At 33.5% G+C, this 243,704-nt stretch overlaps 1 protein-coding gene across 1 annotated transcript; it reads right to left on the reverse strand.

The window, feature by feature from the left end:
- Positions 1–47,950: 47,950 nt before the first annotated feature.
- Positions 47,951–170,090, reverse strand: LOC129219210 (ras suppressor protein 1-like). Its single transcript, XM_054853535.1, is given in 10 exon segments — positions 47,951–51,049; positions 56,019–56,151; positions 68,699–68,750; positions 68,752–68,814; positions 74,838–74,926; positions 79,836–79,948; positions 81,995–82,047; positions 100,990–101,057; positions 109,213–109,263; positions 169,918–170,090. Coding segments are annotated over 10 exon segments (867 nt in total). The 5' UTR covers positions 170,072–170,090; the 3' UTR covers positions 47,951–50,958.
- Positions 170,091–243,704: the final 73,614 nt, after the last annotated feature.

Here is a 243,704-nt window from a genome sequence, read left to right on the forward strand (position 1 = left end):
AAAATCTATAAAAACTACAAATCCTGTTTCGGTACCCTGAATTTGAGTTTGATTGCCTAGTTGAGAAAAATGTCTTTGTTTCTTTTTTTTTCCTCGTGTAAAAATGTTGGAAATTCTGTGTTTGAAATCAAAAAATAAATTGAACATTAGAGACTTTGGTTGTAATTTTTATGTGGTAATGACCTGAAGACTTAGTATGGAATTAATGAGTTTTCTTCATGCTAAGTTGTATTTAAAATATCTGTCAAAATTAAATGTAAACATTGCTTTTCCACGAAAATTGAAAATAAGTACAAGTCCTCTACTGGTGCTGTGAATGATTTTTTCTTTGTAATATTGTTTTGATGTGAAAAAATTGTTCAAAATTTAAGTAATAGATGTATGATGCAGAGAAATAAATAAATAACAATAGATACATTTGTTTCTTATTCATATGAGTTGAAAATAAGTAATGTTTAAAATTACACCCCCTCAACTCCTCAATTTATTTCTGAATATTTCTATCTACATCAAATTAAAGTAATAATTTTAAATTTTATTCAAATTAATATTTTAACCATGATTACCTACTGAACCACTAAAATATTTAGAGGTTCTTGGTATTTTTTCTTTCTTTTTTTAGGGGGGGGGGAGGGGTTACTTCGTTTTAACCATCTACCTATTTTTAGTATTAAGCTTTCAAATTTTCCTTTGCATATTTACCTTTCAAATTTTTAATTTAATGTTTAACTTAATCACATTTAAATCAGAAAATTGTACAGGGTAAACTTAAACATGCAATTTTTTTTAATAGCAAACCTTTTTTATTAGTAATATTGCTTTTTAGATGGTTACAGGAAATACTTTTAGATTTAAAACTCTTTATAACGCTTGCCTTTCCGAAACAAAAACAAGCAATTTCTAATGTGCATTATCTGTCGTTCATTTATTTTCATTTTCTTACTTTTTTTTATCACTTCATTTATTTTGAATTAATTAAATTCTAATACATGGATGTAAGAATTCACATGCTGCGAACTATCAAAAATAAATAAATAAAAAGATAAAAATTATTACAAAAAAAAAAAAAAAAAAACTGTCAGCAGATTTAAATAGATGTATTTTTGCTGAAATTAAAAAATAATAAACTATTCCTTAGTTTTAACTGTAAAAGGCATGTGACAGCAAAGTTGCACTTTTTGAAGATTAGCCCATTAGTGACTGAAGTTTTTAATTAAACTAATGTTTTCTTTTTCGGATGAAAATGCTGGAAATTTTGTGTTTTAAATCAAGTTTTAGATATAATAACACCAAAAAATAAATTGAACAGCAGAGATCTATGTTGTTTACAACAACAACAAGATTACAACAATAAGATCATGCTATTGATCTGAAAACTTAGCATGAAATAAATGAGTTTTCCTCATGCTAAATTGTTTTTAATTTTTAGTTTTTGTTTTCTCATAAAAATTCAAAATAAGTACAAGTCCTTTTTTGGTGCTCTGAATTGTTTTAATTTTGTTTCATTAAAAAAATGTCTACTACCTAACTACCTTTCATTCTAGTATTGTTTTGGTATAAAAATGTTGTTGAAAATTTTAGATAATAGATAGTGTACTTTCAAGAAATAAATATAAAACAATGGAGACATCTGTTTCTTATGCATATACAAATTTTAAAAAAATATATGTCAAAATACACGACCCCCCCTTAACTTCCCAATTCATTTCTGAATATTTCTAACTGCATCTAGTTTCAAATAAAAATGACCTCTGATTAATATAATTTCGTTTTCAACTAAATACAAATTAATCGATTAACTAAGTGTGTCCACTAAACCATTGAAATATTCAGAGGTTCTTAATGTTTTTTTTTTTTTTTTTTAAGTGGGGGGGAGCGAGATAGGATCCCCGCAGTGTGGGGTGTCCCAGGTCATAAGGGGTCCAACGGCCTATGAAATTGAAGAAAAAAAAAAATTGAAAAAAACCTAGCACTAAGACTTATTTAATGTTACAAATATGCACTGATGGCCTCTGGGGAGGGGCCATAGAGATTTTGTTGCAGGGAGGCCCAAAATATATAGATCCGGGCCTGGATAGGATGCCTTGTTTTAAGCTTCTGCATGTTTCTAGTATTACTCTTTCAAACTTTCCTTTGCATATACATGGGTGCTACCCCCCCCCCCCCCCCCGTAGGTGAACATCCCAGACATATATTTCCTTTCGGAATTTTTAAGCTAATGCTAAACTTTTCCATTTAAATCAGAAAATTGTATTTTTCTTCCTTTTATAGAAAAAAAAATAAGTAATGCTTTTGATATCAATTCAAGAAATATTTTGATGTTCAAAAATCTTTAAAAAACTTAATTAATGTAGCAAAAACAAGCAATTTTTTATGTTCGTTATTTCTTGCTTATTTATTTATTTTCATTTTCTTAATCAGTTTTTATTCATTCATTTTGAATCAATTCAAACTATAATATAATTTTCGTTGTCTCAGAATCTTTTGATGAATTTAAAATTAATCGTATTAAAGAGAATAAGGTTAAAGAAAAAAATCTGCTTTTAATTCTGCTAACACAGGGCCATTTTGTCTTTTTCTAATGTTTGAATCAAAATCGAGCGTTTCATTTATTGACAGCATGCATTTTCGAATCCGCGTGCTTACATCCTTCAGAACCCGTTTCAGCCACTCTTCCCGCCCCCGCTTGTGACTATTTTTTTTAATGAAACTCGAAAGCGAACAAGGAGCCAATCTTGCAGCTCGGCGGCAACCCTATCTTCCCCTGGAAGTCGGTTGCGCTCTCCGAGCGTAGCTGTTGTCGTAACTCTGAAAACTACGTTTTCATATAGGGACTCTAGGCAGGACTAGAGTCCCTATATGAAAACGTAGTTTTCAGAGTTGCGACAACAGCTACGCTCGGAGAGCGCAACCGGTTTCCAGGGGAAGATAGGGTTGCCGCCGAGCTGCAAGATTGGCTCCTTGTTCGCTTTCGAGTTTCCTAAGCGGGAGCGGGAAGAGTGGCTGAAATGGGTATGAAGGATGTAAGCACGCTGATTCGAAAATGCATGCGGTCAAAAAATGAAACGCTCGATTTAGATTCAAACATTAAAAAAAGACAAAATGGCTCTGTGTTAGCAGAATTAAAAGCAGATTTTTTCTTAAACCTTATTCTCTTTAATACAATAAATTTTAATTTAATCAAAAGATTCCGAGACAACGAAAATTATATTAGTTTTAATTGATTCAAAATGAATGAAGGAATAAAAACAGATTAAGAAAATAAAAATAAATAAATTGGTAACAAATAACGAACTTAAAAAATTGCTTGTTTTTGCTACATTAAATTAAGCTTTATAAAGATTTTTGAACTTAGAAATATTTCTTATATTGATATCAAAAGCATTACTTATTTATTTTATTTCTATAAAGGGGGAAAAAATACAATTTTCAGATTTAAATGGAACAAAGTTTAGCATTAACTTAAAAATTCCGAAGGGAAATATAGGTCTGGGATGGCCACCTACGGGGGGGGGGGGGGTTGTTAGGGTTATTGCACTCATGTATATGCAAAGGAAAGTTTGAAAGAGTAATACTAGACATATGTAGAAAACTTAAAACACGGTACCCTATCCAGGCCTGGATCTATACATTTTGGGCCTCCCTGCAACAAAATCTGTATGACCCCTCCCCAGAGGTGATCAGTGTATGTTTGTAACGTTAAATAAGTCTTAGTGCTAGGTTTTTTTTCATTTTTTTTTCTTCAATTTCATAGGTTGTTGGACCCCAAGATGTGGGCCACCCCACACTGCGGGGATCCTATCTCGTTCCCCCCTCCCCCACAGTCCAAAAAAGAGATTAAGAACCTCTGAATATTTCAATGGTTTAGTGGGCACACCTAGTTAAAAGATTAATTTGTATAAAGTTGAAAACTGAAATTATATTAAATAGCAGATCGAAATATTCAGAAAGAAATTGGGAAGCTAAAGGGGGGGGGGGGACATGTATTTTGATACATTATATTTTTCAACATTCGTATATGCATAAGAAACAGATGTCTCCATTGTTTTATATTTATTTCTCGAAAGTACACTATCTATTACTTAAAAGTTTCAACAACATTTCTATACCAAAACAATATTAGAATGATAGGTAGTTAGGTAGTAGACATTTTTTTAATGAAACAAAATTAAAACAATTCAGAGCACCAAAAAAGGACTTGTACTTATTTTGAATTTTTATGAGAAAGCAAAAAGTAAAAATTAAAAACAATTTATCAAAAGGAAAACTCATTTATTTCATGCTAAGTCTTCAGATCAATAGCATGATCTTATTGTTGTAATCTTGTTGTTGTTATAAACACAGATCTCTGTTGTTCAATTTATTTTTTGGTGTTATTGTATCTATAAACTTTATTTAAAACACATAATTTCCAGCATTTTCATCCGGAAAAATTCATTTTTTAATGAAGCAATCAAAACCAGAGTACCAAGACAGGATTTAAAATTAAACGTTCGTGACTATTATGTTTATGTGGCAAAACAGTCTTAGTGTTTTCTGAAATAAAACGTAACTTCAAAATAGTTGATGTACAGAATATGTTTATTACTACAAAATGTTTAAAAATTCTCACTTCAAAGTGTCGTTTCCCTTAACTGTTAACAAAACATAAGTTTAATTAAAAACGTCAGTCACTAATGGGCTAATCTTCAAAAAGTGCAACTTTGCTGTCACATGCCTTTTACAGTTAAAACTAAGGAATAATTTATTATTTTTTAATTTCAGCAAAAATATATCCATTTAAATCTGCCTTTTTTTTTAAAATAATTTTTATTATTATTTTTTCTTTTTTTTGGGGGGGGGGGGGGGGGTTGCAGCATGTGAATTCTCATCTCCATGTATTAGAATTTAATTGATTCAAAATAAATAAAATAAATGAAGAGATAAAAAAAGGTAAGAAAATAAAAATAAATAAATGAACGACAGATAATGCACATTAGAAATTGCTTGGTTTTTTTTTTTTTTTTTTGGAAAGGCAAGCGTTATAAAGAGTTTTAAATCTAAAAATATTTCCTGTAACCATCTAAAAAGCAATATTACTAATAAAAATGGTTTGCTATTTAAAAAAAAATTGCATGTTTACGTTTACCCTGTACAATTTTCTGATTTAAATGTGATTAAGTTAAACATTAAATTAAAAATTTTAAAGATAAATATGCAAAGGAAAATTTGAAAATTCAATACTAGAAATAGGTAGATGGTCAAAACGAGGTAACCCCCCCCCCCCCAAAAAAAAAAGAATGAAAGAATACCAAGAACCTCTAAATATTTTAGTGGTTCAGTAGGCACTCTTGGTTAAAATATTAATTTGAATAAAGTTGAAAATTATTACTTTAATTTGATGTAGATAGTAATATTCAGAAATAAATTGAGGAGTTGAGGGGGTGTAATTTGAAACATTACTTATTTTCAACTCATATGAATAAGAAACAAATGTATCTATTGTTATTTATTTATTTTTCTGTATCACATCATGCATCTATTACTTACATTTTGAACAATATTTTCAAATCAAAACAATATTATAAAGAAAAGAAAGTAGACACTTTCTTAATGAAACAAAGAAAAAAATCATTCCCAGCACCAGCAGAGGACTTGTACTTATTTTTAATGTTCGTGGAAAAGCAATGTTTACATTTAATTTTGACAGAGATTTTAAATACAACTTAGCATGAAGAATACTCATTCATTCCATACTAACAGTTCAGGTCATTACCACATAAAGATTACAACAAAAGTCTCTAATGTTCAATTTATTTTTTGGTGTTGTTACATCTGTAAACTTTATTTCAAACATAGAATTTCTGACATTTTTACACACACAAAAAACAGAGAAAACAAAGACATTTTTCTCAATGAGGCAATTAAAATCAAATTCAGGGTACCAAAACAATTTGTAGTTTTTATAGATTTTTGGGGCAAACTATTATTGTCAATAACTGCATAAGTAACAAAATAAGCAAAGATTAATCTTTGTGTTTTCTGAAATGCAACGTAACTTAAAAATATTCACATGTTCAAAATGTGGTTATTATTATCAAATTTTTAAAAATTCTTTACTCCAAAGTATCATTTCTTAAAACTAATAACTTTGGAAAAAGCACAAGTTTAATCAAAAATTTCAGTCACTTATAAGCATAAAGAAAATAAATTTTGTTATAGGCTTTACTCCCATCTACTTAATTAGGGAGTTTTGATTAGACAGGGCAAAATATACTGACGCTTGTAATTTATTTTCTTTTATACTATTTGTGAAGTGAATGTTTGTGGGAAAAAAAACCCTTGATTGAAATAAATTGAATTTTTTGTTCAGATTTTTTCATATAGATTGCAATTCCATTCATTACTCTGTATCATGGATGGATGAACATGACCTATATTCCAACATCCTGAAAAATGCTTCCAGAATTTAGTCAGAAACAGAGAAGGTGCATTGACAGTCAGAAGTGGACTAAGATAACAGTTGCTACCTATCCCTTCCAAAATTGGAGTTATTTGCAGTTATTCAAATCCTGTCCTGTAGTTTAAGTGGGGAGAAAAATCTGTTCTTGAGAGGGGGGGGATTTCTGGATAACTACAGAAAGAGAATAAGAATCAATGAACTGTTCATTTAATGCTGAAATGAACAAACCTAAGTATATCTTTCATAATTTTATGTATGCCTAAATTTTTTAGCCTTGCATTGAATACCGAAAAATTTATCAAAAATCTAAATTGAAAACAATATTTTTACATGACAAACAAGCATAAACCTTAAAGCATTTGTTTTACAAAACAAATTCAAAGCTCTAAATTAAGAGAATCAAAACAGAATTCCAGCTATTTCTCAATTTCTGTTGCAAAATTATTGTTTCTTTTACCTCTTTACATTTAAATATTATTATACAAATGAATGATAATAAATATGATAATAAGTGTGACAAATCAGAAATACAGCACTGTTTGTATGAAGAACAAAATTTCATTTAATTACACTATTTAGCATTTAAACACAGAATTTTTGTTGGTTTGTATGTCACTGTTGAAAGTCCAAAGACCATTTCGGCAACAAATTTCCTGAAGTCATCAGCATAATAAGAAGCATAACAAACATGAATGGCATATTATGTATGGAAGTTTATTATTATTTTTAAACAACTTCATTAGTTTTGATAAAGCTGTCAAGCTAAGAAAACTTGGAAAATGATTTCTGGACATCCTTGTAAACTAAATATTGGAGATCATTCTATTATACAATTCTTTAAGCGAACAGTACAATACTATCCTGAGTTTTCTAGAACATCTGCATCAGGGCTATAATTCAGTTAGTAGTTGATCTTTCTTCAAGTTGCAGAATATCTGGAAGAAACTTAAAAAACATTAAGGGCAAACAAATTTAAAAGCAGAAGTAAAATTCTTCAAATGTGCTAAATCATCAATACGGCTGAACACAATTGGCAGGAATGTTTTTTTAAACTAGTTCATAAAATTATAAATGGAAAATAAATAAACACACTTTAATTAAAATAGAGCTGTATTTCAACTACTTTGCATTAAGTGTGTTGTAAAATTTAAGTTCAAATAACAGGGTGTTCTAAAAACACTTGAAAAAGTAACACATATTACAGGGGAATATTTTACCTAATTCATCAATCTCTTTTGACTAGCATAGATTGCTTTTCATTCAATTATGCACACAAAATTATGTACATATTTGTTACTGTGCATCATCTTTGCTCTTAAGAAGAGAAATCATCAGTTTATGATGACTAAAAGTAATGAACGTTTGTGATTCTAAATTTTTTAGGAACCGTGAGAAAACTTGCTTGTTTTTTCTGCACCTCACTCAGGAATATCCACAACAAAATTGTAGGGGGAGGTGGGGCACGTTGGACAGTGGGGCATGTTGTATGGGTTCCAATTATTTGAATAATATTAATATTTTTATTTTATTTTTTGACCAACAAATAGCTCCTATGGTCCTACAAATCCTATAATGAAATCACATGGTACAGTTATATTGAACAAATTTTATTCCAGAAAGTGTTATTTCAGCAGTCCTGAGTACTTTTCAGAAAACTATGAATTAATTTTTTTAATGGTTTTAGTCAAGATTGCGGAAAAAAAAAAAAATGAACTCCTGTTTTAATCTTTTACGTGAATGCCACCACCTCATCAAAGTGCTTACTTGTGATTGTGATTGAAAAAATGTGAGTGCATACTAAAGAAATTAATTATAAACTGTTTTTGTTTGTTTTTAATATATAAATTTAAGTGAAGTAAAAATATAGAGAATGCAATATACTGATGCTTGAATTTAAATTCTTTACAATAAAGCCACATTTTTTAGTAAATTCATTTATCTATACCTGATATTTCAGCTGGCCACATGAATCAGTTTTGAAAGCCGTATGCTGGGCACCACTGTTTTAGAGCATTTGAATTCCCCTTTATTTCAATGTTCTATTTCCTGACAAAAGTATTGATTTTCTAAAGACTTCAACAAATTAAGATAAGCTCTGATAAATTGAATATTTATGTATTTATATATTTATTTTTATGAGTGGTTGAAATGAACTCGGATGCAATTGAATTACTTTTTGAGTGGGTGAGGTAAAATCATAAACATGTAATAAATGAATATAAATAATGAAAGAAAAATTACTTTTAAAGTTGATGCATTATAATAATAATATAAGAAAATAAATAACTCTGATTTAAGGAAGCAGTTACTAAACACTTTATTTTGCATTGGTTGAAAACATCGGATAAATATCAAAATATCCAATATACAGTCGACTCCCGCTACAAAGCGATCCGACTTACGTGAAATGGCTATAACGCAATTTTTTCAACAGTAAAGAATTTTTGAGCTAGCGCGAATTCCTCGCTTGCAACATGAAAATTTTCGGAAAGGAACCGCGGTGAGTAAGTTGTTTTCGTGAACAGACCTTCATCCCTTTAGAATCACTGAGAGCAGAAGTACCCACACTGTACTAGTCTTTTATCGCTTATATAAATAACTACTTCTCATTTTCCATTATCTTTTTTTCATTCTAAATGCAAAAATTAACAAAATATAACGACACCTAGGAGCGCTGCTTTATCTAAAGTTGGTGAAGATAGAAAGAAAAAGAGAAAGTTTCTGACAATTAAAGAAAAGGTAAAGCTTCTTGAAAAACTGAAGCTGAACCAAAAAATGCTTCGAAGGGTCACACAACAATTAGGTATGACGGTATGAGTGAATCTTCCATACGTACAATTAAAAGTCAAGAAAAGGAAATCCATAAAAGTTCACCGAGTAATAGTATCCAAGCAAAATGCAAAAATATGAAAATGGAAGCTGTTTTTTATTGTAAATTAAAGAATCCAGGAAGAGGGGTAATGCCATAGATGGAAACTTTATAAAAGAACCAATGAAGCAACTGTATTTAAAAATATATTAGAATAACTGCAGCATAAATCATCATTTTCACTTTTTTTAAGTTACAAATATCATTACTGAATCAACTGTACAGTACAACTATAGGGCATTTGTTCTCCTTACTACATGCCATACGTACAGTACTGGTTTATTTTATGTCTTTCTTTCCCATTGATCATTGTTTTTGTGCATCATACACTGTTAAAACTACAGGTTGCATTCGGCACCTTTCAGGGGTGAAACGCTTGTTCACCAGCGGCACCTAATACGGAGCCGAAATTGCACCTCTAACTAGGGTGAAAAACAGGCACCTTTTAAAAAATAGGCAGCCGGGGTGAACCTTCGGAGAGAGAAATGGCACCCTTACTGTAGATCCTCCCCCCTCCCTCCCCCGTATTGTGTGCGTTTTTGAATACAGTTGTGTATTTTTCTTTTTTTAATAGTTTTGTTTTGATTCATGATAGTCTACGTTTTGCACACTTTTCACATTGCATGAATTCAGTACTGGAAATGATTAAAACTTGTAATTACAGCATTTGACCATATTTCAGAGTTTTCAACATAGTTAAGAAGTGCTCATTGCTTTAATTCATCTGATCGTTCTCTACATCAGTGTTTCTCAACCTCTTTTGACCCACGGGTCGGTAAAAACAAATGAAAAACATTGCAGACCTGTGAAATTTTTATCCTTTTCTTAAAAATAAATAAAATAAATAATAATAATTATAATAACTCTCCGGGCGGTAAAAAACTTGTGAAAAAATTCTGCGTACTGATGAGTTTTTTTTTTTTTTTTTTACAAAGTAATATTAAAAATGAATAAAACAATAAATATCTACAGACTTTATTTGGTATCAAAGAGTTGTCACAAATATATTTAAAGTTAAAGACGAGTAATTATTTGAATAATCATAGTTAAGTTAATGATCATTTGTGAGAAATAACCGCACCGAAAGTAAAGTGTAGATGTACTTATGAATTATTTACATGAACAGCCAAAAATATTCCGGGATATTAAAGTTACGGGAAAAAAAAATCGTTTCTCAAACGTTCAAAATTTCAATCAAAATAACAATAAAATAAAATGCGCATAAAATTTTTCGACAGTTAAAAATTTAAAGAAATTCCTAACACTATCGAATAACCGCTAACAGGAAATGATTCAAACACTTGAACGAAAAAGCAAAAGAAAAAGATAGACGGAGAGAGATTTCTTTTTTATTTTTTGCGCTCGCTACACAAAGCACAAGAATCATTTTTATTTAGGTTCTCACTTGTTGATTATTGAAAATATCATTGCGGTTACTATTTCGGTGATTAAATGTTGCTTATCGAGTACTCAAGAAAATAATGATAGATACATTTAGTAGCGTTTTGAATGATGGAATTTTCACGACAGTAACGGTAACCTGAAAATAAACAACTAACGGTACTACGGTATCGTAACGGACTAACGGTAACTTAAAGCATTAAACGTACTTTTAACTATGTTTGAAAGCCCTAAAATCTACAAAGTGATCAAAAGCTGTACTTACTTGTTATTTTAAAGAATTATCCTACAAAAATTGAGATTTAATCCAATAGTGTACTTCATTCAATGTGAAAGACGTAGAAGCCACGCGTAGAGCAACCTATCATTCGTCCGCCATATTGAAGTGGTTGAATGGTGAATGTATGCCGGAAGCGCATGCGCCAGCAAGTCATTTAGCGATTGCTTGCTGTTTTGGCACCCCTGTCTACGACTGTCTGCTACTTTCGCACCTCTGCTTTACTTCCTGGCCAGTATGGCACCCTTGGTCACCATGCTTTCACCTTAGGGGGAATATATTCACTCGTCTGGAACCTCTGGTTATAACAGTGTAGCAGAATTTTATGTTGAATAAAACGGCTTTTTTTTAAAATACAAATAAAAATTCAGTTCTTTATGTAAGAAACAGTAAGGTATGGTTAAGAAAAGGTTTTTAACTGTTTAAGGTTGTGTTTACACGTGTCTAAAATTATTGGTTATGTTTATAAAAGTTTTTACATACCTTTTTCCACAACGCGAAATTCCGACTTACGCGAGGGGGTCTTGGAACGCATCCCTCGCGTAAGTTGGGACTCGACTGTATATCAAAATATCGGATATTTTCGAACCCTGATCTTAAAAGATAATCTCAAAACCCCACGATGACAGCCTTTATTTTAAAATGCAATTCCACACTAGTTAAAATTTAACTCCACATTAACGAGATAGGATTATTTAAAAATCATTTTCCCACCAAATATTGAAATTTTTACGAACTTGATGTGGGGTAAGAACTTCATGTACCTTATTTTTCTGCTGATCTAGAAGAGTAGAATTCTTCTAAAGTTTGATTCCAAGAAACAGGTTGTGTCATAATGACACACGATAGACGTGAAACATTGTAACTATTCATCAAACACTTTTGAACATATTGTGTTTCTTATTCATATTTTTACATAAAATTATATACATGTGTCTACTAATAATGATCATCTTCTTCCTTCTTAAGAAGAGAAATGATCTGTTTACGATAACTAAAGTAAGTAATTACAAATGTACATATTGATCTCCGTGCTGCCTGAACGCAGTACATGCAACCATACAAAATGAGAAAGGAAGCGAGAAGAGTGTAATGTCTCAGTTTTCTCCAATACCTGAAGGCAAGCAAGCCACTGCTTTCCTTCTAACCGACATTGCTTATCCCCAATACTTTTTGTCACACAAAAAGGTTGGATCATAACTTCAAAGCCCTCGCATAAAAAGTTTCACTTAAAAAATCTTTGATTCAACATTTTATCATAACAGTATTGATATTTCAACCCGGAAAACTTTAAATGTACCTAATTTCTGACAAACAAGAGCTGTGTCTGAGAGGACTTTTACAATCTCAAAAACCCATGATAACGGTCCTCATCTCATTATTAATTCAACACTTGTTAAAACTTAATTATGTATCAATCATGGCCATAATTATTTAAAAATCATTTTCTCAATAAAAATAGAAATTTTTACTAACCTGAAGCGGGGTGATAGTATGCACTTTATTTTCAGGTGATAAAGAAAGAGTAGCATGTAAAGGAAATAAGTAGGCAACCTAAAAATTAGTAAACCCTAATTAGAGAATAATAAAAAGTACCAACACACTACTTGAAACGAACTTAGAACATCTCAGTTTCCTGTTTATGATGGAACACACAGTGAGTGACGTGCTTGTTGAATAAAAAAGAGTAAATTACCAAAATAACCAAAACTGCCTACAATTCATTAAATTTTTAATAAAATAGTACATTTTAAATTGGCTCGCTCAATCTAAAAAATCGATAAAAACTGCCGTGTATCAAGCAAGTACTTCATATCCACCTCAAACGCTTTGGCAAATTCATGTGGTGACATTAATTTCATAATCGAATTGATATTTTTTTTTACAATTTTTAACTAATAAATATTTAGTAGAAAATCATAACAAATCGTTTTTCCTTAAATCTAAATGTTATTAAAAAATACTGCCAGCAAGCATTGAAAATTCTGTAATTAATTTATAAGCATTTTATTTCCTCTGCATCTCCTTTCAAAAAAACAAAAATGTGACACTGTAAATACTTACGTTGCATAAAGAAAAGATTTAACTTGGAGTTTTATAGCTTGAAGGAATATTAAAAACGATACATAAGTCAATTTTTGTCAATGATCAGGAAAAATAAAAACCCTAACATTAAAACATAAGTTAAAATTGGTTTTAATATCAAGTCACATTTATTTTTAAAAAAAAATTCTCAAACATACAGCATTTATAATACAAATCACAAGTTAAGACATCCTCACGTACATCGCAAGTGTATGTTTTGTTTACTTCCACTCGTCGCCAAGCACGAAATTGATCGCGCCAAACCGAATACAGAGATCTATCGTTAAAAAAATTTAATTTACACAATTTCAACTTTTACCTTGTCTTAAAGTGTTGTTTTTCAATAACGTTGTGATTGGAATAATCGATTTAAGAGGAAAACTAACTATAAAAGACCCAAATAAAGTGTCAGAAGGGAATTTTAGCACACCGAAACACATGTTCTTGATATTATTACGCGATAGTTAAAGAAATAGGAATGGACTCACTCAAGTAAAGCTACACACGTATAATTTGAACATTGTAGAACAGTTATATGAGCATTAAAATCTTGGACTCACCTTTAATTTTCCAGATTCTGGGTTTTTCCACAGCACTGTCATACGCTCCATGTTAATCCTACGGGAGAAGAAGAAACACTGCCTCAGGCGGTCTTCGACCAATAGGAAAATGATGCCGCGTTGTCGCAACTCTGAAAACTACGTTTTCATATAGGGACTCTAATTCACACGTGTCGTACTTGCTAACGGCGAGTGTTGAATCCTCGCAAGTACTCAAGTCTTTCAAAGTAAATCAATTCATTTTTCCAACTATTTTTCTTTCTTTCAATAAATTTAAAACTAAGATAAAACATTGTTTTTTTTTTTTTTTTTTTTTTTTTTGTGTGTGTGTGTGATTATTAAATGCATTCTACATTTATTTGTTTTCCAAGCACGACAAATCATTGTGGGTGTGCAGGCCCAGATTTTTTCGTTTTAAACTACTTGAATTTTTTCTACAAATACGTTTTGGCAGGGGGTTTTAGGGGGAGGTTGTTTCTAGGGGTATTTTCTCTTTTTCGGGGGGGGGGGCTCCGATGAATCAAAATTCTTAAAATTTTTGCGCATATTCAAACTGTTTTTTTTTTTTTTTGATAGATGCTGTAACTAGTTTTCTGGAGAATTTTGTGAATGCTTTGAATTCGTTTCAGAATTTCGTGTTGTTCTTTATTTAGCTTCGGTAATTTTGAACGCATAATATTTAAAAATAGTTTCCTCATCATACAAATTACATGTGCAATTTACCATAGAAATAAAATTGTGTCTTTGAATGAGCTTTTCTCGTTGATGGATAAAATACATTAAAATTCCTTCCCTAATAATAATAATAATAAAATAAAAAAAAATCAGTGAACATGAACTTTTGAATGAAATGGGAGAGTATAATAGTTCGGCAAAACAATAAAATAAGTACTTTTCATAATATTCAAGTTTCATCCACGTCATTTTAATTGCTATGAAGATTTACTAACTAAATGTTTACGCGTATGTTTTTTTTTTTTTTTTTTTAAATTTTTATTCTTATTTCAGGTCAAAGCAAAATTGAACCTTCAAACAAGCTAGGTTATTTTTTATGGCAGAATTTTAAAGTCAAAAATTTTATTCTGTCTTAAGAATAACCTTGCTGGTAATTAATATTTCCTGAAAAATAAAAAAAGAAACTAATGTATGCTTATGAAGATAATTTTGGAGTAATTATTCAGAAAAATAAAAGGTAAGAATTATCAATATCTTAATTTTTGTTCATATTTTATTGAAACGTTTGTAAATGATAGGAAAATGATAAATTGTATTAAATTCAGCCATTTTATCATTTTATGTTAATATGACTGAAAATTATTCTTTACACTCGTTCTTCTAAGAGCACCTCGTAATACTTATTTTATTAATGAAATGCTACAGTTAAAGTAGATAACATTGGAAGATAGTTGGTTTAGCGTTGAAATTCATAGTGGAATAACGTTAGAAAATGTAGGTTAAGCGTTGTTTTTTTTACATCGAAATTACGTTTGGAAAGTGTTAGTTTACTGTTGTGTTTTACATTGGAACAACATTAGAAAATGTTGGTTAAGTGTTGCTTTTTACATCGAAATTACGTTTTTAAATGGTTAGTTTACTGTTGTATTTTACATTGGAATAACATTGGTTGAACGTTGTATTTTACATCGAAATTACGTTTGTAAATGGTTAGTTTACAGTTGTATTTTACATTAGAATAACGTTGGAAACTAACCAATAACCAACCGTTGGATAACCGTTTTCCGACGTACCGTTTTAAGGTACGTTCCGACGTAAGATGCTTACGCTGGTCCAATGTAATATGATAACGTTGGACCAATGTTCGTGTGCTAGCTGGGATGCTACAAACTTTGCTAAATTTCATGAAAATTGGCCAAATGGTCTAGGTGCTATGCGAGTCACAGAGATTCAGACAGAGAGACTTTCAGCTTTATTATTAGTACAGATTTAATTTAAAATACTAACACATTCCTATCTTTTTTAATAAAAGGAAAGATAACATGGTCAGTCTCTTTGGACGGCCCTGCCCCTGCTTTCCTACCCTCTGTGCGGCCTTGGTCAGGCCCGGATCTACATACTCGCAGACCCTGCAGTGTGTGTGGGGAGGGGGGCATGCCACTGAAAGTGCCCCCCCGGCCCTTAGTTACATAGAAATTTAGTAGGCAGTTAGCCGCCGTGCTGATTTTTGACAGGGGGCCTCAAAATTGATAGATTCGGGCCCGGTCCTGGTCATACTGTGTTCTTTCATTGTTCGTATTACAGTACATGTAGGTGTAATTAGTTTTATAATTTTGTATTTGAATAAAATTTCTTTTTTGAAGCTACACTTATTTCAGGGTAACAAGAAATTAGTTTACATTTTACTGATGAAAAAACAACTGACTTCCCTTAATAACAAAGAAGATATACTGCAATTACACCTGTTTAAACGAAATCAAAGAGACCTATTATGATCTAGATGAACTAAAATAAGTAAAATACAGTAAAAATGTGTTTAGTTGAAGTAAAGAGAACTTATCTCTGCACAATGTGTATCAGCATTTCAAAACTAGATGTATCTTATCAATGTGATTATTTGTAACTATTCTAGAAATTGGCTCCAACTTTTGAATTTAAACTTGTACATAACCCAAACTATTAACAAAAACTCTCATTTTGCTTCATAAGTAAACATATTTTTACTTATTACTTGTGCAAATGTATTCAACGTAGGGGGAAAAAAACATGTTCAAATCAAACAGATATTACAATAGGCAGTATAAATTTAAAATTCTCGAAGGATTATTCAATTGTCGTTGTGAGAAAATTATTTGAAAATCTTTGATCCTCATTAGATTCATTCTCATCGGATGATTATCAAATCGTAATTTTCCTTTAAACATAATGCGTGTTATTCAAAACAAATACAATGTGCATGTGGAACATATAGAGCATTTCTTAAACGGCAACATTTTTTATCCAGTTTGCTTTCTTTTCCAACTGTAGAACTGAAAGTTGAAAAAAAAAATAGCACGGAATATATCCATTACGCGAGCGAACATGAATTCAACATCAAAACAAATATTGCATCACGATTTTAACCATCTCAAACCCAGGGAGCTCAAACCTAATTCTCTCATTGGTTGACATCAGTTAATCGCTCCAAGTACATGCGATTATCATCGACCAGTAGCTCCTACCCCGACTTCTCACTTGCGATTATCCAAATTGTTTCACTTGAATTCGACTGCCAACAGCGATTGCAAATCTCGTCGATTGCGAATGTCTTTTTTGCGATTGGGTAGTGTTTCACTTGAATCCGGCCCTTTAGTCCAAGATTATAGCTTCCGAGCAATAAAGTTTGGGTCTTTCGACCAATAGGAAAGCATCTGAGTGCACGGGCAAATCCAACATGGCTGACTGCTTGAATCCGAAGTAGAAGACTAAGAAATTTATTAAATAATGGACTTTTATTAGCGAGAAAAAATGTCTATGGGATGTTAAAAGTCCCTTGTACTGCATGAAGATTTATAGGATATGGTTAATGAGGGAGTATTTTCAAAGAATTGATTAATCAGCGATTGCCGAAAGCATGCATACTCCTTACATACGGTAAAGATATCCTTTTCGATGTTTATTTATTTGCTTGATATAGTGCGTGAAAGAAAAATCTTAAATGCTGTGATACCTTTAGTTTTATTGTTGTTCGTGCTGAAATTTCGCCTGTAAATTTGGCTAATTCTTACATTAATTCGTAGTTTTGGTTAAAGGTACATTGGCGACAGTACCGGTACAAATCGACGCCAAATGATTGTTTACATTTTACTGAATCCTTGTCAAATTATTGGAAAAAATAACAATAATCTTAATTTGATTATTTGCCGTATTATTTCTCATAGTGCGTATGTGCGAAATGTAAAACTGTTTACATAAAACAGCATCATATAAAAAGTAGGCTGATGCTTGATACATAATTTTTATATTAAATGTTTGTAAAATAGTTTTTGAGGTGTGCTAGAATGCAGGGCTGTGAAGTCGGAGTCGGATAGATTTTGGAGTAAAGGAGTCGGAGTCGGAGTTGTTCAAAAACATGCCGACTCCGACTCCAGGCTTCTTATTTTCTTTCCTTTTCACTGATTCTTCTTGCATTTTTTAAAAACTGACTACCAATTGGTTCGATTACATGTATAAAAAGATACTAATGTGAAAATAACAGCCGTTATGGCAATCAGCTAGCTTGAGTGCTTACCGAACTTTCTGTAGCCGTCCCCTAGTTTGCTTGCTTTTGAACTTAACTAATAGCAACTGTCAGCAAACGATTTTGTTGCCTAACATTTTCAATTAATCACTTTCAAATAAAAATAGAAATACAGTGTTTTGTTCGATCTCAGTCATAAAATAGTAAAAGAAATGTAACAAATTAGTAAGTCGAGGCCCGTAGCTAAGGTTAAAACGTTTAAGGGTGATCGGCAAATTCAAAAAAGTTATGCCACGAAAGCACGAATCCAAAAGATCCGATGAAATAATCTCATGTTTTTTTTTCTTTTTCTTTTTTAAGACTCTTTCTATAAGCTTGGTTCTCACTAAAAAGTATGGAACAAAATAAGTGTAAATGATTTCTTGATTACAACACTCAATAATAGCAGTTAAACTTAAAATCTTCATATTAAGGTTAATTTTAAAGCAGCCAATAAAATTTAAATTAAAAATTTAGCGAAGAAGAAATATAGGTATAGTAAAAGCTATTCGTATAAATTTGTATACCCCCGTATTTTGTGTAAAATTAGTTCCTGACGTATATGTGCCCTTTATTTTATTGATGAAATATAATTTAAAATATATTCGCGAAAATTTTCAGAATTAAAATATTTATATTTTTTTAAACTCTGAAATTAACTTTTGGTGTCATCTACCAGATGGGTGTCACCCGGGGCAACCACGCCCTCTCAAGAACTGGGATTTAGAAAAAAAGCTTTTTTTCTCTCAAGTTACAGCTTTCAAAAATTGAAAGCACACGATTTGATCAATATCAATTTGTTAAACATTAAAGGGGGGGGGGGGGGGGCAAATTACAGATAATCCTTTTCAAATTTTTTAAAAGGGATTTTTAAGTCATCTCACTTTTTAACTCGTAACTATTGGAAAATTTGATTTTTAAATTGAATTTCTAACGTTGTATGCGTCTTAGGTTTACAATAAAAAACAAAATGCGAAATTTTCATAAAAAGGAATTAATATTTAAATCTCTTTTTAGAGGTTTCTCCCCTTCCCCTGAAGGGAGAGAGGGAGTTGAAAAAATAAAATTGAAAATATAAAATAAATACGGAGTCGGAGTCGGGCGTTTCAAAATCCAGGAGTCGGAGTCGGCCATTTTCCTTCCGACTCCGCAGCCCTGCTAGAATGGTGAGAAATTCTTAATTTCATAAGATTCAAAAACAACTTTTCATTTTGCAGTGCTAATAAATCAGTATTAATCCTGCTTGCAAATAATTGTCATTTTGTCTTGCTTTTAGTGTTAAAAAAAATTAAAATTAATCTATGTTATTGCTTTATCATGATTTAAAAGTGAGTTTCTGAATCATTTTGTAAGAGAGCTGTACATAATTTTTGCTTCTCAGTTACAAGGATCCCTTTCAGCCATTCATCTGTGCAAATGAATGAAGAAGGATAGGAGAAAGACCTTTTAGTGAAATCTTACCATTAAATGCTAGCTGGTTTGTCGATATTGACAGGTTAAATAAATTAAATTATCTGTCATATTGATTAACTTGCTGGTTAATCTTTTCATCCTTTGAGTTCCGGTGCCAAAGTAATTAAAGAAAACCACAAGTCACTGGGGCATTTACAATTGTAATAGTTCAGTTGGTGATGGCTATGTTTTAATTCAAGGAAAAAAAAAACCAAGTTTTCCCATTTGAAGAGAATTCATTGCATTTAGCCAAGAAGAAATGAAGATTTGAACCCAAGCATCATTACTTTGAAAAACCTAGAAATGTATTCCCTCTACCAATTTTTATTACGATTTCATAGTATTTTTTTATTCTGTTTTTTTATTATAGTTTATACAATTTTTTTAACAAATAGTTCTTTACCTGAGTAAAGCATGATTGGAACATTTGCTATAGTTTTTATATTTAAAATAAACTTTGTTATTCAATTTGGTGTACTTGCTGTTCATGTCATTACTTTGCGAATATGTTAACAATGTTGCACCAATTATTTGGGAACTATTCGGTTTCCGGCTATTTTTTTTAACAATCCGGTATCTGATCCAGCCAGCCCACACCATACGGGATATCTGACAGGTTTTTGCAGGATATCCAGTAGTTAATCTGATATTGATATGGGGATTATCCGGTATGAAGTGGGGTTTGATAGAAAATTTTCAATTAAATGGGATGATGTAATAACTTTTCATGTTTCCTTCATCAATTTTGCCTTTAGTAGTTAAGATAATAATTTGCATTTTTTAAGACTCTACCTGAATTTTTTGAACACAGTAAGATTTCTTAAAGTTGATTTTTTAATTATGAGTTTATTAATTTCTTTTTTTTAAAAATAAACATTTTTAGCACTACTCTTAATGATGTATTTTAGATGTTAATTTGCATTTTTTATGACTATGTAGGGGAAAAAGGGGCACATTTGAACACGGTTCACATGTGTACATGGCATGTTTTACTAAGATAACCTCAAGCAAAAAATATTTAAAATTCTCAAAATATGACAGTACCAGTCCTACCTCTTGGTGACATAATCTTTGTTTTAGCGGGTGTTGTATATAATTTTACCAATATGTCCTTTCCTTGTTAACACATATTTTAAACTAATTATGGAGCTAAACTTAGCTGTTGCAAACCATTATATGAACTTGCAAGTGAATTTATGACATAACTTTTTAAATTGAATCAACTTCTTTTGAAAGTCAGCTGTAAGGTAGATAAGATGGGGTACTTGTGAATATAACATCTTCCTGCATATGTGAACACTTTCCATACCTCTTCCATAATACTTGTACCTCAGAGCCAGACTGATGTAAGTGCAAAAATTGTGATTTTCAATTCGTTCATTATTATATTGTACATAGAATCCTATTCATTCCGCATCGAGCCATGTGAATGCAATTCTAAAAAAAATTATATTAATTTGAATTTTTGGCATCTTGAATTCAAATTATGTTTTTCGCAATCACGAGCGTGTGTGTGTTTGTGTAGGCACATGTATGTGTGTGCATGTTGTGTATGCAGTGCTGTGTGTGTAGGAGTTCGTGTGTGTGTATGTAGGCATTTGTGTCTGTGTTGAGCGCATGTTCAATCTTTTGCCTGCGGCAGACAAAAGTTTTTCCTCTCGCCTCTAAAGTTACAATTATATGACTTACGTTGTTCTGACCTGAGGTACAGATATTGTTGGATGTAATTTGAGGTTAATGGCCTACAGCTAAGCTGAAAATTAGGCAACTCATTTCCAACTAAAAATTTGAGGGAGTGGTCTGCCCGAAGAAAATAAAACATGAATCATTCTTTACACTGAAAAACATTTATTTAACATATATTGAGAAAATGATTACAACACAATGATTTGTTCCCCGAAGAAAAATTTAAAAAAGAGATCTTACAATAAGTCCATGCATGGATCAAAAGTCCTGTCGATGTTCCATGGTGACACCTCACCGGTAGATGGACGGCATAGCAATTTCCACCAGAATTGCAGGCTGGTCAGTTCGTACCACGTGAGCAACAGTTCACCACATCAAAAAAAAAAAAAACATATCGAAGATGGACACGATCCTCTTTCCCCGGAGAACAAACGACCCACATCAGGGAAAATTATAACTTTTCACTTTGATAGACGTCATCACAACACGCGCTTTCCAGACTGGAGACATCAGCAGTGCATTATTCAGGAAAGACCAGACCTCACCTGAGAGGCCAGTAGCGAAAAATTTATGATGACATTGACAAACACATTCACAGAACACCAACAACACAAGACGAGGAGACGAGTGAAAGAAAAGTAGCGATGTAGTAGCGATCGAGCTACGGCCGGTCTGCGTATTTATAGCCAGATTCGACCTTACTCGAAACAATGTGACGTTACATTATTTGCATATTGCCAGAACAACACAACCCGGAGAAAAACACAGCTTGCAGGTTGCACAATTCTTATTTAATTTGGCATTCAGCACTTAACACCTCAACATGGTTTCCTCATGTGATCGACATGTGCTTTGTCGGAAGTTTACCGACGTCTGCCGAATGACGGCAACCAATCATAGCGTGCCACATGTTTTTCCGAACACTTCCGATTCAAACTCGGACATTTGAGTGTCGGTGGCAAGTGGATGGGATTTCCCGCGCAAGGTTTTTCTCCCGGAATGGCAAAAGGTAAGTCACAAAAATGTTTTTTTTTTAAACAATATTGGTGAAATCCTTCAAGAACCAAAAATAAAGGCATTTAGCCCAACAAGTTCCCCCCTCTTGAAGGAATTTCATCAAAAACCACATTTATATACATTAAAACATTTAACTACATTCATATTATATTTACAAAAGATACATTTGAAAAACAGTTCAAAAATTTGATACGCCCCCTTCATTTAATCCCAATTAAATATAATTTTACAAAGTTTATTTAAACAATTCTTATATAGGGGTTTAGTGAAAATGGCCGCGATGTTTACATTTGTCCTCACATATTTAATCAAAAAAATCTTTTGCTCAATTAAATTTCTTAAAAAATGGTACCTTACATCAATGTGTTTTGTACGGGAATTCTCAATGGGAGACTTGGAAAAATCAATTGTTGCAGTGTTATCACAATAAATAACTGTATCCTTAAGCTGGAGGTTTTCAATATTTAATTCACTTATTTCTGTAATTAGCCTCTTCAGCCAGACCATTTCTTTTGCAGTTTCACCAAGTGAAATATATTCTGCTTCCATTGTGGATAACGCAACACATTTATGTTTAAATGTCCTCCAATTAATTGGGACCCGATCAATACACAAAATTGATCCTCCCATTGAGACTCTATCTTCCCGATTAGCGGCGTAATCGGAGTCTGAAAATCCCAGTAGATCTACACTATTGATTGAGCTTAAATTTAGTTTGTATGACATTGTATACTTTAAATACCCTAGCAATCTTAATAGAAAATCCCAATGCTTTCTTCCGGGATTTGCTTGAAATTGGGAAAAAATATTCACCGCATAAGAGATGTCAGGTCGGGTCTTTCCCGCTATGTATGCCATGCAACCCAACAAATTTCTGTATGGGAGCTTTTCTGCTTCCCTTTTTTCTTCCTCAGTTTTCGGGCAGTCGTCCTTCGACAAAACTGTACCCTTTGAGATTGGGAGGGTTGAATTTGGCACATAGTAATCGGAGAATAACCCCAAGACCTTCGAAATGTAAGAGCTTTGGTGAATAAAAAGATTATTTTTGTCTTCCACAAATTCAATCCCCGGGAGCTTTCTGGTTTTCCCCATTTCTTTAATATCATACATACTTTTAATTTCATTAATTACCTTTTTAATTAAATTTTCATTTTTTGCTAGAATTATTATATCATCTACATAAATAAGAAGAAAAATATTTTTGTCTCTATGGTATACATAATTACATCCTTTTAATTTTTGAAAACCAAAACCACGAAGAACACTGTCTATTTCTAAGAACCAGTTTCTTCCGGACTGGTGTAGTCCATAGAGAGACTTCTTCAATTTACAGACAAAATTAGGGTGGCTTTTACTGACAAAACCCTCTGGTTGTCTCATGTAGATTTGTTCCTCTAAATCAGCATACAGGTAAGCATTTTTTACATCAATTTGTGAGTGACACCATTTTAAAAGACATATAAAAATAGAAAAGAAAACTCTCACAAGTGAAAACTCAATTACTGGACTGAAAACTTCAGAATATGACTCAATTGACTGACGGTCCCCCCTTACAACTAATCTGGCCTTGTATCTTACAATTTCACCCCTGTCATTTACCTTGAGGTCATAGACCCACCTGTTTCCCAAAATTGGTTTCCCCTCTGGTGGGGGTACAAGGTCCCACACCTCTCTTTGGTTAATGACATCTAATTCAGACTCCATGGCCAGTTTCCAGTTGTCCACCTCGGGGGTAGCCATACATTGCCTATACGAATTCGGTATAGAAATTTCTACTAAACTTGCTTCTTCACTTTCTCCCGAACTTTCACTGTCGTCACAGATTTCCCCTACTGTTGGATTTTTAGATGAAAAGTCAAAAAGTTTTGGTTTATACTCTATTTTATTTTCACTACAATATTTTAAAACCTGTTTTAGTGAATTTAATCTTACTTTATTTTTACCGGCAATTGTATAAAAAATATCAGTCCTATCCCCGGTCTTTCTCTTTTTGGCTTCTCTAACCCATTTAATTTTTTCACAGGGAGTTTGCTCAACGCTCTCCTGGATTTCCTGTTCAAGTTGAACTTTACTTATAGGCCTGATAAAGTTAAATTTTCTCTCATTTTTATTTTGGACTTTTAATTCCCCCCCATTTTTCATTTTCATTAAACTTTACATTAATAGTTTCTGTGACTGTTCTGGTTTCAGGATCCCAGATTTTGTACCCTTTGGTACGTAAGGCATATCCGACCATGATCCCCTTGGTAGCCCTCATATCTAACTTTTTTAGTTTAGACTTAGGCTGACCTACATAGGCAGTACACCCAAAAATACGTAGGTGCCTCACTGAGGGTTTACGCCCAGAAAACAGCTCAAAAGGGGTCTTGTCCATATTTCCTATTACTGTCCGATTCCTCACATAATTAAAACAAAGAGCGGCTTCAGCCCAAAACTCATCCCCCAATCCAAAATCATTGAGCATAGACCTCACACCATTCATTATGGTTAAATTGTATCTTTCTACTACCCCGTTCATTTGCGGGGTGTAGGAATTGGTCCGCTCTATCTTTATTCCCTGATTGGTGAGATAGTTCTCAAAATCTTTGTTAACAAATTCTGTTCCATTATCGGAACGGATAGCCAAAATTTTTGAGTTCAGGAATCTTTCAGTCCTTTTTTGAAAATTTACAAAAACATTAAATGCCTCATTTTTTGTTCTTAAAAAGAAAACATATGACTTTCTTGAAAAATCATCTATGATTATAAAAATATATTTCTTTCCCCCCCAAGGACTCGGTCTGAAGGGGTCCCATCAGGTCCATGTAGAGCAATTGAAGTGCAGAATTAGTACGCCTTTCTGGCATAGATTTAAACGAGCACTTCCTCATTTTTCCCAATTGACAAGGGTCACAATTGGGTTTTTGCCAGTTCTTAATCTCTAGTCCTTGGACTGCACCAAGTTTACTCGTTTTGGTGATACTTTCCATATTTATATGGCAAAACCTTCTATGCCATTTTTCCATATCAACACTGACCATATTGGCCCCTTCAGACGGGTCCTTGGTCTCAAAAACTTTTGTATAATTAACATTTTCACAATCAATATAGAAATTTGGTTTAACATGATAAAGTTTATTTATTAAATTTGCTGTAAATAGTTTAACATTTTCTTGATTAAAAACACAAATCTTTCCGGGCAACCATTTGAGCTTATAGCCCTGTCTGTCTATACAAGAACCAGAAATTAGGTTGCGTCGCAGTGTTGGAGCATAGAAAACATTATTGAGGGTGATGGTAACTAATCTTCCATCTGATTCAATTTTAAAAATCACTTTCCCAATGCCCTCTACTTGGCTCTTCACGTTTCCCACAGCTACCTCCATTTGTGTGTTTTGTACAGGCTCTAGCTCGGCAAATAATGACTTATCTCGACAAAAATGAGATGTGCTGCCGCTATCCAATAGCCATGTATCCTCACATTTTGGATAGGTAGTGTTTGCAGAAATTTCGTTTTCATTTACTGAACAAAACATTCCTGCCTGAGGGTCTTCTTTGGTTTTGAATTTAAAATTCTTATCCTGTTTTACTTTGTTACGGCTCCAACACTTCGACGCAATATGCCCTTTCTTTTTACAAATGTAACAAACTTTATTTTTAGCAAGAAATTTACTCTTACCATTTGCCATTCCGGAGTTTCCGGGTTTTGAAAACATTGCCGAATTTTCTACATTAGGCTCTTCGGCCAAATACCTAATCCTACCTTCCTCAGCCAGTAGTTCGTATTTTACTTTCGAGAAAGTAATTCTCTCTCCTTCCCATCTGTAGATGGCTTGAACAATACTGCTGAAATTTGGAGGTAAATGCCGTATCAATTGAAAAGTTCTGAGTTTTTCTTCCATAATATATCCATTTTCGACTAATTGGTTAAAAATTCCCCCCAACCTTGCAGCGAATAATCCCACCGTTTCACCTTCTTGCATTTTGCAAGAGAAGTAGGATTCCCATAGTGCGGCTACTCTGGCCAAAGATGGGGGTTCAAAATTTGCCTTAAGGGCTTTCCAAGCTTCACTAGGATCTTCCAAATTATCAATTAACCTTTTTATATGCTTTTCTAAGTTTAAATAGATGATGGCTAAAGCTTGGCCACATCTTTTTCTGTCAGCACTAGTTAACTCCCCTTCTGGTTTCTTTTGGGTAATCTCCCAAAAATCCCTTTCTATGAGCACCATTTTTATATCTTTGGACCAGGTAGCCCAATTATGGGAGCCCAACTTCTCAACATTTCTATAATCTTTCTCCATAATAAAAAAATGATTCAATTCTCTCCGGGCAGGTCAACCACACGACTCTGCTACCACCTGTTGGATGTAATTTGAGGTTAATGGCCTACAGCTAAGCTGAAAATTAGGCAACTCATTTCCAACTAAAAATTTGAGGGAGTGGTCTGCCCGAAGAAAATAAAACATGAATCATTCTTTACACTGAAAAACATTTATTTAACATATATTGAGAAAATGATTACAACACAATGATTTGTTCCCCGAAGAAAAATTTAAAAAAGAGATCTTACAATAAGTCCATGCATGGATCAAAAGTCCTGTCGATGTTCCATGGTGACACCTCACCGGTAGATGGACGGCATAGCAATTTCCACCAGAATTGCAGGCTGGTCAGTTCGTACCACGTGAGCAACAGTTCACCACATCAAAAAAAAAAAAAAAAAAAAAAAAACATATCGAAGATGGACACGATCCTCTTTCCCCGGAGAACAAACGACCCACATCAGGGAAAATTATAACTTTTCACTTTGATAGACGTCATCACAACACGCGCTTTCCAGACTGGAGACATCAGCAGTGCATTATTCAGGAAAGACCAGACCTCACCTGAGAGGCCAGTAGCGAAAAATTTATGATGACATTGACAAACACATTCACAGAACACCAACAACACAAGACGAGGAGACGAGTGAAAGAAAAGTAGCGATGTAGTAGCGATCGAGCTACGGCCGGTCTGCGTATTTATAGCCAGATTCGACCTTACTCGAAACAATGTGACGTTAAATTATTTGCATATTGCCAGAACAACACAACCCGGAGAAAAACACAGCTTGCAGGTTGCACAATTCTTATTTAATTTGGCATTCAGCACTCAACACCTCAACATGGTTTCCTCATGTGATCGACATGTGCTTTGTCGGAAGTTTACCGACGTCTGCCGAATGACGGCAACCAATCATAGCGTGCCACATGTTTTTCCGAACACTTCCGATTCAAACTCGGACATTTGAGTGTCGGTGGCAAGTGGATGGGATTTCCCGCGCAAGGTTTTTCTCCCGGAATGGCAAAAGGTAAGTCACAAAAATGTTTTTTTTTTAAACAATATTGGTGAAATCCTTCAAGAACCAAAAATAAAGGCATTTAGCCCAACAGATATTAATATTAGGGTAGTATTAGGGTTGAAAACACTACGTACTGGTGTCGGAGTACAAGTAGTTTTGGGATACAGGAGTCGGAGGACCTAAAATGTTTTCAAAAAAATCTGTGTACAAGCATGGAGAAAGAAAATCATTGAATTAGTAATTTAAACTTTTTCATTTTGTAAAATTTTTGACCTGAATAGGGAAAAAATAATCTTTTACTAATAATAAAGATGAAAGTCTGTGTCTGTCTCTGGATCTCTGTACGTCTGTTACGCGCATAGCACCTACCCAGATAGCATTTTTTGCTTGCAGCAAACTTGCAACAAATTTGCTTTGCAATTCTGCAAACTTGCATCAAATTGGATGAGACAAGTCTGCAAGTCAGATACAAACGAGATGCAAGCTTATGCAAGCCTTGCTTTCCCCACGAAGTGAACTTGCAGCAAGTTTGTCCTGCAAGTCTTATCAAGTTTGCTGCAAGTTCGTTGCAAACCAGTAGGAAAGTCATTTTTGTGGTATCAAACTTGCTGCAAGTTCAAAGCAACTGAAGCTTTGCTGTGACAAGTTTGCTTCAAACTGAGCTTTGTCATATCAAATTTGCTACCAGTTCATATCAAATTTGCATAGCATTTTTTTGCTTGCAGCAAACTTGCATCAAAATGGATGCGACAAGTCTTCAAGTCTGATGCAAGCCTTGTAGTCCCCACGAACTGAACTTGCAGCAAGTTTGTCCTGTAAGTCATATCAAACTGTTGCAGGTTCATTGCAAATTTGCTTAAGTGCATCAAATTCTGAAAATTTTCTGCAAACTAATAGAAAAGTTTGTTGTACCAAATTTTCCACAAATTAGTGAATAAGTAGCCTTTTTTTTTAACAAAAAGTATTGTGAACCCACTGCAAACTAGAACATACTTTTATTGTATTCATTGCAGAAATATTTGTAATCGAACAAACTTTATTGTATTAAAAATTTGAATTTATAATACTACACTCCTTTGAAAAAAATCAGGTCTCAAAATTAGTAGTATTTCTAGCAATCAATTTTAGTTTTAGCAATAACTGTAGAAAAATATTTTACACTATAAAAATATAATTAAATTAAACAATGAATATTTATGTAATGCATCCAAGAGAAGTTTGTAATAGCTTGCAATAAGTTAACAATACCTTTGATCTGATTCACGAAAATTTGATACAAAACTTTCGTTTTCAGAAAATTTGCAGAAATTATAACGCAAAGCTAAACAACTACTAATTTTATAAATGTTTTTCTCTAAACAAATTCTCACTTGTTTTTTATTAAAGGATTAAAACCTTTTCAAAATTTTATATCCCAATTTACACAATGTAATACAGTAAAACCTGTGAAGTTGGCCACCTGTGTAAATTGACCGCTTTTTTCAGGCACGGAATTGGTCCTTATCATATAAACCTACCTTTGTAAGTTGACAACTAAAGTAATGCACCACCAGGTGGTCAACTTATACAGGTTTCACTGTACTAGCTTTATTTACCAATTAAAATTTCAATAGGGCATTTCATCTTTCTTTAACAAAAATTCTCATGCATTCATCGAATGCTGTAAATACAATGTTAATTATATACAGATAAATGTAAATTTAAGCCCAATTTGCAAGTAAATTTGAAGACTTTTTTTTTACTTTATTATTTACTATGTATTATCTGATTTAGGCGTAAAAAGTTTGCTAATGTGTGATCATACATTCATCTAATTTTATAAAGAACAGTTGATTATCAAGCAGATGAACACAAAACAAATCCCAAATTCAACGTAACATTATATTAAATAAATTAATTTGTTTTCGGATATTGAACTGGCATTTAGTTCATGGTCCCTTAGCGACCTTCTAACAAATTTGAGCACAGGAAGTAAGGTATAGGTCAAATTGTACCAGTTGTACCGAATAACATTGAATTGATACAGTGGACTTCTCCATAAATGTTAATTTTTGCTATTATTTTAATAAAATATACTTGTTAAAATGTACAATTCAAACTAAATTATATGGAGAATAAATTACTAGTAAATTATTTTTTGTACGTTTTTTTTTCTATGATATAAATATATGGCACAAGCATCAATTAAATAAACTTTTACTCTAAGGAGACTTTTCAGTTTTGTGGTAACCCTATTCTCAGCGAACACAAAATAAATTTAAAAAGACAGTTATAATAAATCAATACAGACTGTTTATTAACAATAATTACAAACAAATTGTCCAACAGTATTTACAGAATATTATAATACATCGATTCTTCACTTTTCTTCATGTCTTTGTGTCCTAAAATAAAAAAAAGCATTGTAGAAAAATTATAAGTTTTACTTTTATTAAAGAATTCTGCTAACAGTAGTCTTAAAGACACATAAACTATAGTTCCCCAGTTATGAACCCTACTCCCATTAAAGGGGCTACTTGAAAACCACCAATTGCTAATGTTAACTTAAAGAGAAATATATTTTCAATGGTATATTAGCATTTATTTTCAAATCTTTTTTCAATGGAGAGCTTTTGTTACCACACAATTTCTGTTTTTTACTTCTATTAAAAATGAAGAAGAATCTTTGCTGGTAAGTTTTATTACTTTTGGAGACATTTTCACTTTTGAAACATGTTTTAAAAGACTTATTGTTATTTATGCATGATTAATATTGCAGTAAATATGAGTTGATTTGATAACACTTTTAGCTTTAGCATACTTTGACAGATTAGTGTATTTTTGGACGGTAAAAACCGCCTGTTCTGTCCGAAACCAGTTTTGGACAGTCCAAAACTCAACCCTGATCTGTGGTGAATTTGAGGAGCAGCTCGGATTTTGCATAAAATTCAACAAAAAACTAACTTTAAATCTCAAAAACACTTATCTAAAATTATTTTTGAGCTATAATAATCATTTTAAACACTGCATAAAAATAATTATTTTTTACTTAATAAGACAGTTTTAAGCACTATGTCATGCCTCATGCTTTTGAACGCTCGACTGTGAAATGCGGAGCAAAATAACTTTTTTTGCAGAGCTACGGAGTTTTGCAATCTCACTGCCTCATATGGAAGTTCAAAATTTAATTCAGCTAAAGAATGAAAATAATAATAAAAATTAAGTTTAACATTGATGGAATTGTTGGTGAACATGATGAAAATTATGTATGAAAGAACCTAACTAAGCACCTAACAAAACACTTAAGAGAATAACTAAAAGTAGGTACAGTAGAACCTGTGAAGTTGACCACCCTAGTAAATTTACCACCTGTCTTAAGTTGACTGCTTTTTTCAGGCCCGGAATTAGCCCTTTTCATATAAATCAAACTCTGTAAGTTGACCATTAAAGTAGTGCACCGCAGGTGGTCAACTTACACAGGTTTCACTGTATCAGCAAACTTAAAAAAAATTACTAATAATAAAGCTGAAAGTTCCCGTCTGTCTATCAGGATCTCTGTGACGGGCATAGCGCACAGACCGTTCGGCCGATTTTCATGAAATTTGGTAAAGTTAGTTTGTAGTATGGGGATGTGCATCTCGAAGCGATTTTTCGAAAATTCGATGTGGTTCTTTTTCTATTCCATATTTAAGAACAAAATTTTAGTGAGATGAACGAGTAAATTATGAAATTATCATAACGTGGAACTGTAACATGGGCACAAGCCAATTGGCGAGATACGAAATTATCATAACGTGGAACCGTAACATGGGTACAAGTCAACTGGCGAGAAAATTCACCACATATTATTTGTAAATATACAGGCGAACCAAAAGATCTTTTAATTTTTCTATTACGGGTAAAGCCGTGCGGGTACCACTAATACTGAATATTTCACGTTTGTTGAAATTTGATTGAAAGACATACTTTGTTTTAAGTAAAATTTAGAAATGATAGTTTAATAGCATAATCCAGCCTTCACATTCCCCATAAATAGTAAAAAAAAAATAATTTGGTGAGTTTTCCTCAAAGCAAAAATCCTGACTTGTCAACACCTACTTGTAGCAATCCCCACACAAATTGTAGGATTTATTACTTCCAAACAAGCTTAGGTTTGTAAACATGACGGAAATACAATGCCGGTTTAAACTAAAAAACTCCAATTGTTCAAATTTGCTTGCGAACAAAAGCTTACTGAAAAAACATACAAATTAAAAACTTGCAATAGCTGTCATAAATCCTGCTGAAATTTTAAATGGGTAATTGGTTGGTCTAAACTTGATAGGAAGTAAAATGAAATGACAAGTTTAAAATATGATTTTCAGTGCATACTCAAAAATTTTTGTGTTTTCCTCCCTTTTCTTTCAAAATTCAAGCTAGCATATATATTTGATATAGCCGAAATGCATTAATTTAGCTTACATGCAAAATGCGATGTATATACAAGATTTTCAAAAAGAGCTAACCTCATATACAAGTGCATGATATTCTTTTTTAATGTTATTTTCAATTATTTACTATTTAGTCTGTCCAATTAACTTAAAAGTATTTATAATTAATGCACTTATTTTAAAAAAAAAACAATCATTTTTACCTCTAAGTGTTTTTTGCCAAACACTAAATACATTTTAAGTATGATCTACGCACACCTATTTGACCCCTAAAAGTAAATTGAAAATGAATATTTACCTTGAAAGCAAATAAGAAGTAATTATTCTGCTGCTGAATACTTTATATAAAGCCATTCAATAAAACTTGGGGAAATATGATAGGTTGCGGTTACTAAGATATGGTAAACAACTTGACAACCCAGCTTTAAAAAACCTTATTTATGAAGTTTATTAATAAAAATAAAAATGTTGTAGTGAAAAACTCACATTATTTCTTGATGCCAACTGCCATATATTCTTATACACCCTTTGACAAGCAGCTATAATAAAAAAAAACATAAGAATAAACAACAGGACATGCTATATTTGCTAATACATTTAACCAGAGCTCAAAGTAAAGTCAAAACACAAGAATACTATTTTGAAATTGTCGACTAAAATTATTTTATGGAAATATAACCAGTTTTAAAATTGGAGACAAATATTATTAATGGAGCTAATATTTTGAATAAAAAAAAACAAGTTATTGCTAGAAGCTAAACTAAGTTACAGTTAAGCTAGGATACATTCAATTTAATTTGAATTCCGAAATAAAGACATATTAAACATATGAAATCATCTGGCAATCCACAGGCAAAAAAGAAATTATTCAAGCAAACTTTTTCGATAAAGGTAAAACATCCTACAATAATTATCAGAATAATCATTCTGCACAGGTATACTTCAAGCCTCGTGTTAAACACAAAAGTTATGTTTTTCCTTTTTTTTTATAGAGATCTCAAAGAAATGTTTTTAAATTTTAAACCATTTCTTTAAAACAGCTTCTCAAAATAATTAACAATAATCAGTGCAAATGTAAATCATGCTGTGCAACAAACATGTCTAGAAAGATGGCATAAAATTTACAGAGCTCATAGAACATTTTCAGTGTCGAAAAGTAGGATATTTTCGAAAAAAGGAGGAAAAAATAGAATTAATACTTGATTACAAAAGCAAGAACAAAATCAAAACAATTAAAAAGTGAACACATAAATATGTCATTATATGTGCACTGCATCTTACTTGAAGTTTTACCACAAGAAAAGTACATACATTTACAAAAATCAGAATGCCCTGAAAGGAGGTATTAGTCAAAATCCCATATTCAGCAAATTTTACCTGATGATTTGGCAAATCTGGAGATAAAATTGCAAGTTTTTAAATATCCAAATATTCCTTTTCATTGGTTGTAGGGGGGAAAGGGACACATGAGAACAATATTTTACATTTCTTTATTTTTCAAAAAAAAATATTATCAATTTTGCAACACCAAAATATCTAAAAGATTAAATAGTAGCCTTTTCTTTGTGTCATGAACTTTTTAAAAAATGTCTTTAATTGCTTACATGTGCCCTTTTTGGGGAGAACATATAAACAGGCCTGGGACACATATGAACATGATTAAAAAATGCAGGACATGCATCATATTTTAAAGAACAATATAACGATTTGCAATAATGAAGTTTGACTAAGCAATTTAAAATATGTTTTCCCAAGTAAAAGAAAACGGTGAAATTACATAAAACAGCTACTCAAAGGAAGAAGTTTCGACCTGAGAAACCTAAATCTCATTGTTCCAAATATTTGTCCAAGAGATCGAGTACTGGGACTGCTATTATTTGAGATTTTTTCAAGATTAATGTTATGTAAAACATGCCATTGTTCACAAGTCTCCTCCCCTCCCCCCAAGTGTGAATGACCATATTTCACTAGTCGGTAAAATTTGAAGTTCCTATCAGGAAACTGAGAGGGTCCCTGATAACAATAATGGCAGTATTTTACTTCGGGCAAAATTTATACTGAATGAAATATACACCAATATTTTGAAAATTGGGATTGAAGACTGGTAAAGAAAACACATTCATTTGAAATGCTTATAATCAATATTTCACAAAAGATCATACATTTAATTTACTGCATTTTAATTTGGTATAAAATATTCCTTCAATGAGAAGAACAAATAGTATATTCGTAGTTATTCTGTCTAGAAGTTTTTAGAAAAAAAGGTACGATTGATCCAGGGTGCAAGGCAGCCGTGAGCTAAGGCAAATCACTTGTCGGTTTCATTGCCGGGCCCCGTCCCCCCATTTAGCTTGTTAAAGTCTACTGCGATTCCAAGCCAGGCCCCTTCAAAGGACGGGTCGCTAGTTTAAGACTAAGCTGACATGGCCTCTCGTCGGCACTGCCAGGTGGTAAAATGGATAAATTTACCAGGTATTCAGGAAAAGACTAAAGAGGAATACAATTCGCAATGAATTAACAAAATTATGAATTTTATTTAATATATAGATTGAAGCAAAACTAACGCTTTAGTGATACATTGAATATTCAGTTGGTATTCACATTCAGTACACTGCCTGTTCAGACAAACCGAATATTCAAAATACAACAGTCTTAAAAGTTCTGGGTTCTGCTCTATTTGAGGTGCTTATGTTTTTAGTTACATTTTTAGTTAGAATGAAATGATTTTCATTACCATCTGAAAATTGAAATATTTTGCTACGTTGTAATCCGAGGAGGCATGAGCCCCAACTACATCTGATTTTCGAGACTCTATGGTACCTTAAATAAGTTTAACAAGAAGAAAAGTTCAAGTAGAATTTTAACAAATTTAAATATACAATAATAGGTCAGGGCTACAAAATTCTTAAAAATTTTAACATGCCCTGCTGGGTATGTTTGTCAAAAGAACAACAACAAAAAAAAACATGTCAGAATAAAAATTTTAAATGCCCAGTTTTTTTTTTTTTTTTTCAATTTTATATTAATAAAAATATTTGAATTTGTCATATAGCATTAATCAGACAAAAAATTACACCTGATTCAAGAACTGTTTCAATATAAAACATAAAAGTCAAAATAAATAGTAGGGGAATACCGGGCAAAGCGAAATGTTTAAGATGAGCTTTTTCAAAATGAACAAATAGGAAATTTGTTTTAAATTGCAATATATAAGGAAATAACATTACACATAAAATAAAACTTGCGTTAAAACATTATTTTTTATTATTGGCAGTAAAATTTAGCCTTCAAGAAAAAGCAGAAGTTTTTCCAGTTTTTTTTTTTTTTTTTTTTTTTTTTTTTTTCATGGGACAAAGTGAAAAATAAAATATTTTCTATTTGATTGTGAGAAATTTTTTCGAACAAAATAATGATCAAATAAATAATAATTCACTTAATGAAAAGATAATGAAACAATAAACTAATAAATAAATTAATTTATTAATTGATACAAAGAAAATAAATGAGTGAATTAAATTGAGAGAGAATGCATAAGAAAATATGTGAAAAAGTGAATTATTAAATTAAGGAAAAATTAGTTAATTAATGAATATGTAGGTGATTTGGTAAGTGATTGAATAAGTAAAGGAAATGAATTATTTCACTTTGCCCAGCATGCAATTGACTAATTATGAAAAATATTAAAAATACAAATGAGCTGAATATTAATTAAATAAATAATGCACAGAATATTCGGAGTTCCCAATTAATATTTCAAATGTTAATTACAAGAACGTTATGATTTAACAACACCAAAAATAATTTTCGACTTACAACAAAACATTACAATTTGAGTATCAATTTTGGAAAATTGCTTGTATTATCATATGCTTTGATTTTCAGAGGTATTTTTTTCTTGACTGGAATAGACTATGCAGTATATCACCATAGTACAAAAAAATTCAAACTGTTGCTTTGTAATATTATCACATTCCACTTAATTTTAATGTAAAAGAACATTCTCAGATGGTCAAATGTTAAGTTATCAGTTTTGCAAAATTGCAAATAAACAAAGTTCCCATTAACTATACTTATTGATTTGCTTTTGTTTTAGGAATGATTTTCATTTTATTAGCATGAAATAATTTACTTTTAATTTAAAGAAAGGATTCAATATGCCGACATAACGTTAAAAAAAAAAAAAAAAAAAAAAAAAAAAAATGCTACCAACTGTATTCAAGTCATCCTGTATGCATATGTTCAAAATTATTCATAAACATCAAGTTTAAACGCGTAACCGGAGCTTGAAACATGTGCTACGCTACAAAGAAATGATTTGACGCGAATCGTGATAGTAAAAAAATATAAACACCAGTGCATTCTTCTGAATTATAATTTAAAGAAAATTGCATTTGAATAAATATTAAACAGCCAAATACCTTTTCTCTGCTGTTCCAACGTACAGCTTACTTCGTCAATCCATCATGGCTCCCTGTGCTTCGTTTGCTTCTCCGTGTTTGGCGCCGAACCGTAGACTATGTACTACCGCGCATGCGCTGGGTGTCCGGATTGAAAAAAGTGTCCATCAAACAAGCGTTTGCAAGAGTAGTTTACGGTGGTGCCGCCCAACTGCTGAAAGTCTGCCGCTAACCAGTCACGTCAAGTTTGACACAACAAGATAATATCAAGAAAAAATCAAACTTGTCGCAAGTGAGCATGCTATCTGGGTAGACCGCTCGGCTGATTTTTATGAAATTTGGCGCAGAATTAGTTTGTAGCATAGGGGTGAGCACCTCGAAGAAATTTTTCGCAAAATTCGATTTTGTTCTTTTACTATTCCAATGTTAAGAACATTTTACCAAGGAAATTATCATAACCTGGACAAATAAATTTCCAATTTATCATAACATGGAACCGTAACATTTGAGAGCAAATGAACACAGCAAATTGGCGAGAAATTCGTCATCCATTATTTGTAAATATACAGGCAAACCAAACCACCTTTTATTTTTCTAATACTGGCAAAGCCGTGCCAGTACCAGTAGTCAATAAAGTAAGACAAAAGGGATGAAAGTAAGGAATTTCTGCCGAAGCTGCAGAGTGGGAGTACGACTAATTTTGGGGGTGCAGGAGTCAGAGTTGGAGGCCCTAAAATTTTCTCTAGCATTTCTTTGTACATGCATAGAGAAAGAAAATCATAGAACTAAATTATTCAAACAATTTTTCATAATGTACATTTTTAATCAGAATAGGGAAAATATAATAAATTAACTTATGAAGTAAAACAAAAAAAAGATGGAAGTAATGAATTTTATGCCACAGCTGGGGAGTCGGATTACGACTAATTGTATGGTACAGGAGTCGGAATTGGTAGCTAGGCATTTCCCTTCAATTCCGCAGCATTAGTAAAACCATTTGCATTTCATATTCCTTTCATTTTGGTTCAGTCATGTTTATCACTTGTGTCAATATTCAGGTCTACAAGATATGGCATTTTAATTTTAGTGATAGCATTTTTATCTATTCCTCGATACCAAAAATTGAGAATGTATTCAAAATCTGCACAAATCCTCCCCCCCCCCCCATAATTTTTTTTAGGTGATAAAAAATAATGTTTTCTGTCATTCTGAATGTTAAAAAATTTTCAATTGTTCAAAAAATACTTTTAAAATAGTTAAATTGACAAATACCTTTTCTATATATATGTTCATCACCAAGAACTTTTTCCAACTGTTTGTTTGAAGCAAATTCACCTTTAAGTTAGGGATTTATCTTTGCCTTAAATTTTCCCTTAGAGGCTAATGTTACATTCCTTTGATGCGTAAAAAATGGAACAAAACCCAGACAACCACAATTGTCCCTTAGACATCCAAAAAGGTCCATGGCATATCCAAATATCCATTGGATTTGCCACACAGCTGATGGATATCCATATCTGGTTATGTCTATGGATATGGATTTCTGATATATCTTCAAGACATCCAAACGGTTACATGTTTTGGATGTGGATATTCGGATAGCTTATGGATATCCAGATTTTGGATATGGATTTTCGTAAGTCGTCTAGCTATGAAGAGTTCTACATGTTTTAGACATAGATATTTGGATAGCTTGTGGATGACTGTTCAATAACCTGAATGTTTAAAATAAATATCCATCGAAGTCTCATTTACGGATATCTGCTAGATATTTGACTGTTGGATATTACTTGATTTGTTTATATTCAGGTCTCTGCGACAAAATTCTTTTAATTTAAAGTTTTGTTGATGTGAGGTGAGTTTTTTTTAAATTCATTTCTTTTTAAAGTGTGGTGAACTGAGAAAACTAACACTTCTTCTAAACTTCATTGTTTATCAACAAAATCGCGATCGCGATACGGCGTGAGTTTGGTGGATAACAATTTTGTACTGGATACTTTTCTTTGTTGTTACTACATTAATTAATGTAGATGTTCTTTTCTTAGATAAGTGTTTCAGATGCTGCTGATTTTTTGTGTTTTTCAAATTTTAGAACATTTGTTGGTCAGCAAAAGGCAAGCGTTTGTATGTTACCTACCGCTTTTCCGTTTGATTTGAATGTCGGCCATTGCTACTTTGTTTGCTGTTTTAAAAATTTAGTGGAGTATTAAACTGTTTTGACGTTTTTCTTTTCTTTATTGGTATGTTTCTTTGTTTCTGGTAAATGTATTTTTTTTTTTACTCTATGATAATTTTTTTACTAATGAAGAGTTAAGTTCACAGGTACCCTAACTTTGATTTCTGTTCGTGAATGTTCGATCTGCATTTCTTCCACAATGTTAACTTTTCATTTTTTTAAATATAAAAATCTATCTTGCAAGTAGACTAGGTTATTAACTTAGATTTCTTTGCATGTGTTGTGTTACTTTGCTGAAACAATTAAAACTCTAAAGTTGTTTTGTGGAAATGTTTAAGGCTTATTTTCTAGAAATTTTTATGTTTATGAATGTTCAGTTTAACTATTCAATTTAAGCATGCATTCCCCCAAAACATCTATCCAGTTTGTTAATTTTTTCAATTGCACATTGCTTGAACATGTGTTTGCATTATAAAGATAAAGATTGCATTTTTTCTTTCCCCTTGTTGTCGGATGGCACAAAAAGACCCAATGTTGGGTTTATTATTTGCATTCATGTTTTAGCACCTCATCGTTTACATTAGCAAGATGTGCACTACTATTAATATTATTTCTCCCTAAAAGCTATGAAATCTCAATATGCTGGAATTTTGGTTTTACCAATGTATTCCAAGTGTCTCACTTACTCCTCCTTAATAATAAGCATTTTTTGGCATGATTTTTTTTCAATTTCCCAATTGTTTTATTTAAATTCAAATGGTATTATATTTGCTTGAAAACTCAGCCCACTGTTGACTAAAAAGTGGTTGCGTTTAAAAATGCCAGGTTAATGAGAATGCATATGTAAAGTTTTTCTCTCAGATGTTTTCGTCCTGCCAGAATGTAGATGAGTTTTCTGGATTTGATGGGGTTATTAAGTATCAAGTTTTTGGAAATCTACCATATTAAAATTAGCGTAATGTTTTATAAGTCTCTGAATGCTGTAAATTTTGCAACAATTAAATATGAATCCAAGTTAGCCAACTATTACTCATAAAAGTCTGGCTTCAAAATTCACATTGTATGTATTTGATGTGTAGTTTTCACTAGTGCCGTACCAAGTAACTCTTAGTTCGAGTTCAGAGTATCAACCTTGTTGACATACACTTTACCGAGGATGTAGAATGACGCTAATACTCGTAATACAATATACAAATTATTCTTTTTCAAATATTTCATTATTTTATAGTATGAAAGAGAAAATAGAGAATGAGAAACATCCAGAGAGGAACATTTAACAGCGACTACCTAATAAAATTGACATAGTTTCTTTTTTATGTTCCTTCTCTGTCAAGCCAGTTTTTTTTTTTTTTAATTGCAGTATCCTGTGTTTGTCAAGTATGTAAATATATAATTCATAAATTGTTATGAAAAACAAGATAGCAAATATTTATTTCTTTATTTTAGCAGAAGAAAAAAACCAAGCGGAAAAATTACTGAGAAAAACATTCAGGAGGAACTATTTAAATTAAATGTAGTTTCTCTTTTATGTTTGTTCTCTGTGTTTTCGACATCTTTTAAAATTATATCCTTTAACGCTCAAACATATAAGGTATGTATATCTTATAATTTAATAATTCCAAATGTGAAAACACATGCTTTATGCAGCATCAGTCCATTATTTTTGCAATTTTCTCATATTTTGAATTAAAAAGTTTTCTTGGCTGTTTTACAGAACAAAAATTAGAAAAAGGAGATGTTTAATTCAAATATTTTGGAACAGTTTGGACTTTTTGGTGAAAAGGTCTTCACGCTAGTTACATCTGCAATTGTGGTTATGGCTGCAATTTTCTTGAGTATTGTATACTCGACTGCAAGTTTACTTGACAATGGAGAAATAAGATGAGACCAAATGAAGGAAATAGTTCATTGCGTCTTTTCCGATATTGGGGTGAAATTGTGCTCTACCGTTTAAAAATAAGATTTGTTCGTTAAACCCATGCATACTACCTTTTTTAGTCTTAATTTCTGTCAATCTTTAAATATTTTCAATTTTACGAGCAAAGCAGCGAGGAACATTAAAACCATTTGAATCAAACACGCTAGCCAGTAGCAGCTCATACACAGGTGGTGATCTCCTCTTATTCGTGAAGCAGGTAAGGTGAGGAAGCTAATAAGTGTGACATTTTATCTGTTAACTCGGTTTTTCTTCTGTGTGTGGTGATGATGTCACTGTCCACTTAAGTTGCAGACAAGTATAGTTCCAAATGTCATGTTATTGTAATTGAAATTCTAAATTTTTGCATTAAATTCTAAGTATTTATGTATGCTGTAATATGTAGTAACAAAGTTCCAGATTGCATTGCCAAAATAAGTACTTTTATAAATTGGTTTTCTCCCAGTATTAATCAAAATTAGGGCAACAGGTTCTGCCATGAAAGTTGTGGTTAAAAAGTAGTTGCAGCAAATCAAAACCTGACTAGATAAAATCAAATAAATAATAATAATAAACCTGAATTTTTGACATCTTGAATTAAAATGAAGCTTTTTGCAATCATGAGTGTGCATGTGCTGGTACGTGTGTTTTTGTGTAGGTATGTGTAAAGATATGCGAATGTTTGAAGGCGTGTGTATGTGTAAAGACGTGTGTATGTTTGAAGGCGTGTGTGTAAGATACAGAAGCAACCGCACAGCAGGAGCAGATTCTGGTGGTCAGTGCTGCTGATGGAGACCGTGCTTGCTGAAGAAGCAGGAAGCTGAGCCAGTCAACAGTGGTGCTCCCGAGGCTCCTTTCCAAAAATCAAAGGACTAACATCATTCACCGGTGAAGTGAAAACAAGAAGCAATTCGTGATTGCTGAAAACAAACATAGATGTTTTGTCCCTGTCAAATTTTCATGCATTTGTGATATTTTGTTTGTATGCATTTTTTAAAATGTTAGTCAATAAAAATATTTTACATTAATTTTGATGACATTAAAGCTTTTTTCACTACGTAGAATTTAGTTTTAAAAAGTAGAGATTGCTGTGTGTGACTCATGTAAAGGAAGGAGCATATAAAAGTAGGTCATTTTGCCTAAAAATATCAAAATTTTATTGTAGTTCAGTTTTTAGATTTGAAATTCGACATCTTTTAAGAGATATGAAACAAAATAAATATTTTCATATTTGTCTATTATTTTTTTTTCTAGATTATACATGCATTAATCACAATGCATCATAATATTTTAGTGTGATAGTTAATTTTTTTTTGAACACTTATCAAATAAACTAAACTTTATTAAGTATTATGCATTGTGTGAAATCCTTTTACTTATAAATTATATTTGAGCCACGAGTTTCTAATAATATATTATTGGATGTAAAAGTTCAAATTGGTTGCAAATAAAGTGAATTACTAGCTGAATAAAAATATTTTTTTGTGTGTGTATGGGTGAGGGGGGGGGGGAGGTTGCATATTTATTAGTAAAGCTACTTTAAATTACCAAGTATAATTTAAAAGATTTAATCAAATACAATTAATGACATAAGGTTTATAAAATATATAAAATTGCAGTAAGGAGGTTATTGCTTAGAGTTAGCAATTATGATTTTATCAAAATAAAGTAAAATATAAGTACACATTTTAAATTTGACATTAGTCAAAAAAATTGATGTAGTTATTTTTATTTTTTGATCAAACTACTATAAAGTGTATTAAACCTATAGCATTTAATATCTGAGTAAATATAGGTTGCATTTTTAATATTAAAAATGTTAAATTTATCTTAAGTAAATATTTTAAATGAGTAGTAGTGAAAATATATAAATTTTAATAATCTCTGTTTTTTTTTAAATGATTTAGTATTTAAAATTTTAAGGATGCATTTTATGTCCAGATTTATTTTGCTTACAGGCTTAGTACACAAAGTAAACAACATGGATATTCTAGATATCTATAAACTATCTAAATAGCTATCTCCCATGGCTATCTAATGCACGTAATCGACGTAAAACGCATATCTCGTGGATATCTATCGCAAATCCATAACAACCATTGGAGATCATATCATATCCAAGAGAGATCCAAATATCCAGACCTCCCTGGGATGTCTTTTAAGTGCAACCTTTCTGACCTCTGGTGGATATGGACTTGGATATGTAGACCACGCATGGATGTCTAGTGGATTTGGTGATGTCTGCTTGCTTTATCCAATGGATATCTTAAAGATGGCTTTTGGATTTGGTTGGTTGTCTGGGAAATATATTTCAAATCAAAAAGTAAAATCTGGAAATGAGGTGTGCTCGCTGAAATTTTTCAAACAGAAAGTTTGTTCAAATCTGACTATTCACTCAAAAGTTATGTGTGTGGTGGGGGGGGGGGGGGGGCAGCAGATTTCTAAATGTATTCTGTGGGAAAAAAAGCCTTTTTGTTATTATAAAATTGATATAAAATTAATTTACTTCAGCTGTTAGTCTTTAGTTAATTCCACCTACATTAATAGCACTTTTTTAGGAAAATTTTAAATTCAATAAATTTCTTCTGCATAATAAATTTTTTCTGCACAAGCGAGGTGAAAAAAAAATCATGGAACTAAATTATAAAAGCCATTTTTCATAAGGCATTATTTTGAATCTGCATAGGGAAAAATTAATAACCAAACAAATGAAGACAAAAAAGACAATTTTTATGCAGTTAAAATTTAGTACCTTTTTTTACTTGAAAGTGAACAATGATAAGATTTTTATTGAAAAAAGGAAGGAAGTAAAAAAATAGCATACGGAACAAAAAAAAATGTATCAAAATGAAGTCCTTTTTTTCAAACATTATTTACTAAAACTATCGGCGATGAAACAAGTAAAAAAAAAGCCCGCACGAAGAGATAAAAACTTATTTTAGCAAACCAAGTATTTGTTTTGAGAGCAGACGATCCGAACTTTTACGGCAACCCACAATAGTAACGATGACGTCATGGTTTAGAAACGAGTCTGAGCTCTGCTGGTGTTGGCTGGTATTGAGGATAGCTCGAACTTCAGCGTTGCTTGGACTTGTCTCATGTTGGATCGTGTGGAAATTTTGTCTTTTCGGAGGCCAAGATCATTTGCAGACCTACAACAGTAGGTGAATTAGATTTTCTGGAATCGTTTTACATTCATAAAAACTTAAATAATTTTTGCAATGAGTCTTTTGCTGTTCCGCATTTTTCTCCAATCTTATTCAATTTTACATATTCGAATACGTCATATCTTGCCTCAGCACTCGCTGATATCTGATTTGTCAATGTTTTTCCGGTTACGCATTCAAACTCTCCCTTGACCTTGATTCATCCATTTGTTCATTTCGCACTGAGGAAGGAGGCTATTGCCTCCGAAACATGTCTGCGTTTTTAAAAAACTTTTTATCTTTTTTGTGCTTTTAAATGTTGTTCCATTTTTATCTAATTTACCTGCACAAAGCTATCGCTTTTCAAAATAGGCATTGAGACGATCGTATCTTGTTAAAAGTCTAAAAGCAGCCACAAACACTAGAAATTGATTGCATTTTAAAGCGAAATCACAAGGAGAGCGGCAGATGCTGTAGCAGATTTAGCGTTATCTAAGGTGCACCACGAGACCTGCTAGGTTACACCCCGTTGCCAAAATTGTAGGTTAAATCAGAACTTCTCTCCCTCATTTTCATTTATATCGTATTCACGGAGTAGGAAGAAGGAGAGAAATGTCCTACGGGATTGCTAGTGTAAAAGTGGCAACGCTTGTTCACTATTCCCAGAGGGCGCTGTATGTGCACCGCTCCAGACAATCGCAGCAGATCAATGTAAATGATGCTAAGTTTCTCATTTTTTTAGAGGCAGCTATTAAAGCAAAAAAATAAAAAAAACTACTGGAAATTGGTTGTAATAAGGGGACAATATAGCGGAGGATGTACGGCTTTCGTCCACAGAAAGTTAGCGCAGTATTTTGATGGAAAAAATTTATTTTATTTTTCGTCACCAACTTGCCGAATTCGTCTGCTATTAATATTGCGCTGTGCGATGTTTTATTTTTTACGAGTTGGAATGTTTCTATTCCTGTAAATAATTGACGAAATGAGAATGAAGTAGAATAAATTACGTAAATCCTTTTTATAATTAGTTGTAAATTTCGTGACATGTTTCGAGAACTAATTAAAGCGAAATAATTTTTTGCTTTCACGACCTTCAACAAATAAAAATAAATGTTAATGTTCTATTCACTTAACTTCAAGCTGATATTAATTATAATAATTTTATTCACGTGTTTACTCACTGCTTAAACAGATTGCATTTTTTTCGACAACCAAATTTAAAAAAAATCGAGAAACCTTATTCATTCAAAAAAATTATACCTTGGAACGCTTTTTTGAGATAGTTTGTGGGGTTTTCTGTTGAAAATAATCATGTGTATTTTTTAAATGAAAAAGGTTTTCCGATTTTTTTCCGATTTGGTTGTAGACAAAAAATGCAATAATAATAAAAAAAATAATGATAACAATTCTGTTTAAGCAGTGAGTAAACACGTGAATAAAATTATTACAATCAATATCAGCTTGAAGTTAAGTGAATAGAACATCAACATTTATTTTTTTTCTGTTAAAGGTCGTGAAAGCAAAAAATTGTTTCGCTTTAATTAGTTCTCGAAGCATGTCACGAAATTTACAACTAATTAAAAAAAGTATTTACGTAATTAATTCTACTACATTCTCATTTCGTCAATTATTTTCAGGAATAGAAACATTCACACTCGTAAAAAATAAAACATCGCACAGCGCAATATTAATAGCAGACGAATTCGGCAAGTTGGTGATGAAAAATAAAATACATTTTTGCATCAAAATACTGCGCTAACTTCCTGTGGACGAAAGCCGTACATCGTCCACTATATTGGCCCCTTATTACAACCAATTTCCAGCAGGTTTTTCTTTATTTTGCTTTAATAGCTGCCTCTAAAAAAATGAGAAACTTAGCATCATTTACATTGATCTGCTTCGATTGACGGGAGCGGTGCACATACAGCGCCCTCTGGAAAAAGTGAACAACCGTTGCCACTTCTGCATAGTAAAGATTTATCTCCTTCCCTTTAATCTCCCTGATCGTATTATACAAAGTTTTTTTCTTCTTCAGGCTGATGTTGGGACTTGCGGATTATATGCTGCCGTGGATAATACGGTAGTTAGCATGTAACAAAATTTGATAGTTTCTGATGAAAAAGCAATGTTTTTTTGAAAGTTCGATACATTAAAAATTAATTTCGAAACGATTTCAACTGTAAATTTTACAAATGCAAACAATATATTAAATATTTTTTCGACATAAGAACACGGCGAGGTATGGGGTTTCCAGCAGTAATCATTGAGAAGGAAATCAATTGAAGATCTCTTCACTAAAGATTATCTGCAATTTGATTAGCTTCTAACTATCTTCCAATAGTGCAGGATCTACTATTGTCAAAATTGGGATAAATCCCTTCTCATCTTTCTTCATGTGTGAAGTGTTCAAACAAAAGCATAGAAATCAGGTGAAATTGTCGACAACAGGTGCCGCACGGGCAAAGTACCCCATCTTACTTCCCTCGAATCGAACACTGCCTTCCAAACAAGGAGAAAGCTTTCTACAAGGTGGTAACAAAATCCTGTTAAAAAAGTTCAATGATCATTCCTCGATTATTCTTATCACAAGGTTTAAAGTGAGTGAGAAGATGGTGTCATTCTCATAAAACCACTATGGTTGCTTTCAAATGTAAGAGAGCAATTCAGGTGAGTAATATCAATTTTTTCGGATCAACTCTCAGCTGCTCTGATGAGGTTACGTATCTTGGAATCTACTTTGACTCCAAGATGAATTGGAAAAAGCATTTCACTTATTGTCTAGCAAAAGCTAGTAAAGCCCTATAGTCCTGCAAAAGGAGCTAGTGGCAGTCCAAGGACTATCCATTGAATCTACAAGATGGTCATTTGTTCCATCTTTACGTATGGCTCTATTGTCTGGTGGTCGAGAACTGAGCTAAACAAGCTGCAGAGGATGATCTGCATAGCCATAACTGGTTTTATTAAGAAAACGCCTACTGCTGTGTTAGAATTACTTTTAGGTTTATGTCCCCTTCATATGTGGTTTAAAGCTGAGGCTTTTTTTATATGAAGAGGCTTAAGTGTTCAAGTCAATGGAATACTTATTCTAGTTATCTTTCCTGGAAGAACTTTGATGAGGATGTTCTTGGACATCCGCTTTTTGGCCTGCCAAGTGATTACGTGCTTAGCGAGTATGCTTTTGATAGACCCCTCCCATATGGGGCGGGAGGGAGGGCTATCAAAATCTTTCTTTCTTGGAGTGACAGGAAAGATGTTTATTTCGTAAAAAAGGTTGTACTCTCTAGTACACTGATGGTTCTAAAATGAATGATAGCACCAGGGCTGGGGCTTTTTGTCCCGGAGATGACATTGAATATTCTTGTCCTTTGGGCAAGTTCACTTGTCTTTCAGGCTGAAATTTATGCCATTCTGGTGTGTTGCGGTATTTGTTTGAATCGTGGCTATAGAAACAAATGTGTTTATATTTGCTTCGATCGTCAAGCTGCCTTAAACGCACTTAATAAAGTTTCTGTGACATCCCACATCGTTTGGGAATGCTGCAATTTGCTCTGCACTCTTGCAAAGCTGAACAAGGCCACTCTTTGCTGGGTACCTAGACACTCTGGGGTGAAGGGAAATGAGAAAGCTGAATACCTTGCGCGGAAAGGTTCTGATAACCCTTTTTTTGGCCCTGAGCCAGTAATTGGGGTTTCAAAAAATCTTATAACTGCTATTTTTTGATATTTTTCGAAGAAAGCAGTACCATAACTGGTGCAACCTAGATGGACAGCAATAGGTGAAGGAACTTAATAGAGGTTGATATTCCGATTAATGCCTGTTGATCTTTGATTTGGCTACTGGTCTGTTTTACGACTTCTGCTTGGGGTTTAGTACAATAGACCTCTGGTTGCAGTGTTTGGCTCTGCTGAGAGCCCCCCTCGTCTCCATTACTTCATTCCCTGACTTAGCTTCAAAATTGTTCCTGATTTTATTATCGTGACTTTTGCACAAATCTACAAGATAGAACTGCATTAATATAGTATACCTGCTGTTTTTGCAAGAAACATATACAGTAGGTTTCAGTTAAACAGGAGAAAAACAATAGATTTTATGTTACCCTGATTTGGGGTAAATTTTTCCAATTTTCATTTTTTTTGTTGAGCTAAATCTCAAGGGTTTGTAGCAGTTCTTAACAAATAAAAACAATGTTTCTTTCATGTCTGTAGGAAAAGAAGTTTCAGGGAGGAAAACTACAGAGGTTTGGTGGCTTGGTGATTACAAATTAAAATTTCCCTGATTTCCAGGTTGTGTTTTCACTCCGTTTCTAATTCTTTCCTATACTTAAATAGCGTGTTCCTTGTCAGTCTAATAAGGGCTCAATGCGAGCTTTTCTCTGCTTGGAGAAGCTTGCAATGACAAATTACAGATAATGTAGATATGGTCTTTTCTTCTCCTGTGACTTCCCTAGTTCAGTTTTAAAATCTGTCTGCATTGCATTTTTTTTTTTTTGTCCTTCATGTCAAATGCTGAAACATGTCACTACTAAAAACTTTAAGGAAGCAAAACTTTAAAAGTTTTCAAATGTGAAAAAACATGAATGCAGTTCAGATTCAAAAAATACTTTTTAATAGCATTAAAAACAACAACAATGTACATTAAACTTTCAACAGATGCAACAAGACTTACAAAAATACTGCTAGGCTTTTTGAGTGGTACCACTTTTGGAAGAACAGGAAAAGTAGTGCAAAATAATTTTATCAGACTTGATGGTCTGATTACTTCAGTTTCAGAAAACTTTTGGCACAGATAAATAAAAACTGACATGGGGCCCCTGTTCTCAAGCAATATTGCTACTGGTGACACTTCCAAGTGCATTTGGTGAGTTTGATTTCTGCTTTTGATCTGACTGTAATTTCTGACCTTTGAGTAGTTCATCGTGTGCTATTTGTCTACTACTGCTTTTCTGAATGGAATAAAAAACAAATGCAATGGATGTGAGACTACCACAATCTAGTCCACACCACTGTCTCACAACGTAGTTTTTTATAAACAAAGAAATTGCCTAAAATACACATGAATGCAAAAAGGAAAAGCTTGCACTTGATACCAAACAAAAAGTAACAACAAATTCGTGCATATTAACAAAATAAACACAAAATGGCACAATTCAACTAACATTCATATCATCACTAAAAAGACAAATGGGCATATTTGAAAAAAATTAAAAAATGAGTTATGACCATCACAGAAATGTCCAAAGTTGATTTTATAATATGACCAATGGGGGTATCTCGACAGTAAATAGTAAAAAAGTTACAGCCCCTCACACTGATGGCAGTTCTTAAGCAATATAGTAAATTAGAAATCTTTTAATTGGTTTTCTGAAAAATGCTTAAAAGTGAGATACACCCATTTGTCTTTTTAGCGACGATATTAAAGAGACTTTGGGGGCTCAAGTAACTGCAGGGATGAATTCAAATAAGCCATAAGCCCTTTATATTGATATTTTGGAATAGCAAACACATTCTAATTTTGGAACACTACTATTGTAAAGACATGAATGACTCTTTCTGTTTCCTTCTAAATTTAAACTCATTAAACCTTGAGCATAGTTTAGTGAAAATTTCATTTAAATTTAAAAAAGCTTTCTCATCACGCTATTATTTTTTTCTGATTGCATAATATGTTGTATAATATAAAATGCTTCAATTGAAATTTTAAACACCTTAAATAAGGGCCAATTGACATAAAATTTTAGAAATATGTTTTAATAAAAATAAGAATTTTTAAGCACAAGAGAGCTCAGCTAAAAAACTCCAACAAAACTTTCAAATATCCAAAAACACCATATATATCTTCTTTTTAAAGTAAAAATATGATTGAGCCTCTCACCTTTTTTTAACAGAAAGAAAAAAATAAATAAGCTTACATCAAATCCAAAATATTCCCTTGCTCAGTGTAAGTATTTTTAAGTAACAAGTTAATAACTAAATAGCGAAAGAGTGGCAGAGGGGTCATGGACATGAAAACAAGTTTTCTAATTTAATTAAGGAAGGATCCTATTTAAATTTATGAATGGTTGAACAGTGATGCAGATGATCATAGATATCAAATGTTGAATGATAATGAGATTCATACATGTGTTTGAGATGAAAAAGAAACTCGGGAAAACGAAGCCAAATGCTCTGAAAAGGGTCTGGGTCTATCACAAAATAACTTGAAACTTTGAATTTTTAGAAACAACAATTGAAAGGTTTCATAAGCAGGAAAATGCTGATCCTTTTCAACTAACACGTTTAAAAATGATTCATAGGCCATATCAAAAATAATGTCCAGAGAAAGAAATTAATATCTTTAATTATTAATTCCCACTGTCCAGAAAATAATAAAGAATGTTTAAAAAATTAATTTAAGTGTAAAAAAATAAAGAAAAAGATCCAAAGAAATCACATAATTTTTAACACACAGTATTATAGGCTGCTAGTTCAAAGCTTGAATGTAGTATGAAGGAAACAATATTTTTTTTAACTCCACCTATTCACTTTTGAATTTCATAAAAGCATTCATTTGCTGCATTAAAAAAGTTCCCCTGGATAAAAATGTCTTTCAAACATCTTGGTATACAGTCCACCCTTGTTTATTGTATCTGATTGGTTACAGATTCTTGTCAATTTATTTTTACACTTTTTATATTACATATAACAAAGTATAGTAGTTCAGCAGGCTAGCAAGGGTTTGCCACATGTTCAAAACGATTTTTCCTTCCGCTCCTCAACTGACTTTACTATAGCTTCTCCCCTAATAGAATGAATGGCCTTCCTTAAAAGTAATATTCTGTTACTTGGGAAGGAAAGAGTTAACAAACCCATTGGAAAAGGATATAAAAATATACATTTAAAAAAAACATGCTAGAGTGAAACCTCTAAAGTTGAAGCACGATGTGGCAAGGGACAGCCGTAGTTAGGAAGCTTGTCGATATCCAAACTAAATCTGGGTTTGAGATTTATATAATCAGCATTCCACTGTAGACAGATTTCTTACAAATTTGTTTGTTTAGTGGCATTTGTTAGTTTTTACTTTTTATATCACATGAAAACATCTTCGAGTTTAAAAAAGGCACATTTATCAAGATGTAAGAGAATGCATAGTGATACACAAATAAGAATTATAATTCTACATATGAATTGCAAATTAGTATGGATTTCGAGAAGAAAATTGCACTATAGAAATTAGTCAAGCATATAGCACTAATAAAAAATCACATTAAATAAGTCAATTTCTCTGTAAAATGTATGTAAAGACATGACTACGAGTAAATAAAGAAAATGACTTTATGATAATTTTTCATACTTAGTCATAAAGTCAATTTCACTATACATCAAATATTCATGTAATAAATACATGTTTTCATCAAGAATAGGATTTAGAAACAAAATAGCTGTTACAAAATATTAAGATACACAATTTCAAGAGCACAAGTTAGGAAACATTACAAGTATATCTCCATACATAGTAACAAAACATACATAGTCAGTAAGCATGCTAATTAATGTCTATATACAGAAATACAGCAATACAGAAAAATGTCTGCAATCATAAAATGCACAAGATTTAATTGTGGTCCCTTTTGCGGCTTATTTTTTTGGTTTTATCATTGCGTTTAGGAGGTGGTGATCTTCCTTGTTGCTGTCGACTGAACAAACTATGAATAAAGAAAATTATTTTAAAATGGAAGAATTTCAAATAATTCAAAAATAATCGAAAAAGTGAATTTAAAGCAAATATCTAAAGTACCAAATAAATAGGATGGTTTACATTCATCAGAATTATCATCCCTAATACTTTAAAGCACATTAAACTGCATACTCTTTCAAGTATTTTATAAGGTAGTATTTCTTTTTAACGTTTAAACTTGAGAAATATGAGAAATTTTCTCAAAATAATCAAGTTCTTGAATAGTAAAAAAAGATAGATAATTAAATAATGAAATTTCAAAATATTAACTTTTTTTATTGGTAATCTTTTATAAAATAAAATCTAAATGTAAAATTTAAAAACTTTATGTATCAATTTTTTGTGTATCAATATATTTTAGCTATTTAATGCATTATTTTGAAAGGGCTTTTAATTAAAATTAAAAATAACGATAAACTTTTAAGGTGCTAATTGATACCAAATTTATAAAATGTTTTGAAGTAAGCATAGGGAATATAAAAAATAATATGATTAACAGAAAAGAACAAATGTTGAACTTGAACAATCAGTAGTTAAAACAATTGATACAAATGTAAAGAATTTAACAAACAAATATGAATACTATGATAAGAGGTAGTTTAAATCTAAATGAAAGGAAGAACAATGTTATTCAAAGGGTTTGGGGAAACAAAAAAAAAAAAGCTTTAATATTAAAATCTCTATGTTAAACATTACCAAACTCTGTCACCTTTATTTATTCATAAATAAAGGTTTAGCAATCTATGCTATCAACTTTGCATCACAAACATTAACACTTTCTCTTTATAATAGATAGTTAAATTAGGTAATTGGAATCTTTTTTACTTTCTTTATAGAAAAGGAAGTTTTAATGAAAGACTTTAGCATGGATAAGAATGTTTTAATGCTTCTTCCCAAAAACAGTAAATTTAAGAAATTATAATATTACTAGGGGCTAATACTCCCTGCTTGCTTACGCTCGCCATCCCCTGGTACTGCTTACACAGTATCTTCGGATCGCGAAGCAATCCGAGTTTGCTACGCTCGCTCACCGATCACTAAAATATTGGCAGGGGTCTGGTCAGAGGATATTTTCATCCGTTAATGGACCCTTAACAAAAATCCGATCAACCAAAACGGACCTTTCACAAATCTCGATCAACCAAAACGGACCCTTCACAAAATTCTGATAAACGAGAACGGATCTTTCACAAATTGTTTATTGAAAAAACAAATCTGAAAGCAAAATAACATAATTTTTGGAACCTTTTTTAAAGTCAAAATTAGAGGGATCAGCTAAACAAAATCTGCTACTTTTGCAAAGAAAAAAAAAAGCGCCACTTATGTGATGCTTCTGCAAGCGATAAATAACTGCTACTGCCAAATAAATATTATGCTTGTTGTTTGTTTCTCGGAAAGAAATTAACAGCTGAAAATAAGTTTGGTTTTAAATAATTTTGTTTGTTTGTTTTATCACAGCTAATTAGCAGTGGTGTGTAAATTTTTTTGAAAAGGCGTTGGTAAGCACTTTTCTCCCAGCTCATGATTGAATAAACAATAATAATAATAATATGTATCAGCGAAATGAACTTAGAACTGCAAAGGGATAGTAAGGGTGGGAGAAAAATATGATCGCTTCAAATAGGGTTACCAACTTCAAAATTATTGCCATTGAGCGTCTGGCGTTAAACCTTTATAATTACTTGATTAGAAAATATTCTCATCATTTTACCAGCTTGTCAATATTTATGTTTTTACGGTGCGATAACTGATTTTGGGAGAAAATTATATGGGTTTGATTTTTCAATGCTAACAAGGATGATTAACTTTAAATAAACTCTTTTACTTACCGTTTTTCTTTCTTTAGATGTCTACGTTTTGAAAAAAGAAATCTTTTAACATCCGATATGAGAATCATATTTTGTTCTTTTTTCAAGCTAACTGTGCTTTATTAGGTTGCAAAAAATGATAAGTCTTTATTTTTGTTAGAATGCTCATTTCAAGTTTTTAAAGCAAAATTTCATTTTCTTTTATGAGTCAAAAATTAAAATGCTCAATTGATGGTTTAATTTTTTTTTTTTTTTTTGCTTCAACTGTGTCCACACATCATTTCTTTTACAAGCTGCTTTTGTACTTTTGAGTGTACTTTTGTACTTTTCCAGTGTCAATATATGTGTTTACATATGTTTTACAATGTCTAACAGTTGAAAAGAGCAAGCAACTTCTGACATTCTCTGAAAGCAGTGATTTAGTAAAAAATGTTAGAATGAGTGTTTTAAGAGCCCAAAAACCAAACTCAGTGGCACGACAGTCCATGGGGGGGGGGGGGGGGGGGGGCAAGGCCTACTGTGCCCATTTCAGTTTACCTGACCAAGAGCTCTGGGGTGCTGGGCAGATGTTCAGATTTGGTGGTCTGCCTTAACACGTAACCCCCAGAGCTTAGTTCCCAAGCACGCTTGGTACTCATTTTATTGACCCATTGAAGGGATGAACTGCTGAACCGACCATGCCCAACTCGGGGATCAAAACCGGGCCTGCAGCTCGGAAGAGCGAAGCACTATTACTAAGCAACTGGGCTAAGGAGTCTTCAGATAAAAGATCTGAATGCAGATCGGTCAGAAATGCTGATGATAGGCTTAGGTGCACAAATGCATGCTGTGTACTGCAAATTGAGTGAATTCCTAAAGTGTTTCTGAACATTTTTGAGGAATAATCATGCACTTCACTGGAGAAAGAGTTGAACTAAGAGAAAACTATAGTTGAACTAAGAGAGAACTGGAGAAAAATATTATAGTAGAAAAAAAATTGGTGCTTATTATAACACTAATACTTATATCATACCTCGAATACCACTTATTTCATCCAATGGTAAAGTACCTTTTAAATTCAAATGTAAACAATTTCCTGTTAGATTAGGCTTCCTATTGACTATAAATAAAGCACAGGATCAAACTAATTTAGTGAAAACCTATTAGCAGTAATATCAGTTCTTCACGACTCAATTTGTCGCTTTACTTCATCACTTTGGTTCAGTTCTTAACATCAATGCATTGCAAAAGTATGTGACACGCTTCGCTATTCAGGCCTAAACTACTCAATTTGTTGCTTTACTTTGTCACTGTGGTTCAGTTCTTAACTTCAACGCATTACAAAAGTATGTGACATGTTTCGCTATTAGAATTGCTCAATAAATTCATTTATAGTTCAAGTCTATGTAGTATAACATAATATATACAAAAATGAGGTTGGGGAAAAGAAAACTTCAATATTTACAGGTTGCAGTAAGGAGCAGGGCTGTGGAGTCAGACTGATTTTTGGCTAAAGAAGTCAGAATCGATGGTTTAAAATTTCAAGAGTCAGAGTTGGTAATTTTCTCTCAAAACCCGCCACTGCCAATATTTGCAGAGTCAGAGCCGGAGTCAGACTAATTTTGGGTAAAGGAGTCGGAGTCTCTAAAAATCCTGGAGTTGTTGTAAGTCATTTTTCCTCCTGCAGCCTGCTAAGTAGGGAATTTTATTTTCTTTTAACAGTATGGTTAAGGGAAAAACCTTTCGGCAGCAACATTAACTTTGCAAGGGATTACAGTCAACCCTCGTTTATCGCGGTTAATTCATTCCAGGCTTTACCGCGATAACTGAATTTCTGCGAAGTAGGATTCTGTATTTATAAACCAAATATTTTCCTAACTAGAGCGCATTAACTTACTTAGGGCAATTTAAATAGGTTTTTAACATAGTTAGAGCCCCCTAGACATGAAACAGCACCCTAAGTCACCATTACATTTGCATTACTTAATATATTACACAAAATATGAGAAAATGAGATATATTAGACGTAATAGATATCACATAGTTTTTTATTGGGAAATAAAACTACATACACACATGCAGGTCTTACACACTAACTACTAACCAATGGAAATAGCTTAACTTGTTCCATGAAGAATTAATTGCCAGTTAGTGATGGCATGTGTCCCTCTTCTTCTACATTTATCCTCATTAAAGGTATTGCGCATACAACTTAAAAAGCTAGTACACTATTGAACACCATTTACAGATATATGTATCCCCTGGTGATTTATACTTTCCAGTTATAGTGTTTAACGGTTAAAATGAAATAGCGATTCCTACACTTTCTTCTGCAATTTTATACCTCCATTTTCTTAACTAGTTCTACTACAGCCCCTCAGAAGAGCTTACCTTACTTGGAAGACATACTTTGTTATTCTTTTGTAGGAAAAAGTTTACACAAGTGCATAAAAAAGGCTAATTACTGTATCTGAAAAAAAAAAAAAAAACACGATGTAGTGAAGACGCGAAAGTCAAAGCGCAAAGTAGCGAGGGATGACTGTAAAAAATAAAAAAGAAAATCAAAGCTTACTCTATATACACAATTGCAAATTTCTGGGTTTTCAGATACAACAGAGACATAACTTACATATGACAAGTCCATGACTGAAAACTGGTTTTGTCAAATCTAAACAAATTTTATCAAAAGTTCCTGTGCATTATAAAAAATCATTGAAGGCTAATCTAACAGGAAACTGTTTACATTTGAGTTTCAAAGGCACATTACTATCAGATGAAATAAGTGGTATTTGAGGTATGATATAAGTATCAGTGTTATTATCAGCACTTTTTTTTTTTTTTTTTTGCTACAATAATATTTTTCTCCAATTTTATAACTATGAGTCTTAGTTTAACTCATTTCTCCAGTCTTAGTTCAACTTCTTAGCCCACTACTCTCTTTGTAAATTATTCAAGTGCTTTCACTCATTCTGAAATCAAAATTCTAATGCTGGAAATCAAAAGCTGGAACTACAACAAATGCTTGAAGCGAGTCAGCAGCACTTGATACACATTGATCCTATGTAAACATAAATAAGCTGATAGGTAGTAAGGATAAGGAAAATTTTCTTGCATAACTTGATAATGATTATTTCTTTATATAACACTTACTATTTGTATGTATCAGATCGTATATATTCTATCACATGAGTTATACCTAGTTGCAATTGGTCAGCTATTGGAGTAACCCAAGGATTGTTATCCATTCTTACAACACAATGCTGACCTAAAAGATCAATGTTGCCTAGAAAGAAAAGAGTACACTTAAAGCAATACGGCAAAACAAAAAAATATAATCCATAATAATTCAAAATATACATTGATCATTTAGGTTTCATTAGCGTCAATTTTTATATATGCTTCAAGCAAAAGAACAAATACAAATACAAATGTGACGACCAGCAACAGGCTCTGGGCCCAGCTAGGCTGGTCCTAGTCAATTAATTAGTCCCCAATGAAGATCAATGGCCCTCTTAAAGCTATCCACTCCCTTGCTCATTACCGCCTCTTCCGGTAAGCTATTCCAAGTGCCCACGACCCTGCTAAAGTAGTAGTTTTTCCTGATTTCCAAGTTAGCCTGAGATTTAAATAGCTTAAAACAATGACCCCTTGTCCTGCTTTCCCCGCAAAAATCCATTTACACCTTTCATTTTGATAAATTCAAATAACTGAATCATGTCCCCTCTGACTCTCCTTTGCTCTAGGCTATACATGTTAAGCCTATTAAGTCTGGTATCATAATCTAAATCTGAGAGTCCCCTTACTAATTTAGTTACCCTTCTTTGAACCCTTTCCAATACAAAAATATCTTTCTTCAGATAAGGCGACCAGAACTGCACAGCATACTCCAAATGAGGTCTTACTAAACTCCTATATAAAGGCAGAAGAACTTTCTTAGATTTGTTTGAAATAGATCTATTGATGAACCCAAGTATTTTGTTGGCTTTGTTACTAGCAATACTGCACTGTTGACTAAACTTGAAGTCCTGATTTATAAAGACACCCAGATCCATAACATTTTCTGCCTGATTTATGACTGAACCCTGTAAACGATATCTCATACGCTTATTTCCATGACCTAAGTGTAGCACTTGACATTTCCCTACATTAACTGCTATACCCCATTTATCTGCCCACTTAGTAATATAATCTAAATCCTCTTGCAGCTGTTTTACTTGTTCTTCATTTTCGACAATCCCCATAACTTTTACATCGTCAGCAAAACAATTCATGCTTCCAGAAATATTTTCATTGATGTCATTCATAAATATAATAAACAAAAGAGGCCCTAAAACTGATCCCTGAGGAACCCCACTTAAAACATCACTCCAATTAGAATGATTTCCTCTCACAACTACTCTTTGCTTCCTACCAGTAAGCCAATTTCTTACCCAAAGTAAAGTTTTTCCTCCTATTCCAATGTCAGCTAACTTGCTGAGAAGAGCAACATGCGGTACCTTGTCAAAAGCTTTTTGAAAATCAATATAAACAACATCCACACATTTTTTGTTATCTAAAGCTGAGGTAACCTTGTCGTAGAAATGCAATAAATTAGTAGTACAGGATTTACCTTTCCTGAAACCATACTGCAAACTAGTCAACAGACTATTAGTCTCTAAGAACATCATGATCTTAATTTTGATCAAAGTTTCGAAAATCTTACAAATCACCGAAGTCAAACTTACAGGTCTATAATTCCCAGCAATACCTTTAGACCCCTTCTTGAAGAGTGGCGTTATGTTAGCCAGCTTCCAGTCCTCTGGCACCGTCCCCGAGTTATAAGAAGCATTGAAAATATTCAAAATAACATCCACTAATTCCTCTGCACATTCTACTAAAATTTTTGGATAAATATTATCTGGTCCCGGAGCTTTAGTTGCTTTAATCTTTTTCAAATGAAATAAAACCTCCTCCCTGGAAAATACAAAATCCTCAAGCTGTATAATAGCTTGTGTCTTGTTAGTGTCAACTGTTGAGATACAGTTATCGTTAAACACACTGGAAAAAAAGTTATTTAGAACATTTGCAATATCCCTATCGTTTTGGATTAAATTTCCATACTCATCAACCAAAGGCCCAATTTGTCTGTTTCGAGCTTTCCCAGAATTAGCGTAAGCAAAAAACCTCTTAGGATTCCCATCAATGTCATCTGCCAGCCTTTGCTCCAATTCCCTTTTCTGAATCCGTACCAAATACTTAAAATTTCGCCTTGCCTTACTATACTGGAGTCTCTCCGCACTCTGACCAGTTTCTTTAAACTTACGAAAAGTGGCTTGCTTATAATTAAGAACTTCTTTAGTCTCCCTGGAGAACCACATGGGCCAAATTTTGGTACTAACACCTTTTCTCCTAAATGGAACATAGTCCCCAACGGTTTTAGCAAGTTTATCCTTAAATTCCGCCCATTGCTGATCTATGTCGCTATTTTCCAACCCTGACGAAAAAACCTCTTTCAAGCTCTGCCTAAGTGCAACAAAAGCAGTGTTTCTGAAATTGGGCACAAACCTAAAATTATCATCTTTGCACACTTCAAATTTACCCCGGAACCTAATGCTGTTATGATCACTATCTCCAATATGCTCCCCTACACTCAACCCCTGAACAAAACTACCTATGTCACAAAAAACTAGATCCAAAATTGCCTCCTCTCGAGTTCCCTGAGTTACAACTTGATCTAAGAAACAGTCACCAATTACTTTTAAAAATTCCTCTTCTTTGCCATTACCAGAATAAAAATTATTCCAATCAATACCCGGAAAATTGAAATCCCCCATTATGATAACGGATCCCTTACTGGACATGTCACTAATAATACGGTACATCTGTTCATCTTGTCCCTGGTTTGAATTAGGTGGCCTATAAATGTTTCCAAACCGTAGCTTTTTGCCCTTACTGCTCATCAACTCCAGCCAAACCATATCAATATCAGTAGGCTTATCATTTATGACCAATTCATTGCAAATAAAATTGTCTCTAACATAAAATAAAACCCCCACCACCTCTTTTACCTACTCTATCCTGTCTGAACAAATTATACCCAGCAATATGAAATAACTCTGCATCAGATTCGGTAGCCCATGTCTCTGTAATTCCAATAACATCCAACTTCTCATCCATAACTATGCTTTTCAATTCATCCATCTTGTTCCTAATACTGCGAGCATTGGTATAGAAAACTTTAAGCATGCCTAAGTTGCTTTTATTTAACACCCTGAAATTTCCTAAATTACAATTGTTAACATTACTACTCTTGTTCGTCACATTATTTCCATTTCTAGCAATACCCAAAAAAATTTCATTCTCTCGATACCTGATGCTTGAACCATGCCCCCCATTCCAACTTAGTTTTTTGACTCCGAAGCCCTTAAAATTAATCCACTAACCATTTTGACCCCTGTAGAGCTCAGATGCAGGCCATCCCTAGCAATCCAATCCCGTTTACAATGACTCCATACATCGATGAACCTGATACTGCGCTTTTCGCAAATTGAAATCAGTAACAAGTTCATACACCTCGCACGTTGATTTAGCCAGCTCCTATGCACTCCATACCTGGGAAGCAAACCAACCACTTGGACATTCGTCGAAAAGCTAGTTGCTTTATCCAACAGGGATTCCCATTCCCTAGAAAACTCCTCATTTTTACTGTGGCCTACATCATTTGTTCCCACCCACAAAGTAACCATGTCCTCCTTATTCAATACTCCCTTCTTTTCAGCAACCATATTAACGTCTTTTACCCGAGCCCCTGGTAAACAACACCTAGCCACCTTACACTTTACTCTCCCAACTGTGTTACCCACCTCCCTTACCATAGAGTCCCCCAAAATTACACCCTTAGTTTCCCAATCTAACTCCTCATTTGAAACTTCCCCCTGAATCTCTGGAACATTTATACCCTCTACAACTGGCCTACACCCTAATGCTTACTGGGCTTCCAAAACTAGCATCTTAAGTCTTAAGTCTGAGAGTTCAGCACTTTTAGTGCAAATATAATCCTCCTCAAAAACAGACTCATTTTCCCCCTTATACAGGCAGAACATATGACATAAATCACAAGAGATCCACCTGTCCCCCTTCCCACTCTTTACCTCTTTCATAATGCATATAACACCCATTTCTACTCAGTGAATATGTTCCAAAAGGCAAAACAGAAGATAAAAATGCAAAAAAAGACACAGAATAAATACTAAAAACAGCAGTAAATAAACAGAGTTGCTACACCCAAGCAGCAATAATGAGCTATGATTTGTTTATGTTCTCTCAAAATGCAACAGGAGGTTTAGTTTTCAATGAGTTACTTTGTTGTTCTGTAGCAAGTGACTTCGATGAAAAAATTGAATTATTAGTACATAGCTATTATACATTTTAGTACTAAATGTATATTTGATTATCTCATATACATTAGGGTGATTCAAAAAAACTTTTTTCAGCTACAGCCCAGGATAACCCCTATTTTTTTAGACTTACTGATAGTATTATGCTGCACAAGTTTTAACTTCTTACTCAAATTTTAAGAAGCTGCTCAATGACCCCTCTACTTAACATTAGCCATAGCATAGAAAATATCAAATTTAGAAACATTTAATTTTCCCAGCTGTTTTTTTTTTTAAATAATTATTTTATTACAATGTATATGCATATTACTTGTGTATATTATATGTAGCATTGTTTTTTCAGTTCAATGTATTTTTTTAACCCCCCTCCCCATGCTTAAGAAATTTGGGGAGGGGGTTGAGCACCATCTTTCAATTGAAATAAGAAGCTAATATTCTTCCAGTATATTGCTATCCACAAGACTAAAATATTGAGGGGTGTCCTGTTATCTAGGAGAAACTTTTTTTTACATGTATTTTTGAACCACCCTAATATACATGCACTTCACAGGAATTAATATTAAATGTTTAAACAAAAAGTCCATTGTTATTCACTTTGCTCTCTTTTTACAGGCAAATAAACTTGTTGCGCAGAAGAAGGTAAGACAACATTTCCAATGGAAAGAAAATTTTTTTTGCTCAGACAATCTTTGGAAGAATAAAAAAAATATTTTAAGAGTGAAACCTACAATCACAAATAAAAATAGACAAAATTGTGGGCTGAAAATTAAAATTCAGATGGAGCTATTAAATTATAACATTGGTTTTAACCCATGTGGGACAAACAATGTGTGTTGCGGTTAGACATTTTCAGGGTGGAATGTTGCATTTTTGTGTTTCAACAAATTTTCCTCTACAGATCAGTCAACACTGCATGGATGAGTCATGGCTATGAAATGTAATTTTTACTATCAGAAACCTTTATTGATCCATGCTTGTCGTAAAAGATTTGTAGTGTACACTGGTATTTTTTCCTTCAAGGTCAGATTATAGTCCAGTGCCCTTGAATCATTAGATTTTTCTCTAGAGTAAACTAACAGATTCTAACGAGTGTAAAGACAAATAAGTGATAAATCTCTCATTTTAAAGTACATTTAGAACTCACTTTCTGCTTGTTATGGGATTTTATGAGAGATGTTCCAACAAGTGCTTTATCTTTGTTGTTATTTATGCAGCTACATTTAAAGATCCAAAATACAATAAATGTGACAAATACATGAAATACAAAACAATTTTAAAATCTCCAGAAAAGAAATCCATTTTTTCTGAGCAGCCCTTCTCCAAAATTAAGGTCTGAAAAAAACAGGTTGTTTTAAAAAATGAAGTAGTTTGCTCAAACAAAAGAAAAGACTAAACACTGAATGTAAATCTAAATTGCACACTTAAACTTTACATGCTACTTTGATACATTAATCATTACAATATTCTCCGAGTTCAAAGCTCAGAATTGATCGCCTTTTATATGGCTTCAGATTTTGTGTAGGAATATCTTCTTTTTGGGGAGGTTTTTGGTTCCTCCTAAATAGTCGGGGTGTGATTCAATATTTAGATAAATTATTTTCAAATAAAAAAAGGACCAACTTCAAAAAACAAAGAGGGACTAAAAATTAAAAAATAATTGGTCATACTTACCATACCATTTCCTACTCAAACGTATAAATCAAATTTATTTTACAATTCCACTACAAAACTCAACTTAACTAAACACCCAAATCTAAAATAAACACTGATTTAAATTACTATACGATGAATTATTTTACATCCCTAACTAATTATATATGATCTCTTAATTTTTAATAACCACTTGAAGTCGGGGTCCTCCTATAAACTACTACCTAACATAACTGAGTAGGTTTAGTGTTAAAGAATTTCACATTTTGTTTAATTAATGTATAACTCAGGATTCGGTGGGTTGTCAGTTATGTTAGGTAGTAGTTTATAGGAGGACCCTGACTTCAAGTGGTTATTAAAAATTAAGAGATCGTAGATAATTAGTTAGGGATGTAAAATAATTCATCGTATAGTAATTTAAATCAGTGTTTATTTTATAATTCGGTGTTTAGTTTAGTTGATTTTGGACTGGAATTGCAAAATAAATTTGATTTATACGTTTGAGTAGGGAATCGTATGTAAGTATGACCAATTATTTTTTACTTTCTAGTCCCTCTTTGTTTTTTGAAGTCGGTTCTTTTTTTATTTGAAAATAATTTATTTTTTGCTTTTTAGTGGTGTAAATATAAAATAAGTACGTAGAGTAGAGTATGTGGTACACTCCTTACGTACACCTCGAGTAAGAAAGCGTCGAGCTCAGGAGTCTGAAAACAGCTAAGATGAGCAAAAATAGAGAAAGAAATAGAACACAGCATCTTGGAGACTTCCAAAGACTGTGGAGAAAGGCTTTTTCAAATGCGCAATTATTTACAAAGAAAATTCTCTTAATCATCAGTTTGACTTCATCAAAGTATGATGTCCGAAAAAAATTCACAAGTCACTGAAAAACAACAGATATCACTTTAACTTCGCTCATAGAATTTGAAGAGTTTTCTTGATTTTTCAAAGATCCCATCTTCAGATACTGACCTGATGACCATGGGATCACCTGGGAAGCATATACCTTTTCAAACAAGAAAAAAAAAAAACAATTTTCCGAATCGATCTATGCATGTTTGAATTTACGAGGGACATACATAAAAAGATTCCGACAAACTGAGAACGTCTTTTTTGAAGTCGGTTAAAAAAAGAAAAAAATCTTAATGTGCATTACATTTTCAATGATTGGCACTAAAAACTGATCTTTGTTCCTCTCCAAGATTTATTTGTGTGCTAATTTGATTAGAGCCATGTAAATGTCAATGGTTTTCCTAACTATTTTATATTTCACAATAATAGGTGTCACGTAACTCGTGAAAAATCACATTTCTCTTTACTTGGCCTTGTTATAGATCAACACTAGAAACAAAGTATCTACTGTGATGTTGTGTACATGAAGACCGAAGTACTACACGAGCAATGATACTAAATGAATTTCCTGTTTGCTTCAGAGGAGTCTTTATTCAAAATTTCCGATATGACTACTAATGATTAATACAGGGGGAATATTTAGGGGGGGACCCCCAAAGCTAGAGCCCCCTAAAAAGGAAAAATACCCCTCAAAACACCCCCTTACCCTTAAGGGGGCGCTTCTGATTAATATTAATGTTTTATGGTACTTTCTTTAACACTGAGTAAAGAAAGTACCTTTGTCTTATGTCACTTTCTTTAACAACGGATTTTATATTTAATCATTTAATATTGAAATTAAATGTTTTTGGCCCATAACTTTTTTCTTAAGAACAAATACAGTGAAGCAAAGGTTTGGGACCTATAAGTTATATAACTCCTATCCATTAAACTAAAAAACCATAAAAATTGTTTCACTGAGTGAAACGCTATGAATTTACAAACAACAAAGTGCGAGTATGAAATTTGATGAGCTTCCTTGATTTCTCCAGGATCCCTCATACCCAGACTTAAAGACCATTAGACGACGGGAAGAAGTATACCGTTTCGAACAGAAAAAGAATTTTTCTAATCGGTCCAGGCATCTTCTAATAATCGGGGAGCATAGTACATAAAAAAATTCCAATGAAGTGTGTTAATTAGTATTGCCATAACTGTAAATGAATCTGACGGCGTCATGAAACATTAAATCTAGAATACTTGTCAAACTTCAGAAATTGGACACCAGTTATGATATATTTATTAAGGAACATAAATTTAATCGTCAGAATTGGGGGGGGGGGGGATTTTGCCTTCAATTCCCCTTGAATTTAACACTAAATCAGGCCGAGGACTGCTGATGGCCTTTGAAACAAGTGAGAAAGGTGACAAATTTGAAAACAAAGGTGACTAAAAGGTGACAAAAAAAGTAACTAAAAGGTGACCAAAAGCAATTTGTTAAGAACTCAAAAAACAGAAAAGGATTATCTCTTTTTACTGACTTTTACCAAAATAGCCTATATGCTTCGTGTAAAGATTTCTCCTTTCCTTTTTCCTTTTACATTCCTCCATGTATGTTGTGTAATTTGCGTGTGCTTGTTGTGCACATTTAATCATTTCTGGACCAATTGGTAAAGAAAGCAAATGAGGATATTCTTTTACAGCGTCTTTAACTATAAGTATGCTGTTTAAAAATCTTTCAGTCCTTGCTGTCTTATTTTCACCAAAAAGATGCTTTGAAATGGAAAATAGTCTTTCAATGTCAGCATTACCATATGATAATGCAAGTGAAGCTTTTATCACCTTAGAAACATTGGGAAACTTTAGAACATTGGAAGTTGAGTCCTTTTTTGAAATGTGCTGCTGCCAGTAGATATCAATGGTTTTGTTTTTGGATGCTTCATCATCTTTTTCCAGCTGCAAAAGTTTCCATTCATCTTGCAACCTATCGAGTGGAACATTAAAAGGCATGATTTTGGTAATCTTTATCAAATCCTTACAGCTTCTACATTTACGTCTCTCTTTTGGATCCAAAAATTTGAAACTTTTCAGTAACCCGTTTGATATGCAACTTTTTTCTATTACATACTTTTATACAGTCACACAATGCTTTTTAACACCTCTTAAGAACATAACCTTTTCATTTTCTTTCAGTTTTGACAGTTCATCTGTCACCTATCCACTAACAACGAGATCTTCAAGAGGTAATCTGTTGCCAACTGCAAACAGTTTAACCGTGTCTACGTTTGAAAAATCAACTTTCTTTATGACAGAGGCTTTTATAACTCGAGCCATAAAAGTTTGAACAATGGTCTCTATTTCTTGGTACAATTTGTGTATCATAGGCGCTTCCAGGCCCGTGTCCAGATTTTCATATAGGGAGGGGCTTTAAAACTAGTACATCCTTAACTGGGGGGGCAGGGAGTTCAATCCCTTACAAACTTTAGTTTTACGTTAAATTGCCGATTCCAGTATGACATTTATACACCTGTAAACACTGCTCCCCCCCCTTCCCGCACTTGAAGGATAATTCTGGCTGAGAAAGTGACAGCAGTACTCCATCATTTTACAGCTTTTTTTTATTCAAACTTTAAAAAACCTTGCTTGTTTCTTTCTATTCAAATTTGTTTACTATGCAGTATATGCAATAAAAATGTTTAAAAAGCTTTTCACAAGTTCTTTTATAATGCAGCATGTATATCAGGCTTCATATTCTGAAGTAATGCTTATTATACTAGACAAGAAAAAGCTTATTGCAGATACAAATTAAATTACCAAACACAATCAATGCATCTTCATTGCTGCAACATATAGGTACAAAGTTCATAATGCTTGGTATTGACAAATCATTCTGTGGTTCATCCTCCATAGTTTTTCCAAAGTATTATTCTAGTTGATAAAGCTCTCACAGTTGTAAATTGCATATAACTTCAAATTAAAAGTTTTATTTCTTTTGCTTTTTTTTCCGATATCGCTGCACACTAACTTTTACATTTGTGTTAATAAAAACCAAATACATTTTCTTAATTTGGCTTTCTTAATTTTTTCCCCAATGGGAGGGGTTTAACCCCTAAAACCCTCCCCTTGGACACGGCCCTGTGCTTGGCATTGAAAGCGTTTCGTGAACTGCATAAACAAATCAGCAGATGAAAAGATAAAATGCAGCTCAGCTTTTATAGAAGGTCTTTTTAAAACATTTGCAACAGCTTCATATGACCTGCATTGCATAGCTGAATTCTTTTTCAAAGGCACATGTTTAAAAAAATAATACTGAAGAGCATCCCACTGTTCCAGTAATCTGTTTGCTGCAGGTCCAAGAGTTAGCCAATGGGTAATTGTGTGTTTCAGGAACTTGTGATGAGGTGTATTTAGCTGAGCTTGCACTTCTTCGAAGTCCTCATAACGGGAAGGCCAGCCATCAAAATAGCTATAAGTACTAAGAAGAAGTTCAGATGCTTCTTCACCTAAATACTGCAATGCTTTGACATAGGTATTATGCATTGTATGAATACTGCAAGTACCAATATTTATTAGGCTTTTTACTCGTGTCTCAAGGATAATAGTGTCAAACAACCTAAAAACCTTTTTATTAACATAAGGACCATCCAAAGGAAAGCATGAGACATTTATTCATGGATAATTACTCTCGGTAAGTGCTTCACATAGCTTCTCAATCGAAATTTCACCAACTGCCTTGCCCAAGAAGAAAGTTTTGAGATGCCTTCTTGTGATGTAACATCGGCTTACAGACCAATATTTTGTTGTTCGTTGCAGTTCTTTTTTGTCTTTGACATTGGTAGTTTCATCAAAGCTCAAAGTATAATAGGATAAACATGCTTCTTTTAACATACATTCCCGAAAATAAGGAGCAAGTCCATCTGTAGAAGGGATAGAAAGACTGGTTTGCTCATAGGGTGCAATTGCAAGCGATAAAAAAAATTCCCCGATTTCCCGATAACATAGCTATTTTTCTTAAACAACAACAAGGTGGGGGGGGGGGCATATTTAAGGCTATTTTTTAAATTAATTTCACTGTTAAAGATACCATTCAGATACTTTTCAAAGATTTAATTATTTAAAAAAAAATTCCTAAGACGCATTTCAAAAAAGGTGAGAAAGGTGACAAAAGTTGCAAAAGGTGACTAAAAGTAACCAAATTTTCAAAAGGTGACTAAAGGTGAGAAAGGTGACTGACTCCTCGGCCTGCTAAATGTATTTCAAAACTGAAATATTAAAAAAAAACCCATCAATGACTCATTTATTAGCAAAAAATTTTTTTATATTAAATTGATTAATTCAACTATTTTTGTAGCAATATACATTTAATTTACTGATTTGCTACATGAGTAATAAATACATTACTAAGACTATAATTAAAATTAACAGGCGGTGCCATGAAAATCAAACATCCGACACCTGAGAATTAAATATTATTCAAGATAAGATTCCTCTGTCGAAAAAATGCACCATTCATGGCAAAATAATGTGACCTGTGTGTGACTTATCACTTAGCTGACGAGAGCTGGTCTACGTTGCCACAATGTGTATGAAATTTTAAAGTTTCTTAGATTTCTCCAGAACCCCTCATCAGACAAAATTAACATGGGATCATCTGGAAAGTATACCCTTCCAAACAAAAAAAGAATTTTTCAAATCGATCCAGTATTCTTGGGAGTAAAACGAAAACATACATAAAAAGCTGCAAGACAAAATCATAACCTCCTTTTTTGAAGTCGGTTAAAAACTGGAGGAATAAAGGAGATCAAAGGGGAATCTGTGATTTTGAAAATCACAAAGCTTTGTCCAAGTCCTCTTGTCTTGCATTTTCAACAGTTATCATTCCATGTTAACTTAATGTATAATGATGTTGATGGACTGGCTAAGAAAAGATCATTTCTGCAGCAATATCCTGCTGAACCTTTGTCATTCCATGAAGTTCTCTCCAAAAGTAGAGCACTTATTAACATCTCCTAGAAGCAACCAGTTTCCCATCCTTGGTATCATGCCTCTGGCCCAGGTGGTGCTGTGGGCTAAAGAGGTGACAGCCAACGCCAGACAGCTTTGGCTTGGTTGGACTCTAGTCATCTTAGGTCTCAAAGATTCTGCCATGGTATTAAGGTTTTCTTGAGGTGTATTAAGTTCAATGAAAGTGAGGCCACTGCGGAGCACCTGTTCTGTTATGCTGCTTCGTCGCATGAGAACATACTGCATAGACCTGGTCTGGTGTTGGAGATTGAGAATGAGTGGATTTATAGATCTGATTTCATATCAGTGAGGATTAGCAAGAAGACAATATTTATGTCATATTAAATGTACACATTTTTTAAAAACTATTTTGCAACTTCAATCGTTCATTTTTTTGTTGTTAAATATGCATATGAATATATGTGCATATGAAGTAAAACATCCTTCAACGAACACTCCCAAATAGCGAACAACTCTAATTAGCAGACATTTTTTGAGTCCCAGTTCTTAATATAGATCACACTGAATAGTAGATACTACCTTGAACAAAAAAGTTCCTTTTTTGAACGCTTTAACAAAGCAGCATCTGCTTCCGTCACACATATAAACTAGATACTTCTTCATATGTACCATACAAACACTATTACAATATAGCATTAACAAGTCTGTGTTTGTGCATTTTTTCCAACAGTCTTGTTTGATTTTAGTGAAGAAAAAAAGTATGACTTCAAACAAAATCTCAAATTAAAAAAAAAAAAAGGTGTACTTAAATGCAAATACTTTTCAAATTAATATGTTAATGTAAAACATAAATATTTGATTAAAATATTGCATAAGTTAATCAAATTTTAAATAAATAAATAAATAAGGATTTTCAATGGCCAAAATCAGTATCGCAGATTGTCAGAAAATTTTTAGAGTACTAGAAGCATAACTGATGGCTTTTCTTAAACAAAGCAGAATGATTTTTACCTAGTTCAGGTGGTAGAAATGTGAGTCGATTCCCTTGAATATGTAACTCTCTTTAACCTTGCTAGCTCTCCAATTTCTTTGGGTAAGTTCAGAAGATCATTATCCCTTAGGCCTAGCTATAATCAAAAAATAAAAATAGTTTGAATACCGAATATTCAGTTTAATTTTCAAGTAAAATATTAGGCCAAATACCAAATATTTGGTGAAAATTTTTTAATTGTAAATTTGAATTTTATTCTGATCTTAACCCTTTGAGGGGCAGTACTTGAAAAAAAATTAAAATCTACAAAAAAACTCACTTTTCATAATGTTTTAGCATCATTGAACTGATTTTCATTGGAAAAAAAAATTAGAATTTTTTTTTAATATTGGAACCATACGTTCTCAAGACGAGGACGCTGCCCGTCTGGAACAGAGAAAGCACAAAACGCTGTGCATAGGAAAAGCGCTCTTACAGGCACTAATTCAACTATGATATTTACATTTTTACTGATTTATTGACTTTTAATCTTATGATAAACACATATTCTAATGCAATACGATGGAAATAATTGATATATACATAAATACAAACGCAAAAATAATTTAGCATTTTCGAAAACAATTGTATTCTTATAATTTGGTTCCATTTTAAGTAGTATAAATGTATAAATAAATATATACATATAAATATATTTATATATAAATATAAATGTACTATATATATATATATATATATATATATATATATATATATATATATATATATATATATATATATATATATATATATATATATATATATATATATACATATACATACATATATATATATATATATATATATATAATATTATAAACAGATACTTGAATATAATACGGTTGTAATAGATCGCATATATAAATAAAATTGCACGCAATCAGTGAAGATAAAGTTAAAAGCAGAATAATATGCATGTATCTATATGCAATATTTATAATTATAAAGCTAAAGAGAAATCTAAGGGAACTAGTGCTGCCATCTATTGACTGATGAGAAATGACATACTGAACCGGGGCAAAGTCTTCACAGTGAGGACGTATAAAATAAATGTATATTTCTCAATGTTTTTGCACTATTAAAATTTGGTAAAGACATTTATGAAGTCTTAGGAGCCTATAAAAATAAAATTTGTGACTAATATTTTTTAACTCTGGGTCTTACTACTGAAAAAAAAAAAATCCTCTGACCCTAAAAATCCGCACATTTCAAACCTCTCTCAGAGAAGGAAAAAAGACTTCAATGGTGCTGACATCTATTGAGTGAAAAAGCAACTATAAGGGTTCTTTAACAAATCGATAGTTTTTTTTGCAGAGAGCTATATATATTTGGAAAAAAATTGTCAAATATGCGTTCTCAAGGCGGGGACGCTGCCCTTGAAAGGGTTAAGTAGAAAATGTTTTATCAATTTTTGTGAAATGTTAATGCATTTCCTTTTAGCATTATAAATTGATCGGCATTAAGTATAATTATTAATTTAAAATCAACTAAATTATTCCAAAAGCAGAAACTAATATAGTAAATGGCTAATTTGGTTTATGTTTATCAGAAATTCTGCATAAATGGATAGTTAAATTTGTTCCTCATATATAGTGATGTGGATCGGGTAAATACCCAGCGGGTAGGTAAATATTTTTTGGGTATTTACCCGTGGTATTTACCCAAGGTCTGGGTAAATACCCAAAAACTGGGTATTTTACAAAAATTGCAAAAAAGTGAATGGGATTTTTTTAAAAAATCTAAATGTGAAATAATTGGTAAAACTGATAGATACATGTATGTATTACACAGTTTATAATATTTTTTTATTGAAAGACTTGATGAAATCATGAAAGAAACATATGGTGAACCAAAGAATCTTTCTTTTCAATGTCATAATTGGAGAAGTATAAGCAATTCATTATGAACTTCAGGATTTCAAAATCACAATCTAGGTTAGTCACATATCCAAAATGAAAAAAAAGGAAGCATGAGGGATGTTTGGCAGAATAAACTGAGAAGTTATTAAGACTATCGTGTTATTTATTTTATTGATATTTAAGTGATAACATGGAAAATATAGAAACAGTTTTCACATTAATAAGCAAAAAAAAGCAAAATATTCTTTTCTGTTGCCTTGCTCATTTGCATTTGCTCCCCTGTAGGGTGGGAAGGTAAATATTTTTTTGGGTATTTTTCCGAAGGCAGGGTAAATCCCCTAATAATTGCGCATTTTGCAAAAAAAATTTAGGTGGTATTAAAAGGTGACTATTTTCTTTTTAAACATAGATCCTAAAATAAAAGATTAAAAATTTTAAATGTTTATGTATATTATGTGTGTGTGTATATATATATATATGTGTGTGTGATACAGAATACACCTGAACAATTGAACTAAGTTTGGAGGAAATTTCTGCATAAGATATACGTAAATAAATAGTAATAATAAATTGAGCGACATTTCGTCATGCAGGGACATATTACTGCGTTATAAAAGACCAGGATCTTAAAAAATTGATGTTTGCTTTTTTTGTAACCAGTTAATCTTTTTACTTTTTGTAGAATGGCTTTTTATATCTGAAATTTGGCTATCGACATTGATCAGGCATATCCAACACATTTAATGTGAATATCATATTAGATTGCTAAGCTGTTTCACACAATAATTCTTTAAATATGTGATCAAAATACAATTTTTGGGTAAAAATGTATATTGTTGGTTGTATGCAGAAAAGTATTTTAGTTGAATATAAATTTTTGAAATAAATACCCGGGTATTTACCCTGGGTATTTACCCCTAAAAATAAATACCCGGGTATTTTACATCACTACTCATATATCATTTACTAACTGAATCATGTTAACTTGTTGTGTTATAAATAAAAAATTTTGTAATTATCTTACAAAAAAATTAAAAAAATTAACCTTTTTTTTTTCTGAAAATAGAAATTATCAAACATTTAAGTCTGTTTACTATTTGGTTGCTGAATTAAAGTATTCTGCCAAATTTAAATAATCAGTTTGTCTGCCAACATGCAGTACACCGGATACAAACTGAATATTTGGTGCATCTAATGCTATGGCTACTAATGCAAATATACTGCTAGGGCACACATACTGCTATCTCTCTCTCTGGTGATAGCACTTCTATCATTGCATCTCTACCACAACTCACACGGCACCCTTTGGAAGTAGGGAAGTTAATATGCCGGACCCTGTACAAGATGTTTTTTTTTTCCAATTTCATTGTAAAGCAAAGACTGAAACAAAAGACATGAAAAGTGGTATGCAAGGTTACATTTTAAGGATGAATATAAACCTGTGATAAAAAAGAGGAAACATTTGATAATATTTATACTCTATTCATAATCAGCATTGGATTTACCTGTAAGCTAAACAAGTTTGTAATTAAAAGCTAAATATTACTACTTCTTACACATGGACATAAAGTTAATGTAACTTCATAGAAGGAAATATGTACATGAAACAATCTAACAATCTTGAACAAAATGCCACCTTTCTGAAAAGGAAAATGAAGTTGAATCAACTGCATTTCTTGGAGCTTTGTAAAAATGTGTAGTTAAATAAATTTTTAAGTCATCATCAGAGTTCTTCATGCTTAACATTGATTCTTCTTTCCTCTCTCTCCAAGTGTACAGAGCACTTGGCAGCTATGTTCATGTCAATGATTTGTGAAAACATGAGATTTATTGTCTTTTATTTGAAAAATGTACCACTTTATTTTGTATTTATTTTTAAAAATCCTGCAGAAAAATCTTGCACCATTCTTCTAATACTCCTCCTCCTCTAAGATTAAAAAAAAAAAAAACAGCGAGCGAGAGTGGTATCAAAAGACGAAAAAAATTCATGGGTTCCTGTATTTGTGAAAGAGACATACATAGTGAAATAGACTTGAAAAATGGCCTGTTTTGTTACTGCCGCAAAATTCTTGTTTGGACTACAAATGGGTCCCCATGCATGAAATAGCTTAGCGCCTCGTTAAGTCAATCCAGTCAAATTCATAATGAATCAACACATTTGATGTACCTCTCATGTCAATAGTATTTCAGTATGAAGAAGAGAATCATACCTTCCCTACCCCCTCCCAGGATTGTACATAGCAGGATGATTTTATTCTTTTAAATGTGTAAAACATGTAGTAAAGTCAATAAAGAAACAAGATTAGTTTAAATCTTTTGTTTCAGTCATATTTATCATTTGTAAATGTTAAATTTGTGTTAAATGATTTTTCTCTGATGTTTGCATATGGAAAGATGAAGCTTCAGTAAACACTGTACCTTCACTTATTTAGAAGAGTTGAAAAAAATCTTATAATTCGGGGACAGTGCCAGAGGACTGGAAGCTGGCTAACATTACACCGCTCTTCAAGAAAGGGTCTAAAGGGAGTGCGGGAAATTATAGACCTGTGAGTCTAACTTCGGTGGTTTGCAAAATTTTTGAAACATTGATGAAAATTAAGATAGTAAATTTTCTAGAGACTAATAATCTATTGACTAGTTTTCAGTACGGTTTTAGGAAAGATAAATCTTGTGCAACTAATTTATTACATTTCTATGACAAAGTTACCACGGCTTTGGACAATAAGAAGCCTGTAGATGTTGTTTACATTGATTTTCAAAAAGCTTTCGATAAGGTACCGCATGTTGCTTTACTTAGCAAATTAGCTGATATAGGAATAGGAGGGAAAACTTTCATTTGGTTAAAAAATTGGCTGACCGGAAGGAAACAAAGAGTAGTTGTAAGGGGAAATTATTCTAATTGGAGTGAAGTCTTAAGCGAGGTTCCTCAAGGATCAGTGTTAGGGCCTGTTTTGTTCATTGTCTTTATGAACGATATTCACAAAAATATTTCTGGGAACATGAATTGTTTTGCTGATGATGTCAAAGTTATGGGGACTGTAGAAAATGAAGAATAAGCAAATCAGCTGCAAGAGGATCTAGATCATATTACGGAGTGGGCTGATAAATGGGGTATGGCTGTTAATGTTGGGAAATGTCAAGTGCTACATTTAGGGCATGGAAATAAGTGTACAAGTTATTATTTGCAAGGTTCAGTCATTAGTCAGGGAGACAAAGTTACTGATCTGGGGGTCCTAATAAGTCAGGATTTAAAGTTTAGCCAACAGTGCAGCATTGCTAGCAACAAAGCCAATAAGATGCTTGGGTTTATCAATAGATCTATTTCAAATAAATCTAAAGAAGTTCTTCTGCCCTTATATAGAAGTTTGGTAAGACCCCATTTGGAGTATGCTGTTCAGTTTTGGTCTCCTTATCTTAAGAAAGACATTAATGTATTGGAAAGGGTTCAAAGGCGGGCTACAAGGCTAATAAGTGGACTTTCCCACTTAGATTATGATTCCAGGCTTAGAAGGCTAAAAATGTACAGTCTTGAGCAAAGAAGAGATCGAGGGGACATGATTCAGTTGTTTAAATTTATTAAAATGAAAGATGTTACGGGGCTGAAGTTTAGCACTGAAAACAGGACAAGGGGTCATTGTTTTAAGCTATTTAAATCTCAGGCTAACATGGATATTAGGAAAAATTAATATTTTAGCAGGGTAGTGGAACCTTGGAACAGCTTACCGGAAGAGGTGGTAATGAGCAAAGGAGTAGACAGTTTTAAGAGGGCCATTGATCTTCACTGGGGATTGTAAATTGACTAGGACCAGTCTAGCTGGGCCCAGAGCCTGTTGCTGGTCGTCACTTTTGTATTTGTATATGTATTTGTATAAATACTTTTATCAAGAATACCTTTAAACATGTAATGGCAGAATGCCTATTTCTACTCCAGAAACTCTTGTAAATGTTGTTGAATAAAGATTAACACATATAGGGGATATGTTTTCTTTAATTTCACAAATTTTGAATATTTAATGAATTTTGAATTATACATAGAGAAGTAGCAAACATGCTGATTTAATGGGGGACTATCAGAAGAAAAAGAACAACAACAAGATAATCTTTAAAGTGATGTCATACACAATAGAGATATATATTTTTCTAAATGAAATGTAAGATTATTTATGAACTTTAAAGATGAAACAAAGGAAAGAAGCAGAAAACTTAGTTCAATAAAATTTGTGAAGCATAAGAAAAGGATTTATCAAGAAGATATACTCACAATCTGTAGGTTTTTCAACTGAACTATCTCAGGAGGCAAACACTCAAAATCATTATCACCAAGGTACAAAGCTCTCAGCGTTTCTAAATCAAAGCAAAATACAAATTATTAAATTCATGATAGTTTACCTAATTTTTGAAGTTGAAACGTGCAGGTTTAGTCATTAAAAAATAATACACTTTACTCAACATACTTTTTCATACAGAGTATGCAGGGGTATGGCCAGAGGATATTTGGGTCCGTTAATGGACCCTTCACAAAAATCCGACCAACCAAAACAAACCTTTCACAAAATCCTGATCATCCAAAACGGACTCTTTACACAATTCTGATAAACAAGAACGGATCTTTCGTAAATGGTTTATTGAAAGAGCAAATCTGAAAGCAAAATAACGCATATTGCCGTGTATAAAACTGATAATTTTTGGAACCTTTTTTAAAGTTAAATTAGAGGGATCAGATATACAAAATCTGCTAATTGTGCAAAGAAAAAAAATCGGCACACTTGTGATGCTCCTGCAAGCGATAAATAAGTGTTGATAAATAAGTGCTACCCGCCAAATAAATATAATGCTTGTTGTTCGTTTCTTGGAAAGAAATTAACAGCTGAAAATAAGTTTGGTTTTAAATAATTTTGTTTGTTGGTTTTATCACTGCCAATTAGCAGCATTGCTGTTGTAAATTTTTCTGAAAAGGCATTGGTAAGCACTTTTCTCCCAGCTCATTTAATAAACAATAATAATAATAATAATATATCAGCGAAATGAACTTAGAACTGTAAAGGGATATTAAGGATGGGGAAAAAATATGATCGCTTCAGATAATAAGATTACCAACTTCAAAATTATCACCACTTAGCGTCTGGCGTTAAACCTTTATAATTACTTGATTAGAAAATATTCTCATCATTTTACCAGCTTGCCAATATTTGCGTTTTTAAGTGTTTAACTGTTATTTTGGGAGAAAATTATATGGGTTTGATTTTTCGATGCTAACAAGGATGATTAACTTTAAAAAAACTCATTTACTTCCAATTTTTTTTCTTTAGATGTCTACATTTTGAAAAATGTAATCCTTTAAGATCTAATATGAGAATCATATTTTGTTCTTTTTTCAAGCTAACTTTGCTTTATTAGGTTGCAAAAAAAAATGAAAAGTCTTTTTATTTTTGTTAGAACGCTCATTTCAAGTTTTTAAAGCAAAATTTCATTTTCTTTTATGAGTCAAAAATTAAAATGCTAAATCGATGGTTTTTTTTTTTTTTGTTTCAACTGTGTACACAGATATTAATGATATGTTTATCATAATACTCCAAAATGCAATTTTAAGATAATTTTATCAAAAATATTTCTTCTACACTCTGTTTTTATACTTTTGATGCCTTCACTTTGAGAATTGCGATCTCTCTGCATCTGCTATGGGAATCCGATTTTTCGAATTTTTGATGTTTAGTATGCTTTGTCAAGAGGTAAACAAATAAAATCTCTTTTTATTTTTGTTTAAATCATGGAATTTTTAAGTTTTAAATGAAATTCTGTGTTTTTTTAAGTGCCTTGGGTCAAAAAGTTAAATGCCGAACCCTTGTCTGAATCTTAATTTTTTTTGTTGTTTTAAACATAGAAGAGGAAAACACTCAACTTAAGTTTAGATAATGCAGTTTGTGCCATCTCTAAATTCTAAAATTTCGTTTTAACAATATTTTTTTTTTGCAAATTTATTTGATTTTTCACAAAATTAATTCAATTTTCACAAAATGATTTGATTTTTTCACAAAAAAACGGACCTTGCGAAAAATCCTGGATAGACCCCTGGTATGGGAACTTAGGAATTCCAAAATCCGGACATTATGAAGAGCTTTTTCTTTTAAAAAAGTTTTTTTTTTTTGAAAAAAAATAAGAAAAAAAAGGGGCATAATTTTTTTAAATCCCAAAATGAAAAAAAAAAAGTCCAAAAGATGGTGCCCCAATTTTAAATTTTTCATCCAAATATGTAGTAATATTGAAGATAAATGAACAAACAAGAGTCCCGTTCAAACCCCTTTTCAATTCAATCCTATTCACTTTCTCATCCATAACATCTTTTTGGGAAACAAATTTTTATCCTTCCCCTCACTGCTTTATCTTCGAGTTGACCTTCAAAAGAAAAAAAATGCATGTTTTAAAAATGAACAGAGATCCTTAGAATAATCAGGGATTGAAAAAAAAATGCAACTTTTGAGTTGAGGGCAGAACTGGAGCTGTCAATTTGTTGCTAAAGGTGTTAGTCAGGAGAAATATGCTATTCATTTAGTTTAATATGCTTCGCTTTTGATTACTGCTTTGACATAAGCTTGGATTGTTTCTTTGTTGTAGTTTCATTAGATTTCATTTTTAGTTGATTATGTCAAAACCAATTAAGACAAAATATTCTTGCCCTATGATATGTGATTATGTTAAATTGTTTAAAAAAATTAGATTCTGGTACAACAGTTAAAACATTTGCACCAGAGTTCGATATCTTCACTTCAACATAGGATATTCAAAAGCGTGGGAAGAATTTTAAAAGCATGTGGAATGATTCTCCTGTTATGATGGCAAAATAAAAAAGTCTTTGTTAAACAAAGAGGGCTGATACTGACAAAGTTTTGGCTGCGTGGATTGGTGAATGATGGTCGAAATATTCATATCACATACATAGATCACAAATTAATTGCAGCCCAAGTAAAGATTTTTCATCAGCAAATATACAGAGTACACTTGTGAATGACTCCTCTTCAGAATGATTTAATAAAATAAAAAAGCATCACAGATTGGACTTATTGAAATGTAGTGAAGAAAAATCTTTAGACACCATAGAAGGTGCTAAGGCATTTATTAAAGAGTTTGAGGAACTGGCTGGAAAAGAGAATTTGAAACCAGAACAAATATATAACGCTGATAAATCAGCTTTATTTGGGAAAAATATTCAAAAAAAAAAAAAACTTATGTCACGTCTAATGAAGAAGCGCCATTGAGATTTAAAGATAGCAAAGACAAGATTACTATTCTAACCTGCAGTAATGCTGTGAAACAGTAAAAACCTCAGAGCTTTTAAAGGGATTTGAATTCTCCCTGTATTCTACAGAAATAATAAAAAAGCTAGGGCGAACTCGAGCATTTTCAAGATTGATTTGAAAACTGTTTTGTCAAGGAAGCTCCAGCACATTGTAAAAAGAGCAGACTTCTGACAGTGGCAAAATTGTTGTGCTATTAGACAACTTCAATACTAACAAAGAATCAACAAGTGTTGATCTGAGCATCTTAACTAAACAGGACATCTAAGTTTAGTCAGCAGATGCTCATTTTTTTTTTTTGGTAAAATATTATATTAAATTATTGACAGAGAAATATTATAGGAAATCTAAAACAAATACTTTACTTTCAGGAATCAGTTAACATAAGAATTCTAAGAAATTATTAAAACCACTCTTAAAGAAATATCTAATCATGATAAAATTAAAAAATTTAATGGGAAATAATCTTGAACTTAATTTTTAATCAGTAAAACTGTTGCTGCAAGAATAACAAGTGATAGTTAAAGTATAGATGTAATGTAGTTTTACTTACGTAAATAATACTGCCATTTGCAGGTAAACAGTAGTATCTGCAGAAATTCGTTTTCGAGATATTTGAAGAAATATGTGGTGGATTCAGTACTAACAATAGGAAAATGTTGGAATTGGACGTTTTTTCGCACCTCTTTTTCAGCGGAAACCAAATAAGCGAGTATGTACAATAAAGATAATGCACAATAGATGACAAAAATGCAAAAAAAAAAAAAAAAAAAAAGAAAAGAAAAATGTGCATTTACTGCCCTTTACCTGCACACGGCAGAATCGACATATTTATGTAAAACAAATTGAAATCGTTCAACAACCAGTCATATTGAGCTTTTCTCTAGTCGAGAACTTAAGTTTTAATGAATGAATACAGCATTTCAACTATTAAAAAATAATAAAAATATTTACTTACATACACAACTCAATTTCAAATGATTTCATTAGTTGTCAAAAAAAAAAAAAAAAATCTTTGATTAGCTTAGTAACAAACAACATTGAAAAGTTGTTAAAAGTCTGAAAAAAAAAAAAACCCTTCATGAAACATGAAGTGAGAGCAAATAATACCATGGCAGAAAAAAATTTGATTTTCAATCGAAATTCCATTTTGGCATCTAAATTGAAAGCGCCAAGTGATAACTTTCAAGATTTTTTCAGCATTAACTTAAAAAACAAAGATTTTTTCTTGAAATAGTGATAACAGTATGCTAATTACTTCAAGACAATGAGTAAAGGCAAGGGAGCAAAGTCATTAATGACGGCTTCCTTTTTGCCTGTAAGGTTGCTTATTTTACGTAGCATGGAATGCGTGGAAATTTCTGGCTAAGTAAAAAATAAAAAACCTTAGAGACACAGAAGCAATCTTAGGAAGCTCATCCTAAGATTGAATACTTTGAACTCGAGGAAAAAAGATGCACAAATACACTGCACTGTATAATCGCACCTCATTAATTTTTCTTTTTTAAAACAAATAATTGGCAGAAAATTCGTAAGGAATCAAAGTAAAGCTTGATCACGAAAAGAAGGCGGACGACCTTGAAGCCAAACATTTGTAATAGGTAGAATCTACCAGAAAAGCATCGAATAGTAAGAGACATGATATCGCTAATCTGATCTATTCCAAAATAACAACAAACAACCTATTACAAATGATACAAATGATGCTTTTGCTTCTAGGTCATCTGCCTTCTTTTCGTGGTCAAGCTATCCTTCATTTTACAAGGGGGGAAAAACTTTTTTTTCTTCATGTGATCAATTTTCCCGGCATTTTTGTTATTTTTTCAAAATTCCCTGAATTTTCCCTGAGTGATCAAGTTCCCTGACTTTTCCCTGATCTGTCACCACCCTGATTATATATATATATATATATATATATATATATATATATATATATATATATATGGAATAAATAATTTACCAATCATAAAAAAAATTTCCAGGCAAGTTCTTTTCATTTAAGTTGTTGTAAGTCAAATCTAATACTTCAAGCTGAGGAAAAGCACCAAATCCTCTAGGCAAAGTAGAAAGTCTGTTCATTCTAAAAATAAAAATAACTCATAATGAAACAATGATACAACAATAAAAACTACAATTTGGTTTTGAAGTTAAAAATTTGAATTTTAGTTTAAGAAAAAGCATAAAAATGATTTATAGGTTTCATCACAAAAATATCAACAAGGACCATCATGTAACTAAGAAAACAATTTAACAATTGAGTTTTAGTCCATTAATGAAAACAAATGTAAAATAATACTAACGGGAGATTAACAAGGTGGAAAATATCCTCTTACGCTAAACTACTAAACTAGGCATTCCCAGAGCTCTTGGCTTTAAGATATATTTCCAACTCTTTTTTTAACAGCTGTTATGCCTCCTCTCCCTTTTCAAGATAAATTTTGGCAGCACTAAAGTTCCTAATAATATCTATAATAATATTATAAAGAAAGAGAGACCGGATTTCGTATGTTTATATGTTCTGAGTAATCTCTGGAAACCACTGCACCTATTTGAATAATTTTTTTCATTATATGAAAGTTGTAGTCTTACAGAGTGACATAGCTATAAATTACGCATATATGTTTTTAAACTAATTTTTAAAACTAATAAGTTACTTTCAATACCAGTTTATGTTTCAGACTGTTTTGTTCTTATATATGTAAAAATAAATACTAAATGAATGAAAAATGTCTGGTAAAAAAGTTCTATTCAAGCTGCATGCAGAGGGTTGGAAACATGAGAAAGAAAAAAAAAAGTCAGCTTAAGAACCATCAAACACTTTATATGAATGCGAGACCATATTTCTAGAAGTTGCAATTTTGCATGCATTAAGAGGTATCCTTTAAGATTTTATATTCATATAAAAATCAAAATGAAAAACATCTGCTGATGAATTTAATTAAGCACATTCAGTTTAGAAAGTTCTTAAGCCAAAGAGTAATCACACATAATTACCTTTTATCTAAAGTAAAGAGTTAAAACAGTAACAAACAAAGAATATTCAATAAGAAAGAAATTGCCAAAGAGGAGGAAAAAATAAACAAAAACGATTTGGAGAATTATTCTTCATGATGACCTTATTTAAGAGTTTAAAACAAAATGATATCCCATCTGAAAGAAAAGAAGTTTTGAAAAGGAAACCATTACAAGAGGTTGAAAGATATTCTGGGATTAAGAAAAACTTATCTCTTGGTAGAATATACCATATTCATCCAACTATTCAATTGGATTTTTTCATTAAAGAATTCTTTTAGAACAGTTTTGCAGTTCAACATCTTTCCAAAGTCTTTTGACAGTTAATGGACTGGTCTTGCCAACATATCAAGCAACATGAGTTGAACTCTGTCTTTTAGGGGACAATAACCTTGAAACTAACCTAACTTGATGCATGTAGATTTCTGACTCTGCTCCTAAACTCAGTGAACTGTTTGAAGCAACTTTACTATTAAATCAACATAAAGCAATCATTTTGATTTATTTCAAACATGTAAAAAATATCTCTGTAACAACATGTTACAAGGAGAGTGTTTGCAGAAAAAACTTTTGGCATATGTACTTATGGCATATTTTAAAAATTCATTTAGACACTTCAAAAGTTAAGCTTGGATCAGTAAATGTATCACTCACTCTACCTCTGCAGCTATTTGCAGCTTTTCAAATTTGAGTTGTATGGAAATTAATTTTTTTTCTTTCTGTGCTAAACTTTTGCCACTGAATGTATTATTTTGCATTACTTTACTGGATTAGACACATTAGTAAAGCCATGAGAGTGGTTCAAAACATAACCCTTTGGATATAGGTGGAACCTAAAGGTGTGATGTTAAGTATTGTAATAATTATAAATAAAAAAAAATTAAAAAAAAAAACTGAAAAACTCAACTCACAAGATTGCGGTTTTGCTCAGTTCAGACTAAAAAACTCATTCACGTTTTTTCCTTTTTGGACCCCTTTGCAGAACACTGGTTAAAACTACTACCTATGTACTGAATAGGCAAAATTATAAACCCGACCAATCCAGAAACAATTAAGAAAATTTTTTAAAAAACCTTTTAAAAAGTTTCAAGCCAAAATGATACTGTACACTTACCCAAGGTTTAAAATTTTTAACTTTGGTAGTGATGATATAGAAGTAGGAAGATCCTGCAGAAGAAGTTATTAATTAATGCTTTTCATTTATTCACTCAACAATAGTACATCCAAAAAAATCGCAAGGAATTGCTTCAAATGCTTTTTATATCTCTGTTTTACAGGACTGGGCTTGATTTAAATCAATGTTTTTTAACACCTTAATTTAGAATTCATTAAAACTTCATTGATTTTTTACAAGCTTTTCAAAAAAAAAAAACAAAAAGGCATCGCTGAAAGCTTTTAAGCCTATTTTGCAAATATGTGTTTATCTATATTACCTATATTTTATGTTATCTTCAATTAATAGTAATTAGCATAATATCATTTTTAAAATATAGAATTTAAATTTCTCAGTTTTGATTAAAAGTATATTAAATATTTTATACAAAACATATTAAAGTACAATTCAAAATATTGCTACTTTTTTTTGAATTTGAACTAAGGTATTTAATATATATAAGGGTGGTCCTTATAAGAGGTTGAAAAATAAAATTGAGAATTTTCAACGGGCCACTCCCTAGTTTTGATCTAGCATATATAAAAAAATTATTGTAATTTTTTGAGATTTTTAAGACAAATTTTAGGGATTGCTACTGCAGCTGAAACGTTTGAATTCTTAGAAAAAATTTCGAAATTTCGCAATTTCAGTAAAAACAACAGTATTTATTAAACATCTTACAATTTATAAATAAAATACAACTATTAAGATTTTAGAAGTTCTTTCAATTAACATAAATAAAAAACCAAATCATAGCATACTGCCTTTTAAGACAATGAGGCACTTTTTTTAGAGTCCGGATATTTGCTTCTGAACTGTTTTGCTAAAAGCAACAAGTACTGCTTTTGTTCTTCGTCTTTTGTAAGAAGTTTATACTTTCTTTGATTAGTGCAACTCCATATTCCGATACATTATTTACAAACTTTAATGAACTGGCAATTTTTTTGCTTTGCTTTTAGGATTCGTCTTTCCATTCTATCACATCTTTTTGCAGAAATCCTGAAGATATACTCAAGGTTTTAAAAATCCACATTGTGTTGCTTAATGTAAAATCATTCAAACCCTTTTTTAGGACTGCATCTGGATCTATTTGGGCTCTCTTTAAGTGTTTATCATCTCTTTTTCTTTTTAAAGCGTCCACCATCTTCTCTTTCATTTCTTGAGGAACACAATTGTCAAAAAACGTGCAGCGCCTGGTGTAGAAGTTGGTTTGCAGAGCCAGCAGAATATAACTCGACTCGCCAGTGCCGATGTTGACGTTTTGAAAAGCCTGCATGAGGCAGTCGGCAGCTAGTCATTTTTCTCTTGACTTGTCATGCTGTAGTTTTACATTTGAATGTATTTTACCGGTTTTTAGTTCTTTACAATGCTTGTACTTGTTGTGTTTTAAAGATATTAAATTGGTTCTTGTTAAACGAATGCTATATACTCCTTTTTCTGACTCTGCAAACGCAACAGCGACGAGCTCCTCTGATAGATACCACAAATGGCGAACAAACTTGTTCATTACACACTTTGATACCTCATAATAAATTCTTTCAAACTTTTTTAGGCTTTTTAAGAGTTGAAAATCATTTTTTCGGGCAAAACAAGCAGTTGCTGCTTGAAACCAACTCTTAACATTGCGTTTTACTTCAAACGAGCATATATCACAAATGCCAGCTTTTAATCGTTTGGAAAGTTCAAATTGATCTCTAATGAATACACATTAAGAGCCTAAATTGCCTTTGCCATCCATCGAGCACGATGTAACCCCTCTGGAGTTCCGAAGCGTATTCTCCTTTTGGGAGTTCCTCCAAGACATATGATGGTCAAATCTATAAGTTCTTTGTAGTCGTTTTGAGGTTGGAAATGGTCAAGTTGATTCTTAGCAAACTTTATTTAATGAGCATTGTTTCTTCAACAATTTTGCATCTACTTTACCCATTTAACCAAAACAGCGGCACCATTATTAGTATTATAATGGTGCCGCTTTTTTATCGTTAAAGGTTGCGCTGATGGGCTAATTTATCCTCTTCTTATTTTGTTTAACCTTTCTTTGAAAACGAACACATTCCCTGATGCTTGGAAGCATATGAAAATTATTCCTGTTTTTAAAACTAGGATTAAAAATGAGTGCAAAAATTATCGTCCAATTGCAATTTTGAGCCCTATTTCGAAAATTTTTGAATCAATTATTTATAAAAAGCACTTTCATCAAGTAAAAAATTTAGTATCACCTGCTCAACATGGTTTTTTCCCCAAGCGTTCTACAAGTACCAATTTGTTTTGTTTAACTAATAAAATCATTTCTGCATTTGAAAGCAATGGTCAACTTGATGTTATTTACACTGATTTTGCAAAAGCGTTTGATGCAGTTGACTTCGGTATCCTTTTGGCGAAATTGAATTGCGTTGGCTTTCACATCAGTCTCACTGATTGTTTTTTTAATATTTAAGTGGTCGTATGTTATATGTTTATTTCAAGGGTGTTATTTCTGATGATTTCACTGATACTTTTGGTGTGCTGCAAGGCTCTAATTTAGGTCCCATGCTTTTTATTTTATTCATAAATGATATTGTAATATATTTCAATATTGTGACTATCTTTTGTTCGCTGATGATTTAAAGCTTTTTAGAAACATTCGCACTATCTCTGATGCTACCCTTTTACAGATTGATTTGGATAAGTTGCACCGGTGGTGCATGGAGAACAGGGTTTATTTAAATATTATTAAATGCAGAGTTTTGAGTTACAGTCGCAGATCTCAGCCATTCTTGCATCTTTATAAAATTGATCAACAGTGTTTATCGCGTTCTGACTTTGCTACGGATTTGGGCATCACTTTTAATACTAACCTTGATTTTACGCAACATATTAACAAAATTGTTTCAAGGGCATATAAGGTTTTGGGTTTTTTAAACACATTACTAATGAGCAAGCTCTTAAAATGCTTTATTTTTGTCTTATGCGCCCCAAACTCGAGTACTGCAGTCTTATTTGAGATCCCTATTACAATAATAAGTCTAAAACTCTTGAGCAGGTTCAATTCAAATTTGTTTATTACTTATGTTACAGAACTAATAATCAAAATTTAACTTATTTTTACTCTCATTTATGTAATATTTATAATGTTAACACTCTTAAATCACGCCGTAAACTTTTGTATCTTCTTTTTTTCTACAAGGTTCTACATAATTTAATTGACTGCTCAGATATCATCAATTCGATACAACTTGCTGTCCCAGGTAAGACTCTTAGGAGTCATTCTTTTAAAAATATTTTTACCAGACGGAACTATGTTGATAATTTTTGTCTTTTTAAATTTTACAAACTTTTTAACATTCATTGTCATGATTTAGATATTTTTAACTTGTCATTTTTCAACTTCATATCTTTATGTTTTAATATTTTTAATGTGTAAATGTTTTAATAGCCTTTTCTATATTGTTGCCACTGTAATTGGATTATTTATGTAGTGTGCAATGCTTTTAATAAATAAATAAATAAATAATTCCCCAAAGAAAGAAAAGAAAAATCACGAGTCTTGCTCTCTGAACATATTGTCGCCTCAGAGCAACAGTAAGATATCTTAGTGTTCTTTCTGGGATTATATGTCTTAGTGTTGCTCTGAGGCAACGATATGGTCGTAAATAAATTTTCCTATCTTTAAAAAAATTTATTCCAACTTAAACTTTGTCAGGAGAAATGGTTTTGGATAGTTAACAACAGCATTGAGATAATTGATTTACTTAATTTTCTGGACTAGAAACATTTGATTTTGAAAATCTGTTTACCAACATCCCACTTGATGAACTTCTCTTTGCCGTAACTGAACTGTTCAAAATAGTCAACTCTTCACTCTACATAAATGAGGAATTTTTTCTCAAACTTTTCAAATTTTGCATCTTTAACATTTTTTTCAAAAATGGTAATTCCTGCTTTCAACAAATCAATGGTTTTTCAATGGGTGCTAATTTTAGTCCTACCCTAGCAAACCTTTTCCTTTTATTTTATGAAAGGAAATTTTCTCTTGATAATCCTGACATTGCTCCTTTTTGTTAGAGATATATTGATGATTTATTGTGTATCAACTACCCCAATTTTTCTGAACTCAACAAAAAAATCTATCATAACTAGCTTACATTAAAAAAAGACTAGTTCTAATTGTAAAATTTTTAATTTTCTTGACATTAAAATTAATATTGAATGCCACTGTGAAAACACCATTTATGATAAAAGATGAGAGTTTGGTTTCAAAGTTAACTGTCGTCAAACTTTTTCTTCTTGCCTCAGTAAAAATTTTTTTATCGGCATCATAGTTTCACAAGCCATCAGAATCAAAAGAATTTGCAACACCATTACAGCTTTCAACCATGAAATTTTTTTACTTAAAAATAAATTACTTGAAAACAATTTCCCAAGTAATCTCGTCAACAACGTTTTCGCTGGTATAGCCTTTGATTAACACTTTGCCTCACATTAAACCATTTAACTGCTTCTAATAAAATGACTTTTCTTTAGCAAACCACAACACGTGCACTTTAGTAAATGATGCTTTAAGAAATTAGTTTTTCGGTTGACTTTGCTCGTTTTATAGTCCTGGATCTGACAGCACTTCTGTAGGAAAGTTTGAGTAGGGAGAATTTTTTTCAAAAATGCTTAGTAGGTGTCCTAGAAAGTATTTTGGACTCGGGTGGACATCCGCCACCTGGTCACTTCTCATGCTATGACGTCATCAAAGATGGGGGTATCTCGATCACATGAATTCTCATATTTATTTTAATACTTGACTTTTTTGCGTGATTCTTGCACATTTTTGTACTAATTTATATTAACTAGTTTACTTTTAAGTTACAGTGTTAAAGTTTTCCCGAAAAAGTAGTTTAAAAACAATTTATTTTATTGTTTTTTATTTATTTCCTTTTTTAAAATTCATTCTTTAAAATTATTTTTTCAACTGTCAATCATTGAATAACAGTATAAAATTATACTCAAAAACTATTTACGTAGAAAAATATTTGTTTGCTATTTTCACCTGGTGTGACTAATCAATCAGAGTGTTTATTAGTAGCTTCACTTTGGCGCGCCACTATAGGTGGCGCGTCGCAGACATAACATTCGAGCGCGTTGTTATTCTTCGAAGTAGTAAGTTGGCAGCCATTGAATTATAAGATGTGTTATGAGTGAGACAGAGGTTAGTTTCTGAGATGATGAAACGCTGTTAATCTGAATGATTCTTTTGTTCGAGATTTATCGAAATAAAATTGAGATATGGATATTATTAATTTGTCGAGAGTGTCAAAAGACAGCGTAAGAGACCTTAAACTAGTTGCATAGACTTGCATTATGTGATAAAAGTGATGATAGTGTGATAAGTACAGAAAATGGTCGTGAAAAAATAAGGGTCGCTGCAAAATTGGGAAATGACATAGTTACTATGAGTTTGAACACGTTAACAACACGTGGGACAATTTTTTGAAACTCGTCCAACTTCTCAGAAATTTGATTCGTTCAGATAGACAAGATCTTTGGGAATTATATTTAGATACAGTGCAGAAACTTCAACCAGTATTTGCTGTATTTGACTGTGTCAACTATCAGCAATGAGCTTCTCTGTATTTAGAAGACATGAGGAGACTAACCAAGACAGCCCCAGAGGTGCATGAAATGTTCATGAAGGGGAATCATGTTGTGAAACGATATAATCATAATTTTTCAGCTGTTGTTGTGGATATGGCATTAGAACAAACCATTATAAGATCTCAAAAAAGCTCATCTGGCATCTTAGGGCGAACTAAACAGAAAGATTTTGTAGCAGAATGGGAAATAACGCGTCATGAACGTTTGATGATATCAAATCTATTTCGAGAAGTAACAGACTCTATTGCTTTTGTCGAAAGTTTGAACATTCACCATGAATTTTCGAAGAAGCAAACTCAGAACATAGAAGCAAAAGTTGTCTCAATGTTTAAATTTAGGGGCACGGCAGTGCCCCCGCCAAGTCGAGCGCGAAGCAAACACTGCCGTACCATCTTTACTGGAACCATTTCGTCGCATTTTCAGGCCCCTATTTGAGAACCTTCTGATGAGACCAGGAAGCAGAAATTTTCGTCATCCAGTAAGCTATAATCTCATACTTAAAATCCGAAATTTCAAGTCTGTAGGTCATTTAGTTCCGAAGTTAAGCAAAAGCAAAGTTTCGCATTTATGACACTCACTCACTCACTAATGATCATCAAAATAGAACTAGTACTTCCCATAAACTCAGAGAGGTGAAATTTGGTACAGAGTTAGGGTTTGATGACTACATAAAGGGAAAACTATAAAAACTAGGCTAACCGCCTTTACAAAAAATATTCAACTTTGTGGGCCGCTTCATTTGATGTCAAAAATCGAAAGTATGAAGTATCTAATGAAGAACCCTCAGCTGGTCTCAGCTGTATTAGATATGGTAATGCCCAGTGGTTGGAAGTAGCACGCTACAAGTAGCGGCGCTACTGTAGTAGCTACATTTTTGAGTAGATTGTAGTGTAGCGCACTACTTCTTTAAAAAAGTAGTGTAGTGAGTAGTTAACTACAAAAACATAGTTTGTAGCGATTTCTGGAAACTACGTTTAAATAAATTGAAAAAAAAAAAAAAAAAAATCAAGATTCAAACGAATTTGACTGGCGCAAATTTTACACAAGTACATCAGCGGATGCAATGAGAAATAAGACTCATAAAAATACGAGCTGACCTCAGGCATTTCATTTTGACGCCATACGTTCTATCTGTTTGACGACATTAGTTTTTTTGCCGTCGTAATTTTCACCAATATGTATTTATATTGCAAAAAGCACTTATTTTCGCGAAAATGAAGATATCGTTTATTTCGCGAGTTGAAAATTTGGTGAATTTTATATGAACAGATCGAAGATTGAAAAACAAAAATATTTTAGCGAGGCTTAACTTTTCGACAGTATTTACCAAATAAAAAGAAGCTACAGAAAATGTCATTAGAAAAGGACGAAATTGAACTGTTCTGGAGGAGTTACAATAAATACGAGCATTACAGTGTGTGAGAGTATGATAACGGACATTTTTCTTAGTGTCTTCTGATGAGCTAATTTATCAATCTTATTTTGTTCAATCCTCTTACGGTGTGTGTGTGTGTGTATTAGGGTGTCCCCCCCCCCCACCAAAAAAAATCGAAAGTTTTTTCAAGTCGCACTCTCTCTTATATTTTATCTTTTACGTCAGAAAAAAAAAAAAAAAACATATAATTTGAACAACGGCAGCAAGTGCCGATTATGTCTGAAAGTGTGAACCAGCACTTGTGTAATGCTTGACCAAATTAAAATAAAATGTTTTTTTAGAAACTCAAAATTTCTGTAGATAAAACGTTGCTCCTATACCCCACATATGAACCACAAAACATTTATTCAAATTAAAAACCATTTAGATATCCCACATGTGCCTAACATTTAGAATTTTCTTCAAACAATTAAGTTTTTGATACATATTTTCAGAAATGTAAGATTTTACAAAATTATCAAGCTGAAAAATATAAACAGTAAAGTAAAAATGTAGGTAATTAGCGTTAAATAGAAATTTTTGTTTTCCTGTAATTTTTAGCCTCCCACATAGTACTCAAAGATCTGTTTTTTTTTCAAGGTCGAGTTAAATTTTTCATTTAAAATATATTATTTTTTTATTATTCGTTTGTAATTGTTGACCTGTAAATGTGTTGGCCAGTAATTTTTAAACTTGGTATTCAATTTAAGTTTATATGTAATTTTTTAAAAGATAACTGAAAAAAAATCAATTTTTTAAATAAAATTATAAATTTTAGGTCAAGTGTGGCATATCTAAATGTTTTTTTAATTTGAATAAATGTTCTTCTGGTACATGTGGGGTGTTGGGTACAGGGGCAACGTTTTATCAACAGAAATTTCAAGTTTCTAAACATCCCCCCCCCTCCCCCGATTTTTCCTAGCATACAAGTACTGTTTTACACTTTCAGGTGCAAGTCAGCACGGGTTGCCGTTGTGCAAATTATACGAAACTTTTTCTCACGATTGTTTTGACACAAGAGGAAAAATACAGGAGTGTATGCGACTTGAAAAATTGACTTTCTTTTTTTGAGGGACAACCCCACCTTATTTACTTAGTTTTTGGAAAGTAGCGAAGTAGCGACTACATTTCAAAAGTAGTATGTAGTTGCTACATTTTGAAAAAAGTAGTTGTAGCTGTAGTTAACTACATTTGTAACAAAGTAGTTGTAGTAGTAGTTCGCTACAAAAAAAATGTAGTTTTTCCAACCACTGGTAATGCCCCCTTCTACTATTGGTACATCAAAAAATCGATTGTCATTGCGAAAGTCCAGCGTAGTGGGACACATCTTCTAATTTAATCTAGCCTAGCTTTAGTCTACTCGAACATTACACAAATTAAATGTTTCTACAAAAAGAAGTGAAATCCCACCAAAAACATTCTGTAAAAAACTAGCCAAGTCTCGATGGAGCTGTTTGTTTATCTCTAAAAAGTAATGAAATCTAAACAAAGTCATGACAAGTCGAAGGTTCCTTACTGCGATTTCTTTATTGTTATAGTTAATGTTGTGTGACTTGGCCGTTAAAGGGTACACAAGGGTACAAAACCAGGTGCTCCATGACACGATTGCACCAATCTGTCGCCAGAACCACTACTCATTGACGATGGAAAATTGCCACTTGGAAAACGTGTAAACAAAATTGACTTGTACCCACTAACGTATAAAGAATGTTTAACAACCAAGTCACACAACATTAACTATAACAATAAAGAAATCGCAGTAAGGAACCTTCGGCTTGTCATGACTTTGTTTAAATTTCATTACTTTTTAGAGATAAACAAACAGCTCCATCGAGACTTGGCTAGTTTTTTACAGAATGTTTTTGGTGGGATATATATTACACAAAGGTAATCCGTTTGATATGCATATGTTTCCTAATCCATTGCACAATCTGCTAACAAAAGCACTGGTTTCCCAAGATAGAAAGGAAAAAAATATTAAAATCGTTTAAGACCGGCGAAGAGATGTATTGTACATTGGGGAAAAAACGATACAAGGACAAAACATTAAGAATATCAAGCACCATCCTTAAAGACACGCTGCCACCATTTCATTGCACCAAAGCGCTAAGTATAGATGCTACAAGTAAAGTCACTAAAAAGATATCGAACAAGTCATCTCACCGAATGATACAAATAGCTCAGGCTCGTTCTTATGACATGCAAGAACTCTTTCGTTATAAGCTATCTAAAAACTGTTCATTGTTCAATGACCAAGGGCTAATGGTAAAACCACAAAAAAGTGCATTGTTAAAGAGCTGGAAACATCTTATGGTAGCACCAGTGATGATACCTGGTTCAAGTCTGACGTCGATGTCATGAACTCTGTACGAAAGGTTATGACAAATGAAAATAAAACCTTTGGTGGAGCTGTTTCAACTTTTTCGTTATACATCGGGAGCATCACCAAGAACTGTGGAAGAGTAGATTACATTTTTGAACCGCTATCGCAAATTTTCTCCTAAAAAGTCTAAAAGGGTGCAAAGACAAGGTAGCAGCATATTTATAGATGTGGTCAAAATCTCAGAAGATATTTCATTGCCTGTCCAACTCAGCAGCTTTTGGGGATCTTCAAGAAACAAACTGATGTCTTCAAAAGTTCATTGCTGATACAGTGACAGCTTCTTTGACTCAAACACCACATAATACCAACCACACTTTTAGTGCCTTTCATGGTGATGAAGAGGATGATGTAATATTTAACTGTACATCTGTGCAAAGTGGAAAACAGATAAATCACCCAGAATTAAACTGTCTGACAGTAGAGGAAGCTGACTTCAGAATGTTGATTCATTCAAAACATGCATCCCTGTGTGGGTTCACTAAAATCGTTCTTGTTAGCGCTGAATGGTGTTGTTACCTTTGTTTTACTATCTTACTCTTCAACGATTTGGTGTTTAGGAACTTCGGGTGCGTACTGGAGTTGGTGATTCAACACGATTCTTATCTGTTAATGATATGGCCACTTTTTGGCCACTAGAGGGCGCCTGTGATGCAGGGAGTGTTATTGCTGCTAATTTGATAAGTGTTTTCTTACTATAATTTTTCATTATTACTGTCTAGTTTTAGGTTTTTTTACTTCACTTTATCATGTAATTTAGTTTTATTGTGTTTTGGGGGCTCATTTTTGCTGTTATTGTATTCTTGAAGTGTTTTTGCATTTTTTGGAGCTAAGCCTAACATGTGGTGATCTCCTGGTTTTTGATCGTGTGCTTTATTGGGTGTAGCAACTCTGTTTATTTACTGCTGTTTTTAGTATTCATTCTGTGTTTTTTTGCATTTTTATCTTTCTGTTTTGCCTTTTGGAACATATTCACTGAGTAGAAATGGGTGTTATATGCATTATGAAAGAGGTAAAGAGTGGGAAGGGGGACAGGTGGATCTCTTGTGATTTATGTCATATGTTCTGCCTGTATAAGGGGGAAAATGAGTCTGTTTTTGAGGAGGATTATATTTGCACTAAATGTGCTGAACTCTCAGACTTAAGACTTAAGATGCTAGTTTTGGAAGCCCAGTTAGCATTAGGGTGTAGGCCAGTTGTAGAGGGTATAAATGTTCCAGAGATTCAGGGGGAAGTTTCAAATGAGGAGTTAGATTGGGAAACTAAGGGTGTAATTTTGGGGGACTCTATGGTAAGGGAGGTGGGTAACATAGTTGGGAGAGTAAAGCGTAAGGTGGCTAGGTGTTGTTTACCAGGGGCTCGGGTAAAAGACGTTAATATGGTTGCTGAAAAGAAGGGAGTATTGAATAAGGAGGACATGGTTACTTTGTGGGTGGGAACAAATGATGTAGGCCACAGTAAAAATGAGGAGTTTTCTAGGGAATGGGAATCCCTGTTGGATAAAGCAACCAGCTTTTCGACGAATGTCCAAGTGGTTGGTTTGCTTCCCAGGTATGGAGTGCATAGGAGCTGGCTAAATCAACGTGCGAGGTGTATGAACTTGCTACTGAAGTCAATTTGCGAAAAGCGCAGTATCAGGTTCATTGATGTATGGAGTCATTGTAAACGGGATTGGATTGCTAGGGATGGCCTGCATCTGAGCTCTACAGGGGTCAAAATGGTTAGTGGATTAATTTTAAGGGCTTCGGAGTCAAAAAACTAAGTTGGAATGGGGGGCATGGTTCAAGCATCAGGTATCGAGAGAATGAAATTTTTTTGGGTATTGCTAGAAATGGAAATAAAGTGACGAACAAGAGTAGTAATGTTAACAATTGTAATTTAGGAAATTTCAGGGTGTTAAATAAAAGCAACTTAGGCATGCTTAAAGTTTTCTATACCAATGCTCGCAGTATTAGGAACAAGATGGATGAATTGAAAAGCATAGTTATGGATGAGAAGTTGGATGTTATTGGAATTACAGAGACATGGGCTACCGAATCTGATGCAGAGTTATTACATATTGCTGGGTATAATTTGTTCAGACAGGATAGAGTAGGTAAAAGAGGTGGTGGGGTTTTATTTTATGTTAGAGACAATTTTATTTGCAATGAATTGGTCATAAATGATAAGCCTACTGATATTGATATGGTTTGGCTGGAGTTGATGAGCAGTAAGGGCATAAAGCTACGCTTTGGAAACATTTATAGGCCACCTAATTCAAACCAGGGACAAGATGAACAGATGTACCGTATTATTAGTGACATGTCCAGTAAGGGATCCGTTATCATAATGGGGGATTTCAATTTTCCGGGTATTGATTGGAATAATTTTTATCCTGGTAATGGCAAAGAAGAGGAATTTTTAAAAGTAATTGGTGACTGTTTCTTAGATCAAGTTGTAACTCAGGGAACTCGAGAGGAGGCGATTTTGGATCTAGTTTTTTGTGACATAGGTAGTTTTGTTCAGGGGTTGAGTGTAGGGGAGCATATTGGAGATAGTGATCACAACAGCATTAGGTTCCGGGTTAAATTTGAAGTGTGCAAAGATGATAATTTTAGGTTTGTGCCCAATTTCAGAAACACTGATTGTGTTGCACTTAGGCAGAGCTTGAAAGAGGTTTTTTCGTCAGGGTTGGAAAATAGCGACGTAGATCAGCAGTGGACGGAATTTAAGGATAAACTTGCTAAAACCGTTGGGGACTATGTTCCATTTAGGAGAAAAGGTGTTAGTACCAAAATTTGGCCCATGTGGTTCTCCAGGGAGACTAAAGAAGCTCTTAATTATAAGCAAGCCACTTTTCGTAAGTTTAAAGAAACTGGTCAGAGTGCGGAGAGGCTCCAGTATGTTAAGGCAAGGCGAAATTTTAAGTATTTGGTACGGATTCAGAAAAGGGAATTGGAGCAAAGGCTGGCAGATGACATTGATGGGAACCCTAAGAGGTTTTTTGCTTACGCTAATTCTGGGAAAGCTCGAAACAGTCAAATTGGGCCTTTGGTTGATGAGTATGGAAATTTAATCCAAAACGATAGGGATATTGCAAATGTTCTAAATAACTTTTTTTCCAGTGTGTTTAACGATAACTGTATCTCAACAGTTGACACTAACAAGACACAAGCTATTATACAGCTTGAGGATTTTGTATTTTCCAGGGAGGAGGTTTTATTTCATTTGAAAAAGATTAAAGCAACTAAAGCTCCGGGACCAGATAATATTTATCCAAAAATTTTAGTTGAATGTGCAGAGGAATTAGTGGATGTTATTTTGAATATTTTCAATGCTTCTTATAACTCGGGGACGGTGCCAGAGGACTGGAAGCTGGCTAACATAACGCCACTCTTCAAGAAGGGGTCTAAAGGTATTGCTGGGAATTATAGACCTGTAAGTTTGACTTCGGTGATTTGTAAGATTTTCGAAACTTTGATCAAAATTAAGATCATGATGTTCTTAGAGACTAATAGTCTGTTGACTAGTTTGCAGTATGGTTTCAGGAAAGGTAAATCCTGTACTACTAATTTATTGCATTTCTACGACAAGGTTACCTCAGCTTTAGATAACAAAAAATGTGTGGATGTTGTTTATATTGATTTTCAAAAAGCTTTTGACAAGGTACCGCATGTTGCTCTTCTCAGCAAGTTAGCTGACATTGGAATAGGAGGAAAAACTTTACTTTGGGTTAGAAATTGGCTTACTGGTAGGAAGCAAAGAGTAGTTGTGAGAGGAAATCATTCCAATTGGAGCGATGTTTTAAGTGGGGTTCCTCAGGGATCAGTTTTAGGGCCCCTTTTGTTTATTATATTTATGAATGACATCAATGAAAATATTTCTGGAAGCATGAATTGTTTTGCTGACGATGTAAAAGTTATGGGGATTGTCGAAAATGAAGAACAAGTAAAACAGCTGCAAGAGGATTTAGATCATATTACTAAGTGGGCAGATAAATGGGGTATGACAGTTAATGTAGGGAAATGTCAAGTGCTACACTTAGGTCATGGAAATAAGCGTATGAGATATCGTTTACAGGGTTCAGTCATAAATCAGGCAGAAAATGTTATGGATCTGGGTGTCTTTATAAATCAGGACTTCAAGTTTAGTCAACAGTGCAGTATTGCTAGTAACAAAGCCAACAAAATGCTTGGGTTCATCAATAGATCTATTTCAAACAAATCTAAGAAAGTTCTTCTGCCTTTATATAGGAGTTTAGTAAGACCTCATTTGGAGTATGCTGTTCAGTTTTGGTCGCCTTATCTGAAGAAAGATATTTTTGTATTGGAAAGGGTTCAAAGAAGGGTAACTAAATTAGTAAGGGGACTCTCAGATTTAGATTATGATACCAGACTTAATAGGCTTAACATGTACAGCCTGGAGCAAAGGAGAGTCAGAGGAGACATGATTCAGTTATTTAAATTTATCAAAATGAAAGATGTAAATGGATTAAATTTTTGCGGGAAAAGCAGGACAAGGGGTCATTGTTTTAAGCTATTTAAATCTCAGGCTAACTTGGAAATCAGGAAAAACTACTACTTTAGCAGGGTCGTGGGCACTTGGAATAGCTTACCGGAAGAGGCGGTAATGAGCAAGGGGGTGGATAGCTTTAAGAGGGCCATTGATCTTCATTGGGGACTAATTAATTGACTAGGACCAGCCTAGCTGGGCCCAGAGCCTGTTGCTGGTCGTCACATTTGTAATTGTAATTGTAATATTCACCGAAAAATAGGTGAAAACTTATGTTCGTTGCTTCCTGCCATACACGCACTATCTGGAGCAGATTGTACAAGTAAGTTTGGTACCAAAAAATCTGCTCTTCATTGTGCATCTGTAGAGTATCTGGAGAGTTTTGGCGTATCATCTGACTGGATTTATATGGAGCAAAGCCTTAAATCTGCAGAAGAATACTTAGGGCAAGTACTGCAAAAAGGGTCATTCTTTAAATCTTTAGATGAACTTAGGTTATGGCTGTATCATCATACGAAAAATATTGAAACTGATAAGTTGCCGCCTACTAGCAGAAGTGCTAAGGGATCATATTTTTACACATACCTACAACGACATTGTATTGATGATATTGCTGTTGACTTAGATCCTTGTGAATTTGGTTTGGCAGTGGTAGATGATGATTTGATGCGAAAAAAGAACTTACGGAGATTTCCAACTGATTTTATTGGAATATGTAATTGCTTGAAATGTGCCAAATCTTCCTGTACTTGTAGAGCAAATGAAGTGACCTGTTGCTCTTTCTGTAAGTGTAATAGTACAGGTTTGCAACCAATTTGTAACAACCCCTTTTAAATATAATTTTACTAAGTGCAACAAAAAAAATAGTTATTCAGTTATAGTAGTAGTAAAAATACATTGCTATTCGCCTTAAAGACACTAATTGTAACTTACTGGCCAAATTTTAATTTTTGTTGGTTAAGTATTAACATAAATTTAGGCTTATATGGGGACAAAAGCGCGCATCCGCCATCTTTGATGACGTCATAGCTAAAAAATGTACGAAATGGCAGGTGTCAACATAAGCTCTAAATACTCTTTAGGACACCTACTAAACATTTCTGAAGAAAAATTCTCCGTACTCAATCTTCCTATCGAAGTACTAAGCATTTATGAGAGCGAGCGGCCGCCATCTTTGATGACGTCATAGCAAGAGAAGTGACCAGGTGACGGATGTCCACCCGAGTCCAAAATACTTTCTAAGACACCTACTAAACATTTTTGAAAAGAAACTCTCCCTACTCGAACTTTCCTACAGAAGTGCTGTCAGATCCTGAACTATTATGGATAAATATCCTTTTACTTGAATGGATCTACGTTTAATCGACTGGAATGAACACTGACTTGCGGGACACGGTACTGAGCTCTCACCTGGAATATTAAGCAAGATCTTTTAATTTCTGCTGGTGGTACGGCGGAGGACTATTATTGATAGCCATTGGCTTCTAATAGTTGAGACGAAACCCCAGTGTCTAGTTCCAGGAAATCTTGTGTTCATTTATCGCGTATGGTGCATTTAGCCCTATGTATTCCTGAATGCTAGCTTTTTTGGAACTGGACACCCTCTCTTTAGTTTTTAGTTTAAACTTTTGGGTCTGTTGACCCTAAGATGAAGGTTCCACTGCTGAGGAGTTCTGGCTTCATCAACTTAGTCTTATTATTAGTTTTAGTATTCTTATTTGTTTAATTTTGTAAATCCCTTATGTGTTTATTGTTTGCATTTTGTAATAAAGGGTGTCCCAAAATTAACGCAAAATTTGAATTTGCCACCATTTTTTCCATAAATTGTTGGCAGCCATGAAAAAAGAACAATTTGACAGTTGAGAGTTTAGGGTTAGTAAAAATTTGGTGTTATTGTACCATACAGCTAGAAAGAGTGAAACATTTCAATTACTGCATAAGGCATTTCCTGGTCGCGTACTCTCTCATTTCGGTGATCAGAATTGCCACTCTAGATCGTGTGATTTAACATTTTTAAATTTCTTCTTATGGGGTTATTTGAATTCAAAGGTCTATGTCAACAAGCCCACAACCACCCATGCATTATTGTGTTGCGATACCGAGCGCCAATAACAGTAACTGCTTGACCAGCCTCAACTTTCATTATTTTTGAAACAATTGTTCAATAATGAAAGCACGTTATTGTATCGTATAATGCTCCATTTTTGATTACCCTAAACTCTCAACTGTCAAATTGTTCTTTTTTCAGGGTTGCCAACCATTTATTGCAAAAATGGCGGCAAATTCAAATCTTGCATTAATTTATGGACACCCTTTATATATGAGCCGTTCAGAAGCCAATACGGTTAAGTCCATTTTTTGATATTTTCTGATTTTTGAAAAATTTGATGAAATAAATAATAATCTTCTTAGTTATTAAAGGATTTATTTTTTGGTTACTTTTTTCTAGGTTAGACAGCCCTTTTTTTAATAGCTTCTGAATATATTGTATAATAATTTCAGAAGCCATTTTGAATAAGTCCAACTTTTATCAATATTTTTTTACATAAACTTTGAAATAAAAATTAAATTATCCTTCTTCTTTCGATATTTGTTGGCAACACTGAAAAACAAGAAATTCGTAGTACAAGAAGTCATAATCCCAGACGCAGCTACTTAAATTCAGATCTTTCTATTGCAAAAATGTATAACCTGTATGTCGAACAATGCAATGAAGAGCAAATTGTACCAGTAAAGGAAAAGTTTTATTACCATATATTTTCGACAAAATTTAACTTACATTTTAAGGAACCTTCAAAAGATACTTGTGCAAAATCAGATTATTTGGTAATAAAAAAACAATCTACAATAAATGAAGAAAAAAATGCAGCTGAAGTTGAACATGACGAACACTTGCGAAATGCAGAAATTGCCCGTAATAGTATGGCTAATAATCGACTAAGAGCTGCAGACGAAATATACGTGTTTAGTTTTGATTTAGAAAAAGCATTACCATTTCCGAAACAATCCACATCAGTGGCTTATTACAAGATAAACTTATATGTATACAATGAATCTTGGTTGCCATGAATTCAAGACTAACGAGAGCTACATGTATGTTTGGCCTATAACCCAAGCATCGCGGGGTTCACAAGAAAAGTCATCGTGTTTAACTAAACACATTAAATTGTACGCAAAGGATTTTCAAAAAATTATAATGTATTCAGATTCATGTTCAGAACAGAATCGAAACATATTAACTGTCTTAAGTTTACTGAAATTGGTTCAGAGTGAAGATATAAAAGCTGAATCAATTGAGCTTGAATTTTTATTAAGTGGGCACAGTTATTCGCCCAATGATGCTGATTTTTCAGTTATAGAAGCTTATGCAAAAAAAATCCGTATATTTATAACCCTAGTGACTGGTATCATATAATACAAAATAGTAAAAGAAAGAACCCTTTCAGAGTTGTCGAAACAAATCCACAAGAATTTCTATCCACAAAACCATTGGAAGAAGCTGTTACCAACAGAAAAAAATCAACAAGTGGACTAGCAGTCAATTGGCTTAATATGAGATGGATAAAATTGGAAAGGTCAAACCCAAGCAGCATTAAGTTCAAACATAATTTTGACGAGGATGATACCTTTCATGTAATTGATATTTAAAAAAAAAAGGTAGGCCAGTAAATTTAAAAAATATAACTCAACCTATATTATATCCTAATGGCAGAACAATTTCAAGAGAAACAAAAAAGACATCATGTGTTTATTAAAGTATGTACCTCCAATTAAACACGACTTTTACAGGACATTAAGGACAACACATGGAGATCAAGATTTACATTTAAATAACTCGGAAGAAGATGGTGTTTGTTATGATGAATAAGCATAAAACTTATGACAATAAATGTTATTTTATTATTTTTACATAAATTTCTTATCTTTTTCAGCTGCCAAAAGGTATAAGTCCTAAAATTTTTACGATGCTGTCATTATTTCAACAAATACTTACCTTTTTATTTGCAAATCCTGTACATATCTTGTTTTTTGCAGAGTTTACATCTCGAAAAAAGATTTTATACACTTTTCTAATTAAATTAATAAACCAAGAATTTTGAAAACTAATGTATCAAAAAGCATTAATTTTCTCAATTTTTGTGTTTTGGACTTAACCACATTGGCTTCTGAGCGATATATATATATATATATATATATATATATATATATATATATATATATATATTTGCTTAATTTTATATTTACTTGGCTTTTTAGTTTTGCTGCGATGCGCATCTATGGGCTCTTGGTGTGGTCTTTTCAATATTTTTCACTTTTATTATTATTTTATATATATATATATATATATATATATATATATATATATAAAAACATGAAAATAAAATATGATATTTAACTTTGTTCTGGACCCTTACTTTGACATTAGTCTAGATTTGAAATGTATAATGTAAATTGAGTGAAAATATTGATGACAAGATAAATTATAATCATTTGATCACTACAGATCATTGTGAATTGTTCTTGAACAAAATGCATAGATAATGACATTTCTATCACACCATACGAAACAACAAACCAAATGAATTATTACAGGCAACTTTTCAGAGAACTGTACATTTCTGATTAGAGATCCTTTTCATCCAGGTCACCAAAATTTTAAGTTTAAAATAATGGAAAAAAATCCCACCTTTCTGACTTTCATATAATTTAACCATTTGTATTTCTTAATTTTGATATTTTTACCTTAAATCAATTTTTAGAAGCAGTAAATAATATAGCTTGATTCAATTTGGATGCAACTGAATTTAAATTCCCAAGAGGGATATACAGATATATAAAAGCTAAGCAGCAATGATAATTTATCACTCTTTAAAAATTGCAATAGAATTATTTATAAATGCAACATGTAAGAACAACTTATTTTCGAATTTATAAACCATTTTCATCATTTGAAAGAAGAACACAATTGACTTGTGTCAAACAGAAATTATGTTGAAAAGGGTAATTTATAAGCAGAGTTTGAAAATGTTCAATAATGATGCTAAATACCTCAATATGATTGTTGAAAAGATTAAGTGTTTCAAGATTAGGCAGATTTGCAATGACAGGAGAGACAACTGAAAGGAAAATAATAAAACTTAAAATGCTAAACTCAAGTTTTAAAATCAAAAAAAGAAAAACTTTTAATTAAATATTTTTTAATATAGAAATTATAAAAAATGAAAAAGTAAAGAGTCTGTAAAGCTTAAGAAAAAAAAAACAAGTAAAAATAAATACTAACATTGATAATAGTAAAATAACATAACACTCTTAAGTAGGATGACTTCTAGATCCAACTTTAAACCTTAAAATATATGCAAATGATGGAAATGTTCCAATCATGGGTGGATCCCCTCCCCTCTGGAAAAATTTCAAGAATAGTTAAAATCCCAACCCCTTTTTTTTTATCAAAAACACAAAAATTTCCATTATAATGCGAAGTCTATTAATAAGCAAAACAATGAGAGGGCACATTAAAAACAATAGATTAGTATTTAAAAAAATGTATTATTACAACTAGAATTTAAAGTACAAATAGCAATCATCTGGACTTCAAAAAAGTTATTATTTTCCTATTAACAGTAAAATAGCAAATATTAAAACAAAAAGCAAAAAGTTAATATACGCAGCAACATTAAGTAGTTTTCGAAACATAGCTGAAAAGCTTTAAAAATTCAGACACATAATCCATAAATTACTATTGTATTACCCTGCATTATCCGTCATGCTGCAAAATTTAGGGGGTCTCCAGATTTTCAATATCACTTGCCTGGTCCTTTCCAGCATGTCGGAAGAATCGAAGTTATGAAAAAAAAACATTTGGCTCTCTGTTTAACGACGCTGTATTTAACGACTTTCTCTATTTAACAACGGCTTTTCACGGTCCCAGATGGTCCACTGTAGTGTTAAAAGCATTCTATTTAAGAACGCTTTCTACTTAAAGACTATTTTTTGTGGTCCCTTCAAAATCGTTAAACAGACAGTCAACTGTACTATAAAAGATATATGTTCAGATTGAAAATGAATATAAGTTCTTTTCATATTTTATTAGTATTAATAAACATTTTAATTTTGTAAAAATATTTACTAACAATGTCATTTGTTATTTTAACAAGAAAATATTGTTTAATAATGAATAAATTTTATAAAAATTAAATTAAAACTAAGTAAGCAAGCATTTAAGCAGTAATTTACTGCCCGCTAAAGAATTTACCATAGCTATCCAATAACTAAAAAATAAACTTACCTCTCTAAAAGGAACCTAAAATAATTTATTTAAAAAATTATTTAAAAAAATTTGCAGTGATAATGATTGCTTCTGAATTGATTACTTTATTGGCATGTAATTAAATTCAGTCATAATGACCTACCATAAATAACCAGCACATATTATAGACAATACATTTTTTTTTTTTTGAAAGAAGGTTACTTTCGGGATTTATTTATTTTTTCCTTACAGTGGTTTGCTTTCTGATTTTAACTGAATAGGGAAATTTACTTTTGTTTTGTTGCAAAATAAACCTCAAATTATCCAGCATGCTAGAAAATTCTAATTTCCCCGCATACTGGAGAACCTCGCCTTTTTCTGGCATGCCGGATAGTGCGGGGTAATAGGGTATTAAAAAAAAAGTTCAGAAATGCAAAATTCGTTTCTAAGAGTATGTATTGTGAAAATACACTCGATTCTTATTTAAGATATTTTTTGCTAGATCAGCAGCAATTCATTAAAAAATATTCATCTTTTTAACAAACGATAGACGATAAATAAAAATTCACACCTATTTCCACGAATGCTCAACTTTTGCATTTTATCAGTGTGTAATTTCTTCAACACATACGGTTAAGAGTAATTTTATATACAGTTAAGAGTAATTAGAAAAGTATTAGTCATGTGATTATATGGAAAAAATATGTTATTACGATAACTTGAAGTACAAAGGGCATAACAGAGAAAGTCATCAGGCATAAAAAGTAACAAAAGCCTGTTGCTGGTCGTCACATTTGTATTTGTATTTGTATAATATACACAGGGGTCACCTAAAATAATACACTAAGCATGGCTAAAACATTTGAAAACAAGCGAAAGTTTAACAGTGCATGGGATGATCATAGAAAGCAACATAAATTCTCTCGCTTAATTTGACACTATAATATTTTATAGCTGCTTTCAACAAATTTTGAAGTCATGTTTTTCCAAAATAGTTCCCTCTCCTAAACACTGATTGAGCTATATAGCACAATTTTTCACAGCAAACATTTATTATTATTGATGAAATATTTAAATTGTTTAAAGTAGAAAATTGATTTACTTCAAGAAAAGTGAATTGGAAAACTTTACCTTGAACATAATAATGATTTTCTGTTTCAAATTATGTCACTCAAAATCAGTCATTTCCTGTGGATAGTTCAACTTGAAATTAACCTATCAGTATTTTTGCGCTTCCTTTTTAGAACTAAAATGAGTTCTGTATGAATATAGCATTATTTTTCATTTCTTTGTTACATTGTAATGAAATAAATTGTTTTCAGCAACATCTAGTATGCCAACTTGATGAACACGTACTTGTTTAGCTGCTTCTGCAGGTAGGAAAGCACCGCCATATGTTATAGCGTTACAACGTTCTATTCCAGGGGGTCTCGGGGAGGGCTGGTGGAAGTGGGAAAGGTATGTTCTGGCTTAAAGCACTTGATTACTGATTTTAGCGAAACTTCGAAATTAAGTTGTGCACTTAGTATTTAAAACAAAGATATATATTGTAGATACTCATTTTGTTCAGACTTTTAATCTCTACAAATTTTCTGCCTATATGTATGGCCATTGGAAGCGTTATTTCTGTGATTTTGTTATATTCATGAAAAAACAAGGTGTTTTTTGTCACTAATTTCGACGTAATGGCTAAAGCTCACTTAGTAGAAGGGCGAAAACTTATTATGGTCATTCCAGACCCATACGGCATAAATAAAAGCAACTTCCAGCTTTCCACCAATTACTTCTGAATTCAACTCCCCAACCACTGAGCTATTTAGGAAGTTTTAAGTACTGTTTTTTAAACCCTCTTTCCCAGCTGAAATTGAAAAAAAAAAAAAAAGTAGTTCATGTGAAGTTTAACAAGAATGGAAACAATGCCAGAGGGAGGGCATGGCCACCCCACTAAAATTAAAAAAATATTAAAGTGTATACCAAATAGGGTAACGGCACCAGTAACAGACAAGGGTCCAATAACAGACAGTCGTAAATTTGGATTTAAATAAGAATTTTAGGCGGATAAAACTGAGGTTGCTGCAACCCATGAATTTGGTGCCACAATCTAGTATTATTTAAAGTGAATTTTATGAACCAGTTGGTATTTACAAGGCAGAACAGCCACCACGAGTCTGCCGATGTTTTATGATCATTTGAATTTAATAAGATTTTAAATCTAAAAATAAAGAACTTTTGCACATTGTCCATTACTCATCCTTTTCTCATCCTATGTGTTACTGAGTATCATCAGAATTGTCGGTGTCTGCTACGGCGGGTCAGTTTTTGGAAAAATAGAATTAACTAATTCAGAGGATTCAGAAACATCCAAGCGTTAGATAAGATGTAGTTGCATGAGAGAAAAATAGTTTTAAAAGTCTAAATACATTAAAAGGCTCAGAAAATTGAGTTAACCTGAGAGCTATGTCTTAAGTATGTCTGTTACTGGTGCCGTTACCCTATTTGGGATCATTCAGCATAATGAACTCGTCTTGTTAGATGTGTTTACTTTCCCACGGGGGTAAGAACAGGGATATGTATTGGGATGTGTCCGAAAGATTTATGACTGCGGTGTCTCCCACAAAGCGAGCAAGAATAGCCAGATGGTTTCCGGTCTCTTTGGAAGGTGCGCATAGTTTTGCTGTTAATGGCAGATAAAAAATAATCACAATTTTGAAAGCTAGAGAAAACTTCTGTATAGTTTCATATGTAATTCAATATAAAAAATGGTATTTTGAGAAATAGATGTAGCAAAGGCTTGCTTCCAAAGACTTTGCTAACCACCAAAATTTTCGGTCCTCCGTTTTTCGAACCGCAAACGCGGGATACTTTGGACTTAGCGTCCTTCTTAGGCCCAAATGGATAAAAAGATACAATGTCCACTGTTAACCTCTAGGGCGCAATTTTTCAACATATTTTGACAGATTCCACTAGAGAGCATCTCCAAGTACTCAATTATGTATACCAAGCAGTTCTATAGCTCTGCTCAAGAAGCAACACCAGTGGTTCTGCATTCCTTGTGTAAGTACCTATTTGCGAGCGCTGTTTACTACTATGTGCCAAAGTATAGTTTTATTTCTCATTTCTGTATAGGTTTTTTTTTTTTTTAATTGACAATTACAACATATCTCTTTACCTAAAAATCATGACCTACTTTGGCCCAGCATAAAAACTTGAAAATATCCACCAGAGATTGGGAAAAGTAAAAAATAGTTAAAATTAAGACTCAAAACTGGAAAAACACAAGAAAAAACCTGGAATGCTCGGCAACGGATAAATAGAGAGATTTCAGATGCAATTCATCAAGGATCAGTTACATGGCTTTCATTATGGAAGATGAAGAGGAATTAAGAGTGGCAGGAGATTAAGAAAAAGGTTTACCCAGTTGCATTTACTTCTTACTGTTAAATTCATTGGAAAGTTTATGTAATTTTATTATTGTAGAATGGAATGAGCTCAGGTTTCCAAAGATAGCTGTTCATGCGAGAGAAGAAGGAGCGAATGTTGAGAGCAAAAAAAAAAGGAATGCACCAAAAAGTTTTGGGAGTGAACGAAAACTTAGGATCCTTTGTTTTTCGAATGGTGTTGTCTTAGTAATATTATTCAACCTCCAGAACTGATGAAAAGATGGCTTTTCTCCGTTGGTAATTTCTGAGACAATAACTAGGTATGCACACATATTTAAAAAAAAAGTAATAATAATAATTTTCCTTAAAACAAATATGTGTGACTCTAACTTCTTTTAAATGTATTTTTCATTCAAATAAATAGTTTTTTAAATGAACACACATATTTCTTCGACTCTAGTTAGTTCTAGAGTGGTTTTTTCTTGAATCCTTATTATTTGGGGGCGGGTTGAAGTTGAGGGGACTCCTTCGGTAAGTTTCCGAAATTCAAGTCCGAAATAAAAACATTTTTCTTAAAGAAGTGAGGTGTTCAGGGCTATCCCATAAAAATTTTCAGAATTGAAGCCCTTTTTATGAAAACTTTGGCTATCCTTAATTATATTGGGAAAGAAGGGTGCGTTACATTTCTCGTATTCGAACGGTCGCTGTCACAGATTTTAATCGACACAATAGACTTTTCTTTTTCATTTAAGGTTGGAAAAACTGCATTTTAAAATTTTATAGCTTGAATTTAGCGCTCCTGAGGTTTAACCCCCGGGTAGAAGGAAATGTCCCTCTGCTCTCCTAAGCTACGCCTTTGGTCATGTTTTGAATTTAAAATAAAGTTTTCTTGAGTAGCAATGATACTTTGCGCCGTTTAAAAAAAAAAAAAAGTAGCAGCGCCTGAAAGGGAAAAAGCATCTGGTGGTGGGAAAGGAAAGGTGTCAGATGAAATTAGAACAAACAAAGACAATCTGACATTATAAAAAAGCTCAACTTAAACGCTATTAGGTGTGATAAAATGAAAATGAGAAGAAAATACAGTTTTTTTTGTAAGAATGTGCAATGTTGTAATATTGATTAAAAGGAAAATATTTTTCATGGAAAAAAAAATTAAAAGATAATTGCTGCTCAAGGCGTCGGCGCACCAGGAATTTTCCGGCATCTTGGTGGCCCAGTACGCCACTGCTAATGACTACTAATAGCTACAATGTGGCACAACATTTTGAATCTTTGATCTTGCTTCTTTTATTTTTTCCTCAAATTACTGTAGAATTTTTTGCAACAACTGTGACGGAACCCTACTCATCCTTCGGCGGAACCCAAGGGTTCCGCGGAACACACTTTGGGAATCGCAGCTCTACGTGATGTAGTTTTAGACTCATGTTAGAAAACTATGAGACCTAATCATCTTACTCAATTAAACGGTCTCAAAAATGATGATTTCAGTATAAAAGAGCATTTTTTGACGAGTTTATATGCATGCTACTCATAATCTTATGAGCTCAAACTCACATAAATACTGGAACGAATCAACAGCCAAATCTACTTTAAGATCCCAAAGTTTCATGCTTCCAGTGTTATAAAACTTTCCGTAACCTTGACCACAACATGGCAATTCTTCTCACAAATCTTATCCGCCATTTTGAAGCACTATATTTTGAAGACCCTAGATACTCGGTATTCGGTTCTCGGAAGCTGAAAATTTGCATAGGTTAGTTTCAAAGACATCTCTACACCTCTATAAAATTTCATCCCATTCGAGGATGATCAAGCAGGGACAGTTAGAGAAATTTAGGTCACTTAGAAGACGCGTGGGTTCGGAGGCTGTCTTATGATTTATATTGATTGAAGTTCTGAAAACACAATTTTAATTTACATTTTGGTCGAATGGATTGTCTCCAAAGGAAATGTTTCAAGCTTGAAGGCCTAAAAATGAATCTCTTTTAGTCTCAGTGTTTGAGGACTGTCCCTACAAAACTTCAACATTAAAGCTAGAAAAGCAATAGTAAGCTTTTTTTATGGTATTGTTAGGGGAAGGAGATTCTGGAGCCCATCTTCATCCTAAAAACATATTTTAAAGCTCTCTTAGGCGACGATTAATATACATAAGAGCAGTTTCACGCCTGAAGTAGTTTGAAATTGAAACGCCAAAATAAATTTCATTCGATGTTTGTTCCAAAAAGAGGTGAATATTATGCAAATTGGAAAAACAAAAAGCTAGAAAATTTATTCAAAAGAAGTGTACTAAAAATGCAATTTTAAGTAATCTTTGGTGACATTAGGGAGAAGCGGGGGCTCACCCAGCAATTTTTAAAAAGCAGGTCTAAAAGCAGTTTTAGGCTCTCTTTGTAAAAGTATTGCAGTATTTAAAATCTTCGAAAATTCGGTTTTATCCAGTGCAAGTTCTGACCTCATTGGGAGGAAGGGGGGAGGGGGCTATAGCCCCATCAGCCTGAAAATAAAGTAAAATATATATCTGTGTGAATTTGAAACAGATACCTTTAGATTGAAAAACCTTGATAGCATCAGTACGAAGCTATTCCCTCCAAGCCTTCCCATGCTATTGCAAATCACACTGTAATCTGCTGTATGTTGTGACGGAATGGGAGAAAGAACTACAGTTCCTTTAGCCCTCCCCCCTCCAACTCGCCATTAATACGCCAGTGTATATATTTATTTAAATATAATGAATATTTAAATTCGGAAAAACATTGAAGTATTTGAAATCTTTTGAAATTTTGGTTTTGTTTCAAGTTATTTCTGACCTCATGGAGGGAGGGAGGGAAGTTGGGGGGCTATGCCCCCTTAACCTGGGGATGAAGTTAAATATATATGGCTGGTTTAGTTTGAAAGTTATAACTTTTAGATTAAAAAAAAAACAATTGCAGAACGAAACTATTTCCTCCAACCCTTTCCATTCCATTGCAGATCACATTTTAATCTGTTTTAAGTTTTGACCAAATTTGAGAATGGGAGGGACTACAGTCTCCTAGTCCCCCCCCCCTTCTAAAAATATACCACTATATGTAGCAGTTATATTTAAATGTAATGCATACTTAAATTCGTAAATGTATTGCAGTATTAAAAATCTCTTAAATTTTGATTTTATCTATTGTAAGTTGGGACCAAAGGGGGGGGGGGGCTGTAGTCCCTTTAGCCCTCCCACCTCCGCTTGGATCCGCCACTGATTATCACTAAGTCCTTGAAGTCCACATCACAAAGCAATACATCTGGGGAGAGAGGGGGAGGGTTGGAACAAAAATATCCAAATGCTAATAGATAGTGCTTCCATTTGTGGTGTGTTGTTTGAGCTAAGTTGAACCTTCGCCAAAATGATGCTCAAATTTTAATAGAAGACACTCAGTTTGCTCAAAATCGGGTATAATACTCTACTCAAACTCTGTTTCCCGAGTGGCATCAAGGACAACAACAAAGTCAGTAATTTTAAACTAAATGCATTCAGCAAATAAGATATTATGAAAAATCATTTGAACAATCATCATCATGCTTTAAGGAAAAAAAACTTCTCAAAAGTTGAAATTATTTTTCAATAACTCACATTTATAACATAATTAAAAACTACATTAATACAAAGAGACTCACCAACTATTTTATTATGGCTTAACGTCAATCGAGTGATATTCTGTAGGATAACTGCAAGAAAACATAATATAAACATAAATTGCAAGAAATAATAGTTTAGTAATAGTATTTTACATTCATTATCTAATATATAAAAATCTGTCACGGTGTTAGTTATTGAACTCCTCTGAAACGGCTCGACCGATTTTTATGAAATTTCTTTTCTGCATTTGGTATGTATGAGAATAGGACAAAGTATATTTCATATTGCTAGGTAATTAGGAAGTCCCTTTTTAGAATTGTTTTCGCCACGCTCCGGCAAAATATCGGAACATGGCCCCACTAGTTGGCGTTTTGAAAACTCTCAATGATTTTGTAACAAATAATATGTTTGAAACTAATTTGGGGACATGATTCAGTTGTTTAAATTTATTAAAATGAAAGATGTTACGGGGCTGAAGTTTAGCAATGAAAACAGGACAAGGGGTCATTGTTTTAAGCTATTTAAATCTCAGGCTAACATGGATATTAGGAAAAATTATTTTAGCAGGGTAGTGGAACCTTGGAACAGCTTACCAGGAGAGGTGGTAATGAGAAAGGGAGTAGATAGTTTTAAGAGAGTCATTGATCTTCACTGGGGATTGTAAATTGTCTAGGATCAGACTAACTGGGCCCAGAGCCTGTTGCTTGTCGTCACTTTTGTATTTGTGTGTGTATTTAAGCAAGGCTTTTGCAATGGTTCTCAGTTTCGCTTTGATTCTTTTATGGAAATATTTTGATAATTGGGAAATTTGCGATTAAAAAATGGAAAAGGGAGGGGGGGTAGGAGGGGTAAATTTTGGGAATATAAGTATTTTAGACACCAAATAAAAGAAATACACACAAAAAAGTCAAAAAATCTAATACATAAAACTGTCATGTCACAGTGTTTGTGTTTGAACCCCTCCGAAACGGTTCGACCTTTTTTTATAAAAAAAAATTGTGTGTGTTTGGCAGGTATGAGAATAGGTCGTAATGTATATATCATACCGATAGGAAATTAGTATGTCTATATCTAGAATTTTTTTGGCTACCAAGTGTTAAAATGACGCAACACTTTGGCAAAACATTGAAAAATCCTCAAAGATTTAAAAATTTTATTTGTTGCCATCTGCTATTTGTTAACAAATAAAATGTTTGAATAATTTAAGCAAGGCTTTTGCAATGATTTTCAATTTCGCTCTTTGATTCCTTTACAGGGATATTTTGATAATTAGGAAATTCGTAATGAAAGAATGGAAGGGTGAAACTTGGGGGGTTATTGGTATTTTTTGAATCCCAATTAAAAAAAAAAGTGTCAACAAAAAAAATTCTGGATAGTGACATTCTGATTATACCTCTGGTAGTTTCGGCAAGATGCACTTTTTTTTTTCAGGGAAGGGGGGGGGGATGCACCATGTTAAACTAGGAAAAAATTTCTCATTTTGCCAATTCTTGCTGAAATATGATGTGATGATGACATTGCATTATCCGTTGCATCATTTGGCATTGCAGTAACTTTACTGGATGGATGCAGAACAGCTCATTCAGCATTTAAGCTGCCACTGAATATTCAAAATAATCCAGACGTAGTGTACATCAAAAGGTAACGAGGCACTCTGTTACTCTCTTCAAGTGATTTCAGACAAACATTTCCGTCATTCTACATTCAAAAGTCGCCGATGAGATTAAAGTTTACTTGAAATCCTCGCCACTGTATTGTAATGTTAAAAAGGTCCATCTAAAACATGTACGTCCAAATGCTACAGGATCTATTTACTGACAAATTCTCGGACCCATTGTTAGATATCGACGAATGAAAATTTGAATGCATAAAATTGCTCCCTAATTTCAGCATCATCTCATTGACTGCGATGTACACACACAATACATGCATCATGCAGGGCTGGCAGAAAGAGCCATATTTGGCAGCAAAAAATGTGGAGGTTGACGATTTATAAACTTCGAGATACAACCTGGCAATTTGGTATCATACAAATTGATCGATACAGTTTGCAATGATACAGTTTGCAATTCGGACAAAGTTGTAAATTATCCAGCAGAGTTTTTGAATCCTAGAAATAATTTATGTGGCAGAACAAGGTCTGCCAGGTCAACTAGCATACAATATAATAGGGGGCGCCACCCACCTGCGATAGGTGACAAATAATGATTTTGATGCTTTTCCCCCTCAATGTTCTGTAGATTTTTTAATTCATACCTCCGGCCCCTTTAGGTTTAAAGGGGAGATAGGGCTGAATGGCTTCCCCTAGATGTCCTGTATCTAACTGTACCAGTATTGACCTAGTAGACAATAGATGACAGTGTTCGAAGGAGATAGGGTTACAGACACATGGACACGCACAGGTTTTAATAGTTTCAATTATTTGAAAAATTTCATAGTAAACAAAAGAAATAAAAAAATACTAAAAAGTAAAAATGTAACCAAGAGAACCTTTAGAAATAATAGTAATTGAGAGAAATAGAAATAATTGGGAAAAAACTTTTTGACTAAAGAACAATCAGGGGCGGATCTAGAGGGGGGCCATGGGGGCCATGGCCCCTCCCAAAGCCTTGTGTTTGTAAGAATTTTTTTTAAGGAAAAAAAAGAAAAAAAAATATTATGAGAATATATATAACAAAATTTAACACATGTATTTTACTGAAAAAGAAGTATAGGTCTTAATTGGAAAATAAACTATATTCCTATACTCAAAACAAAACTTTTATTTCCAAAATTTTTCTTCATCTTTTACATCATTTCTTAATTCTAACTACAGATACTTGGACCATCTCTAAATGCTTCTGTTCTCAGAGTTTACCTATTGTTCACAAGACCAAAGAGAGCCTAAATTTTCGTTTTTATGGCTTTAATTTCGAAACTAGGAGGAGAACCCCTTTTCCCATGCCCTTTCACAAATGCCTTGATATGTAGCAAAAAATTGCATTTTAAGTCTTTTATTTGGAAAAAATGTCAATTGAAACTAGCTTATCCAGCCCTTATTACTTAACTTGCTTAAAAGGAACTTAAATGATTTTTTTTTTGGGGACTTTAATTACAAACGAGTTTTGATAGGACCCCCTCTCTCCCTATTTTATATCGTGATGATAGTTTTAAAAGGAGGTTTTTAGAAGAGCTCACGAATCTTCCATCCCTTTCTAAAGTATGTATAAATATAGTTAAAAATCGAATTTTTGGAGCCTCAAAGGCAAAATACTTCCCGGAAGGAAGGATTCTAAGCACCTTCACACTTCCTTTAATGTAAGCAAACATTACCTAAAGGTGTATTTTGAGGCTGGACAGCTGAAGAGCTAGAAGAGAACCCCTCCTCTTTTAACTTCTCAATGTATAATAACAGAATATTTTGGTTTCTAAGCTTTATTTTCGAAAAGTATTTTGGGGCCAGCGCCCGAAACCTGACCTTTCTCCGTACATCATCAAAAATAGACAAAATGCGTTTTTAGTTTCCTAATTTTCAAAAATTGCTCGGAAATTTAAATTTTGAAACTTTTTTGAGGGAGATTTCTAAATCCACCTCCTCACCTAATATTTCGATACCCTGAAAATTAAGTTTTTAAAACTTCATTTTAGTAAAATTTCTGGGGAGTCATCAGGGCCTAATTTCCTAATAGAGTAGGCAGTTTCCTAGGGCGGCAAACTTTTCAGGGGCGGCAAATTTGCTATTAGAATACACATTTTTTGAATGTAAATTTCTTTAAAGTAAAATATTAGCATTCTTTCATTTTCCACAGAGACAATTTTTTCTTGTAATTTATTAATGATTACTTTCACACATCTTATGAAAGTCAAATGTTTTTCAATCATGGTACAGTGAAACCTGTGTAAGTTGACCACTTGCGGTGCAGTACTTTGGTGGTCAACTTAGACAGGTGGTCAACTTATAAAGGGGGTAATGATTTTTTTTTTTTGTAATTCTTGCACCATGTATTCATTTCTTGACTAAGTGACACCTACTCTTTCTGTTCAACTCACTTTCATTGTTTAGCATTACTTTGAAACAATAATTTAAGATATTATTCAAATATTTTTAGAGATTATTTTCCCAGAATGACGTATAATGTGTCATGCAAATTTAAAATTTCAGTAAATTGATCAAAAAGAAAGTCTTATTGTTTATGAAAAGTTACTCATTTTATATTAATAGTTCCTAAAAATTTATAGCTAATCAAAAATGACAAATTTTTTGCTTAACAACAAAAGAAAAACAAGTTTGGAGAATAAAAGGGTTCTTAGTAGTTTTCCCCATGAGGTTAAACTCAAAAGGAGATTTAGTTATGCTGCTCTTTCATTTAGTTGGTAAAATGCTGGTCTGGCATCAAAAATATTCTTGGAAAGCTATAAAAAAATAATTTGCTAAATAAAATTTAAAAAAATAAACCAAGTGGTCAACTTACAAAGGGTTTTTTTCAATACTCCAAACCAAACTTGGTGTTCATTAGTGGTCAAGATAGAGAGGTGGTCAAGTTACAGAGGTTTTCCGGCTGGTTAAATCGGCTGGATCCGCCACTGAGAACAATGTACTGTTATTTGAACTTTTAAACAGAGTGACAAAAAAAAAAGAAAGAAAAGTACATGATCTTCAGCATTTCCCCCCTAAGTCTGTTACTTTCATAACAAAATTAAACACTTGAATGTTAAAAGTTCAAAATAAAAGAAGAAAATAACTTATGTTTTACATCATAAGAAGGACACTTTTAACACATCATCACCCACAATTTTTGTTTATGAATATATTTTTAAAAAACGCAACCTATGCTGTCATTTACATGCTAATGAAATTAGAATGTTGTCAACTAGTTTTAAATGATTTTTGAACAAAATTGTTTAATTTTTTTATCACTGTACTAGGACTCTATTTACTCACTGTACTAGGCCGATGCTTGTAGTACTCACTGTACTAGTATACTACTACTCGTAGTTTTCACTGTACTAAGCCGATCCATCGGCGCCGATGCTAACTTGCAGGAAATATCGGTCCATCTGCCTTAAGAACATCGAAAAGCTGATGGAACTGCCCGATGTTTTCGGAAAAAAAGGACCTTTGCTGTTTTACTTTTAATACAAAGTAAAGGAAATTATTGTATTCATATAAAAAATTTTACTTAAATTTCAATATGAATTTCTATTTTAGTCACCCCTGAAAGAATTTTTAATACTGCATTCAGGTACAAACAATTTAATTGCATTGTTTGTTGTGGCTGGATGTACGTATGTACCCTCATAAGTCATAACTCAAAAATGGTAAGCTGTAGAAGGTTAAATTTCGTATGTGAGGTATGCAAACGTTCCAGTTGTGCACTTCCCTCTTTGTTTTCAATCGAGAGTTCTAAAAGGCCTATTTACTTGTTTTTTTGTGGCTATTAATTACTTATTTTAATGCAAAATTAATAGAGCGTCTTAGATTGATGATCATTTAGTGATATATTGCCGAATTGGAAATCAACTTGGAAACAAATATGAGATAGCAAAACCGGTTTTTGGGATACTTTGTTAGATTCCCGTTGAACCGATGGTAATATTTAATTTTTGGATATTTGTAATATGAATCACAGTAACAGTCTTTTCTGTATCGCTTCGGCGGAGTTACAAGTTTGGGGTCCATCGAAATACATTTTCGGGCCCTCTTTGTCTATCATGGAAGTTGTAAATCATTTATCATAAGCATTTTTGTAACTCCTACAGTGCCCCTATAGTTATGGGGCCTCTCGCGCAACTGCAACTTTTGCGATATTTTAAATTCGCAACTGCATGTCAAAACTAACTGGGGTGCAAATTTTAAAAGGGTTTTTCTGCTCAATGTTTATGATTATTTTGCACTATTTTTTACGACTATTTTTTTATTTTCGAGAACACTTGCGTGCCCTCCCCCCTACCCTTCCCTCTAATTCTGAAATTAAACTCTAGTTGTACTTCCCAGTTGTTTAAAACTAACACCATTCATAAAATTAGAGATTTTTTCCCCGAGCTTCATCTATTGTTTAGAAAGAATTTAGAGCATTAATGGAAGAAATTGATTAAAGATGTTTTGGATGGTGACATAATTTGGAAATTAAAGGGATTTTTGAATTTTTTCTTCGGAAGTGCTGAAGTAGATTCAGAAACTCTTCCGAGGCTTTGGTGGTTTGAAAATGAGGCCAAAGTTAGGGCCGAAGTTTAATGTTGCGAGTTACTCCAAAATCAGAGGGTACCCCACCCCCTTCCCTCGTCGTTTCAAGCATTTCTTAAATATTTAGTGATCATTTATTTTGCTCAAGAAATGTCATTTTGGGTTGCATTTCTCATACTTGTTTCACTTATGTTTCGTAATGCGCCATCTTTTTTGCACCATTTATAGCGATCAATTTTTTTTCTATTGTAAGTAACTATTTTTATGTATTTTTATAAAATCAATGAATAAAAGTTATTTTTGTTTTCATCATATTTTTAATAATATGTTATAGAAAAGTTTCTGCAATTTTTTAAAATTCAGAAAATTATTGTTAAATAGTGCTTCATTAAACAAACATGCATGATTAAACAATCAAATTGTTCAATATTATGTATGGAAACATCAGACCAAGTAGTATAATGTATTAAGTTATTAACTTGGTATAAGTATTGAGTTTGTTTATTGTAGCTGTGTTTTAAGAACCTCGCTCTTTTCATAGCTATTTCTTTTTTCAGCAAAAAAGTTATGTCACTGTTATAGCTTTTATGAGAAATGCAAACATTTCTATTAATAAATTTTAAATATGTATAAAAATACTCTTATTATGATTTAACATTGTAATTTATCTGTTACTCTTTTTGTTTAATTTGATGACTAAAAAAAATGTCTACTTGCAATCTTTCCACTTTCACTGTGCAATTTGTTGACGGGTTCATTTTTTTTCTTAATTTTTTTTTGAATGATTAAACAACATAATTTAATATTTTTTAACCATGTATAGTGTACCTAAATCCTTACATTTTTACATCAGTACTGAAATCTTAGTTATATGTTAAATTTAAAAAAATAAATTAATTGGTTATTAGACAGTGTCTTTGTTTTTCTTCCTTTCTTTTTCTTTTTGGCTGTTGTTCTTTCTCTTTCATCATACAGCAGTCAAAAAAGGAGAAGCATAACTTCCCCCTATACAGATTGTACGTAGCACGATCCAAAAGTTCGGGGGCTAGCTGTATAAAACCTTACCCAGAATAGTTCACATTACCAAAGTACATCCACCTTCAAATGGTCACCTTGAGCGACTATGCACTTCTGCCAATGTTCCATATAACTTGTGGAAACACTCCTGGAAGCCATTTTTCACAACCTCCTGTGATGCAGCTTTATCTTCATTCAAGGACGGATACAAGGGAGGGGTGGTGGGGGCGATCACCCCCTCCTTGAGCCAAGATGCAGGAACTTGCCTTCGGAATATTTTAGGAACTAAAGTTCCAAAAACAAACTTTTATACGATCTTTGCTTATGTTACAAAAGGGAGTTTTCTTTCTCGAAATTTTTTCTGAATTGCAGTCTTAAAAATGCAATTGGGGCACATCTCGTAACACTTTAGTAATAAGGATCGGAACGTTGTACTGGAAGTTTTTCCAAATTCCAAAAAACTCTAATTTTAGATGATCTTTAGCAGTAATTAAATGGGGTTCGGGAGACTCTCCTTTGGAAAGTTTTTTAAATTTAAGTCTAAAAATAAACAATTATACAACACCGATGATGTTAAGGTAAAGGAAGGATGGGATTCATTCCTCCGGAATTTTGTAGAAATAGAAGTTCCAGAAAAAAAAACTTAATTTGAGATGATCTTCCATGATACTAGGAACTGAAGGTTTAGAAATTAGTAAAAGGGTAAAAAAATGAAATCAATTGTCCCCTCCTTGAATACTTTCTGAATCTGTCCTTGTCTTTATCTGACGAAAGAAAGCAGCATCCCTGCAAATGTTTTTTTGCTGTCACCTTCTTCCCCATGATGAAGTTAAAGCAGCAGCTGAAGAAGCCTTATAGGAGGTTGCAAAAAATGGCTTTCAGGAGTGCTTATAAAAGCTATACCAACGTTGGCAGAAGTGCATAGTAGTTCAAGGAGACTATTTTGTTGATAGATGTGCTTGGGTAATGTGAACTATTCAGGGTAAGGTTTTAAAAAGCTTGTCCTCACAGAGACGTACGAACTTTGTAGAAGTAGGGGGAGCTGGGACACATTATGAGAAGTGTCTGGTATGTAAGGGGCAGAAATAGTGGCCCCTTAAAATAATTGGTGGGGGGGGACTTTAATTTTTTTTTTCTACATATGAAATTAGCTTCGAAGCTTCCATCTCTTTTTTTTATCTTGTATCAATTGTTTGTGGAGAGAATGAGGTGATAAAACTTCTGATTTTGAAAGAAGATCAGTCAGTACTCCATGATGAGCACGTAGAAATAGAGGAGTTTCGGGGATCCTCCCCCGGAAATTTTTCAGAATTCTTGTTCTAAAAATGAATTTTTAGGCGATCTTTGGTAATGTTAAGGGGAGAAAAGTTTTGAATACCTTCCCTGAAAATTTTTCGAAATTAATGCCTTAAAAACGCGATTGTATACCATATTTGTCGACTTTAGTGAAAATATGACTCGAAGGATTGTCCTCGATCGATTTTTCGAATCGATTTACATCTCCCGCCCAATATTTCGATTTTGAAGTCTTAAACGTAATTGTAGACAACCTTCAATGATGTCAGAGGAAAAGACTGTACTCGGGCTCTACTTTGGAAACTTTTAAACTTGAAGTCCTACTAGAGAGCGTTTTTCAATGGTGTTATCAGAAAAGGTTCAGAGGTTCCTTCTCGTTAATTTTTTCGAAATTGTAATCGTTAAAACACGCGACTGTGGATCATATTTGTTGGCGTTAGGGGCCCAGCAATTTTTTTAAATTGAAGTCCCAAAAACGGAACATTAAATAATCTCCCATGTTGTTGGATGGCAAGGTATGCAGGGACTCTCTTCCGATAATTTTCAAGGAATCGGAGCCTTGAAAACAAAATTTGAGGTGCTCTGTAATAATTTTGGAGGAAAGGGGAGGCTCAGACAGCATAGCATTTAGAAGAATTTCTTATTTTCTGAGATCTAGAAAAAGGCCAATAGATGAAACAGGAGGGCGGAGAAACAGAACGTTGAAAATGTGTTAAAATGAAGTGTTCGTTATATATTATAGTGTTCAGATAAGTTTTTGTAAAAGTCTTTGATAGAAACTATAAAATATTAATATAATAATACTGTTGGGGTTTTTTTCTGCAATAGTAGATGAAAAGTAACAATTTTATCATGAAAATATATCTGTAAGTGACGAAAAAACCGTAATTTAGAAAGCAAAAAAAACAAGAATAATTGTAACTTCGTAAAGTATAATCTGAGGGGTCAGATAACTTAAAATGAGATAAGTTTTTGGAAAGTTGAAATTATTTGAACAAGTACAAACAATCTTAGCAATCTTTTTTAGTTATGTCTGGAGCACCCATGCTATTCATATTTAAATGCCAAACTGACTCATCACTCCCAGCTTGCTAGACAATCTTTTGTTCCAGAATTACAAAGAAATTAGCCCCAAAATAAAAAATAGGATGTTTTTTCTAATTTGTGTGGTCTTAAAAATGTATTCTAGATGATCTTTGTTAATGCTAGGGTGGAAAAGTGGCCTAGGAGCGTTTTCCTCGGCATTTTTCGAAATTGAAACTTGAAAAATTTTATATTTTTTCTCTAATTACGTTAAGGAGGTTGGTATTTTAGGATTCTTCCTGGAAATTTTTCAAAATTGTTGTTCTGAAAATGCAGTTTTAGACATTATTCGGTGATGTTAATTAGAGGAGAAATCCGGGGCCCCCCTCCCAGAAATTTGTCGAAAATGAACAATCTAAGAAACGTAGCTGTGTGTCATCTTTGATATCGTTATGAAGACTGGAAAATTTTCCAAATTGGAGCTCCAAAAACAATTTTATTTGACTTTTAATGATGTTAGGGGTGAGTTTTCAAGTGCTTTACCCCAGTAATTATTTGAAAGGTAAGACCTTGAACGAAATTTAAGATTATTTTAAATTATATTGGCGGAGGTGGAGGGGGGGGGGGGCCTGAAGCTCATTAATAAAATTTAGGGGGGGGGCTGAAGCTCATTAATAAAATTTTCGAAGTTAGTTGTCAAAACACAGTTTTAGATGATAGTTGGCTATGTTACTGGGAGGAGAGGTTCGGGATCCGTCTTCAGCAATTTTCCGATAATGAAATTCCAGAAACGCAATTTTAGATGACTAGTTGACCCACGCGAAGCATTCGAGTTCAAAGGAAGAATTTTCTGATTTCAATGCAACCTCGAGATGCTATAGACCAAAGCAATGCGTAGTAAAGCAGCAAAATAAATTGAAATTTATCCTTCTGCAAAGTCAAACTTCGATTTACCCTCTTAAAATCAATGTTTTGTTTCCTGATTTTAACAACAACAGATATACAGCTTAGGATTTTGTATATTAGTGGAAACTTGGATTAAAATTCTGCTGAAAAACAAAAACCCATTAAAACGATATTTTTCGGCGCAGATTTGAACTCCCACCCTTTCCCTCATTAGCACGCACGCTGCTTTATCCAACCAAGTCAATGTGTCTTCGCTCTCAGCTGCTATTCATTTCCAAAATTATTTGAGTGGTTTGATTTTTCCATAATGAAATTTTCAATTTCTAGCCTTATATTTTTATTCGTTTGAAATACAAGTGTTTGCGGCCCCCGTCAAAAAAAAAAAAAAAAATTTAACATTTTGAATTTTTTGGTAGTTTAGACTTATCTTAATTTTTACACTTTCTTTTGTTTTGGATGTCATGTCTCTAGAACATCGCTATAAAATTTGCGTTTAATTTCGCCTTTTGTGTTTAAACACTTAGAACTAGCACACTAGTAGTGGTGCGACTAGTCATGACATTTTTTAATCTCGCCTTACTCTATTTCAACTTTTTCTCTAATTAAAATGTATTTTGGTGGCACATATATTTTTCTCTACTTAATCACTATTTTCATGATGATATTTTTACAAAAAAAAAAAAAAAAAGAAAAGAAAAAGAAAAAAGAAATTTAAAAATGCCGGCAGCCCCTATGAAGTTATGTTTATTTACGTATTCATTTTTTACTTGACTGACGCTTGTCATAGATTTGTACTAAACACTGAATACTTTCTTTTCGTTAAAAAATGTTCGAAACGTTCGTTTCAGCGCTCCTCAGAGGTAAATCATAATGCATAACCTTGCTTGGATGTTCCTAAATAATATTCAGCATAATAATATTGCATTTGCTTTTAAATTTTGCAGAAAAACTCTTTTTGACACTTTTATTCTATTTGTTCACTTCTCATTTCTATTACATGTTCTTAAGATCGTAAAGGTTTTTTTTTTCATAACTAATATGAAATTGGTGACGTCATTTCTGAAAAACTGGGTGGCGGGGGTAGCAAAGCCCTTCTTAGTGATGGCTCTCGTGCCCCCCCCCCCAAGAAAAAAAAAGTTTGGTTATGCTACGCCTCTGACTGGTACTGATTTTCGCAGGCCGCGGAGTAGAGTCCACTTTTCCCCGCATTTAAGCAATCAAGAGTGTTTAAACAGTGAAAAGGTGAAGGTGAATTCAAGTGCACTGACCACTCCGTCTGCTCACTGCTTTTGTTGCTCATTAGGTAGAAATTCCCAAAAAAGGCAGATCACATTTTTGAAATCAGGTTTGAGGTAAACAATGTACGGCAAAAAGCAGCAGTGCAAGAATTTTCCGGGGGAGCTAAGCCGGTCTGAAATATTCCAGGGGAAGCTCAAGCTCCCCCCGGTTCCGACGCCTATGTGTCCTCAAACTTTTAGATCATACTACGTACGTATGAGTTTTCAACTTACTATTTCATAACATGGGTGGGAACTAACGATGTAGGCCATAGCAACAACAATGAGTTTACTAAGGTATGGGATTCCCTGTTGGACAAAGCAACCAACTGTTCGGCAAATGTCCAAGTGGTTGGTTTGCTTCCCAGATATGGAGTGCATAGGAGTTGGTTAAACCAATGGGCTAGGTGTATTAACCTGGTACTCAAGGAAATTTGTGTTAAGCGTAGTATCAGGTTTATTGATGTGTGGAGTAAATGTAAACGCAATTGGATTGCTACGGATGGCCTGCATCTGAGCTCTACGGGGGTCAAAATGGTTAGTGGTTTGGTTTTAGAGGATTCAGAATCAAAAAACTAAGTTGGAATGGGGGGCATGCTTTAAGGAGCAGAATTCGAATGGGTACTAACTATTAGGATTTTAGTAGAAACGGAAATAGGGTGGCTAGTAAGAGAAAAGATTTTAACAGTTGGGATTCAAATAATCGCGCAGCATTAATTAAAGGTAAGATGGGCTTACTTAAGGTTTTTTATACAAATGCTCGTAGTATTAGGAACAAGATGGAAGAATTGAAAAGTATAACAATAGACGAGAGGTTGGATATTATTGGAGTTACCGAGACATGGGCTACCGAAAGTGATGATGACTTATTATCTATTGCTGGGTATAATTTGTTTAGACAAGATAGAGTAGGTAAAAGAGGTGGTGGGGTTTTATTTTATGTCAGAGACACTTTAACTTGCAACCAATTGGTTATTAATGATAAACCTAATGAGATTGATATGATTTGGCTGGAGTTGATGAGCAATAAGGACAATAAACTACGTTTAGGGAACATTTATAGGCCACCCAACTTAAGCCAGGGTCAAGATGAACAGATGTTTAGTATTATTAGTGACATTTCAAGCAAGGGGTCAGTCATTATAATGGGAGATTTAAATTTTCCAGGAATTGATTGGAATAATTTTTACCATAGTAATAGAAGAGAAGAGGAATTTTTGAAAGTAATTGGTGACTGTTTTTTAGATCAAATTGTAACTCAGGGTACTCGACAGGACATGATTTTGGACCTAGTTTTCAGTGATATGGAAGGTTCTGTTCAGGGGTTATGTGTAGGGGAACACATTGGAGACAGTGACCACAACAGTATTAGGTTTGGGATTAAATTTGATACGCACAAAGTAGAGAATTTCAGGTTTGTGCCCAATTTCAGAAATACTGATTTTGTGGCACTTAGGCAGAGTTTGAATGCAGTTTTTTCTTCTGGATTGGACAATAGCAATGTGAATCTTCAGTGGGCAGAGTTTAAGGAAAAGCTAGCGAAAACGGTTGGGGATCATGTTTCTTTTAGGAGAAAGGGTGTCAACACTAAAATTTGGCCAATGTGGTTCTCCAGGGAAACTAAAGATGCTCTAAATTACAAGCAAGCTGCTTTTCATAGGTTTAGAGAAACTGGTCACAGTGCAGATAGGCTCCAATATTGTAAGGCAAGGCGTAAATTTAAGTATTTGGTACTGATTCAGAAAAGAGAGTTGGAGCAAAGACTGGCAGATAACATAAACAGGAATCCCAAGAAGTTTTTTGCATACGCTAATTCCATGGTTCATACCCTTTAGGCAGAAAAAAATTCAAGCACTTTTCAAGTACTTTTCAAGGTAAAAAATTTTGTTTTCAAGGCAATATCATAAATTTATACTAAAAATATTGTATGCAGATTTCATTTACTACAAACACATGGAAATAAGGCAATAATACAAAAAAGTATAGGAAAACAAAATTGCTTTTTCTACAACGAGAGACCCTTTGATGAAAGATCTACTGCGTTGAAAGTTTTTCTGAAAATGTTTGAAAAGTATACCAAGAGGTTTAATTTTGAGGTTTTTCAAAGGTTGCAGCAGTCAGAGGTTTGTAGATTTTCTAGTATCAGCAAATTAATACTTTAAAAAAAACCTTTCACAAGTGCTTTTAACTTTTATGGGAAGAAACTAAAATACCCAAGTTCAATGGCATTGTCAGAGATGAGTTTTTGAAGTCACTCTCCCCCCCCCCCCTCCGGTTTCAACATTTATTTCCAATATCTATTCAGTGGTACAATATAAGGGCGGTTAGGACAAAAACACTACCCAGAAAGTTATTTCAGTTTGCACTATTAAGTTCTAATAGTATTAGGTTTGCAAATCATTTATAAGTATGCAAATCAATTATTCGTATGTATTTATTAGCTGTTCAGCCAATAAGGCATTTCAACTGTCCTCGAGTAAATTTAAAAATTAGGAAGTAAGAAAAGTTTATGAAAGTCCACAGTCCAGTCTCTTCACCTCAAAATATACAAAAGCAGCTTAAGCAGTGATAAATACTCTGAATGCAAACTTGAGTCTATTCAGCTTTCATTGATTAACTTGCAATCAGGGCCGGATTACTAAATAGGCAAAGTAGGCAGTAGCCTAGGGGCCCCGAGGTTCTGAGGGGCCCCGTAGAAATATATTAGTTGAAAATACGTTAAAAAAAGTTAAATTTTCCTCAAAAAAGGCCCCTCCCCCTTCCCTGTTTCTATGCAATAAAAGTATATGCGTGTGCACGTTTGTGAGTGAAAAATTTAGACACTGCAGATCCCCCCCATACCTCTCCCCCCGTTTTTTGATCTTGTCATGGCTCTAGGGGGCCCCATCACTTCTAATGCCTATGGGCTTCCGAATCCTTAATCGGGCCTTGCTTGCAATAGACAATAAATGTGCAAGTTGAGATTTATAGAGCCATATTTCGAAATTGAAAAGATTCACAAGAAGTTGACATATATTATGACAAAAGTAGTTGGGAAAAAAAGGGTTATTGTTGAAATTAGAATTTAAATTTAGAAAGGCAATAATATTCAGGTGTAATTGTGATTTGTGAATTCATAAAAAATCACCTGAAAGTTTCAAAGAGTAAAATGGAGCGAGGGGGGGGGAATAATTTTTAAAACTAAGACCCCTATTACTTGAATATACATATGTACAACAATAACTTTTGCTATGAATACAATTCATAAAATAGTTTATTAAGTCAAAATATTCTGCATAGAAATACCATGCCCAGGGCCTGTTGATAACCAGCAACAGGCACTGGGCCTAGCTAGGCTGGTACTGGTCAATTTATTAGATCCAAATGAAGATGAATGACCCTCCTTAAGCGTTCTACCCCTTTGCTGATTAAAGCCTCTTTCAGTAAGCTCCAAGTACCCACAACCTTAATAAAGTAGTAACTTTGAACATTTGAGGAAAAGGGGAAAATTGGAGATATAGGGAGGTAAAAGCATAAAAACGAACACTATTGAATTTCAAGTGAATAATCATAACACAACCACCCCTGTTATACACCTTATTTATTTTAGCAGACATAAAAAAATGATGTACTTATAAACAAAATTATATAAATCAACTTTATATTTAAAATACAAACTTTAAGTTAATTTGTTAGATGCTCAACTGCTGAAATTTAAATTTTTTTTAAAAAAATCTGTTATGACCAAAAATTAGGTAAAGATAATCATTCAAAATTGCAAAAATAAATAAGCAAATAATTAAACAAGACCAAGATAATAAATTCTTTAACTCTTTAGTTATTAAAATAAAAAATAAAATAAGCTAATCTGATGTAGCAGTATCAAAATAACTACTAATTGCCAAAAATATAAAAATATTTACAAAATGCAAAAGGATTGAGATCTCAAACAAGGGAAGCAAATTTTCGCGAATTAAGTTTAATGTTGTCATGTTTCCCATAAAATAAGCTTATATTTTACTGAAATTAAACATAAAATATGCTAATCTACGGTAGCAAATATGAAAATAACATCCGGTTAGTGAATATATTTAAATATTTGCAAGATGCAAAAAGATTGAAATTTCAAACACGAGAAGCAATTTTTCGCAAAGTCTGAGTTCGTTCGACGTGGCATGTTTCCCATGAAATAAATTTATTTGTTTTTGATTAAAATTAAACAAAAAATATACTAATCTAAGGTAGCATATGCGAAACTAACATTTGATTAGCCAAAATATGTAAATATTTGCATGATGCAAAAAGATTGAAATTTCAAACACAACAGCAATTTTCCACGAAACCCGAGTAAGTTCAATGTTGTCATGGTTTCCAAATTAATTACTTTGTTAGTTAATAAAATTAAACAAAAAATAAACTAATCTAAGGTACCATATGTCAAAATATCTTTCGGTTGTAAAAAACATCAAAATATTTACAAGATGCAAAAGGATTGAAATCCCAAACACGGAAGCAATTTTTCGCGATGTTGCATACTGAACACATGTTCAGAAAATTGCATTGGTGAAATACTTTTTTAAAAATTCTAAGCACAATTCGTTGATTTTTGAGAGAATTTAAGCACTAAGAAACTTTTTCAAGGTTTTAAAACTTTTTCAAGGTTTTCAAGCACTTGAAAATGAACTTTTTTTTTTCAAGCACTTTTCAAGGTTTTTCAAGGGCGTACGAACCCTGAATTCGGGGAAAGTTCGAAATAGTCATATTGGGCCACTGGTTGATGAGCACGGAATTTTAATTCAGGAGGATAGTGATATTGCTAATGTTCTTAATAACTTTTTTCGAGTGTTTTTAACTATAACTGTATCTCAACAGTTGACACCAACAAGACACAAGCTATAGTACAACTTGAGGACTTTGTATTTTCCAGAGATGACGTTTTACTTCATTTGAAAAAAATTAAAGAGACTAAGGCTCCGAGCCCTGATAATATTTATCCAAAAATTTTAGTTGAATGTGCGGAGGAATTAGCAGATGTAATCGTAAATATTTTCAATGCTTCTTATAACTCGGGGACAGTGCCAGAGGACTGGAAGCTGGCTAACATTACACCGCACTTCAAGAAAGGGTCTAAAGAGAGTGCGGGAAATTATAGACCTGTGAGTCTAACTTTGGTGGTTTGCAAAATTTTTGAAACATTGATAAAAATTAAGATAGTAAATTTTCTAGAGACTAATAATCTATTGACTAGTTTTCAGTACGGTTTCAGGAAAGGTAAATCTTGTGCAACTAATTTATTACATTTCTATGACAAAGTTACCATGGCTTTGGACATTAAGAAGCCTGTAGATGTTGTTTACATTGATTTTCAAAAAGCTTTCGATAAGGTACCGCATGCTGCTCTACTTAGCAAATTAGCTGATATAGGAATAGGTGGGAAAACTTTCATTTGGATAAAAAACTGGCTGACCGGAAGGAAACAAAGGGTAGTTGTAAGGGGAAATTATTCTAATTGGAGTGAGGTTTTAAGCGGGTTACCTCAAGGATCAGTGTTAGGGCCTGTTTTGTTCATTGTTTTTATGAACGATATTCACAAAAATATTTCTGGGTACATGAATTGTTTTGCTGATGATGTCAAAGTTATGGGGACTGTAGAAAATGAAGAACAAGCAAAACAGCTGCAAGAGGATCTAGATCATATTACGGAGTGGGCTGATAAATGGGGTATGGCTGTTAAAATGGGAAATGTCAAGTGCTACATTTAGGGCATGGAAATAAGTGTACAAGTTATTATTTGCAAGGTTCAGTCATTAGTCAGGCAGACAAAGTTACTGATCTGGGGGTCTTAATAAATCAGGATTTAAAGTTTAGCTAACAGTGCACCATTGCTAGTAACAAGGCCAATAAGATGCTTGGGTTTATTAATAGATCTATTTCAAACAAATCTAAAGAAGTTCTTCTGCCCTTATATAGAAGTTTGGTAAGACCTCATTTGGAGTATGCTGTTCAGTTTTGGTCTCCTTATCTTAAGAAAGACATTAATGTATTGGAAAGGGTTCAAAGGCGAGCTACAAGGCTAATAAATGGACTTTCTCACTTAGACTATGATTCCAGGCTTAGAAGGCTAAAAATGTACAGTCTTGAGCAAAGAAGAGACCGAGGGGACATGATTCAGTTGTTTAAATTTATTAAAATGAAAGATGTTACGGGGCTGAAGTTTAGCACTGAAAACAGGACAAGGGGTCATTGTTTTAAGCTATTTAAATCTCAGGCTAATATGGATGTTAGGAAAAATTATTTTAGCAGGGTAGTGGAACCTTGGAACAGTTTACCGGAAGAGGTGGTAATAAGCAAGGGAGTAGATAGTTTTAGGAAGGCCATTGATCTTCACTGGGGATTGTAAATTGACTAGGACCAGTCTAGCTGGGCCCAGAGCCTGTTGCTGGTCGTAACTTTTGTATTTGTATTTTTGAGTGACTCAAGTTTACGCGCATGAAGACATCACACAAGAACTTGTGATAATTAACTGAGGAGGTTTAGACCTTTAAGAATAAGTTTCTAAGCGGATTTAAATTATTTTTGGAGTTACAGTTAATTTTATTAAAATAAACGTTTGCTGAAATGTGACTGCAAACTTTAAACGAGTTTTTCTCGAAACTAGCTTTTTCAATAAGGTTAAACAAGATATCTCAAGTTCTAATGCACCGATTTACTTGAAATTTGGTGCAGTCTTTCTTAGTACTATCAAATTTATCTCCACGTAGGGGTTTTTGTATTTTTTGATTTTTATTGTTTTTTTAAAAAATACCAAAGTTCAAAAAAGGAGCCAAAAACCGAACTTAAAACGACATCATTTTGTGAAAAAATATTCATTTTCAAATCGGCTACGCCCAGACAATTTTACAACTTTGTTTAACAAGAAGTAAACTTAACTAGATATGTTTCAGACCACCTGGGAGACTAGAATCATGTCAACCAAAGAACTCCCTTTTTTTTTTAGAGTCCCCCTTTGCCAGCCTCCAACAACTTCAACTTTGATTTTTTTTTCAATTATTACGCATTTTTACTTTTAAAGTATCAATAAAAAACTGATAAAAATGGATAATGAAAAGAGCTACTGTTTTTTTTCTATTATGCCCGTAAAATCACCTCAAAATCAAGTCTCTAGACTAGAATACCCCCTTAATGAACTAAGTAACTTTTTCAAGAAAAAACAAACTGGATTAACACATTAACAAGTAAGATTAACGATATAAAATGAACTAATAAATTCTTAATAATGATGCCTGTAGGAAAATTTTTTTTTGCAAGACCTGGCCTAGTAAGAGGTATACTTTCCTCTGACAGTTTGTGACAAAGGGGGTTAAAAGTAAATTTGTTGAAAATTGCACTGTCAGATATAAACTTTCAACAATGAATTTCTGAGTGAGCTGAGGTATTCATCACACAATTTAAAGGTTGTTTGGTTTTTCGCATTAAAGGAAAAAATATCATTTTGTCTAGTTTATCAGGGAATTAAAATTTATAAATTAATCATTATGCCTACGGACACATCGGATTTTCATTTTTGCTTTGCAAGACTTAGTCTAGTCAGATATGTACTTTCAACTGACAATTTGTAACAAAGGGGGTTATCAAGTAAATTTGTTGAAAATTGCATTGTCAGATATTAACTTTCAACAATGAATTTCAGAGTGAGTCGAGGTAATCTTCACACAATGCCAAGGCTATTTGTTTCTTTGCATCTCAGGACGGAACATCAATTTGTCCACTATTTTAACGTGCATGAAATTTTTAAATTAACAATAATGCCTATCAGGCACATTTGATTTTCATTTTCCTTTTTGCTTTGCAAGAACTGGACTAGTCAGAGACATACTTTCAACTGACACATTGTGACAAAGAAGTGATCATCACTTGAAACATACATACACATACACTTTTAAGAAAGAATTTTAAGTTAAACATTACAATAACCAAAAAGAAAAAAATGAAGAAGATTTTGTAGTGATTCATGAAAGAAGTTATATTATTTTAATGACAACCAAATTATACTAAAGTAATTATATCATTAGAAGTAATTTTCAACAAGATATTTTTTATGGAAAAGCATCAAGTAAGAACAAAATATCATTTTGTCCACTGATTTGAGTGCATAAAATTACTAAATTAATAATGATGCCTATCAGGCAGTTGATTTTCATTTTCATTTTTTGCTTTGCAATACCTGTCTTAGTCAGAGATATACTTTCAACTGACAGTTTGGACAAAGGATATCAAATAAATTTGTTGAAAATTGCATTGCCAGATATAAACGTTCAACAATGAATTTCAGAGTGAGCTGAGGTAATCATCAAACAATGGCCGAGATTGTTTGGTTTTTCACATCCCAGGATAAAATATTATTTTATCCTGTTTATCTAAGCATTAATATTAATAGATTAACAATGATGCCTATCGAGCACATTTGATTAGCTTTTTTTTTTTTTTTTTTGCTTTGCAACACTTGGTTTAGTCAGAGATATACTTTCAACTGACAATTTGAAACAACGGGGGGTTATCAAGGAAGCTTGTTGAAAATTGCATTGTCAGATGTAAACTTTCAACAATAAATTTCAGAGTGAGCTGAGGTAATCATCACACAATGTCAAGGTTGTGTGGTTTTTTGCATCTCAGGACCCGAATATCATTTTGTCCACTATTTTTCAGTGTATAAAATTTTTTAATTAACAATGATGCCTACCGAGCACATTCGATTTCCATTTTCCTTATTGCTTCGAAAGAACTGGTTTAGTCAGAGACATACTTTCAACTGTCACTTAGTGACAAAGAAGGATCTATACATATAATAAAATAAGATGTTTGTGTGTGTGTGTGTGTGTGGCGCGCATCCCGGGAAAACGGTAAGGCCTAGAAAGATGAAATTTGGTATACAGGTGCAGTTTTTGCTGAAGTTGTGCACCTCGGGCTTCGATTTTTGATATTTTTAATAGAAAAAAAGTTATTTAATGTTTTATGCGTTTTTTTGCACTTTTTAGTGCTTTTTACCTCACAGGCCCCGAACCAATCGCACCGCACAAATATTTTTTTGTACTATAGTGTAGGAAATTTAATTTTAAATATGATGAATGAAAAAATTTTGAAGATAGAGCAATTTTTGTATTTTTTATAAATTTTTGAAAAAAGCTTTATTTCGCATTTTTTTCTGGGTTTAGTTCTTTTCGAAACCCATCCTGCAAAAAGTATTGAACTCTCCCTTCCAAAATTTTAGTTGGTAATAGTAAAAATATTCCGCCCCTTCAGAAGAAAAAAGTTTTTAAAAATACGCAAAAGTTTTTTTTTTACAATTTTTTAAATGCAGAACACGACGCGACCTGTAAGCATTGCCGGCTGAGTTCCGCACTTCCTCATCACGTGACCTAACTGAAATCGTTTGCTTTCTCTTCACTTTTTTTTTTTTTTTTAACGTTCAGAGATTTCTGAGATCTTTATTTTTCCAACTTTTTTTTTTTTCTGGACTGTTTGCTATATTTATTTTTGATCAAATATTTTTGCGCATTTTAATTCAATAAAAGCGGTAACTTTTGCAAGCGCTGCTTTTTGGACACTATAGGGAACATTGAGCCTTTTTTTACGTGTAATTTTAAGTAAATAAATAAAGCCCGCGTTTTTTTTGCATGATTTTTGTAGGGATTGGTGGTAATGTTTGGTAGATAGAGAGATATTAAGTGGGCAAAAAATTTTTTTTTACATATAAAGGATTGTTAATTACTATCAGAGGTAGATATGCTTGGATCGATAGATAGAGAGAAAGAAAGGTGGACAAATATAGAGGTGGATACAGTAGATGGACAGTAAGAAATAGAGGAACTTCAACAGGGGATCAATAGCCCCCTCCCCACACACACCATGACTTTGAAAAAAATATGCTTTCACATAAAAGTGGAAATGCTTTTTGTTATTTTCCGACAAAATTTGCATGAAGAGTATGCCTTTTGTGCCTCCCCTCCCCTTCCCTGAAAAATATTCCAAAGGACATAACGAGAGATAGATCTAGAAAATACTTTATTCAACACAAATTTTTTTTAAGCAGCCGCCGATGGCGGCAACCTTGGCGTAAAAAGGCGAATGTTAATATTGATGTATAGAGAAAAAGATTAATACCATCGACATTTTTTTTAAGCAGCCGCCGAAGAAGTCAACATTGGCGTAGAAAGGCGAATGATAATATTGTTATATAAAGAAAAACATTGATTAATACCGTCGCTAAATTGTCTAAGCAGCCGCCGAAGGCGAACACCCTGGCGCAAAAAAGCGAATTGCGTAAAAAGGCGGACCAGCTGGTCGCCGCAGGCGGCTAGTATCAAATAAATTTGTTGAAAATTGCACTATCAGATATAAACTTCCAACAATGAATTTCTGAGTGAGCTGAGGTAATCATCAAATAATGCACAAAACAAAATTATCTTTTTGAATTTAATTTACTAAATTTGAAATGTACATATACTTTTAAGAAAGAATTTTGAGTTAAACATTACAATAACCAAAAAGAAAAAAAGAACAAGATTTTGTTGTGATTCATGAAAGAAGTTACATCACTATTTTAATGACAACCAAAATATACTACAGTTATGTCATTAGAAGTAGTATTCAACAGTACATTTATTGTAGAAACGCATCAAGTAAGCACAAAATATCATTTTGTCCAGTTTTTCAGTGCATGAAATTAATAAATTAACAATGATGCCTAGGGACACATTGGAATTTCATATTTGCTTTGCAATACCTGGCTTAGTCAGAGATATAGTTTCAACTGATAATAGGGAAGTTTTCGATTTTTCAATTTTATTTTTATATGATAGAGTAACATGTATGAACATCATAGGTGAAAAAAAATTTGCGACACAATAAGTAGTTATTTTTAAATTAATTTTTAAAGTTCAAGTGCTTGTGATGTCAAACGGCACAGGAAGTGACGTCATGCGCTCTTCCGCCGCGGGAGAAGCAGAAGGACGTGCAGTTGGCTTCGAACACGAAATGAAGGCGTACCTCCTCTCGTTTCTGGAACATTAAACCTCTCATCCTCTCGGAAATATTCGCACACCATCATTGATGTTGCTTGAGGAAGATTATTAGATTGTGCTTTACCGAATCCGGCCTCCGTGGTGTGTTCAAAAGGATTATTGAATTTCTAAAAAATAAAAATATCAGCGCGCTCAAAATGTCCGTAGCGAAAACAAGGGATCTTTGGCGGAAGGCTGCCCATTAGTGTCCTGTGACATAAGCTCATTACATTTCAGAAGAGCGCATTTTTGCGAGTGAATTTTTAAAAATTCATTAAAAATCAATCACGGTGTTTTAAAATTCGGCGATGGTGAATTTTTTAGTTTTGAGGGTCAATTAACAATATCCAATAGTCAAAATATGAACATTTAATAGGTTGCAACTTCCCTATTGGTAAAAAAAGGGGTTATGAAGTAAATTTGTTGAAAAATGCATTGTCAGATGTAAACTTGCAACAATGAATTTCAGAGTGAGCTGAGGTAATCATCACATAATGCACAAAACAAAATGATCTTTTTGAATTTAATTTACTAAATTTGAAACATACATATACATATACTTTTAAGGAAGAATTTTAAAATAAACATTACAATAACCAAAAAGAAAAAATGAACAAGATTGTGTTGTGATTCATGAAAGAAGTTATATCACTATTTTTTTAACGAGCAAAATATATTACAGTAATTATGTCATTAGAAGTAATATTCAGCAATACATTTTTTTTTTGTGGGAAAGCATCAAGTAAGAACAAATTATCATTTTGTCTACTTTTTTTTCAGTGCATTAAAACTTCTAAATTAGAAATTAACAATGATGCCTTTAGGGATTTTCATTTTTTTTTTTTTTTCTGTTTTGTTTGCAAGACCTCGCATAGCCAGAGATATACTTTCTTCTGACAGTTTGTGACAAAGGGGATTATCAAGTAAATTTGTTGGAAACAGCACTGTCGGATATAAACTTTCAACAATGAATTTCAGAGTGAGCTGAGGTAATCATCACATAATGTCAAGGTTGTTTGGTTTTTCACATCCCAGGACAAAATATCATTTTGTCCAGTTTATCAGAGCAATAAAATTTATAAATTAACAATGATGCCTAATGATGCATTGGATTTTCATTTTTTTTCTTTTGCAAGACTTGGTCTAATAAGAGATAACCTTCAACAGACAATTTGAAAAAAAAGGGGGTTAGCAAATAAATTTGTTGGAAATAGCACTGTCAGATATAAACTTTCAACAATGAATTTCAGAGTGAGTTGAGGTAATCATCACACAATGTCAAGATTGTTTGATTTTTCATATCCCAGGACAAAATATCATTTTTTCCAGTTTATCAGGGCAATAAAATTTATAAATTAACAACGATGCCTAATGATGCATTAGATTTTCATTTTTTCCCTTGCAAGACTTGGTCTAATAAGAGATAACCTTCAACTGACAATTTGTAACAAAGGGGGTTATCGAGTAAATTTGTTGGAAATAGCACTGTCAGATATAAATTTTCAACAATGAATTTCAGAGTGAGCTGAGGTAATCATCACACAATGTCAAGGTTGTTTGATTTTTCACATCTCAGGACAAAATATCATTTTGTCCAGTTTAACAGGGCAATAAAATTTATAAATTAACAATGATGCCTAATGATGCATTGGATTTTCATTTTTTCCTTTACAAGACTTGGTCTAGCCAGAGATAACCTTACGCGGACCCCCCGGACGGTGGAAACTAAGGTTTACAGCTAAGTGGTGAGGTGTGTGCGGAGAAAAGTCAAAGATAACCTTCAACTGACAATTTGTAACAAAGGGGGTTATCAAGTAAATTTGTTGGAAATAGCACTGTCAGATATAAACTTTCAACAATGAATTTCTGAGTGAGCTGAGGTAATCATCACATAATGCACAAAACAAAATTATCTTTTTGAATTTAATTTACTAAATTTGAAACATGCATACTTTTAAGAAAGAATTTTCAGTTAAACATTACAATAACCAAAAAAAAAGGACAAGATTTTCTTGTGATTCATGAAGAAAGTTATATCACTATTTTGATGACAAACAAAATATACTACAGTTATTATGTCATTAGAAGTAGTATTTAACTGTAAATTTATTGTAGAAACGTATCAAGTAAGAACAAAACATCATTTTGTCAAGTTTTTCAGTGCATAAAATTACTAAATTAACAATGATGCCTACCGACACATTTGAATTTCTTATTTGCTTTGCAATACCTGGCTTAGTCAGAGATATAGTTTCAACTGATAATTTTTAACAAAAGGGGTTATCAAGCAAATTTGTTGAAAAATGCATTGTTAGATATAAACTTTCAACAATTAATTTCAGAGTGAGCTGAGGTAATCATCACATAATGCACAAAACAAAATGATCTTTTTGAATTTAATTTACTAAATTTGAAACATACATATACTTTAAAGGAAGAATTTTAAATTAAACATTACAATAACCAAAAAGAGAAAATGAACAAGATTGTGTTGTGATTCATGAAAGAAGTTATATCACTATTTTATTAACGAGCAAAATATATTACAGTAATTATGTCGTTAGAAGTAATGGTACAGATGTGATATACCCCCCCCTTTGGCGACATTCGATTTTTTTGCACAAAATTAAAATATTTTTCTCGCCAATGAGGCGATAATTTTTTATGCATGGCATCCCTGGCCAAACTAACCTGTGTTTAGCAACCCGAAGGCAATCTTACAGATCTGTTCAAACTTGTTTACTTGGGTTGTTTGGGTTTCACGCAGGAGACATATGTGGTGTTGTTTCGTGCAATATACCTTACAGGAATGCTTATTTTGTGTTAGTTAAAATTCAGTAGTTGTGTTTTGAAGTAAAAACATTAGAAAATGCCAGTTTCTTCAAACTTGAAGGTTAATTAAAAGTTAACTCCAACGTGGTGTGTATCTGTAACGTGCCATTGTCATATGATGTATTGTTTTAGACTGAGTGTGAATATTTATACCATATAAAAAGGTAAGTTCTTTATTTTAGAATTCAAAAAAAACCTCTCACTTCCAAAATTCTTTGTTTTTACAAAGCCTTGAGGGGTTCTTGTAGTTTTTAACTTTATTTTTACTGTATGTAAATTAATTTTACAGAAATAGTACGGTTATTTTGTTCTAAAAGTTAATTCTTATCGATGCCACGAATTATTTAGACATTCTATTAACGTGCCTCTTTTAGGTACTGAATTTTATGTTAACAATTGAAAGTTCTTTCGGTTGTACTCTTAAAAATGCTGAATTTTATTAATAAATCTGCACAATAATGGTGCATATTTCACACTTAAAACTGTGTCATTATTGTACACTGAACGGAAGGAGCCACCCTTGGGTGTCTCCATGAAAATATACATAACTGTGACCATACTCCGACTGTAATGTATATTAACAGTCGGAGGGATAAAGGACCGAGTGGAGCGAGGTCCTGGCGAGCCCTCGGTCTCATAGTACTTTCGTAATGAGACCGAGGCAGTGCCGGCGAGCCGAGGTCTCATTACGAAAGTACTATGAGACCGAGGGCTCGTATCCCGGAGAAATGATGAAAAAAAAATTAATGCATTAGTTTCGACTTGTAAATAATACAATAATTTATTTCATTGTATTCTAATATGTTTACAAAAAACCCCGGCCCTTTCCTATTTTGAAGCATATATTCGTGATGTTTTTTGTTGTGCTTTTATGTTATTTTTATATATATTGTGTTCTGAAGTGCTTTGATCATGTTTTATCTGATTTTTTCCTGTTGGCGCTAAAAAGGCATCGCTAAGAACGATGTATGACATATGTCGTCATACATCCTTTTCTTGGCGACGCTTTCTTGGCGCCAACAGGAAAAAGTTGCCAAGGGTGGGGTATATCACATCAGTTCCGAAGTAATATTCAGCAATACATTTTTTTTTTTTTGTGGGAAAGCATCAAGTAAGAACAAATTATCATTTTGTCTACTTTTTTTTTCAGTGCATTAAAACTTCTAAATTAGAAATTAACAATGATGCCTTTAGGGATTTTAATTTTTTTTTTTCTGTTTTGCTTTGCAAGACCTCGCATAGCCAGAGATATACTTTCTTCTGACAGTTTGTGACAAAGTGGATTATCAAGTAAATTTGTTGGAAATAGCACTGTCAGATATAAACTTTCAACAATGAATTTCAGAGTGAGCTGAGGTAATCATCACACAATGTCAAGGTTGTTTGGTTTTTCATATCCCAGGACAAAATATCATTTTGTCCATTTTATCAGGGCAATAAAATTTATAAATTAACAATGATGCCTAATGATGCATTGGATTTTCATTTTTTCCTTTGCAAGACTTGGTCTAGCCAGAGATAACCTTAAATGGACTCCCCTGGACGGTGGAACCTAAGGTTTACAGCTAAGTTGTGGGGTGTGTGCGGAGAAAAGTCAAAGATAACCTTCAACTGACAATTTGTAACAAAGGGGGTGATCTAGTAAATTTGTTGGAAATAGCACTGTCAGATATAAACTTTCAACAATGAATTTCAGAGTGAGCTGAGGTAATCATCCCATAATGCACAAAAAAAAAATTATCTTTTTGAATTTGATTTAGTAAATTTGAAACATATACATATACATATATTTTTATGAAAAATTTTAAATTAAACATTACAATAACCAAAAAGAAATAATGAACAAGATTTTGTTGCGATTCATGAAAGTTATATCACTATTTTAATAACGAGAAAATATATTACAGTTATTATGTCGTTAGAAGTAATATTCAGTAATACATTTTTTGTGGAAAAGCATCAAGTAAGAACAAACTATCATTTTGTCCACTTTTTTTCAGTGCATTGAAACTTCTAAATTAGAAATTAATAATGCCTTAGGGATTTTCATTTTTTTTTTTTGAGTAATCACGATTGCTTATTGCTTTCATTTGACTGTTTTTGGGGTGCTATCATTTTTCCCACCGGCGCGGCACCACCTTCTGCCAGCACTACCCGTCGCGTCGGCCGGCCTCACAATGCTGTTCCTCTACCTTAAACCGTCTCCAGGTTGCATCCATATCCTACACACACATGCATACATACACGCGCCAACACACACGCACAAACGAACGCATACACACACCTACACAAACACCACCATACACATACCCCTACACACATACACAAACACACACAAACACATACACACACGCATGCATACAGACATCTACACATACACACAAATACACACAACTGCCCACACATTCATGCCTGCACACAGACACAAACACATATGCTTACACACACATACACATGCCTCGCCCCCAAGCACACAAACACTCATACACACAGCTACCCACACACTCATGACTGCATACATACACAAACACACATGCCTACACACATACACATACCCCCCCCCCTACACATACAAACACACACTCGTGATTGCGAAAAACATAATTTGAATTCAAGATGACAAAATTCAAATTATTATTTTTTTTTTCTGTTTTGCTTTGCAAGACCTGGCATAGTCAGATATATACTTTCTTCTGACAGTTTGTGACAAAGGGGATTATCAAGTAAATTTGCTGGAAATAGCACTGTCAGATATAAACTTTCAACAATGAATTTCAGAGTGAGCTGAGGTAATCATCACACAATGTCAAGGTTGTTTGGTTTTTCATATCCCAGGACAAAATATCATTTTGTCCATTTTATCAGGGCAATAAAATTTATAAATTAACAATGATGCCTAATGATGCATTGGATTTTCATTTTTTCCCTTGCAAGACTTGGTCTAATAAGAGATAACCTTCAACTGACAATTTGTAACAAAGGGGGTTATCAAGTAAATTTGTTGGAAATAGCACTGTCAGATATAAATTTTCAACAATGAATTTCAGAGTGAGCTGAGGTAATCATCACACAATGTCAAGGTGTTTTGATTTTTCACATCTCAGGACAAAATATCATTTTGTCCAGTTTAACAGGGCAATAAAATTTATAAATTAACAATGATGCCTAATGATGCATTGGATTTTCATTTTTTCCTTTACAAGACTTGGTCTAGCCAGAGATAACCTTACGCGGACCCCCCGGACGGTGGAACCTAAGGTTTACAGCTAAGAGGTGAGGTGTGTGCGGAGAAAAGTCAAAGATAACCTTCAACTGACAATTTGTAACAAAGGGGGTTATCAAGTAAATTTGTTGGAAATAGCACTGTCAGATATAAACTTTCAGCAATGAATTTCTGAGTGAGCTGAGGTAATCATCACATAATGCACAAAACAAAATTATCTTTTTGAATTTAATTTACTAAATTTGAAACATGCATACTTTTAAGAAAGAATTTTCAGTTAAACATTACAATAACCAAAAAAAAAGGACAAGATTTTCTTGTGATTCATGAAGAAAGTTATATCACTATTTTGATGACAAACAAAATATACTACAGTTATTATGTCATTAGAAGTAGTATTTAACTGTAAATTTATTGTAGAAACGTATCAAGTAAGAACAAAACATCATTTTGTCAAGTTTTTCAGTGCATAAAATTACTAAATTAACAATGATGCCTACCGACACATTTGAATTTCTTATTTGCTTTGCAATACCTGGCTTAGTCAGAGATATAGTTTCAACTGATAATTTTTAACAAAAGGGGTTATCAAGCAAATTTGTTGAAAAATGCATTGTCAGATATAAACTTTCAACAATTAATTTCAGAGTGAGCTGAGGTAATCATCACATAATGCACAAAACAAAATGATCTTTTTGAATTTAATTTACTAAATTTGAAACATACATATACTTTTAAGGAAGAATTTTAAATTAAACATTACAATAACCAAAAAGAGAAAATGAACAAGATTGTGTTGTGATTCATGAAAGAAGTTATATCACTATTTTATTAACGAGCAAAATATATTACAGTAATTATGTCGTTAGAAGTAATGGTACAGATGTGATATACCCCCCCTTTGGCGACATTCGATTTTTTTGCACAAAATTAAAATATTTTTCTCGCCAATGAGGCGATAATTTTTTATGCATGGCATCCCTGGCCAAACTAACCTGTGTTTAGCAACCCGAAGGCAATCTTACAGATCTGTTCAAACTTGTTTACTTGGGTTGTTTGGGTTTCACGCAGGAGACATACGTGGTGTTGTTTCGTGCAATATACCTTACAGGAATGCTTATTTTGTGTTAGTTAAAATTCAGTAGTTGTGTTTTGAAGTAAAAACATTAGAAAATGCCAGTTTCTTCAAACTTGAAGGTTAATTAAAAGTTAACTCCAACGTGGTGTGTATCTGTAACGTGCCATTGTCATATGATGTATTGTTTTAGACTGAGTGTGAATATTTATACCATATAAAAAGGTAAGTTCTTTATTTTAGAATTCAAAAAAAACCTCTCACTTCCAAAATTCTTTGTTTTTACAAATCCTTGAGGGGTTCTTGTAGTTTTTAACTTTATTTTTACTGTATGTAAATTAATTTTACAGAAATAGTACGGTTATTTTGTTCTAAAAGTTAATTCTTATCGATGCCACGAATTATTTAGACATTCTATTAACGTGCCTCTTTTAGGTACTGAATTTTATGTTAACAATTGAAAGTTCTTTCGGTTGTACTCTTAAAAATGCTGAATTTTATTAATAAATCTGCACAATAATGGTGCATATTTCACACTTAAAACTGTGTCATTATTGTACACTGAACGGAAGGAGCCACCCTTGGGTGTCTCCATGAAAATATACATAACTGTGACCATACTCCGACTGTAATGTATATTAACAGTCGGAGGGATAAAGGACCGAGTGGAGCGAGGTCCTGGCGAGCCCTCGGTCTCATAGTACTTTCGTAATGAGACCGAGGCAGTGCTGGCGAGCCGAGGTCTCATTACGAAAGTACTATGAGACCGAGGGCTCGTATCCCGGATAAATGATGAAAAAAAAATTAATGCATTAGTTTCGACTTGTAAATAATACAATAATTTATTTCATTGTATTCTAATATGTTTACAAAAAACCCCGGCCCTTTCCTATTTTGAAGCATATATTCGTGATGTTTTTTGTTGTGCTTTTATGTTATTTTTATATATATTGTGTTCTGAAGTGCTTTGATCATGTTTTATCTGATTTTTTCCTGTTGGCGCTAAAAAAGCATCGCTAAGAACGATGTATGACATATGTCGTCATACATCCTTTTCTTGGCGACGCTTTCTTGGCGCCAACAGGAAAAAGTTGCCAAGGGTGGGGTATATCACATCAGTTCCGAAGTAATATTCAGCAATACATTTTTTTTTTGTGGGAAAGCATCAAGTAAGAACAAATTATCATTTTGTCTACTTTTTTTTCAGTGCATTAAAACTTCTAAATTAGAAATTAACAATGATGCCTTCAGGGATTTTAATTTTTTTTTTTTCTGTTTTGCTTTGCAAGACCTTGCATAGCCAGAGATATACTTTCTTCTGACAGTTTGTGACAAAGGGGATTATCAAGTAAATTTGTTGGAAATAGCACTGTCAGATATAAACTTTCAACAATGAATTTCAGAGTGAGCTGAGGTAATCATCACATAATGCACAAAAAAAAAAAATTATCTTTTTGAATTTGATTTAGCAAATTTGAAACATACATATACATATATTTTTATGGAAGAATTTTAAATTAAACATTACAATAACCAAAAAGAAAAAATGAACAAGATTTTGTTGTGATTCATGAAAGTTATATCACTATTTTAATAACGAGCAAAATATATTACAGTAATTATGTCGTTAGAAGTAATATTCAGTAATATATTTTTTGTGGAAAAGCATCAAGTAAGAACAAATTATTATTTTGTCCACTTTTTTTTCAGTGCATTAAAACTTCTAAATTAGAAATTAATAATGCCTTAGGAGTATTTATTTTTTTTTTTTTTTTCTGTTTTGCTTTGCAAGACCTGGCATAGACAGAGATATACTTTCTTCTGACAGTTTGTGACAAAGGGACTATCAAGTAAATTTGTTGGAAATAGCACTGTCAGATATAAACTTTCAACAATGAATTTCAGAGTGAGCTGAGGTAATCATCACACAATGTCAAGGTTGTTTGGTTTTTCATATCCCAGGACAAAATATCATTTTGTCCATTTTATCAGGGCAATAAAATTTATAAATTAACAATGATGCCTAATGATGCATTAGATTTTCATTTTTTCCCTTGCAAGACTTGGTCTAATAAGAGATAACCTTCAACTGACAATTTGTAACAAAGGGTCAAGGGGGTTATCAAATAAATTTGTTGGAAATAGCACTGTGGGATATAAACTTTCAACAATGAATTTCTGAGTGAGCTGAGGTAATCATCACATAATGCACAAAACAAAATTATCTTTTTGAATTTAATTTACTAAATTTGAAACATGCATACTTTTAAGAAAGAATATTTTCAGTTAAACATTACAATAACCAAAAAAAAAGGACAAGATTTTCTTGTGATTCATGAAAGAAGTTATATCACTATTTCGATGACAACCAAAATATACTACAGTTATTATGTCATTAGAAATAGTATTTAACTGTAAATTTATTGTAGAAACGTATCAAGTAAGAACAAAACATCATTTTGTCAAGTTTTTCAGTGCATAAAATTACTAAATCAACAATGATGCCTACTGACACATTTGAATTTCTTATTTGCTTTGCAATACCTGGCTTATTCAGAGATATAGTTTCAACTGACAATTTTTAACAAAAGGGGTTATCAAGCAAATTTGTTGAAAAATGCATTGTCAGATATAAACTTTCAACAATGAATTTCAGAGTGAGTTGAGGTAATCATCACATAATGTACAAAACTTTATCTTTGTGAAATTAATTTACTAAATTTGAAACATACATACAAATACTTTTAAGAAAGAATTTTAAGTTAAAAATTGCAATAACCAAAAAGAAAGATTTTGTTGTGATTCATGAATTAAGTTATATCACTAATTTAATAACAACCAAAATATACTACAGTAAATATGTTGTTAGAAGTAATTTTCAACAATACATTTTTTTGTTTAAAAGCATCAAGTAAGAACAAATTATCATATTGTTCACTTTTCAGTGCTTTAAAAGTTCTAAATTAGAAATAACAATGATGCCTATACGGATTTTGATTTTGTTATTTTTTGCTTCACAAGACCTAGCCTAGTCAGAAATATAATTTAATCTGACCGTTTGTGACAAAAGGAGTGTTAATGTAATTTTTTTGAAAAATGCACTGTCCGATATAAAACTATCAACGATGAATTTCAGAGTGAGCTGACGTAATCATCCCATAATGCAAAACAAAAAATAATCTCCAAAAAATAATCTCTTTGATTTTTCTTTTACTAATTTTTATAGATATACATACAGATTTATGAATGAATTTAAAGCTAAACTATACAATAACCAAAAAGGAAGGGAAGAAAAACATGAATGTACTGTAATTGATGAAGTTATAAAACTTTTAGCGAGAACCAAAATATCATGGCCGTCCGAAGAGCTGATGGCGCACGGGGCGAAAGTTTCCTGGTGCCCCCCCCCCCCCATCTACACAGAAAAATCAAGTTAGTTATAACATCAGTGCAAAACCACAAACTTGAATTTTTTACATATTAATGAACACAATATTCAGAAGGCTATGCATAATACAAATTAAAACACAAGTAATGAATCTGTTTCTAATATTGTGAAACACTTATGCAGCAAAAACGTTTCGAAAAATGGAAATGTTAAAAATCCAAATATTTCTCTAGTAAAATGTTATCCCACTAGATAAAAAACAAACAATTAAAACTGAATTGGTTATTCATATTGATCAAACTAAGAACAAGAATATATAATTTGCTGATTATAAATAGAAAATGTATTTATCGAAGTAAACTACATCAAAATTAAATTTCGATCTGGACTCATCCATGATTCTTTTCTAAAGAGTTTTTGGTTTTACTTTTACCAATTTAATACCAGCTTTCATATATGTCATAAACAAAGATGTTGTTCTTTTGCATCAAATATTTTTAAATTTTAGGAAGAAGCTGTCAAATCTTAGGGTTACTCGACAGGACGTGATTTTGGATCTAGTTTTCTGTGATATAGAAGGTTGTGTTCAGGGGTTATGTGTAGGGGAACACATTGGAGACAGTGACCACAACAGTATTAGGTTTGGGATTAAATTGGATACGCACAAAGTAGAGAATTTAGGTTTGTGCCCAATTTCAGAAATACTGCTTTTGTGGCACTTAGGCAGAGTTTGAAAGCAGTTTTTTCTTCTGGATTGGACAATAGTGATGTGGATCGGGTAAATACCCAGCGGGTAGGTAAATATTTTTTGGGTATTTACCCAAGGCCTGGGTAAATACCCAAAAACTGGGTATTTAATAAAAAAATGCAAAAAAGCGAATGAGAATTTTTTTTTTAAATCTAAATATGAAATAGTTGGTAAAACTGATATATACATATGTATTACACAGTTTATAATATTTTTTATTGGAAGACTTGATGAAATCATGAAAGAAACATATCGTGAACCAAAGAACCTTTCTTTTCAATGTCATAATTGGAGAAGTTTAAGCAATTCATTATGAACTTCAGGATTTCAAAATCACAATCTAGGTTAGTCATATCCAAAATGAAAAAAAAAGGAAGCATGAGGAATATTTGGAAGAATAAACTGAGAAGTTATTAAGAAACTATGGTATTATTTATTTTATTGATATTTAAGTGATATCATGGAAAATATAGAAACAGTTTTTACATCAATAAACAAAAAAAAAAAATTTCTTTTGTTGCCTTGCTCATTTGCATTTGCTCCCCTGTAGGGTGGGAAGGTAACTATTTTTTTGGGTATTTATCCGAAGGCAGGGTAAATCCCCTAGTAATTGCGCATTTTGCAAAAAAATTTTAGGTAGCATTAAAAGGTGACTATTATCTTTTTTAAACATAAACCCTAAAATAAAAGATTAAAAATTTTAAATGAATTTTAAATGTTTATGTATATTATGTGTGTGTGTGTGTGTATATGTGTGTGTGATACAGAATACACCTGAACAATTGAATTAAGTTTGGAGGAAATTTCTGCATAAGATATACGTAAATAAATTGTAATAATAAATTGAGCGACATTTCGTTACATTTTGATGTCATGCAGGGACATATTGCTGGGTTATAAAAGACTAGGACCTTAAAAAATTGATGTTTGCTTTTTTTTGTAACCAGTTAAGCTTTTTTCTTTTTGTAGAATGGCTTTTTATATCTGAAATTTGGCTATCAACATTGATTAGGCATATCCAACACGTTTAATGTGAATATCATATTAGGCACATCTCTCTGCCGATAGAGGGCGCTACTGTTGCTGGGGTGATATTTTGCTGCTCCTGAGATAAGTGATTTTTTACTGTAATTGTTTATTTTACTGCTTTAATTTCAATATTTTTATTGTATTTTATCATATAATTAAGTATTTTTGAGCTTTTAAGTCTTCTTTTTGATTTACTTGCTTTCTTAAAGTGTTTTTCTATTCTTTGTAGCTAAGCCTAAAATGTGCTAATTTCTTGTTGTTAAGCCTAAGTGCTCTGTTAAGTGTGTAACTTGTTTATTTCAATTTACTGCTTGTCTTAGGATTTTGAAATTTTTGTACCTTTTATCCAATGCTTTCTAATTCTAATAATTATTTTTATTTCTTCAATTTTGCATTTTTGTATTGAATTTTAAGTGTACCATTTTGAGCTAGAATGGGAGTTATATGCATAATGAAGGAGGTTAAAAGTGGTAAAGGGGACAAGTGGATTTCTTGTGACCTATGTCAGATGTTCTGCTTGTTTAAGGGGAAGGATGAGTCTGAGAAGGATTTCATTTGCACAAATTGTGTTGAACTCTCAGAAATCAGAGTTAGGATGCTTACTTTGGAGGGTGAGTTAGCATTAGGCTGTAGGCGTGTAGATGGGGTAAACACTCCAGAGGGAAAGGGGGAAGTTAGCAAAAAGGAGGTTGGCATTAGCTGTGTGTTAGATAGTGGGAATATTCCAGAATTAAAGGAGGAAGTTAGTAAAAAGGATGTGGGAATTAGCTGTGTGTTAGATAGTGGGAAAATTCCAGAGGTAAAGGGGAAAGTTATTGCTGAGGCGACTGACTGGGAAACAAAGGGTATAATTTTGGGAGATTCAATGGTGCGTGAGGTGGGAAACTCAATAGGCAGAGTTAGACGTAAGGTGGCTAGATGTTGTTTGCCAGGGGCTCGGGTGAGAGATGTAAATAGGGTTGCTGAAAAGAGGGGGTATTTAATAAAGAGGATGTAGTTACTTTGTGGGTGGGAACTAACCATGTAGGCCATAGTAACAATGATGAGTTTACAAAGGAATGGGATTCCCTGTTGGACAAAGCAACCAACTGTTCGGCAAATGTCCAAGTGGTTGGTTTGCTTCCCAGATATGGAGTGCATAGGAGTTGGTTAAACAAACGGGCTAGGTGTATGAACCTGGTACTCAAGGAAATTTGCGTTAAGCGTAGTATCAGGTTTATTGATGTGTGGAGTAGATGTAAACGAGATTGGATTGCTAGGGATGGCCTACATCTGAGCTCAACAGGGGTCAAAATGGTTAGTGGTTTGGTTTTAGAGGCTTCAGAATCAAAAAACTAAGTTGGAATGGGGGGCATGGTTTAAGGAGCAGAATTCGAAAGGGTACTAACTATCGGGATTTTAGTAGAAACGGAAATAGGGTGGCTAATAAGAGAAAAGATTTTAACACTTGGGATTCAAACAATCGTGCAGCATTAAATAAAAGTAAGATGGGCTTACTTAAGGTTTTTAATACAAATGCTCGTAGTATTAGGAACAAGATGGAAGAATTGAAAAGCATAATTATAGACGAGAGGTTGGATATTATTGGAGTTACCGAGACATGGGCTACCGAAAGTGATGATGATTTATTATTTATTGCTGGGTATAATTTGTTTAGACAAGATAGAGTAGGTAAAAGAGGTGGTGGGGTTTTATTTTATGTCAGAGACACTTTAATTTGCAATGAATTGGTAATTAATGATAAACCTAATGAGACTGATATGATTTGGCTGGAGTTGATTAGTAATAAGGGCAAAAAACTACGTTTGGGGAATATTTATAGGCCACCCAACTTAAGCCAGGGTCAAGACGAACAGATGTTTAGTATTATTAGTGACATTTCTAGCAAGGGGTCAGTCATCATAATGGGAGATTTTAATTTTCCAGGAATTGATTGGAATAATTTTTACCATAGTAGTAGCAGAGAAGAGGATTTTTTGAAAGTAATTGGTAACTGTTTCTTAGATCAAATTGTAACTCAGGGTACTCTACAGGACGCGATTTTAGATCTAGTTTTCTGCGACATGGAAGGCTCTGTTCAGGAGTTATGTGTAGGGGAACACATTGGAGATAGTGACCACAACAGTATTAGGTTTGGGATTAAATTTGATATTCACAAAGTAGAGAATTTTAGGTTTGTGCCCAATTTCAGAAATACTGACTTTGTGGCACTTCGGCAGAGTTTGAAAGCAGTTTTTTCTTCTGGATTGGACAATAGCGATGTGAATCTTCAGTGGGCAGAGTTTAAGGAAAATCTAGCGAATACGGTTAGGGATCATGTTCCTTTTAGGAGAAAGGGTATCAACACTAAAATTTGGCCAATGTGGTTCTCCAGGGAAACTAAAGACGCTCTAAATTACAAGCAAGCTGCTTTTCATAGGTTTAGAGAAACAGGTCACAGTGCAGATAGGCTCCAATATTGTAAGGCAAGGCGTAAATTTAAGTATTTGGTATGGATTCAGAAAAGAGAGTTGGAGCAAAGACTGGCAGATAACATAAACAAGAATCCCAAGAGGTTTTTTGCATACGCTAATTCGGGGAAAGTTCGAAATAGTCATATTGGGCCACTGGTTGATGAGCACGGAATTTTAATTCAGGACGATAGTGATATTGCTAATGTTCTTAATAACTTTTTTTCGAGTGTTTTTAACGATAACTGTATCTCAACAGTTGACACCAACAAGACACAAGCTATAGTACAGCTTGAGGACTTTGTATTTTCCAGGGATGACGTTTTACTTCATTTGAAAAAAATTAAAGAGACTAAGGCTCCGGGGCCAGATAATATTTATCCGAAAATTTTAGTTGAATGTGCAGAGGAATTAGCAGATGTAATCGCAAACATTTTCAATGCTTCTTATAATTCGGGGACAGTGCCAGAGGACTGGAAGCTGGCTAACATTACACCGCTCTTCAAGAAAGGGTCTAAAGGGAGTGCGGGAAATTATAGACCTGTGAGTCTAACTTCGGTGGTTTGCAAAATTTTTGAAACATTGATGAAAATTAAGATAGTAAATTTTCTAGAGACTAATAATCTATTGACTAGTTTTCAGTACGGTTTTAGGAAAGGAAAATCTTGTGCAACTAATTTATTACATTTCTATGACAAAGTTACCACGGCTTTGGACAATAAGAAGCCTGTAGATGTTGTTTACATTGATTTTCAAAAAGCTTTCGATAAGGTACCGCATGTTGCTTTACTTAGCAAATTAGCTGATATAGGAATAGGAGGGAAAACTTTCATTTGGGTAAAAAATTGGCTGACCGGAAGGAAACAAAGAGTAGTTGTAAGGGGAAATTATTCTAATTGGAGTGAAGTCTTAAGCGAGGTTCCTCAAGGATCAGTGTTAGGGCCTGTTTTGTTCATTGTCTTTATGAACGATATTCACAAAAATATTTCTGGGAACATGAATTGTTTTGCTGATGATGTCAAAGTTATGGAGACTGTAGAAAATGAAGAACAAGCAAATCAGCTGCAAGAGGATCTAGATCATATTACGGAGTGGGCTGATAAATGGGGTATGGCTGTTAATGTTGGGAAATGTCAAGTGCTACATTTAGGGCATGAAAATAAGTGTACAAGTTATTATTTGCAAGGTTCAGTCATTAGTCAGGCAGACAAAGTTACTGATCTGGGGGTCCTAATAAGTCAGGATTTAAAGTTTAGCCAACAGTGCAGCATTGCTAGCAACAAAGCCAATAAGATGCTTGGGTTTATCAATAGATCTATTTCAAACAAATCTAAAGAAGTTCTTCTGCCCTTGTATAGAAGAATTTTTTGAGCAATCACAATGCTTATTGTTCTCACTTAGCAGTTTTGATGTCCCATGATTTATTTCCCCCCCCCCCCGTCTTCCTCTGCAGCAACACCGTCGACCAGCCCCTCCCGATGCTGCCCCTCTAGCGAGCAAAGTCTCCAGGTTGTGTCTATATCCAACATACACACACGCATACATACACACACTCATGCCTGCACACAAACATACACGCACATACACACACACTCATGCCTGCACACAGACACAAACCTACAAGTGGTCATACAGGTTGAGAGAATGTTTATTCTAGAAAGTCGACCACTGTCCACTGCTTGCAGAAAACAGCAGCTGAAACATGCCTCCCCTCCCACATACAAGTGATAAACACCCCAACTGTGAAAATCACTAACAAAAGAGAGAGCCGAGGCCGAGGACACGTTTCTCTTCTCTAGAGCACGTAAATCGGGGAGAAAAGGTATAGCTGTGTTATAAAATTCAAGTTTTGAGGGATTGAAATTTTTTTGAGTGAATGGAAAAAAAATTCAAGTTATAGAGAAGAATTGAAAAATAATTTGAGTCAAAGAGATAAAATTTCATTAAAAACGCAATAAAGGTGCTGGGAAATACCAGGGGTCTGGCCAGGGGAAATTTGGGTCCGTTAACGGACCCTTCACAAAAATACGATCACTCAAAACGGACCCTTCACAAAAATACGATTACTCAAAACGGACCCTTCACAAAATTCCGATCAACCAAAACGGACCCTTCACAAAATTCTAATCAACAAAAAAGGATCTTTCACAAATCATTTACTGTAAAAGCAAATTTAAAATCAAAATAACCGCTAATTTTTCAAAAGAAATGTCTGCATATTTCTGTGATGCTTACTGTTTCTTTTATCACAGCAGAATAAAAATAGCCTGCAACGATGTCGTTGTTATAGATTTTTCTGAAAATGTTATGGCCTCTGCATATTGATATTGCTGCCTCAGCACCTTTCTCCCTCTGCTCTCAATCTAAACAATAATAACACATATCAGCGAATTGAACTTGGTACTGCTAACAAATAGAATAGCTATAGGTTGGGGAAGAAATGTGATCGCTTCAGATATGGTTTTACCAACTATAAAATTAACATTAACGCTAAATAAATAAACGTCTAGTAAACCTTTCACAGGGACTTGGAAAATATTCCTAACATTTTCCAGCTTGGCAATTTTTGTGCCTTTATGGTGTGATGTTTTAACGTTATCTTAAGAAGAAATTATATTAGTTTTGAATTTTTTATGCTAACAGGGGTGCTCGTGTATCGGTTATAAACCGGAATTCCTGTATTTTTTTCCTATGTCCATATCGGGAATCTGGTATTGTCCATTGTTTTACATTACCCCACCTCCTTTTTTTTTCTAACTACGAATTTTCGGCGAAAATGTCGGTGGTTATCAATAATATTCATCATGTAAACCTTTTAAAATGCAATTCTAAAATTGTTTTACTTAAATAAACTCTTTTATTTGCTGTTTTTCACTCTTGATGCCTTCATTTTGAAAAACGCGATCTCTTTGCATCTGGTATGACAATCAAATCTTACTCATTTTTCATGCTAACTAAGCTTTGTTACGAGGCAAATAAATAAAAATTCTCATTATTTTTAGTGAAATCATTAGTTTAAGCAGAATTTCGTGTTCTTTTAAAAGTGTCAAGCCGGTTCGATGGTTTAATTTTATTTTTGCTTCAACTATGTCGATAGATATTATCAATATGTTTATCATTAACCTTTAATATGCAATTTGAAAAGATTTTACTAATATAAATTCTTTTATATTCCGTTCTTATACTTTTGATGCCTTCACTTCAAAAATTTCAATCTTTTTGCATCCGCTATAGGAATAGAATTTTTTACATTTTTTTAAATGCTTACTACGCTTTATTCAGAGGTAAACAAATAAAATTTATATTCATTTTTGTTAAAATTACAAATTTAAAACGAAATTTCGTGCTCTGTAAAAATTTCATGCGCCAAAAAAGCTAAATACTGAACAACTGCCTGATTTTTTTTTCCAATTATTTTATGATTTTACTCTTTATACAAAATCTTCAGAAAAAATTTCTAGTAAAATTTAACAAGATGTGGAACGGTATATAGATACTGATACATCTAGGTTGACCATCCGCTGGAGAATGATACCTCCCTATTGCTATGATAACCTTCGAAAATGCCCTAGAAAAGACAAAAAATACTGTAAAACTTCCAACAAATTATTTCAATGCCGTAGTTTGCTCCATGAGCCTCCCCCTCCCCCAAACGCATTTATTAATGTTTATAAATTTAAATTTTTCGTTTTTACAAAATAATTTTATTTTACAAAAAAAAAAAAAAAAAAGATCTTTCATAAATTTTTTTTCGATTTTTCACAAAAAAATTTCGTTTTTCACAAAAATATTTGATTTTTCACAAAAAACGGACCCTGTGAAAAACCCTGGACAGACCCCTGAATACTTTTTTTCCGAGATATCGAAAAATTTGAGTTATTGCGAGTTGACTGTATCATCTGAAGTTTTAAGCACCTTCCTGTATATCTATAAGAAGAGCAAGAAAAACTTTATGTCTCATGTGATGAATGATAGAGTTACCATTTAAGAAAACAATTAAAAAAAAAAAGAGTATATTTTTCTGAGAATGAATTGGTATTCTCATTCGAGGATTCAGTGTTCATTCGTTCAGAAATTGCAAAAACGCTTAAAAATATAAATCTTTTCGAAAACTATCACTAAATATGGTAACCCAGAAAATTGACTTTAAAAGAAGTAGATTACAGAGCGCAAAATCAGCCGGAGTAGTCTAACTGAAATGTTGGAACATTTCGGTAAACTTAAGTAATACGCTCGAAACCTTTAACTTACTAAAAGTGCACATATTAGGGTGGAGTGGAAAAATAAATTTTCAAATTTTGAAATGCCTGGGGTCTCAAAAGTTGTCTTTTAGCATTAATAAGTTACCCTTAAAATCTTAGCCTCCTACACTGTAACAAATATCGGAAACGTTTCTGAATATATCGGAAACGTTTCCGAAATAGTAGGAATCCTTCATCCAATAGCGAACTCCTCAATATTCAGAAAGCTTTTTGTTATTTCAAGATATCTAGAAGTGGAAGTGATGACGCAACGCTTCGAAACCTATTTCATCCTTCCAACACAGGCGCCAATGAGTCGGAAATAACGAGAACTTCTTTTTTTCTTATCTATGGTTGCTGCAGTCAGCAACTGTTTAGCATTGGAATGCCTGTTATTTCATGTCTAGAGAGTAGCAAAATGTGTCAAAACTAATTTTACGCCTTTGCATTTTGGACTGCCCTTGATTTTTTAGACGATGTACGCAGCTATTAAGTTAGTTAATAACCATTTGCTTCTTTACAATTTCCAATGCGACCATAATTAGATATATATTGTGTGTTCAAGCGTGAATAGTTTCAACACCCGTTACCAACTTAATGAAATGAAACCCTTTGGATTACTTATTCAGTTGTAATGGAGGTACTTAGATTTTCTTCCGCTCATGTTCACTTGTAAGTATTAATGAATATTTTAAAACATGTTGTTATATACATTTATATTTTTGTTGATTTGCATTTGATGAGGCTCCAATTGTAACTGTTTTTGGGCTTATCGAATTAATTTAAAGTTATCCTACATACCTATGTACGCGGTGTACTATTTGTTGTAACCAACTGAAACTGATTAATTACGCAAAAGAAGTAAGATTTATATTTGAGAAGCAATCACAGAAAAGTTATTTCGAAATACTTGGATGTACATACATTTTGGTTCAAAAAGAAAAAAAAATCAATTGTTTAATTCATTAGAAATATGGTAATGCAAATATTTTCTAGTATTGTAATATGCTTCACAAAAAATGTGCCGGTATAATTTATCTTTTTTTATTATAATTTATTCATTCATTTAAAAATATTTATACCATTAGAAAATGACCATGTTATCTATTAGTAAGAACATAGTTATGAAATTAATTCATCTGCTTATTCATTTTGTTAAATGTGGTTAACAATAAAAAAATTCCTTGACATTAGTTCCGAAAATAACATTTCCTTCGTGGATATACTAGTTTAATGTAGGACAGTCAGGAGGAATGAGTCAGTGGCAAAAATGGAACAGCTGCATTTACATGCTGAAATAAAAAGTAATATTATTTCATGTCATCGTTTTAAAAGTGATCAGTTTTTAAATACTATGTTATTAATATGCAATGCACATATGGTGAGAGATTGTGCCATTGACATTTTCAAGGGGTTGCTTTTTTTTAAGGTGGGGGGCGCTTTATATCATTTTATGGGTGCACCATCACTCTTGTGGTGTGGGGGGGGGGACTCTCGTATATATGAAATGGAATAATCATGTAATAGAGTTCAATGTTTTAATAAATAAAATATATAATGCATTTTGCGCACACTCTAAAAATAAAATCAGTAACCTATTTTGATTAAGTATCTATATTTGTGATAAACTGAAAAAGGGCAAGAACAGAAGAATAAACCCGAATGGTTCCAGCAGGGGGACTTTGGTGTCATATTTAAATTCATCAATTTCTCTGTTGGTACTTTTCGGTACACTATGTTCGTCAAAGAAATTGACTTGACGTGAACGAATTTCGGAACGCAAAGTGTAGGTAAGTTCTGTCAAATTTTATCCGAAAATAAAAGCTATCAAGTTTGATACAAGATATGTTTTTAAGTTCTGCATTAAAAATACAATATGTTGATAATTTTGTCTTGAAAGTATTGAGAGAAAAACAAGTTTAATATTGTTTAACAAACAATCCCACTTTTGAGAAAGTACTCCCCTTCCCTCCCCCGACGATTTTGTGATTATGAATGAAACTACTATATTATTTCATAAATTTTCAAAAATTTATAACTGTGCATATGTTATGCTGTTAACCATGCTATTTGTCATTAGAAATTCAGAAAAAAAAAATCTACGAATGATTCTAAAATTGTTTGTTTCATTGCTCTTAGATATGAAAGAATTGAAACTGATATCGCATGCAATACTATAGTAAAAAATTATTTTTTAGAAAAAATCACGGAAAAAGGATTTCGAAATTCTCAGAAACGTTTTTGAAAATTGTTTGGAGAATTCCGAAATACTCGGAAACGTTTTCGAAACTTTCATGAACCACAGCTGCACAGAATACTCAGAAACATTTCTGGAAATTACGGAAAGAGGATTCCGAAATACTCAGACACGTTTCTGGAGATTACAGAAAGAGGATTCCGAAATACTCAGACACGTTTCCGGACATTATAGAAAGAGAATTCCGAAATACTCAGACACGTTTCTGGACATTACAGAAAGAGGATTCCGAAATACTCAGACACGTTTCCGGACATTATAGAAAGAGAATTCCGAAATACTCAGAAACGTTTTTGAAAATTTCATGAACCGCAGCTGCATGATATACTCAGAAACGTTTCCGAATTTTTTTTACAGTGTAAGATAGCGTCTTTAAGTTCCAAAATTGCCCCAAACAAGTCCAAAAGTGCAAAACATCGACCTTCGTTGAACATTTTTTACGGCAGATAAAATATATAATTTTGAAACTGCTTGTAAGTGTAAATGGTAACATTAATATCTTGTAAAAGTTTTAGTTCAATTGAATAATTTCTTTACATTTTCCAAAAGCCACAAAATAAACCATAAGTCGACGTTTTCCTTTAATTTTCACACAATTTTGGTTTTGCAAGATGATGTGAGACAAAAATGTATTCAGTGCCGATGAAACAGGTCTATTTTTTTAAATATCTTCCTGACAAAACAATGGCTGCAAAAGGGGAAGCTTGCCATGGCAGAAAGAGAAGCAAAGAAAGTAACTTTATTACTCTGCATCAACATGGATGGATCAGATATCCCAAAAATAAGCTAAAATTAATTTAAGTTCCAAAAAAATATTTTGGTCAGAAATTTTCTCCAGAGTTTCCTGTTATCGTTATCAAATGCAGCCAAAAATAAGATTTTGAAACTAGTGCCGAGAAATTTCCGAAGGTTAACAGCCGGATCTGCTGTCAACAAAAACAGCCAAAATTTGCGTTTTAGACTTCAATTTCGAAAATTTTCATTAGGAGACAATCGAATCTCCCTCCCTCCAGTAATGTCAAGAAAGGTAACCCGAAATTACATGTTTAAAACTTCAGTTTCGGAACATTTTTGCGATGAGCCATGATCTTTCCTAAGCTAAGATCACAAAAAATAGCTTCAAATTGACTTCGGGTTTAAAAGAATTTCAGGATAGATCTCAGACGTTACTTTCCCCTAAAGTTTAAAAAATGTACCTAAAATTGAGATTTTTACTTCAATTTTGAAAATTTCTCCTTGGGCCTCGAATATCTGACTCTCTTCTCCTTGCAAGATATTAAGTATTGCAAATTACTCTTGAGGGACGGCGCATTAGGTCTTTGCACCTAGGCGGCCACCACCCTAGGATCGGCTCTGCTGTAAAACCTGGTATAATTAGATACATACCTTCAACAATGAATCTCAGAGTGAGCTGAGGTAATCATCACACTATATCAGGGTTGTCCGTCATTTCACACCAAAACAAAATATCATTTTGTCCACCTTTTTTCAGTATTCTCATTTCTACATTAGAAATTAACAATGATGCCTGTTGAGCAAATTTGATTTTTGTTTTGCAAGACCTAACCTACTTTCAACTGACACTTTGTGACTTAGGAGGTCATGAAGTAAATTTGTTGAAAATAACATTGTTAAATATTAGGGCTGGGCGATGCATCGCCAAAAACTGGTGTGCATCTTACAACGTTAAACCGGTTTCGAATTTTTCTTTAAACCGATGCATCGATTTGCTTCGATGTACAGACATAGGTCCAATGTTGCTGCCATTTTAAATCTAATTTCTTGACACTAATGTAAATTAATAGTGTGTCAATCCAATCTGGTTTATGAATGAAGGTGCAAAGAAAGTTAACCTTCATTTACTCTCTCTTCTTCGTAAAAAAACAGGCTGACCTTAAAAACAAAGGGTAGTTGTAAGGGGAAATTATTCTAAATGGAGTGAGGTTTTAAGCGGGGTTCCTCAGGGATCAGTGTTAGGGCCGGTTTTGTTCATTGTTTTTATGAACGATAATCATAAAAATATTTCTAGGAACATAAATTGTTTTGCTGATGATGTCAAAGTTATGGGGATTGCAGAAAATGAAGAACAAGCAAATTGGCTGCAAGAGGACCTAGATCATATTACGGAGTGGGTTGATATATGGGGTATAGCTGTTAATGTTGTGAAATGTTAAGTGCAGCATTTAAGGCATAGAAATAAGTGTACAAGTTATTATTTGCAAGGTTCAGTCATTAGTCAGGGAGAAAAAGTTACTGATCTGGGCGTCTTAATAAGTCAGGATTTAAAGTTTAATCAACACAGTACAGCATAGCTAGTAACAAAGCCAGTAAGATGCTTGGGTTTATCAAACAAATCTAAAGGAGTTCTTCTGCACTTATACAGAGTTTGGTAAGACCTCATTTGGAGTATGCTGTTCAATTTTGGTCTCCTCATCTTAAAGAAAGATATTAATGTATTGGAAAGAGTTCAAAGGCGGGCTACAAGGCTAATAAATGGACTTTCTCATTTAGACTACAATTCCAGGCTTAGAATGCTGAAAGTGTACAGTCTTGAGTAAAGAAGAGACCAAGGGGACATGATTCAGTTGTTTAAATTTATTAAAATAAAAGATGTTATGGGGCTAAAGTTTAGCACTGAAAACAGGACAAGAGGTCATTATTTTAAGCTATTTAAATCTCAGGCTAACATGGATATTAGGAAAAATTATTTTAGCAGAGTAGTGGAACCTTGGAACAGTTTACCAGAAGAGGTGGTAATGAGCAAGGGAGTAGATAGTTTTAAGAGGGCCATTGATCTTCACCAGTGGCGGATTGGTTAAAGAAATCGGCCCTGGCATAAATAGATGTCGCGGCCCCATAGCTTCTATAGATACTAATTTTTACAAAAATGATTGGGAGACGATATCACTTAAATATGAGGAAATTATTCAAAAAAAAAAGAATACTTTCTTTTAAACAAAATTTAACAAATGGGATTCTTTTCTGTGTTTTAATGGTGAATAATTGATACAAGATAAGCTAAACTTTTGTTTGTAAAAAAAAAAAAAAAGGTGATTGTAATAATTTATTTCAGTATTTTTAAGTGCCTGGTGCTGTATTGATTATTTCCGTAATGATATCTTCTAACATTACTTCAGTTAGAATAGGGAGGTTATTAGGGAGGCGAGGGGTGTATGCAACCTCTTAATTTTTTCAAACACATGTATCAATACAGAGAGAGATAGGGAATAGATTGATTTTCTTGTATGTGGGAGTTATTAAATATTAGCATTAGAAACCCAATTGCAAGTTTAACATTAAGTCAGAAATATGAGGTCCTGGGGTCTCTCCCCCGAAATTTTTTTCAAATTGTAGTCCTGAAAACGCAATTTTAGATGATCTCTGGTGATGTTACGGAGAGTGGAAGTTTGAGGGTCCTCTTCCGGCATTTTTTTGAAGTGAAACTCCGAACTTGCATTTATATATTAACTTCAATTATGTTAGGAAGCTGAGGTCCTTGAAAATTTCAAAATATTAGCTCTGAAAATGCAGTTTTAAAAGATTTTAGGTGATGCTAGGGAAAGGAGAGATTTGTGCAACATCCACCAAGAATTTTTTTGAAATTAAAATCTTAAAGGCAATTGTAAGCATTTTTTTTTTTTTTTGATAAAATCTAGGACATCGACTGTTATTCAAAAGTTAAGTTCCAAAAACGAAACTTTTACCGACCTTCGATGATTTTAAGAAGAGGCGTTATGGCGAGGCTCTACTTGGAATTTTTTCGAAATTGAAGCATTAATAAAAACGAGATTTCTGACGTGCTTTACTGATGATGATGAAAGGGGAGAGAGGGGGGGGGGGACTTACTTTGAAATTTTTCGATGCTGTACATTCGAAAACGGAGTTATAAACGTTTTTTCATAGTGTTACTAAGAAGAGAAGATCGAGGGCTTTTACCCGGTAAACAATCGAAACTTCGGAAAGAGAAATTAGAGGGTTAATATTTAATGCTGAAAGATGAGGTTAGTGGACAATGAAAGATATAAAGGTCTGGGGTAGCTGTGAGTCCACGACACCATGACATGTACTTTTACATGATACAGAATCTGAAAGTGAGAACCGAAGTAGTTCAATAGGGAAAGGACAATGGCCAGTTACAAAAATTGCTTGGTGTATGGTGTTTAAATTTAAATTTGAGGTTTTAATTTAATTTTTGGGAATAGGTCAAAAAATCTTCTGTCATGATGTTATGGGAAAAGTGGGGATTCGGGGGTTTTCCTCCTTTTTCTTTTTGTGATTGAAGCCTGAAAAAGGTAAATTTTAGACGATCTTCGATGATATTATGGGAAGGAGATGCTTAAGGGGCCTCCGAAATTTTTTCGACACTGATTTCTGATGCTCTTTATTGATGGGGTGGGAACGTTCCTAGGTCGATTGTGGCGAAAATACTCTCCACGAATTTTTTCGAAGCTGAAATCCCATTGACGCTGTTTTAATCCATCTTTAATGACGTTAAACTAAGGAATGAGGTTCGGGAGTTTTACTCAGGAATTCCCTAAATTCCTAAGTTTTAAATACGCACTTTAGGCAAGCTTTGGTGATTAAAAAGGAAGACATTAGCTCTTTTGGACCCCTCTCTTCCCCCCTTTTGGCTACGTCCCAATCTTCTTTTATTCATTTAATTGATAAAAAAAAAGGAAAACCCTGTAACAGGGTTCTCCTTCAGAACCATTTACATTTAGAATTAAGATTTTCCATAATAAAATTTTCTAATTACAGCCTAGTATTTTTATTTTCTTGAAGTGCAAGCTATCTGCGGCCCCAGGTAAAAAAAACTTTTCTTGAACTGATCTGGTGTTTTGGTGACCTTAAATAACCCTAAGGATCTTAGGTGTTTTTTTTTTTTCACTATTTTATTTTAAATATCATTCCTTTTTCACTTCTTGATAAAGTTTTGTTTTAATTTTCGATTCATACATGATTTTTACATTCAAACATTTAAAACATACTAGTGTGACTATTAATTTCAATATTTTCAATCTCTCTCTCTATACTTTAATTTTTCTCCTAGTTAAACCATATTTCTGGGGCCTGTGTACTTTTCTATATACATAACTCTGATTTTCAGGATGATATTTTTCATTTTAAAAAAATAGGAAAGATAAATGGTAGAAAAGGTCGGTGTGTCGGCGGTCCCTGAGAATCACATTTTTTATGTAATCATTTTTAAACTGAAGTATCTTCAACCGTGGGTTTGAACCCTTCGAGGGATATTGAGTGAGAGAAACTGAATATTTCATTTTTCGCAAAAAAAAAATGTTAGAAACGCACATTTAGGAGGTCTTTACTTAAATAATCTTTATAATACAGAATTTTGGATGCTCTAAATTGTGTTTTACGATTGCATTTTCTGTTAAAAATACTTTTTGTCACTTTTATCGTAATTGTTATGAACTGCAATTCATAGCAATTGTGAATTGCCATTCATAAATACTGCTCTTGTTTTTCTGTTTTTTATTGCATTACTAAAATAAAATTGGCGGCCCCATTTCTAAAAAACTGGGCGGGTGTAGCCCCCCCCACGGCCCCTTAGCGACGGCCTTTCACCCTCCATCCGCGGGCTTGAACCCATGCGTAAAGAGGGATTGAAGCTAGAGAATTTACGTAGCCGTATTTACATTTTACTGTTGGCAGACAGGGCAACTGATCGGCCCGAAACATGACCGGCCCACCGGGCAAATGCCTGGTTGCCCGCCGGGTGTATCCGCCACTGATCTTCACTGGGGATTGTAAATTGACTAGGACCAGCCTAGCTGGGCCCAGAGCCTGTTGCTGGTTGTCACTTTTGTATTTGTATTTCTCCCAAAACGTAAGAATTGCACATGCATTCTTAGTTATAGACGAAAGATATGTTGATGAACTAGTAAGTTTATTATTTAGTCATTTGCCAGAAACAAAGCAAAATTTAAAGAGCAAAATAGCAACAAAAAATGCAACATGTATTTTGGTGTTACGAAAAGTGGAGGTCCAAGCACAGATGTCACACGAGTCGGTAACTCGTAGTGTCACCGATCCCTCCTCCAAAAAAAAAAAAACTTTCAGAATTGTTTCATGTAAATATGAAATTTATATAATTTTCAGAAAGAACTCAGTTCTACTTTTGTGACGTAACATGAGTTTGGAAGACAAATATAAACTGCGAATCCATTTTATGCAAAATTTGTCCTAGATCAGCGGTTCCCAAACTTTTTCTCTTTGCGAACCCCTTGGAACAGGCAAAAAAGTTTGCGAACCCCCTGATGTTGAAATTAGTAACATGTAAGAAACAATAAAAAAACAGCATGTTTGCTTTACATTTTTTGCAGCATTTGATTGCAATAAACAAAAATATAATTGTAAAATATCATTAAGTGCAAACATTAATAAAAAGTTAAAACTACATCTACAAGAAAAATTATAAACAAGAAGTTTTATAAACCAACTTTTTTTTTTAAGCATACTTTAAATTGGGGAAAAAATCCTTAATGCGATATTTGTGGCTGTTTGACGGAACAAAGAAACTGAAAGTTTGGTTCAATGTCTGACAGTTTGAGTCTTAAATCAGGCTCTGCATTCAATCTGCTTCGGTATTTATCTTTGAGATAAATATAGGAGGAAAATCCTTTCTCGCACAGATATGTTGTACAAAATGGTAATAAAATTCGAATTGCTTTTTTGGACAAAACGGTATAGTCATTTCTTACACTGAGCCAGAAGTCAATTAACGAGAGCTCTTTAAAGGTAGTTTTCAATGAATTATCACAGGATAACTCGATGAGCATTTCCTTTTCATGTAATGTCAGGGTGTTCTCTAAGCATGGATTTCCTTCAAAAGGATTGCGTATCCAGTTGTTTGAGAGAGGGACGTTACGCCTATTAGGAAAATACTCGACAAAAGTTAGTTCAAGATGTTGCAGATGTTCACATACATTTCTTTTAACGCTTTCATCAAGTTTCATTGAGTTTTCTGATAAAAAAAACTACTAAGAGAAGTGAAACAAGAAAACTCACCCATTTCCAGGCATTGGATCCAGAAATTAAATTTTTTTACCATAGCTTCAATTTTATCATATACAACGAAAATATTAACAACTGCACCTTGCAAGGATAGATTTAATTCATTTAATTTTGAAAAGATGTCAGCTAAATATGCAAGCCTTTGCATCCAAAGAGGATCGAATATGCAAGTGGACAAGTGAAATGGATGATCAACAAAAAATGCTTGGACTTCTGACTTCAATTCAAATAAGCGTGTCAAAATTTTACCACGGGAAAGCCATCTAACTTCTCTGTGAAGAAGTAAAGTAACATGAAGGCTTCCCAATTCCTCACAAAGCGTGTGAAATAGACGGCAGTTTGTGGCACGTGATTTTATGAAATTTACAATTTTTACCGCATCATTCAAAGTAGCGGATAATTCTGCGGGAATACGCTTACATGCTAATGCTTGTCTATGAATGCAGCAATGAGTCCATTCAATTTTCTCGTTGATCTTCTTTACTCGCACCACAAAGCCAACAAATTTTCCTGTCATTGATTTTGCACCATCCGTGCACACACCCACACACAAAGACCAATCTATTCCATTTTCTTCAAAGTAACTGTTGACCAGTTCGAAAATAGCTTCTCCAGTTATGTTGGTTTTCAAAGGTTTTGCAAATAGTACATCTTCTTTAATTGTATCGTTAAAAATATACCTAACATAGACAAGTAATATTGCAGCGTTTGCTACAACAGTCGACTCATCAAGCTGGATCGCAAAATTATTCTCTTTTATTCTATTCACAAGTTCTTTCTTCACATTACTTGCCAAATCAGTAATTCTGCGTGACACTGTGTTGTTTGATAGCGGAACCAGGTCAATTTGTTTGCTGACTTTTCTTCCAGCATACACTTAGCAATATCTTTAGCACACGGTCCAATTAAATTTTCTGCAATTGTATGTGGCTGTCCAGATCTTGCAATTCTATAACTGACTAGATATGAAGCTTCAAGGGTCATTTTACTATCTTCTAAAGCTCAAAACTCGCGGTCGCCAGTCGCCAAATGCGACCAATTTTCAAATTTTGGTGACCATTATATTCACTTCAGTCGCCAATGTGGCTACCATTCGCCAATGCAACCTTCCCTGACCTATAGTCTTGACTTATGACCTTTCCCCAAATTCTTTTGTCCACTAAAAGTTCGGCTATCGGATCGCCGGGGATGAAGGGGGGGGGGGTTCCAAAATAAAAAGAATTGTAAAGAAATAATCTTGTACATTTGGTTTACATATGAATAAACAAAAATGGCGCCTTTGAGTCAAAATGCACCAAGACAAGGTAAAAACGATATCGCTTAAAAAAAAATTTTCTGCAAGATTTTTGATTTTTTGTTTTAATCATGTTGTTTGTTTTTCCTTTTTTTTTTCTTTTTAAAATATAAAACCTACTGGAGGAGAGGACATATCCATTTATTTACTTTATTTGCCCTTAAAAAAGTTGTTTTTAAGTTTCGCGGTAAATTTTCAAAATGGCGTCCCGCGTTTTCAAAATGGCGCCGCGTTGTAGATTGTCCATTTTCACCAGTTGAAGAGGAAAAAGTGTGTTCCAAAATAAATAAAGAGAAGTACAATCGTATTTATAAAACACAATAATAAAAAAAATGGCACCCTTGCGTCTAGAGAAGGTGGAAAGAATACGGCTGAAACCCTTTTTTTCTTCTGCTGGATCTTTTATTTCATTTTTTGTTTTTTTTTCTGTTTTGTTTTATATTGTTTACCTTTCTTTTATTTATTCATTTTTATAAAATTCTGCATGCATTTGTAAAAACAAAAAAATATTTTGTAGAATCGCAAATGGTTTAGGTTTTACATTCTGTTCAAGTTTTTGGTATTTTATTGTTTTCTTTATCAAGGAACTAACTCGTCTTTTGGTTGAAAGCTGTGATGTTTCTAGAAGTTTTGAAAGCTGAAAAAAATTAATAATAATAACAATCTTTTTTATTTATTTATTTTTTTATTGTGATGTGTTTTGCTTAAAGATAAATTAATGTAGATTATAGTTTGCAAAAGATGTGTTAAATAATATCTGGGCAGGGGTGCCCGTTCCCCCCCAAGTTCAATTCCAACAAAATTTTTCCTCAACCCTCTTTTCCTTTTTTCTTTTTAGCTCACTTTTTATTTTATTTATTTTTTATTTACTTATTTATCTTTAATTATTATTTTATAAGAAACGTTCTTTGCTACGCCAATGACATATACACACATACTAAATAAACGGAATAAAATAAATTAAATAATTTAAATTAAAATAAAGTTTGGCTATCATTTTTTGAGATTTGGCTACCATTTTGTGAGGATCTGGTAGCCATTGGCTACCAATTCAAAATTTGAGTTTTGAGGTATACTATCTTCGTTGGATTCTAACAGGAACGTAGAGACACTACACTTTTTATTATATTCCAATTTTCTTTTAAAATATTCGATAGGTTTGTCCTTGTGTGTCAGATGCTTTGTTTCGAGGTGTCTTCTCAGAAGTGACGGTTTCAAACTGCTGTTCTCTAGAACTTCGTTGCAGAGAAGACAAAGCGGTCTAGGTTCAGACTCTTCTCCAGTAAAATAAAAGCCCATTTGTAAATAGTCACTGTCATATTTTCGCTTTTTTCCTCTTTTCTCCCCTAGTTCACTTTTCTGTTTAGTCGGGGTAGGCGGCAGATCATTTAGCTATCTATTTCAATATCCTGTGTTGATTCGAAAGTTACTGCTGATGTTGAGGGTTGATCGATCGACTGCTTGTCCATTTGTCGCTCAACCAAACTACCAGTTTTCAACCATCGATCCATAACAGCAGAAAGTTATTAAATCATAGAAATTACCAACACGATTATAACTTCACAAACAGAGTACCGTAAAAACCGGCGTATCGGCCGCACCCGCGTAAGAGCCGCATCTGAAATAATGTTCGCGTTTGGAAAAAAATATCGCAGAAGGGCCGCACGTCGCGTATGGGCCGCATCGAGATTCTTCAACAAAGGAACTTGCAATGTAAATTACATTTATTCCAGTGAAAATAACGAACAAAAATACATGTTTACAACAAAATTAAGCATTTAAAAATAATAATAAAGCATTAAAAGGAATAAATAATTTAAAAAAGAGAGTATCGAAAAGTAACATTTGAAATTTCAATCGAAACCATCAAAGTCAGAATCATCACTAGAAGAATGAAACAAATTTAAAATCGTTTCATCTAATTGTTCATTGTTGTTGTCAATGTCGGAATCACTGTCCGCAGATTCGTCAAATCGGCCATTATCCGAGATTTCGGCGGCTTTGAACGCGTTCACAATAACGCTTTGTTTAACGCTCTTCCATGAGTCGCTTACCCATTTAGCGACTTCGGCGTAGCTTGCTTTTCTCATTTTCCCAGTTTTCGTGTAGGAATGCAAACCATCCGTCATCCACTCTTCCCAACGTTTTCGAACTTCACTTTTGAAGCATTTATTGACTGTCAAATCCAGGGGTTGCAGCTTTTTTGTTAGTCCACCTGGAATGACAGCCATAGTTGCAGACACTTTTTTACAGGCACTCTTGACTACATCTAACAGATGTGCGCGCATGGAGTCGAGAACAAGAAGTCCGTCTGGCTTAAAAAAGGAACCCTTCCTCTTCCTCCAGACTTCATTCAACCAATCCAGCATAATTTCCTGGCACATCCAGCCTTTTTCATTGGCGCGGATGACGACGTCTTTAGGGAAGTCCTCTTTAGGCAAGGTTTTCCGCTTAAAAACGATAAGCGGTTTTAATTTTTCTCCATCGGCCGCACATGACAACACACACGTGAATGAACATTTTTCATTTCCAGTTGTTACTATATTTACAGTTTTTTCTCCCGTAACATTAACTGTTTTGTTGGGAGGACAGTCAAAAGTAAGAGGCACTTCGTCCATGTTGACGATTTGCGACAAATCAAATTTTTTTTCGGCAATTGTTTTTTTCACAAATTTAAGAAACTCTGCCTTCTTTATCTGCCAGTCGGAGGGCAACGCTTGCCCCATTGTCGTTTTCGTCCGGACGGAAAGTCCATTGCGCCGCATAAATCTGCAACACCAAGATTGGCTGCCAGCAAAATCATTAAGATTCATTTGCGATGCCATTTTTTTGGCTTGGAGTCTGATTTTTACAGTGGATAACGAAACACCCGCGTTTCGTCTTTCTTTAATCCAAACAGTTAGATTTTCCTCCAACTTAGGATAACGGACAACTCCAGTCCTGTTCGCGCGTTTCTTACGCGGCATTGCAGACAAAGTTGCTTTATCTTTTTTCCATCGTCGTATACATTTCTCGTCTACGTCGAATTCACGAGCAGCCGCTCTATTCCCGATCTGCTCAGCTTTTTCCACGGCACGAAGTTTAAATTCAGCAGTATAACTTTTCAGCCGTTTAATAGGAGCCATACTTCAAATGGACGAATTTGGAGCAACAAAATTACAGGAGCGCTAGATACGATGTTGAAGTTAGCTCTGCGAGAAAGCGAAGTGAACAGGTCAGCTGCTAAATTGACGGGGAGGGAGAGAGGGGAGTGACGGAGCGAGGGCGTCTCTCTCTTCAATTCTTCGTGCCCCAAGGCTGAAAGTTTGTTTCCCTTCCCAGAACCTCAGTGACAGGACACAGCTTCAGATTCTACACCCCACCCTCCCGACCCCTTTTCTCTCCCGTAAAGCACGAAGGCGTTCTTTTCCTCGACGTCAATCCATTCAGCTGATTTTTTGTCTTCCATTGCTTTTTACCACTCCTGAAAGAAACTCTCCCTCTCCACCCCCCCCCCCTTCACTCTCCCAGCATTTAGTTTTTGAAGTCCGAAGTAACCTTCAGCTGTATTGGCTTATTCAAGGAACTCTCCCTTTGTTTGCCATAGATAGATGTCCGAGCAGGTGTTTCCCCTCCTTCTTCCACTGTTTCAGCAGATAGCTGACAGCTACAGGTCGTCCCTGGGCAGGGATGTCAGCAAAGATAAGAAATTACTTTTGTTACTTAGAAGTATCGCATCTGCTTTTGCCGACCCCCCATAGATGATTTTTGTCCTAAAAGATAAGATTATTTTCACCGTTACCCTCTATTTCCCAGCCTTTTATATATTCTCAGAATTTGATATTTACGTCTGGAAGTGTAGGAAAAAGAATTAGCGTAAGGGCCGCCCCTTTGTATGGGCCGCAGTAAAGATAAAATAACCTTTTTTCACGCATGAGCCGCGGCTGATACGCCGGTTTTTACGGTAGCAAGTTCACGTAGCAAAACCAATTGCAAACAAAATCACTTGTTTTCAAGCATCTCTAAAGTATCTCTAAATACGTCTGTTAACAACTATTTCTCCAGAACTATGAGCATGCTGATGTTATACATTTTTGAAAACGAACAGATGGGTAAAATCCAGTAATAAATTTTAAGTTTGGAGCCTTTTGCTGTCATGTTTGCTATTCGATGACTGAATTCGACGGAAATTCCCGAGTTATATTTCAACCAGATTAGAAATAATACTCCTATGATGCATTGTTAGAGAATTCTTTATTTTTTTCGACATATGTATATTATGTATATTGTTTGATTGACTCCACGCGATGGCGCCTTTTTAAGGTCATCGTGATCCACGCCACAGCTTAATACAACGTTTCTGCATGGTGCCTCGCAATAAAGAAGGAAGGATATCTCTTTTTGTTGTCTATCGAAAAAAAAAATGAGAAAATTTCTTTTTAACCAAGATTATAAAACTGCTGAAAGATTTTTTTTTTGAGCTTAATACAAGAGTCTGGCACGTTTTCAAATTAAAAAAAAAATTTAGTAACTATGTGTGTAAATTGAATATTTTTTACCAAACTAGGAAAAATCCGCCATTGCACCGAAATTTTCGCGAACCCCCTTCCTGCACCTCGCGAACCCCTGGGGGTTCGCGAACCACCGGTTGGGAACTTCTGTCCTAGATGATGTATGTAACCTCCCCCTCTCCCGGCAATATTGGGCACTTTATTTTTGTAAAATTTGTTAGATTAAATATAATTTAAAATATTATTGGTAGAAATTCTGAGAGTTAAAATATTTATATTTTTTACACTATGAAATCCTCTTTGAGTATCACCCGGTGCGACACCTCTCTCTTGCTTAATTACATGGAACCTTTTTTTAATGCAAGGATATGTGAGCTTTTGAATGGAATGCATAGCTTTCCATCCATTTACTTATACCTTTTTGCATTGAAAAAACAGGATCATTGTAATCTCAAAACATGTCTTCCATATTTTTCATTAACTTGTGCCTTTAAAACTGCTTTATAATATAATGAATTTCTTTTTGGTGCTGAAATTTGTTAATTCGTACCTGGTATGATACATAATTTTTATACACATCGCAATGTAAGGTTGGCGATGCATCACAATGTAGAAAATCCTACATCACTCAGCCCTACTCTGGATATTCACAATGTAGTGGTGGAAGCTTATATATGAACAGCCACCAGGAGGTCAGCTGGTGTTTCATATATTTATCCTTATATATAATTTCTGTAGCCTGTTTTTGGTTTCTACGGCAGATTTTCCTCAATTCTTGATCGATTTCTCTGATTTACACCTTATTTTAAAGCTTATCGTGCTGGCTACTGACGAAAAATAGACCCATGGTCTAAAAATTGTTTTTCTCTACCAAAAAACCCGTTTTAAAGAAACAGAATGAGGTTTTCGGTTAAACTTATAACTTTAACTTGCACTATGATCGACACAGCTGAATAGCTTGATCGGCAGAGCATTCTCCTGGTAACCAGGAGAATGAGTGTTCGGGCCCACGTCCGGAAAATCTGCATCAAAAAGTTAGAGAACTATCGCGCATTACATGAACGCTTAATTAAGTGAATAACAAATATAAGGGAATGGAATAAATGAGAAGGAAACGCTTCTTGCTATTATGAAAACTTCATGTAACATTGTGCTAAATTACTTCTGAATTGTAAGTTTTTTTTTTTTTTTTTCAAAAAAGCTTTGGCTCTGGTAAGAAAATTAAAGCATAATGTAAGCGAAAATATAAGTATCAGGTTTAAGATTTCAGACTACAATAGAATTTTTTTGTTTTGTTTAGAAAAAAATAATAAATCGTATTTTGAAATATATATTCTTCGAATGAGTTTTTGACTCTTTGTACAAATAGAAAAATTACTACATCAATTTGAAGGATAAAATATATATTTTTTCTTCTTTTTGCAAAATGAAAAAAAAATAGCTTATCGCATTTTTACTACATTCGAAAAGCTACGCTTAAAAAAGAGCATAGTTAAATTTATTTTGTATTTTAACCGTGCTGTTAAATGATGAACACGTGCTGCCATCTTAGTCATAACGGTTCAAGCAGCCTGCGGTAACAAATTGTAAATATTTTCAAAAATAAAAACATTTCTCTTTAATATCTTATCTTATATATTATTCCCCTCTCATTTTAAAAGTTGTCAGGCTGGCTAATGACGAAAAATAGACTTACGGTCGAAAAACAGAGTTTTCGGAAACGCCTCTTGCTGTTTCAAAACCTTGATGCAGCTTGAAGTTCTTATGCAGATTTTTTTTTTTTTTTAAAGCAAAGTTCTAATACAATTTTCCAATTTTTTACGTCGCTTTTGGCAAAAATAATAATAATAATAATAATAATAATAATAATAGCCTGTGCGTGTGTGTGTGTGTGTTTATATTTTAATAAAGCTTAAAAGCACTGAACTTAGTTGTTCGGTTAAATTGATAATTTTTTTTTGGTAGAGCGTTCGGATATAAACTATCTGAACTTCGAGCAAGCTTGGGCTATCCGACATAATATCAAATTTACATTAATATTACGTATTATATGTACTCATAACATACACACGTAATAAAATTAATGCAGTGGGAATGCTACTTGGTGTTTCGATTCCTTTATGTAGGCTACAGTTATCATTCGGATAAGTTGACTGTTAATCGAAGGATTATCTTTTTTTTTCAAGCTTTAACTGCATCCAGACCACTCAGCATAATGTAAGCATAAAAAAAATATTAGATTTACCTCAAGGAAATCCTTTTTCTGCAGAAAAACATTTTCATTGAATGCTGAAATGTAGATGTTTCTAATAGCAGTGTTCGACCTTTTGTACAAATGAAAAAATACCACGCCAAATGAAAACTACGAGTTTCACCCAGTAAACCTTTATTTTTTTTATTCGTGCGAATACTTCTTGCGAATTTATTACTTCTCTAGAATGTTTGTTTCAATCGCTACGTGAGATCTTCGTATCATGCTGACTAATGACAAAACATAAACGCATGATCTTATTTTTTTCCGACAGAAAGCTTTTTTGCTGGCTTTTTACTATGCATTCCTTCAATGAATAGCATTCGAAGAAGAAGGCGCAGTTGCTAGGTTTGTTGGAGTGTCGTGCAGAATGGCACCAGTTCGAATCCGTGCCAATAAATATCTCTTTAATGTTCCTTTTTTTCCCGTCAGATGCTCACATGGGCAGGACTGTATTTGCCACAACCTGTTTTTTCACATGCACAATTATTGCTTTTTCACGAGTCACTACTCAGCCACAACTTTAATGATATTTATGTTTGCATTGAAAATACGTACAACCAAAAGGTGAGCAATGATCACAACGTTTTATTTATCGAGGTTTTGTTGCTGATGTCTTTAAATTACATGGCTTCTCTTCTGCACTTACTTTTTTCTGTTCTTCTTCATAATGTTTTTCCTTTGAAATTTTTAAAGAGCGAAATGCCTTATAAAACGATTCAAAGCACAGTGTGGAGTTCCGCACGGGTCGACTAGTTTGAATTTAATAAGACTTTAGGTCTTTAATTATTTGTTGCACATTTTGAAGAGAAAAGGGGAATTTTGTCCATTACTCATCCTTTCTTCATCCTATCTGTTACTGGATATCATTAGATTTTTCAGTGTGTGCTTCTGGGGGTAGGACCTTTTTTCAAAGTTGAGCAAATAAAGATAGAATTAACAAATTCAGGGGATCCAGAAGCAGCCAAACGTTAGGCAAGATATAGTTGCATGAGGGGAAATAGTTTTAAAAGGTCTAATAAAAGGCTCAAAAAATTGAGTTAACCTGAGAGCGATATCTTAAGCATGTCTGTTACTGGTGCCGTTACCCTGTTTCAGCAAAAACTTTAAAAAAAATTTTTTTTGCTAGTAGTAAAAGTTCAAAAAACAGCTAAGGGGACTTCTTAGAGGAGATCTAAGGGGGATCAGGAGTGTATCTCAATTACCAAATTTAAAAAAAAAATTGAAAGTAGGGCAGTCTTTGAGACCTCACATCCCCTGTTATGTCCTACTGTTTCACCTCTCATGTTACGGGTTTGATTTCTTAAGGAGGACATCAATATTGAGCCACTTTCGGACACCAAAATTGTTCTCAACTTTCAATCAATTCCAAACTTTTTCTTTTTTCTCAATCCACTACAAAACTGATCAAAGTAAATCTAAGAAGCGCAAATGACAAAGTTCTCGAAGATGAATTTTATCCTTATTAGAACATTTAAAATAATTTTATGCTTTCGTGAAAAATACACGAATTACTTATTTAAAATATTCGTATTTTTTCTGCTGTTTAATTAATAAAAAAACACAGCACAATAAATAGCTTGTGAGATGCTTTACCACACCCTGTATCTCAACCATTTTTTAACCAACCGGTTTCCAAAATAGAATCTCCAAATTAGGCAATAGCATTAACAGTATCATCACAACAAAAACAAAACCGTAACACTTACGGAGACTAGGCATTTCTTCAAATGAGGTGATTCCCTTGTCCACCAGATCAATTTCAGGATTGTTTTGCTCCTTCGCATCATCTAGAACTTTTTTCACTTTCGACATTTTATTGAAGTCCAGAAAATTGCACGAAGTTTCAGTTGATTTTTCCATCGCGCACGCAGAACGTACGTTACCGTTAACAGTGACAGCAGATATGGCAGAGGCTGACCGCAAGCTGAAACAGGAAACACCTTGCTTGATATTGCTTACTCCAATAGTTAGTTTCCGTTCAAGAGTCTCAAAAAGCGTTGGCGATGGAAAAGGAACAACTAAAGTTAAAAATGAAAATCATGTAGGTGTTCCGTAGGCGTGCGTTACCTTGCTATATATGGAGTAATTAATAACGTCACTGTGTTGGCCCGCCCCTTAGGTTTCAATTAGTTCATTCGTTAGCCATGGAAACTTATGCGAATAAAAATGTTTGTATGGGGTTTACGGAACAGAAGTAAAGCATTTTCACCCTTTTTGAAAAATAGAAGAGGATAAAAGTCTCCATTTCATTACTTTTTAAGACAGGAAGCGGAACTGCTGCTGAAGTCCACTAGAATAATGCGCCTGTATGTGTCCTCGCTTATGTATAAATTAATGAAAACGTTATCACTAAAACGTCATTTATACTATTTAGTATAAATGGAAAAGAATTAAAAATATACTCCAGTGTGATTGATTTTCCTTACTTTACGATGAGCGATGAGCCAAATGTTATTTGTTGCAAGGTCAACTTCTTGTGTACGTATAAAATCAAATATATATAAACATATATATATATATATATTCTTTTTGAAAACGATAATGAGGAGAGACCGCGCTCATAAGTTTCCCCGAAATGAATATTCGAGATTTTCGCTTAAATTATTAGAGTCCTTGTGTGAAAATATAATTTTTAGAGTAGCGACAAGAACTGCGCTCGAAAAGCGCAACCAGTTACAAGCAGGGCTGTGGAGTCGGAGTCGGACTGATTTTAGGGTAAAGGAGTCGGAGTCAAACGTGCCGTTCGAAAACATTCCGACTCCGACTCCAGTGTTTTTTATTTCTTTAATTTTCACTGACTCTCCTTGCATTTTTAAAAAAAGTGACTATACTTATTAATTTGATCACATGCTACTGCTAGTAGGAAAATGCTTGTCGGTAAATAGGGAGGGGTAGAGTCGTCCCTTAAGTTGAGTTGGAAACTTTCTTAGTAGTTTTTCAAAAATATTCCAACTAAAATCCAAACCAATAACGCGTCTATTTTTCACTAAACTCCTCAAAATAGGTAAACATAGTCAAGGTCACAGCTCAATTAACCAGAGCTGCACTATACCTACGCCACCGCCGTCTCCTAGTTTGCTTATTTTTTTAACTTTATTTAAGTGATAGCAACTGTCAGCAAACAGTTTTGTTGCCTAACATTTCCTAATCACTTTCAAATAATAATAATAATAATATATTTTTTACCTCGATCTCAGTTATAAAATAGTGAAAGGAATGTATGGGATCGCTTGAGCAAGTCGGAAAACTTCTGAGGGTGCTTGGCAAGTTCAAATAAGTGTTGGCTTGGCCCGAAAGCGCAAATCCAAAAGATCCGATAATATATATATATATATATATATATATATATATATATATATATATATATATATATATATATATATATATATATATATATATATATATATATATATATATAATATATATATATACGAAATGGGAAGATTAGGCGCCGGGAACTTTCAGCGCCGAGCATTTTGGGCGCCGGGAACATTAGGCACAATGTGCTACGCGCCCATTGTTCTCGGCGCCCAATCTTCCAAGACCGAGAATAGGGGTGTATTTCAAGAATAGGGGATTCGGGATTTCGCCATCGTAAATTTTCCGAAATTGATGATGTCCTAAGAAACCAGTTTTAATTTATTTCTGGTGTTTAAATTCAGTCCTTTTCTGGCGTTCGAAAACCCTCCTACGTTCTTTCTCGGGTGCCCACAGGGCCGGACTGGACCGTTAAAATGGCCCGGGCGATTACACAAAACTGGCCCATAGCTCAGGGGTAACCCCCCCCCCCCCTGTTCACAATCTTGCAAGTTTAAGGGTTTTTTAAAAATGGAAGGAGAAAAAAGAAATAAAACAAATGCAGGGCCATCGCAAGGTCAAAAATTTGGGTAGTGTGTGAGTTTGGCGGTCGTTTAATTTTTAGCTTATTTTAACACACACAGAGAGAGAGAGAGAGAGAGAAAGCGAGAAAAAATTTAGCTTCTGGTTTAAGAAAAGGTCATTATAAGTTTGAAGTGTTAGCAATATAAACCTAATCGTAAGTGTAATATTCTCTCAGTTATAGGGAGTTCGGTTTCTCCCCAGGAAAATTTCCGAAATTGTAGTTTTATAAACGCCGTTTTACGCAATCTTTATAGTGTCGGGGGAGGGGCGATTTCGAGGACCCTCGCCCGGTAATTTTTCGAAGTTGAAACTTTACAAATACACGTGTAGATTATCTTCTATTATGATAGGAGGGATGGGTAAGGGATCTTCTTCGGAAAATTTTCGAAATGGTAGTTCTAAAAACGCAGTTTCAGCCGATCTTTGGTGGTGCAAGGGAGAGAAGAGATGGAGGAGTTTTTTAAGCCTCTTCTGGAAATTTTCGAAATTGAATTCTTAAAGGATCTCGAAATTAAATGGAGAAGTTTTCTGAGAGTCTCTTCCCGGAAATTCGCCGAAATTGCAGTTTTAAAAGTGCACTTTCAGACTATCTTTGGTACTGTTCGTGAGAGGAGAGGCTTGGGCGCTCGATAATTTTTCGAACCTGAAGTTCTAGAAACACAGTTGTAGATGATCTCCAATTAATATTATGAGAAGAGGGGGTTCAAAGGCCCTCCTCCAAAAATTGTTTGGAAGTGATGCCCGTTTCGAATGTTCAGATGATCTTTAATAATGGACAGGAGGCGCTTCTAAGGGTTACTGGGGTATGCTCTCCCTGGGAGTTTTTCGAAATTGTCCTAAATACGCAATTGTGGAGTTTGGAAACTTTCCCTCGGAATGTTTCCAAAATCAAAGTTTCAAAAACACACTTACCTTTGGGGACATGAAATGAAAGAGCAGGGTTCGAGGAACCCCTTCTTGGCTATCCTCTGTTATTTATTCTTTTTATGGTTAATGTGCAAAACCCACCCTCAGTATTCTTCTCCAAAACCACCGGACTCCTTTGGTTGTTTTGTACAGCCTAGTATTTTTATCCATTTGGAATACAAAGCTGTTTGATGCGAAAAAAAAAAAAAACTTTTAACATTTTAGACTGATGTGGTGTACTTTGCAATCTCTTTTCCAGTTTTATTAATTTATTATTATTTTATTTTAATTCAAAATATCATATCTCCTGAATCTCTTGATTAAGTTTTTTTTAATTTTTTTTATTTATTTTATTTATTTTTTTACATTCAAACACTTTACACAACTGGTGCGCATAATCATTGTAGTATACTGTATTTTAACGTTTTTTTTTTGTTTTTTTTGAGCAATCACGATTGCTAATTGTTTTCACTTGACCGTACTACCGTACTTGACGTTCCAGTTCCTTTTTCAACCCAACCGTCTTCTGCACCCAAAGTTCCCGGCGTCCACAGGGGTGCCCATCCCCCCCAAGCTCAATGGCGCAAATCCCCCCCCCCCCCAAAAAATTTTTTTTCTCGCTAGTTTTTAAAGTGTGTAATTTCCAGTCATATTCACGGGGGGGGGGAGGTAGCGCTAACAGATACCATTTGAACTGAAATGTTGTTGGATTGTTGACCCGCCTTGCCTCCCCTAATTTTAAAACGTGGACCTTGAGTAAACAAGTTTTGGGTACCCCTGAATTTTGCTACACCTTTTTTTTTTTTTTTTTTCAAACGTATGAATAATTACAGGGACAACTTTCTGGCTTGGGCTGGAGTCATTACTAGATGTATATAAAAAGAACTGTTAAACGGAAATTTATTGTCAATTAGATAGGGGTCCGGGGAGTTTCTCCCCGGAAATTTTTCGAAATTGTAATTTTAAAACCACAGTTTTACGCGATCTCTGATGATGTTAGGAGAATAAAAGGTTTGGTGGCCCCTTCCCGGTAATTTTTCAATATTGAAACTTTAAAAGCGTAATTGTAAATAGTCTACCGTTGTGTTAAGGAGGGCTTTCCTTCGTTTTCAAAACTGTAGTTCTAAAAACGCAGTTTTAGACTATCTGTGGTAATGTTAAGAAAAGAAGAGATCCTAGGGCTCGCCCCTGGTAAATTTTCAAAATTAGTCTTACACAGGGATTCAAGTGAAACACGGCCGATCGCAATGCACCGCTGCGATCGCTATATCCCCAATTTGAATTCAAGTGTAACATTGCGATTGTCTTCTGTCCCGATTCCCTCGCAAAATTTGCAATTGCTCTCGAGCTCTTGTAAGTCTGGAAATCCCTCGCAAGTGCAGAAAAACATCAATGGCGTCTGTTTTGAATGCAAAGTTGATTTTAGAATTAATGGAATGTTATTGTTGAAAATTTTCAATTCTAAATTGGCAACTCAATGCAAGACTCGTTTTTTGTTTACCGTAGAATTTTTGCAGTAGCCTTCATTTTACATTGGAAGTAAAATTGGTTTTATTTACTTAAAATATGCGATACTTCTTCAATTTAACATTGTTTTCATCCACAAATGCAGTACTTATTTTAATTATGACTTAATACTTGATGGCATAATATTCTGCATAGTCATTATACTACTTCGTCGTTTTGAAGAAATCAACGGAATTTTTTTCCGGCTGAACAACAATACAAGTTGAATTACGACTGTGATGAGAAATTATAATTAAATTCTCTTCATTGTTGTAATTTTACTAGTTAGTACTATACTAGTTGAGAAAGAAAAAGAAAAGAGATTGTTGAAAGTGAGTAAATTTGTTTAACGTTCACTATCTTACTAATATAAAATCTCAATTCTAGGCTAGTATTTTTCAATTATTTGCTAAAATTGCATTTACTTGCGCATTATGGTACAATAACAAAATGAATCAAACTTAGCTACATGGCCCCGGCATAAGTTCCTACTATGACATGCATTGTACTCCCATTAAAAGGTAAATTGTGAAAGTCTGAAATCTGGTAAATGTTGACACTAGTCAGTGCATATCAGCATACACATACCACAGGCATCGGTGATATACTTAATATTTCTGGTGAATCGTCAGTAAAAGTCGACATTCTTTAATTTTGGTGTTTTGCAGTGACATATATGTACTGCATATCCATGATTTTAAAAAAAGTAATTGGCAGAAGCATTTTGCTATAAATAAATGAAAAAATAAATGACGATCCAGATCCCGTTGTTTTTTTTTCTAATGAGGAAAAAAATAATGGCAGTACTTCACAAAGGTGCATATGCAAAACGTAGTCAGACAAGGGGGGCAAATTTTGAATTCAGTCGTTTAATACTGGTTTGGGAGGGGGTGATAGTAAAAAGCGAGCAGTGCCAGATGTTTAATTTTTCTGTTATTTTTATATGTCTGTGGCAAATGTTGAAACCGATGCCCTCACTAGTGATGGGCATTATCGAGACCTTTTGATAATAAATATCTTTCCAAATCGAGAACTGGAGCGATTGATAATCCAGATCTTTTGAAATCGAGAACTCCAGCTGAGTCAATCAATAACCAAGAATTCGTGACAATAAGAGTTCTCGAGTGATTCGATTATGCCCATCACTAGTCCTTACCCGTCTACATTCAAGGTTTTATATCAAGTTTGAACAAATTTGAAGAAAATAATTAGGTGAATTTTGCCGCCTTTCAGAAGTTGCCGCCTGCAGCAAGGGCTTGCTCCCATATATGTAGTACAGCCCAACTCACTAAAAACAAGTGCAAAGAGACTGCAGCATTTGCTTGTTATATATACCAGATTGCTCGTAAAAAAAAGGGTTTGTGGAAAAAATCATGAAAATTTATACATACTGAGTTATTTTTATATTTCAATATAATACCAAAGTTAGCTATTTTCTTTGAACTGTCTTATTTCTCTCTTTCTTGTTATTTTTTCAAGGATTTTGTGATATGAAGAACATCGCCAATGGCATCTGCGGCTTAAAATAGTTCGAATTTTTTCTGCACTTTAGAAACTATTGAATACTGTAAACCCCGCTTAATCGGGTAACGGATAAACGAATAACCCGTTTATACGAATAAAACCTCCTGGAACCGAATATTTCCCCATAGATGCAATACTGAAGATCCCTGCTTAATCGAAAAATATTAATCAGCTTTCACAAGCAATTTTGATGAGAAACATTTTGAATTCATTAGAAAAAAATTAAGTAAGAACACTTATTGTTTGCATTCGACGAACCTCACCGGTCGACCGGTGAGTAACGGGTTAAACCGTACTAACCGCAACGTTCTATCATCTTTTGGTTACCATTTTAAGCTGTTGATTGGTTGATTAAAGCACGTGATCGGTTAACTGGTTGAGCCGGTCGCAAGCAAACATCGAGTTAAACTATAAAGTAATATGTATTGCCAACTATCTTTACATTAAGAAAAATAGCGCAGTCGATAACCTGATTAAATAACACAAATAAATATTGTACACAATTTAGACGATGATAAATTGAAATATTTAATGTAAGATACGGTAGACAAGGAGGGGGAAAAGGGTGTCAGAAAGTGTTCCCAAAAGATCTTGAGCAAGCAATCGCCTATTATGGAATTTTTCAAAAAACAATGTTGTTCTGAAAAAAAAAGAGCCAAAAATAAAGATTACATTACTGAAGTTGTAAGCTACTTTTTATAATTTTCATACGTGCTTGTAATATACTTGTTTATATACGAAATTATTTTGTTGTTTATTTAGCTTATTTCTAAAACTTAAGAAATAACACTAATTATTTCCCTTAAAAACTTGTTTTTTTATTATTATGTTTTAAGACAAGTTGTAAATTTAAAAGGATAAATTAAATTTCCCGGCTTAATCAAATAATATTTCTTGGAACCGACAATATTCGATTAAGCCGGTCTGACAGTATGTCCAAGGCTTAAGGCTTAGAGCTACAATATCCTTGGAAGTATATCTCGGAAATGATTTAACATTCGCTTCAACAAATATAATTTCTAAATCCTCCTAAACTCCACAAATTTTTTTAAAAAAGGCTGTGTCACTTTTTCTCAGGATTTATGGCTTTTTTTTTAATTCAAAATGTTAATGAAATTTTTCGAGAAATAGAATAATGTTTTCTGCAGTGGAAATTGACAGAAATTTTCTGACTGACAAAAATATTGCTCGCTTGAAGCGGGGTTTGCTCGATAAGGTGAGTTACGCTCTTATAGGCTTAACATTGTACCAGCCAAAGCTTTTTGATTCCCTCGCTAAATCCAAATTCTCGTTAAAACAGGGCTCGTTATAAGCAAATTCGACTGTATTAACCAGATACACTACAAGAAATGGTTCCGTAGGTAATTTAGACCTTTTAGTAAATAGGCAAGTGCTCGAACAAGATGCAAGCACGGATCCACGGGAGGGGAACTGGGGGAACGTTCCCCCTCCAAAATCCCAAGTGTACCTAAAAATTTTCAAAAGAGAGTACGGGAAAATAATTCCGTTTTTCAAAACTTGAACTATAAGAAGGGCGCCAGAAAAAGTAAGGAGAGAATTTCAAAGCGGATCTAAAAAGAAGAACTGCTGGAATGTCCCCCCCCCCACACACACACTTTAGAACGTGAACTAAGGCACCAGGAAAAGCAATTAGGCAACAACAGAAACGGATCCATGGAGGGAACTGGGGGAACCTTTGAGGGGGAAACCGCTATATATACCTAAAAATTTTCACAATAGAGTGTAGAAAATAGTTTTATAGAACTTAAACTCGAGGAAAAGCTCCAGAAAATTCGATCAAACAATAGCAGAGGCGGATCCCTGGAAAGGAACTGGGGGAACGTTCCCCTTCCTCTAAATTCTCATGTGTACTTAAAAATTTTCACAATGTATTACAGCGAAGTTCTCCAGTTATATAGAACTTTAGCTTGAAGAAAGGCGCAAGAAAAGGATAGGAGAGAATTGCAAAAGCGGATCTAAAGAGGAGAACTGGGGAATGTTCCCCTCTTCCCTGCATAAAAATAAATAAATAAATAAAGACAAATCTGTTTAAACTGTTTTTTGCATTTATTTGGTGAAGGATTGATCATTATATTTAAAGCTACTGCAATTCCGTGGCGCTATTAGAGGTGGAGGCAGAAGGGGGGGGGGACACAGGGCGACAGGATCCGTGATCCCCCAGAAGGCCGAGTAGAATGTTTTTGTAAAACATTTCCTATAATTAAAGAAAAAAATAGAACATACCTTGGAAACAGTTGCCTTTTTTAGTCGGTCTAAAAATAAGAAAGTCTTCATAATGTCGGAAGTCCGCTTCCTCCGCTAATACCTTTAAAGCGCGTCTCAAATCTTGTTTTCAGGACTTCAATTTTGAAAATTTTAAAGGGGAGAACTACCGAACACCTCGCATTCTAATAACATCGAGAATCGTTTAAAATTGCTTTTTTGGAGCTTCAATTTTGAAAAATTGCCAAACCCTAGACGTTACCAAATATGGTCTACAGTCATTTTTTTAAGATGTCGATAACGAAAAATTTCCGGACAAGGGTCCGAATGCTCCTGTAGAAAATCTGAACATTAAAAAATTAAGGTTTTGAAAAATTTAATGGGGAAAGCGTTTAAATCCTTTATCACTGAATATCGCTCAAAAACTTCGTTTTCTAGGACTTCAATTTCGAAACATTTTTTGGGAAAAGCCGCAGAACCGTACTGCTCGAAGTATTGTCAAAGTTAGTCTGTAACTGCGTTTTTGGAAATTCAATTTCAGAAAATTTAGCGGAGGGATTTTCGATTTAAATCTATTTTACAAAAAAACGGAGGCAGCCCCCCCAAAAAATCCCATCTGTGACCCTACCGGCAATAAATATCGCCTATAATTGCGTTTTTAAAACTTTAATTTCCGCAGGCGGCCCCCGAACCTTTCTTTTTCGTAACATCACCAGAGGCCGTCTAAAACTGCGTCCTTAAGACTAAAATGTCAACATTTTTTTTCAACAACTGCCCTATCAGATGGTGAAAATTTTAAAAGTGCACCCTCTATAAAACTTTTGTGGTTGAACCACTGGTGCAAATATTATTTCCTTTAAGCACATACAAATAGAAAAATGAACAAACTTTTTTAACTAATTATTTAAGAATTGTACTTTTAGAATTTGTAATGAATACATTTTTTTCATAAGAGGCATTAAGAAGCAGTAGATACGTTGTAAAACTCAATGTTTATGGTTATTTTTTAATGAGTAATTTCATATAACTCCCCCACCCCCATAAACATACTTGCTAGAAAAGTTCCCCTCCCAAATCCATCGTCTGGATCCGCCCGACAAGATGTGCAGAAACAACTTCTGCCGTAGCCTCTGATAGGATGGAAACAGCATTGTATCCTCGATGGCTATGTTTTTGCCCATTTACTTCAAAATTTGAACAGTCGGTGGCTGCAACTGAGTTTTGCATCTAGTTATATTACAACATGCTTCCTTCGCCCTATATCCGGCACTTGATGTACGAGAGAATAACCTGCAATTGTACCAGACAGTCCGTTTATCACATCCAAAGACTGCAGTTTGGTTCTTATTAGAACTCATCAGTCTGGAATAGTGTGAACAACCGAGCTGGAGGCAGATATCAACTCATTGGAGCTGAGAATGCCAACAAACTGGTAGACAAAGTAAATTTATCTCACCAGTGAGTGTCCGCAGAATGGTGCGGTTCGACTTGTGGCGGGTTATACAGCATGTAGCTCTGTAATACTACATGAAGTACATGGCTGGTTTTAAGGCCAATGTATGCCTTTAGGTGCGGCAGTGATGGGAAAATTGTATTACAGCAATGCATTTGAATTTTTAAATCTCAGACTTGTTTACGCAGGGCCAACGAGAGACTATTGCAGCCTAGTCGAAAACTAGGGGTCACAGCTCAGAGTTTTATGAGGAGAGTGGGGGCTGGGGACCAAACTAACAGGTTCGCCTTGGCTCTCAGCTGCCCTGCTTTTACCCCAAAAGCAAACCAATTCCCACTATTACTCCGTATCCCTGAAACAGCTGTAGTCTAGAGGGAAAAAGATTCCAAATTCCTAGAATTTCAAAGCTTCCAACTTGTATCTCCTAACCTAAAATTGGCCTGACACTGCAACCCCGGTTATAAGTAAACCTTCACCTCCATATAAAACATTTCTCGTTATGCTACAATGCCCAAAAACACCCCTTTGTGTCCATTTCCAGGGCTAGCAGGCCTCTTGTGAGCCAGCTTCAAAGTTTTTGCCTGGCACATGGCTGTCCAAAGAGAAGGATGAGCAGGGCATCCCCCGCTGGGCGGGAGTGAATACATGACAGCGAGCTCTAAACTGAGCTTTAGCTGCATTAAAATGTATTCTTTTTACTTTTATTCAGTACTAGTGGTACCCACACGGCTTTACCCATAGTAGAAAATTAAAAGGTCATTTGGTTCGCCTTTATATTTAAATAATGTATGGTGAATTTCTCGCCAATTTGCTTGCCCATGTTACAGTTCTGCGTTATGATGATTTTGTAATTTACTATTCCACATTGTGATAATTTGTTCGGAGAAAGTTTCTGAAAATTGGAATAGAAAAAGAACAAATTGAATTTTTTAAAAATCGCTTCAAGGTGCACACCCTCATGCTACAAACTTTGCTGAATTTCATGAAAATTGGCCAAATGGTCTAGGTGCTATGCAAGTCACAGAGATCCAGACAGAGAGACTTTCAGCTTTATTATTAGTACAGATTTAATTTAAAATACTAACACATTCCTATCTTTTTTAATAAAAGGAAAGATAACATGGTCAGTCTCTTCGGACGGCCCTGCCCCTGCTTTCCTACCCTCTGTGCGGCCTTGGTCAGGACCGGATCTACATACTCGCAGACCCTGCAGTGTGTGTGGGGAGGGGGGCATGCCACTGAAAGTGCTCCCCGGCCCTTAGTGACATAGAAATTTAGTAGGCAGTTAGCCGCGGTGCTGATTTTTGGCAGGGGGCCTCAAAATTGATAGATTCGGGCCCAGCCCTGGTCATACTGTGTTCTTTCATTGTTCGTATTACAGTATATGTAGGTGTAATTAGTTTTATAAATTTGTATTTGAATAAAAATTTTTTGAAGCTACACTTATTTCAGGATAACAAGAAATTAGTTTACATTTTACTGATGAAAATACAACTGACTTCCCTTAATAACAAAGAAGATATACTGCAATCACACCTGTTTAAACGAAATCAAAGAGACCTATTATAATCTAGATAAACTAAAATAAGTAAAATACAGTAAAAATGTGTTTAGTTGAAGTAAAAAGAACTTATCTCTGCACAATGTGTATCAGCATTTCAAAGCTGGATGTATCTTATCAATGTGATTATTTGTAACTATTCTAGAAATTGGTTCCAACTTTTGAATTTAAACTTGTACATAACCCAAACTGTTAACAAAAACTCTCATTTTGCTTCATAAGTAAACACATTTTTACTTATTACTTGTGCAAATGTATTCAACGTAGGGAAAAAAACATGTTCAAATCAAACAGATATTACAATAGGCAGTTTAAATTCAAAATTCTCTAAGTATTATTCAATTGTCGTTGTGAGAAAATTATTTGAAAATCTTTGATCCTCATCAGATTAATTCTCATCGGATGATTATCAAATCGTAATTTTCCTTTCAACATCATGCGTTTTATTCAAAACAAATACAATGTGCATGTGGAACATATAGAGCATTTCTTAAACGGCAACATTTTTTATCCAGTTTGCTTTCTTTTCCAACTGTAGAACTGAAAGTTGAAAAAAAAAAAATAGCACAGAATAGATCCATTACGCGAGCGAACATGAATTCAACATCAAAACAAATATTGCATCACGATTTTAACCATCTCAAACCCAGGGAGCTCAAACCTAATTCTCTCATTGGTTGACATCAGTTAATCGGTCCAAGTACATGCGATTATCATCGACCAGTAGCTCCTACCCCGACTTCTCACTTGCGATTGTCCAAATTGTTTCACTTGAATTCGACTGCCAACAGCGATTGCAAATCTCGTCGATTGCGATTGTCTTTTTTGCGATTGTGTAGTGTTTCACTTGAATCCGGCCCTTAAAAACGCTATCTATGGTTGGGGTACAAGCAGTTTTCTGAAATTGAAGTTCTAAAATCGCAACTGTAGCCGACCTTTGTGACGTTAAGAAAAAGGGTTTTCGGAAACACTCCCGGAATTTTCTCGATATTGAAGCTCTAAAAACCAAATTTAAGACGACCCTAGTAGCACCCGATATCTTAGCGTCATCTGTACGTCATTGCCGTATATCGTTTCATCTACCCGATATCGTATATCGTTTCTACTGTATAGCTCGTCATCGGCACGATATCACACGAAACGGCATTTTACAAAATTGCTTATAATAGTCAAATTTCAAAACTGTACAGTTATTTTATGAATAAAATGGAATAAATCAAAAATAATTCAGTTTTAATAAAAAAAATTCAAATATTTGAAATTTCACGCACTTCTCTAATCGCGACGCGATGACGCTTACGTTATCGTTACAATGACGCGTAAACGATATAGTCAGATATCGCAAACGATAACTGCACAATGACGCTTGCGTTATCGTTACAATGACGCGTGACGATTTTGTCAATGGCACACGCTCTGTCGGATTAGACATCATTTTATATCGTGACCCGATGACGCAGCGATATAGGATTGGTTATTTTCACGATATCGTCGTACGTCATTGTAATTTCTTTTTTTTTTTACTTGTACCCATTTATATTGGATAGTCACTCCTCTCTAAACAAGAAATTTCGAAAAATAACTTATTCTACGTTCGAAAATAGGTTTCATATTTTTTCATTTTTTTTTTAGGAATGACAACGATATTTTTCGCTTCTTCCAGAAGCCAGAGGGCGTTCGCGCTGTTTTCTAATTCAAATTTCAAGTGTAAACAAACATTTGCTTCGAGCGAACGTGGAAAATTTCATAATTAATTTTCGGGATCTACATTATGACATTTGACTGTTTTGTGTCAACAAGCTCTAAAATTCAAAGTCAAACTCTAAAATAATGAATTTGTGTTTAAAATTTAAACATTGTTTTAGCGACAGTGAGTTTGAATGCAAGGTAATGGAACGCTGTTATGGCTGAAACATGATTTTTTTGTTGCTAATTGAAACTAAATCACAAATTTAATTCCTTATGCAAAGCTGCTTCAGTAAATTTATTTCAGATGAAATTCCATTAAAACAAACACTTGCATTGTATATAACTAGGTTTAGTATTTTTTTAAACGGTACAATAAAAGTGGCAGATATACTTGCCTGCTCCTGGATTATCCATCTCATTACTAGAAATGCTGCAATTTTGAATATTCTACAGCAAGATGAATTTTAGTTTGACATTTTTCCCCCAATAAATTTTGATTTTCTTATTATGTCCCCTCCCCCCCCTCCCCTGGCATTTTAAGAAGACCCTGTGCCCTCTTTTTAGTATTTCTCAGTACACTGTCCTTGCGGGAAAAAAAACACAGAAGATCTTGTTTTAAAAATAGGCCAAAAAGCACCGGTGGAATGGTTTAATTGATGGGAAAAACTGCTTTTCTTTTCTGCTAATTTAGTAATTTAAAACAGTTTAGTTGACTGATTGCAATTTTAATTTACAGCATATTGCATGCTTAATAAAAAAATGTTGTTTTTTTCTGGATTCTTTTCGATTATTGTTATCAAAATATATTTGTCCCAAAGCTATTGCATTGAGCGTTACTGTACTGTTTTTTCCTAACATTTGCAATGTGTATATGTCCATTGCCTCGCTCCCCGTGAAAAAATTTTAAATGATGGGCTTAGTGCACACTAGAACTGCCTGAAATTCTACATTATGGTTGCAACAACAGACAAGAAAGCTAGTGAAATAGAATTCCAATATATACAGTGAACTCTGAGTAACTCAAAGTCCCAAGAACGTGGTTAAAACCTTCCAGTAATCAGCAGTTCAAGTTACCGTAATTTCCTTTCCTATCATTCTCAAGTATAATTTTTATTTTGTTTCTCAAGAATAGTGCCCGATACATAAACTATTATAACATGCATAGTTTGGATAAATTAAATATTAATATGTATTAAATAAAAATAACTTTACAGAGAACAACAGAATAAATTTTTTAAGATACTGTCACTTAATGGGGTAACAGATAAATGACTACACCAATTGTATGAATAAAATCTCCTGAAACCAAAATTTTCCCCATATATGCAGTTTTAAAGACAGAGCTGGATTAAGTTCCATATACACCCTAGGCCAAACTTTGAAATGACGCCCCACCTCACATCCGAACTATATCGAAATCAGCCCCCCACCTATATGGGGTTAGGCTCAGAAAAGGCCTCCTTCCTCGTATTTTGCTTTGTCCGTAATATATACAGTTGGCTCTCTGTTTAACGACGGCTTTTCACGGTCCCAGATAGTCCACTATAATGTTAAAAGCATTCTATTTAAGGACGCTTTCTACTTAAGGATGATTTTTTGTGGTCCCTTGAAAGTCGTTAAACAGAGAGCCTACTGTATTTTTTATTTTTAAAAATATTTTGTAAAGCATCCTGCCATACTTTTTCTTTTCCAAAAATATTTAACTTTTAGTTTTCCCATAAAGGAATTTTCAAATTTCAATCTCAAATTTTTGTTCCCCCTGAAAAAGGAAATATTGATACTTTGGGCTGAGGTGGGTATCTTATGTATTTTTTTTTTATTTACTTAAATTTAAATATGTCTCTTGAATTTCCTGATACACTTTTGTTCATCATTCATTTTTTACCTTAGGACCATTTATAACTGCTAGTATCTCTTCCTTACCATATTCTAAATTACTTTCTTCATTTTATTTATTTATTTTTTTTTTCTATTTAAAACATATTTTGGGGCATCCCATGTATTTTTATCCACTTTGTTGGGGTCTTCGTGATGAAATTTTGAATAAAAATGCTCCAAAAAATAATATGTTGGCAGCAAACTCCGATAACCGATATAATTATGAACAAAATATATAAAACTGCGTATATAATTTGCTATAAATTTGAAACTTTCACGCAATTAATGTGTGTGTAGAGAATTTAAGCAGTCTATGGCAAATATTTTGTGCAAAATAGGTGATATGTCTTGCAGAGGCGCCCCAATGGAGGTGTCATGAGACGTCCCCAAACTTTTTCTCTCTTGAACCTGTGCAACATTTTTTTTTTCTTTTTCTTTGTGCCTTTGAATCTGTGAGCTCTTCGAGAGGACCCAGTCTAACCCTGAGCAAAGCTATACTTTGAAGAAATTATTGTTCAAATCAAAGATATTGAAAATTATCTGCTTTTGCTGGAAAAGGACCTCGACTCAAGCATACACCCCCTCAGCTCTCCTCAAATAGCTTTTTTTCTGTCTAAATATCTGGTTGCATATCTATAAAGTTGAATTTTGCTTCTTCATAATAGCATGCCAGTTTTTTTTTTCAACAAGCTATTAATTTTTTTTTCCCGTGACGTGTGCCCTTTTTGACTTGCACTTTTGCCCAGGGCTTAGGGTGGCCTATTGTGTAATCCGGCCTGATTAAAGACTCCAGCTTAATCAAATAATTTTCCTGGGTAATTGAATAATAGTGATCAGCTTTCAAATATTTTTGTTGAGAAATTTTTTAAATAAATTTGAAATTAGTAAGAACAATTATTGACGTAAAAATGTAAAACAATATTTTCCGCCCTCAACGGGCGAGAAAAAACTTGAATTTTCCATCAAAACATTTCGTCTATTCTTATTGTTTTTTCTTGCTGCCATTACAAGAAAAGACTATAGTGCAGTCGTAGGGGTACATTTGAGACATAGAAACAACTTGGTATCAAGAAAAATGGACCAAATGGAAACTTCGAAATGAACGAATGTTTAAGTTATAAGCCTTCGAGTTATCGAGAGTCGACTGTAGTATAGTATTCTGATTTTTTTGCTCTTGAAATAGAGGAAGGCTATCATATTTCAATTTTTTGGCTCTTGGTTAAATTTTGCCGTAAACTAAAATTAGGGTTAAAACAGATTTAACTTTAGTTAAATAGGGATGACCACCTGAGGGGGGGATCATGGGTGCCGACTGCGTCCAAAAAGTTTTTAGGGGGTATTTTTTACCTTTTTAGGGAGGTTCTTGGTTTTTGGGGGGTCTTCGTGATTTTTAAGGGGGGCTGGGCACTCCTGAGTTAAAACTGTTTTGCGAAATTCCTTAAGTGGTCTTAATCAGGGCTACAATAACAAATATAGAGTGATTTAGCAGTAAGTTACCACTCCTAAGCTAGGGCTAAGGCAGAAATACATGAAATACAGCACGGTTATCGAGGCCTGTAACTATAAATTTTGGGCCCTCCTACAACAAAATCTGTATGCCCGCCCCTCAAAGGCCAACAGTGTAAATTTGCAACGTTAATAAGTTGTAGTGCTCGTGTTTTTTTTTAAAACCTCTTAAGGACGTGCCCCCCCCCCCCCACTCCAGGGGTATGCAGATCGGAGCCTGCGGTTATCACATCCAGGGACTGCAGTTCCGCTCTTATTAGAACTCATCAGTCTAAAATAGTGAATAACCAAGCTGGAGGCAGATGTAATGGCATTGAAGCTGAGAATGCCAACTAACGAAAGGTAAAGTAAATTTATCTCACCATTGAGTGTATGAAGCATTGTTCAGTTTGACTCATGATTAAATTACGAATTGGGAGAAAACCTATAAAGCGGGCAAAAATGTAAGCCTAACTTGAAAGATTTATAGAATGAAAGCTCTACCCTGTACTACGTTAAGCTGATTCCGTGTAATGTAAAAATTCTTTCAAAACCGAAACAGTTTTGAGGTTCTTAAACTTGGATTGAAATTAAAAGATTGGCTAAATCTCGGAGAGCTGTAAAATTATGGGAAACTTGTTTCTTTGCTGACATAACTTATAAACGAAATGAGTTTAACAAAATCAACATTAAAAAACCCACGTAACTACCTCGATACGCTTAAACAGGTAAGTTAAAAATCAATAAACTATAATATAAGAATAAAATGAAATAAAAACACTTGAACAAATAAATCCAAAATTTGAGAAGAAATATTGAAACAGGTAGAAACAAGCAACTATCACTTGGTTAAAAATTCATCGTTTAAGGGGGGGGGGCAATCCAGTGAGCCGCTGGGACACTGCAAAATTTTTGAAGAGGGCCGCTTACAATTTACAGATCCGTGCCGGCTGGATGGCCATGGTTTCAATTCCTGTCGGTGTAAGTTTATCCATGTTTGCTAATGGTGACTGGTGTATGATTAATCTGTAGAAATCTCAGTCTTTCAAATTATCCTGTTTGCATTTTTGAAATTTACCAACCATAAATGAGTTATGTTAGCTGTAAAATTTGTGGAAAAAAAAATCGAAAGGCATTGGTTGAAATGACAATTGCATGCGATTGTGGATGTTTAGTTGGGTAGTGACTCCATGATCCTCTCCTTGTATCCGTCCCTTAATACTCAGCTCTTGGCCAAAGTTTGACTATGTAGGGGGAGATGATGCATGTAGTTTGAATGCATAAGTTTGAATGCAATAACATGCATTTTGAGCAAGTCAAATATTTTTAAAATGAAAAAAGTATGTTTTCAGCAGTTTTGAAAATTAATTTCAACACTAGCTGAGTGATTTTGATAGGAAAAATTTTATTTTGTCATTTTAATGACCTTGCTGGTTGCTATTGAATAACCCCAAAGAATAGCTATTGCTGTTGACTAGTGCATCAGGTAAAGTAAAGAAATTTTGTGAAGTAAGTGTTCATTTTACTATGCAGATCAGCAATTCTCAACCATTGGTCCCAAGGACCAAAAACTGGTTCACAGAAAAATTTGACTGCTCCTCAGAGGTTTTTGTTAGTTCATGTTAAAAAAGTTACCTTATTTTTTTTTTAGAAAAAAGGAAAGAAAAAAAAAAGATTTAATGTTTAGCTCACAACATTTAGAGTACAATCCCTGGCACACATCTGAGTTTCGGCATCTTGAATTCAAATTATGTTTTTCGCTGCCACAAGTTATGATAGGATCATACTCTTTGGGATTCTTGTTTTTACAAATGCCTCCTATTGTAATTATAATTTAATAAGAACTTAATTTGGATTCAAGATGTCAAAATTCAAATTAATGCAGGGAACTGGATGCCAGATGCTGTGCGCAGGGTTCCGGATGTCTACAAAGGATTGTATAAAGTCAAGTGGGTCCGGCATAAATGAAATCTATTCCAGGTCAGGTGACATGGATGCCACAGCCCAGGAGGAGCACCAGTCTGTGGATTCTGGGGGGGGGGGGTGTTCAAACAGGAAAGAATGTCTTTCAACTTCAACGTTCAAGTAAAACCACAAACAATTGTGACTTCTCAATAAAAAATATTGCATTATCTAACCTATTTGAAATCTTTTACGTTAATTTGTTATTAATATTCGTATTTTTCTACTTTGTTTAACATTGCAGTCTTTATTACGCATGTATAATTATATCAGAATAATTTCTAATCTTATAATTCACGTTTAAATATTTTTTAAAAATAGTTCTTTAAAACCAGAGCTGCGAAGTGGGAGGAAAAATGACCAACTCTCTGATTACTCTACTTTAAAATCAGACTGATTCAAACTCTGACTCCGCAAGCACAAGCAGCATTACAAACTTTGGGAGAAAATGACTCATTCCAACTCTTGAAATTTCAAACGTTCGATTCCTTCTCCTTCACCCCAAAATCAATACGGCTCCGACTCCGCAACCCTATTTAAAACTAAACAAAGCTTGATTAAACTATTTATCAATTAATTTTTATCAAAGGTACCCACAGGGGAAGATTATGGCGCAAGTTGCGGCATCAAAAAACAACAACAAAAAAAAAGCAAGGGGGGGGGGAGGCAGCATTCATTTTTTAAAATTTATTGATTTATTTTTAATTTCAATTATTAATTTACTTCAATTTATTTATTTATTTAGCTTGTGTGTGTGTCATTGGCATAGCACAGATCTTTTCTATCAAAATAATAATAGCAACAATAATTAAAATAAATAAATTATCAAATAAATAATTTAAAAAAATCAATGAAATTACGAAAAAGAGAAAAAATAAAAAAAAGGAAAGAGAGTTGAGATGAGGGGGGGGGGAGCAAACCTGATTTTTATTATTTCTTTGTAAAAAAAAGATGATCTTAATTACAGCTGGTGATGTCGACATATAAAGCGAAATAGGGGTGATATCAGAATAGTCAACCAAATGATTATAGCACGATGTCACTTACGATATCGTCACAATGACGCTTACGTTATCGTTACAATGACGCATAAACGATATAGGGAGATATCGGAACTATGGGCAAAACGACGACGACACAATGACGCTTCCGTTATCGTTGTAATATCGAATACGATATTGTTACGATAGCGCACGCTCTGTCGGATTAGACATCGTTTTATATCGTGACCCGATGACGCAGCGATATAGTATTGGTAAATTTTACGATATCGTCGTACGTTATGTGCTACTAGGGCGACTTTTTAATAATGTTGACAAGAGTGGGGAGGAGGGAGAGGGGCGCTCCGCTTAAATTTTCGAACTTGTAGCTTTAGAAACGCAGTTTTTATATATCTTGATAATGTTAGTGGAAGGTGAATTCGGTGCCATTCCCCCGGCAATTTTTTGAAATTGATACTTCAAACAGGGCCGATCCTAGGGTGTCGGCCGCCCGTGTGCAAAGACCTAATGTGCCGCCCCTCAAGAGTAATTTGCACATTTTGACTAGTCTTTGACGTCCATATAAATATTTCTTCAAATTTCTTTATCAAGTTCTAATTTAAAAAAGAAAAAGAAAGAAAAGAAAAAAAAAGCAAGAATGATGAATTTATAAAAAGGAAGAAAAGTTTCATAGTAAGAAACTTCTTAGGTACAATTTATATCTTTGAAGAAAGTAATAGATACCAAAATTTACTAGTCGTAAAAACGCATTTTATAGTCTGTCTTCGGTGACATCAGAGAAGAAACGGAGGAGATTAAATCAGGGGAGGGGGGATTGCTCCCAGAAAATTATCGAAATTGGCGTACGAAAAATAGTTTTAGTAATCTTTGGTTGTGTTTGGTTGCAAGGAGAAAAGAGTCGGGTGTATTCAAGGTGCATGGAGAAATTTTCGAAATTGACGTCAAATAATGCTATTTTAAGAATTTTTTCGAGACTTCAGGGGAAAAGTAATGTTGGAGTTCTCTCCTAAAATTCTTTCAAAATTGAAATCAATTCGAAACTATTTTTTTGTGACCATAGCTTAGGAAAGATCGGCGCTCTTCCCGAAAATTTTCCGAAACTGAAGTTTTAAACTAGCAGTTTTGGGTTATCTTTGTTGACGTTGCAAGAAGGAGGGAGATTCAATCATCTCCCATTGAAAGTTTTCGAAATTAAAGTTTAAAATGCAAATTTAGGCTGTCTTTGGTGATGGTAGGGGATCTGGTGACTTTCCTCCGGTAATTTCTCGGCAATATTGTTTCAAAAACCCACTTTTTATTTTTGACTACATTTGAAAACGATAGGAAAAACGTGAAAAAATTCCGAACCGAAATATTTTTCAGAACTAAAATCTATTTTAGGCTATTTTTGAGAAATAAGGGTTTTGGAGCTCCCAAGCGGATATTTCTAAAAGCGCAATTTTATGCCATCTTTGGTGACGTATGACGTTAACAAAATTGAGAAGCTTCGGCGGATCTTTCGGATATTTTTCGATATTAATATCTGAAAAACACAACTATAGACTTTTTCCACCTCACTTCGACGATTGATGGGTATGCTCTAGCGCTGTGAAAAGTTACATAAGCCAGGCTCCTCTATAGTTTTTTAGAAATTGAAGTCCCAAAATCGTATTTTAGGCATTGTTTGATAACGATGGGACAAAGAGAGGGCGGGGGTTCAGTGTGTCCTCACGAACTGTTTTTTGAAATTAAAGTCTATTTCAAACTGAGGGGGTGGGATTAGGGACCTGTCTAAAGATGCTAATTGAGACTATCTTTGGTAGTAGTGTTTGGGAATGGATTTTGGGGCCCTCCATCGCAAAAATTTCAAAAAAGAAATATGAAAAAATGTCATTAAGCAATTTTTGATGATATTAAGAAGGGCTGTCCTCTGAAAACACATTTTGGATTTTAAAGCCAACATTTTCAGGCTATGTTTGATTAAGTTAAGTTGGAAGGGATGAATCAGAGATTTAATTGTGTTAGAATAAAGATCGATGGTTCAAACAGCAAAATTTTCCGAAACTAAAGTCCTGAAAACGCCATTTTAAGCCTTCTTTATTCTCGTCAAGGAGGTCATGGCATTCTTTTGGATCTTCGTTTTGGAGCTACGTTTAAATTTACTATCCGAGGCAAGAGCCCTGATCTGAAACCGGGCAGTTCATCCGTGATTTTAATTCGAAAAAAATGCTGTAAAGGAGGAAAATTACAAAATTTTAGTTCATTCATATATGTTTGACTCTCAGGAGAGTCGCACTTTTCCACTGTCTCTCCACGCAGCTGCGATTGTTGAAAACAATTTGTTGTTTGAAATGCTTGCGAGAGCATATAATCAGTATAGCTTTTTTTAAATATAATGTATAAAATACGTCTTCATTGTTTAGGTCTATAAAAGCTTTTGGGGTAAGCATTAGTGGCCGCCCTGGGCCCTGAGTGCTCCTTTTAGAAGGCAACCTTTCAAGCTTTAGGAGGAGGCCATTTCCCTCATCTCCTCTCCCCTGTATTTATGCCTGATTACCGGTTCTGTCATAAATTTTGTAACCAAATGAAGCATGTTTGTAAAGAGTATATATTAATGGACAATGAACCAACACAATGTTCCCTAACAATCTATTTTTTTTAAACTATGCTATGCTGTCGGGAAATCGGCACTTACTTTGATAACTAAACATTTAAAATTCAGCATATTTATTTGACTTATTATAAGTTATCTTTTGAGAAATTCTTGAGGAATTTTGCTTGATTACAAGAACTATATGATGCGGCCTGCGGCCGCCCCTTGCTTTGGCCGCCCTTGTGCGGTGCACACTCTGCACACCTGCTAGGATCGGCCCTGACTTCAAAAACGCAATTCTAGGCTTGTCTTTGATCGTGTTAAGGAAAGAGAGGGGGGGGGGGGGGAATCAAGGGCTCTCTCCTATAAATTTTTCAAAATTGCATTACTAGAAACGCAGTTTTAGATGACTCTTGATGATAAAGAGGGTGCCATTCTGGCGTTACAGTGGGGGCGCTCTCATAGAAGTTTTCCAAAATTGAAGTCGCATAGCCAAAAAAAAAAAAAAAAAAGATGGATCACACACACCATGACATATTTTTTGGAAATCCTCAAAAATAAATTCAGCTATTCTGCACACATCGAAAATCAAAACTCGAGAATTTTAATCAATCAAATATCCTTCTGTACCTATCAGATATGGAAGAAAGTAAATATGATTTACGAAAAATAATTTTAACACCTTCAGAACAGACTGTTCTACTTCCATTAGCGAAAACCAACATCACTGAAATTTTTAATAAAAAACATCTAATGATAAATTGAAACAATCAGTTTAAAAATGGTAGAGAAGATGGGAGTAAAGTGAAATGAGAGAAAGAAAATTTCTTCATAAGCTTAGTTAATGAAGAAAATATATTAATTGTCGATTGGAGGAACTTCAAAACTAGTTCTTAACGATTGTCAAGGTGCAAATGAATCAATGAAAGACTAGAGCATACTGGTCAGGATTATTACAAACAATAAAATATTTTGGACCTCCCTCTCTCTCATCAATGTCACACGTATTCATCATGCAGAATTGTGCTACTTCCAGAAAATTTATAAGATGTTCAAAAGAAATCAAATCTTCTGATCCAGCTTTGAAACGGACACCAACCGAGGCCTTCGCACCAACTCCATGTCCCCAGGTAGCACAACATACCGATCGACATAGAAAAATTTGCAGCAAAAATATAGATCTACATTTTTCCCCGACGTCGATCTTCCGGAAAACGTAACACTTTTTGAAAATAGATCTATATTAATCCTGAATGTAGATCTAGATTTTTTTCTTACGTCGATCTGTTTAAGAAAACCGCTTTTTCCCGACATAGATCTATATTAATCTTGAATATAGATCTAGATTTTTTCCTAACGTCGATCTGTGTAAAAAAATAGCTTCCTTTCCGACATAGATCTATATTAGACTTGAATACAGATCTAGATTTTTCCCCGACGTCGATCTTCCGGAAAACGTAACACTTTTTGAAAATAGATCTATATTAGTCCTGAATGTAGATCTAGATTCTTTTCTTACGTCGATCTGTATAAGAAATCCGCTTTTTCCCCGACATAGATCTATATAAAACTTGAATATAGATCTAGATTTCTTTCCCATCGTCGATCTGTGTAAAAAAATAGCTTTTTTCCGACATAGATCTATATTAGTCCTGAACATATATCTAGATTTTTTTCCCAACGTCGATCTGTGTGAAAAAATAGCTTTTTTTCTGACATAGATCTATATTAGACCTCAATATAAATCCAGATTTCCCTACGTCGATCTTCCGAAAAATGTAACACCTTTTGAATACAGATCTTTTTCCTGCGTCGACCTGTGTAAAAAAAAAAAAACACCCGCTTTTTCTGGATCTAGACTTCCTTCCTTCGTTGACACCACACGTACTTGGCATGGTAAACATGCCATTAGCCCCTTTGGCAGTTAACTTTGAAGGATAATTTACAATATTCTCTGCTTTAGAAATTGCATACGTTACTTACCTTTTGAGCAAATAATTTTTGCGCATTTCCCATTGGTCCACTCTCTTTAGTTTGAATTAAACCAATAGCTGTGACATGCGGGAAGTTACTTGGGTTTGCTCCCATTCCTTTTTCAATACTAAATACATCATTTACAGATCCTACAGAATAACAAGTTTAAAACAATTTTTCATAGGACCCTTTTCAATAATTCTTAAAAATAAAATATCTTCCAAAATAAAGGTATTTTCGATTCTAATCCGACATGATTATACAGATTTTCTGAAGTTGTTACATAATACTACTTTCATCTCTATGGAATATTTCGTTTTCTTACAGCCTGTAATGGAAACGTGCAGGCCAAGCATAAGCTACGCGTTAATAAGTCATGTGGATTAATCGAATATTTGCAGGAAAATTTGATATGGAAACTAAAAAACAAAAAGCAAATAATTTTTAAAAATATTTATTAACATCACACAAAAAGTACATACATTTACACAACATTGAACATTATTATTTTCTTAAATTTAGAAAAGCTAGATTATAATATTGTGTTATTTCTGTAATTCAAAAGAAATGAAAAATTTACACCATGTAGAAGGTCAAAATCTGAAACACAGCAAGCTTTTTTTCGGAAACCATGTGTTCACACACACACACACAATTACACTTTACTCTTACATTCAAATTTTAAAGGCTTTTAAGTAACATTTTACCTTAATTTTAAAAACGCTCAAAAATTCAGCAACTTATTCCCTAATTTCCAGATTAAAAAAAAAAAAAAAAAAAAAAATCAGGAAAGGAAAGGGATTGAAATCTCAATCACAGCAGTAATCAAGCATATGTCTTTCAGTGTCAGTATGCTGAAATATTGATTTTATTTCAAATATCTTATTAAAAATATTTCTCCACAATAAGCTACTTGTTTAACTGAAAAATAATCAAAATCAAAACAATTGTTTGCTTATTTCAAATTTGATAGTTCCCACTAAAAATAAAAGTAATAAAAATATGCTATTCTTAGTTGGTACATGAGGGGAATAAAAAACAGCAGGAGGAATAAGGATTTGCACCTCAAACACAGTAAGCAATTATTTAAGGAGCATGCATGCCTTAGATTAGCTAAGGATGCTGCCATGCTTAAATATTGCTGTTTATTTGTAGTAATGCTTTCAATGCATTTATTTTTCAAATGATAAATGAAACAATTAAATATATAATCCTTTCAAATTTAATTCTTATGAAAAATAGATTAACTAGGAACAGCTTATTAATCAGTAATTAAACAATTAAAATTTTTTTCTAAAAAAAAAGCCATTCTAAGCATAAAGATAAATAAGATAAAATGATTTCTGTATTAAAAAAAATTGAGTCACTAGCAAGACAAAAGGTTGAAATCTCAAACACAGTAAACAACCCATTGAGAAGTAAACATTCAATGTTGGCGTGTTTAAACGCATTTTATAATTCTTATTTAATTTAAAAGCTATTACTCAAACATTTTACTTTGAGATAAAAACAATAGAAAAATCAAACAAGAAGTGCTCATTCCTCACAAATTTAGCACTACCCAGAAAATATGCAACTACAAAAAATGTATTAATAGGTGAAATTTCAGGTAAATAAAACTTTTCTCAGTAAACATATGAATTTTCATATTTCAAAATAAATGAAATGCACTGGCAGGCTGCAAAAGGATCTCAACACAATAATTGAGCGTATGCAAAGGACATGTTTCAATGTTGGCATTCTTTAATTGTTTGAATTTATATCATCTAAAAAATCAAATACTTAATTTCCATGTTAAAACAAATAAAAAATTGCTTAACCTTCCAGTTCGGTACTGAAATAAGTGCCAATAATTAATCATTACAACATGAAGTTCAAGTTCACAAAAGAAATAAACAATTATTTTGTAAGAGAGCTATTCTATCTTAGTACACAATAAAACAACTTCCTAAAAAATAATTGAAATATATTTTAAAGGCAGAAATGTAACTGAAATTTCAAATACAGTGAGCAATTTTCCATCAAGCAATGGAAACTTCAGCATTTGCATGGTCAAGTATCTTTTATACTTATGATCCTATCTTTAACTTGTTAATAAACATAATATTTAAATTTAAAAACAAAAGGAGAAAGTAAACAACTATTCTAACAGAAAAATATACAAGTACTAAAAAGTAACAAATGTTAAAAAAATTCATATAAAAAAACCATCTCCAAGTGGTGAAGTATCTCTTCCACTTGAAAACTATTGAAGTATTTGCAAGATGCAACAGGATGGAAATGGGATTCCTGTGAATCACATGTTTCAATGTATGGAGAATTTTCATTTTTTAGTTTATTTCATATTTAAAAGATTTTCAAAAGTATTTCATTTTAAGTTTTGAACAAATTCAAAATTAAGCATTTAAAAGCTCACTCCTTTCACATTTTGTGCTTCTCCAAAAATATACAACTAACAAAAATGAATTTAAAAATTATATAAAATATTAAAATTAAAAAGATTAACTTAGGCTAGCATATGATGAAATAACTTCATACTTCAAAATTGCAGGAAGCAAAAGAATCGAAATTGTCAGCATAACATCGCTGAAGTAAGCATAGCAATGTTGGCAGTTGGAAATCCCTCCCCCCTCAATCCCAGGGCCTGATCGCACACGCCAATGGGATACTTTCACGTGACGTTACAGCAGGTTTGTTTTGCATAAGACACGTGACTTTAGCATAGGACACGTGATCTATGCAGCTTTTGCTGCTTTGTTTTGGAAGCCATTGCTGACCACCCAGCTTCAGCTACTTGTCATCACCAGTGAAAAATTGGGTAAAACTAGCATTTTATTAGTCTCGCCGTAATATTTAAAAGATTTTAGAACAATAGAAATACATGATCATTCTGAAAACTTCAGCAAAATTTTTTCGATGCCTACGAAATGAATATGATTTGCAAAACCAATGAAAGGCTTGGAAGTTTGTAAAGAAAAGTTTGTTTCGAACCAGCATGTAAGTGAACTACGAACGGAAATAATGAAAAGTTATTTTTCCTGAGATTCTGCACCGTATTTTATTTATTTTTTAATACATTACAGAAGAATCATGAAATGATATTAAGTGTTTAACTAAGCAAACATCCTTATAAAATAAAAAAGAACTGCAGGTGATCAAAAATAAATAGTTGATTTTTTGTTCCTAACCAATACAATGTTTTTTTTTTTTTAGAGTTCTAGATCGATATATAGAAGTAAATAGTGCATGAGTTTTCTTATTTACTCTATGTACAGTGTCTTTTATTGACGATATTCTAAGCATTAAAGAGTCAGAATTTTGATTTTATGATTTAATGGACAACTAATAAACAAGTTGCCTATTTTTCTCTGCTGGTTTTGTCTTTCAAAGTCAACCAATTTTTCTGTTCTGTAACTGGAGTGTAATGAATGACATTAGGCAGTCACATTACAGTGACATTTGGTGATTATCCATCCCTCGGAAAAGCAGAAATGTTTCTTTTATGACCATACAAAACAACTGAAACAAACTTCACCCTTTCTCCTCTGAAATGGAGCGACATCCCTTTCAATTTTTTTCTGGCTACGCCAATGTTACAAGGACTTTATTTCTTGACAGTCGAAAAATTCAAACTGCAGTGAATGATGATAGCAGATCATTATCATTATCCCGCAGACTGTTTTTTGCTAAGCAATTTTCAATCTGTTGCGAGAACCCTCAGTTTTCTTGAATTTAATGTGGCTTATGTTTAGGCGAGCCAGATTTTTGTACTGTTCAAACGGAACATCGAAAAACTCCCCCACCCTTCAGCGTAGCAAGTATTCAAAAGGGTAGGGATTTGTCGTTCATGAACAAACGAGTCAAAAAGAACGAACCCTTAAAATGAAAGATCCGTTCGTTAACTAAAAAATGAACAACCATTCCTTTGAACGGTGAGCATTTGGAAAATTTTATTGATGCACTTGTGATAAAATCGTATTTTTAAAAAAATACTTTCATCTTCAATTTTTTAATGGGCATTCAATTTCAAATTTCCTTTTTCTCAATGCAGTACAATATCTTCTTTTCGAACCTTTTTACTTTCTGCGTTATTCATCATTTTTCTTTGACCATTGCAGTTAATTTTCTATTTTCCAATGTAGTTAAATTTACATTAAGCAATGTTTTTGTGTAACTGGTTTGGGCTACTAGCAAAATGTTTGGACATTCCACTTCTTGTCCCAAGCACCTGCTGAAATCCTTCTCACGCTTTCTGTCACCAAAGTTATTTCTAAAAATAATTTTTATCACTTTTCTGGTGATCATTTTATCTTCTATAACATTCCTATCAGCTACATTCTATATTGATTTTAATTTATTTTTAACTTGCTTGGCGATTTTGAAGTCGCTTATTTTACATTCAATATCCAGGGATTTTTAATAAAGATTGTCTAATTAGTCCCCCATTTAAAAAAGTGTTGTCTTTTTTTCTTCTGTTCTCATCGGTACTGTGGAATAATTTTGAAATTCTCTAATATTTAGGTGAGTACCTTTTTTTTAAATTAAGTTCTTCGGTACTCCGGCTGAGCTACCAATACATTTGTTGTTACTTTTTCGTGTCGGCAACTGAGAAATGACTTACAAAAAAAAAAAAAAAAACTATAATTGCTATATACATCTAAATCTGAATAAAAATTTTTGATCAATTTTTCATAGGCATTTTTTATTACTTTAAAATAATTTTAGTTATTTTTTCTTTAAGAATATTACTGATCTTATGAAACCTTTCGAGTCTAAGTGAGTATGTTGTGCAGAGATCATCTGTAATTTTTTTCAAATGTACGAAGTAGTTCAAATGAACGAGTTGAATGAACAATCCTCTGATGTGTGTGTGTGTGTGAACAGAAATTAAATAGAATGACATTGCCCACCCCTGTTTTTTTTTAAGAGTTTTAGAGGGTGGTTCATTCTCAATGCCAGGGGTTGGCATTGAGAATTGCCTCCCCCCCCCCCCCCAATGTGACCAGACGTCCTGCTTTTTGTCTTAGCGGGAATGTCCCGCCAAAGTGTCTCGCTTTGTCGAAAAAGTCCTGCTTTTTTTGTTTAAATTCTGTCACACAAGAAATATAACATACAATCTAGATTTTTTAAACGCTTTTTCGATTTTTTGCTGTCAGTAAACGTAAGAACGCCATGTAAAATGTTATTCTTTAATGTTTAATACGCTGCAAGTACAAATGAAAATAATAATTTTGATTAATAACTTTGTTGTGTGATGCAATATTCTTTACATCAATACTATTAAATTATTTTCAACTTGAGTTCTTTATTGGTACATTTGAGTTATTTCTTGGCATTTTTCTGTTACGTAAAATATTAAGCCTGTGGAAAAAAAAGCTACTCAACCCCCCCCTCCCCCCATCATGTGTCCTGATATTTAACTTGAAAAATCTGGTCACATTCCCCCCCCCCCCCCAAATTTTCTCAACCCTCTTTCCCCCCTTTTTTTATTTTCTAGCTCTCTTTTTTATGTTTTATTTTTTAAAAATATGTTAATTTAATTTTTTAACATTTTTTTTAGTTGTTTATTTATTTATTTTTAATCATTATTATCATCATTATTTTATTAGAAAAGTTCTGTGATATGCCAATGAAAACACACATACACATACAAACTAAATAAATAAATGAAATGAAATATAAACAAAATAAAATAAAATAAATAACTTGAATCAAAAATGAATCAATAAATAAATTTCAATAGAAAAATTAAAAAATCCCCTCCAAAAATTTTGATAGTGCAATTTGCGCCATAATCCCGCTCTGTGGGCACCCGTGCTCAATGCCATGAATAAATTGTAACTAATTTTAATGATAAATCAGGGGTAATAAATAATACATGATGCAATCAGATACATTTAAATATTTTATTTCCTACACGTTAATATTTTTAAGTTACTTTAGTAGGAAGGAAAGCTTTGAATGAGAAATAAAAATTTGAACGATACTTACGCATTCTTTGCATTGGCCAGGACTGTTTTAGAAGACTGTTTTCTCGCTGTAAAAATTCCTCACAAGCTAATCCAATATTAATTTTACAGGTCAACTTTACCTCAGAGCAAGACTAACTTATGTCCACAATCGCTACTTTATAGGAAAAAAAAGGAACATTTGTCTGGATCATTCAAAGGATAAGGGGTGCCCTCTTTTAACACTGGTAAATAATTACAGTTGATTGTTTTTTTTTTTTAGAATTACGTTTGCATGACTCGATATGGACTAGGATTATACATACAATGCAGAAAATCGCAATTTATAGACTCGTGTCAGTCTGGCTCTGAGGTACAGAAATGAGTTTTTGGACTTTTTCGGTCATCTGTAATCAAATTTATCTTTTTCCGCTACGTGAAGTAAACCAGCCAGGACACCGAGATTTTGTTTGAAGACCGAGACTGTCATGGTCAAACCAGGACTTCTGGCAATCCTACTTATAGTCTACAATTTCACCATCCAATAATGACTTAACCTTCCGAAATGGCTACTGCATAATAGATTTTTCTGTATGTTGCAGTGTTATATTTTGTTGCTTTTATATTTTTCTTAAATCTTATAATACCACCAACTTTAATTTTAAAACTCATATATTATTGCTTATTACAAGAAAAAGAAAGGATTATTTTCTCATAGCATGAGTATTGGAAAATAAAAATCTGTTTATTGAAAACTAGTATTACATTAGTTTTTATGAATCATAAGGCAATCAAATGTAAAAATTGTACATGTCTGTATCATTGTATTGTTTAATAAAAATATTTGTTTGCATTTAATGAATTTATTTTTTCCATTTAAATCCATATTCACTTTAAAACAGCCTAGGCTGATACCACAAGAAGTTATGATTCATTAAGTTTGCTTCAGATATTGAACCAAAAGTGAAAACATATAAAATGCATTAAATTTGAACCGGAACAAAAGAGCTTAACTTTAAATTTACATTAATGTCATACTAAGTACTGGTTTCATTTCAATGTATATTGTGACTCTGATAAGTTTAAGCTTGACCTTGATAATGTTTATATTCTTTTGGGATATCAAGGAAGGGTAATTGGCACCAAATTGAGTTGGGTTGCTTTTGTAGAAGTTTCTCAAAAGTATTCCAACCCAAATCCGTGCAGCAATTACACGTCCCTTTTTCATTGAAGTTCCCAAAAAGAAGTAGTCAAGGTCAAGCTTGCATTTATCAGAGCCACACTATAATTTTTCTTTCTCAACACCAACTTTTTAATTCATTTTATAACTTTTGATACTGGACCCAAAATTCATGATTTTTTGTATCATGATTTAATTTTTAATTGCATTAAAAAATTTAACTGCTACGTTACAGATTCATCATTTACGCATATTACACATTTTATTTATTATTATTAAGCTCAGCGTTTTCGATTTGAAAATTTTAATGTACTGAAAAAAGGTGGATAGGGCGGTTTTTCCCAGGGTGGACAAAATCTGACAACTTTGCCTTTCGGTGATATTTTGCATAGCTTTGAACCCGACATTTCTTTGAAGAAACTTCTCAAGATACCATTTAAGGATTTTTTTTCCTCTACTAAATGCTTTCACTTGATTCATAGCATATTATAGGATTCTAATAGAGAATTTTATCCGTTTATATTGATTGTTTTCAGTTGTAAGACGTGAATTTTTTGATAAGTTGACCAAAAGTTTAAAAAGATGTGATATATGGAAATTCACTGTATATTATTGTTTACATTTTGTTTCACTAGCTGTGAAACTAGCTAGCAGACGAGTGACCGAAGCAATGGTTCGGTCACTCGTCTGGTCATCGGTGCTGATTCTACATTAGCTACCAGTTTGTTTGGCACTTTATGCTTCCTTAAGAGGTTTTCCACCTCCATCTCACTCACTTCTTATGCCGGGCTGATGAGTGCTAATAAGCACAAAACTGCAGTCCTCGGCTGGAATTGACTGAGCTGGCGGTGTATTTCATGTATTTCCGCCTTAACCCTGGCTATAGGGCGGTAAGTTACTGAAAAGTATATATGGACTTTCAATATTTTACCCCGCCATGGAGAACAACATAGTGGCATGTTCTAAGTATGAAATCTCTCACTACACAGCAAATCATGGATTATACAAAGTATAGCTTTACCATATGGACACATCAAGCCATTGTTGCGTATATATAGATTATTGTGTGTGTGTGTTGTAATATTTTATTTTACTTTACCCTGGTAAACTTTGCTTCTTTAATAGTAAATTGATAAAAATTACCCTCTTATCCATACTATTCACTACTAATCAGACTGCCTATTGTTTGGGAGGAAAACTTTTTGACGCTTAAAATACATATTACTCATTAGTCTTAAAACCAATTTTGAATGTTCAACAGTTTGTATAAAAAATAACAATGACACATTCAAATAAAATAATTTTATTTTCAAAAAAAATCCATTGTTTTTATGAAAATCGGCCTTCTTGTATGCAAAATTTTTCGCTATGCCAATGAATCTGATGGGATGTTAGCCACTTCAACTGTGATAACCTAGAAATATAAGTTGCATGCAAATCCTTCTCATTTGAGTATGAAAGGTTTTTTAAGAAAAATAAAGTTCTGCATCAATTTCCACACTACCTTAAAGTGGCATCCAGACTGGAGCATCATAAAACAGCTTCTGAACATGACCTAAGATCAAAAGCACTCTAGTGTGGATGCCACTTTGGAGGTATGATGCAATAAGCGCATTACCCCTTTTTGCAGAAGCAAGGCGGGTTCCCCAGGAGGTATATTTCCATCACAGAAAAGAAAAGCTATTTGCTACTATTTTTAAAATGTCATTAAGAATTGATGGTGTAATAATCATTTACAAGAGTTGTTAGATAGTTCTAACTAATGGGAAAATTTTATACCAGGTATGTATCCAATGAAGGTGTAAGAATTGGAACATTTCTCCATTTATAAATGTTCATCCATCTGAAAATGCAGCAGGAAACTAAAAAATACAAAATTGTGTTTGGAAAATCAATAATTTTATGTAAGGACATTACACAAATATTTTATTTACTTTGAAAAATAAAAAATCATTTATAAACAGAAAAGATATTAAAAGTAATACCTCTAGTGTGATACTTAAATGTCCAAAAAAAAAAATATTTACTTGAATTGACTGGTTCTCAAAAATATTCATGGATGCAAGCCTTCATTGAGTTAGCACACTTTGTCCTTTGCCTAATATTTTAAATAAAAGAAATGAATAAAATTGTAGAAAAGTTATCAAAATTCAACATTTGACAAAAAAAAAGAAAAATTAATTTGAATTATGAAAATTTGAATCCAAATTATGTTTTTCGCAATCATGAGTTGCGACAGGACCCTACTCATTGGAGTTATCGTTTCTGGAAACAGCTCCTGTCCCTCCAAGCCAGCCCCTTCTCCTGGGCCTGGGCGGTTACGTGTTTAAAGTTTTGTGTATGTAGGCGCGCGTTCGTGCATGTGTCGGCTTGTGTGTGTGCGTAGACCTGTGTGTATGCATGAAGGCGCGTGCGTATGTGTGTAAAAGCGTGTGTGAGTTTATGAGCGTGTGTGTAAGTAGGACATGAACACCACCGCCGAGCTGATTTTAGAGGACAGTGGTTAGGACCAGAACAGCCGCGCCTGCAGAGGCTCAAGGTCCAAGCTGAAAAAGGAACCACAACGCCAAGGACGGTCAAATGAAAACAATTAGCAATCGTTATTGCTCAAAAAAAAAAAAAAAAAAAAAAACACAAATAAGCAATTGTTGAAAATGCAAGAATATTAATGAACAACAAATGAGCGATTTTCGGGAAAAATGTCCCGTTCGTAATGCTGGAGAATCAAAAATCAGGATACTACGTATAAAAAGCGAAAGAGATCCTTAAAGAGGCATAATAATTTTGTATCGGGATGGGAAAAAAAAACTACGTTTTGTTACAAAAATTAGAATTGTTTACAAGACATTTAAAAATATATGAATAATTTTCCACATTACAGTCAAATCTCAATAACTCGAATATTCCTTTATCTCGAAGTTTTCATCAGATGCCAAACTTTTGAGACTGTTGTGAAAATTCCCCATAACTCGAACTACCAACAACTCGAACATTTTAGCCCATGGGACTTCGAGTCATCGAGAGTTGACTGTATTTCCTAACAAAGAATTAGTCTACTTATCTTCTGTTTCAAACACAAGTGACATTTCAATGAAGCACGGTCATGAAAATGCTTCATTAATAGATCAAAATATAAATGGAATCTTTCTTGCACTCAGAGTTATATTTTTACTTTCATAACTTAAAATTATATCTATGAAAAAACAGTATATTTAAAGAAATTTTTAAATTTGATTAACGAGACTACTGTAATGTACATTGGTTTGAAATGCACTTCTTAATTTCACTTCAACAGCTTTGTCAAAAATGTTTGTATTCTCGTTGGGCCCTCACACCGAACATAGTATAACAGTAAAGCAGACCTGTAGGTACTCAGAAAAGTAATTTTGCATTGAAGGTGCACTGCTTGGCATTCAATTTATGGTACGAGATTTGGAGAATCACATAATATGTATACAGTATAGAAAATATGTTTAATCATCCAATGATAAATATAGAATGATAAGTGTTCTTCATCTCTTCAGCAGGAAATTACTAAGATTTAAAAGATATAAATATGGCACAGCTCCAAAGACTAGTTTTAATCATTAAAATTTTGTACAGTATTTATATTACTTGACAAATATCACATGAATTTACAATTAATATACCTGAATCAATGGAATGCATGAGCTGTATATGAATGTTGAAAATTTATTTAACCTGAGAACTAATGTTGGGGGATGAAGGAAATAAGAATAAATTCAGGTAATTGCAGGACTAGTAGAATAAACCTTTGTATTCAACAAGAGAAAATAATTTATAGTTTTTTTGCACTTGGTGGTATAGTTTTTTTTTTTTTGTACTAATAGTGAGACAAGTTTACAACATTTTTTGATACTCAAAGCTAAAAAAAAAAATAACTGAAAAAAAAAATGAATGATTTGTTTATAAAAATTCCATTATTTGATTTTTTTTAACGGGAATAAATGAAAATTCAAGAAGTATTATACATATCATTCAACTTTACATGGGCAAAACTGATGTAAACGTAACGACTATAAAGTGGAAATTAATGACGAAATAACTTACTATGCTTCAGCAGCTCGAGGCATAAAATTTGTATTCCTCCTTCTTACAAGATGGCTTGCACAAAAAGAAAGAAAAAGTTGACACAGCATCAGTTTTCAGTACTCTTTTTTAGTCAGATAAAATCCTTGTGGTCATACATGGCCATTGTGACAACCTTGAATATCGTGATTTGACATTGACAACCGATTTATTTTTTTAGCTCTGTAGTTGAATGTGGAAGGATTTTGAGGGATATTTCCTGCTCCTTGCATTCTTCTTTATCATCATTATTCGTTCATCTACACGCACAACCGCTTGTTAGCATTTTTCTTTACGAAAAAACCTGATTTCGACAGCTAACGCCACGCTCCCAATACCTTTAACATTACCATATGCGTTTGTTTTGCATAAGGAGCCGTATCCGCGGTGTTCTTCTTCTCGGCGTGAAAGTATCCCATTAGGCCTGGTCCCCCCACTTCCTAAGGGGCTACAAATTACTTAAAAAATTGTACATGGCATTACAACAATACGAAAAACACCTTTTAAAAATAGTTAAAAAATAATGACTTGCTAAATTAGAAAAAAAAACTTTTTTAAAGGAGAATCTTTATTCGTTGTCAGTAGCGAATTTACCGATAAAAAGAGAGAATGTGGACTATTGAACAAACTGATACATTCCGCTCACCAAGCTTGCTCTTTTTGAGGCTCATTTCTGATAGCTAGAAGCGATCTGATAGGTAATTTGCACATTTTCTGAACAAACTTCTGAATATTGTTTGAAAAAGACACTAAAAATAAGAATTTTGCAGAGCAAAAAAAAAAAAAAGATTTAAGACTTCAACATGAAAATAAATACTTTAAAGACTACTTCCTAGGCCTGAGTAAGCAATTATTTGAAGAGCTTTTTTTTTTCTTTCAATGCTGGCATGTTTAGATTTCCTAACCCTTGTATTCACAATGTTTTTTATTGCATTTTTTATTTTAAGTCAAAAACAAATGATAAATAAAACAAAAACTGAACCCTTTCAAATTTTGTAATTTCCATGAAAAATATTCAAATTACTAATACTATATATTAATTAGTAAAACAAGAAAAGTTTAAAAAAAAATTAAAGAACAAATTGAAACCAAACATCAAATTATGCTTTAAAAACTAGATCAATGCCAGTTTGTAATCAATGAATCTTCGACAATTCGTTTTTAATAATAGAACAAATTGCAGTTCGCTCATCAGATCAGCAAAAACATCGACATCCCAAACATTTGACACATGTTGAAATACCTTAACTGTTTAAGATTCATAAAAAATCTTCTGCATGTTTTTTTTAAATACATAAGAGGAACAAATATTTTGTTGATTGCTATGGACAAAAAACTAAAATAAAGATAAGAAATGAATAAACTATTGAAATAAAGAATGAAATAAACATACTTAACTCAGCTAGCTATACAGGATGTCTCAATTAACTGTTTCGGTACTCTAAAGAGGGGTCAGATGCATCATGGTGACTCGAAATCATATAGAAATGAGTCATTTCCATGTCAAGTGACCTAGGGGTCCCCACTCGACCATCTCCGATTTGGATGAAATTTCATAGAGGAGTAGAGATTTCTTTGAAACTAATCTACGCAAACTTTCAGCTTCCTAGATGCAAATCCTGAAGATCTAGGATCTCTGAAAAATGTGATCCAAGATGGCGGATTAGCTTTTTGTGCCTAATTGCCATGTTTACAGGATTATATTACACTGGAAGCATGAAATTTTAGGCGCTTAAAGTATGTTTGACCAAAAGTATATTCAAGTACATTTGTGAATTTAAGCTCGTTAGATTTTGTGTAGCATACGCGTGAACTTATGAAAAAGCGCGATGGGAAATTTGTTTTCCTAAATTTTAGGTTGTCGTAAAATCTGAACAAAAATAATTCAAAAGCTCGTACTTTGTGATTCCATTGTAAAAGTGCTTGTTTTTAATATTTAAGCTCTGTAGCTGTAACCTATCTATTTTCTAAAAGATATGATTCAAAGTGGCTATCAAAACCGTTCAAGTGAAAAATAGCCCATTTTCAAAGCGCTATAATTCAAGTTTGTCACCTCGCATCTTCTTTTCGTCTATACCATTAGAAAGAACACATTTTTTCCTTTCAAATTAAGTTTTTTCTTCGATGGTGTTCTTTCGAATAAGGATAAAGAACGAGCTTAAAATTATATCTGTCGTAACGAATTGCCTTGTTCAATCTCAGATTACAGGACATTTTATAACACTGGAAACCAGAAAATTTTAGGAGCTTTAAGTACTTTTGGTTGTCAACACGTTCTAGTATTTTTGTGAATTTGAGTTCATTAACTTTTGTGTAGCACGTATGCAAAGTCTTGACAAAACGCAGCAGAGAAACTTTTTCGTGGATTTTAGAAGGTCATCAATTCTAATCAAAAATTATTCAAATGCTTGCACTTTGCAATTCTATTATCAATATGCATGTTTTTAATGGGTTACAGTTGCAGAGCATAAATATTGATTTTCTAAGAGATATTGACATCTAAAGCGGCTATCAAAATAGTTCACTTGAAGAATAGCCTGTTTTTAATGCCCTGTAGCTCAAGTTGGTCACCCTGCATCTTCTTTTCGTTAATACCATGAGATAAAACATATTTTTTCTATTCGATGGTGTTCTTTCAGATAAGTGGGAAAAAATGAGCCTGAAATGCTATTTGTCGTTAGCGAGAAAAAAAAAGAATGGTGAATGCTGTGACAACCGATTTATAGGGATTTTGCAACTGTTATAAGTCAGAAATAGTTTTTTTATTAATCATTTAAAAACTTCTTTTGTAAATTAAATATGTTAGAATCAGAAAAAGATTTTGTTCAAGAAGCTGATACAATAGACAGAACAAGATAATTTTCTTTTTTTTATCTTATTTCATTTGCAAAGTATCTTTTTTAAATGATGAATAAAAAATTATTTCTGACTTATAACAGTTGGAAAATCCGTATAAGCCGGTTGTCACGACAATCACCATTCTTTATTTATTGTAGAACGAGATTTTCTGGCTAACGACAAATAATATTTCAGGCTCATTTTTTTCCACTTATCTGAAAGAACACTATCGAAAAGAAAAAGTATTTTTATAGGAAAAAATATATTCTATCTCATGGTACCATCGAAAAGAAGATGCAAGGTGACAAACTTGAGCTACAGGGCATTAAAAACAGGTTATTCTTCATGTGAACTATTTTGATAGCCACTTTGGATGCTAATATCTCTTAGAAAGTCAATTTTTACGCTCTGCAACTACAACCCATTAAAAACGTGCTTATTGACAATAGAATTACAAAATTCGAGCATTTGAACCATTTTTGTTCAGAATTTATGACATTCTAAAATCCAGGGAAAAGTTTCTCTGCTGCGTTTTGTCAAGACTTTGCATACGTGCTACACAACAATTAATCAACTCAAATTCACAAAAATACTAGAACGTGTTGACAACCAAAAGTACTTAAAGCTTCTAAAATTTTAGGCTTCCAGTGTTCTAAAATGTCCCGTAATCCGAGATTGAACATGGCAATTCATTACGACAGATATAATTTCAAGCTCGTTTTTTATCCTTATTTGAAAGAACACCATCGTTTAGATTTTATGACATCCTAAAATCCAGGCAAAAAATTTCTCATCGCGCTTTTTCACAAGTTCATGCTCATGCTACACAAAATCTAACGAGCTCAAATTCACAAAAATACTTGAATATACTAACGGTCAAACGTACTTTAAGCGCCTAAAATTTCAGGCTTCCAGTGTAATAAAATTTCCTGTAAACTTGGTGTAAACTTGGAAATTTGGCACAAAAAGCTAATCCGCCATCTTGGATCATACTTTTCAGAGATTCTAGATTCTCAGGATTTGGATCTAGGAAGCTGAAAATTTGCATAGGTTAGTTTCTAAGGCATCTCTATGCCTCTATAAAATTTCATCCAAAACGGAGATGGTTGAGTGGGAACGATTTGAAAAATTAGTTCAGTTGAAATGGAATGACTCAAATATGGAGTCAGAAATGCTCTCTCAACCCAAGGTTTGAAATATGCCTGGAGTATTCCAAACTGTTTGGAATTCCGACAGAGATGTCCACAGGAAGGTGGTGCACTATAGTAACTTTTCCAGCTCATTGAGAGGTAAACTTCCAATTAAAGCATTATCACCAGCAAAATTCAGACTTTGCAGCAGACTTTAATAAAGTAACTGTCATGCAAGGTCTGAAGTATAGTGCCTAGAAAGAGTAGTGTGCCGACCGGCGCTTTTTTCCCCGAGATTCTTGAAGACAAATTGTATGAAAACCGCTAGATGGCAGTGCGGTCGAGGTGCACGTTCAATTTCGCGATGTTTACATTAGTAGACGCGGAATTTTGTTACAATTTAGTTCCGCGTTTCTCTTTTTTACCTTTATTTCGTGAATATTTCATGAAACAGCGTTTAAAGCTTTTAATGGAGGCATCAAAGTTGAACATTGGAAGAAATAAAGCTTCATCTTGTTTCGTATCAGGGTGCAAAAGTGAGTACAAAACATGCAAGGAAAAAGTTACGCTTTTTAAAGCTCCAGCAGATGAAGAAAAACTAAAGTGGAACTCGTTAATTCCCAGGTTAGATAAAATTTTTGATAAATATAGCTCAATTTGTGCTCTGCATTTCGAAAAACATTTTATTGAAACGCATTTTAAACATATTATAAATGGTGAGGAAGTTTTGATTCCTCGGGGGAAAACTTTTTTGAAATATGAGGCAATTCCGACAATTTTCCCAAATCTGCCAACATACTTTACTAAAAAATTACCAAAGAAAAGGTTCATCAGGAATTATACAGTTAAGAAAAATGTTCCCTGTTTGAAAAAAAAATAAAACTTGATCTTTCCGCAGATGAAACTGAAATAACCACGTATAAATCTATTATAAATGAAATTGTTCATATTAATTTGCCTAACGAATATTGGGTTTGTATGAAATTTAAAAAATCTCCAAATATTGTAGTTTTTGTATATAATGAAAATTATGTGGAAAATAATATTGACAATAAAAGGATGTTTTCAAAACAAAATTTTACACAATTGACTGAAAATTTGATACTTATATTTTAAGGCAAATGTATTATCAATCGAGATGACTTAGGGCGCAGTTTGTTGTTGTTTTTAATGCCACTTGAAAGACTCAAGCCCCATTCATGTAGCCAGGATGAGTTTAAAGCAGAAAGGAGCGACTCCTGAGTCAATGAGGCCCCTAAATGAGAAAGAGCCCGACTTGGGCGCGGTATATGGTAGCACCACCTCTACAGTTTATAGGTCTGGAGAATAGGTTGGAAATCTCCAGCAACGCTACGCCTGGTAACTGTTAGCGACCGACCATAAGACTTTCGGACAAACAGAATCAACGAGGACGTAAGTTATATTTAAAAAAAAAGTTTTTTTCTTGAATTACAGCCTTTTAAAATCCTGTACAAAATTGATAATTTTTATTGTTATCGTCCCTCGTTATCGAGATAAAAGGTATTTAAGTCTCCCAAAATTTTAAGAAAAGTAGCAAATTTAAACACTTGGCGAGGGGTTGAAGGTATCAATTTCTCACAGACGATTTCCTCGTTTGCATTCACCTCCCCCCCCCCCCCTTATTCCTACGTAAGATTCCATTTCTTTTTTCAAAATGATAAAATAACAAAATCGTTACATCACTGGAATCGTTATTAAATTCACATTATTAAATTAAACCTTTTGCGTGAAGAAATAGTTACTGAAAAGTTAGAATCTAAACTGAATGTTTTTTCGACATTTCTTTTTGATGTAATATCAATTACAAATAAAACATGCCATAAACAATGCGACTCTTTTATTATATTTTACACTATAAATTCTTTGTAAAACAAATAAAAAAACATCGTATCCTAATACGTTTCTTACCTTCCAGACGGAAATGGAACATAATCTCTGCCAAATCACTTGTGCCGCGCAATTTCTAATGTGAAATACCGACTTGGAAAATATTACGTAAGAATGAGTTTGATCCCTCCTCCCCAAATAAGGGTACGTAGAGGCTTTTCCAACCCCCCTCCCCCTCGGGATCCTTACGTATTTAATGAATGGCCCCTTATAGTCAACTATTTTCATTGAAGATAAATTAGCATAAGATAATTTTATATGCAAAATAATAAATGAACACCCATGTAACAAATAGCATTTGTTACAGAATTTGTCTCTTGCGCTGAAATAAGTTCAATCCGAAAAACGGGGCTTTTAAACTGCGAAATCAGCATGCAATGGCTGATTTAAAACGAGTCTGATTGAGGAGCATAACGTACTACTCGAGCGCAGCGCCATCTGGTTTTTCCTCAGATCTGACTTCACTTTTTCCCCGTCGATCGGCACACTACTCTTTCTAGGCACTATAGTCTGAAGTCAACTAGTGAGCATGGATAGTCATATTACTAGACCTTAGTACTAGCAATATAAATAACCGTAAGGATAATATTCAATCAGAATTAGGGGGTGTCAGAGGGCTACTTTCTTGCATTATTTCGTAATTTGAAGACATAAAAACGCAGTTTTAAACTATATTTTAAGCTTGGGAGGAAGGGGAGAGGAGTTAAAGGATAGCCTCTCCCGATAATTTTTCCAAATTTAAGTTCCCAACACAATCGTACGTTATATTTAATTATGTTCAGAAGAGGGGGTGCAGGGGCTCTCCCTCGGAAATTTTCAAGACTTTTATTTGAAAAACAGTTTTAGACGATCTATGGTGATGTTAAGGGAGGAAGAGACTCGGGGTCATCGTTCTATAATTTTTCGAATTGCAAACTTCAAGCACGCATATCCAATTGTGAATTATTTCTGATTGTGACACGTAAAGGGGTGTCCAGGGCTCTCCCCCGGGAAAAATTTGAAAATTGTAGATCGAAAAATGCAGTTTTAGACGATCTATGGTGATAGTAAGGGGATAAAAGATGCGCCCCCATCAAATTTTTTTTAAATTTAAAATCTTAAAAACGCGATTGTAGACTTTTTTGTTAAAATTTAGTGCACTGCCAGTTTCTTGAAATCAAAGCTCCGAAAACGTAATTTAAGCCAACCTTCGATGAAAAGGGGGGGGGGGGAGTTTTGAAGGGGCTCGCGACCAGAAATGTTTCGTAATTGAAGCACTAAAAGCGAAATTTAAGACATTTTTCAATGATATTGGCGAGAGAGAGAGAGGCATTTCTCTCGAAAAAAAAATTCGATCCGTAGAAACCGCAGCTTTAGAAGATTTTTGTTAATGTTAATGGGTGGAGAGATTCGGAGTTCTCCCCTGGCAAATTTGAAAAATTGAAATTCAATTAAAGCAATCGTAGACGATTTATTAATACTGTTAGAGGGGTAGAAGATTTTGGAGATCTCTCCCCCGAAACATTTTCTAAATTTAAGCCTTAACAATGAAATTTTTGAGGATCTTCGGTAATATTTGGAGGACGACAGTTTCGGTACAACTCAGGGAGTTTTTTTTTAAATTCAAGTCCAAAAGACGAAATTTATTCGACCTTGAATGAGGATGAATGATTAATTGAGAGGGCGTTTCTCGGAGATTACGTTGGGAGCACTCTCATTGTTTTTCGAAATTTCAGTCCTAAATACTCAGGTGTAGGCCATCTTTAATGACGTTAGGCTAAAGGATGGGGTTTGAGAACATTTTTCCGGGAATTTTTCAAAACCTGAATTTTAAAAACTCTCTTCCAGGCCAGCTTTGGGGACGTAAAAAGAAGGGTTTGGAGTTCCCCACTCTTCCTTTCAGTTTGGCTATGTCCCTCCTATCTTCATTGTCAAATTTAATTACTGATAAACATATTGTAGTAATATTTTCTTCCAATTTTCCTTTGCCAAACACGATTTTCCATAATTTACTTACGATTTTTACATTCAGAAATTTAGAACTTTTGGTGTGAGTATTCATTACAATACTTTGAATCTCTCTTTGCATTTAACAGTTTTTTTTTCCCTCTCTATTTCAAATTTATTTCGGCGATCTATACATTTTTCTCCACTTAGCAATGATTTTCAGGACAATATTTTTCAAAAAAAAAAAAAAACATATAGGAATGTTTCGGCGAACCCTATCCTATGGGCTGTTCTAATGAAGCTGTTCTAGTTATGCTTTTTTTTTTCCAACTGAAGAACCATGAAGCATAGTTTTGTATAATCAGGGCCGCCGAGAGACAAGGCGTGCACCATGTTAGTTTTGTCGCCTTTCCTCCCTCCCATTATGCTAATTTTACTCTATGCACAATCCTTTAATTTCAGCCGAGCCCATAGTTTCCGATTAGGCAGACATACCCATTCTGCAGCCTAGTGAAGAGTGTACTGCACTGAATACTTTTTTTTTTTGGTTAATAAAAATGTTTGAAGCGTACATTTCCGCGACTCTTAATAAAAGAGAATCATGGATGTTCCCGAATTGTATTTTAAGATTACATTTTCTATTCAAATTTTACAGAAAAAATACTTTGTGTTACTATTGTTTCAATTGTTCATTTATAATTGCTATTTTATTTTTTTAAAACAACGAAGAGTTTCCCTTTCTCTTCGTTCGTTTTCATCGCTAAAATGAAATTGCCGGCCCCACTTCTGAAAACTGTAGCACTCCTCCCCCCCCTCTTGGCGACGGCCCTGAAGAGTACGTGAAAAAAGTATATTTAATGCATCTATTTCTTGTTGAATAAGTTTAAATATTTTTTATTTCCAAAATTCAAAAATTTCATGTTCTAAAGGAAAAAAAAAAGTTCTGGAAAAAAAAATCACCCCCAAAAATTTTGATGGCGCAACTTGCGCCATAATCCCCTCTTGTGGGCACCCCTGGGCGTCCAAAATGCTCGGCGCCCAATCTTCCCATTTTGGTAGCACCCTCTATACCTTTTGAAGACGGCCCTGAAGTACACTCAGGGTCGACGAGAAGCCATGTAACCTAGTCGGAAACTAGGGGCCCACCTCGGAGTCGCAACCGTATAAGTTTTAATTTATAAGGAGCCGGAAAACCAAGAAACAGCGGGTCCTCACTTTGACTTTCGGCGACCGTGAGTACACTCAAAAAATGCCTAGTGAGCACTCCAAATATTAAACCTATATCCAGAGTCTGATTGCTTCCCAAGCCTCTATTAAACATGGGCCTGGCGCTGGCGTCACCGAATATGACGGTCCTTCGAACTTGTATTTATTAAGGGAGTGTAGCAAGTAAAATGAAATAATAATAAACGAGTTAAACTACAAATCGCAACCGGCTCCGCGACCCACCGGCCCTTCGGGCTATCGCCCGATCGCCCGATTGTCCAGTCCGGCCCTGGGTGCCCAAGTACCTTCCTGCCAAATTTGGTCGAGATCCGACGTAAACAGGATTTGTATAGAGAACATACACACATATATACATAAACATATACTACAGTGAAACCTGTGTAAGTTGACCACTTGCGGTGCAGTACTTTGGTGGTCAACTTAGACAGGTGGTCAACTTATAAAGGAGGTAAAGTTTTTTTTTTTTTTGTCATTTCTTGCACCATGTTTTCATTTTTTGACTAATTGACACTTACTCTTTCTGTTCAACTCACTTTCATTGTTTAACATTACTTTGAAACAAAAATGTAAAATGTTATTCAAAATATTTTTAGAGATAATTTTCCCAGAATGACGTATAATGTGTCATGCAATTTTAAAATTTCAGTAAATTGATCAAAAAAAAAAAAAATCTTATATCTTATTTTTTATGAAAAGTTACTTGTTTGATATTAATAGCTCCTAAAAATTCATAGTTATTCAAAAATAACAAATCTTTCGCTTTATTTTTTTCTCATATACATTTATAACCATGATGAACTATTGTTCAACAAAACAATTCCTTATTGAAGTTTCGCGCATTTATTAAACTCTAGTTTTAGAATTTCCATATGTGTCAGCTAATTTTCTTTGGATTTCTCCCATTTCAATTAATTTTAATATTTCATACTTCTTATCAATCTCAAGTTCAACTAACTTTCTTTTTGAAGGCATTTTATGTAACACTGTAACACAAAGAATAACAAGATGGACTTTCGTAGTTCAAAAAGGCTGTTGAAAATGAAAATTCCCTATCTCTTAATCCCTTGCACCAGAAATACTGCAATGCAAGTAACTTTATACTCTTTAGCACAAAATATTGCAACTGGAAAAAAAATACTTTGTACTTTTCTACTGACACATGTTTTCATTGAGTAGAGAGTACAAAAGGCAATCTCAAATAGAAGAAAAGAAAAACAAGTTTGGAGCAGAGCATTTTTTAAGGAATTTTCACTAGGCGACATAAGTTTAAAATAATTAAATGTCTAACTGTTGCTATATATATATATATCTTTTTATATCCGCCGTGAGATCAAAAACGTAGGGGACCTACGGAACTGGCGGCACTTTAATTAATTCAAGCGTATCTTAAATACATACAAAGATAATAGGTTCAGCTTCCGGTTTATGAGTAAACCTTTAATAGATCCAAATATTGACAAAAAGAACCTGATTGTAAGTAATCGAGTTCGCTTATTAGATTCCCTGGAAAAGATAATATCTTGCTTTATATTATTAACTCCGAAATAAGGAGGTCCGGGGGTTTCTCCCCCGGAAAGTTTTCAAATTTATAGTCTCAAAAACGCATTTTAGACGATCTTTGGTAATGTTAGGGGAGAAATGGCTTGGTGGCGCTCCCCTGTCTATGGAGAGATTTCAAGGTCCTTCCCAGGAATTTTTCTCATTTGTAATCTTATAAATGCATTCTAACTGTCTTTCGTCATATTAAGGGCTCTGAGGACCACCCCTCTGTCACTCATTTTTCAAAATTGAAACCTTTTAAAAACGCAAATATTATCTCCAATTATGTAAAGAAGAGGGAGGTTCGAGGGTTCTCCGGCGGAATTTTTTTGCAATTGTAATGCTAAAAACGCAGGTTAATACCACATTTTCATGATATTACGTGAAGGAAAGACTCGAAGCCCCACACCAGGAAATTTTTCTAACTTGCTGCCTTAAAATGCATTCTAATTATTTATGGTAATGGTAGGGGAGAAGAGGTTTGGAGAGCTCCTTCAGAAATTGGTTTAAATTGTAACTCTGAATATGCTGTTTTAAAGGTTCTATGGGGATTTAAGAGGAGGAGAGATTGAAAGGCCTCCCATACGAGAAGATTTCTGATCTCAGGAAAATTTTCTAATTTGTAAACTTAAAATCGCATTCTAGACTATCTTTGGTAAGGTTACGGATATAGATAATTAAAAAGAACACAAAACACACTGCATATTTTGAACAAAAGCAGTTTTGTTTGCTAAAGAAGTAATGATGGAGTCAGATGCCTAGAGTGGCAGAATACATTTAACTCACTGGTTTCAAACTCAAAGGAACGTATTATCGCGATTCGTTCATTAATTTTTCCTTGATGGAATCAATGATATATTTTTTTTTTTTTTAATGTGTAGTTAAAATGAAAGAAATCATATGGCAATTTCTTGGAAAAACCACGATTATTAACGGAAACGGCGCATCTTAACAAAGTCTAATCATATGTGTCGTGAGTTTTACCTAGTAAACAAATTCTAAAATTCAATTCAAAAAAAAAATGCATAATAACTCTATTAAAATTTGTAGTTTACTTAAATGCAATGTTATCTTTCTAACAATATTATTTTAAAATATTTTTTTTCTTTTCATTTATAATTTTGACAGGCAGTGAAAATATGGACGTAGTAAAACACTCATGACGATGAATATGTGCATTTTTATTTAAAAATTATTATTTTTTTATGCGATTCAAGGGACAAATTTATTCATAAAATGTATGATTTTTCGTAAAAATAAACATTTAAATACTTCATTAAAATACTGTCATGTTGTCCAGTAACACTCATGACATTGAAAGAGAAAAATTTACTTTTAAAGTAAAATATCTCTAGTTGTATGAAATACTAAGCTCAAAAGAGGCAGTGAGAAGCAAAGGTATGCAAGTGGACATTTTTAAGTTTCGAGTAAAGCGCGTTTAAAGATTACGTCCTAGGTAGGCTTTCGTTAATTGGATTTTTTTTTTCCAAATCATGCTATACAGCAGCACCTACCAGGGCTACTAGTACCATCTATTGCCCCAAGACAGAGAAGGGGTTCATCTACCATTTGCACTGGTTCTCTCGAAATTTTTAATTTTGCCACTTGCATCCTTTTGCTTCTCACTGCCTCGAATATGATTGTACCCTTAAAAATAAACTATTACAAGAAGTTTTTCCCGAAATAAATAAAACAATTGATGATATTTATGTTTGAAAATTTTCAAATGTTGTTTAGGCAAAAGTTTGGAAAATGACCTTGGTGATTTATTTCTGCATAACCAAGAACAGACGCATCAAATATGCACATTTGAAACGAAACAGATGTGCTTGTTACAAATAAGAACATAGAACAATTAGTATTTTTTAAATATGTTGAGACGTAATACAAACGAACGTTTGGCTAGCATTTACCACTTTCTAGAAGACAAACACATGCATGGTCGCATCCAGCTTTTAGTTTCGGATGGATCATATCCTCATATATATAATAGCAAATGATCGAGTAACCCGCGTGTTTTAACAATGAAACTTGCGCCACGGCATGATCAGTTGATAATATGTTTTGGTAATGTTTAACATGCTGGGAAAGACCTTACTGTGACAAGGCTGAACTCGATCCGGCAACTTAACAGTTTTACTGGTAAGACTGTGTCATTTCAGGGGAATAAAGAAAAGAAAAAATGGTCAAAACTGAACGCTACCTACTGGAGTTTTGGGTTAATCCACTGGAGTTAAAATTGCAATTTTAAGTATCAAAATATCACCAAACAGTCCATGGCTTCGTTCAAATGTAGAAGCAATTTTCACCCGTCATACCTTGACGGGCGATTTTCTAGTTAGTAAATAATATTCAGGAACTTATAGAAGTAGATTCATATTGACAGAAGGAATATTAAAGAAATAAACAAATAAATAAATAAAACATTTTAAAATAAATTCATGAAAACTTTGTTATGAAACGCCGAATGTATGTGTGTGGGGGTGGGGGCATTCAATTTACCGGACCCCCTTCAAAAGATTTTTCTGTATTCGTCCCTGCCCCATGCTACTGAGCGTTTATTCTAAAAAAAGTTATGGATGAATGTGGCAGGTTGAGGGAAGGAGGGTAGGGAGAGTGCGAACTAAACCATATGAACTAAAGTATTGTTGTCCTGCCTCATCTCCAAAAACTTGCAATGTGGCCCATGAGTAAAAAAGGTTGAAAAACCCCTCTCTAAACCATATCCCGACATTCTTCTTATTTATTCAGACATATATTAAAATAAAAAGCGTATGTACTTGAATTAAATAACAAGTTAAAATCAAAGCATAATCATTTATTTCTCTTACCTTTTTGATGAAGGAAAGAACAACGTTTCATGCTGAGTGGTGGGGTGGGGAGAGAAAAAAAAAATCTGTCAGCGAAAGCGCCTTTCGTTCGTAAACTCTTACTCTAAACTGCCCATTTTGTTCATAAGCCCTCAAGTTCCCGCTCATCACACCCCGAGTGAATCACTGATTAGTCTGGAATTTACACCACTGAGTCTACCCGATGTACGGTACGATGATGACTGGATGTCGACAACGATTAGCACCCCTTAACCCCCGCAGGGGAGGACACGTTTTCGTAACCAGTCGGGCGGTTTTAAACGAGTAGGAAAAAAAGAGAAAAACTGCTTTTGGTTGACGGCTGGAAAATGCCCGATGTAATTCTGTTGCTCAAGAGGAAAGAAAAGAAAGATTTGAAATCCTTTTACAAAAACGAGGAGTGGAACCATTGTTGAATTTTCCAATGTCGCCCAGTAGTTTGATTTTGCATCTTCTAGGCGACAGAATTTTTTCACTACGCGACATTGGTGTCGCGTAGTACCTATGTTAAAAAATGCTCTGGTTTGGAGAATAAAAGGGTTCTTAGTAGTTTTCCCATGTTGTTAAACTCACAAGGAGGTTTAGTTATGCTGCTGTTTTATTTAGTTGGTAAAATGCTGGTCTGGCATCGAAAATATTCTTGGAAAGATGTAAAATAAATAATAATATAAAATAAAATAATTTACTACATTAAGTTTTTGGTCAACTTACAAAGGGTTTTTTACAATACTCCAAACCAAATTTGGTGTACATCGGTGGTCAAGATAGACAGGTGGTCAAGATAGAGAGGTGGACAAGTTACAGAGGTTTTCCCTCATTATATAAGATAGGATAAATTCCGTTCCTGACAAAAGCGGGCAACATAGACAGGTGGTCAACTTACAAAGGTGGTCAACTTTACAGGTTTTACTGTATATATACACATATATATTCTTTGCTTTATTTATATAGGTTAATTTATTTACTTGAAAGCGAATAAACCAAACCCAGTGGAACGACAGCCCATGAGGGCCCAGGACTAATGTGCCCATCTCAGTTTTCCTGACAAAGGGCTGTGGGGTGCAAGAGCACAGGGGCAGATTTACAGTCTATTCAAGGGGGTGGCAGTTGAAAACCGTGAAAGCCTCCCCCCCCCGACCCGTTATGTAGAGGGACAAGGAGTCAAATGCTCTCCGCCCTTATCCTGTCTTTTAGATATTAATCGCCTCTAACGAATTTTCACCCCCTTGAGTGTCTAATCGCCCCTTTGCGGGTGATTCCCCAGGGTTGGAAACAACTGTTCTAAATCGTAGCAATGTCTCATCATACCAGTATAGCGTAGTCCTGGAAGAAAAAGGTTGAAAAACACATACAGAAATATAAAAATTATCAACATTCGAGAAAAGGGGAAGAGGCGAGCTTAGGTTCAAATTAAAAAGTGGGTAACGCTGTCCATACTCGACTACACTAACTTTCTAAAATTAATTTAAAGCAAATTTGTTGAATTTACGTATGTACTTAATTAAAATTAGTAGCGATTGCTAGTAATACTTTCAATTCTATATCATTGGTTTCAGAAAATGACGGTCACGGAGAGGGCGGTCGCCCCCACCTAGTAAATCCGGCACTGCAAGAGCAGATGTTCCAGTTAGGTGGTCAGCCTATAACGTAGGACCCCCAGTGTTTAGTTCCCAAGCACGCTTGGTACTCATTTTATTAACCAACTAAAGGGATGAATGGCTGAGTCGACCAAGCCCAACCCGGAATCGAACCCGGACCCGTGACGTGAAAGCGCTAAGCGTTAGAGCCACCGGGCTTCTTTAAAGCGAATAGTTAGTTGTATTTTTATCTTTGTTGAAACTATTCAGCAAAGAAAGTTAAGTTAAGTAAAGGAAAGGTTTTCAATAAGTAAAAAATAAGTTAAAGGAATTTAATATTAAAAAAGTCTAAAAGTGATATTACTTTTTAAAATCAACTAATTTTATTTTTAAAAGCCAAGGGTTAAAAGTGCACTCTCTTGAAGCAGCCCACTACCGGTGTTCATGGACATGAAAGTGAACCATATTTCCCTTGATGTATTTTGTAGTTTTTTTAAGGTATTTATAGACCTTGTTTAATTAATTTTATTTTATTGTTAAAAGTCAACGGGAGTGAGAATGCACCCGTTGCTGGCTCTCATAGACATGTACATGAATTTCGTAATTTTTGTGATGTATTTTGTAGTTTTGTAGTTATGATTCTGATCCCTCCCCCTTAATCTCTAACTTGAGGAAGCAATATTCCCAACAAAAACAAAATTACATACGCCAAAACTTGACGACCATCCCCATTCCCGATTTATCTGAAAAGCAAAGCAAAGAATGAAAATTGAAAATTATTTTAAAAGCCTTGCTTAAAATAATTACAAACATTTATTTGTTAACAAACACAAGGTGGCAACAGTTAAAAAGTTTTAACCATCGCTGGTCATTTCATTTTCCAACAGGTAAAATCACGCGAAATAAGCAGACGACAGTCTATTACGATTTTTCTTTCTTATTTGTTGCATTTATAAAACTATTTTTATTCACACAAAAAAATAAGAACCCCCCCCCCCCCATGGAGCGGTGGGCGCCAAAGTTGAACCAACGCCTGTTTACATATGGATTCACATTTATTCCAAATTTCATCCAGAATGTAGCAATACTTCTTGAGATATGGCACTCACAATGGAAAAAAAAAGAACGTTCGATTGCGCCACCCCCTTTTCAGCTATTGACACCAAAATAGAATCATCTCTTATACCCTCTAAGGGCTACTTGTCGATAAATTTCTGTTTGATTCCGTTCATTATTTCTTGAGATACAGCAGTCACAATAGACGACAAAAAAAAAAAAATCTATAGCTCAACCCCCCCCCCCCCCCGTTTGAACTATTGACACCGAAATTGAATCAGCACCTGTACCTGTTAAGGGCAACATATGAACCAAGTTTTGTTTGATTCCGCCAGTTACTTTCTGGGAAATAGCAAGCACGCATAGCTCAAAAAACGTCCCATTTCTCCACCCCCCTTTGGAGGAATTCACGCCAAAAAACAATGGGCGCAAGTTCACCTAGGGGCACATAAGTGTACCAAATTTCGTACGATTTAATGCGGTTGCTGTAGAACGGGCACAAAAACTGGTCACACACATCATACGTGACACGCACACACACATACATTTTCCAAAAATGGTCGAAATGGACTCACACACCTCAAAACGTTCGAATCCGTCAAAATTCGAAAATTTGCTCTTATCCAATATTTTTTCTATATACAGTAAAACCTGTAAAGTTGACCACCTTTGTAAGTTGACCACCTGTCTATGTTGACCGCTTTTGTCATTAACGGAATTAGTCCTATCTTATATAATGAAGGAAAACCTCTGTAACTTGACCACCTCTCTATCTTGACCACCTGTCTATCTTGACCACTAATGAACACCAAATTTGGTTTGGAGTACTGTAAAAAACCCTTTATAAGTTGGCCACTTGGTTTAGTTTTTAAAAGTTTACTTAGCAAATTATTTTATTTTATTATTTTTTTATAGCTTTCCAAGAATATTTTTGTAACTAAACCTCCTTTTGAGTTTAACCACATGGGAAAACTACTAAGAACCCTTTTATTTCTCAAACTTGTCTTTCCTTTGTTGATCTATTTGAGATTGCCCTTTGTGTGTACTCTCTGTTCAATGAAAACATGTGTCAATAGAAAAGTACAAAGTATTTTTTTTTCCAGTTGCAATATTTTGTGGCAACAATGGAATTGTACTAAGGAGTAAAGTTACTTGCATTGCAGTATTTCTGGTGCAAGTGATTAAGAGATAGGACACACACACACATTTTCATTTTCAACTGCTTTTTTGAACTATGAGAGTCTAGCTTGTTGCTCTTTGTGTTATAGTTTTACATAAAATGGCTTCAAAAAGAAAGTTAGTTGAACTTGAGATCAATAAAAGGTATAAAATATTAAAATTAATTAAAAAGGGAGAAAGCCAGAGAAAATTAGCTGACACATATGGAATTTCTGCAACTAGTGTCTAATAAGTGCGCCAACTTCAATAGGAGTTATTTTGTTGAAAAGTAGATTATCATGTATAGTAGATTATCATATAAAAGTAGATTATTATGTATAGGAGAAAAATTTGTAATTTTTGAGAAGCTATGAATTTTTAGAAACTATTAATATCAAATGAGTAACTTTTCATAAATAATAAGATTTTTTTTTTGGATCAATTTACTGAAATTTTAAATTTGCATGACACATCATACGTCATTCTGGGAAAATAATCTCTAAAAATATTTGAATAACATTTTAAATAATTGTTTCAAAGTAATGCTAAACAATGAAAGTGAGTTGAACAGAAAGAGTAAGTGTCAATCAATCAAAATATGAATACATGGAGCAGGAAATGACAAAAAAAAAAAAAAAAATCATTACCCCCTTTATAAGTTGACCACCTGTCTAAGTTGACCACGAAAGTACTGCACTGAAAAGTGGTCAACTTACACAGGTTTCACTGTATTAGATATAGAAGAAAGTAAAAAACGAAGAGGCACAAGTTTGAAGGGGTGCATGTTCGAGAGCGCAGAGGAGGGAGGGTGATCAGGTCGAATAGGTGCGGGCTAGCCCATGCACCGGCCGCGGACCAATGGCGCGCAGGGTCAGTCCGCCACTGATCGTGGTGTACGTTCTTACGTGATTGCAATTTGTCCTTTGCTTAACCCATTAAGCGCCGCTATATGAACCACATTGAAAATACTTAAGTTTTCATGTGTTTTGATATTCAATACACATCTCTAATCATGTGTAGCTGAAATTTCGCAAAAATATTTATTAGGTTAGGAGATATGGTATGGTCCCAAAATGGGAGACTTGGCGTTTAATGGGGACAACATACATATCCCTGCCACTATGTTGATACTTGAATAATTTCTGGCTAAATCCAATTAGAAAGCCCTAAAATCGTTTTTATGTAATTAATATGGCTAGGTATCGGTACTTTATGTACATATTTAACATATTCAAGCTTTAAAATGTAGAACTTTTAAGTTTTCATGACATCCAAAGCTATACATTTTGGGCCCCCTTGCAACAAAAGCTGTGGAGGCCAGCCCCAGAAGCTAGCAGTGTATATTTGCAACATTAATAAGTAATAGTATGCTAGTTATTTTCAATTTCTTGAACCGTTGGGGCCCTTAAGAACGTCTCGCTCCCCCTCCCTCTGCCCGTACATCACTCTGTGTCTGGTTTTCATTCTTGTTGCATTTCTTCTTATACATTTTTGTACAAAACGGAACTTTTCCCACACATTTTACTACCTTTTAGCAAAAAGCCTTAGGATTTTCATACACAAGAAGATAAGAAGGTAGCTTTTTTCTATTAACCATGTAGGGGGATCGAGCAATGGTAAATGACAATGACATGAAGCACTATATAAAATGTATCTTATAAAATGGAACTAAGATATTTTTGAGCTCCCTGATGGTGTAATTGTGTTATTATAGGGAAGGGGTTTTTTGCAGTCAACATTTCGGTTGCTTCACAACATGTTTGATGACATGATATATTCATCATCATAATGTTTTTAGAGATAAATGTCTAGCATGCTTCGCATTGAGGACTTATCAACGGTCATAGTTTCTCCGATTTCATCCAACAAATTACGATAAATGGTAAAAATGTAGAGTGAGACAGTTATCGCATTATCTGTGATCTAAACAATTTCGATTCAAGTTTTTTTTTCTCAATTATCTGAAAAGAATTTGGTGATTCACAAACAAGTGGTACTGCACTCATCTTCTTGTTTCAAGCTAAAATATATTATTTTAATAGTGTTTGAAGCTTGTAGCAAAGTCAAAAGTTCTTAGTACATTTTTGATTTCAAGAAAAAAAAAAAAGGTGAAGACATTTCTCTATTGAAATTCAATCTCCCTAATTGAAGGGGGAGCGCCCTCAAGGGGGAGGGGAGCATGGAGCTGACTGAGCTACAAAATATTTTTATGGAGGGGGAAGGAATAGTTTTAAAGGGAATTTGAACTAATTTTATGGAAATCTCTTTCGTGATCTGTAGAAATTCAGAGAGATGCGTTATCCTCCTTAGGGAGGATTGGCACCCCTGTTTTTTCAGAACTTTCTTCCAAATGAATGGAATGTTACTTGTTTTGATAAAAGCACCTGCTCTTGACCTTGAACAACAAAAGAGTGTTTACAATGAGAAACTACAAAGAGGGCTGTAGGAAAAAAGGGGAGAGTTCATTCATGCAAAATGAGTGAAGACGATTTCTACTGGGCATGACTTGCTCTGCTAATCAGAACACGCCAAGTCTCCCATTTTGGCACTTCAGTAAATAAAGTCCTCTAAAACTCCTTTAAATTATTTTTCTTGGCCTCTGTTTGTTGTGATTTGAAAAAAGGTTTATTGAGCTTCATATTCCATGTTCCTAATTCCCTGCATTTGCATTTATTATTTTTAGGGAATTTTTTCCCCGTGTAATGCAAAAACAAGAAATTTTCACAAAATGTAAAAATTTTTCAAAAAAAGAACTTACATTCCAAACCTTTTTGAAAAAATTACCAGTAAAGATTGGTTCTCTATCATTCATTTTAAAAAAATTCAAAATGATATCTTAATTACTTGATGAAGAAAAAAATCTTAATTGAAGGTTCCCAAAATGGGAGACTTGGCGCTTAATGGGTTAACATGAATTGATTTCTTTTTTATTTTCTGAAAACATTATTTTAAATTTATTTTAAATGTATTGAAAAGTTTCAAACAAAAATTTATTAAAGTAAAATCCCTCCCCCTCCCCCAAAACCAGGGGGAGCAAAGCCACACTCTTAAACTCCGAAATGGGAAGATTGGGCGACTCAGATTGGGCACCGGGAACATTGGGCACCGGGAACATTGGGCACCGAGCATTTTGGGCGCCGGGAACTTTGGGGGCCGAGCACATTGTGCCCAATGTTCCAGGGGAACTTTCGGCGCCGGGAACTTTGGGAGCCGAGCACATTGTGCCCAATGTTCTGGGCACCCAATGTTGAAGGCGCCAAAAAGTTCCCGGCGCCCAAAGTGCTCGGCGCCCAAAGTTTCCGGCGCCCAAAGTTCTCGGTGCCCAATGTTCCCGGCGCCCAAAATTCTCGGAGCCCAATGTTCCCTGCGCCCAATCTTCCTAGACCGATATATATATATATATATATATATATATATATATATATATATATATAATAAAATAAGATGTTTGTGTGTGTGTGTGTGGCGCGCATCCCGAGAAAACGGTAAGACCTAGAAAGATGAAATTTGGTATACAGGTGCAGTTTTTGCTGAAGATGTGCACCTCGGGCTTCGATTTTTGATATTTTAATTAGAAAAAAAGTTATTTAATGTTTTATGTGTTTTTTTGCACTTTTTACCTCACAGACCCCGAACCAATCGCGCCACACAAATATTTTTTGCATAACTTTTTAAACTTCATATATTGCCCAATTTGTTCTTTCCACCAAAGATAAAGATCTTCCACTGCACTGATCTTTTGTGTACAGAACTACCCTGTTATAACTTATCTGGACGAAAATAAAATTTGTTTCGTCTTTAAATTCCATCATCCTTTCCTTTAATAATGTAATAATCCTTAAAGTATTCTTGACATTGGTGCCATAATTCAGATGGATTTCAGCCGAGAAACAAATGTTGCAAGGTACGGTACTTTCTGATCAGTTGGTTAGGAAAACCTAAAGCAACGATCCTGTCACATGGTTCAATTTAAAATATATCACCAGACGTACAATCGTTGCTTTCAAGAAATGAAAGCTTCACTCTCTTTCTCTACGTTTTATTTATTCTCAACTGACATATCACAGGAGGAAATTTCATTACAAAAAGCAGAGCTGGCTTTCTTATTTTCCTTTGGTAACGGGTTAAATATTTATTTCAGTTCTCGCTCAACAATAGGTTAAAATAAATATTAATCATTTGGGAGATATAATCTAGAGTCCCTATAACCCAAAGAGTTCTATAATAGGTTAGAGACTGAATCTGGCAACAGTTCCCTGTTCCAGGGGAAAAATTAGAGTGGCAGAATACAAAACATTGTATTGAGTTCGAGTCGACTAATATAAATGTGTTTCATGTTATTAAAATTAGAGGATCATCTTACAGACTGTTTGTTTTGTTAAAAATAAATGTGACATTTTTAATAAAAATTGAGGCATGAAAGTTTTATTTATTTTTTCTTATGAAGCAGGGTTGAGTGATTTAAATCAGTTGATTAAAAAAAAAAAAAAATCATGGTTTTTAAAGATAAATTTTTTAAAAGTTCAAAAGGCTGAGTTTGATGGACATGAAGTTCAGAGTATTTTTATTAGAAAAACAATGAACAAACAAGTATTAATTATAAGTAATCTTACTTTAAAAAAATCATATTGTTATTAAATAAATTTAATTGAAACAGAAGAAAAAAATAAAAAAAATCATAGTAGCAATTAACATTAAAAAAGAAAGAACTTGCATTGTATATATATATATATGAAACGAGATTACCTTTCAATGAAATTAAAAATAATAAATTAAATTGGATATGTACCTATTAAGAATTAGGCTTAGAGTGGTTCAAAAAAACTCTTTTCAGCTTGAGTCCAAGACACACCCCTTTTTTTTTGTTTTCTTTTAGACTTACTAATAGTATTATGCTGTAAAAGTTTTAGTTTCTTACTCAAATTCAAAGGGGGTGCTCAATTTAACATTAATTGTAGCATGGAAAATGTCACAAATTTGGAAACATTTAATTTCCCCATCTGTGTTTTTGTAAATAAATTTTTTTTGCAATGTATATGCATATTACTTTTGTATTTTATAATATGTAGCATTGTTTTTTCAGTTCAATGTAATTTTTAACGCCCCTCCCCATATTTACGATGTTTGGGGGAGGGAGTTGAGCACCCTTTTTCAGTTGAAATAAGAAGTCAAAATTCTTCCGGTATATTACTATCCACAGTCTAAAAATATTGAGGGGTGTCCTGTTATCTAGGAGAAACTTTTCTTTTTACATGTATTTTTGAACCACCCTAGTTAAGCTAATATTTACTTATTCACTAAAAAATAAACATACAACCCTCCTCAACTTACAGTAAGTAAAAACTGAAAAAAAATTCCATTCTTGAGTTATGCGAGATACATACGCACAGACGTACATACGCACACACATACAGGTGTCCCGAGAAAAATCGTTGTAATTAATTCGGGGATCGTCAAAATGGATATTTCAGGTGTCTATACGTTCTTAGACATTTGTCTACGTGTGGTCGGGTTGAAAAAAAAAACTCAACATTCATTCGGGGGCGAGCAAAATTGAAACAAAGGCCTATTTTTGGGTCAAAATTTCTTCGTGTAAAATGAAGTAAAAAGGTTAACATTGATTCCATGTACTATTTTTTTGAATCAGAAAAATTAAAGTTTAATAACAATCATAACAAAATCCTTGTCACAGGGGGGTCAGCTGACCCTTTGACCTTTCCCCGAATCCGTTCTTGCTAAGCACATTTTAAATTACTGCATTATCTAGGAAAAGAATTATCTAATTTAACATCTAAATTGGGCATTTGTTAGTATCAAATACTATATTTGAATAAATTTAAATTTCAAAAATTCTATTTAAATAAAAAATCCGATTTAAATAAAAAATCTGAGCTTATATATATATATATATATATATATATATATATATATATATATATATATATATATATATATATATATATATATATATATATATATATATATATATATATATATTAAATCCTGATTTTTATCAACCCTGTTATGAAGTAAGATCCAACAATTTAAACACTATTTTATAATCTGTTTAATAAAATCTGTAGAGTTTTTTTGTTGTTCTTGAGTACTGATTAAAAATTTCCCGATTTATCTGTTGAAAATCACTGCATTCTGATGTTTTTATACATCATTCATTAAAACTTTTTATACAGTTTAACTTCAAATTATTTAACAAAAATTCCCAGCAGATTCCATCGTTATTTCCATTTGAAACTGCATTTGAAGAAAAATATCAGCAATTTGACGCAGTAAAAAACATTTATCTCCGCTTGAATTTCATTACGTTTCATAACGAAACTACCGTTCTTGCCACTCTAATATATCTCAAACCGGTCTCCGTGCTTGGTCATGGCGGCCAATGGAAGCAGTATACGAGTCGTTCCTCTACCCTATTATAGAACTCATTGATAGTGTAGACCGACCAGTGAATGAACAGTTAAGCACAATTTCATTTTTTAAAAATCCTAGTAATTTTAAATTTTTATACAATACAGATCGTGATAGCTAAAACATTTTAATTGATCTATGTAAATATCTGTAAAAAATCGCGGGAACTTAAATGGTACCGCTTCCGACTTTTTTAGGTGTTTAAAGAAAAAATGGCACAACGACCCAGTGAATGAACACCTCGAACCAGTAAATGAACACAAATTGGTCCAGTGAATGAACATGATAAATTTTGATTCAAAAAGAAACTCAGCTTTTTTGATATCTATCTATCTATCTATCTATATAACTATCTATATCTATTCCATCTATCAATGTACCTTTCTATCTATTTTTCTACCTATATCTGTATTTAGCTACCTATATATTTATCTACCTATATATTTATCTATCTACTTATCTATCTATCTATCTATTTATATATCTGCTTATCTATCTATCTACTTATCTATCTATATCTATCTATCTATCTATCTATTTATATATCGTATCTATCTATCTCTATGTCTATTTACCTATTTATCAATGTACTTATTTATTTTTCTATCGATCTATCTATCTACTTATTTATCTAATTATCTACTTACCTACTTATCTATCTATCTATTTACTTATCTATATATACTTATCTATCCACTTATCTACTTATCTATTGATTTATCTACTTATCTCTCTACTTATCTACTTATCTATATATCTATCTACTTATCTATCTATTTATCCACTTATGTATCTATCTATCAGTCTATCTATCTATCTCCTTATCAGTATATCTACCTATCTATATCTATCCACCAATCTATCTCTCTCTATATATATCTACTTATCTATCTATCTATGTATGTATCTATCTATCTATCTATCTATTTATATATCATATCTATCTATCTCTATGTCTATTTACCGATTTATCAGTGTACTTATCTATTTTTCTATCTATCTATCTACTTATTTATCTAATTATCTACTTATTTATCTAATTATCTACTTATTTATCTACTTACCTACTTATCTATCTATCTACTTATCTATTTACTTATCTATATATATATATACTTATCTGTCCACTTACCTACTTCTATAATCTATCTACCTATCTATCTATCTCCTTATCCATATATCTACCTATCTATATCTATCGGTCTATCTACCTGTCTACTATCTATCTCTATATCAGTCTCTCTACCTATCTATCTATCTATATATTAGTCTATCTACCTATCTATCTATTAACCACTACCTATCTATTTATGTATCAATAAATATATCGATCTATCTATCTACCTACCTATTCTATCTCTGTATTTATCTACCTATATATCTATTTACCTCTTATTTTTTATATATCTATTTTCTATATCTTCCTCTATCTATTTATCTATCTATCTATATACAAACATGCATACATATCTACCTATCTATTCTCTCTTTGTAAATATATTTCTTTTTCTCTATCTGTCTATCTATCGAGAGAGATAAAGATACAGAAAGATAGATGTAGGTAGGTAAGTTAATATACAGATAGAGATATAGATAGATAAAAGATAAAACACAGGAAAAAAAGTGCATTTTTTACAAAGACAAAAATAAAGAAATTATAAAATATGTAATGAAATACATAAATAAATAAGCATATAAGACTATCTGCATTACAAAAAAGTACAAAAATGAAAATATCTCAAAGAAACTTCAAATTTCTTTTTAAATCAAAAGAAATTTTTCCAGTGTTCATTCACTGGGTTTATTTCGCAATTTTTCGTACCCAGTGACTGAACACCCCTCTACCTGAAAATCTACGCATTCTGCATTGACTGAAACAATTTATGTATACTTAATTTTTCTTTCGTAGAGTTAAAAAATAAAATTTATCGATAAAAATAATGTATATCAAAATAATTGTTAGCACGAAACCAGCCTTATTATTTTGAAAGAGAGAAAGAACGATTCACGGCAATAAAAATTTCAAATTTTTTACAGGAAAAAAATACGTATCCAAAGTAACCAATCAGGTGTCAGATAGCTTAGAATATCAATAAAAAACGCTTTTGTAGTGAATTTTTTCAGAAAAAAAATTTGGAAGCTTATTTTTTTAAAAAAATGACGCGCTGTTCATTCACTGTGTGGTGTTCACTCACTACCCAGATAGCATGCTCACTTGCGACAAGTTTGATTTTTTCTTGATATTATCTTGTTGTGTCAAACTTGACGTGACTGGTTAGCGGCAGACTTTCAGCAGTTGGGCGGCACCACCGTAAACTACTCTTGCAAACGCTTGTTTGATGGACACTTTTTTCAATCCGGACACCCAGCGCATGCGCGGTAGTACATAGTAGAGATGGGCAAAACGGATCCGAAAGGGGATTCGGATCGATCCGGATCGATCACTTCTCGGATACGTATCCGAGAAACAGATCCGGATCCGGGTCCATAGCGCATGCGCAGTACGCGCGGATCCGGATCAGACACCTCTGGATCAGACACCTTGGATCAGACACTTGGATCAGACACTTGGATCAGACGCTTCCGAGTCCGAGTCCATGGAGCATGCGCAGAGGGGTACCGATCCGGATACGTATCCAAGACGGATCTGATCCACAGAGCATGCGCAGAGGGGTACCGATCCGGATACGTATCCAGGACCCGGGTCCGATCCACAGAGCATGCGCAATGCACACCGATCCAGAACCAAACTTGGAGGGACCAGTTTCCCCGATTGTTTTGAAGTTTGAAAAGCGAAACTATGGAGGTTGGGGGAATGGGGAAAACGACACCGCGCGCATTCGAAATCAAATAAAGAAGCAGAATTAGCGGTGCTGCAGGAGGGGCGAGGAAAGGGGAGAAGTCGCAGACCGCGTAATTGTTGAATGGTGTTGTCTTGAGAAGATTTTCTTGCGTGACGCAATTCTTAGAGAGGGATCGCAGGAGAAAATTCGGAATTTTTTGAGATTTGCGGTTTGCTTCGCATTAGGGTATTCAAATTTTCGTGAGGCAAGCACAATTCATGTTTGGAATTTTGCAATTGGAGTATTTATCTTGGCTTGTTTTTATTCTATAAGAAGTAGGAAAGGAACGTTTAATTTCCTTGCTCATATTAATTTTTAATTTCATTTAATTTTTCAACTAATAGTTACAACTAATAGTTATACTTATTTTTTTACTAATTGCGTCGCCCGGCTTTGCACTGTCTACTTCGAAAATGAGGGCTATGTTAAGTGACGCGTGTTCAATTATCAGGCTTGAACAAAAAAAAGCAAAAAAAAAACTTTCAAATTTTCCGATACATTGCAGAAAATTAACCAAAAAGGAAAAATTTTAAATCCCCTGATTCCAGGAAAAGTTTTAAAACAAAAGCTGGAACTTTATTTGTTCATATTCCAGAGGGAAATGGCAATATATATTTCTTCTCAATGATTTTCTTCACGCTACAAGTTTTAATAAAAGCATTGTTCAACAATGACTGCAATCAGCAATAAATTTTTAATTATTTTCTAATTATTTTTTGAAGGCTTACCTACATTTTAGCATGAAATTAGTTAAAAACAGTTATAATTCAGGAGAGCCGAATTCAGCACTACGCCACCTCCAAGAAGACTTGAAATCTGCCGCCCCTCTCCACCTCCCGCAATTAAAGTTAAAATCAACTTAGCTTGAATGTCTCAACTTAAGCCGCTTTAAATAATGATTTTAAAATTCAAGCTTTATGTAAAATAATCAAGTCTAATTACATCGTGCGGCAAAAACTGCTGTCTCAAAATGATTCTGACACCATATTTGCTTTTCTTATGTAAAATGACTACTTGAATCCAGTTATGAACCCCCGTTTCTCCCAGTACTCGTCCCGTTTTGGAGATAGCGCCCCTCAATATTTTTCAGTTTCGACAGTTTTTTAGCCATTATTTTTATTTGTAGGGGGGTAGAGTATTATATTAACCATTAACATTCTTCTGGTGGACTAGAGAGGAGAAAAGTTCAAAAGCGTGAACATTTGTAGCAAGGAGAGGCCCTCATACGGGTAATCCCTCTTAAAATATTTAAAACTTGTCAAAACAGTCTCCTTTTCCTTTTCCTGTTTTTTTTTTTTTTTTTTTTTTTCCACTTACTTTTCAGTGTAAAACCAAAGTATCGGCGTCACTTCTATGAACCTCTTGTCCGAAAAAGTTTTCGCGTTGAGAAAAAAGGAAATAATTAAAAGTCTTGGAAGCATCGTATGTTGCATACGAGTCGCATAGCAGATCTTCTATCAAACCTCTCCGAATTGTTTATTTTTTATTAAAGTTACATTCACAGATATAACTAAGATTACAGATGAAATTAAGTATACCTGAAATTAAGCATTAACTTATTTATTTATATTTCTGGGGATGCACCGACTCCATTGTTTATCATTTATCGATATAGTGATAGAATTTAATAATAGTTTTAAAAAAATGATCACACTATTGAAAATAAAAAATACTGATATTTTATTTCCAAGAATCGTTTAAAAGGTGTAAGCACATTTTGAGGTGTTTTAAAAGTAACTCTTTTTGCCTTGTTGGCTCTTAGAGTAGAAAACTAAAAGAATGTAACGGAAGCAGGGACAGCTGCATACGTACGTATGCAGCTGTCCCTTTAAACTAGTACCCACTCGAGCAAGTTAATCGTTCCCATCTTTCTTTTATGATAATACATGCCCGGCGAAAGCCCTGAGGAACCACGAAGAGTGCACAAAAGGACTCAATCCTTTTAGACCAGGCAGAGTACAATAATAAAGGAGCCACCGATTAGGTACTTAGAAGAAGTGCATTAACCTATCTTCAGTGCAACAGCAAACTACCTTTTGTCATTTATTTATCGTCAGTGAAGTTGGAAATACAAATTTTCATTACTTAGCTACAATTCTTGTGTCCGTTAGGATGCATCAAACCTGATTACTGCAGGTGACTCGAGAGCTGTTCCTGCTAAAAATGATCTTAAAGTTTCCATTGTCCACCTACCTATACATATATACACACACGCGCGCCTGTAAACACACACTCGTGAATCTTGATTGCGAAAAACGTAATTTGAATTCAAGACGTAAAAAATTCAATTCTTTTTAAAAGTTTTATTTTATTTTATTTGCGTCTTCAAACGTGTGCGTTTTTTTCTCTCTCTTTTCTTTCTTTTTTTTTTTTTTTTTTTTTTTTTGCGCCTTTTGGTAATCAAAGTCCTCTTGGGGGACCCAGTCCGCCACAAACTGCTTGTCGATCTTTGTGATTTAAAATCCTCTCCAACGAGCAGGGCTGAATTTAGCTCTCTGCAGCCCCTAGGCAAATCTGCCACCCCTTTCCCCCTGAAAGAAGCAAAAACTCAAAAATAAATAAATAAATAAAAACGCAAAAAAGTATTCCCCGAATTTTAAACTGTCAAGCTTATGAAGAAATGATGACGTTTCACGTTCAGGGGCGGTCCGATGGTGATGGAAGGTCACAACGATCTTCCAGAAAATTCCTTATTCGGTACATTTTTTTTTTTTTTTTGATGATTCGGAAAATTTGGAGATAATGTTCTTTTTTCTTCTCTTAAAGTTTTAAAATTGTTTTTTAGTGATTCCTACCGTTTCTTCTCAATAGATTCTTCTCATTTCCGCTTCCGAAAACTTCCCATTTGAAAAAAAATGTCACGTTACAATTTTTTTTTGAAGACTCTTTTTGCTCTTCGATTTTTAATTTACCATGTTTCCTTTATTTAAAATCATTCAGCCTTTTGTTTCCTTTATTTAAAATCATTCAGACTCATTTTCATTTGTCTCCGAGACTTAATATTAACATAAAACAATTTTAAATATTAATTATATAAAAAAGAAATAAACGTCAATTACTCAAGAAACCAGTCCTGAATAAACTTTAGTAATAGCATTAAAAATCTTGCCAAACTCCAATCTTGTTGCGACTTCTGGTCAAACAAACGACACTCGTTTTCCGTCATCACTTATTGTTTTACTCTGATCAATTACCATGATTGAAATACATTTGATTTTCGTAAGATGTGCGAAAGTAATCCTTATTAAATTACAAGAAAAAATTGTCTCTGAAAAATGAAAGAATGTTGATGTTTTACTTTCAGGAACAAAAATCAATTTTAAAAATGTGTGGTTAAAGCAAAATTTGCCGCCCCTGAAAATTTTGCCGCCCTAGGCAGCTGCCTACTATGACTATTGGGAAATATGGCCCTGCCAACGAGGTTGAACGCTCTCTTTCTCGTCTTACTTTGTCAGCTCCAGTGATAATGGTCCGCATGCACGTTAGTATCCAGTATTTCGTGCTCATGGTTCAATGAGAAAAATTTCCAGAGACAATTTAGAACAGAAGAGTAAAAAAAAGTTTTATATTTTATGATCAAGGGTTCACTGTACATGGTTTAGGGCTCTGAAGACTACTGTTCCTTGATCCAGATCAAGAGCCGAGCACCCCTGGGATTTTGCAGAAATAGGAGAAGTATGGCACCAACAGAAAATTCGTCGACAAGAATGCACTGAAAAACGCAAGCAGAGGAAATGGTAGCTAAAATGAAACCAAGTCTCTCCACTCTGTGTCATTCAGTTTTGAGCGGTCACAAAATTTCACTAACCTGGAGGGTAAAAAAAAAAAAAGCATTCATTTTTAAGTTAAAATATATAATAAATACAAATCAATAACATATAGTTGATCTTAATTTGTTCAACCAGAAATTTTTTGTAGTTTTCGCAATAAAATAGTTTTTTATCTGCTAATATATCAGAAAACAAACCCTTAAAGAATCATTCGCTCTTGCTTAAGAAATTTTCTGCAGTTTGCACCTAACTCATGCTTCTGCAAATTTTCAATCTGATACTCTTCCTAGGCCTAGAATCACTTCCTGGAGCCACTTTTTTCTATTCTAAACTTTAATATTGATTCGAAATATCTGTAGTTTGTAAAATACACAAAGAGAAATTAGAATAGAAACAATATCAACACAACAAAGGTGTTATGCAATTCAGTAAATAATATAATTATTATTCAGTAAAACTTTAGATTCCTGAACAAGAAACACACTTCACCTATAAATAAACACGGTAACATAAACTAGCATAGAAGCATATGATTTTGAAGCAATTCAGACAAATTCGCCATCCCTAGCAAAGCGCCGGCTTAAAAAAAAAAATAGATTTTAATGTAGTGTTACAGAATTTACCGCCCCTAGCAAAGTGTCGCCCGGGACGAGTGCTCCCTTTGCCCCCCCCCCACGCTACGCCACTGTTGAGCACCATCCCGATTGGGGAGACTATGGCCCCCCTGCCTAAGTTTTCCCGTTTACAGGAGCCAAGCTGGCTGTTCGGCTGTAATTCATAAGTAAATATATGTGGGATCTCCCAGATCAGTCATTTCGAATTTTTCATGGGAGAGACAGGGGACAAAGAGAGCATTCACCCAAATGTAAACACGCAAAGTTTTCAGAAACGGGGTGTTATAGGGATAGGGGGGAGGTGAATTGACACCCTTTCCTGACCGGTTTGGGCTTTCCATAAGGCATTTAAACAGCAAATTTGCATTATGCTAAATTTAATTAATGAATAAACACTATTAAATTTTTAAATATGCATTAATGTAACATAAATTTAAGTAAATTAATAGAACCAATGATAATTTATTTCTCTTTCGTGAAAAAATTAGTGAAGAAAAAAGTCCAAAATTGTTAACACTCTAAACAATTATACTCCAGGAGTGGTTAGGCAGTCACACACCCAGGAGTACGCAGCCCCCCCCCCCCTTCCCTACTGCCTACCTTCTCTCGCATTGACCCTGATGTTCTAAAATGTACGCTCTGGTAATAACTTTGTGAGAAAAGGATAAAAACAAAAAGAGAGCTACGTGCGAATCTTAAATTTTTAGAATTAAATTTCCTGTATCAGTGCAGATAGTTCAAGTAAAAATTAAAAAAATATATATTTTAAATTATTCCTGCAAAAAATTTCCTTCTCTCCTTCCGCCCTTCGCTGGAGAAGGAGACGCGGAGAGTTTTGAAGAAACAATAATAAAAGCCATCCGTTTGCCACATAATAAAAGAGTTCTTAGTTCCTGCGCTATGCACCGCAGGCAAATACTCTTTTTGCCACGCCAGAACGAGAGAAACGAGTCTTCAGTCTTCTGAACACAAACACTAGTAGCGGTTATCTCGCGCTCCCCTCTTCCTCCCCTCCCTCCCATTGTGCTCCTTTCCCTCCATGCCCGCTCCAACCGTAGCATACGAGGATACTCGTAGGCTACGCTCCAACCCGTTATCCATATCCAATGTCCACTACCACAATGCAACGACTCCAGCAATTGGTTCTTCCGGATCTGTAGACACCTAGAACTTGTTAAAGCTACTTTGATTGGCCCCTCCGGATCGATCCGGCGCGGATACGTATCCGGATCCGTTGCCAACAAAATTAAAGTTTCTACCAAGCGCGCAGCACTGTCATTGGTCCGTCCGGATCGGTTTTCCACTACTGCGATACAACGATCCTAGCAATTGGCTCTTCCGGATCTGTAAGAACTACAAACTTATTACATCCTCTCTGATTGGTCCTTGCGGATCGATCCGGACCTGTTGCCATCCAAAAAATCTGTTTCGCCGATCTTCGATCCGGATCGATCCTCGGACCCGTTGCCACCCAAAAAATCTGCTCGGACCTGTGGATCGATCCGCGGACCCGTTGCCATCCAAAAAATCTGTCCGGATCTGCCGATCTTTTTCTCGGACCTGTGGATCGATCAATCTTTTCTCGGATACGTATCCGCGGATCCGTATCCGAGTCCGACGACACATCTCTAGTACATAGTCTACGGTTCGGCGCCAAACACGGAGAAGCAAACGAAGCACAGGGAGCCATGATGGATTGACGAAGTAAGCTGTACGTTGGAACAGCAGAGAAAAGGTATTTGGCTGTTTAATATTTATTCAAATGCAATTTTCTTTAAATTATAATTCAGAAGAATGCACTGGTGTTTATATTTTTTTACTATCACGATTCGCGTCAAATCATTTCTTTGTAGCGTAGCACATGTTTCAAGCTCCGGTTACGCGTTTAAACTTGATGTTTATGAATAATTTTGAACATATGCATACAGGATGACTTGAATACAGTTGGTAGCATTTTTTTTTTTTTTTTTTTTTTTTTTTTTTTTTAACGTTATGTCGGCATATTGAATCCTTTCTTTAAATTAAAAGTAAATTATTTCATGCTAATAAAATGAAAATCATTCCTAAAACAAAAGCAAATCAATAAGTATAGTTAATGGGAACTTTGTTTATTTGCAATTTTGCAAAACTGATAACTTAACATTTGACCATCTGAGAATGTTCTTTTACATTAAAATTAAGTGGAATGTGATAATATTACAAAGCAACAGTTTGAATTTTTTTGTACTATGGTGATATACTGCATAGTCTATTCCAGTCAAGAAAAAAATACCTCTGAAAATCAAAGCATATGATAATACAAGCAATTTTCCAAAATTGATACTCAAATTGTAATGTTTTGTTGTAAGTCGAAAATTATTTTTGGTGTTGTTAAATCATAACGTTCTTGTAATTAACATTTGAAATATTAATTGGGAACTCCGAATATTCTGTGCATTATTTATTTAATTAATATTCAGCTCATTTGTATTTTTAATATTTTTCATAATTAGTCAATTGCATGCTGGGCAAAGTGAAATAATTCATTTCCTTTACTTATTCAATCACTTACCAAATCACCTACATATTCATTAATTAACTAATTTTTCCTTAATTTAATAATTCACTTTTTCACATATTTTCTTATGCATTCTCTCTCAATTTAATTCACTCATTTATTTTCTTTGTATCAATTAATAAATTAATTTATTTATTAGTTTATTGTTTCATTATCTTTTCATTAAGTGAATTATTATTTATTTGATCATTATTTTGTTCGAAAAAATTTCTCACAATCAAATAGAAAATATTTTATTTTTCACTTTGTCCCATGAAAAAAAAAAAAAAAAAAAAAAACTGGAAAAACTTCTGCTTTTTCTTGAAGGCTAAATTTTACTGCCAATAATAAAAAATAATGTTTTAACGCAAGTTTTATTTTATGTGTAATGTTATTTCCTTATATATTGCAATTTAAAACAAATTTCCTATTTGTTCATTTTGAAAAAGCTCATCTTAAACATTTCGCTTTGCCCGGTATTCCCCTACTATTTATTTTGACTTTTATGTTTTATATTGAAACAGTTCTTGAATCAGGTGTAATTTTTTGTCTGATTAATGCTATATGACAAATTCAAATATTTTTATTAATATAAAATTGAAAAAAAAAAAAAAAAACTGGGCATTTAAAATTTTTATTCTGACATGTTTTTTTTTGTTGTTGTTCTTTTGACAAACATACCCAGCAGGGCATGTTAAAATTTTTAAGAATTTTGTAGCCCTGACCTATTATTGTATATTTAAATTTGTTAAAATTCTACTTGAACTTTTCTTCTTGTTAAACTTATTTAAGGTACCATAGAGTCTCGAAAATCAGATGTAGTTGGGGCTCATGCCTCCTCGGATTACAACGTAGCAAAATATTTCAATTTTCAGATGGTAATGAAAATCATTTCATTCTAACTAAAAATGTAACTAAAAACATAAGCACCTCAAATAGAGCAGAACCCAGAACTTTTAAGACTGTTGTATTTTGAATATTCGGTTTGTCTGAACAGGCAGTGTACTGAATGTGAATACCAACTGAATATTCAATGTATCACTAAAGCGTTAGTTTTGCTTCAATCTATATATTAAATAAAATTCATAATTTTGTTAATTCATTGCGAATTGTATTCCTCTTTAGTCTTTTCCTGAATACCTGGTAAATTTATCCATTTTACCACCTGGCAGTGCCGACGAGAGGCCATGTCAGCTTAGTCTTAAACTAGCGACCCGTCCTTTGAAGGGGCCTGGCTTGGAATCGCAGTAGACTTTAACAAGCTAAATGGGGGGACGGGGCCCGGCAATGAAACCGACAAGTGATTTGCCTTAGCTCACGGCTGCCTTGCACCCTGGATCAATCGTACCTTTTTTTCTAAAAACTTCTAGACAGAATAACTACGAATATACTATTTGTTCTTCTCATTGAAGGAATATTTTATACCAAATTAAAATGCAGTAAATTAAATGTATGATCTTTTGTGAAATATTGATTATAAGCATTTCAAATGAATGTGTTTTCTTTACCAGTCTTCAATCCCAATTTTCAAAATATTGGTGTATATTTCATTCAGTATAAATTTTGCCCGAAGTAAAATACTGCCATTATTGTTATCAGGGACCCTCTCAGTTTCCTGATAGGAACTTCAAATTTTACCGACTAGTGAAATATGGTCATTCACACTTGGGGGGAGGGGAGGAGACTTGTGAACAATGGCATGTTTTACATAACATTAATCTTGAAAAAATCTCAAATAATAGCAGTCCCAGTACTCGATCTCTTGGACAAATATTTGGAACAATGAGATTTAGGTTTCTCAGGTCGAAACTTCTTCCTTTGAGTAGCTGTTTTATGTAATTTCACAGTTTTCTTTTACTTGGGAAAACATATTTTAAATTGCTTAGTCAAACTTCATTATTGCAAATCGTTATATTGTTCTTTAAAATATGATGCATGTCCTGCATTTTTTAATCATGTTCATATGTGTCCCAGGCCTGTTTATATGTTCTCCCCAAAAAGGGCACATGTAAGCAATTAAAGACATTTTTTAAAAAGTTCATGACACAAAGAAAAGGCTACTATTTAATCTTTTAGATATTTTGGTGTTGCAAAATTGATAATATTTTTTTTTTGAAAAATAAAGAAATGTAAAATATTGTTCTCATGTGTCCCTTTCCCCCCTACAACCAATGAAAAGGAATATTTGGATATTTAAAAACTTGCAATTTTATCTCCAGATTTGCCAAATCATCAGGTAAAATTTGCTGAATATGGGATTTTGACTAATACCTCCTTTCAGGGCATTCTGATTTTTGTAAATGTATGTACTTTTCTTGTGGTAAAACTTCAAGTAAGATGCAGTGCACATATAATGACATATTTATGTGTTCACTTTTTAATTGTTTTGATTTTGTTCTTGCTTTTGTAATCAAGTATTAATTCTATTTTTTCCTCCTTTTTTCGAAAATATCCTACTTTTCGACACTGAAAATGTTCTATGAGCTCTGTAAATTTTATGCCATCTTTCTAGACATGTTTGTTGCACAGCATGATTTACATTTGCACTGATTATTGTTAATTATTTTGAGAAGCTGTTTTAAAGAAATGGTTTAAAATTTAAAAACATTTCTTTGAGATCTCTATAAAAAAAAAGGAAAAACATAACTTTTGTGTTTAACACGAGGCTTGAAGTATACCTGTGCAGAATGATTATTCTGATAATTATTGTAGGATGTTTTACCTTTATCGAAAAAGTTTGCTTGAATAATTTCTTTTTTGCCTGTGGATTGCCAGATGATTTCATATGTTTAATATGTCTTTATTTCGGAATTCAAATTAAATTGAATGTATCCTAGCTTAACTGTAACTTAGTTTAGCTTCTAGCAATAACTTGTTTTTATTATTCAAAATATTAGCTCCATTAATAATATTTGTCTCCAATTTTAAAACTGGTTATATTTCCATAAAATAATTTTAGTCGACAATTTCAAAATAGTATTCTTGTGTTTTGACTTTACTTTGAGCTCTGGTTAAATGTATTAGCAAATATAGCATGTCCTGTTGTTTATTCTTATGTTTTTTTTTATTATAGCTGCTTGTCAAAGGGTGTATAAGAATATATGGCAGTTGGCATCAAGAAATAATGTGAGTTTTTCACTACAACATTTTTATTTTTATTAATAAACTTCATAAATAAGGTTTTTTAAAGCTGGGTTGTCAAGTTGTTTACCATATCTTAGTAACCGCAACCTATCATATTTCCCCAAGTTTTATTGAATGGCTTTATATAAAGTATTCAGCAGCAGAATAATTACTTCTTATTTGCTTTCAAGGTAAATATTCATTTTCAATTTACTTTTAGGGGTCAAATAGGTGTGCGTAGATCATACTTAAAATGTATTTAGTGTTTGGCAAAAAACACTTAGAGGTAAAAATGATTGTTTTTTTTTTTAAAATAAGTGCATTAATTATAAATACTTTTAAGTTAATTGGACAGACTAAATAGTAAATAATTGAAAATAACATTAAAAAAGAATATCATGCACTTGTATATGAGGTTAGCTCTTTTTGAAAATCTTGTATATACATCGCATTTTGCATGTAAGCTAAATTAATGCATTTCGGCTATATCAAATATATATGCTAGCTTGAATTTTGAAAGAAAAGGGAGGAAAACACAAAAATTTTTGAGTATGCACTGAAAATCATATTTTAAACTTGTCATTTCATTTTACTTCCTATCAAGTTTAGACCAACCAATTACCCATTTAAAATTTCAGCAGGATTTATGACAGCTATTGCAAGTTTTTAATTTGTATGTTTTTTCAGTAAGCTTTTGTTCGCAAGCAAATTTGAACAATTGGAGTTTTTTAGTTTAAACCGGCATTGTATTTCCGTCATGTTTACAAACCTAAGCTTGTTTGGAAGTAATAAATCCTACAATTTGTGTGGGGATTGCTACAAGTAGGTGTTGACAAGTCAGGATTTTTGCTTTGAGGAAAACTCACCAAATTATTTTTTTTTTACTATTTATGGGGAATGTGAAGGCTGGATTATGCTATTAAACTATCATTTCTAAATTTTACTTAAAACAAAGTATGTCTTTCAATCAAATTTCAACAAACGTGAAATATTCAGTATTAGTGGTACCCGCACGGCTTTACCCGTAATAGAAAAATTAAAAGATCTTTTGGTTCGCCTGTATATTTACAAATAATATGTGGTGAATTTTCTCGCCAGTTGACTTGTACCCATGTTACGGTTCCACGTTATGATAATTTCGTATCTCGCCAATTGGCTTGTGCCCATGTTACAGTTCCACGTTATGATAATTTCATAATTTACTCGTTCATCTCACTAAAATTTTGTTCTTAAATATGGAATAGAAAAAGAACCACATCGAATTTTCGAAAAATCGCTTCGAGATGCACATCCCCATACTACAAACTAACTTTACCAAATTTCATGAAAATCGGCCGAACGGTCTGTGCGCTATGCCCGTCACAGAGATCCTGATAGACAGACGGGAACTTTCAGCTTTATTATTAGTAATTTTTTTTAAGTTTGCTGATACAGTGAAACCTGTGTAAGTTGACCACCTGCGGTGCACTACTTTAATGGTCAACTTACAGAGTTTGATTTATATGAAAAGGGCTAATTCCGGGCCTGAAAAAAGCAGTCAACTTAAGACAGGTGGTAAATTTACTAGGGTGGTCAACTTCACAGGTTCTACTGTACCTACTTTTAGTTATTCTCTTAAGTGTTTTGTTAGGTGCTTAGTTAGGTTCTTTCATACATAATTTTCATCATGTTCACCAACAATTCCATCAATGTTAAACTTAATTTTTATTATTATTTTCATTCTTTAGCTGAATTAAATTTTGAACTTCCATATGAGGCAGTGAGATTGCAAAACTCCGTAGCTCTGCAAAAAAAGTTATTTTGCTCCGCATTTCACAGTCGAGCGTTCAAAAGCATGAGGCATGACATAGTGCTTAAAACTGTCTTATTAAGTAAAAAATAATTATTTTTATGCAGTGTTTAAAATGATTATTATAGCTCAAAAATAATTTTAGATAAGTGTTTTTGAGATTTAAAGTTAGTTTTTTGTTGAATTTTATGCAAAATCCGAGCTGCTCCTCAAATTCACCACAGATCAGGGTTGAGTTTTGGACTGTCCAAAACTGGTTTCGGACAGAACAGGCGGTTTTTACCGTCCAAAAATACACTAATCTGTCAAAGTATGCTAAAGCTAAAAGTGTTATCAAATCAACTCATATTT

This window comes from Uloborus diversus, chromosome 3 (genome assembly GCF_026930045.1).
Source record: "Uloborus diversus isolate 005 chromosome 3, Udiv.v.3.1, whole genome shotgun sequence".
NCBI classification, from domain to species: domain Eukaryota; kingdom Metazoa; phylum Arthropoda; class Arachnida; order Araneae; family Uloboridae; genus Uloborus; species Uloborus diversus.